At 39.1% G+C, this 282,500-nt stretch overlaps 9 protein-coding genes across 9 annotated transcripts in view; 3 read left to right on the top strand and 6 right to left on the bottom strand.

Annotated features, from left to right (window-relative positions):
• Nucleotides 1-13,811, bottom strand: part of tmc2a (transmembrane channel-like 2a) — a gene marked incomplete at both ends in the record, with an annotated part of 18,794 nt that extends 4,983 nt beyond the window's left edge. Inside the window, 14 exons of the mRNA XM_079256384.1 lie at nucleotides 1,554-1,682; nucleotides 1,765-1,923; nucleotides 3,972-4,151; nucleotides 4,379-4,567; nucleotides 4,692-4,839; nucleotides 5,170-5,312; nucleotides 6,768-6,866; nucleotides 7,300-7,406; nucleotides 7,484-7,565; nucleotides 7,646-7,736; nucleotides 7,850-8,005; nucleotides 9,819-10,254; nucleotides 10,352-10,390; nucleotides 13,673-13,811. Of these exons, the coding sequence (XP_079112510.1) occupies nucleotides 1,554-1,682; nucleotides 1,765-1,923; nucleotides 3,972-4,151; nucleotides 4,379-4,567; nucleotides 4,692-4,839; nucleotides 5,170-5,312; nucleotides 6,768-6,866; nucleotides 7,300-7,406; nucleotides 7,484-7,565; nucleotides 7,646-7,736; nucleotides 7,850-8,005; nucleotides 9,819-10,254; nucleotides 10,352-10,390; nucleotides 13,673-13,811 (2,097 nt within the window). The remainder of the gene's footprint in view (nucleotides 1-1,553; nucleotides 1,683-1,764; nucleotides 1,924-3,971; nucleotides 4,152-4,378; nucleotides 4,568-4,691; nucleotides 4,840-5,169; nucleotides 5,313-6,767; nucleotides 6,867-7,299; nucleotides 7,407-7,483; nucleotides 7,566-7,645; nucleotides 7,737-7,849; nucleotides 8,006-9,818; nucleotides 10,255-10,351; nucleotides 10,391-13,672) is intronic.
• Nucleotides 13,812-17,287: 3,476 nt separating this feature from the next.
• LOC306768773 (AN1-type zinc finger protein 5-like) lies at nucleotides 17,288-28,549 on the bottom strand. Its single transcript, XM_079257204.1, has 6 exons — nucleotides 28,332-28,549; nucleotides 23,574-23,758; nucleotides 23,337-23,478; nucleotides 21,579-21,682; nucleotides 21,341-21,469; nucleotides 17,288-19,399 (listed from the first exon to the last, which is right to left on the bottom strand). Exons 2-6 carry the CDS (start codon nucleotides 23,728-23,730, stop codon nucleotides 19,251-19,253), a joined length of 681 nt encoding a protein of 226 aa, XP_079113330.1. The 5' UTR covers nucleotides 23,731-23,758; nucleotides 28,332-28,549; the 3' UTR covers nucleotides 17,288-19,250.
• Nucleotides 28,550-38,951: 10,402 nt separating this feature from the next.
• ccnb1 (cyclin B1) lies at nucleotides 38,952-41,388 on the top strand (the record flags this gene model as incomplete). Its single annotated transcript, XM_079257202.1, has 9 exons — nucleotides 38,952-39,020; nucleotides 39,270-39,398; nucleotides 39,743-39,853; nucleotides 39,947-40,135; nucleotides 40,215-40,373; nucleotides 40,449-40,685; nucleotides 40,794-40,934; nucleotides 41,084-41,194; nucleotides 41,284-41,388. Exons 1-9 carry the CDS (start codon nucleotides 39,000-39,002, stop codon nucleotides 41,386-41,388), a joined length of 1,203 nt encoding a protein of 400 aa, XP_079113328.1. The 5' UTR covers nucleotides 38,952-38,999.
• A 40,463-nt stretch (nucleotides 41,389-81,851) lies between these two features.
• On the bottom strand, nucleotides 81,852-82,262 carry pmchl (pro-melanin-concentrating hormone, like; the record flags this gene model as incomplete). Its single annotated transcript, XM_079257206.1, has 1 exon — nucleotides 81,852-82,262. One exon carries the CDS (start codon nucleotides 82,260-82,262, stop codon nucleotides 81,852-81,854), a length of 411 nt encoding a protein of 136 aa, XP_079113332.1.
• A 30,855-nt stretch (nucleotides 82,263-113,117) lies between these two features.
• On the bottom strand, nucleotides 113,118-214,694 carry npr2 (natriuretic peptide receptor 2; the record flags this gene model as incomplete). The annotated part of the gene is made up of 22 exons (XM_079257200.1): nucleotides 213,797-214,694; nucleotides 183,338-183,519; nucleotides 176,400-176,513; nucleotides 174,930-175,065; nucleotides 172,328-172,422; nucleotides 164,498-164,633; nucleotides 158,715-158,799; nucleotides 152,511-152,682; nucleotides 151,765-151,839; nucleotides 150,956-151,033; nucleotides 146,026-146,130; nucleotides 141,290-141,361; nucleotides 140,400-140,559; nucleotides 140,166-140,321; nucleotides 136,903-137,071; nucleotides 123,750-123,896; nucleotides 122,917-123,040; nucleotides 118,644-118,712; nucleotides 118,392-118,566; nucleotides 116,721-116,819; nucleotides 115,454-115,545; nucleotides 113,118-113,180 (listed from the first exon to the last, which is right to left on the bottom strand). Exons 1-22 carry the CDS (start codon nucleotides 214,488-214,490, stop codon nucleotides 113,118-113,120), a joined length of 3,198 nt encoding a protein of 1,065 aa, XP_079113326.1. The 5' UTR covers nucleotides 214,491-214,694.
• A 4,505-nt stretch (nucleotides 214,695-219,199) lies between these two features.
• Nucleotides 219,200-228,236, bottom strand: alad (aminolevulinate dehydratase). The gene is made up of 12 exons (XM_079257203.1): nucleotides 228,188-228,236; nucleotides 226,995-227,138; nucleotides 226,815-226,865; nucleotides 226,329-226,425; nucleotides 225,817-225,952; nucleotides 225,624-225,707; nucleotides 222,235-222,323; nucleotides 222,093-222,148; nucleotides 221,921-222,008; nucleotides 221,769-221,855; nucleotides 221,535-221,664; nucleotides 219,200-219,633 (listed from the first exon to the last, which is right to left on the bottom strand). The coding sequence occupies exons 2-12, from the start codon at nucleotides 227,111-227,113 to the stop codon at nucleotides 219,575-219,577; spliced, it is 996 nt and encodes a 331-aa protein (XP_079113329.1). The 5' UTR covers nucleotides 227,114-227,138; nucleotides 228,188-228,236; the 3' UTR covers nucleotides 219,200-219,574.
• Nucleotides 228,237-228,954: 718 nt separating this feature from the next.
• Nucleotides 228,955-231,755, top strand: tmem203 (transmembrane protein 203). Its single transcript, XM_079257205.1, has 2 exons — nucleotides 228,955-229,057; nucleotides 230,310-231,755. Exon 2 carries the CDS (start codon nucleotides 230,498-230,500, stop codon nucleotides 230,912-230,914), a length of 417 nt encoding a protein of 138 aa, XP_079113331.1. The 5' UTR covers nucleotides 228,955-229,057; nucleotides 230,310-230,497; the 3' UTR covers nucleotides 230,915-231,755.
• Nucleotides 231,756-233,157: 1,402 nt separating this feature from the next.
• Nucleotides 233,158-269,461, top strand: tprn (taperin; the record flags this gene model as incomplete). The annotated part of the gene is made up of 4 exons (XM_079257201.1): nucleotides 233,158-235,296; nucleotides 263,338-263,527; nucleotides 266,749-266,873; nucleotides 269,094-269,461. 4 exons carry the CDS (start codon nucleotides 233,158-233,160, stop codon nucleotides 269,154-269,156), a joined length of 2,517 nt encoding a protein of 838 aa, XP_079113327.1. The 3' UTR covers nucleotides 269,157-269,461.
• A 2,322-nt stretch (nucleotides 269,462-271,783) lies between these two features.
• On the bottom strand, nucleotides 271,784-275,868 carry ssna1 (Sjogren syndrome nuclear autoantigen 1). The gene is made up of 3 exons (XM_079257208.1): nucleotides 275,679-275,868; nucleotides 272,644-272,843; nucleotides 271,784-271,948 (listed from the first exon to the last, which is right to left on the bottom strand). Exons 1-3 carry the CDS (start codon nucleotides 275,728-275,730, stop codon nucleotides 271,856-271,858), a joined length of 345 nt encoding a protein of 114 aa, XP_079113334.1. The 5' UTR covers nucleotides 275,731-275,868; the 3' UTR covers nucleotides 271,784-271,855.
• Nucleotides 275,869-282,500: the final 6,632 nt, after the last annotated feature.

Below are 282,500 nucleotides of genomic sequence, written 5' to 3'. Positions count from 1 at the left end.
TAGTTACACCCCTCAGTTTACTGAAAATCTGTAAAAACTCTGACCAATCCAAACGTTAGAACCGAAATGGAGTTGTTCATTTCTTATATTTCGTGAGCTTCTTCTCCCGGCTCCCCTCCTCCCCCTCCAGCAGCGCATACCTGATAGCCACACCCTGCATATAAATAGCGTGTTGGGATGAAAATACAAAGTAGGGAAGAAAAAACTCGGAAGGTAAACATGGCTGAGAAAATGCAGGGAGGATTTCCCAACCCGGCTCGGTTTATTTGCCTCCTCCTGCTGAACAGCCGAGAAAGAGAAAATTGTTGGTGAGAAAGCTGCGACTAGAAAAGCAATAGGAGAGCTCAAACCTCTGCCACGGCCTTTGAAAAGTTCCTGGATCAAAACCGTGATCTGGATCACTATCAAAATTAAATCAGTTCTTCCTTTTCACATTTCCAACAACTCCTGAAAATTTTAATGAAAATCTGTCCATAACTTTTTGAGTTATCTTGAACACAAACAGATAAATGTCTGTAAAAACATAACCTCCTTGGCAGAGGTAACAAGCGGGTTCATTGCACATAAAAGCAGACCTCGCTACCCGCAGTGACGCCTCCCCCGCTGTAGACGGGCTTCTGGTAGATGAGGAATGGACCTGACGAAAAATAATTTTTACTTGTTCTTGCACTGGTTCTTGCTTCTCATGGAGTACATAACTGCAGAACAATATGTGAGGTCTGCAGGCAGGACCTCTTGTGCAGAAACCTCTTTAATAACTCCAGTGAAAGTCGCTAGATTTGTCGCTAGTCGAAAGTCGCCAAGTTGGCAACAGTGGCAGAATAAAACCCAAGCGGCGGTGGGAGGAGTTTACAGCATAGTGTTGCAATGCCAGTGACGCTCGATTGGCAAATAAAAACCACACAAGTGCAAATTGCAAAGAGAAAAAAAAAAATCGCACCCTTTTACTTTTATGATCATTAAAAAAAACAGATTGCAATTGAGATTAAAATCCGATTAATCGCCCAGCTCTACTCCTTGGTGGAGGTAATAAACAAGCCCAAATACAGGCAAAGCGTTACATCACGCTCTAATAACGGACATCAAAACGCATCAGAAGCACATTAATAAAAATAAAATAACAGATGTCCTTACCAGCTGCCTCTTTAATAATCTTACGGGTTCCTGTTGCACAGTCATACTTTTCGGCAACTATGAAACCTGTCATTTATTACCATCAAGCAGGTAATGTTTTATTTATTTATACCTGCGGATCCATCAGAGCGCTCTGGATGCCACAAATAGCACCGGTTCCGCCCTGACGTGCCGTTCCCAGCAGCTCAGCGCTACACCTTTAAAAAGTTCCTGGATCCAAACCGTGATCCAGATCACCACCAAAATTAAATCATTTCTTTCTTTCCACATTTCCAACAACTCCTGAAGATTTCAGGAAAGTCTGTCCATAACTTTTTTAGTTATCTTGAACACAAACAGACAAACAGATAAACGCTGGGTAAAACATAACCCCCTTGTTGGAGGTAATGAACTAAAATCTCAGCAGCTGACAGACTTACAAACCCAGCTTCCAGGTCCCAGCACCAACAGTAGTTGAGGAAACGAACAATGACAGCTCTGGCGAAGTCGCCGATCAGGATGGTCAGGTAGGTCACCTGAATGTCCGACACCGTCAGCTTTACAAACTCCTGCAACAGCAAGAAAATCAAGTTATTTCATTTATCTTGTTACATCCTCTGGGTTTTGGCAGATGTGCATAAATTTCATTACAATGCCGACAGCCGTCTCCCAGCAGGGTCCTCTGATGATATCAGCAGGGTCCATGGGGGGTGGGGTTGCCTCGGAGTCGTTGAGCAGACGGGTGAAGTTAGCATAGTATTCCTTCATGGCCCAGATGGAGGCATTCTTAATGACCTGCTCTTCATCCAGCTGAGGGTGACAAAGAAACTCATCAGTCTGCAGGTTTCACTTTATTTGCATTAAGTTATTAAAAACATCTTTCCAATTAGTCCACTAATAGTGAAGTGTTACACAGGCTACAGTGCCCTGTGAAAGTATTCAACCCTTGTGGGGATTTTCTTAGGTTGTTGCATTTAAAGAAAAGTATTTGTGATTTGCTTTCATGGATAAACACCGAAAATCCCCCATGTACAGAACCTAGTTAGGTCAAAGTTCAAATTTCAGCAGCACACTGGCCTCAGTAAAGCACCAAATGAACTCTCATTTTAGGCCCCAGGTGTCCACGGACATCCCAGGCCAGCGTATCCAAATAGCATAACCGATTTAACAAAGCAGCCAGGTTATGCTCATTGCTCTTATAGTTATGGGTAGTCTAGCCATCCATTACTTATGTAGCAATGGGAATGTTACCTGATGCACTGAGAAGTACCTCGCTCTATTTCTCTAATATATTAATGTATAAATATATGCCAATGTTGCCGTCTCTAATTTTTTTTTTTTTTTTTCCGCAGGTCTTCCTGAATAAGTGCAGTTGTACATGTTGATCTGTCTTTCCTGTCCTCTCCACCCCAACCAGTCGAGGCAGATGGCTGCCCTCCCTGAGCCGGGTTCTGCCGGAGGTTTTCTTCCTGTTAAAGGGGACTTTTTTCCTTCCCACTGTCGCCGTGTGCAGCTCAGGATGGGGGATTGGATCGAAGTCGTGACTTGATGCAATCAGTTTGTTTCTATTATAGGCTATGTAGGAATTGGCTTGAAATGATGTGTATGTAAAGTGCCCTGTGACAACATTGTTGTGAAGTGGTGCTATACAAATAAAGTTGAATTGAATTGAATTGAATGTAGCCACATTTCAACTTCTGCTGACAGTGCAGAAAGTCAGTTTTTAAATGTGCATTTATAAGCCAAATGAAACCAATTACAAAATTAATAATATTAAAAAAAAAGGCATAGAATACTACTTCCATGTAAATTACCATCACATTTAGGGCAGGAAGAAACTGTAAAATGACAGATTCTTAAGAAAGTGTTCATAAGCAACAAGAAAAAGCTGATTTTGTTTGGCATTTCTTCGGTCTTAAGGCCTTTACAAACTGATTACGAATATTCATTCAAATTATTTGTATGGGAAAATTTCTGATCAAATCAATGTCAAAATATTGTGAACATTCACATTCATGTCAAAATGGCATTCAGCGATTTAGCGAGTTTTGTTTTCTCAAACTGAGGTTGAGGTTCTTTTTAAGGCTAATATTGAAAACATGCCATCTACAGGCGAGATGCTATTACTGCGCTTCTGGTGATTGGGTATGTTAGATGGCAGGGGTGCTTTGCTTTTGGCACCATCTTCTGCTTCCTTCGTCACTTCCTGTCTTGTGGTTTTAGATGCAGTATTATAATTCAACAGAAACTACCCTAAAAACACAAACTGTGTATTTATAAGAGTGTTTTTACTCAACATTGGTTCCTGAAATTTTTTTTTTTTTTTTTTTACATACTAATTGAAGGGGGGCTTTGACCTGCAACATGCTCTTTAAGGACTATTCCTCATATTTACAATTAAAATAGATTTTGTGGTGCAAGCCCCATTAAAATCTGTTTCATTTTCAAGACACAAGGCAACAACGGAGTGAATACTGCAATAGTCATATAATCCTTCAGCTATGTTTTATTTATATATAGGCATGTTTTTATTTGGATTTATTAGTGTAAAACCCATAAAGAAATACCACAAGTCACCTTGTCATTCAAACCTTTGTTTTTATAGCGTTGATTCATGACAAAATTATCTCAATGCATATTTAAAGATACTGCACTAAGCAATAATTCAGTTTAATTCCAGCGGATTAGTCGACATATTAACATTAAAACAGCATCTTTCAAACACCTGTGGAAGATTTTTTTTTTCACAAATACAAAAAGCAGATGTGTATAGATTGTCCAGGAGGGATGAGCAGGATTTGCTCTCTTTCTACTGTTTTGTAAAGAAAGGAAGAACACACAGACGATGCAATGTATACCTTAGAGTTGACTTCATCGAACAAGGCAAACAGGAAGGTGTAGAGGTTTCCCAGAAAGAGTGCAAAGATGCGTCCGAGCTGCCACTTGAGGGCGATTCGAGGATGGTAGTCCTCCAGTTCAGCAATAGTCTCAAACAGCGGAGGACAGACCAGGCCCAGCAGAGACATGACGATCTCCAGCTGGACAAACAGGTTATTATTACACACACTTCATGTTATATGTCAAGCTTTTTTTATTCACAAATGATTTAATATTTTACATTCAAGTTCTACCTCTGTGTCATACCATACAGGGAATCAGTTCAATTCAATCCAGTTTGTTTTGGTTCTACAAACCTGCTGCAACAGCAGGAATAACATTATTATTTACATCAACCTGAGCTCCCCCCCCCCACAAGCATTATTACCTCATTCTTCTCATACCAGCTGAGATCATCCCTGTTAGCAAACTCCTGAGACCTCTTCACCACAAAGTAGATGAGGTACCCACTCCCACCGAGGCTACAGGTGATGAGGAAGTTAGCCAGAACCCTGAGGAACCTCCGCAGGTGAATGTTTTCATCCTTCTGGTTCTCCTGCTCGTCTACAATAGACTCCTGTTCTTAGTAAAAATGAGGCGGACTGACTATTGGTAAAATAGATTACTTCCTTGACTAGGTGCTTGAAATAAGCAATAAAAATGTGAATAATTTCTTTAAAATGCTGAGTTGTCATGGTTACCTTGAAGCTGGTGGTGATGGAGGCGTACTTGTTGTCTGCGGTCTCCGCGTTACCAATGAGGTAATCCCAGCTGGTGAACATCTTCCAGGCAAAGGTGAACTCCCCTTCCTCTCCATCTCCGCCGCCAACGTCAGCGTTCTTGGCCATGCTTAGAAACAGGAGGGGAAAAGTGCTTCGTGATGAGAAGACAAACCCAAACGTAACAAGAATTAAGTATAATAAACATTTGTTATCACACTAAATCATTTTGCAGCTGAATTACACCCAAACAAGGAGTTCTAATTTAATCAGATGAAATTGATTTTATCATATAATATATAACAAATATATTGCATATTGAATTTATATTAACTGGTATTATTTATAAGCAAATAAACATGTGATGCAACCTGGTGAGTGTTTGTGCATTTATTTATTTTCTGAATAAATAAACACATGAAGCTTGTCTGAGCTGGACGCTGTGATGCAGCAGACTCACGTGCGGATCACGAGCATCAGGCTGTAACCAAAGGTGCCGATTCCCACCAACAGGTAGGACAGAGGCAGCCTGAACTTTAGGAAGCCGACTGTCCTCTGGTTGTTGTAGTAGCCATAGAAGAGTACAGAATACTTGCAGTAACCCTGAAAAATAAGAGATGCATTTAATGTTTTCCTTTTTATTCATTATTCACATGATCACATTAATAATAAATCTTTGATTTTATTACGTTCTACATATTTGTTTTAAATGTTAGGCATTTATTTCTTTTATAAATTTATTTCCCAGAAAGGTTAGGTTATTTAATAAAACTCAATGAACACTTAAATCTACAATTTAGGGCATTTATGTTTGCATTTTTCACTAAATCTATCTCCCATATTCCTGGCATAGAAAAGAAATTAAGTGTGTAGTAAAAATTTGAAACTTAGCTCACACAGTTTTTTCATTTATTCATTCATTTTTATATCATTGCAAGGAAGCTGAAGCCTAGCCCAGCAATCATCAGGTGGGAGGCAGATAACCCCTGGACAGGTCGCCAGTTCATTACAGCCAATACAGTTTAAAGACATTTAACTGTTTATGCTAGAGGCCCAGCTGAGTTTGGGCAAAAGGCAGGGTACACCCTGGACAGCTCGCCAGTCCATCGCAGAGCTGTCCAGGATGTACCCTACCTTTCGCCCAAAAGTCAGCTGGGATAGGCTCCAGCTTCCCCGCGACCCTGAATTGAATTAAGTGGTTTGGAAAATGAATGAATGAATGAATGAATGATAGAGGCCCACTCAAAAAGCACCAAGAGAGACAGAAGCTCATAGAAATTACTACAATGTAATTTGAGATGGGTAAGGGTGTCATGATTGGGTATAGAAGGAGCATCCACTTAAGCTTCTATCTTTACAAGTTAGAATGGTTTTGGTTCTTTACTTTCTGACAGACTTTGCTACATAATCATGATTAAGTTACAAATAAATATTTCCTAAAATGAGAAAACAACATTCTGGAAGATTCAACTGGTGACAGGTGAGGGTGCCAGGATTGGGTCTAAAAGTAACATCTACAAAAAGGGTCCATCTTTCCGAACAAAGTTGGGTCATGTCTTATTACTTTGTCCTAAATTCATACAGAAACCCATCTTTAATTTGTGATGGTGTTGGGATACACTAGTGTCCATCAGAGTACCATTGATAAAGAGTTGTTTATTGAGATTTTGAGAAACATATGCAACCATTAGAAACATATTATCCCAGTAGGGAGTTATATCACTGGGGCAGTATTACGCCTTACTCTGCTTGGTCTCCATAAGAATTTTCCTCTGATTTTTAAAGTAAAATATATATAAAGTCAGGGTATGTCACGGTTTTTCTAACTTTTTCTGATCTAATCCCAGCGGTTAGCACCTTGCTAAAATTCCATCCATCTATTATCTAATTCAGGCTCATGGGAAGCTGGAACATATCCTAACAATCATCAGGTGAGAGGCAGGGTACACCCTGGACAGGTTGCCAGTCCATCACAGCCTTTGCTAAAATTTAAAATTTGATTTAAAAAAATCATTTTAAAAAATGTAGTTTTAGCAGAATTATCTGTGTATCACTTACATTGAAGTCCATGAGGACAGAGTAGTCTTGAGCAGTGTCTTGCTCTGCTCTGGGTACCGTTTTTCTTGGAATTGACCCATAGGGAAGACCCATCAGCACCTGAAATTTTTAAAAAATATATATATTTCACCCAAGTTTTTTCTTACAGTCTTATTGCATAGTCTTAACCCATGAGAACCCAGTGTAACATATACCATACATATAGTTTCTGAGACATTTGGCATCACTTTATGGTACAAACTTTGCTCAAAATGTTTTGTCTTCTGCTCTGAATAGACACCAGAAAGCAGAAAATTACATTATAAAAATTTTGACATATCACATGGTAATAAATGGTAAATATCCATGAAAAAATGTTGGTACATTTTTATTTTAGATTATGTTAAAGGTATAAATAAAGACCACATATTCAAAAGAATGGCCTTTTCTGTTTATTTTTTCACAAGTTGGATCTTTATGGGTTAACTTTGCCAAATATGATGAGCAAGATTTTTGTTATTTTTAACTCAGAAACAAGACAATGACACTTCACCTCAGGGATGACCACTAGTCCAAAAGTCAAACCAAAAAGCACGAGGTTCATGCCGTACATCCAGCGCAGGAAGATGAAGTAAGACGCCACAGATGACCCAAAGTGACCTGAGGACATTAAAGAGATGATTTTATATAAGTCATCTTCCTCTAGGGACTTTGTTAGAAAGGTGTCTACAACTTACTTTCCACCTCTTTAATTTTCCTCTCCCAGGGGATACAGGCAGTTCTGAAATTTTCAAAATCCCTCTGAAACTTGATCCATTTCTAGGATTAAAAAGATAAACTTGTAGAAGACAAACACACAAGAAAACAACAAAAACTGCTTTCCTACAAGCTTGCCGAACCTTTGTCATCATCACTTTATAAGCGTACCACTTCCTGCCTTTTCCTTTTCCCAAGGCCCCCTCAAATTTATCCACAAACTGCTGAGCTTCCCTGTTAGGAATTGAGCAAAGACTCACTGTGACATAACAAATCAGCATGAGAAACAAATATCAGCTCAGTAGTTTGATTTAAAAAATCCCGTCTTTGCATAAGACAGACATTACTTTAGAAGTACGAGCCTCCGCTTCATCCTCCAAGGCTTGTTCCTGATATTTGCAATCAGTTTCTTCTTCTCTTCTACCTCCTCCATCAGCCGGGCCATCTCTCCCTCAGACATGGATTCCTCTTCCTCATCCGAGTTTGAGTTGGAGTCAGACGAACTGGAGCGGAAAGGGGAAGGTGGGACCAATAAGGGATGAGGCAAGTAGACATAGTGTCATGGACATTTCTGTTTTCATGTGACACACAGTCAAACATGTAGCCTACATGTTTGACTTAAGCCTTTTTTTTTATTTATTAATTCACTAAAATGTCTAGTTGGATAAGACATTAAGCCTGTAGTACCTACAGATTTGAAATTGATGGCATGTAGTGCTTTTCATAGCACAATTAAAAACGACTCAACAGCACCTCTATCTGGTCAGCCAGAGAAGCTGCACCCTGGTGCTTTATTAGGGTCCAAGTCACATCCTATACTGAAGGCAAAGTGCTGCTCTGCCTTTTCATCTCATATCATCACCAAGGTGTGTGTTCGCACATGCATAGTCTGTTCCTCCATATAAAATCATAGACATAAAAAGGCGGATCGCTATGCTGCTTTTTTACATTACTGCACTAAGCCAATGGTACATTCACAGAGGATTAGTGAATTGATGCGTCACTCTCAAAGTTGGTTGCTGTTCTTACTGGAGGGATGACCCTGCTAGAGAGGCTTAAACGATATTTACGTGTTTCTTTTGAGGATAAATATCAACACATGCTACTGGTTGTCATGACATACAAAGTTAAACAGTCTGGGTGCTGCTATTGGATAATTTAGCTATCTTGGCAAGTTTATTAATGACGTCTTACAACCTTGATTGTGATAGATTAAGCAGGCACTTACCTGCCTATGCACTGAAATGATCTTTTGTGTGTCCTGCCTGTTTGCTTACCTAACCCTAGAGCTCACAGCCCGTGTCTGCCATTAAAGTCAGTGGGCGGCAGCAGGACACTTGACAGCTCAGGACTTTGAGGTACATGTTATTCATACAGCCTTGATTCTTTTTTGGGAATGATCAAAAAGTTTTCCATACATGAATTTGGAGAATTTCTGCCACAACTCTGATTGGTGGGATTGGCAGCTATCTTTAGTCTTCCAGTTGGGGTAAAGTCAAGGGATCAATGGGCCATAAAAAAGACATTCCCAAAAATTTTGTTCTCAAATAACTCCTGTGTTGTGTCAGCCATTTTTTTTTTCTCGTTGGAAGCTAAACGATTGGCCCTGAGCTCTCTGGAAACGGTTTTCATCAAGGATACTTCTGTACTCTCTCACATTAATTCTTCCTTTAAATAAAACCAATTGTCCATCACCCTAAAGTTGTAAAGCACCACGGCCACACAGCATGATACTGCCACCGCCATGCTTCACTGCTTGGTTGGTATTTTGTGGGTCACGGTTTCTTCCCCACAGACTGCTTAAAACTGAGAAGCTCCATCTTGATTTAATCAGACAAATTTTTTATTATGCATTTATTTAGCTTTATTCTTTTATTTTTCACCTGTAAACTCCACGTAGGCGTTGCGTGACTAGCACCAAGGAGAGGTTTCTATAGGATGGTTGTTTTTCTGCAACTTTGTCCCAACTAATCACAGGATCTCCTGAGCTCATCTAGAGTGATCTTTGGTTTCTTCTCTCACAAAGGCGCTTCTCCTTTTCTCAGTTTGAATCAGATGTCCCTCTTTAGGTACAATCTCTAAATCTTATTCATTGTGCTCTAAGGAACATGAAGTGCCTGTGGTTTTTTTCTACTCTTAACTAGGTCATCTGTGGCTTGTTTGTTAACTTTTCATGCAAATTATTTGACCTTATGGCTTGGGCTTTGCTCTGTGAGCTGAGCTTGTATCTTTCTGTATTTGTGCTGTATGTAGATTTATGATTCATTATGGTATTTATCAGATGCACTGATTGGAGTTTTTCTTCCTTTTACCTACCTGTCATCTTTCTTCTTCTTTTTCTTCTTGTCATCATCCTTGTCTTTGCCCTTTCCTTTGCCATCACCTTTCTTACCCTTACTGTCGTCTTCCTCCTTCCCTCCCTTCTTCCCTCCTCCTTTCTTTCCCTTTTTTCCTTTCCCATCATCGCTGTCTTCATCACTATCCTGGGCTTTGCCTCCTTTCCTCCGATTAGCTGCACCCCCCTTCTTCTTCTTAGGGCCCTCATCCTCACTGTCATCATCGTCATCCTTGCCACCGCCTCGTTTTTTAGCCGGCCTTCGGTTGTTGGCTCCTCTCCGTCCCCTAGGAGCTTCATCTTCCTCCTCCTTCTCCTCGTCCTCGTCGCTGGCAGGCTTTTTGCCTCGGCCTCTTCCTCTTGCACCTCCTCTGCCACCTGCCTGCTTCCTGTTTGTTCTCTTCTGAGTACCGCCGTCTGCATTGTAAAATGAATAATTCTTTACATTCTCCTAAGCTTTTAATGAGATAATTCACTATTTTGAGTAACATGAAGAGTAGTTTGATTTACTTACCATCACTATCACTCCCATCATCATCTATGTCTACCTCAACTGTGGAAAATACAGAGAGTAAAGGCACATCACATCAAAAACTTACTTTAAGGAAACAGATAAAATACATCATCCAATGCTATAGGTTGAGATTGACATAGCACATGCTAATGAATGGAGTGAAATCAAGCATACATGTCTTCCACTTTATTTCTATCAATGCTTAATTTTTTATTTCTTTAGGTCAACACTGTAATAAGTTTAGTAAATTGCAAGTCATTTTCACATCATTTGAACTGAACTCACTGTTAAGTGCTTAGCTAAACTATAATGTTTTGTTTGCTAGGTAGCACATTAGCATGATGATGCAGCATTTAGCTTGACCCACTAATGTAATTAGATAAACAAAATGAAGAAATAAAAACATTCAACATCTTGTTATTAATGAGTTCTTTGACTAATAAAATTGATAATGACTTAATTATGGCAAGTGAGGTATCTTTCTAAGTTTATGGCTAAATTGTAAACAATGACAGAGTTAAAGCTAAGGCACAAATCCAAAGTCTGTCAGCTAACTCAAGTGAACAAATTGTTGTAAACTTTATGTTTGCACGTATTCTTTCTGCCAAAAAAAAGAAAAATAATTTATTAAATGTCTGCGGGTCTGTGTGGAAATAAGCTTAAATAAGAAAAGAAAATAATCTCATAAATGAGCGATTAAAGCAATAATTCTAATATAAAAACTTATTAGGAGATAAAAGTCATAATTAAGAGATAAAGTCATAATTATGTGATAAAACTATTTATTATGACAAAAAGTAATTGTGGGATGAAAATTATAATGATGACTTTAAATCATTACTTTAAATGATAAATAATCACTATAAATGTAATAATTATGAATTTATCTCAAAATAATGACAAGCAAATGCTAATGAAAGGAGTGATATCAGAAGTTACACAATGAATTACACAATAAATCTCATAATTATGAGATGAGATTATAGTTATGAGATTCATTGAGATTTTTTTCTTTTTCCATTTTAAGTGGCGGAAACTGGCTTCCATAATTAAACCCTATCTCCCAGCGCCGCCTTAATTTCTTCTTTTCACACACACATACAGAAAGAAAGAAAGAGAGAAAAGCTGTACTGCACAAAAATAAATATCCCACTGGAGGTATCCCACTCAGAAAACATGGATCTAGAGCTATCGCTATCATAAACATTAACATTTATTTCATATGTTAGCATACAGTTATTTTGTCAAATAAACCCATGTACATACTTATTAAATATTAAATTTAAAAAATCCTGGTTGCAATGCCATTTTTAATGACCAAATACCTTAAAGTCCAACCAGGTTTTTACCTGTTACATTAACATTTTAGCATGTTAGCTTCAGCATTTAGCTTTAGCACAGCTGGGTTTCAGCAGCACCTCACAAAGATGCCATTTATGGCTGAAGTCTGTCTTGTTAAAATATCAGTTTTCTTCAATTATCAATTATTGAACCCCCTAACTTGCATTCAGTATTATCAGTTGAGCAATGTTAGCACAAGGCGCTCTGACCAAGAACCAGTATAGAAACCAATGGCTGTTATCACTGGTGAAAACATGGCGAGATCATCTTTATTCATGCAGCGAAAAAGGTAAAAACAAAATTGAATTTACTCCACATCCCTGGTTTTATAGCCTTTAAAAAGTTTAATACTCATAAAAGCTATAACATAAAAGAGCAATTACTCAATTTTTACTCCATACAGAAATATTAAACAATATTTTATTTAAGAGAATAATTTTATGCTCACCATCGTCAGACTTAGCAGCAGCACCTCTTCGAGGCATGATGAAAAATAAAACGAGCCTTTCCTCTGAGTCCCGTCTGTGTTCTGGTCTGCTCTGCTTTGGCTCCCAGCCAGCACCCAACTCAGGTATCTAATGATTGTGTCTCTATGGTAACTGCTGCATGTTAGATGAGTGGTAAATTCTGGGAAGCAAAGTTATTTCCCCATAGCTTATCAAACTATTTTGTTTAATTTTTTTTTTAGGCAGTGGGACATTATTGTGTTTTGTTAATACAAACAGATGATACTCAGCTGAGTCACACAGGCCTAAACTGTAAGAAATAAGAGCATTTAAAGTAGCTCTCTTGTATTTAACTAAACATGTTAGTTTTTACTCTGCTTTATTTTTCCTAAATGACTAAAAAACATCAGCAATGTGCCTTAAAACAGTCTAACTTGTCTTGTCATTGGAAACCACATGTAAGAACTCCAGACATCCTAAAGCTTTAATGAAGGTTTAGGTTACTCTATGTGAGGCTCATTAGGCCAGCTGCAAACATTCTGAGATGACTGTGGAACTTAAACATTTTCTTTTCTTGGTGACTGATTGTAATAATTGAACTTTTTACAGACCCAACCAATAACTAGACACTGACATCAGAGACCTGCATGTGCAAAGCAGTAAACCGTACGGTGTAACATCTCTGCCTCATTAAATAATACAGTGGAGATCAATTTTCACGTCTCTAATGGTTCCTTTACACGGTTGTCAGTTCCCACAGGTGTGATATGAACCACACCTTGGACACCTGAGTTGACGATAAGGTGAGCTTACATGAGGTTAAAGCATCTGCTAAACTCTGTATTTTGTAATCTGTATGTCAACAAAGTGTATGAAAGAACTTTACCTGACAATACTACAAAGATGAGCATAGTCGTCATGAACAACAGCCTTTTTTCATGTTTAATCCACATCATTTAAATTAATGTTTATGTAGTTTTAGTATATGTTAGGTGTGTAAATTTGTTTACAGAGAGAAATTATTAATCTTTGGAATTTTATGTTAAATTTGGATAAATCACTCATGATATCAGCTGTGTTGAGCTATTTAAATGGTTTGATTTGTTTATTGCTCACAGCTGCCAGTTTGAACATTTAAGATGAACAGCCACCCGCCCCAGGGTAGGGCGGGTGGCTGTTCATCTCTAAAGTTTGGGTTCTCTACCACAGTCCTGGGAGCTTGAGGGTCCTACGCAGTATCTTAGCTGTTCCTAGGACTGCCCTCTTCTGGACGGAAATGTCTGATGTTTCACTAGGTATCTGTTGGAGCTACTTCTCCAGTGTGGGGGACATGCCCCCAGTGCCCGATCACTATGGGTGCTACAGTTGCTTTCACCCATCAGGCCTTCTCCAGTTCTTCATTGAGGCCTTGGTACTTCTCCAGTTTCTCTTGCTCCTTCTTCCTGATATTTCCATCATTCGGGATAGATACATCAATCACTCAGCTTTCCTCTGCTGCTTATTCATTCACTATGTCAGGTTGGTTGGCCACCACCTTTCTGGAAGTTCCAGAGGATCTTAGCCCTCTCATTCTCCACCACCTTGGGGGTATTTTTCCACTCGGACTGAGGGGTCTCCAGTCCATACTCTGCACAAATGTTCCTGTACACTATGCCGGCTACTTGGTGCTCCATGTATTATTTGCCTGCCAGTGTCTTGCACCCTGCTGTGAGGTGCTGGATTGTTAGCTTTCCTCCACATCCGCTATCCTGCCCTCCGGGAGTGCAATGCCCTCCATATGGATTACCTTCCCTATCTTTGTTATCATCTGCCCAAATTTCTCCAGTGTAAACTATAAATAGCTTTCAATTTATATATAAATATATATAAAAACTTGTCTTTCACCTCCCATCTTCCCAGGGTAGGGTGGGTTCATCTCTCAAGCTCGGGTTCTCTACCAGAGTCCTGGGAGCTTGAGGGTCCAACACAGTATCTTAGCTGTTCCTAGGACAGTGCTTTTCTGGACAGAGATGTCTGCTGTTTCACCAGGTATCTGTTGGAGTCACTTCTCCGGTGTGGGGGACACAGCCCCTAGTGCTCCGATCACTATGGGTACTACTCTTGCTTTCACCCTCCAGGCCTTCTCCAGTTCTTCCTTGAGGTCTTGGTACGTCTCCAAGTCTGGTCTCAGTTATGGTTGGGTTGCAACTGCTCCAGTAGAGGTGAGCAGTTTTATTGGTTGATAACTCCCACAATCTAGTCTATCTTCCTTCCAAGGAGGCCAGAAAAGGCAGTTGGGCGGGTTCCACTCGGGTGTTCTCTTTGGATGGTGGGAGAAAGTCGGAGTACACAGAGAGAACCCATGCATACATGAGAACATGCAAACTCCACACAGAAAGGCCACCATTCAAGCCTCCCCCCAGCCAAGGATCAAAACAGTGACCTTGATGTGAGGCCACAGTGCTAACCAGTATGCCATTGTGCAGCCTGGAATTATCATTATGCTGCACAAATAGCTCCTTACTACTGTAATGAAACATTTGTAGCCAGGTGGAAGAATCTGTCAAATCAGTTCCCCATCCAAGCTGTAATAGCAGATAATGGTCTAACCGGTCATTTGGAAAAGTTGGGGAAGCCCCAGTTGTCCCACACACTTCAGGTCTGCCAGCAGGTATGTAACCCTCAACACTCCTGCCAGTTACTCAGAGAAACACTGTGGACAGCTCAGAGACGCTGCAGGACACACATGGTACGAAGCAACTTTCACTAATACCTACAGTTACAACCATTTATACCACGGTGCATGGTCAGTGAGACTTCTAATCTCAACTGGCTGGTATTTTCGGAAATACACGCATGTAGTTCGGAAGTTAAATCACTGTTATATCCCTCGTTATGGGCCTCACCGTAGCAACGCATTAATCAACTGATTCAGATTGGCTTTTAAGAGGTGAATGAGAGAAACTCGCTATAGCTAGACAACTGTTGTATAGCATAAAAAGTACCTCAATGCCAACATAAAGTAGTTAGCAAGTTTTGTAAAAATCACTGAACATTTGTTATAAAATGTTTGTGTGGGACCATGCGCGGAGCAACACAATTCCGCTGCTAGAATCCGCGTCATCCATTAAAACCGTGTAATGCGCGCCTCGTCATTTTTTATATGTTTATCCTGAATGTAAATTGACTGAGTGAGACTAGTGGGTGGCTGTAGCTCAGGAGGAAGAGCAGTTGTCCTTCAACTGGAAAGTTGGGGGATTGATTCCAGGCTTCCCCTAACAGGCCGAAGTGTCCTAGGGCAAGACACTGAACCCCAAGCTGCCCCCCAATGTGCCTATCGGTATGAGTGTGTTGGATGAATGTGTACAGGTACAAGTCCATTGACCATTTGACTTCTACCACATCCTGAAAGAAACACCAAGACAGTGACTCCTCCATCTCTAAGCTCTGCAAAGCTTTCTCCTGTACCAGTGCAGATAACACTACTGGGAAAAGGGAATCTGGGGTGGTGAACATCATCTGGTCCTTCCAGGGGTCAACATCCCACTGAAAGAATATTATTCAATATTGTTATGACCTTGGTTTTATATGGTAAAAACCAAGATTGGCTCCACAGCACACACGCCGTACCATCGCCCATTGGTGTGATCCGGGATACCTGGAATGTGAGTAGCCCAATCTTCTGCTGTCCAGCTGTAGCTCTGCTATATAACCAGGCTGCTGAGAAACATTCAGGGCAGTAAACATGGTTGTTTACAACAGCATGTCAATTGTTGGATTATTGTTGTAGCTGCCTGTAAGTCCTGGTAGTGGAATTTTTGGAACATCTTGTGGCGTTTGTGTTGTGTAAGCTTTTTTTTTTTTTTTTTTTTGGGGGGGGGGGGTAAACTTTGTGTTTATACAATTTTCTCTTGTCATTAACATTGGTACCACTTTCTCTGAGCAGAGTCGGGGTTGTAACAAAAATATTTCAAGACACCATATCAAGAAAGATACAAAAGTTGCTAACATGCCACGATGGAGACAACATTGCTTGACTGTTGCTATCCATTATCATATCTTTTGTCCTGGTTTAAAGGCTTTCTGGAAGGGTGTCCTGGCCCCCCTAAGCATTGTCTTTAATACTCATGTATTTCTGAGGTTCTTTATCATCCCTTTCTTGGAACTTAAGAGCTACATGAAGTTCCTGCAATTTTTTTTTTTTTTAAAACAAGATCTAATTTTTTACCCAATGAAAACAGACATCACTTAATATCATTGTAACTTATTCATTGATTTTTTTGACTGTTTATTGATAATTATTTTTTATGCTAACAGCACCCATCAACACCCCCCTCCCCCACCACCACTCCGCACCCTAGATATAACTGGAATTCAGGCTACTGGAGTTATATTTCAGTGATCATGTGAGCCTCATAGAGCTTTGTTTACGCACAGCAAATTGTCAGTCTATTAGGGAATATTCTGGATCTACGGGTTGCTGTGACAGTTATACGTTTCAAACAAACACACCTGAAAGGGCTGTTGTATTTTTTTTTTTTTTTGTTCGTGTTGCCCACACCAAATAAAAATATAGCTTAAAAAAAAGTTTTACATTTCTTTCATCCCTTGACTTATAACACAGATATTTAATATTTTAAGAATTTATTGGATATGACTTCTTTAAACCCTATTTTTGCATATATATATATATATATATATATATATATATATATATACACAAATAAATAAAATGTTGCCAGGATACTACAGTTCACAACAGTTAAAAGTCAAGTAAGGAGTCAGGAATATATTTTTATCTTGTTTTTATCCAGATGTTTACGCATAACGAATATATGAAAATAAATATTTCTGCATTATTGGTTTAAAACAAAACTTATAGTTTGGAGATCTGGTCTGATGAAGGTTGCAGTCCCACCTTATTTCCATGACAGATTGATCATGTGGCTTCCTCAGAAGTAAACTATTACAGTAGTTCAAATCAGGCCTAAGGTTCTTTATTTAAATAAATCTAAATTTCTATGTATTCTAGTCAATAACTAGAGGTTTTCAGTTATTAAGATTTTATTTACATCAATGCCACAACATGGAAGTATAATTTCATGCAGTTTGTGCCTGTACTGCTACCTAGTGGTCATCCACAGTAACAAGTCAGATCTTTCCACACGGCCTAATAATGGTTTATAAAACAAACACTGCATTAGAGGATAATGTGTAGAAATGGATTTGTGTTTTAAAATACATTTGAGATTTTATTTCTACATTACGTGAGAAATATCACCCAGGTTGTGTTATCTGCAGCACTTTTGTTTAAATAAAAAAATTTATTCACATTTTTTTTTCTCCAAATGCTTTATAAAAACAGTCTAAATATTATAAACACTGTTAACTTACCCACTTCTAGGAGCGTCTGTGGAATCATCCAGGTCTAAACCATTCTGCTAGTGAATGATGGTGTAACAGCTTGTAGAAATGACACATTGTTGGGCAGAAAACGTTCCTGTGTTTACTAATGAGCACACACACGTGTGTGTATAATCACAGAGAGACAAGGATGCAGGTGTTTCAAGTCACGAAGACACACTTGCTGTGTCAGATCCCGTTTTCCCTGCAGAGAACAGTCATGTGGAAACAGCAACAGACTGGACGCTAAACATTTTAGCTGACAAGTCATTTTAAAACAAACTTTGCTCGCATCCGCTTGGACATAGTTTTTCCTTCAAAGGTGCCTTAATTCATAGTAACAAATTTAATCATAACATTTAATGATTTTCTTCATATTGGCATGAAGCGTTACGCAGTTACTGCACATCCACAATGAGAATCTCCCATTCCACAACATCCCAATGGTGCATCATCCTGCTGGAGGTTTCCATCAGAAGATGCTACACTGTGCTCATAAAGGGATGGACATGGTCAGCAGCAATACTCAGGTAGGCTTTGGAGGTTAAACCATGTCATGTTGGTACTAAGGGGACCAAAGTGTGTTTCCCCCACATCATTAACTGCAGCGTTGATCCGAGGCAGGATGGATCCTGCTGCCATCCAGTCTGATCACGCCTGTCTGCAGGACGGAGCTTCTCCCAACATAGGATTTGTGAACAAAGTTTATTTACATCATACAGTTTATTATTGGAAGATTACACACACTGCAGTATATAAATACAAAGGTTTGTACAAACTTGTAAAACTAAAGGGGTAAAAAAAAAAGCCTTATCAGAAACGAAATGAAGAAAAAGTATCTTAAAACCTACAACCACAGGTCTCACTAAGCCACTGCAGTACACTTAGACCACTTAGCCTCAAACAATACTCACCCATGCGACAGGCCATCATCCAACACGGTGTCCTCAACTCACATTAAAAACGAGGAAAAAATAGTGAAAGATGAAGATTTTAGTGAAGATAAACCCTTCCAGAAGCTACATGTCAAACAACAAACAGCTACAGACCAGTGTCTGAAAAGCAAAACAACTAAAGTAAACGGCAAACAGTCAGGTATCCTCCTCATGTGACTTCAGCGGACAGACGGAGGGAAAATGGATGGACGGCCTTCTGATCAAAGGCGAAATGATGAGAGGAAGGAAAAAAAAAAAAACAACATTTCAGAGTGGTCGGCAGGGTTCTGGTGGCACAGAGAATCACTAAGTCCAGCAAGGCAGGAGGCCTCACGAAGAGGCGGCCAAAAACAAAACAAAAAACATCCATTTTGCTTCTCAAGCCAGCAGAGAGCAAGTACAGGCCAAGGCAAGCCGACAGCAGGAACAGCCCAAACGTTCCCAAAAAGTGTCCAAAACCGTTTCCAAACAGGCTTCAGGCAGTTTCAGCCAATAAAGCAAAGTTTTAAAGGTCGATGTTGTTCTGTAACCTCCTGGGATCATGACAAACATATCACACTCTCATTTGCATTTAGTCTTTTTTTTTTTTTTCCTTGAAACAATGTTGCCAAGTTCAAACTAACACACACACACACACACACACACACACACATCTCCAAAAATAAGCTGGGAAGATGGGACAGTTCTGCACGGGGAGGGGCGATAAGTCCTGAAAGGATACCAAAACGAAAAAGAAAGCCTTCAGGAGGAAGGCTGGGCTCAGGTCCACGTCTGAAAGGGATCAAACCGTTCTCTTCATATTCTCTGGATCTTGTCGGCGACGACCATCGGGTTCTCCTTACGGATCTTGGCGGCCGCTTCGGATTTGTAGTCGTACGGACAGTTGTGCTTGTCGGAGTAACGGTGAATTCCACAGAACAGATTCCCGCAGCGGCAGTCAAAACCTAAAAACACAAAGCAGAGGACAGAAGCATCAGACCAGAGCTCATGACTCCGCGTTCGTCACGGCAACCTGTCAGACTGAAACCATGTTTACAGCAAAACGTTCACAAAAGGAAGAACAGCTTCACTCGTGATAGCTGCCACCTAGCCACACATGGGTGATATCCAAATGCACCACACATACACAGATTTTTTTTTTTTTTTTCAACCAGGATTTAATTTGCAGACCATTATTTTTGTTAGACATTAGTTTCATGTAGCATCTTTTTCCACTGAGTTACAGTAGCTCCAGTCCCTTGGCTGTGAACCAGCAGGTGGCCATGGGATGGAGCCAGCTAATTGGACCAAACCAGTGGCAGAAATGGGAATTTAGGGTTTTCTTTTGTTCATTTAGTTTGGTTTTTGTGTGTTATCCCCTTTGTTTTTGTTTGGGTTGATCAGCCACTATTTAAGTTTACCCTTGTGTGTCATTTGTTAAGTCAGTTTGTTTCATTTTGTTGCTTTAGTTACTTCTGTTACAAATTCTTTGATTATAGTTTTGTTAAGTTGACCTCTTTTATAGGCCTGATTTATTCATTTATGTTAAAACAACTTTTTCTTTTTCGGGTCATAATAAACCCCCCCCCCCCCCCCTTTTTTTTTTTTTTAACTTTAAACCTATGCCTGACTGTGCTTCACTGCTCTGCCCATCACACTCATCGTTTTACCTCTAAGATCTCATCGAACACCGGTCAGAAGGGCTTTAGTCCTGATTCCATTACTATCTTTTGGGACAGATTCAATTTAAATTGTGATTCTCATGATTCTTCGATTTTGCTGATTCTTGTAGATTAAAGACAAAAAAAAAAAAAAAAGAAATGTACAAAACTTTTTTTTGCTCGTTAATTATCTTGATTTCAATCAGGAAAAAACTTAGTAACCAGAACATCATTCTGCTGCTATAATGCCCAAGAAGACAAGTAAAAATACCAATTAAAAATAAAATATTTGTATCTTTAAAAAAAAATTTAAAAAAAAAAAAAAGAAAGGAAAAAAAAAAAAAGGTCAATCTTTTAATAAAAATTTTTTTTTTTAAAATTGTTAAGCATATAATCCAGATATTTGATTTTTTTTATTCGATTTCCCGCCTCTACTGGTCAGGTTGTCTTTTCTGTCAATCAGCTTTTAGCGGATAAAAAAAATCTTGCAGTTGGAGCAGTTAAACTCAGTTTTTATAGTAAATTAATGATGGGAAACAATCTTTTCTGTCTATGTGGACGCTGGAAATCAAAAACACAAACAAAATAATAAAATCACTTAGTTTTAGACCTCTTGATCAAGAAACATGAGCTGTTTGGATTTTCTTTTATAGGGATGATACAAAACTATGTTACATGAAGAACATGGAAATATTCTGGCCCTGCGATGGACTGGTTACCAGTCATGCCTGTAAACTGCTGGGACAGGCTCCAGTTTCCCTGCCACCCTGCAGGGGACTAACCAGTAAAGAAAATGAAGCAATGGATGATAATCTTAAGATCAATAAAGGAAAGAAAATAACCTGACAATGTGCCAGACTTTAAATGGCTTTAAATAAAAACTGCATAGTGGAGGCGATGATGATGATGATGATGATGATGATGAGTGAGAAATGCGTTTTTTTTCTTTTGTTGTGTTACTTTGTTGTGTGGAGACTTGTGGGTTTTTTTTTAGCATAAATTACTTTGTGTTGCCTTCAGCAGGAAAAAATGCTTCATAAAGAAATTAACTAAGAAAAACTAAACTGATCCAATCAGAGGAGGAAAAAGAGGAAGAGGATCATCCTTTAAAGCAGTGGTTCCCAAACTGGGGGGCGGGCCCCCCGGGGGGGCTGAGAGTAATCACAGGGGGGGGGGGGCGCGGCAAGGCAAAATAAAACTTGGGAGTTTTTACACTGGATAAAAACAGCTGCAAGTTTCTCTTACCTGTAAGGCCAACCTTTTTACGACACATAAAACAACGGCTCTTCTTGGGTTTTGGGGGCTCAGGGGCTTTGTCCTCTTCACTGCCAGCAGTGGAAGGATGGGGGGCTGAAACGGAGGGCTGGCTCACCACTGGAAACAAGAAACAGTAGAATCAAGTCAAACACTGTTAAAGCACGAAAACAAATGAGAGAAAAAAGCTTTTTGAGCATCTGTTGGTGACAGGCGTACAGACGCCTACCTGCTTCTGTGATTTCTACTTTGCCTCCTGATGCTCCGTTCTCCTCTGAAGAGAGGCTCATTTCAGTCATCTGTTGTGTTACCGACATGGCATTTGATATCCCACTGCAAAAAAAAATAAATAAATAAAATAAAATAAAATTCAAGAAAAAGAAAACAGCAGCTGTGAATTCTCAGTCCGAAAATCTTTTCTCACAGACTTTCCTTCCAACACAAGAGTGTCCCATAAAGACAGCAAAGCAAGCTAATCTAAACCAAACCCCAGAGCTCAGAGGGGAGAAACTTTAGCTTCAGTAAAAACAAGCATGAAGGATCTGAATGCTGCTGGCTGGAATTCAGGAAAGCAGATTTCCACCTGCAGCACCAGCATCAAACTGGGTTAGCTGCAGCAGAAACGTCCTGAACTCCGGCTCCATCTGGTTACATTTTCTCTCTGTTTTGAAGCTCAAAAGGAAAGTTTCACAGCTAAACAGTGAAACTTTGTGGAGATTATATTGCAACAATGGTTTACATCCAGTCTGCTTCTCTTTTTAAGCAAAGTGTGTGAAGGTGTGTGATAGGGGGTGGGCCTCATCGATTTATTGTGATGCAACAGGTCCCGATTCAGTCGCCACTAGTACATCTTCAAAAACACTTCTTTTTTTAAAAAAAAAATAATAATGAAATGACAGAAAGAGAGCTGTAAACTGTGGTAGGAAAATAAAAGCTGTGCTGGAACTGGACTGGAAGTCCATCTTTCTACAGCGTTAAAGGTCCAGACGGCAAACAGTAAACAAGGATGTGGAGAAGCTAGCAGCTAGCAGCTAGCTTTGTGAAGACTAGCGTTGGGAAACATTTTTGTTTTTATGAGAACAGACTGGACCGGGACAAGTCTCCATATGGAAGTTGTTTAAAGCCTAAATAAAATATAATAATTACAAACATGACAGCAGCTCCGTCCACAGTCCAGCTTAGAGGAGGAAAAAGCTGCTGGTTGTTGTTCCCACCTAATGCTAAAACATTTTCCTGTAAATTTCATGGAAATTTTTAAAAACATTAAAAAATATGATACTTGTTGGATTTCTTTATAGTTTAACATGAACATAAGCTGGTGGAAATAAAAAAAAGCTTCATTACTGGAAATAATTGCTGCTGATAGGAGTATGAAGTAGTACAAATGTAGCCGTGGAGGTAGGAAAAAAAACCCACGATGGGTAAAAAGATGCACTGAAAATCATTTAATAAGCGAATGGTAGACCCCTGAATCAGAATGTACAGGTCACGATGTACAGGAGATTGTAAACCTCTCGTTTGTGTGTGTGTGTGTGTGTGTGTGAGAGTGAATGAGCTTAGACATTTCAAGCCAAATGCAATGCTGCTGAGTATTGATCACTTTAGTACCACAACAGAAGCATCCAGCTCCATAATGCTGTAACGGAGTCAGACACCTTTACAAACATACAACGCAGACTGACTTGCAGATGAAGATGAAGATTGTTATTGTTGCAGTGCTACTTTAATCCCGGTTGTGCAGAAGTGGCAATTCCTGGTCCAGAAAGTAAAAGTCCTGCCATGTTTTGGATCCATCTGTACATTCTGTACATTTCACTAACAGGCTAGTTTACCTGGAAAATAAACTCTGCTTATTAAATTCAGCTGGTTTGGTGACTGGTCGGAGCAGCTGCTGGACAGGACTTTTACTTTCTGGACCAGGAATTGCCACCTCTGTTAATGTGTCCCGTTTTAAATGCTCTCCTGACAGACTGACGGACCGCCTCACCTGAGAGCTTCTGAGACGGCAGCTTCAGAGGAGGCAGCAGCTGCCGCCTCAGCTGCCACCTCTGCAGCAGCTGCAGCATTATTCAGCGTCGCCTCTAACCTCTGGATAGCAGAAGCCTCGGCAGCGGAGCTGCTGCTGGTGCCTGCAGAAGAACACGTCACAGACAGTCATGAGTGGGGAAACTGGACCGAAGCAGGACCACCATGTGAACGCAGGGAGGAAAAACTTTGGTCTTACCCACAGCACTCAAAGAACCGACTCCTCCGTTGTTCTGTCTTGATAGGTGTTCCTTGTGGCAAACAGAACACATGCCATTCGTCCTAGGGTTGCCATAGAAACCACAGCCAGTGGCACAGAGCATAGGAACCGGGCTCTGATTGGTCTCCTGGGCCATAGCAATGTCTGCCACCTGCTGAGATAACCTGGAGACAAACAATAGAAAAAGCAACTTACATGGAGTCAGAGATAATAAACAAAGATCCAGAATTAATAACAGATGAAGGGAGATATTTAGCAGGTCATATCATGACCTTACAGTAACCGCACCAGTTTATTTAGATGTTCAATGTAAATATCCATAACTCAGGTCTTTCCAGCCATCTAAAATGCTTAGAGCACTGCTGGATCTGTGAAATCTGGCATATATTTTAGTTTGGAGATATGTTCTAAAACATTTATCCAAGCGTTAAAGCAGGATCTAATGGGACGGCCAGGCGTTGCCTTTTGTTTGATGTTTCCTATGAAAGTGTGAAGAAGAAGGAGGAGGAGAGTTTACAGGAGAATATGAAGCATAATATTTATGACCATTGTTTTATGCATACACAACGATGAGGAAACTGGACCATTTACACAGAGGCCGACTCATATTTTGATAGAGGGAAATATCTGTTCATAGTTTAACACCTATTCATTTAAACATTTTATGTCCACTATTTGCAACTCTAAGTCTACAAAACATGACTAAAACTGTGTCTTATAAATACTTTATCGGTAAGTTTCAGCTGAAAAGATTAATTCAGCACCTACAAATTTACTACGGACATCTTCAAACATAGTTTCACAATATTTCAGTTCTACCCTTGTATCTTCATATAAGCAACCTTGAGGCACTTTTTCCAACATCCAAAACATTATTAGAGTTCACTGTTGTGGTATTTTATCGTATAAAATAGTATTTTTTTCAGTGCAGATTAAATCATTTCTGTTTATTAGGACTAACATGTCAAAGTAAGTTATAGTGAAATAACATCACACAGGTGAACTGAACAAAGCGCATACCAAACGTGGGTAAACTATTTTTTATAGGGGTGGAAAAATAAATTGAAATATTGAAAATCTGTATTTTTTGCTTCACATTTTTAAAATAGATTGTTTAAAAAAAGATGGCAAGTTTTTCTCTGATCTCTGCTCAGGAGGACAAATTAAAACACCGGGCATGGAGAAAATCAGAATTTGACTGATTTGAAACACTAAGTGCAAAAACTCCAATAATCTAGTAAAAAAAACAAAACGAAAAAACCCATCATCAATCATCAAAGTGTCAACGCCACGCAATGTTCACGTTCACACTGCGACACATGTGGGTCTCCGTGCGATGCCGGCCTCACATGTAGCGACCGATGCACGGCAGCTTTCCACTGTCCCAGGAACGCAATGTGATCTCAAAGTCACACACTCACGAGTTACCTTAATAGAGTAAAGCTTTGAGTACATCTATTAATAGATAACCGCAAGAGCCTTTGGATGCGATTTCAGACCAAAAGTTGTATCCTCGTCAGGATTTCCATAAGAATCATCAGCAACTTTCTAAACAAGGTGGAAAAACTTTGCTTTCCCAACAAACTTAAACTGTGTGTAAACTTCTTAAACATTTACAGTAATGTGCTGCTTGTTTTCTAAACGTTAGTCAGGCATCCTCCTCATATGCCCAGTTGGTCTCTCTGCTAATTTAGTCTTACGTGGAAAAGCTCAGTTTGTTGTTCCAAGCACCTCATTTCCTCCACATCTCTCTTCCCCCATGTACCCACAACTAAATGTCAACAGCACACAATTAGAAAATACAGTAGAATACAGATGGAAGCCATTCTAAAAATAAGGAATAGTTTAAAACATAGGTGCTCTTTGGCTTTGTTTTTCCTATTTTTGCTTTAACAAGGAATTCATAATGAGCTTTGTAGATCTCTCACACATAAAGTAATAAACAATATAAATGGCTTACAAAGAGCACTGTTACAGGAGATGCTTCTTGTGTTCTTAAGGGCGACATTTCTGGACTGTTTATTAGGGACTGGAATCAAATTGAAAATTTGATTATTTTTTTGTTTTATAATTTTAAAATCGATATGTTTGTTTTAAAAAAAATCAATTTTTTCGTCAAATAAATTAAAATAATTCATTCTATAAAAATAAAGTCATTTTTAATTATCTTTTTACTTGTGTTCTTGGGCATGATAGCAGCAGAATGATTATCTGCTACTGTGTTGTTTTTGTCTTACTTAAAAGTTAGACGAGAAAAATAAAATTTTATACATGTCGCAGTCTAAATCTAATCAGTCCAAATAATTTCTCAGTTCTTTCTAGCTAAAAGAAAAATGAAGTAACTTGGAGAAACTAGCACCTTTTGTAACTTAAGTTTAATGATTATGAATCAAAAATCTGCTTGGATCGAGGATGAATTAAATAGTCACCCCAAAAAAACAGCATCGGATTGAATCATGAGTTTTTGTGTCACATCCCTACTGTTTATCCTGGTTAATGTGCAACAAAATTTTAACTTTCCAGCTTGAATCAGCTTTCATGTAAACAGCGGTCAACTAAGGTGTTAGCTTTTTTTTTTTTAGGACTGCACATCTGCATTGAAACATGTCCACATGCCAAGGCTGAGAGCTCCACAAACAGGTTCCTCTACAAAAGAATAAAACACACATGACCACCATCATAGCTTCCACATTCTTGTTCTCCTTTTTTATCCAGTGCTTTTTTTGGAAACCATATTTAAGGTTAATAAACACATGCACTGTACATAAGCCATGCCAAAACTCCTCCATTTCATTTTTATAGCAGGTAAGTACAATTTTTCTCTTTTTAAATAAAGCCAGTTATCACCCAAACTCAGCTGGAGCAAACGCTTCAGAAAATCTGTTGACCAGTTTATTGATCACACCAGCTGCTGTTTATCAGGATATTTTACAAAACAGGTGTCGAACTCCAGTCCTCGAGGGCCGGTATTCTGAAGGTTTTAATTATCTCTTAATGCTCCAACACACCTGACCAAAACTTAAAAACATGTTGACAAGAAGCTTCTGGATGCATTTGATTCGAATCAGTTGCGTTGGTAGAGGGAAACAACAAAAACCTGCGGGATACCGGCCCTCGAGGACTTGAGTTTGACACCCCTCTTTTACAAGCAACATGGGTGTAAAATATCTAGACTATTGTTGACACCTGACCACAGAACAGTTTAAGACCCTGGTGCACATGTTAACCTGGCTGTTTGAAGGATCTTGGGTGATTTGTGCCTTTAATTTTCAACTATTTAGTAGTGGTTTACTGTCAACCAACATCTGTACTACCTTCTTATTTCAAAGTAAAAAAAAAAGGAAGATTTTAACTGCACGTTGCAGTGATTCAGATGGGGTTATTTAGGAAAAAGGCTGTTGTACAGGTCCCCTTTAATTTCACATAATGTATTTCTCCCTCTACATCGGATTAGATAAAAATAAAATTGGCTTTTCTGGTTTTTTAATCCCAGTATCGGTAGATTATTAAGTATTCAACATCGACACAAAAGAGAAACATCAACACTGTTATCACAAGCTGGTATATTTACATCACAATAACGCAGAATGAGTTTACACCACACAAAAACTCTTACAGAAAATACAACTTTTCCTTGTTTTAATTAATCACTAAGGTCACCCCAGCAAACAATGCATTGGCTTGGACCACACTTTCTTCCTGACCGGTACCGAGCCACAACCCTGACCGTTACCGGGCCACAACCGTTTTAGTTCGGGAAATCCACTGAGTCACGCTAGCAGGCTAATGATGCTAACCTTTAAAGAGCCTTGTCACATGGCCCTGCTTAGCCTACAAGCAGAATTCCTATCAAGTACAATTAGTCAAATAAATGCGTGACAACAGTTAACTTATGTAGAGTGTATCAATCTTTTTTGCTGTATAGTTTCGTAAAACTATACGTAACATTTCCGTAGTTAGCTACAGACCTGTGTTAGCTCATGATCGCTATTATGTTAGCATGCTACAGGTTTGCTATAACGTTATCTGTGTTTTTTTGTTTTTATTATTTTGTTTTTATTTTATTTTTTTTTATAAAAAAAAAACTATTATGTGTTTTATTTGTTTATTTTCTAATTTTGTTTTTTCAATTTATTGATTTTTTTTTTTTTTTTTTAAATCTTTATGTTAGCACGCTAAAGGTTTCCTACAGCGGGGAAGAATTAGCCATTAGGTTGGCTTTGTGGTTTCCACTCAGAAAGCACAAAAATACCAATGTCGTTTACTGTACTTGTAAAAACAGATGTTTTGTTTAAAGCTCATTATTATGTTAAACTGGTGGGTAAATATATGTAATTGGCAAAAATAATCGCTACATTCGGGAAATGTTAGCTTGAGCACAGCCGTGGCTAACGTCCAACTTGCAAATAGATTAACAGCAAAGTTAAATAAAGAGTTTCTTTATAGGCGGATCTTTGTTTAAAATAATTATATTTACGGTAACATCATGTTTGGTCGCTTGGAGCAACATTTAAAAGACAGAATAAACTATTTCATGTCTTGCCCGGACAGGAAAAGTTTTCAGAAACACGTGTTACGTTTACCAAACATTTCGTAAATCCCTGCCCTTTAAGTAAATAATTGTACACATAAACGACTACTTTACTCGTCTATGTGCCTCCTGAATAACTTAAAAATATTGTTTTACTATATCTAAACGCAAGCAGGCGATGGGTATCCCAGGTGGCGTTAACTTACCTTTTTGTGTTACAGAAGTGATGCAGTCAAGCAAGTTTTTCTTTATAAATAATCAGATTTGTCTGGTACTGACTAACTAGGGCCGTCTAGGTGAGTTGCTGTCTTTATTTTCCTCGCTCTCTCTAACAAGAAAAAGCAGACTTGTTTCAGCTTTGGAGAAACGCTAGCTGAAGGTTGACGACGTCCTCTCTCTCTCTCCCTGTAGTGGTTTCTGTCACGTGGTGCGTTTGCGTCCTTTCCGTTTCCGGCGGACGTCATGGATCACGTGACCATGTGATTAAAAGGCAGGTTACTGGAACAGAGCCACAGAAGATCACACGGTATTACAAAACACCACCGAGTTTATACGGTGGAGTTTGTTGTTCGTGACTTATTGAATTCCTGCTTTTTATATCTTATTATTGAGTTCCTGTTCTCTATATCTTATTATTATCAGTTTTTGCATAATGAGCTGAAAACTGCTTGAACAGGGTTTCAGAGCTCTGCACCAGTTTGCAGTGTCCAGTTCATCAAGTCCCCGTTACCATTATCTTTCATGCAAAATGTTTGGCACGCTACTTCTCCTACACCCTTTGCCTCACTTCAACCATTCAAATATCAAACTGTTCAGCTCATGCAGGAGATATGTGCTATGACTTTTGGTCTTTCTAACATGTAAACTTTTCAAGTTTAATCAGGGTTTTTTTTTTTGTCAAATGTTGAAATCCTCTCCAGTGATTGGACAAAACAGAAGTCAGCTCGGCAATTGGTTCATGTTGTGTACCGGTACACAGGTACACATACAAGGCACGGGTTCAAATGCAGCATTTCACATATAACTCTGTTGTTGGTTGTCGGCTGTTGCTTGTGTGATGGCATGCAGGCTGCTCAACATGAGCTATTGGTCTCAGCTGCACACTTTAAGGAGAAAAGGAATTTATTTGCAAATGTCACAGTTAAATATGGAGGATTTGCTCCAACAATGCTCCCTGCAACATTTCAACCTTTTCATAAATCTTAAACACATTCAAAAAACAGTTTTTCACATTGAACAAAGTCTTTCACATCTTCACTGGAGTTTAGTTCAACCTCAAACATGTTTTTGCAATCCCGTTAATTACACCCTCCTGGAAGTGGAAAAAAAAGGTGTTCCCATCCCAACTGGAAACAATTGAACACTCTCTCCAAGTTACAATTAAGAGTACTAGTGGCGTAGTGTGTAAGTATGCGTGCTTCCATACTGAAATGCATGCGTTCAATCCTGGTGTGGGGCAGTTTGAAAAAAATGTCACTTATGCTTTTTTTTCAATTTCTTATACTTTTGCAATTTCATTTTAATCATTCAGCATAGTTCAATAAATGGGCATTCACATGTGCTATTATTTCAATAATAGCTGTTTCTAGTTTCTATTTAGTTATTTCTGAGTCATTTTTATTTATTGTATGTTAAGGTTTCATCTTCAGTTCAAATCACATTGTCAACAAAACTCAGATTCACCTTCATTCAAGGCAGGGAAAGATGTCTTCTTGCTCTCTGTGCTGATTTGTAGTTGCACTAAAAGCCAGAATGAAGGTTTTACGTCAGCGTTTCATTTCTTAAATCCAGTAACGGAGACTTTCTGTCCTGCAGGCCACAGTCTCAACACACCCGCCAGTAAGTGGGATACTGGGAATCCCGTTTCCAATCTGTCCATCCTGCCTGTGTCTGATGAGATCCCACTCACTGCATGCACTCTGGAGCTGCAGCATGCACTTAGTGGCATTGGTACAATCTCTCTCTCTCTCTCTCACACACACACACAAGGGATTTTTAAATGTTGTTTTAAAGGCAGAGTATGTGAGATTTCAAGGCGATTCTTTCCACCACCAGGTGGCAAACACCAGGTCGTGAGCAAAACCAAAAAACTGCAACTCCACAAATGACCACAGGTTGGCAGTAATGAGCAAAACTCACCCCTCCTCCTTGCCAGCTCCAATGAGGGCAGGAATCGCTTGTGAGCTGTAGCTCAGAGCTGCTCTGCAATAAATTTGCTTATACTCCCCCTACTGGTGGAAAAAAAAGTACTTTTCTTTTTACTGGTCAGAAAACATTCAAGAAGGGTCTTTGTCATTAATTAAACTTGTAATTTAATAACGCATCAAATATGGACAGACTGGAACCTACATGTGTAAAAAAACTATCTAATTATGATTGTAGTTATTTTTTTAGTTAATTTATTTTGAAAATATTGAAAATGTTACATACTCTACCTTTAAGAGCAATAAGTCTGAGGGGAAAAGTTAATATTACTATTTGTTCATGTTTTTCACTGTTGAAACAAATACTTGTTCCTGGTAGAGACGAATGGCGCGTATTCATAGTTCCTGGTTTGTGGCAGTAACTGAGTTCACGTGTGCAAGAAGATTGGAAAATGTTTTTGTGAAATTTGTACCAGTGATGTGAGTCGTGAACAAATCATTCAATAATGAAGAATCACTTTACTGACTCATGAATCACTATTCCTCATTTCCATTCACTGACTCACACCTGCTACCGCTAGCATGCTAGCTGATCTTTTATTTTGTAGTTTTTCCTGTTTAGTCTTGTCTCTGTTCGTTTGTTCCCCCTGGGTTCATTTAGTTCATCCATTTTACCTGTGTCTCGCTTTGGTTCTATCTATTTTACTTTCCACTGATCCACGTGTTCGAGCCTGAGTTTAGTCTGCTGCCGTTTAGTTAATAAAACTTCAATCTGGAACTTATTCAGCTTCCGCTCATCCCTGCATTTGGGTTCAAACCTCATCCTCATCTTGACACTATGAGATGTGAAATAATAAAAAAAAAAAACCCGGTACCGAGCTCACACTGTATTGCCTTCAACATGAACAAATCACTCATCTTTCTTACCACCGGGAGAGCTTCTTCCTCACCTGAGCTGGGATCTGCTGCTCTGCTCCCAACAAATCCTGTTGTGGAGCCAATTTTCTACCGCTTATCTGGGGTCGGGTCGCGGGAGCAGCAGCCTAAGCAGGGAAGCCCAGACTTCCCTCTCCCCAGCCACATTTTCCATCTTTGCGGGGGGGATCCCGAGGCATTCCTAGGCCAACCGAGAGATAATCCCTCCAGCGTGTCCTGGGTCTTCCCAGGGGTCTCCTTCCAGAGAGACGTGCCTGGGACTTGCAGGTCTTGCTGCTCATATCGGATGTTTTTGTGAAATCCGAATTTTTAAAAAGTCCGTTCACATTTCCGATCAATTGTAACTTGTATGTGATCTCCTGTATGAACCCCATGCGCACCAGAAGCATCCCGCATGCGTAGACAACACGGCAGCAAATGTGCTGTGAGCGTGCATGTGACGTCTCTGTGTTTGTGGAAGTAAATATAGATGGCAGCAGAGCATTTGCTGTTTTAAAAGTTTTGTCCAACCGTAAAAGTTAAAAAAAAGTTAAAAGTTTTGTCCAACCGCAGCCACGACATTGTGAATGTGTTCGTTTTAAGGAGATGTTTACGGAAGAGGAAAGTAAAAGTTTTGGCCTTTTGTGGAGCTGTGGCAGCAACAACTGTAGAGAGAAACGTTTGGGTACGGAGTCGCAGTCAGGATTGCTGGGAGAGTGATGTGAGCGCATTTACCGATAAAGAGTTCATAAACAATAAACGCAGAATAATGACGTTTGTCGTGTGTCAATGACGCATCGGTCGGATTAATGCGACCTGACCGTTCAGACTGAAGTTGCATGGCAAAAGATCAGATACATATTGGATTTAGGACCACATATCCAAGCAGCCTGGGTCGCATTTGAAAATATCAGATCTGTGTCGTTCAGACTGTTAAGAAAAGATCGGTTACAGGTCGCATAGGGGCAAAAACATCGGATTTAAGTCACTTCAGCCTGTAGTGTGAACGTAGCCTTAGATATTTCATGCTATCTTGATGTTGTTGTGCCCTCCCCACATCCAGGACCTGTGGTTACCGTACTTCAACATTACAACAGATATCACAGCTTCCTCTATGAGAGTCCACACTGACGGTGTGTGTGTGTGTGTGTCTGTGTGCAACATTATGACCTTTCTTTTCCTTTTTCTCTTTTAGACACTTTTTTCTTAAATATGAAAGATTCCAAAGCTGTCTAATGTTGTCTTCTTCGACAGTTTCATCTTCTCTCCTTTTGTCCACCTGCAGCTAAACACCCGTCTCTCTTCTTCAGGTTCACTGTGGCGTTACGTCCGCGCCAGTATGTCGCTGTCTGGTTACCTGCCGCCTCTCTGCAATCCTAAAGATGGACACTTGCTCATGGATGGAGGCTACATGAGCAACCTTCCTGGTGAGGAAGCAGAGACTTTGCAGCTGTTGCTGTGAATAAAAACAGCTGCTTAAACTTATTCAGCTGATTAAAATCTTTACATACTTGAAGGCTTCTCCAGAGAGACGCGCTGATGTTCACAGAAACACAACCATGAGCTGGTTGCAGCTCTCAGTGATACTCGTCCCTGCTCCCTACAAACCAGAAGGGAGAGGCTGCAGCTCGGATACCTCAGATTATAACCCATAACGGCTCAGAAAATTAACGCACACAGAGGAAAACAGTCAAAACTGCAATAAACTGCTAAATAAAATCAATTTTATCTTTAAACACACACACGACATAGATAAAAACACAACGTCAAACACCTTCCTTTACACACACTAATAGATCAGGCAGGCTGGAGTTGGAGGCAGAGGACGTCTCAGCAGATGTGGAGGGAGATGAGGCAGTGTGACGGTCCGTGTCCGAGCTGCAGGGTGACGAGTGGAGGAGCGGCAACCTCTGGCGGTAAAAAGTGAAGCCTATGTGGAAGTGCATAAAACTGCAGTTCCCCCTTCATCCACTAGGGGCTCCAAAACAGAGCAAATCCCCATAGACTCCCATGTTAAAAAGACCAACTTCACAGCAGAAGTAAACATGTTTACAGCAGAAATAAACATGTTTATAGCCTGGTTCAAAAATCCATTTTAGGTTTAATAGGTCAGGTTTACCTTCATGACAATTGTGGGGGGAGTCAATTTTTTTCTAACTCACCCGTTTAAAAGTAATTTAATCTCAAAGTTCGGCATATTAAGGGGCGTGTCCTTTTGATTGACAGGTACCCGATCTCCTGCTTAAAGTAAGAAGAACATAGAACAACCGCAGTTTTTAGCCGGTTAACAACGTGACTTAGCTTTCGCCCACTTACCTCCGTTAGCTGGTTATCTCCTGTTATGTCCGGATTAGCTCGGTTAGCTTTTAGCTACAGAAAGCTCGGAGTTCGCTCGATGTCAATCATCCACCATGACGCTCACGGCTCCCCTCTCAGCTCCACCTCTTTGCCCATATATGTATTTTCCAGGCGAGACGACACACATCACGCTGCTAAGATGGTGATGGTAGGAACCGCCCACCGAGCTTCAATTCAGCTCTTCAGAAACCTACGGGTGACAGAGGCTCCGTCCATCTCTTTATATACAGTTTATGGTGGCACCGCAGCGGCATGGTGGACAGCATGATGGACAGACATCAGGAGGAGTTCCATAAGACAAAAGCTGGTCACGTATGTACAGACAACAAAACATCCTCATGATTTGTGACACTTAATTTCCACTAAAAGGGTCATAGCAGGGTCATAAATCCAGATACGGATCTTAGATTGTGACTGAAATGTCTCTTTCAGGTGGTCACATGTCCAAATGCCTCCTTCACTGACCTGGCAGAGATCGTGTCAAGAATCGAACGGGTCAAAAATGCCGTCATTGACGGTGAGTCAGTGGAAACTAGTGAATAAAGCTCCCTAACCCCTAAGCACAAAAAAGCTGGGATGGTGTGTAAAACTGAAACTGTGTGTTTTACATCACTTTCCTACCATTAGAAACCAGTGAATAATACATGTCAAACTAAAATAATAACATCAGCTTGTGAAGCTGGTTAAACCTTTGACTGATTTAGTTGTTTCTTTAGTACTGGATGTAACAATGGTCTCTACTTCTATCGCACTGGGCTGAATGTCTGCCACATTTATCTGACTTAAGGTCTCAGAAGGCTGATTATTTTGCTCAGATAAGGGAGTTTGAAGTATGAATGGATGAATGAGTGCATCAGCAGGGGTGATCCGCTTGTCTGGATCCACCTGCAACATCTCTTTGAGAAGACTGATGAATCCATCTGTGTCTTCAGGTTCTGTGGACTTTTTAGGCACTGTATGCAGAGTTGGCAGATCGTCCAGACTAAAGATGTAATCGTAAATATGCGTCAAATTATCTGATCCACTTGTAGGTCTTTCATATTCATCCGTTGTTTTCCATTTCCATTCTGAACCGTCATCCGTCTTCACTGAGTCAAAAAAGGTTTGTGTTTTCAGTCCTTTATCCAGTATGTAATTAGGAATACCTACAATCTTTGAAATGGCTCTCATAACGTGAGAATTATTTTTGGCTCGAAACAGGTTGTCACCAAGATACAAGAACATCAGTGTGCATCCCAAAGACCACATGTCAACTGCTTCACTGACTGGAAGGCCCAAAAAAATCTCAGGGGGCCTGTAAGAACGGTTTTGAAAGGTACGCTTATTACACAAATCACCTGACTTAGCAGTTAGTCCAAAGTCAGTTAGCTTCACTTTGAAAGGTTGCGATTTCTGGTTTACTAACAATACATTGTCTGGCTTAATATCATTATGTGACAAACCAATACTGTTGAGCGCGTTTATGGCCTCCAGTAACTGCTTTGCAATTGTTCTGATTTCAGAAACATGCAGTGGTTATTATGTTATTAGTTATTATGGTGCGTCTCCAGAGAGTGACCTTCCTCGCCTTACACAACTACCTCAGCCTCACCACTGAGCTCTTCAAGCCGGTACTTCTGGTTTTTTTCCTCTTTCTCAAACAGGGATACTCTGAGACACTCCAGGTGTTACATAAGAAAATAGAAAAAGGGTGATCAGGATAACAACACACACATGGAAATGTAATGTCGAGATCTTAGAAAGTTACTCTCATCATAATGTGAAATGCTGGATTTTCAGTTCCAGATGAAGCTGATGAAATATTAGTGATTACCATGTAACTGACTTAATGCAAGATTATAATATAATATAATATAATCTGATATAGCCCTGTGATGGACTGGCGAGCTGTCCAGGGTGTACCCTGCCTGTCGCCCAAAGCCAGCTGGGATAGGCTCCAGCTTCCCCGCGACCCTGAATTGGAATAAGCGGTTCGGAAAATGAATGAATGAATGAATAATCTGATATAATATAATATAATATGATATAAAATAAAATAAAATAAAATAATATAATATAATATAATATAATATAATATAATATAATATAATATAATATAATATAATATAATATAATATAATATATGATGATATTATATTATATAGTATAATAATAAAATAATAATGTAGTTATATTATAATGACATTATTATTATTATTATTATTATATTAATAATAATAATAATAATAATAATAATGATAATTATAATAATAATAATAATAATATAATTATATTATATTATTGAAATTAAATTAAATGAAAAATACTTTATTAATCCCCAAAGGGAAATACAATATTGTTGTAGATAATTAATTAGAGGAGGTCTTGTTCCAGAGGCTGATGGCTGCTGGCAGGAATGATCTTCTGTATCTTTCAGTCTTACATCGGACCTGAAGAAGCCTCTCACTGAACACACTTTGTTGTTTCATCACTGTGTTGTGGAGAGGGTGTGAAGAATCCTCCATCATCTTCATCAGCTTGTGCAGCATTCTTCTTTGGACAATCAGCTCCAGCGGCTCCAGAGTTACTCCAAGCACAGAAGCAGCTTTCTTGATCAGTTTGTTGATTCTCTTCAAGTCTCTGGTTCTGATGCTACTACCCCAGCAGATGCTGCAAAGCTGACTGCACTCTCCACAACAGACTTATAGAAGATATGCAACATTTTGGTGCAGACGTTAAACCATCTCAGCTTCCTTAAGAAGTACAGTCTGCTCTGACCTTTCTTGTAGATGTAGTCAGTGTTGCATTTCCAGTCCAGTTTGTTGTCCAGCTGAACTCCAAGATACTTGTATTCCTCCACCACCTCCACCTCCTCTCCCAGGATGGAAACAGTGCTTTGTTTATTCTTCTTCCTCCTGAAGTCAACAATCATCTCTTTTGTTTTGCTGGTATTTAATATAAGATGATTTTCACCGCACCATTTAACAAACTGACTGACCAGTTCTCTGTACTCTGCTTCTTGTCCATTACTGATACACCCCACAACTGCAGAGTCATCAGAGTATTTCTGCTGATGACAGGACTCAGAGTTGTACTGGAAGTCTGAGGTGTCTGAGGTGAGAGTACAGTTCCTTGTGGTGCACCAGTGCTGCTGACCTCCATCTCAGACACACAACCTTTAAGTCTCACAAACTGCTCTGTTTGTGAGGTAGTCATAGATCCAGGTGGTTGTGGAGGTATCCACCTGGAATTTATGGAGCTTCTCACATCACAAAGCAGGCTGCATGGTATTAAAAGCACTTGAGAAATCAAAGAACATGACCCTCAGAGTGCTGCCTGAATCCATCCCAAAGCTGCTTTGATGGATGTAGATCTGGCGACTGTGGAGGCAGAATTTATTTTAAGATTCTTTTGTTTGTTTTTAGGTATTTAAACAGTCTGGCTCCTCCTTACCTCACTGAGCTCCTCCACACCTCTGCTCGGTGCCTCAGGTCAGCTGACCTGCTGCTCCTGGACGTACCGAGGTCCAAACAGAAGCTCGGAGGGGACAGAGCTTTTTCTCATTGCTGGTCCATAACTGTGGAATGAGCTTCCCCTTCATATTGGACAAGCTTCCTCACTGTCCATTTTTAAAACTCATTTTTATTCCTTGGCTTTTAACTCAGTAGACAGCTTGTTAGTTGGCTATAGTTTGGTTTTATTTATTGTTTTTTTTCATTACATATTTGTACTTATTGTTTTAATCTGCTATTCTTTATAATTGCTGATTGTAAACTGTTTTAGACACACGAACACTCATTTTATTGTATTATTTTTCTCTCTTTTAATTGTTTTATTCTCATTGCTTCATCTGAATATGTACAGCACTTTGTTTCAGTTGTTTCAAAGGACTTTAGAAATAAAGCTGAGTTGGTGACATTCTACGGGAACTTGAGTTGACTGCCTAGGTCCACCATCAGCTGCCAGTCCTGCTGAGAAATGCAGATGTTTCTCTACATGTTGTTTTTAGCTTATCTCCAGCTCTGATTAAGGTGATGGTGTGTCTTCTAGGTTTGGACCTTTGGCAGGTGACAATGCACCACATGTTGGGTTCTAGGATCCCCTTCTTCTGGCAAAAGACGCATATTGGTGTGTTTACCAAAACCTGCGCAGTGCAGATTGGATGGGACATGGAAAACATCACAGTCGGGCAGGGCAAACAACTTGATGTGTTGTGACTCTGCCAGCCGAATCATATGTTTGTGAGATTTTTCTCCCCACAGCTTGTTCCTATTTCTGGTCCACCCACCTTGCTGTGTCATGTCCTCTGCTCTGCTGGACCTCCACTTCTCCACAGATACTCTCACTTCTTCCCCAGTACTGTATTTTAGTGGGGATTAAAATGGTTCCTAACGCAACCCTTCACTGCAAAATAAGTATTTAACAAAAACGCTTGTCTTTGAGAAAACTTAAGTTATCTGAATTTAACAAATGTATGGTGTCAAAATACATTTTCCATATTTTTTAAATTCATACTTGCTTTATTGATTAAGTAACAAAAACACATACAGTTGTGCTCATATGTATTCATCCCCTTTCATTAAAGAAAAGACTGAATTTACAACAGTCACTCAAATAACTGGAAACTTAAAAAAGGAACAATAACTAAAAATTTGCAAAAATATAATTTAGTAATATAAGACACTGTTTTTTCATTTAATTGAGTTGAAGAAAGAAAGGGGGAAAAAATGGTCCTGGACAAATTAGAGCACTTTTCTGTTGAACAGTGGGACAAAATACCTGTCAACAGGTGCAGAAGTCTGACTGAAAGGAACAGAAAACACCTGACTGTAGCAGAAACAAGGATTGTTCAACAAAAAAGTAGTTTGAGTGATATAATATGTAATACATTATCTTATTTGTTCGCTTTTTTAAAAAAAAAATATTTCTATTGAACCAAAATTAGAAAATAATGTAATGATTTTCATCAAATTTGTATTTGTTATTACTTTAGTCAATTTCAGCTTATTTTACAGGCAGCTGTTTTTTTTCCTTCTTTAATAAAAATGTATGAATAAATATGAGCACAAGTGTAAGTTATCTGAATTTATCAAATGTATGGCGTCTAAAATGTCTTTTCCATATTTTAAATTTCATACATGCTTTTTTGTTTAAGTAACAAAAACACATGAAGCAAGAAAGACGCTTTATCACTTATATCCATAGACCGTAGTTTATATCACAGTTTTCTTGTTTGCAGAAACGCAGGAAAAGGAAGCGGTGTGGAGGAGAAAGACTAAATCACGTGATCGTCAGTCGTCTAGGTAACGCATCCAATACAGATGCGTTTGACCAATCAGATGCTCGCAGGAGTAAGGCCGCAGCCAATCAGCTTGCAGTGAGCGAGGATTTAAACCATAACTTGGACTCCTCTAGCCAAACCCTTTCATACACCAACACGACTCCTCGGGTGTTTGTTGAACTTGTGCACATTTCGAAATGGCTCTTCGAGTTACAAGAGTAAGTACTTCTAACCTTTGTTTTGTTTTACGCGTTTTAGTTTTAGTTTATTTTAACGCAGCGTTTCTTCTGAATTAGTTATCGCCCTTTAGCGTCCTCGTGCTTTCCAAGGGGGAGAGGAAGCGAGAGATGAGGGGGGGATGGGGTTTCCTTTCCATGTTTTCATAATAGCAGAGTTAAAGCTTCTTATCTTGGTGTGAAACACCAAACGACGTTTGTTAAATGATCTGAAAATGTGTTTTTGTACAGAATCGTTTGGCTTCTACCAGGACCGACCTCGGTGGAAAGGCCTGCTCGGTGACGGGGCCCACGCTGAAGCCTCGCGCTGCTCTGGGCGAAATCGGCAACATCGCAGTGAATAAAGAACCTGGAAAGAAGGTAAATTTCTCCACTTTTGACTAAATATGTTCATTTTGAATTGGGCATAACTAAACATTTGGTTTTGCACTTCATGTTAGTAGGCTCAATATTCAAAATGGCGAATGCTAACATGCTAAGTGTTTTAAAATATGCAGAGGGTGTTTGCTGCAGCTGTGGACTTGCAGTGTAACATGTTAGGTTTTTTAGGTAGGTTTTCATGTGATTCACTTAAAATAGTCATGCAACACTCATAAAACATTTATCCATAGCAGGAATTGCTAATCCATGTTCAGAAGGCAGTAGCTACAGTGAACTTTGCTTAAATGTCAGCTTTTTTTTTCTCTCTCTCTCTCTCTCTCAAGAATGTCAAGACAGAGGCTACAAAGAAGACTAAAGTCACAATCAAAACTGACAAGGCAGAGCAACCAAAACCAGCTCCCGTTGTTGCTGTTAAACCTGTCCCTGAGGTGCAGGTGAGCTGTGAACTGACTTGATGGAAGAGCCAAAGTTGGTTTTTTTTCTGTGCTTAGTCTGGTTTTTCTGAAAACCTGTTTCTACAGTTGCAGGCTGAGCCGGAGCCAACATCCCCCACTCCAATGGAGACCTCTGGCTGCGAGCCTGCTGACCTGTGTCAAGCATTTTCAGACGTCATACTGAACACTGCTATCAGGGACGTTGATGCAGATGACTACGAGAACCCCATGCTCTGCAGTGAATATGTAAAGGATATTTACAAGTATCTCCGTCAACTCGAGGTGAGCAAATTTAATTCAGAATGTGAGTTTGAGATTTTGACAGCTTTTTATTGTATTATTGAGGTTTTCTTTCTTCCAGGCTGAGCAGAACGTCAGGGCGAACTATCTGCAGGGTCATGAGGTCACAGGTAACATGAGGGCTATCCTCATCGACTGGCTAGTACAAGTGAGCCTCAAGTTCCGCCTGCTGCAGGAGACGATGTACATGACTGTGGGAATAATTGATCGCTTTCTTCAGGTAAGTCTCATGAAATGCACCTCGGTGCTGGGATTTGTTGAAGCCTAATTAAAAATTGGATGTCCTCTTTATTAGGACCACCCAGTCCCCAAGAAGCAGCTGCAGCTGGTTGGCGTGACTGCCATGTTTCTTGCTTCCAAATATGAGGAGATGTATCCTCCAGAGATCTCAGACTTTGCCTATGTGACCGACAAGGCCTACACCACCGCCCAGATCCGAGACATGGAGATGACGATTCTGCGCGTGCTCAAGTTTCAGCTTGGCCGCCCTCTTCCTCTGCAGTTCCTCAGAAGGGCCTCAAAGATTTTTGAAGTTTGTAGCGTTTTTTTTTTTTTTTTTTTTTTTTTTTTTTTAATATAAATGCAGCTTTTTAGTACTATTCAGGTGTTTTTGCATTTGCTCATTAACTTCCTCCTTCAGGTAACTGCTGAGCAGCACACTCTGGCTAAATACCTCCTGGAGTTGACCATGGTTGACTACGAAATGATCCATTTCCCTCCATCTATAGTGGCAAGTGCTGCTCTGGCACTTGCTCTCAAGGTCATGGATGCAGGTGAATGGGTGCGTATCAATGTTTTTAATCAGTTTGCATATTAAAATCAAACAGTAATACCCAGAGATGTCTTATCTGGACACTTGTACACCAGGAAAGTAACATTTTATACCGTGTTTAACTTAAACTTGAGTCTTGTGCTCCCAATTCCCCACAGGACGTGACATTGCAACACTACATGGATTACACGGCAGAGAGTTTGATTCCTGTTATGGCGCACATTGCCAAGAACGTCATTAAAGTCAATGATGGACAGACAAAGCATATGGTAAGCTTGACGGGCTGAATTTTTGCATTTCCAGTAAGCTCCCTCCCAGACTTTGGGGATTCAGGTGTTAACAACTGTCTCTGTTGCAGGCCATCAAGGGAAAGTACTCTACCTCGAAGCAGATGAGGATTGCCAACATCTCTCAGCTCAAATCTGCTTTGATAAAGGATTTTGCAAAGCGGCTCACCCAGTGAGGCAATCTTTGGCACCATGTGCTAATTTTGTACAAATGTATCAAACTTTAATGTGACATGGGGGAAGGGTGCCTTATGATGGACTGTTAGTGGGTTGCATGTTTTCTACGAACTACAGATGTATAGTTTAACTAGGATTTCTTTGAAAATGTGCTAACAGGTGTTTGCATCTGAAAATTGGCCATCTGAACCAACAGGTTGAACATTTTTACTTGAAGATTCAGCCACTGACAATTTTTTTTTGCTTCACATGTTTCAGTTGTACCAGCGACATCATGATTAATGCACAATTTCTTAGCTAAACTGAAGTCTTCAAACTATATACTCAGTGGTAGCATTGGCGTTTATACAACAATGCTACTAAGAGGTTGCAGGTCTTGTGGCACAGTTTCAAAATCAGTCCAGCAGATGAGTGACTTTTTAAAATGGGATTGCTTTTATGTATGGCGGTTTTAATATGCACAATGTATAGCAATGACTTTTAAATGTGTTTTTATGTGACTTAAGATTTCAATTAAATGGTCTTGACCAGAATGCTGTGCGTTTCATTATCCACTAGATGGTGCTGTAAGACAGTTTACAGGTGCTTTCAGTTTTTCACTTGGTTTTAATCCAGAGGCACAAGAAATTGCCTTAACTTCAGGGTGCAAACTAGGGTTATATTGCAAGTTAAAAGGATCTAACTTTAATTGCAGCTCTTGCCCCTTGGAATACAAATGCAGTATATATGGAAACAGTAAAGTAGATAAACTTAATTCTGCACCCAGATTTCACCTGAAGTTTATATGACGCCAAACCTACTGAATTGGCAGCAAAAAGTACATCAATACTTGGCAATCTGACAAATGATCTAAAGAGAATTTCCTCGTGGCATGTTTATGTAAATGTCACTTCCAAATGAACAGACACAGCGGTTTGTGTGTGCTATAGATGTCGGCTGCAGGCGACATTTAATCCTGTCAGGCCACAAGTAGTTAAAGCTAATGGACAGAGGGGCAGCCATTAGTACAAATCCACTCCCAGCTAAGACCCTTGGGCTCCCATCCCTATAGGATATGAGACCATCTGTAGGATGAGTCAATGTGTATGTTGACATAAAGCAGTCAGTCTTTAGTCTTGCAGGCTTCTGCAGTAGAGCAGTGGCATTACATCTGACTGGTCCTCTGAGACCAGAAGTTATTGGAATTATTTGCACCAGGTTTGGTTTATTCATACATAATTTAATGAGTGTGCAACTTTAAGCTCATGAATTATGTATTTAAAGCCAAATGTTACCTGACTGTGCATACGCAGCATTTCTGCCACCATTGGAGGACATCCCCTGTTTTTCCACAAGGTCAAATGATCAGGCTGTAATGGTGTGAAGCCTGGCTTTTAAACACCAGGATCAAACTGAGAATTCATGCTTCAAGGCTGAGGTCATGACTGGGCAGCCATATCTGTTTACAAGACGGATTCCTCCAAACCATACACTTGCAGCTGCCTGGAGCAGCACTGAGCTTTTCTGACATTCAGCTGTGTGACATTTTTATAGGATGGAAAATAACTTTGCAGCTTTACACTTTGAGACAACTCAGCAACTGGAGCTCATTCTTGCAAATAACCAGACAATTCCCTTTGCACAAATTAGAAAAACATATGCCACTAAAGTATCATGGTTTTATAGTGTAGACTTAACGGGAATGGATTTAATGCAGTGGTGCCCGAGTCCTGGAGATCTACCATCCTGCTGTTTTTAGGTGCAACCCTTCTCCAACACACCTGAATCAAATAAGTGGCTCGTTAGCAGGCCTCTGCAGAGCTGAGTGACACGCAGAAGAGGAATTCAGCTATTTGACTCAGCTATGGTGGACAGGGGTTGGACCTAAAGGTTGCAGGATGGTAGATCTCGAGGACTGGACTTGGGCACCCCTGATTTAAAGTGTCAGTGGCATTGTTCAGCCTGAGCCATGTTTTTTGGTGCAAAAGCTGTTACTGTACTGAATTGGCATAAAAACAGCAGAAGAGAGCGATGATGCATGGTTAAGTCAAAGACTTGTGTTTAAATCTGACAAAATGAGCATGCCCTTAAAGATTATTAAAATATGTAAAGTGGAGAAATACTCAGATTTTAGATCTATGGGCAGCAAAGAGCAGTTAGATGTGCTTTATCTTTACCTCATTCTTCCCATAAGACAACCAGTAACATAAGATCATGACCTCTAGGAGGTCAATGAACCCTGAAGACATTCATTCATTCATTTTCTGAACCGCTTAGTCCAATTGAGGGTCACTGGGAAGCTGGAGCCTATCCCAGCAACCATTGGGCGAGAGGCAGGGTACATCCTGGACAGGCCCAGTCCATCACAGGGCCACTTGGAGACATTTATGTCTTTAGATGCTACACAGATCTCTGGTATATATTCCCCACATTATGAATCTGAGTTCACTTCTATCAGAACTGATGCTTCATTCAGATATTTTGACAATGAATCGAACGGCTCCACAGTCATGGATTCAACAGGGATGAATTTAAATACCGAGCAAGTCTGATAATTTTTTTCACTGTATCTTAGCAACAACCAGGTGTAATGGCTGAAATCCTTATACCAAGTGAAGAGGTGGCTTTAACGCTGCCAGTTGCCTCGGTTCTGGTCATGACCCGTTCTCAGGCTGATGGTTTCCAGTAGTTGGTAATGGACGCTGATAACAACCTCCAACTCTACTCCGAAATGGTTGAAGCGTTGTGATCCAGCGACACGGTAAAACAGTCCAGCGAGATCAGGAGACAGATCTGAAAGAAAGAAAAGTTGAATCCATATTTGTATTTCAGGCCTGTAACATACAAAACTCTTACACAACTCTTGAAAAGGCAGCTCTGGTTCTGAGGATGCGAAGTCATCAAGCCTGTCAAGGTGCAACAAGAAGGAGTTGTCGTTGCATTTTTCCTGTAAAAGTCCTGCACGCATTCTTTGTTTGGAACAAGTTGTGACCTGTGCCGTCATCTTCTGTAGCCGTGTCTTTGTGCTGCGTGCAGAATGTTAAGCTGCACTGTTGTGTTGAAACTTGGACATGCCTGAAGGCCATAAGGTACTCTTCAATATCAATGTGTGTTTCATTTCGTGTATAAAAGTGAGATTTGCCAGGAGCACCGATACGGATCTGTGATGGACTGGTGACCCGTCCAGTGTGCGCTCTGCCTCTCCCATTGTAACCACTGGGATTGGGCTCCAGTCGCTGGCATTCCTGCGTTGCAATAAAAGAAAATGACCTGATGGTAGAAGAGTAGTACCAAAAATAAGTTAATTTCTACAGGCTTTATTTATTAAAATAGACAATGAATCATCTTTTTTTCTTCATACACAAGCAACATTTTTGTGTTATTTACGCTGTAAAAGCAGAAAAATGTTGTAAAATCACTTTAACTTAATGACCTTACAAGATCTCTGGTGACAACATGTGTTTTGTGACAACAGTTCAAGGATGTTTATGGATTTTTGAACATTTTAGAGTCTTTAAGGCTCAAATACTTTGTCCTTTTCCATGTTTATTCAAGCGCTCTCAGTTTTATGAATTTGCCAGTCAGCACTGAGGTCCAGAAAGAATGAAAAGCTTGGCTTCAGACCTTCTAACTATTCCAGCAACACAGCTCTCACCCACAAGCGGATCGCCCAACACCATCCAGAAGTTTAAGTCAGAAGTTTGGACCGTCATTGCAGTCTAAACATTGTCCAAGATGGACTGGGATTTAACAAGTGCACCCTTCAAAATGAGTCAATGCCTAAATCTCACCTCCAATCCAGCAAGTCTGCACCTCTCAATTCAGTAATGACTAAGTCAAACAAACAGCCGGCCGTGGCAGGACTGTTAGGGTTTCTGTGGGGTGCTAATAGACTGGAAGCTGGCGAGGAGAACGAGGCCCTCAGGCCGAGAGTAGAGTGAAGCGCAAATAAATACGGGGGCATTCAATTTCACAATTTATAGATTTTCAAATAAAAATCATGTGCTTCCTGAACTTTACTGACCTTTTGATGCGACCAAGGAAAGAAAGGCTTCCATTGTGGCCCGAACAGTGGAACGTTTGAGTCAGATGTGAGGGTTTAACATCTGCATGTTCAGGTTGAGCCCTGCAATGGAATGGCAACCTGTCCACGATGTACCTGTCTCTCGCCCAGTGATTGCTGGGATAGGCTCCAGCTTCCCCGCCACCTTTTATTGGATTAAGTGGTTAGGAAAATGAATGAATGAATATTCAGGTTGCTCTCTGGAGGTTATCTCCTTCTTAGTATCATAGAGTTGAGTGTTTGTTGACTTGTTACAGACAGCAGATTTGTGTTTTATGTCTTATTTTTAATTTAAGACGACATATTGCTGCTTCCTGGTTGTTTCAAAAGTAGAAATCTCAACCATATTTCTCCTCCAGATGTCACCCCAAGAATAAACAAATTCCAACACATATTATTGTAAACCTGGATAAAACTTAGATGTCCAGGTGGAAGTAAATGCAGCATCTAATGCACATCTATATATTGCTAGATAGATAGATACACACACACACACACACACACACACACACACACACACACACACACACACACACACACACACACACACACACACACACACTACTCACAAAAAGTTAGGGATATTTGGCTTTCAGGTGAAATTTATGGAAAATGCAATATGTTCATGCTACAGTGATATAATATCATAAAAGTAAGACATTTAAGTAGAAGGATGCACTACTGATTTCCTCATCTCAAAAAATTCATTCAACACAAAAGGTAACAACAATGGTAGTTACACCACAACAAAAAATGTGAACGTCTCAATATCTGGTCATGTGCCCTTGAGCATCAATTACAGCTTGACAACGACGTCTCATGCTGTTCACAAGGCAACTTATTGCCTGCTGATGCATGGCATCCCACTCTTCTTGAAGGGCAGCCCTCAGGTCATTGAGGTTCTGGGGTGCAGGGTTTCGAGCCTCTACACGACGGCTCAGCTGATCCCACAGGTTTTCAATGGGATTCAGGTCTGGAGAGAGTGCAGGCCATTCCATTTGAGGTACACCAGTCTCCAACAGCCGTTCCCTGATGATGCGGCCTCGATGAGCAGGAGCATTGTCGTCCATGAAGATGAAATTAGGCCTGTGCTGTTCATGTAGGGGCACAATCACTGGATTAATGATGTTATTCAGGTAGTATGGGCTTGTCACTGTACCATTCACAAAGTCTAGGGCAGTTCTGTACCAAGTGGACACCCCTGCCCACACTGTAACACCGCCACCACCAAAAGCTGGCCTGGTGACAACAGTGGCTGATGCATAGCGCTCTCCCTGACGTCTCCAACATCGTTGCCGGCCATCATTTCTGCTCAGTGTGAATCGACTTTCATCAGAGAACAGCACTGAGGCCCACTGGTTCCTCGTCCAGCGTAAATGCTCCCTGGCCCATGCAAGACGATGATGCCTGTGCCTGGTGGTGTGGTCAGGTACCCGTGCAGGTCGTCTAGCACGCAGACCACGCTGATGGAAACGGTTTCGAATGGTCTGACGTGACACTTGGGTGCCTCTCACCTCTCTTAAACGTGCCTGGAGTTGAGTGGCATTCATCATCCGGTTTCTCAGGGCAGTGTTCACAATGTAGCGGTCATCAACACGGGATGTGGCCAAAGGACGTCCACTTCTAGGCCTTTCTGTGACTCTTCCAGTCTCTCCATATCTCTGTTGCAACCTGCTGATGACACTCTGTGACACTCCAAGCTCAGTGGCCACTTCTGTCTGAGAACGTCCTGTTTGAAGCATCGCAATGGCAAGGGACTGTTGTTCCATTGTTAGGTGTCGTCTTGGTCTCATGATGTCAAAATGTGAACAGCATGATGAGGACAACTGTTTAAACACCAGCTCTAATTGAACCAGGACATTTATTGGTCAATTCAAGGATCACACACCTGCCGTGATTTTTGCCGTTAAGCTCCTTGTTAGAGAACAGCAACTTGTGCAAAATGTATTGAAACATTTAACAGTTGGACATGTGCATTTAAAAGCTTAGAGAAGATCACATTAAGCTCACCTGTACAGGTTTGAATGCATTTTAGGCTTGTTGGGAAATTTCACCCAAAAGCTGAATATCCCTAACTTTTTGTGAATAGTGTATATATTTATATATATATTAAATATTCTCAGTTTTTTTTTCGTGAATATAGAATCATTTCAAGAAAAATGTGCGTCCACAAAAAAACACTTTAGACATGGTTGCACATAGGAAGCGCTACAGAGCTGCCATGAAAACACATCAAACACAGAGAACAAGGAGCTGAGCAGAAAAATGTTCCCCATGTGCACCATGCACTGTATAAAAGATGACTAGAGCTTCCATGGCATCACCCACAAGTTTCTGAAGAGCTGAACTGAGCCTTGATGGGCTGCGTCGCCATCACTACTGGAAAATATAAATATGGGCAAAGAGGTGGAGCTGAGACGTGGGGGCGGATGACTGACATCTATCAAACTCCAACCTGCCTGTTGCTAAGAGCTAATCAAGCTAACCTGGAGCGTATGGGAGCTAATTGGCTAACACCTAAAGCTAAAAGACACATTGTTCACCGGCCAAAAACCATGGTTGTGCTACACTTTGCCTCTTGCAGTGGGATATCTAGTACCTGTCAATCAAAAGGACACTCCCCTCATTATGCCAATATATTATATAATATATAAAAACAATTCACTCCCGGCCCCCACAGTCATGAAGGTAAATCTGACCTATTAAACCTAAAATATATTTTTGTACCAGGCTGTAAACATGTTTATTTCTGCTGTGAAGTTGGTCTTTTTAACATGGGAGTCTATGGGGATTTGCTCTGTTTTGGAGCCCCTAGTGGATAAGGGGAGAACTGCAGTTTTTGTCACTTCTGTATAGCTTCACCTTTAACCCCCAGAGTCCACGATGGCAGTAGCAGTAGAGGTATTTTTTCTGTAAGAGCCATATATTTCTCAGTAGCTACGACAGCATAAGCAAAACGCGTAGCCCACATTTTCCTAACATCTGGCGGGGGAAGCCGGTTCCATGTCCAAGCCTGTAACTTATCTCCATGTCAAGACCTTGAATGTATTACTCGTTTTGTTGTCCTGCCACGTCGTCCAGTAATTAAATGTGTTGCATTTTTTTCTGAAAGGAAAGACCAGTGAGGGTTGATGCAGGACATCTTTCTTTGTTTCTTTCTAAACCCCCCCTTTTTTTTTTAAACCTAATTGTTTGATTAATATCGGGAATAATCAATAAAATACCAATTGTTTGCTGTAGCCCCACATGAGAAGTGATGTCGTGTTTGCTTGTGGCTTGTCTTTGATTTGTACTATGGTGTGTTGTGCGTCATTTAGCAACACAGTCATACTAATCACTGGCTACTGTGAAGCTTTTGTTCACATCACCCGGCCTTCAAGAGCCATTTAGCTAATTCCTACCAGCACTTATCTTTGCATTTTGACATTGAACCTTGGAAGCATCAGTTCAATAAATAAACGTCCTCATGGTACATTTAGTAGTCCTTCTTGAACTTTCCATAATTAGATAAGCCGCCTGTTTCGATTTAAACCAATGTGAAACAAGGAATGTGACAAGTGTAAATGAAGATAAACCTCCAGAACAGCCAAAGCAGATGGAATCAAACATACATTGAGTAATAGAAATGAAAGCTGCAGAGGAAGGCTATGCCTTTATTGCACATTTTGGCCTGGCATATTGCTTTAGGTAGAAAGAAAAATGAGTTATTATGTTGTTACAGATCATTCCTGGCATCTGAGCAGTGTGGTTGGAGAGAGGCATGGTCTCTTTTGTTCGCTTCCCCAAACTGAGTTTTCCATTGGCCTTCACTACCCATGATTTGGGGATTATTATTTTTTTTCTCCAGTGATTTATTTATTTATTTTGTAAAGCACCAGTAGACTTTTAACTCAAACTTGAAAAAAAAAGGCCAGTTGGATCCTTTTAAAAGTAGGACTTTATTGCTGGCGAGATTAGAGACACTGAGGTCAGATTTGCACGTCAATGAGGGATGCAATGTCTAACACATGCATCCAGAACCTGAAGAAACAAGATTTGACACATCTGCAATATGTTACATATGTAGTTGTACCTTTCCAGGTTTGCAGACGATCAATACAGCTAGCTAGCGGCTACAGGTAGAAAAAGCAACAGATGATTAATAATTAAATTTTTAATTAGATAATGAGCATTATTTTTTGTTTTCCACATCAGATATGAATAAATGGAGCCAATTAAAGTATTGGTCTGGACCAGGCATCTTACTTACAGTCTCTGTCCATTTTATGAAGTCCACCTGACCGGACACGCTGTCCTCCAGACCCTCTGCTACTACATGTTGAAACATTCCTCAGAGATTTTGCTCCATGTTAAAATGAGCACACAGTTGCTGCACCTCTATGATCTCCATGATATCCATGATAATCTCCCATTTCACCCAAGCGGCAACCTCCTGCGGTTAAAAGCGAAGCCTATGCGGAAGTGCAAAAACTGCAGTTTTCTCCTCATCCGCTAGGGGCTGCAAAACAGAGCGAATCCACATAGACTCCCATGTTAAAAAGGCCAACTTCACAGCAGAATTAAACATGTTTACAGCCTGGTTCAAAAATCCATTTTAGGTTTAATAGGTCAGATTTACCTTCATGACAACTGTGGGGGATTTTTTTTCTAACTCACCCATTTAAAAGTAATATAATTTCGAAATTCGGCATATTTAGGGGCGTGTCCTTTTGATTGACAGATGCCTGATCTCCCGTTTCAAGTAAGAAGAACACAGAACAACCGCGGTTTTTAGCTGTTAACAATGTGACTTAGCTTTAGCCCGCTTACCTCCGTTAGCTGGTTATCTCCTGTTATCTCTGGATTAGCTCGGTTAGCTTTTAGCTATACAGCTATAGTTATAGTTCGCTCGATGTCAATCATCCACCATGACGCTCACAGCCCCCCTCTCAGCTCCACCTCTTTGCCTATATTTGTATTGTCTGGATGAGAAGACGCGCATGCCTCTGCCAAGATGGCGATGGTAGGAACCGCCCACCAAGCTTCAATTCAGCTCTTCAGAAACCTACGGGTGACGTCACAGATATAGGACATCTCTTTATATACAGTCTATGGTTCCACCACATCCCAAAGCTGCTCTGTTGGACTGAGATCTGTGACTGTGGAGGCCGTTGGAGGACAGTGAACTCATCATCATGGTGGAGATGATGTGAGCTTTGTGACATGGTGCATCATCCTGCTGGGAGTTTCCATCAAAAGATGCTACACTGTGCTCAGAAAGGGATGGACATGGTCAGCAGCAATACTCAGGTAGGCTGTGCTGGTTAAACCATGTCATGTTGGTAGTAAGAGGCCCAAAATATGCCAAGTAAATATTGCCGACACCATTTGGTTCTAAGGGATCCAACGTGGACCAAGAAAATATTGCTGATACCATTATACCACCAGCCTGAACTGCTGATCCAAGGCAGGTTGGATCCATGGTTTCGTGTAGTTTCCACCAAATTCTGATCCTACCATCAGACTCATCAGACCAGAAAACATTTTTCCATCTTCTATTGTTCAGTTTCGTTCAGTCTGTGTGAACTGTAGCCTCAGTTTCCTGTTCTAAAGGCTCATTTATGCTCCCTTATGTACATAACAGGTACGCCGGTTGAAGCGTTGTTATACATCACCACTCTTCATACTTCCATGTGGCTCTTACGTTGCCATGGTTACGAAGTCAGTTTAAGCTTGTTGCTCAAGAAGTGAGAACTTTGTTCTTCCTCTGAATGCCACAAGAATAAGAAAAAAGTTTTTTTTTAATTCGGGTCTGGTCTCTTCATTCTCCACGAGAAGTATCATCTGCAACAGGGTGAGGATCTCAGTGGGGGGATGTCTGTGCTTTTATGTGCAATGAGCCAATCGGAATGCATCCCTGAAAGAGCCCGCCCATGAAAGGTTTGTGTCAGAAATTAAACTAAACAATTGTGAATCAAAACCAAAGATTGTGATACGCAACCAAAATAGCGAGAAAAGAGAAAGAGGAACAGGAAACTACAAACAAAACTACTCAATTTAATTAAATAAAAAACTAATAGTTTTCATGTTGATTGATCATTTTTGATTTTGAGATCATTTATTTTACTTAAGTTTTAGAAAGTTTTGGTTTTAATTGTTTTTTGCTTGAGTTTTAAACAGTTTTGCTTGGAGATTCTGAAACAAATCTGATTCCATACAGGATGTGCTCAATCATGTCCGCAAGAACAAAATAATATCAGTTTGTTTTTGTAGCTTTGACAACAAGAAAAAAGTTCTTGCTTCTCACAAAGGATGTGAAGGGTTTTATCCACTAGTGGGCAGTGCTGAGGTCAGCGTTTACTCTCACTGCCTTTCATCAGAAAATCTCACATTCTCTACAGGTGCCATTGTCATCGCTTTCGTTTTCTTCCTTCCTCAACACAGACCTCATGGTGTTGCTGTGTTACACAACGAACCCACAAGGCCCCTGAAACACACCAACTATGCACACAAGCAATGCAGGAGATGGATAAAACTGCCTGTCCATATCCATCTTCTGCATCCAGCATATGTCAAAGTGGACATTTATCAGAAAACCTTGCCCTTATGTTTTGGTTTTACCATTTTGTTATTTATGCATGACCTTAGGTGTTGTGGATTTGACTTTGTGGGCAAGGTTACTGATTAACAATTAGCCACGGCTGGCATTCCTCCTCCCTGCCAGGAGACTGGCAGAGGACTGGATAAACGGGAGCAGGTGTGGGAGTACACCGGGACTCAGACTGACACCGGCACCGGCAACAAGGAGGGACAGCACTGCTGCACAGGACGACTAGCTCAACTGTGGCTGCTTACAGAAGCCCGACAGGAACATCAGGTTTGGAGCGGGGATCACCAGCCTTAAGAGAAACAACCCAATGCTAACGAACAGCTAAGTTAAAGGAAGATCAACACTCCTAGCTGTTGTGTGTGGGTGGGGTGGATCCCCATACGGAAGTGTGTCTTAGCCCTCCTTGTCTGTCTTCCCCAGCAGCTGCATGGCTGAAACCAAGGCAGGCAGTGGAGCATATAGCAGAGTGCATCCAGGAGGACACACCCCCATGTTGGCTGCAGCTGATTCCCCCCCACAGGAGACTGGAGTACCGAAGACTGACCCCACTTCCTTGACCTTGAGTGGAACAATTTTTAAAGGATTGTTTGAAGGAATTTTTTTTTTTGTTGTTCATACCCAGGGACTGTTAATAAGTGTTTTCCCCCCTGACACTTGTCTGGCATCCTGTTCCTTAGCAGTGGGAAGTAGTCTGGAACCAGGACTCTGTGAGACACACAAATGGGCCTTCAGCTGACAGGAGTGACCTCTGGTGTGGTCTTCTGCTGCTGTAGCCCATCTGCTTCAAGATGGGACGTGTTCTATGTTCAAATTCTGCATATGTTGGTTGAAACTACTAGTTAAAGACACATTATGTCAGGTTTTGATCTTAAAACTCCACGCACGACACAGTGACATGTGCATTTCCAGAACTGCTGCTATCCAGCAGCGTCGCGAGGCTCAGATACCAACACTGTACAGCTTTTACATCCTGGATGCAGCGTGATGTTTCGCTTCATGGTGTAAGGAGCTGGCTGTGTTGAACAAGCAGCACAGAAATGCAAGATTGTCTTCTGCTGGCTGGAGAGAGCTAACAGGTCATGTGGGATGTAAAATGGATGCCGAATCAGCTGTCGACGGGAAAATGGCAAAAGTTCTTGAAAGTAGTCATCAGACCTTCTGATCACTGGAGATGTTTGTGTTTCTGGTTTAGTTAACGTTTCAACAGGCCTTCAGATGCTGATTAGCATACCTGCTACTGATTTAGTCATTAAAACACTCCTCGCTTTCCTTCGCTCATGGCCAAACAACCATTTATGCTGCTTTGCTTCATCAATTTTTATGTTTTTATTACTTCGCTTTGATTGAAGTACTTTCTAAATCCTGTCATTGCAGAAATTTTGTTGAATTATCCGTCCTGCATTTGGGTCTTTCCTCCTCGTCCTCTGTGGGGTAATGGTGACCAACTCAACAAACAAAAGCATGTTGTTCAATTGACTCTAGAATCTCTGCTGATCTGCATGTTATTTCTCACATTTTCCCACCTCCTTAATATTTTTACACCACCTTAATCTGAAGGTAGACCCTCTCATAAAGGAAGAATTTAGGAGAGCTCATTTACATCTTGGCTGCTTTAACGGAAACACCAGCAGAGAAAGTTCCTGGAAGGTTTTAGTCCCCGGGGAGATTCTTTTAAATACAAACACAGCTAATTATATCAGTCCAGGACACTGTGTTTCCCAAACTGGGTGAGATTTTAAAAAAGTTTGGCCTTTTAAGAATGAAACGCTTGTTACAGCGTTATTATTCTGCAGATACACGTTGATATGCAGCACTGCTGCACATGTTCACAGCATAATGATGGACTTAAATGATGATACTTTTTGTTTGTTCATTAATTTTTTTCAACTTGTCCCGTCCAGCATCATGACAGCAGAATGATGGTCCGGCTGCTGTATTGTATTGAACAAATGTACTCTTCCAGTAGGAAGAGTACATTTGGATATGACGCTCACTTTTATTCTTAAATTTGTCATAAATATGTCTCTTATTTCTGCTGATAACTGCTAGTGTTTTGCTGCCTTTAAAAAACTTTTTAAATAAAGTTTTAAGTCAACTTACCTTCTGCACCGAGGTCATGTATTAGATTGAATCAGCCTGACCGAGGCTCCGCAGTTTGTCCCTGAACTTAATCTAGCGTCATTGTGCAAGCGAATAATCACCAGAGGGCCATTAAGTTAATGTTGCCATGCACGGCGATTATCAGCGGTTATATCACACTGTTTTGCGTGGAGGGAAATACGCCAGGTTTTGTGTTTTGATTTACAAGATCGCTAATAATGAGAACAAGACGGTGCAGGAATCCTGCGTTCACATTCTCATGTGATTAGTCTGTTTTCTTTTCTTAAACACATTATTTAATTTACTGATAAAATTTATGTGCTGGTTTATGAGCCATTTAATGCAGCACTGTTGGGTTTTTTGTGTGTGTGTCTGTGCCAATTTATTTATTTATTTATTTATTTATTTTTGCCTTTTTGGTTTGAGAATAACTTTTACACACATTTTGCAGTTGTGACATTTTTTTTTCCACATAAACCAGACGTGGCAGCGTTGAATTTAACGTGAGGTAAACGCTCAGCATGAATGGTCTTTAAAGATGCCTTCTGAGCTCTGGGGTGTTGTAATCTGACCCGCCTGGTGAGTCAGTCTGCCTGGCAAGCATCAACTCTGATCCGAGATAAATCCTTACAGAGCTGATGGGGAGGAGGGAAAGAGAGACACCGATGCTCCTGCTGACACATTGTAAATCAAGCTCTAGGGTCACTTGGCTATCTCCTTTGTTGTCTATATGTGACAGGAAGATTGACAGAGGACATCCGGTGCAGGACCTTAGCAGCTCTGCTCCTTCCTGGAGGCCTCTTGGAGGCTTAAACGCTGTGAAACTGGTGCAGAGCTAAGAACTTGTCCAAGTCAGGAGGCCACAGAGGGGGCACATTTCCAAACGAGGTGCCAAGTGCTTTTCTAACGCTCATACGGAATTCCTTTTCCATCAGATTTGTTCACACTTCCCCTGAAATTCGTTGTTCATTGTTGATGTTTGCGCAAAGACGTAAAAAGAACAAAGGGATGAAGAAGTCCCAACTTATTAGTTGAAATAAAAACGTAGCGTGTCGCATCAGAAAAAACACTTTATCAACATCCTAGCTAAATTTTTGTATGATTTCCAGCAATTCTATGCAATTAAATTTGATTCCGCTTATTTTTGTCTCTTACAGGTCTTACGGTGTAACTAATATTTGGGGTTTTGTTAACAAAAATCAAGTATAGCTTTCATACATATGTATTTTACCAAAGTCCAATCGCAATCGAGTCCAAATGAAAGCGTTCTTGTAACTTACAGTTATTTATAAATGCATAGGTGGAGCCCTGAAAAAATCCATGACATGATCTACATTAGTCCAATTTTTAAAGCCTTTTTAAAAAGAATAATGGTCTTACATAGAAAATAAGTAAATCAAGTAGATCAGCATCTCCTCCATGCTGAACGTGCTTTCAGGTGGGGGGCAGTGGGGAGAAAAATCTGACTCAGGAAGTACAACCCTAACCCTTAACTGGTTGAGAGAGGAGAGGGGCAGGAGAAAAGGAAATTGCACCTCAACTCTGAGCAAGGGACCCCATTGAGAGAGAAAAAAAAAAACATAGTTTAGTTCATCTCCTGACTCAGTTAAAGACATAATCCGGTCTGTTTCCAAGGGGCATAGCTCTCCATCACTTGATGCAAAATATGGAGGAATACCACCAGAAATCACAGGGGGCAGTGCTGAGTTGTCCAGCTGGCACACAACCAACAGAGAGAACAAACCAGAGAAGAAGAACCTGAAAAAACAATTCAGAAACCTCCAAATAAAAAACTTAAAAAAAAAAAAAAAAAAAAAAAAAAATGCAGAGGAAGTTGATGAAACAGTAAGAAATTTTGTGGTTTTATTCTTCCACTTCTGGTGTTTTTGGACAGCAACTTTATAGCGGTGCATTACTGCTACCAACTGGTCTCAAAACGCAGAAGTAAGCTGAACTCAGATCTGCCCACTTAGCAATTGTGGCAACTTAAAAGATGCAAAGAGGTAAGAAGGCAGTGGCTTACGACAATGTATTAAACAAAAGGGAGCATAAATCGGCCTTGAGAATGCCAGAATCTGTAACTTTTGCTCAGCTGTGATAAGCCAATAGATACTAGACTGGACACTTCTGACAAAAGGAAAAAAAAAAAAAGAAAAAGATTGGGGCCTGGTCCCCCCCTGGGCCCACCACTGGATCTGCCCATGCTGTGAATGAATCATAAAAGCCTTCAACAATAATTTTTTATCCCGAAATGTCAAATAATGTGACACAACTACAGTTGACTACATTTTCTTAAGTTAACAACAGCTCCACAAAAAGTCTGTCACACAAACTAACTTTCACCTTTGCTGGGATGCCTAGCTTTGTTATTGTTATATATTTCACTTAAAATCCAGCTGCAGCCTCTGCTGGACAAAAATGAAGTTCCCTGCTCATCCACTAGGGGCTCCAAAACAGAGCAAATCCCCATAGACTCCCATGTTAAAAAGACCAACTTCACAGCAGAAATAAACATGTTTACAGCAGAAATAAACACGTTTACAGCAGAAATAAACACGTTTACTGCCTGGCACACAAATTACTCATCCGTTTAAATTTTATTTAATTAGGCGTGTGTCCTTTTGATTGACAGGTTTCTGATGTAACAAATTGGCATTTTCAGCCAGGCAACAGCTTGACTTAACTTTAGCCCGCCTACCCATGTTACCTTGTTAGCTCCCGCTAGCTCTGGGTTAGCTCAGTTAGCTCCTAGCTACTGGCTGGTTGGAGTTTGACTCACAGCTCTACCTTTTTACCCATTTTTGTGTTTTTGGAAACCTACAGTTGACATCATGGGGGCTCTGTCTATCTTTTATACACAGTTTACGCTTAAAATATACAGTAACTGCACAATAAATTACAATATGCTCAGCAAGTTTATTCAGTGTGAAGATAAATAGAAACACAAACAGGAATTTTATATAGCTTAAAAATGCAATTATATGACATAACTGTAATCTTCCATATAATTAATTCTGAGTTTAAATAAACTGGACAAACTGTTTATCTTCTGTAAGCAGATTTTCTTTAACTGTAAATTAAAAATACAAGCGCTGTTCAGATGATTTCCAATGCTGCAAACAGCAGCATGTTTCTATGCACACTGCTGAGTAAGCAGTATGTTAAATAAGAACTGTCTTCCTTTTTTCCTTCTTCAGCTTCCATCCAATGAAGCTCATCGCTCAAAAATCCTTAAACAATTAGGCTCTGTGTCACATGTAAATAGCTCACTTCTCTACAGCAACCCAACTTCTTTCCGTATTAAATCCCTTCTTGTGCAAAAAAACATCAACCTATTTTTCCCCTTTCCATTGAGGAATCATTTGTCGCACTTTCCCAGATGGATCTTGACTCAACGAAGTCAAGTACCTGATTAATAAATGAACAGAATTACTCCAGGCCTCCGCGAGCTGCTCATTTCCAGACATCTGTTCATTACTTCCTTGAGAATTACTGATAAACCCGTTTCCCTCACAGCATAGTTAAGTTGCTTTCTGAGGTTTTTATTGGCTTTTCCTGCTCGTTTGGTGCACCATCCCACACAGACAAGAGTCCCCGGGGGACTCCAGGGCGCACATAGGCACAGTTATTGATTATATTAGTCAATAAAGGCTAGTTTCCTTCCCGGCTATTATACTAATGCACTTAGGGCAAATGTCCCTGCTTGACTTGCAGCCCAGGTTATAAAGTGCACCAGGGCTCCTAAATTATTCACAAGGACCCTCACTAGCACCACGCATCCATTAGACGCGGCAGTGGGGAAGGTGAGGGGGGGTGCGGGGGACGATGATGTCATCCAGCCACATGGAGCCAGACAAGGGCACCTGGGAGTGAATGATGACAGCTGTGGAGGAGCAGGAGTCTGACAGGAGTGTTTGCATGAAGCTACGACCGTTCAGCCTCTGGAAGTCCCTTCAGCTGCAGGCCCACTGTTCATCAACACTGTTCATACAAGCTTATGAAATCATAATGACTAATCACTGCAGACAGAATAAAAGCTAATGCCACCTTCAACGTTGCTTTGAAGTCCACCAGTCAAACAGTTTAAAGGTCCCCTCCAGCTGTTATTAATCTCTTAAAAACTCATTTGCGTTCCTCAAAATTGCACCTCTCATGAGCTTAAACAGACTTTGGGTACGACTCCATTCCTTTTTAAACATAAGAAAACGATTGAAAAATTTCCCCTGAGGAACAAAAAAAGATGAATATTTCCAGTTTCCCAGTCCAGTTTTATACAATGCTCAGATGATTTACTGCGGCACGATGACACTTATTATACAAGAGGAGAGATAAGTTAAAGCAGTTGTGGGTTTTGGACTCGACACAGACACAATCCAAAGCACTTTGCTGCTTTCGGTAATAGTTTGGAAAAACTTTTAAGCACACGATCCAGGGAATTGAAAGTTTCATTAACAGAGTAGACAAAAACTCCCGACAACAAACCATCCAATGAACAGCTAAAATAACCCACAATCCTCTGCTTTTAAACTGTTTCATAAAGTCATACATTTAAACAAGAAGTTATCAGTACATTCACCGGCCAGCTAGCACCAGGTTGGTCCCACTTTTACCTTCAGAACTACCTTAAATCTTGCCGCCGGATTTTGCAAAGATATTTAGCTTCATGTTGACATGAAGCATCATACAGTCGCTGCAAATCATGATGAGAATCTCCAGTCCCCGCAGATCAGCTTAATGGTTTAATTTTTCCTCCAAATTCTGATCCTACCATGTGAATGTGGAGCTGAAATGGAGACTCATCAGACCAGTAACATTTTTTCTTCTTCTATTGTCCAGTTCTGGTGAGTGTGTCTGAATTATAGCCTCAGTTTCCTGTTCTTAGCTGACAGGCCAGGAACCCAGCGCGGTCCTCTGCTGCTGTAAAAAAGAGGGTTTAAGGTGTTAAATCCCTTTTCTTCCTCATTCTGGTGCTCAGCTTCAACCTCAGTAAGTCATCTTGACCATCTACAACTGGATGCATGGAGTTGCTGCCATGTGATTGATTAGATTATTGTGTCAACACATAACTGGACTTCTGTACCTTATAAAGTAGCAGTGAGTTTCTATAAAATAAACACATCAGGCTTTAACTTTGAGCAACTTGACGCATTGACGTGTAAGAAAATGGATTTATTGGGATGTTTTCTAACTATACAAGGAGAGGTGAAGCCAAAATCCACTGCAGCAGCGTGTTGCCGCAATGAAACGCAGAGCTTTTTCCACGGCTGACAAGAGAATAGATTGTGGATGTGGAGGTGCTGCTGAGCCTCTGTCATCTCGCAAATGTTGGTGCAGACATTTAAGCAAAAGCTTCTAAAGACAAGTTACAAGTTCACATTATGAGCTTTGATTTCATCTCAAATATGTTTAAAAGTCAAGTTTTATTGACTTAAGTGCAGTATAACGTACTAAAGCGTCAAGTACTGTAAGTAAAGTAAATGTTTATTTATATAGTACTTTTCCAGATTTCCTCACAATATAACACAAAACAACACGGAGAACATAAAAATAAATAAAACTAACTAAAAGCAAGTTTAAAAATATGTGTATTTAGATACTTTTGATAAGAACTCACTGACCTCAGGCTGAGAGGAAGGGAGTTCCAGAGGGAAGGTGCTGCAAAGGCTCTGTCACATTTTCGGCCCAGTTAGCTTAACACCCAGCAGTCCCTGATCAGAAGAGACCTGCTGGGAACGTAGGGCTGTGAAAGGTCTCTGAAGGCGCCTGGTCATGTAAGGCTCTATATGTTAAAACCAGAGTTTTAAAATGCGCTCTGTGATAGATGAGGAGCCAGTGCAGCCCTGTGGGCTGACAGGAGGGAATTTGGGGGATTTGCTAAAGCAACTAAAAACTTTGGATAATCAAGTGAAGAGGAGATGAAGGCGCGAGCGATCATCTCCATCTCAGATGGTGAAAAAACCGGACTCAGCTTAGCAATGTTTTTTTAAATAATAAAAACAGTAAATGCAAATGGACTGTAGTTATATAGCTCTTTTCCAGTCATGCAGACCACTCAAAGGACTTTACACCACATGGCACATTCACCCATTCACACACACACTCATACCCCGACAGGCACATCGAGGGGCCGACTTGGGGCTGAGTGTCTTGCAGTCCTCTGACTGCACGTAACTCTGGCTTGTAATCGGGGGAGGTTTGGAATCGATCTCCCATCCATCTGGTCAAGACCGGATTATCCAATGGGCATTATGGGCACAGGCCCAGGAGCCACGTCCACTTGGAGCCCATGTGGGGCCCACACAGGACAAACACTAGCAGTTTGTACATAAAACAAAATGTATATAAAAACCAGATAGTTACACCACAGAGTCCAGTGTGTTGCTATTGGTACCACTGGCTGAGAGATGTTAGAAATGTCATTTCACAGTATTTCATTCACATTTTTACAATGTTTCGGTGGGGAAGGGGGCCCTGGAACAATCTGGGCCCAGGGGCCTGCGCAGTTTTAATCTGGCCCTGCTTCTGGTTGAAAGATGACTGCTCTTGTAATGCTCTCGCTTTCATAAAAATTCCCACAATTTATTATTGTTTATAAACTCAAATCTGTTCCCTGCATAAAAGGAACACAATGCGAACCTAACTAGCATATCATATCCTTGGATAGCTAAGCAAACATTAGTTTACACATTTAGACAACATAAAAAGGGACAAAATATCTTTTTCTGACAGAGGACGCCCAGTTAAATTACCAGCTTATTAAATAAAAATGAAAAGTACAGGAACTCGTCTTGATTAGCAAAGTTGCACCGACCAATGCTCTTTCAGCAAGCAAGGACGCCCTTTTTCTCAACTGATTTAAAAAAGTCGAAGAGGATCCGACAAAAGCTCTGCAACTGGCTCCGTCCATTATCAGCTTTCATGCTTTTTGCTGATTGGAAGAAAGTCTAATATCTTATTGGACAGGGAGGCCACTTATTGGACGATGTCCTTTATCATACTGGACGGAAAGCAGGACAATGCAGGGTCAAGAATTACGCCAAGGTACCTAACTGAAGGCTTAACAAAAGAGGCAAGTTGGCCAAGAGTCTTAGCTATCTCACGGAAGAATCTATCTGGGGAACACACAAGGACTTCAGTTTTTGCATCATTTATTAATGCTGGACTGATTAGCCTTTCATACTTCACAATTACCTGGTTCTGGCCTTGTATGCACAGAATAACATAACTTAATGAATGGGGGGGAGATGAGTAAAATCAAAGATAAATAAAAACCATTCAAACACAAAAACACTCAAATTTGCTTATAAATGCATTCGCCACAATGGTCAAAAAAACATGTCCCAGACCAGAAAACAAACCACTGCAAGCATTACTTTCAATCCCTGCAGCATGTTTTGAATTTCAATCCATTCCTGATGTCTCTTTCTGATGCACAAAGCAGAACTGGTGGGATTTTATTATTACACAAGAGAGCAGGGATGGTTTTTAACATGCTAATGTCTTGGACAGAGAGACTCTGCTCATGATGAGACAATGAGAGCCTGCAAATGTCTGCAGCGACTGAAACAGCTGAATAAGTGAAAAGACACGAAGCCATGACGGCTAATTATAGCAGCAATAGAGTCCTCTGTGTGTAGTTTTTTTTCCACATTTTTGTTTGTTCAACAGTCCCCGTTTTGCACTGTTTACAACAAATGCCGTTCGCCCTCAGTGGGGTACCTCAGTAGCATCTGGAACCCATTTTGTCAAAGTGATTATTCTGTCTGGGCTGTCAAGATAACAATCTGTGCAGTGGTTTACCAAATTGCAGCTGCAGTTTTTTTCTTTCATTTATTTTTGCCACTGAAAGATTTTTGCCTACGTGTGATTTAATGACATAAACTAGATTTTCATCCACGAAAACGACTGGGAACCAGATGACCTATGACTCTCCCTTTTGGATTTAATATCCAAAAGCAGAGTCCTTTAGTTAGTTAGTCAGTTAGTTAGTTAGTTAGTTAGTTAGTCAGTTAGTTAGTTAGTTAGTTAGTTAGAGCCTTCTATTCCTGGTTGGGCATTGGCCGTCAACCACTTCCCGCCATCGCCTTCTGTCCAGTATGATCCTTTCTAGCTCTTTCCAGGTGTGACCGGTCTGCTTGGTGGTAAGCAGTCTCCTTAACTGGATGTTAAAATGGATGATTTAACTCTCTGAGCTGTAGTTTGATGTAAGAGGGAAAAAAAATCTGATATTTTTTTGGTCATGTCAACTGGTGCAGCACCAGTTCACTGCTGATGTTGGATTGTGTCTGTTAGAGTTCATGCAGGCACTTCTGTAAATGTTTCTTTTCGCCATGGTTACAGCAACCAACGGCCTATTTCGACATCTTATAAACACTTGACGTTAATTCGTCTCAGCATTATGGCATTTGTGCTCGTTTTAGTGGCCTCACCAGACTACGTAGAGCTCCACAAACATTTATAATTCCATCTCCTCTGAGCGCGTTGTCAATTAAAACGAAGGTGCAGGTTTTGCTGACATTTAGACATTGCTCACGCTTAGGAAAATGTTTAAACAAGCTCTATAACTTCACTCCAAATAAACCTTTAAGTTTCTAGTAAAAAAGGAAAACATTTACAACATTTTCGGATGATATAATTAGAGCGTAATTTAGCAGAGTGCTTAATGATTGACAATTGCTGCTAGTCAAAGTGGAAAACTGTCATCACAGTGGAGTTTTCCTCTATTACCCTTTATTGATCCCCGAGGAGGAGCTCAATCCCCCCCCCCCCCCCCCCCCCCCCCCCCCCTCCTCCTGCCATGCAGGATAAGAGCTGAGAATACAAGGAAGACTCCGGAGACTGACTTCAGCCATTAGTAATGTCATTTAAGACCAGCAGGAAATTAAAGGTCATCAATCTGATCATAAGTTTGGAATCCATGCATTATAATCAGGGATGCATTCTTTCAAACCGAGTACGAGTACTTACATTTGAGTACTTGCCGATACTGAGTAGTGATGTGCGGATCAATAATGCAACATCGGTAGCTCTGATACCAGCTTCTTCTGTTCTGGGATTGATTTTTATGTGGTAATATAAATATTTTAATGATGTAATGTGTAGCTTATCACAATCAGGGATACAGTGGAAAGTAATTATAGTATCAGGGTCTTGTCTAAATCATACCCAGCTACTATAAAAGTACAGTTATGTGATATGTGATGATATGTGAGCCCCTTGCATCAATTCAGCAGGTTTAGATTTAGTCAGGTCAGGATGGTTGCCACTAAATAGGCTAGTTATCATGAAATATTCAGTCAAACAGCCACAGTGGAGTTTAAAAAGAAATGTGTGTAGAATAATTAATAGGATAGATGGATAATATCAGTCAATCTCTTGTTTTTTAGACTGATGGTTGACTGAATATTTTCCACAGGTGGTGAAAAACATGGAGTTATTATAGCATGTATAGATGTACTGGTGCATTTTAGTGGTAATTTCAGTTTAAGTCCACAGTAATCTATAAAAATGTAACTAAATTCCTTTCACATTATTGCAGCCTGATTGAATATGATTTTCTTAATACCAATACTGGCATGAACTTTACTTAGTTTGGGATCAGAAAGCACGTCAGTGGTATCGCACATCACCAATGCCGAGTACTGAGAATTAATAAAACCCATCGCAAGCTGTGTTTCTACATAGACAAATCAACATACACATCATTTCGAGCCAATTCATACATATCCTATAACAGAAACCAACTGATTGCATCGAGTCATGACTTCGATCCAATCCCCCATCCTAAGCATGCACGCGGTGACAGTGGGAAGGAAAAAGCTCCCCTTTAACAGGAAGAAAACCTCCAGCAGAACCCGGCTCAAGGAGGGCAGACATCTGCCTCAATTGGTTGGGGTGGAGAGGACAGGAAAGACAGATCAACATGTACAACTGCACTTATTCAGGAAGAAAAAAGGAGAAATGACTTAGAGATGGCATTACACCTAGAACTGGGCAAAACCTAAATATCGCAATAAAAAAAAAAACAAAAAAAAAAAAACGCTATTAGAAACACCAACATTGAGAAAAAAGTGTCAAATATTGCTAAAATGTTTTTAATGCTCTCATGAGGTGACTTTTCAGACGTTTCGATAGAGAAATATATTGCAAAAGTGTAGTAGAAATGCTTTTTCCACATTTATGTGCCACCGGACGTGATGTGAGGGGTCATGATCAGTTCATTTCCGGTAAAGATGGTGCAAACAACAGACAATTTCATTCATTCATCCATTATCCTAACCGCTTAATCCAATGGAGGGTCGCAGGGAAGCTGGAGCCTATCCCTGCAGTCTTTTATGCTTTTTTCTGTAATGCTTTTAATGTTTTATGTAAAGCACTTTGAATTGTCTTGTACACGAAAGGTGTGTACAAATAAACTTGCCTTGCCTTACCTTTTCCTTTCATATCATCACAGTCAGTTTCCCATATAAAATAATTTACGTAAAAAGGCAGATCGCTGCGCAGCCTTTTCACATTATTCCACGATGCCAATGATCTACGTACGTTCAGAAAATTAGTGAACTGATGCTTCGCTCTCAAGCTAGCTGGCTCACTGGCAGGACGGCCCCCCACTAGAGAGACTTCAACAGTTTTCAATGACTTTCGCTACGCTACTGGTTTTAATGATATACAAGGTTAAATAGTCTAAACAAGGACTGCTACTGAATAATTTAGCTAGCTTTGCAAGTTTTTTAATGGTGTCTGGCGATCTTGATTGTGTTAGATTAAGCAGACACTTACCTGCCTACACATATAAATGACCATTTGTGTATCCTCCACAATTTACAACTGTCTGCTTACCTACCAGTTTAAGTTGGCCTTTACACTGTAAGTTTATATCATCGGGTGTCCAGAAACAAAGTTCCAGCTGGTGTACCTTTGGGTGAAAGGACACCAAATGTAGTTGCTGCTTTAAAGCGATGAACAGGAGTCAGCAACATCCACTTTAGTCTTTTCATTTGGGATATTTGCTGAGCCCAACCACTGGAATTTTTAAACTCTTTTGTTCAACAATAACGTTCGGTACTTTTTCAGCAGACCCAAAGGCAGCCCCTCTACCCAGCCGGTAGAGCTGATCTTGGGCATGAATGAGCCTTATAACATTTATAAACCACTCATCCTGCAACCATCCTCTAAATGTGAAGCTTAAAAAGTGTCAGAATCTCCACAAATAAGGAGAATAGAGTGGATTTGAGCAGATTTGCTTCACCGTTGTGACATAGCATCCGGAGATAATGGAAAATTTGGATTGTGAACATCTGCTCTACCATCTGTCACAAGTCATATATATTAACTTCAAGATTTATTACAGGAAGTGCAGTGTCAGTGAGTGACTCTGTGTGAATGCAATCTGATACCAACCTCTAATTTAGTCTACTTCAACTCTTTGTTGCCTTATATGGTCAGTGTGACGGTGTCTTCAACCAGTTAAATGGCATAAGGCGCCAAAGGACTCTCTGGTGTCCTGAACTAACTGGATTGGTTGCAGTCACTCTAAATAATCAGTGTAAAAGCTCAACATGTTCAAAACTGATTAGGTTTTCAGCCACCACAGTTCAAAGGCATTGAATCGTAGTCTGAGAGATAAACTCCAATGTATTTTTAGGAGACTATTTTTAGATGGACTGCATTAAGGGAGATATTTAGTGTCTGCTTAGATAAAGAGCTCAACTAAAAGGCTGGACAAAACTTCCTTAAAAACTTTTATTTCTGGATTTTTTTTCTTTAGGATGTCAAATATATTGTCTGAGTATTGTTCGTATCCTGAGAACATGCTTCTTTTTAATGACACATTTCCCTGGTTGTGACAGCTACCTCACACATCTTGCATTTGTTGGGCACATTGTCAGAAATAAATGCTAAACTTTTGCAAAATCCAATCCAGAGGTAGCTGGAAAGGGCACTGTCAGGTATCAGATATCTTTAGGCACCTAAAGCACTTAGCACAATCTTAATCCTTGGAAAAACGGTTTCTACTTCAACCAAAACTTTAAACTTTTTTTTTTTACTTTTACGGTTGGACAAATATTTTAAAATAGCAAATGCTCTGCTGCCATCCATATTTACTTCTGCAAACACAAAGACGTCACATGCACGCTCACTGCACATCGCCGTGTCTTCTACACATGCAGGATGCTTCTTGTGCGCATGGGGTTCATACAGGAGAGATCACATCCAAGTCACATTTGATCAGAAATGTGAGCGGACTTTCAAAGAATTTGGATTTCACAAAAACATCCGATATGAGCAGCAAGCCCTGCAGTCTGAACGTAGCCTAAGTCACTTTAAACTCAACAATTGGGACCTAGTGTACTTGACAGCTGTACTCTTGACCCTTTTGAAAGAGTAATGTGCATAAATGAAGGAAAATGTCTTCAGCCCAAATCCAGTCCTCTAGATCTACTATCCACTTTTAGAATCATCCCTTCTCCAACACACCTGAAACAAATGTCTAAATTCCCTCATCTATGTGTCGTTCAGCTCTTCAGAGGCCTATTGGCTGAAAAGATTTGGCATGGGACACCCTACATATTCCACTTCGCTGATCATCCCACAAATTCATTTCCTTTACAAATGTTGCTCCAATTAAAAGAGAAATAAACAGGTTTGTCAGCTGTGTTGGATTTATTGCTGAGAAGCATTGTTGTTACCAATAAATCATAAAAAAATATATAATTTTCTTATGTTTAATATTAATTTCAGTTATCTTAATTTTGTGCAGGTCTTTGAAAAATCCACAATCTAACCTTTTCATGACATCCCCTGTGTTCATCCCAAATCCCTGCTTTACTATTCTACATGCATCCAAGCAGTGACATACCATGTTAGCTGGTGTCAGAGATCTGAAGACCTTTCCAGGCCTCTTACAGCTCATCATCCAGATGGTGCGAGTTGGAGAGAGTGTCAAGCAGACAGAAAGAGCGAAAGGAAAGACGACTCCTGGCATTTGGGTCTCTTTGCTCTCATGACTTTACTGCAGTCTGTGGTGATTTCCACAGCGTTTTAGTGTTTTTTGCTGTTTATGTTACCAAACTTCCCAGAAATGAGACAGGAGAGCAGCAGGAGAGCAGAAATACCTCACACTCCGGTGAAAACACACATGGCCTTTTTTTTTCACATGCTTTCAGATTTTGATTAGCAGCTTGTATTTTGAAATTATTGCTCAAGTCGGATTCTTTTCTCCTCGTTCCCTCCGTCTCATAGATGAGTTTTCTTGAGCTCAGAATAAAAAAAGTGCAAGTGCTGCGGAAATGCAGCTCAATTCAAAGAGTTGTCATGAAGCAGATTCATCAGTCGGCATTGTTACAGGACAAAAAGCTGCTGCCTTCCTCGCACATCTTGCTGTTGATGGAAGAACACTTGGTGAATTAATTCAGGCTTTTATTCTGCCTCACTGTCGCTGACATCTCTGACAATTATGTTGACATTTATATGGCTGCCAGCTTTTTTATTTCCCTCGAATGCTGCTGGCAACCCATCAGGCTGAGGAAAACTAAGATTTCTTAAAAGGTTGGAGCATCATTTGTCAGGAGCCTATAGAAAGAAGTGGATGTGTGAGGGTTTTCATTATACTTAGTGAAGTGAGTACACTCAGCCACTTTGTTAGGAACACCTGTTCAACTGCTTGTTGATATGAATATCTAATCAACCAACCACATGGAAGCAACTCAATGTGTTAGTCATGTAGACGTGGTCAAGATGGTGAACTGAAGTTCAAGCTGAGGATCAAAATGAGAGAAATTTAAAGGCAGAGTCTGTAAGATTTCAAGGCGATTCTTCCCACCACCAGGTGGCAAACACCAGGTCGTGAGCAAAACCAAAAAACTGCTACCTCCACAAACGACCACAGGTTGGCAGTAATGAGCAAAACTCCCCCCTCACCCCTCCTCCTTGCCAGCTACAATGAGAGCAGGAATCGCTTGTGAGCTGTAGCTCAGAGCCGCTCTGCAATAAATGGGCTTATACTCCCCCTACTGGTGGAAAAAAGGTATATATTTTTTTTTTACTGGTCAGAAAACATTCAAGAAGGTCTTTGTCATTAATTAAACTTGTAATTTAATAACGCATCAAATATGGACAGACTGGAACCTACATGTTTAAAAAAAATGATCTAATTATGATTGTAGTTATTTTTTTAGTTAATTCTTTTTGAAAATATTGAGATTCTTACATACTCTACCTTTAAGTGACTTTTGTGGTATGGTTCGTTCGAGCATCTCAAAAACTGCTGAGATTTTCCCAGTTTGAGAAAATCAAATGCAAAACCTTTTGGTTAGTTCTCATTCACACACTGCAAGTAAAACAAAACTCACATCATACTGGTACAGAACGATACCGATACTAGCCTTGGTATCAATACTGCCCGGCACTACTGCACTTCGCTGACCTCCTCAGCCACCAGATCTCAGTCCAACAGAGCCGCTTTGGGATGTGGTGGAACAGGAGATTCTGTTCTTTTCTATTCTACAGTCATTTCGCAGAAGCTTTTATCCAAAGCGACTTACATATGAGAGTGAGAACAACACAAGCACAAAATCAAACAGTAGAGGACATCGTAGGAAGGTGTTAGTGGACTGCTGGAGTCCAGTTGGATGCCGGTCTTGACATGTAGCGCTACAAGCTGCCCCCACCCTACAATATTACCTATGTTAAAATACAAGGAATGGGTACTGTTACGACTCCCGATGGAGTTTGTCCAGGGGTACAAAGGGGTAGCAACATTAACACAAGGAAACCAGGAAGATGCACAAAAATGAAGGATTTATTTAGGACCCGCTTGTCCTTAAATAGCGTAAAGAGTCACAGACAAAAGCCAAAACAAACCCAACAACAAAAGCATAAACCAAAGCTTGCACCAACCCAGCTATAATCACAAAAATGTTCACTAAAGCACGAATACCAAACAGTCAACCCTATTCACTGTCAGGGAATGAGTGGCAAGCTGTGGCACCAAGACTCAACCAAACACAACGAAGGTCGTTGACAGCCTTTATTCTGGTACTCAGCAGAAGGTCCGGCCAATCAAGGCTAGGTGGGCGTGTTGGCGACCAATCAGCATCCAGCACATCAGTCTGAGGGCAGTGCCAGGGACAAAACCAGGTGTATCCAATCTCCCAGGCGATGATGATTTGAATGGTGATCAACTAGATGACAGGTCATGGGCCGTAACAATACCATGATATTTGTTTCAAAGAACTGCGCTAAGTTCTCCAGCTCTTCCGACAATTACAGCTAAACTAAGTATGGAAGGTCTCCTTGAAGAGCTGAGTCTTCAGCTTGCTCTTTAAAGTAGACCATACTTAAAATCAGTGCTTGTTCTACTGACGTTAGACAGATTTTCTGTTTATATACCAGATTTTTCTTAAAATCACCTCCTCTTTCTGCTTGCTCCGAGCAGTGAACAGGGACTGTGACCCGCGTCACAAACTCAAATGTTGTAGATCTTAGAGAAACGCGTCAACGACAGAGCCCGACACCAGCAGTGCAAACAAAGACCCAAAACTAAGACAGAAACTTTAGCAGTAACTCACCTAAACCACTATGCTTAAAACCAGTCCTTTTTCTACTGACGTTAGACAGAGTCTCTGTTTATATACAGGATTTTTCTCAAAATCACCACCTCTGTCTCATCATGGAATGGGAGATTTTCTGTGTGATGCTTCATGTCAACATGGATTAAAATCTCTGAGGGATGTTTCCAACACCTTGTTGGGTCTATTACACCAAGAGTTAAGTTCTGAAAGAAACAGAAGGTCCAAAAACTAAACCATAAACTGAATTTACTTGCAGACCTTATTTCAGTACACTAACACCGAGCTCTGCTGGTCGAAAACTTCCACACAGTCATCATGTCATTTAAACACTAAAGATTTTCTCATAAGAAATAAATATTTTTTTATATGAGTGATCTGATGTGAGAAGAAGGGAGTAATTAAAACAATAAAACTGACGTTACTTTCAGTGAAAAGACACTTATAAGAAAGTGTTGAAGAAAGTTGCTGCCTTTTGTTTAACAGTTTCCAGATGTTGCTCCCCAGTGTTATCTGTAAAACAACACACCTTCCCATAAAGCGTTTATCTGAATGACGTTATGAGGTATGAAAACGCTAAAAGGCTCCAACTCCGCCCCCCCGCCTGTACTTCAGGATTGTAAAAGGCACAATTTTTGGTTGTTAAAGTCAACAACTTTGGGTGTTTTGTCACTGAGTTTGTTGATATGAAATTTTTATCTAAATGAAATAGTTGAAAATACTGAATGTGTCTGACTATGTTAAGGTTGTGAGACCGGTGAGAAGGAAAAAAGAAAAAGAGCATAAATGCCAACATGCACCTCATATGAAAATGAAGAAGATTTATGCCTATTTGACTCCAAGGCTGAGTAATACTTGACCTTCAAGTGGTGCTCGGAGGGAAATCTGGATGGTCTGAAAGTTATTATGATTCATCCAGTGGGGATCATGAATGGAATTACATGAGAAATCCTTAAATCCCCGTGGAAATATGTCAGGCTTGACAATAAATGGCAATCCAACATACCCACCTAAGAACTGATGTTTCCAGTCAAACACGACTAAAAATTCCCTTCTCATGACCAAAAGCTAAATGTTGTCATTCAGTAGTTGTGAGCTGTGAAGGATTTACTTCATAAAATATTTTTAAAGTAGTCAAGCAAGGAATTAAATCCTCAATTATGGCACTTCAGCACCATAGTTTTCATAATTACAGCCCGCAGGTTGTTTTGTCAGAGTAAGTGATACATTTTTCACATTTTACAGACATCTTCTCTCTAATTGTTTTTCCAACCACAAACATTCTCCCAAATCCTAAAAAGGTGTAGACGTTCCCAAAAACAAATACTTTCCGCCGACTCGCCCAGTCATTTGTCAGACATGTTCTCTTTGCTGTCAGCTCCAGTTTTCTCTTTTTTTTTTCTTGTCTTTACTGATAGGGAGATATGGATCTTGTGCACACATTCACACAAAATAAACGAGAAAGTTCAGATTTATCGATGAAATTAAATCAAACTGAGATTAAATTAAGATAAACTTCATTAATATCCACTATCAAATAATAAAGTTATGTTTTTAAATGACAAATTGTCAGTGATATTGTTCCACAGGGAGATGATGGCTGACATACGTCTGTCTTGCAGCAACTAACCGTGTTGTGTTGAGCAGTAGTTACCAAACGTTTTGAGTCATGACCTCCAGGATAACATACATTGGCATTTGCACCCCTCCCCAGTGCTTTAAGTGGAACAAAATAAGTGGTGGTACTCCCTTAATGACTTGCTGTCAGTTTGTCATGCAAATATGGGACAAAAACATGGCTGATACTTATATGTAAATCTATAAATTGATCTGTAGATTAATAGTTTTATTGCACAGAAATGACAAAAAAATAAACACAGCAAGTTCTAAATCAAATCCACATTTGTCAAATTCAAAGTATCATGGAGACACTTTTATGAACTTCAATCCTCATTGCTGGACATTAAAAATAACACTGAAAAGTAAATACACAAACTTAAAGTTCATTAACCCTTTCATGTATGAAGTAATAATAAACAATGCAACATTTTTCACATTTTTGTAAAAGAAAAAAACAAAAAAAACAATGAAGTGGTTTATTTACAAAAAATACCCTCCTCATTCACGAATTTGCAAGAAAAAAGCTTATAAATAAGTGTCCACTACAGGGCCACTGTGCATGAAAGGGTTAAAAACATAAAAAGTTCTACATTTAGGCTTATTTAGCTTATTACGAGACCAATATAAGAGTGTATTACTATTACACTTTTCCTCTATGAAATATGTTTTCCCCAGCATCAGGCCTGGTCCATAACACTTAGTAATATTATCTTTAATCTGGAAATAATCTTCACAAACTCAACATACTGACCAGCCATACACTTAGTCTGCAGCATCCGACCTTCATGGTCTGGTGTAGTACTTGACTGTTTAGTAGTACTACTGTAGCAAATGACCGTTAAGTAGTACTACTGTAGTAAATGACTGTTAGTAGTACTACTGTAGTAAGTGACTGTTAAGTAGTACTACTGTAGTAAGTGACTGTTAAGTAGTACTACTGTAGTAAGTGACTGTTAAGTAGTATCACTGTAGTGAATGACTGTTAAGTAGTACTAATGTAGTAAATGACTGTTAGTAGTACTACTGTAGTAAGTGACTGTTAAGTAGTACTACTGTAGTAAGTGACTGTTAAGTAGTATCACTGTAGTGAATGACTGTTAAGTAGTACTAATGTAGTAAATGACTGTTAGTAGTACTACTGTAGTAAGTGACTGTTAAGTAGTATCACTGTAGTGAATGACTGTTAAGTAGTACTAATGTAGTAAATGACTGTTAGTAGTACTACTGTAGTAAATGACTGTTAGTAGTACTACTATAGTAAATGACTGTTAGTAGTACTACTGTAGTAAATGACTGTTAGTAGTACTACTGTAGTAAATGACTGTTAAGTAGTACTACTGTAGTAAATGACTGTTAGTAGTGCTACTGTAGTAAATGACTGTTAAGTAGTACTACTGTAGTAAATGACTGTTAAGTAGTACTACTGTAGTAAATGACTGTTAGTAGTACTACTGTAGTAAGTGACTGTTAAGTAGTACTACTGTAGTAAATGACTGTTAGTAGTACTACTGTACTAAATGACTGTTAAGTAGTCCTACTGTAGAAAATGACTGTTAAGCAGTACTGCTGTAGAAAATGACTGTTAAGTAGTACTACTGTAGTAAGTGACTGTTAAGTAGTACTACTGTAGTAAATGACTGTTAGTAGTACTACTGTACTAAATGACTGTTAAGTAGTCCTACTGTAGAAAATGACTGTTAAGCAGTACTGCTGTAGAAAATGACTGTTAAGTAGTACTACTGTAGTAAGTGACTGTTAAGTAGTATCACTGTAGTGAATGACTGTTAAGTAGTACTAATGTAGTAAATGACTGTTAGTAGTACTACTGTAGTAAATGACTGTTAAGTAGTACTACTGTAGTAAATGACTGTTAGTAGTACTACTGTAGTAAATGACTGTGAGTAGTACTACTGTACTAAATGACTGTTAAGTAGTACTACTGTAGTAAATGACTGTTTAGTACTACTGTAGTAAATGACTGTTTAGTAGTACTACTGTAGTAAGTGACTGTTAAACAGTATCACTGTAGTGAATGACTGTTAAGTAGTACTAATGTAGTAAATGACTGTTAGTAGTACTACTGTACTAAATGACTGTTAAGTAGTACTACTGTAGTAAATGACTGTTAAGTAGTACTACTGTAGTAAATGACTGTTAAGTAGTACTACTGTAGTAAATAACTGTTAAGTAGTACTACTGTAGTAAATGACTGTTAGTAGTACTACTGTAGTAAGTGACTGTTAAGTAGTACTACTGTAGTAAATGACTGTTAGTAGTACTACTGTAGTAAATGACTGTTAAGTAGTACTACTGCAGTAGATGACTGTTAGTAGTACTACTGTAGTAAATGACTGTTAAGTAGTACTACTGTAGAAAATGACTGTTAAGCAGTACTGCTGTAGAAAATGACTGTTAAGTAGTACTACTGTAGTAAGTGACTGTTAAGTAGTATCACTGTAGTGAATGACTGTTAAGTAGTACTAATGTAGTAAATGACTGTTAGTAGTACTACTGTAGTAAATGACTGTTAAGTAGTACTACTGTAGTAAATGACTGTTAGTAGTACTACTGTAGAAAATGACTGTTAAGTAGTACTACTGTAGTAAATGACTGTTAGTAGTAGTACTGTAGTAAATGACTGTTAAGTAGTACTACTGTAGTAAATGACTGTTAAGTAGTACTACTGTAGTGAATGACTGTTAAGTAGTACTAATGTAGTAAATGACTGTTAGTAGTACTACTGTAGTAAATGACTGTGAGTAGTACTACTGTACTAAATGACTGTTAAGTAGTACTACTGTAGTAAATGACTCTTTAGTACTACTGTAGTAAATGACTGTTAAGTAGTACTACTGTAGTAAGTGACTGTTAAATAGTATCACTGTAGTGAATGACTGTTAAGTAGTACTAATGTAGTAAATGACTGTTAGTAGTACTACTGTACTAAATGACTGTTAAGTAGTACTACTGTAGTAAATGACTGTTAAGTAGTACTACTGTAGTAAATGACTGTTAGTAGTACTACTGTAGTAAATGACTGTTAAGTAGTACTACTGTAGTAAATGACTGTTAAGTAGTACTACTGTAGTAAATAACTGTTAAGTAGTATTACTGTAGTAAATGACTGTTAGTAGTACTACTGTAGTAAGTGACTGTTAAGTAGTACTACTGTAGTAAATGACTGTTAGTAGTACTACTGTAGTAAATGACTGTTAAGTAGTACTACTGCAGTAGATGACTGTTAGTAGTACTACTGTAGTAAATGACTGTTAAGTAGTACTACTGTAGTAAGTGACTGTTAAGTAGTATCACTGTAGTGAATGACTGTTAAGTAGTACTAATGTAGTAAATGACTGTTAGTAGTACTACTGTAGTAAGTGACTGTTAAGTAGTATCACTGTAGTGAATGACTGTTAAGTAGTACTAATGTAGTAAATGACTGTTAGTAGTACTACTGTAGTAAATGACTGTTAAGTAGTACTACTGTAGTAAATGACTGTTAGTAGTACTACTGTAGTAAATGACTGTTAAGTAGTACTACTGCAGTAAATGACTGTTAGTAGTACTACTGTAGTAAATGACTGTTAAGTAGTACTACTGCAGTAGATGACTGTTAGTAGTACTACTGTAGTAAATGACTGTTAGTAGTACTACTGTAGTAAGTGACTGTTAAGTAGTACTACTGTAGTAAATGACTGTTAGTAGTACTACTGTAGTAAATGACTGTTAGTAGTACTACTGTAGTAAATGACTGTTAGTAGTACTACTGTAGTAAGTGACTGTTAAGTAGTACTACTGTAGTAAATGACTGTTAAGTAGTACTACTGTAGTAAATGACTGTTAGTAGTACTACTGTAGTAAATGACTGTTAAGTAGTACTACTGTAGTAAATGACTGTTAAGTAGTACTACTGTAGTAAATAACTGTTAAGTAGTACTACTGTAGTAAATGACTGTTAGTAGTACTACTGTAGTAAGTGACTGTTAAGTAGTACTACTGTAGTAAATGACTGTTAGTAGTACTACTGTAGTAAATGACTGTTAAGTAGTACTACTGCAGTAGATGACTGTTAGTAGTACTACTGTAGTAAATGACTGTTAAGTAGTACTACTGTAGTAAGTGACTGTTAAGTAGTATCACTGTAGTGAATGACTGTTAAGTAGTACTAATGTAGTAAATGACTGTTAGTAGTACTACTGTAGTAAGTGACTGTTAAGTAGTATCACTGTAGTGAATGACTGTTAAGCACTACTAATGTAGTAAATGACTGTTAGTAGTACTACTGTAGTAAATGACTGTTAAGTAGTACTACTGTAGTAAATGACTGTTAGTAGTACTACTGTAGTAAATGACTGTTAAGTAGTACTACTGTAGTAAATGACTGTTAGTAGTACTACTGTAGTAAATGACTGTTAGTAGTACTACTGTAGTAAATGACTGTTAGTAGTACTACTGTAGTAAATGACTGTTAGTAGTACTACTGCAGTAAGTGACTGTTAAGTAGTACTACTGTAGTAAATGACTGTTAGTAGTACTACTGTACTAAATGACTGTTAAGTAGTACTACTGTAGAAAATGACTGTTAAGCAGTACTACTGTAGAAAATGACTGTTATGTAGTACTACTGTAGTAAGTGACTGTTAAGTAGTATCACTGTAGTGAATGACTGTTAAGTAGTACTAATGTAGTAAATGACTGTTAGTAGTACTACTGTAGTAAATGACTGTTAAGTAGTACTACTGTAGTAAATGACTGTTAGCAGTACTACTGTAGAAAATGACTGTTAAGTAGTACTACTGTAGTAAATGACTGTTAGTAGTAGTACTGTAGTAAATGACTGTTAAGTAGTACTACTGTACTAAATGACTGTTAAGTAGTACTACTGTAGTGAATGACTGTTAAGTAGTACTAATGTAGTAAATGACTGTTAGTAGTACTACTGTAGTAAATGACTGTGAGTAGTACTACTGTAGTAATTGACGGTTAGTAGTACTACTGTAGTAAATGACTGTTAAGTAGTACTACTGTACTAAAAGACTGTTAAGTAGTACTACTGTAGTAAATGACTGTTTAGTACTACTGTAGTGAATGACTGTTAAGTAGTACTACTGTAGTAAGTGACTGTTAGTAGTACTACTGTACTAAATGACTGTTAGTAGTACTACTGTACTAAATGACTGTTAAGTAGTACTACTGTAGTAAATGACTGTTAAGTAGCACTACTGTAGTAAATGACTGTTAAGTAGTACTACTGTAGTAAATGACTGTTAAGTAGTATGACTGTAGTGAATGACTGTTAAGTAGTACTACTGTAGTAGATGACTGTTAGTAGTAGTACTGTAGTAAATGACTGTTAAGTAGTACTACTGTACTAAATGACTGTTAAGTAGTACTACTGTAGTAAATGACTGTTAGTAGTGCTACTGTAGTAAATGACTGTTAAGTAGTATCACTGTAGTGAATGACTGTTAAGTAGTACTAATGTAGTGAATGACTGTTAGTAGTACTACTGTAGTAAATGACTGTGAGTTGTACTACTGTAGTAAATGACTGTTAGTAGTACTACTGTAGTAAATGACTGTTAAGTAGTACTACTGTAGTAAATGACTGTTAAGTAGTACTACTGTAGTAAATGACTGTTTAGTACTACTGTAGAAAATGACTGTTAGTAGTGCTACCAAAATAAAAACAGAATAAAACAGGTCAAATACAAATAAATAACACAATAAAACAACAGGCCACACAAGGAATACACAATTAAAAGAATAAAACAAACTAAATAAATAGTAAGTAAAAACCAATAATAAAAATAAACTAAGGCAGACTGACCGGAGACTGTCTTACGTTGGGTATTTTTTAGTATTTGTATTTGTACTTGTATTTTGACCAGTAAAAGTCCTACATTGACTCTTATTAAAAAAATCTGCCCTCCTCTCCCCTTTTTTTCCTTTCTTCCTCTGAAAAATGTCTTTTATGTTTGTTTTTGTCAGCCTCAGTGTACATTAAAAATGGCCATGTCTTGCTTAAACACATAACACTGCATTCTCCGCATTCCTTCTGCGTCCTTGTTAGTAGTTTAAACTTGCCATTTATTTTACCTAAAGACTTCTCATTTCCTATTAGAGAAATTTGATTCAATGTTTTGAACTTTCATCTCATCCTCTTCATTTAGTCGTCAACTGAAAGTGATTAGACATGTAACTTTGGTCATTGTCCTACAAACCAGGGTGACAATACGTCTTCAAAACATAGTTTGATAGTAAATTTACCTGAAAAATAAAGACAGTGTAAAGTAAATAATTATTTTATATATTAAATAACTGCTATGACTTTCTGCAGTATGATCGGTATCTTCAGACGCAATAAAACTGCTTATACTTACCAAACCATTATAAAGTCTTGTATATATTCAATTCAACTTTATATGTATAGCGCCACTTCACAACAATGTTGTCACAGGACACTTTACATACACGAATCAACATACACATCATTTCGAGCCAATTCATACATAGCCTACAATAGAAAACAACTGATTGCATCGAGTCATGACTTCAATCCAGTCTCCCATCCTGAGCTGCACGAGGCGACAGTGGGAAGGAAAAAACTCCACTTTAACAGGAAGAAAACCTCCAGCAGAACCCGGCTCAGGGAGGGCAGCCATCTGCCTCGACTGGTTGGGGTGGAGAGGACAGGAAAGACAGAACAACATGTACAACTGCACTTACTCATATAAATATGCTGGTTTTATTCATGATGCCAACAGAAACTAAGTTTAACCAGTTCCTCAAGTACAAACACCACGCAAGGACCACAAAGCACAGCTTTTAAATGACTTCTTTAATCATGATAATATGCAAGACATGCTAGCGATATTACATAAAAGGTCTTCATGGAAGACGAGAGAGTGCAAAAATGAGAAAACAAAGGAAGGAAAGGGGAATAAGAGAAAATATGAAAGCATGCAGATGTGGAACCTGTACCAGCATTATGCTTGTAATGAAACAGCCTACAGTGCATCAGTCTGTTGATAAGCCACTTTCTACGTTGCAGGATGAAGCTGGGATCGTTTCTGTGTGGTGATTATTTTAGGTAGTCCAAGAATTACTGATGAAATCTCATGTGTCATTTTGTAACCTCCTAAATGATCTAAAAAGCCTCCAGCTGTCCCACCAATGCTGCAGAGAGGGTTGCAATGAGAATCAGAAGCAGAGATAATATTTCTTTAATTAAGACTTTCTTCATCAATAATGATCTCATCTGAAGTTTGGATATTGGATATTATTCTCTCATACTCCTTCACTCTCAGACTGCAGGTTTTTTCTTCCTAGAGGTTCTTAGAGGTTCTAAAGGTAGAATAGGAAGCAGAACAGACGGCTCTCTGTGTGAGTAAACTCTCAGTTTGGCTGCAGGAAGCAGAAAGGTTTCCTTAAGGATCAGCATCACTCTTTTCCATTATTTTTTAATTATACAAATCAAACATATACGTAAAGTCTTTGTACTTTTATATATTATTAAAGGGAAAGTAATAGGATGAGCTCATTCACTGACAATCAAGAACAAATTTCCAACAAGCAGGGCTGTATTTAGACTGAAGTGAAGAAGTAGACCTTGTTCAAACCTCTATATTGTATACTGATAAAAACTAAATTTAAACTAAATAAGAGCTGACTTTTTCTTAGATTCATTCAATGTGAACATCCCTCATAAGTCCTGTGCCGGAAATAAATGACTCCAGAACTGATCATCACCTGTGTCATTTTCCTCACCTGCAGCCTATTCTCTCGTTTACCACCTGCTTTTAGGCCTCTGACCTGCTCTCTGCTGGTGCAAGCTCTTCAGCTTCTCCTCTCCCCACTCAGCTCTGGACTCTTCCCGCGGCTGCAGATCCTCTGAGGTGCTCAGCTTGTTTCCTTTTTCTTTTTTTTTTTTTTATTTACTGTCTACTGAATTGTTCTTCTGCCACAGCCTTTTTGGTTTCCCCACTTTTCAAGGAATAAAATCAGTTAAACGTGAGTCCTGAGTTTGGATCCTGTAACCAGCGACCAGCCAAGAACACTTTGGTCGCTTTAATCACTGATAAATCAGTAACACTTTACACTAAGGGCCGCCCAAACTTGCTTAGTTCCTCAGCAACTACTGAGGGACGAATGAGCATCGATTCATTAATGATTACCTAAGCTTTGAGTCACATGATATTGATTATATCAGCTCATGGTGAAGTTCATTTCTCCTAATATGACGAGCCTAAACTAATAATGATTCCTTAATGATCAGTATTTTGCCTCTTTCCCTGAGTGGTTCCCAATAACCAGATTGACAACAGTACTATGAATCTTAATAATTACTTAAAGGCTCATTTTGATAAATTTAGTCATTAAATCACCATTAGTTAAACTCTATGTGGCTCTGAAGTGAAAACTTATACTGAGCACTAATGAATCATTATGTTTAAAGTAATTTTCTGAATAACTGTTACATAATCGTTCACTAATCATTCACTAGTTTACCTGATTTCACAGGAATGTAAACCTCAGGTAATCACTAAATCATTAGTCCGTGATTCCTGTGATTTGTGGCTCTTATTGTAAAGTGTTACCAATTAATGATTGCTTGTATGACTAAAAAATAATTATTAAAATAATTATCAAAATAACTAATCATGAATAATTTTAATAAATCTGTCTTGGCCCTGCTGTGGACAGGTGACTTGTTCAGGGTGTAACCTGCCTCTGGCCTGCTAATTGGGACAACTTTAGCTTGAAATGGATTAAACTTTATAGAAAATGAAGGAATTATTTGAATAAAGATCACTTTAACTTGAACACTTACAACAGAAGCCGTAGCCAGGAATCCTTAGAAGAATCTTGACTGACATCTGTTGAGAAATGTCTCAAAGATGCATTAAGTAACTTTCTGACCTTAAAACTGGACATGTTTGGCACAGGGACATCTATCATGTGCATTTCTGGAGCTGAGAAAACAAACTATACAACTTTTTTAACCAGAACTCTGCGTGATGCTGCAGCAGCTTCTCTTCACACGCAAGAAAATGGATGAAATCCACCGACTGTTTTGAACATGCAACATCGTGGATTCAGCAGAGAAGCAAGAGATTAAAAGAGAGGGACAAAACAAGTCACTAGCTGTGTTTCCATTGCACCTAGAATTGTGAAAAACCTAAATATCGCAGTAAAAGATTATAATGGAAGCACCTACATTTGGCCAAAACTCTCAAGTATTGCTAAAATAAAGTTTTACGCTCTCATGCGGTGGTTTCTCACACCTTTCTATATAGAAGTATATCGCAACAGTGTAATGGAAACACTTCGCATTCACGTGTACCCGGATGTGACATGTGGGGTGTCATGTGACCAGTTAATTTCCAGGAAAGATGGCACGGTCTGGAACAAACTAAAGCAAACTTCAGAGATTTACAATGAATTAGAAAAGGGAATGAAGGGGAAAAGCTTCGAAAAGCCGTGAAAAATTCAAAGCAGCAAGTAGAAAAAACTCAAAACAACGTTTCATGGCCACCTTTCATAAGCCGCAATTCTCGCCAATTCCCGTTAATTCTCGTCAAATCTCGTCAGCCAGAAGAGATTTTATGAGAACTGAGGTTTGTGCGCTAAACATCATTTAATAGAAACACCTGCAAATTGCAACTGTTTGTCAAAACTTACAAAAATCACTTTTAATTGGTGAAAAACTGTAATGGAAATGCAGCTACTTGTCTTTTGGCGGCTGGGCAGCTCTCACAGCGCAGGTATGATGCAAGACGAATGGCGAATTAGCCGTCGATAAGCAGCTCGTCACTGCAAAGCGGCTAAACTTCTGCACCGTGCCGTTAAAGTTAATATTCTGGCATTATCATAGTGGAAACTTCTGCATTCATGTACATCTGCTAAATTCCTTCGTGTTGCAGGCAGCCAGCTGCAAACGGACGTCAGACGTTGGTCATTTACCATCACGCAGGAACTGATCTAAGAAAGTCTCTTGTGAAAGTCTGCATGTGATATTAGAAAAGTCTGAAGCAGCTGCAGCAGAAGAAGAGGAAGCAACGGATGCTTCTCTCCTTCGTCAGATGGTTTGTTGAATCAGATCGATGAATAATCACCTTACGGTAATTTCTAATGCGATGCCTCAGGATATCCTGACACATCATGAAACATTTTCTGATCAGCTGTTTGTGGTTAGCACATAATTTACCATTGTCTTCTGTGATTAGACTCTACTGAACCAACTTTCAGTGCGAAAACTGGAGGCAGAAGGAAACAAAAAACCCGACTATGTCCAATAATAAACCTGCCAACACGTCTCTACGTCATGCATGTTGTATGTCACAGCCTGACAGTGAATATAAGGAAAAAAAGCTTTGACAGAAACCAAACACATAAAGCAGAATTCAGATATTTATTCTCTGATCTGCAGAAATTTCAATGGTCATACACAGATTTTTTTTCATTATGTTACAAGTCATGGTGAGACGGGAAAAGATTTGGTTGTTGTCCTTTATTCGGTCGCATTGAGGAGCAGAGCGATCTAGACCTCCCAGCAAGGCCGGTACACCCTTCCCACCATGCATCTCATGGTGTCCCTCCTCAGGATGGGGATGCTCAGCTGCTGTTCCACGTCTCTGTGGTCGGAGACCTGGTTGCTGCTGTCGGCTGTGCGCTTGTAGACGGAGAGGCCGTTGTGCAGCACTCGAAGGTCCCTCCAAAGACTCGGATCGGCGGCGATGACGATTAGTCTCGGCACTCTGGTTTTGGTCACAGTGGCCAGATCTGCGTCGCCAAGGCTGCTTTCCGTCGCCTGATCACTCAGAAGCGACGTGAAAGCTTCGTTCTCCATGAGTCCATCTTCGGTACTCCCCATGGGCAACGCCGCAGACAGCGCGTAACACTCGGACAGGAGCGCCGCGGCGAAGACGACCGACAGGAGGGACTGTCTCATGGTGAAGATCTTCCAGCAGGTTGGCTTGGAGCTTTCCAGAAGTCTTGCTTCGCTGTTCTGACTTTAAACTCCCATCGTGGGCTTTTATACCATTTTGAAGTCGCCAAACTGACCACGTCGGATAGTTTTATCATCGCGGTTGCTGCTTTGTGTTCGGAGTAGAGCTCTCGCTGCGTTCAAGTACGTTGTTTTGGCAGAGTTAATTAAAACCTTTGTTGTTGTGGCTCAATTTAGACACTTGTCAGTAAAAGAGAAGGAAGTCTTCCAACAGATTACACCCAAGAAAAGCATTAATCCAAACTGGCTGGCCTTTAAAACAACAAGGACGGATGACCCACCTGGGAAGCTCTCACGGTGTCCGACACTTCATCATGAAATCTGTTTTCCCGGGACATTGTTGCAGCGATGTTCAAAAGGGGATTTAACGTTGGATTAGAGGAAAAAAAAGAAAAAGCAAACAAATGGTTTTTGAAGTGTTTGTGTGTTTGTGGTTAAAGCTCTGTAGACGTGTTGAACATGAAAGAAGAAAATGGAGACTTTTTGGAAACTAGCCAGGATATCCGCTGCAGAGGACTTGAAGATGGAACCTCGTTGGATCTTAAGCTTTTCACAACACACAGTAATCACATCCTCATCTAATTACAGCTACCGGAGGAGCAGCAGGGGTCCTGAAACACCTTTATCAGATCAGTCAATCTGCTGATATAACCATCCGCATGAGACAAAATGTAAATAAAACAACATAACTCAAATAACAGGAGACTTAAAAAAGGAACAATAAGTAAAGTGATGTTTAAAGTAATGTTTTTTGTTCTGAATACATTAAATGATCTTTATCATGAGTTCTGTTATTGATCTGTCAACCAAATGGATTGAAATGTTGGTAGGAAATTGTTTTAAGGACAAAAGAGGGGAAAAAAATCAACCGTAATTATGATTTTTTTTTTTTGTATAGTGGACATGTATAGAGGAGAAACACCACTCACCCCTTCTATGAAATACAAAAATATCAGAAATATGTGATAAAAAAGATTAGATTTAAAGAAAATATAAACGCTTTTAAGAACTCTTTTATGCTCGTTTTATTAAGAAATGGTTCATATATGAACGGTGGCACTGTGGTTAGCACCGTGTATGCGTGGGTTCTCTCTGGCTTCCTCCCACCATCCAAAGACATGCATGCTAGGTTAATTGGTTACTCTAAGTTGCCCATCGGAGTGAGTGTGAGCGTGAATGGTTGTTTGTCTCTGTGTGGCCCTGCGATGGACTGGCGAGCTGTCCAGGGTGTGCCCTGCCTGTCGCCCAAAGCCAGCTGGGATAGGCTCCAGCTTCCCCGCGACCCTGAATTGGATTAAGCGGTTCATGATGAATGGTTCATATATGTGTGTGAGGCGCTGCACACTACCAATACTAAAATAATATCGGTTTAATAACTACAAAGTTTGGACCAGGCCATCCAGTTTCACCAGTTTGCGGCAATTTACACACATTTCTACAGTTTGGTCTGAGAATCAGAAAGAAAGGAGATGTAAGTGTTACCAATGACTCTCCATTTCAACTCCACATTCAGACGACAGGCTGGGAATCTGATGGAAACAAAATGTATTTATTTGTGTAGTTAATGTATGTACAGTTGTGCTCATATGTATTCATCCCCTTTCATTAAAGAAAAGACTGAATTTACAACAGTCACTCAAATAACTGGAGACTTAAAAAAGGAACAATAACTAGAAATGTGCAAAAATATAATTTAGTAATATAAGACACTGTTGTTTTTTTTTTTTTTCATTTAATTGAGTGGAATAAAAAGAAAAAAAACAAACATACAAATGGGTCCTGGACAAATTAGAGCACTTTTCTGTTGAACAGTGGGACAAAATACCTGTCAGCAGGTGCAGAAGTCTGACTGAGAGGAACAGAAAACACGTGACTGGAGCAGAAACATTAAAGGATTGTTCAGCTAAATATTAGTTTATGACTGATGTAATATGTAATAAATTATCTTATTTGTTTGTTTGTTTATTTTTAAAAAAATATTTCTATTGAACCACAATTAGAAAATAATGTAATGATTTTCATAAAATTTGTATTTATTATTACTTTAGTCAATTCCAGCTTATTTTACAGGCAGCTGTTTTTTTCCCTTTAATAAAAATGTATGAATAAATATAAGCACAGCTGTAAATAAAAATTTGTATTTTATGTGAGTTATTTCAGTGTTTCATTCACAACAGGAAATGGAGAAACTGCTGAAACATTAAAATACCGGATCAACTCCTCTTCTTTTAACAACAAACATCTGGGAACTGGGATCTCTTGTAGTTTCTGGAAATGATGTCCCCCAGGCTGCAGGCAGGCCAGTCCTGCACCGGGACTCTTGTACACACAGTACGCCGTTGGAATGAAGGGAGGAAGAAGTTTAGCACTGTCTTGCCTTGAGAAATACTTCATCTTAATGGCTGCATGTTCTGCTTTAAAACCTGTAAAAACCAGAAAACATTAATGATGATTTTCCAGTTTTGATACCAATAAACCCCCAAAACCATCAGATATACAAGCCGCTTCTGTCTGAAGGAGCTTTTTTTAACACTTAAAACAGAGATTTGACTTGTAGAAGACAACGTTGTTCCTCTGCCACAGGGATCTGGAGATCTGTTGTCCTGCAGGTTTTCTATGTTTCCCTGCTGCAAGACACTGGAGTCACATAAAACTGGTCTCCACAGCTTGCTGTCAAGTTGTGCAAAAGTGTATTAATGATCAAATCAACTGATCAGATGTGTTGCTGCAGGGACACTTCCAACACCTGCAGGATACTGGATACTGGAGATTCCTGCTCAATTATGTTCAGATAAGATCTTTTAAATAATATATGACCCGTCCCAACTACTTTCCTCTGTGTTACTGTTAAACTTAACTTCCACTTAATATCTTTCACCATGGTAAAATGTCTCACTTTCAACATTGATATGTTTTTAAATTAATTAAATATGGGTTTATGAGTTTTTTAATCCTGTTTTTATTTATATTTTACACAGCCTGCTTTTCAGGGGGTTTAGAGCTGTAGATACAGTTGATCTTATATTTATTCATACCCTTTCATTAAAGAAGGAAAAAAAACAGCTGCCTGTATAATAAGCTGAAATTGACTAAAGTAATAATAAATACAAATTTTATGAAAATCATTACATTATTTTCTAATTATGGTTCAATAGAATTTTTTTTTTTTTTTTTAAACCAAACAAATAAGATAATTTATTACATATTACATCAGTCATAAACTAATATTTAGTTGAACAATCCTTTAATGTTTCCACTCCAGTCAGGTGTTTTCTGTTCCTCTCAGTCAGACTTCTGCACCTGCTGACAGGTATTTTGTCCCACTGTTCAACAGAAAAGTGCTCTAATTTGTCCAGGACCAATTTGTTTGTTTGTTTTTTTTTCTCTTTTTATTCAACTCAATTAAATGGAAAAAAAAAAAAAACAAACAGTGTCTTATATTACTAAATTATATCCATCAGATTCCCAGCCTGTCGTCTGAATGTGGAGTTGAAATGGAGAGTCATTGGTATCGCTTACATCTCCTTTCTTTCTGATTCTCAGACCAAACTGTAGAAATGTGTGTAAATTGCTGCAAACTGGTGAAACTGGATGACCTGGTCTAAACTTTGTAGTTATTAAACCCATATTATTTTAGTATTGGCAGGGTGCAGCGACTCACATACATATTATATGAACCATTTCTTACTAAAACAAGCATAAAAGGGTTCTTAAAAGCTTTTATATTTTCTTTAAATCTAATCTCTTTATCACAGATTTCAGATATTTTTGTATTTCATAGAAGGGATGAGTGAAGTTTCTCCTCTATACATGTTTAATATACAAAAAGTCATAACTATGGTTGATTTTTCCCCCCTTTTTTATCCTTAAAACAATTTACTATCAACATTTCAATTCGTTTGGTTGACCGATCAATAACAGAACTCATGATAAAGATCATTTAATGTATTCGGAACAAAAAACATTACTTTAAGCAGGAGATTTGACTGGAAATAAAAACCCGTTGTGGAACTGTAATTGTTTTAACTTGCAGGTATATTATTCCAGCCTGGTCTTCTGGTGAATTGTGAAACTGCGATGGAAGAAGTATAATCTAATCTGTGTAAATGGACGTCCGCTTTGTGTTGCATTTACTGGTTTCATGACATGCATTTCAGACACTGAAGGACTTTTGTTGGGTACTGTGGGACTACCTTACATGTTGAAAATGTAACAGTAATGTAAATTCACCAGTAACACCGTCAGTCTGTGGGTTTATGTGACAAGTTCCACATTCATTTGCAAATCTTTTTGGAGTCTGTACCTGTTGAAATAAAGAGAGGAGAAATGCATCCAAACCACAGTGTTTTCTTTGACTCTTTGTTCCATGTGAGTTAATAAAATAAGCCAATATTCCTGTCAAAGCTGAGGCCGGGAACATTTTCCATGTTTGCCTTTGGGTGTGAAGCAGCAGCTGTCTGCTAAAGGAGGGGGGGTGTTTTATTTCACAGGCGGCACTAAAACTTGTCAGAAAGCAGGAAAATAAAAGGTATTTCTAAAAGCCAGAGGTTAAGATGTGCTGATCAGCTGACTACAACGATGGACGCCAGCCCAAACACCAGGCCTTGGCCTGGGACGTCGAAGGGACCGTAATATTAATCAGCAGCGTGCCGGAGTCAGACGGTGGTCATACTCGACCTTTCGGCAGGCAACAGCGAGGTCAAGCGGTGTGCCGCACAGATACAACTCAAGTGTTGCTCCAGCTAAATAAATACAGACATAAATCTCAGCTTAAATGAAATCATCTTGAAATCCGAAAGCAGAGCGTTCTGCCAGCTTGTTCTCGGTTCTAAAAGATTAAAATCTACACTCTTGTCGGCTCATAGACATACTGGAGTTTTGTCCCATTACATCCACAGAGGAATGTCTCAGTGGGAGGGAAGTTCTGGTAACTAAATAAGTTTTGGCAGCTTTTACACCCAGGCAGAAATCAAAAGCAGAACTCAGTGATTAATTATGTAGACTTTCTGTGTTTATGTAGACGTTCTTTGCCCAGTTCTTTGCAACAAACCATAGACTGTATATAAAGAGATGGACGTAGCCCGTAGCACTTCACCGGTAGGTTTCTGAAGAGCTGAATTGAAGCTTGGTGGGCGGTTCCTACCATCGCCATCTTGGCAGGGTCACGTGTGTCGTCTCGCCCGGAAAATACAAATATGGGCAAAGAGGTGGAGCTGAGAGGGGGGCTGTGAGCGTCATGGTGGATGATTGACATCGAGCGAACTCCGAGCTTTCTGTAGCTAAGAGCTAATCGAGCTAACCCGGAGATAACAGGAGATAAGCAGCTAACGGAGGTAAGCGGGCTAAAGCTAAGCCACGTTGCTAACCGGCTAAAAACCGCGGCTGTTCTACGTTCTTCTGACTTGAAGCGGGAGATCGGGTACCTGTCAATCAAAATTTGCAGAATTTTGAGATCAAATTACTTTTAAACAGGCGAGTTAGAAAAAAATTCACTCCCTCCACAGTTGTCATGAAGGTAAACTTGACTTATAAACTGAAAATGGATTTTTGTACCAGGCTGTAAACATGTTTATTTCTGCTGTGAAGTTGGTCTTTTTAACATGGGAGTTTATGGGGATTTGCTCTGTTTTGCAGCCCCTAGTGGATGAAGGAGGAACTGCAGGTTTATGCACTTCACTTTTAACTGCCAAAGGCTCTGTCCATCTTTCATATACAGTCTATGCAACAAACATTATGGTATTAATTCTTTGTATTATAACATTGGTGATATTACAGGGTGGGAAGAGAGTAAACAACAACAACAAAAAAGCCTGTAGCACTTCATGGAAGGACGTGCGTCCAACTGGACAGTCCGCTAGCACCTTCCTACGATGTCCTCTGTTTGATTTCCTGCTTGTGTTGTTCTCACTCATTTGTAAGTCGCTTTGGATAAAAGCATCTGCTAAATGACTGTAGAATAGAATAGAATAGGACAGAATAGAATAGAATAGACAGGCATTTAATTACTTAAATATTTCCATTTTAGTAAGTTTTTGCACAATTTCAAGAAGAAATATTTTACTTCTTACTTGTGCATTCAGAAATCCGTAATTTACTGTAAATTTAGGTGTCAATGCGACACCAAGTAATCCAGGGCAAGTTTAGCTGATGTTGATATGAATATTAATACCAATATGATACTTTTCCCTTAAACATTTCACATTCATTTATTCATTTTGCTTTTAATGATAATAATCTGCTTAATGATTATCATTAAAAAACACAGTGCAAAGATTTTTTTCAAATAAAACTTTATTTTCATCTGAAAGGCAGAAATGATACATTTAAGCTGGTTTTGTTGTAAACAATACGAAATAACAGCATCCACAAATGAACAAAACAGTGAAATAACTAATTTTTCTTGTATTGCAAAATTGTTTGGGAAATATAAACAGGGAAAATTAATTAAACAAAAGCTAAAGCTGCTGTTGGTTAGCCCACATTCATTCTATTTGGCTTTTGACATGTCCTCACACTGGTATCAAGCGATACCGATCCACATCTTAGTGCTGATACAAATTCACACTTAGCTCCGACCCTGATGTTTATTTATATATATATATATATATATATATATATATATATATATATATATATATATATATATACATATATATATACATATATATATACATATATATATACATATATCAACAACAGTAGCTGAGTGGAGAAATAGCTGCTGCTTGTTTCAATCTTGTTATTTGATTCAATAAAACACGTATATATTTATATATATATACATATATATATATATATATATATATATATACATATATATACATATATACATATATATACATATATATATATATATACATATATATATATATGTATATATGTATACATATATATATACATATATATATACATATATATATATATATATACATATATATATACATATATATATATATATATATGTATATATGTATATATATATACATATATATATATATATACATATATATATATATATATATATATATATATATATATATATATATATTATATATATATATATATATACGTGTTTTATTGAATCAAATAACAAGATTGAAACAAGCAGCAGCTATTTCTCCACTCAGCTACTGTTGATTGGTTTAGTTTAGAAGCAAAGTATCTCCTTCCTTCAGAGGCTGATTTGCTAAACGTTCTTGCATGTGCACAATTTTCTGAGCCGTGACAGAGTACCCTGTAAAATTCCACACGATGCGAGCAGGTTTTAACACCGGATCAGGGCGAGTTGTATCCCGAGTGTAATAATGGTGTCACACAACATGACTCCAAATGCTCCTCGGGGAGGCTGAAGATGAAAGCTAAACGATGCCATTAGTTGCTGAGGCTTGTGCAGTCTGTGGTAGAGGTGGTGAGGTCGGGGACGTGACTGCAGGAGAAGATTAAAGTGAAGAGATGAAAGCGGAAGTTGAGCCGCGTCTCATGGTGATTTGGCTAACTCACAAAGTGGAAACTTCCCACAGAAAGTGACGTTGCCACGGCGGCAACACGCCTCGTGCCTCAGAGCAACAGACCAACATGTTAAAACCTCATCGATATATCTGGATAGATATTGGTTGTTATAGCGATGGTCTGTCAGTATATAATAACAAAGTGGTGCAAAATTAGCAACGTTTGTGCATCTGTGAGCGAAACAACTGCATTCTGTTCTTCAATAGATGGATGGAGCAATGAACTACACGGATGGGATGCCTGAATGAGCACACATGAAGTCACAATGTTCATGGTAGACGGAGGAATTTGCCCAATGTTTGGGTTTGCACATGCTTTTAATTAAAGCTTCTGATATGTTGAGAAATATTTGGCTCATTTTGGACTAAGAATAGTTTAATTTGCTTCTTCACGGAGCTGCAAACAAAATTTTAGAATCAGTTTTACTTTTAACACCTTACAAAACTTCGTCTTTTGCTTTTTATTTGGCAGTTTCTGCAGTTTTTCTTTTCCACTTCCTATTCTTCTTCTCTGATTTGCTCCTTTCGCCAGCTGTGTGTGCGCGATACAACTCAATACTGTCCCCACAGTTCCACAGCGGTTCTACTCCATTAAAAAGGACCAAATTACATGCAGTGTAGCCAACTTAATGACTTTTTAGTTTTCAGACACTTCTAGAAACTTTTTATTTTTTATTTTTATTTTACTGGAGACTTTGGAGACTGACATGAAAGCAGGAATCTTTTATTTATATTTAGTAAACAGCATTGCTGCACATTCCTCTCCACAGCTCAGAAGATGCTCAACCCTCTTAGAGCGGCAGTCGCACCTCCCAGCTGCATTCAGAACAAATGAGAGGTCACCTCTGCTTCCTGACCAGACTGTAAATGAAACACGTAAAGCTACTGGCTGATCCCATCCTGGTTTACCGCCAGATGTTCATTCCTACAAATGTGAACAAAAAAAATGTGAAGTTAGAAGTACTGTAACAGGTTGTAGTCTCCTAATTAAAAACCAAACTACACTAAAAAGTAATATAAAATACATAGAAAATCTTGTCATCGGGAGGTGCTATTCAGCTCGAGAGCCAAGGCCGAGTTATCCAATGGGCATTATGGGCACACATTATGGGCCCACGCCCACTTGGGGCCCACATAGGGCCCACATAGGGCAAACACCAGCAGTTTGGACACGAAACAAAATGTACATAAAAGCCAGATTGTTACACCACAGGGTCTAGTGTATGGATATTGGTACAACTTGCAGAGAGATTTTAGAGATGTCGTTTCAAAGTGTATCATTCACAATTTTCACAATGTTACGGTGGGGAAGCGGGGTCCATTAAACACTCTGGGCCCAGGGGCCTGTGCACTTTTAATCCGGCCCTGTTGAGGGCCCTACAGGTTTTCATTGTATCCCTGCTTCAACACATCTGACTCAAATTCAATGGATCCAACAACCAATGACTGCACAACGACTCATTGATTTGAGTCAGGTGTGTTGTTGCAGGGATATGCTGAAAACCTGCAGGGTTGTGGCCTTCGTGGGACCGAGTTGAACAGCGCTAATATGAAGTTTTTCTGAAATCATCAATTTAGCCTCTCCAACAACATTATTGGCCACACTCTGCGGAAGCCTGCACACAACATCACCAGGCAGGTCCTTGACTGGAATCCTCAAGGCAAGCGCAAAGTGGGTCGCCCGACGCAGACTTGGCGGAGAAGCATCGAAGCTGAGATGAAGGCTGCCAGAAAAACGTGGACTGAGCTAAGGAGGACCAGCCAGAACCGAGTGCGATGGAGGGGTGTTGTTGCGGCTCCATGTTCCACAAGGAATCAAGTGGCATAAGAAGAATGACATAATTCCTCTCCATGGCATCGTCCATTACAACTACACCACATACCACTACTACTATACTGTACTGTACCATATAACTATACCAGTTTGATTCGGCAATGATGTCATTTAGTAACGTTTAGCAACTTTTTGGACAACCAGCAGCTACTTTTCTTACTGAGGAGTTGGCAACTCTGTATACATGTCGGCATAAATGACACAAGAGACTGACAAATCTGCTTATTCTGCATTTAGCATTACAGCATGTCTAACCCTATAAAGCCAAATGTTTCTTGTTTAATGAAGTTTCTGAGACATTTTGCATCACTTTATGGTAAAATCTTTGCTCAAAATCTTGTTGAACACAGTGTGACACTGGTCCTCTGCCTCTAATAGATATCAGGAAGCAGAAGATTGCACTATGATAACTTTGACACACCACATATTGATAAATAGTAAATATATACATAGTTTTACTACATTTTGTTAAAGTGAAGACCTCATATATAAAAAGTCTGACTTTTCTTACCACTTTTTCATGGGTCGGGCTTCAGAGGGTTAACTGATATCTGCATCTTCCAAACCCACCAGCCCTTCCAGTCACAGTTAGCTGCCAAACTGGAGCTCTTTTAATCCCAAACTTTGCTCTAAGTCTAACCAATAAACAATCAGACCCACAGACACCTGACAGTTTGTGCACCACATCAGTGTGAATGATGCTTAGGCTTAAAACTTGTGGGGACAAGGCCTTTTCTGTGGCTGGACCTAAACTGTGGAGTGCCCTGCCCCCCCATGTCAGAACAGCCCCCACCCTGGAGTGTTTTAAGTCTTTTCTTAAGACTCACTTTTATTCTTTGGCTTTTAACACCGCGTGGGATGTGTGGTTCTCCGTGTCTTTTTTATTTTATTTCATTTTATTAAATTATTTATTGTTTTTTTTACCTGCTTATTGGGATTAAATTTAAGTTTATTTTGTATTTGTTGATATTTTAGCATTGTAACATTGTTTTTGTTTCATTCTGTGCACCACTTTGGAAACTGTTTACATTAATAAAATGTGATAAATAAAGTGGATTGGATTGAACTTCATCCATAAAACCTTCTGTTTCTGGTGCTGCTTTGTGTGCAGGAGGTGAAAAGTGCTGGAGACAATCTTCTTGTCTAACAGTGAAAACTCTCTTTGCTGTTTCTCAGCAACAGACTGACTGTGGTTTGTTTTTGTGCTTCATATCCACGGCAACAAGCACTGGATGTTATATTTAGCAGGTTCTGCAGAGATATGAATAAACTATGTATGAATCCTTAAAGAACAAATGATTCAACAAGGTTACTGAGCTCATAAATGGAAATTTTTCTCCAGCGATGATGGTACTCCTTTGATTTTTGGTATTAAATTACATTCATTCGTGTAGTACTACAAGAGAGCTTGCTTTTGAATCACAATGTACTGTAAAGTACAAATAGCAAGCAAAGGATGCTACAAAATGGACTTTTAACAATTTTTACATTTAGCAGATGTTCATGTAAATATTGAAAATGATTTTCATATTTAAAAAAAAAGCTTCAAATATTAAATTTTCTGCATAAATTTAGCCAAAATCTTCAATATAGTCCTTTGGTGATCATTTTAACCTGTATAAAGAACTTAAACCTTGTTTTTTTTAAAAAATGTTTTTCTATTGTTTCTTTTCTATTCAGCTGTTCATAGTGACATTAATTCTGAACGTGAATATATGCCAAAGGGAAAATGATGCCACCTCAAGCCTGTTTTAAGCATGACTGATGCCTGAGAGGGTGATGATTGGATGGGTCACTCGACAGATGGATACAAATGAATTTTTCCAGATGATCAAATGACAAGTGTGTCGCCTTTCTTCACTTTAATTGCGCCTCCTGGGACATTACTTCACCCACAGCTGTCTCTTGTAGATCAGAAGATCCACGCTCACCTGAAACTCTGCCAGGAAAGATGTATTCCCCACATTCACATCTAAGGAAATCTGTTTAGGATTTTGCATGCTTTAGAGAAAAGGCAGTAAAGTAGTGGAATGATGGTTGAAATTTCGATTATGTTGCAGAATTTTTGAGTTTTTTCTTGGTTACTTCTGCTGCTGTTTATGAAAAGTAACACAAACCAGCTATTTGTCCATTCTTAAATACATCTCAAAGGGTATTTTCTGCCCCCACAGACGACCCTTTCAGCCATGTCAGAGCAATAACATGACAATAGCCAACTAAAGATGTTTTCACACATGAGGTTCAGACAGTTTGACTTTGTCTTTTTCCATTCTTGCATTAAACACAAGCACACACTCAGCAGTCATGACTTGGAAGCTGTGGACTCAGAAGTGGGCTGGCTCTGATAGGAAAGCATCGAAGTGGAAAAGGTGAATGTGAGTGTGCAGGAACAGTAAAACACGTTCTTACAGAGTGCAGGAGGAGTGTTTAGAGTCTTGAGTGTGCAAACAACTGGTTAACTGGGCTAAAGTCAAGAAGGTCATGGATTATTTGTATCAGATCAACGTATAAAAGCTGATGCAACCGTGTGAAAGCACCTGTTTGCTGATGGAATCTAAAGGAGATAACAGTAGATACGTCCTAATCTATGTTCAGTCTGTCCAGCCAAAAGAAGAAGAAACACAAACACGTCATGAGGCCTTCTGTTGGAGATGTGCCTGTACAGCTGAAAGTGTGAGGAAGCGGTGCAATGAGCTTTCCTTTCAGACAATATCATGAACAACACTGACATTTCTGGAGAAAAATTAGTAATAATTCAACAATATTTTTGCGACATAATGTATTTAAATATTCTATTTATTTTTTCTCTGACTCTCTAGAGAACAGGACGGACACTACTTGCCCCTTGGCACAAATTACCCCCCCCCCACTCTCCCCTAGCTGACTTGGCTTTCTTACTGAATTCAACTAAATTTACATGTTAGTTCATAAGTTAGATTTATATTTTACTGATATATTTATGTCACAATTATTACATTTTATGTGTAACCCATATGTTCCTTTAAATGTTATCCACGCAGCCAAGAGGTAAGTGTACTACCATTTGAAAACAACGCTTTGCAAACTTTTTTTTACACTTTCTGGTTAGATTTTAGCATTATTGTGACTTAGTTTGGGTTAGAAAACATCTGTGGTGAGGATTAAAGCCCAGACACCATAGTGGATATTAGTTTACTACAACACATTGCAAAAACACTTTGTGACATTTAGACAAAAATCTAAAAAAAAAAAAAAAAAAAAAAGAAAGAAAGAAGTAATGGTTTATTATTTTGTGCTTACAAACAGTTACTGTGTGTCTGGCTTCTGTCTTGAAAAAAAAAACAGAGAGAGGAAAAAAAAACAAAACAAACAAACAAAAAAAAACAAAACAACAGACACACACACACACACACACACACACACACACACACACACACACACACACACACACAACAGCTCCAGTATTGCTTTCTTATTTGTCTTACACAGTACCATTGGCTGTTCAAAAGGTCCCAAAAGTTTGCTTGCTTACAGGGTTAGGGGAGAACAAGTGATAACTGAGGTAAACTGGGCATGGTAACTGTAACAAGTTTAGATGATTTAAAAACTTCTGATGCTGAATCTTTGTGGTGAGGGTGAAGGAAAGGGTTTTTTTTTATATTGATATTTTTTCCTCTTTCTTTTAAATATATAATTTTTAAAAAATTCATTTTCACTCAAACGTTTATTTATTTATTCATTTATTTATTTATTTATTTATCTACTTGTTTAGCTTACTTAGCTTCCACTGTTCAAAGTATAATTCACCAAAGGGGCGGAGGGAGTTGGGTGTCGTTGCCAAGGCGACGCTTCTGTCCATGGTAACCGGTTGCTATGAGACGGTGTTTACAGGTATTTTCGTCCAGGCTCTGTTATTTGTTTACCAACATTTGCTGTCTTCGTCTTACTATGATGAACGAGCAGTCGACTGATTTCAACAAAAGTGAAGATGAAAAACCTGAGCGGCGCAGCAGTAAGAAGGTGAGCGTAGCTTCCTTTCAGACGAGTCAGTCAACATGCTACCTAGCGTTTCAGGATTAATAGAAACAATACAAACAAGAGTTTAGCCACTTTCTCTGCGCTGAAAACATGTGGAATTAATAACTTTAACCAAAATCCTTGTCTTTGTTTGTGTGCACATTTGCGGTGGCCAAATTTAGAAGTTCGTTTCTACATACTTTCATGTCATTACAGAAAACTCTTAACTTAACAGTATGTTAGTATGTCTGACTTTCTGCATATTAGAGCATTTTACACATTATATCCCTTGTTTATGAGACATGTTTGTCCTTACACTTGTTAAAAAAATAATTTTCTTTCATTTAAGAGCAAAAGTTTTCAATCTGAAACAGTAAGCCTTCTTCACATGAAGTTTTGAGACAAAAATCCCAAACCAATCCAATTTTCTGCTTAGGCTCATAGGATTATATATAATTTAATTTTATTCCCTACAGAATATATCCAAAGAATAATGAATTTGAACATACATGGAGTGTACATTTTATGAATACTCCAAAATGTTTTTTTTTTTTTTTTTGTCATTTATGTGCAATAAAACTATTAATCTATAGATCAGGTTATAGATCTGCATGTAAGTATCACCCATGTTTTTGTCCCATATTTGCATGACAAACTGACAGCACTTTGGCCCCCATGAGAGACCACCGTCATAAATGAAAATATGTTTTCTCATATAATTGCAGTCTTGGTTGGATTTTTTAAATTTATTTTTGTTTTTCATTTAATGATGCACAAAGTTAAACCGGTTTCATTGAACAGTTAGGAGTAGGTATTTTTTATTTATTTTATTATTGTTGGACTTGTAGTAGTGAAACCTTGCAAGTATTTCTTTTTATCCTCATACATCTTTTTTTTTTTTTTTTTTTTAAATCAGTTAACCATTCATAAACTTGGCACAGAAAGTACAAACTTTTGGGTTTGGTTGAGTATTTTCCCTCTTTTAATAATACTAACTTGTGTTGTTTTATATGGCTGGAAAGGCTAATTAGTCACTCTTCCAACAAGGTATCGCTGGTGAAGATCATGCCTCTGTGGATTGAACGTTACAGCGAAACATGGGTAGTGCCACTAAAATGCAATATTCTGCTTGTTTTCACTCACCCTATGTAACTGCTCTCAGGAAACAAAAACAAGTATCTCATTGTACCTTCAAGGGTGCAAAGGCCTGTCACTGGGATGGTACCTTAAAAGGTACTGTTGTTGTTCCTTCAACAGAAGGTACTCAATGTATTTGCAGTTTGTACCTTAGAAAGTATTAAAAGAGGATTATGTTCCCCATCACAACCCAAAAAGAAGATAATGTCTTTTCTCTGCCACACACACACACACACACACACACACACACACACACACACACACACACACACACACACACACACACACACACACACACACACACACACACACACACACACACACACACACACACACACATTAAAATTGCCAGTGAACCCATCATTGGCATTGAGAGGTTCATTCGAAAAAAGCTTTAATCACACACATCCCCATTAAGACAAGACTAGGTGCTGGATCCAAAAACAAGTTATGACAAAAAGAGAAAAATAGGTCCGCACACTAGACTTAGCTCCTGATATATTTATTAACAAAAGATGAGTGTCGTTTCGGGCTCCAGCCCTTCCTCAGACTGAAAACACCAGGTGATGCACCTGCTCAAGTAACCTCTGTCTGATCGCCCAACCAATCGCCCAACCAATCAGATAAAGGCAATCACCAACATGTGAATGTACATATATACATGAAAAATGGAAAAGATGACACACAATATGTACAAATAGAAGTACACAAAGAAAAATACAAAGAAAAATACTTGGGATTCATTGTTTTGCCCAAAGAAACTTCCACATATGGGGGAACTGGGGTAACCTGGGCTCAAACCACCAACCTTGTGACTGGCAAACAACCACATCCAGGATGACAGTACAAAGCAGTATAATTAGTTAAGTGTGGGTTCAAGCCTTCATCTAAAGTTTGTTCATTCATTTCTTTCTTTGTTTTATTGGTGAGAATTTTAATATTCATGTCTGCTGAGAAGTCGCTAATCAAAGAGAAATTTTTAAGGAAGTCTTTTAAGGATCTTGTCCAGTTTGCTGCACATGTACGTCCCTTCTCGGTCCCTCTGGTCACAAGACCAGATGTTGCCGGCTATTTCATCAAGGTAAATGAGAGGTGATCAAACTTCTTCTGTTATAGCCCCAAATCTCTGGAAGAAACATCCTTTATGCATAATACAAGCTCCCTCAATTGATTTTTTTTAATGCTGTTTGAAAAACTTTAGTTTTTTTGGTAAAGTGCTATTTAATAACAACGCTATGGTATGGTTTTGTTTTTCCACAACACAGACTGTCATTGTACTCAAACATTTAGAAGTAACAGTACAAACATGTACTATATACTTGAAAACATAAATATACCTTTCAGACCCTCAGATTGGTACCATGAAGCCCAGTTGTGAGCAGCGGTGTTATTTGTGTTCTTGTAATATATTCTGATAGTTTACTCTTTTCATCCTTCAGAGAGCAGATGCTGCTCTTGACCCAGATGACTGGAGATGGATCCAGAAAAATGGCCATAAAGGGATTCTCACAACAGACCAAGAGTCTAAAATGGAGACTCTCACAGTGACAAAAGCAACTCATGTTGCTCCAAAGAGTTGTGGAGTGAGGCTACATGGTAGGTGTCTTTGTATTTTATGAGCCCCAGTGAGAAACTTCGAAGTCTTATATCATTATTAGCTGTTTATTAGCTGAACAAGTGTTTTTAATAGTGGAAATGGTTCTAGTATTTATTAAATACCTGATTGCTATGTTCATATAGATGCTGAAGACTGATGATAACCTTTTATATTTCCATGTTTCAGGCATCAGAAGAGAACGCTTGGAAAAACAGATTTACCAGATGATAAGGTAAAACAATGAACACTGTTTCTGACACTGAAGGATTTATTTCTACAAGGGATTTGGTTATGGAAAAGACCACCACCTGACTGTGTCTTCACATCAACATGTTGAAGGAAAATCATGTAATATTTTCACGCCTCACAGCCGCGGTCTTTGTTACGGTGGCGTTTTATATGGAGACCAGTCATCTTAATGGCATTTATAAAGTCTTACCCCATACACGTGTAAACGAACATCCTACATTAGCTGAACGTTTATAAAGAACACAAAGCATCAGTTCTTAGACAGCAGATATTTCTGTTGTCTGTCTTTAGCATGCCATGTACTAAACTTAAATGATGTTATAAGTGCACACAAGCGGTAAATTTTTCCTAGTGGGATCTTTTTAGCAGGCCTTGTGATGGACTGGCAACCTGTCCAGGGTGTACCTGCCTCTCGCCCAGTGATTGGTGGGATGGACTCCAGCTTTCCACGACCCTTAGTTGGAACTAACGGATACAAAAATGAATGAATGAACTTTTTAGCAGCGAGCTGAACATTTTATTAGCCTCTTTGATTTTGCTGCAGATTACAAACGATATCCTTATTGGTGTGATGCATATGGTTAGGTACAGTTATTAGAAAAAGTAGAGCATCTTTGATCCTTTTTGTTTTGAAGTCTCAGAAATCATCATGTCCTGCTGATGCAAGGATACAGTTGTGCTCATATGTATTCATCCCCTTTCATTAAAGAAAAGGCTGAATTTACAACAGTCACTCAAATAACTGGAGACTTAAAAAAGGAACAATAACTGAAAATTTGCAAAATTATAATTTAGTAATATAAGACACTGGTTTTTCATTTAATTGAGTTGAAGAAAGAAAAAAAAACAAACAGAAAACACCTGACTGGAGTGGAAACATTAAAGGATTGTTCAACAAAATATTAGTTTATGAGGGATGTAATATGCAACAAATTAATTTCTTTGTTTGCTTTTTAAGAAAAATATTTCTATTGAACCAGACTTAGAAAATAATGCACAATAAATGAATAAATTTGTTTCCTATGTAAACCTCAATTCGGAATTGCTATTTCCATGTAAAACTGAAGGAGAATATTATAATTCTGAATTATTAATTCCAAATGAAAGAACTTCATGTATCCGTAGGCAGTGTCATTTCGAGAAGACCCCCCCCCCCCCCCCCCCCCCGCGGGACTTTTAAATGTTTTTTTCTATTCAGTTTCATTCGTACCTGAGCCCAGGTAAATGGAGAAATGAACACAGACCACGCAGACAGAAACCAGTCTGATATCTCGGACAGAAATGTCAGCTGCACCTGTGCAACAAAGACAAAAATGTAGTTTAAAAATGTTTGTGTAGTGCAGAGGCCTGCACTACACAGCAGGCTTTGGAACCCTGACAACCTCATGTTGGAAACTTATCTGCTCTGGAGCTGGTTGGTGAAGATAATCACTCGACACGTGTAAAGGCACTCAGTCCTGACCAGACGGTTCTCTTATAAATAATAAATATCGAAGAAAATATCGTTGCAAGCATCATAAATTGACATTGCTATTAAATGTTGATCTTCATCTGTGTGAGTTATGCAGTTAGAAGGGACGACTTTTGTGGCTCACCTGTTGCACTTTTTGCCATCTTCACCTTTCCACCCTGCTCTGGCTGCAGCAGTTGTTTTTAAGCTTGATTATAATAGATCAAGCTTAAAAACAACTGCTGCAGGTAAACTGCACCTGTTTTACATGAACCTGCACTTTCTCACTTTACCCTGGGTTGACTGACAGAGTTGATAACAGTACTGCTTCTCACGTTTTCACTGGGAGTACCTGGAGAAAGCGCATGTATGCATGGGAAGAACATGCAAACACCACACAGAAATGCCACTCTTCAAACCTCCCCAGCAACCTTCTTGCGACCACAATGCTAACCACTAATTCATCATGCATTTCTTTAAATGAAATAATGGTGTGATATGCCATGTTGTTGTACATATGAGGGTCAGATAACGATCAGATTACATCGACAAAAGTAAAGCCCTGATATTTAAAATCAGAGAAGTAAAAAAAGATGTTTCATTTTTTTCTATCTGAAAAAACCTCTTAATGTAATGTGGCAAAGAGTGACATGAAATTATATAATATGATATAAACTACACACTAGAACTGTACACCTTATACATTATCTGTCCATTGCACCAGTTGTTTTGCTGTGTTTGACACACTGGACCTCACCGTCGTAACGTTCTTGTACCTCAAAAGGGATAAAGAGCTTACATATTTACAATTTCCTGAATGGAGGGGTTTATATAAATGCGTCATCATGTTCTTCACTTGCCTTCTTTTCATTAATCTCATGCTACATTAACTTATTTAAATAACCACCTCACAGACCTACTTTATGTAACCCCACAGAAGAGAGATGCTGGATCAGAAGGGACCAGTGCAGCTGGTGAACTCTGAGCGACTGTCCTCTTGTTTTCACAGAGAGAAAGTTCATGCCGAGCAGAACCAACCAGCACCCGAAGCGGACTTCTCCACCACGAGCCAGAGGGATTTCTGCGCTGAAGGATTTATACCCTGCTGGCCACAAACAACACAAGTATGTGTCGGTATAAGTTGTCACTAATGGTTTATGTTTCTTAGAAAGAAAGAAAACAAGAGGTTATTTCCTTTTCAATAATACATCTACAAACTGAAGAGTAATTTTTAAAGATTTTGGGAACTATGGGAGCACATTTGCAACTAAAGTCACACAGCTAACTGTAAGAAACTTCCTGTTTGGTGGTGAAGCTTTGGCAATAAAACCACTCAGCTCTTCTAGTTACAGCAGAGTCCTGTGTCTGCTTCACCAATGGTGGGTAAAGTGAAGCTAGCTGAACCTGAAGTGAGCTTCTGCTGCTTCATCCTGGAGTAATCACCTTGTATCCGCATCCCAAACATGCCTGGAAGGCAAAGTTTTCACAGATAACAGCACAGTTACTAAACACACAAAGACATGTTTGTTCAGGAGCAAAAAGTAAAGCTGGAAAGATCAATCCAAATATTGGTACTATCAATGGGTACGGTTACATGGTGTTTTTTAATTCGGAATTAATAATTCCGAATTAAATAATTCTGAATTAACGTATTCTCCTACAAGTTTACATGAAAATAAAAATTCCGAATGAACGTTTATGAAACACGTCCTCACTGAATCCCTTTTCAGAGCGGCGGGTTGGGAAGGGTTCTGATTGGACAGAGGGTGAACGTGACGTATGACGTATACCGGAAATAAACAAAGTTAGCTCCCTGCTTCTTGTCTTTTCAGTCGCAACTTGTAAAAATTACATAATAAGTTCCAGTTTCTCCGCTACTTTTATTATAAATGTGAGGTAGCAGCTCAACACGAGCATACTACTTCACTTTTAGCAGCAACTGAGAAGGAGAAGAAAGTTAGACCACCGAACACGGGAGGCAAAACAATGTGCGTCATGACAAGGTAACAAGCATGCTCAGAACGACCGGAATTAACTTAGAGCTGAATGAAGGTTTACATTACCGAGGAATTAAATAGTTTGGAATTAAAATGTGAATAAACCAACCACTTACATCAGAATTAAGCTTAATTCCAAATAGAAATTGTGAAAGAAGTGTTTACATGGTCGTTTTTTTTATCAGTTTAAAGCAGAATAACTTTTATTTGGAATTAAACAGGAATTAAAACTCCCATGTAAACGCACAAACTACCAAGATTAGCATCGGTATCAGTCGATACCTGTAAGGTGATGCTGATATTTTTCTTGCTGATTGCTTTGGGTTAAATGTGAATGAATGTGAATGAGAGCCACCTAAAAGTAGGTTTAGCTTTAGTTAAGCTAATTTTCACTGTTGCCTTTATTGTTCTCAAACAATTGTTTGTGATTAAAGAGAAAAAAATTATTTGATTGCAATGTTTACAAACCAAAAACATTTTAATTTAAAATGTTCAAGTCTCTCATTCAAATTACTAGTAAAACTGTTTTATTTCACTTTAAAAATTTTAATTTTGTTGGTATGATCACTATCATAATGAATAATTAAAGAAAAATAATTCAATGACTTAAATTTCCAGCAAAAAGTATCGGCGCTACTTGCCCTGCATTTACTTTGCATTAGATCAATACCAACATTTAGAATATGGTCCAGCTCGGGCGAGAAGACGGCAGGACACGTAAAAACACAGGTTATGTTTTATCTAAATGCCGTTTTGGACGCAGAGTTCTGTTCACCTAGCATAGCAGCCTATCCAACAGCACATCCACATCAGGTTCAGGTTCAGAAAATTAAGAATATATTTAGAAAATAACACTTTGGACTAATTAATTAGGAAATAACTGATAAGTCAACATAAAAAGTCTCCTAAAATGCCCATGTCCATTACATATGTATGCGTGTGCACATATATATGTAGCCTATGTGTATGTATTCATCATGTTTACTTACCACAAATTGTTAAATCTCATTTATTTTTGTTTTTGTCTCCTTTCCAGGCTCGTGATTATAAAACTGACCAGGCGATTACATTCTGGAGTGAGAATTATCAGCGGGTTCAGGTATGTCAGAGTATTTAGCCAGTGTCTTTTTTTTTTTTTTTTTTTTTTTAAATAGCTTTCACAGAAATCTGTTTTTGCATTAATAATAAACCTTTTTTTAATCCCTAAACATTTTTATCCTGACTTTTTGGCCAAAGAGCACATATGATCCTGTGTATAAATATTATCTAAACTATAAATGGCTCGGCAGTCTGCTTTGTCTTCTTGTTTGGTAACAAACAGTTACATATAATGTATGTAAAGAGAATACAGCAGCTCTGTGAAGAGTTTCTGATCCATCAAGGTCAAGAGGAAGATGATTATAGTCTGCACTCAGCGCTCATTGTCTCTGTTTAACCTGGATTTGCATACCTGTCAGTGTTTTTTCTCTCTGATGTTTCCTTCTAATTCCTTCCTGTTGCATTGTTAAAAAGACAAGAAATCAATTCATCTGCTTTTTTTGGGGCTGTTTTGCGTAACAGGGTGTGACAGCGGCCCCAAACCCAAAGACACCCTTCAAGAAATCAGCCCAGTTCAGCACACCCATCAGCGAACGACTGGATGAAATCGAGCTCCCAGATGATGACTGAGTATTACTGCTTTTCACCACTAGTTTTTATTAAAACAGGTAATCTTCTAGATTAATTGGCTTTTATTGTTTTGTTGTTTTTTTTTTAAAAAGATATGGGATATCTGTGCACCATCCGAGAGTACCTCTTTTTAAAAGAAAACATTTTAACAAGATGCAGGAAATTTATGCTAAATTGTCCTTGTAAAAAAGTATTCTTAATTAGTGTTTAATTTAGTTACAGTATTACTCCCTGAAAAACAAAACCAAAAACTCCCACCCAACATGAGGAGACTGAAATAAACAACTTAACACACTAACAGGTTTATGTTTTAGCCATTCGATAAGAACCATTTGCCTCTAAGCTTGACTTCCTGAAAATGTATGTCAGCACTCTGTGTGACTCTCATAAGTCCTGACCCGAAGCGTTCAGCATCGCCTTGCCGAGCACAGCCGGTAAAAAGCATGCAGCAATCTGTAGACATGCAGCTGCTTTTCCTCCTCCCGAGTTCTTCTCATCATATCATTATTTATTCTCACATTACCCTGATTTTCACTCTGCTTTAGGTTTTCTTTAGCTGTCTGCTTTCAGTCTCCTTATTTCTTATTGCTGAATTTCTTTAGTCCTTTATCAATCACACAGTTTCCACTAAGTTTAAACTATAACAACACAGGTTATATGACATGACAGAAGTGTGGGTTCATTGAGTGAACGTTGCCGAGCTGCTCTTGTTAAGAACTTGTCACCATAGCTGCATTTCCACTCTGGGAATATTTACATTATGCTCCATGAGACAAAGCTCTGCAGTTGGACTCAATAATGTGAAAATTCAACATAAGCGTTATCTGTTTCGATGAACTCTCAGACTAAAGCCCCGTTTATAAGAGAGGGTCCAGCTCAGGATGGGTGGGTTTGCCTCAGTAGACTTTGATCTGTTGCATTTTCACAGACCCACACCTGGTTCTCCAACTACAGAAAAGCACAATGCTTTCCTTGAATTATTACAAAGAAGAATTTAGAACAGAAACAAAGGAGGAAAATGGTGAAAGTCCAGCAGTTTGTGTTCTTCCTTCTGGGTTTGTGGCTTACAACCAAAAATCCACAGAATATATAAACATGGCGCTCTTCCTGTTGTGTTCTTGTTGCTGTTTTACACATGGAAGTGATGATTTTTCAGCAAATTAATGGATTGCACCGGATCAAACTCTATTTATGATTCCAATTGAAAGGCTGCAAAAAAGTAAGACAATTAAGATATCTTGGCACCTGTCTCAGTTTTGTAATATTTAATGGGATGGTAACGGACAACACATTAAACTTGAAATCACAGATAAATTATATAAAAGCTATTAAATCATTGCAGTGTTACTAAATGCCAAAACATGCCTCAGTTAGGCTCCACTATTCACCTTATACTGTTATGTTTAGTTCCATACACAATCTTGTGACCAGCCACAACAAAACTAAACAGATAAAATCAAACTCAAAGCTTCAGGAGGGAATTTCAATGTAAAAGACTCTAAAAATGATTTACTTCTGACTTGAAAGTTTGTGATTAGTGAACTATCTTCTGCCTACTCCTTTCTTCCAACTACAACTTGCTTTTCATTACAGACTACTATTTTATTCATTGCAGTTTTTCCTTTTCCTTTTATTTTATTACGTTTGTAAATCCACTAAAGTCGGGATATTTGGGGCGGTGTGTATGTGCCAACTGGTCTGCCTGCAAACTTGGGTCTTGTTTTGTCTCAAGTGAACTAAATACAGAAAGCGTGCTACAACACAGAAGGCATTGTGGGTAAAAACCAAACTAAACAAACCAGACATGGCCAGGAGAAAGCGCTTGTGGTCAGATGTGGAAGGACACTGTAAAAGTGAGACGCTTTTGTGGTTCTGTTGTGGGGACATGTAACCTATTCATGTGTTTTTCTGGTCATTTTGTAATTTCCTCCCTTCATTTGGCTTTCCTGTTCATTAGTTCACCTGGTTTCATTCAGTTAATCTACCTGTGTCCTGTTGTGTTCCCTGTACATATATAGCTTGGTTTCAGTTCTTCCCAGCCAGTTTGTAGTTTTTTAGGTGTTCTCTGTGTTCTTATCTTCCATGTAGTCATTCCTTTGGTCTTCCTTTGTCGTTCCTGTTGGCCCTGTGTATGTTAAACGTCCTTACTTTCATCCTGCCTGCCTTGTGTTTCCTCTTAGCTCCATTTGGGTTCACATCTTCACCTCTCCTCGACAAAAAGTTCTGAGTAAATATGGTCAACTCAATATCGCGGAAGTTGTCTCGCATTTACCAACAGAGGAACAAGTTTTCTTCTTTGTTTATAGTAGTTTTCAGGTGTAAAAAGTTGCATCAATAATCACATCGAGGCTCAGGCTGGACGATATGACGTATAATCAATATGACTAAACAGGTCGCTTTGATTGCAATTATTTCAGAAGCACTTTGTCTTTAGCTCTCGTAGCTAACTGGACATTTTTGCTGGAAAATATTTTCAAAATAGAATTGTGAAATAAACACATAGTTCAAATATATATTGTCATTTGATATTTTTCTATTTATTTATGGAAATTTTACATTTCCAAACATTTGAACTAATTCACATGGGAAAGATTACATCAATTATTGGTTCTGAATGTTGATTTTGATCCATTTTCATTAAGTGCTCAGCTCTAATCACAGCTCTGAGTCGTAATTGAATTTCCGCCCTTCGATTGAAGACATTACCTCCATCCAGCCTCTTTGCAAGCAAACCTCAGCTCAGCTACCAGTGAACCCAAACAGCAGCAAAGGATTTTTCTGCAGGTAATTTAGTTCTTGCAGGAGGTTGTGTAAAATAATTATCTGTAAGTAGTCGGGAAAGTTTATGTTGTGCAACGTTATTAATAAAAATCCCATGTTTGAAACCAGATTTTGTAACCCAAACCTTAAGGTGCCCATCCATCTGTCAACTGGGATGTTGCTTCTCCAGTGACTGAGAAGAATGAAGCAGGCTTTGCTGATGGATTAGTGATGACTCTCAGTCCAGGTCATGCTACTGAAAGCTTCTTTTTTCTTTCAAAGTGGCAGCCGCCTCAGAACTTCCTGTTCCTGTACTTGGCTTTTTGTACCATTTCTTTCTGCTGCCAGCCAGCAGTTTGTTTACAGGCCTCGTTCATCTTGTTCTACACATATTCTGTTGCCTTTTGCAACTTCTAATTAGTGCAATCAAACGCTGAGAAGCAAAAAGCTGCACTTTCCTCCTACACAGGATAAATTACTTGCCATTGTCCTTGAGCAGACTAAGAGGAAAAGTAGCAAATAGAAGTGCTTCTTTGTCTATGAAGACATGCGCTGACAGACCCAAAGCATGCCGATATGAACTGATACATTGCCAGGAAGCACATCGCAGATTCATATGTGTTCTGTCAATCAGAGGACGATTTCAGGCTTTGCTGATCCTTTCTGAGCCTTCAGCAGGGATTAGCAGACGGTAGCTATGGTGACAAGTAATTTTAGCTTCTATTTATGCAGCTTTTCTCTCCAAACATTTCATTATCTCACAGGATGATACAGGAAAACCAATTTGCTTGTGAAATACAGGGTCCTGGAGCAAATTTGTGCTTTAACATTTCAAATGAAATGAGATACAGCAATTTTCAGTTTTGTTTCATGTCTTTAATTTCAGGCTTGGCCCTGTGTTGCTAATACTCATACTACTGTGCCATACACGCATGTGGCATTTCGTTAATCTGAACCCTCAAGGGAACTCATCAAGTTGTTCTCAGATCATTACTCATCTTTTAAAAGTCTTATGCTGCTTCACATTGAAGTGTGATCTTCAAACGGGTCTCTCTTGTATGTGATCCAAGACATCATGTTCATGTGGGGTCCAGAAGGGTTAAGATTGGGCTGCAGACAAGGGTGTCACGTGGAGCAGTTTCCTGTGTTTGCCCACATTGGTTTCAAGTTGGTTCTGACTGGGTTTCAACTAGGGCTCAAGTTGGGGCCTCTTTAGCCAATCCACATGGACTTCCCATGCCCACTTAGCCCACCTACCAGCCTTATGGGGCTCAGCCCACATGGGCTTCACATTTGGAGCCCACGTAACTGAAACCACATGGGACCTGTAAAATTCCCCAGTTCAAGCCCATGCCCAGTCAGTACCCACATAGCTCAAATTTTCCCCTTATGGGCCCCGCATGGACATGCTGGCTGCGAGACTGTGTGCTTAATGGAACTGTATAAATAAAGTCTTAAATAAATAAAATACATAATAAAAGAGGTGAAGTACTTCAGGTTCCTCAGACTTCAGTTTGTTCCAGGTCTTTACAGCTAACATTAGCATCCAGCACTTCCTGTTTTTCTGACATTTCCAGAACTCTCAACATTTGCAGCTGTCTCCGAACCAGCTATTCCCATCATTTTTACACAGAAGACCAGTTTCAAACTGGTAATATTGCATTCATGTTAAATTGGTCTGCACATTAGCTCAGCTTAAAATGAAATGTAAACTCACTGGCAGACGGCTAATTGGCATATAAACACAGCTGCACATTACCAAGGCTAATTATCCACAGCTGCATCTATTATGTGTTTCTGTACCATCATCATAACATTTAAGAAGCGCATACATGAATAAAAACATTGCAGCTCATGAACATCCAGGGATAACGGCATGCAGTACCTCAGCATGTTCCAGTGAAACACATGATGCTAACCCAGATAAGGAGGGTCCTTTCGCACCAACATTCCCAGATCAGGCTTGAAACATATCAATTATGCTCCTTCCAAATAATTTCATAATAATTGCTATGGGAGAAGAAATTCCAAACACCTTGTGATACTCTTACTTCCAGATGGCTTCGTGGACACTTCGTTTGAGTGTCGGCATGATTTAGCCAAGCAAGTGTTTCCTTTTCTGTTGTTCACGTCATTAAGATGCAACTGTGAAATAAATGGTTTTTAAATAGCCTCTGGTAATTTACAAAGCTTTTTGTCATTTTAAAATAAATGGAAAGATATTGCAGATTATGCCCTAACATTATAATGTCTCCCAGAGTAAATGAAAGTTTAGTTATTTATGGCACTCAGAGGACATGGAGTGTGGTCCTACCGGCCAGGTAACAGCGACAAATTAATAAATCCAGAGTGATATAAGATTTAAAAAGAAACCTACTACAACATATAATTATCATATAATTTAATCTCAAAGTTTGCCATATTTAGGGGCGTGTCCTTTTGATTGACAGGTACCCGACCTCATGCTTCAAGTAAGGAGAACGCAGAACAACCGCGATTTTTAGCCGGTTAACAACGTGACTTAGTCTTTGCCCCATAGACTGTATATAAAGAGATGGACGGAGCATCCATGATGTCCCCCGTAGGTTTCTGAAGGTTTCTTCATCGATGCTCACAGTCCCCCTCTCAGCTCCACCTCTTTGCTCATATTTGTATTTTACGGGTGAAACGACACGCATGCCTCTGCCAAGATGCCGATTGTAGGAACCGCCCACCGAGCTTCAATTCAGCTCTTTAGAAACCTACAGGTGACGTCACGGAGGCTACGGCTATCTCACAGTCTATGGTAAATACATAGCAATAGTGTTAAGACTCTTCCGTCTCTGTTGTTCATACTGGGTCCATTGTTGCAGTGTATTTCTGCAGTATACTTGCATAAGACAAAATAAAAAATAAAAAACAGTTTCATCTACATGTTTTGCTCGAAAGTTTTCTTCTTCACGTGGGTCTTGTCCTCTCATTTGCTAAATACTATTACAGCGCCACTTTTGGTGAGAATGGGGATATATTAATGTAAAGGTTTGGCAAGTTTGACCAAAGTGCATTGTGATTGCAATCTCGGTCTAAATGGACCCCCCCTACAACTGAGCCGAGTCCCCAATCGGACCAAGAATTAACAGCAAGATTTCTGTCAGTTTAAGAAAATCTCCTGACTTGTCATTTGTCATGCTTTATGTGGCACGTACTGCAGTGTTACCAACTTGGCTCACAGTGGTAACAAAAGAGGGAGTCAAATATAGGATGAAATACTCCCATTCTCTTTATTTACAGAACTTAATCAAAAACAAACTCATGATGGGGTCCGAGTGTGTAAAATATCAGTAGCGAAATGCTGTGAATGGTTGTGTGGCCATGTGTGCAATATTGTATAAAAATGCAACCCAAAGCTTAACAAATCATAATTACCGTGATGGGGAGAGAAATGCTGCCCAGCCAGAGGAAAAAACCCAGGGAGTGAGTCTGGCAAAAGCAGGCTTTATAAGTTAAGCCACTCCCACCTCTGCAGGTGCATTACATTCTCTCCTAATCACACCTAAAATCACACAAACAACACAACAAACTAAGATGGCAGGCCATCACAGCAGTGAAAGGTGCAAAATTTCCTCCAATATCAGAACCAATCACACAATTGTCGCGTCCCGTGTGTTGGGTTCCACCATGGGTTGCAATGACTTTTGCCTGTCGCTGTTGTTTGTCTCTCCCTGTGTGTCGAACCCATAAGAATTTGGCCTTTCATATGTTATGATTGTTGTTCAGTTAATAGTTGGACTGAAATATTAAGTGGTAACCATATATATCAGTATATATATTTCAAACTAAACGTACAAAAACAAGGCTTTCATGTAAACACCATATAAAAACTGCTTACCAACATACAAACCATTCATAACCTCAATGCTAACACAAAAGCTCTGAGAGGCACTAATGAAGAGGCGTTTAGGAACCATAACAGCCAACTCATCAAGGCCAGTGGTTCTCAAACTGGGGGTTGGGACCCCCATAGGGGTCATGAGATCATTTCAGGAGGTTTCCAGATGATAGTAAAGAAAACATAGCCTACATTTACCAAATAAATTTAGGATTTTTACCCGGGCCATCAAAATTAAATCGTTAATGCAAAGATAAGTCTGTAATCTGTAAAATCAGCACTTTACCTTTTTAAAACATTAATGTGTAAACAACATAGTGGTGGCTCATGCGACCCTAAAAATCTGAATTTGGCATCAGATACTGAGAGACACTGATTTTGGGGTTGAAGGCAACTTGTCACAGCAGTGAATCAAACCCTCCAGAACCACTTTCTCCCACTTGTTATGAAGGTTCTGACAGTTTTCCACCTGTACATGTAGAGGATCGCAGCAAGACGACCCCATTTATATATCCTCAATTAATCACTCAGTTACTCGGGAGTGGGGGTCACGAGCACCAACACGTTATCTTGGGGATGGTGTGTTGGGTTCAAAAGAGCCGGACTTCCCATCATTATTTCACAAACTGAAAAAATGTTAGGGAGTAAAGAGATGAAAATGCTTAACATGGTGTACCAGTTTCCCATCTAACCACCACAACTCGATGATAATGGTCCTAATGTGCTCGTGGGACCCGACTGGAGGCTCCTATCTAATTTCAGGTGTATCTAATAATCCGTTATTACAAAAAGCTCCTTTTATATGGTTTGAATCTCACTATATGATCCTTAATAACCAGGTGTATCGCTTTAGAAATGATGCCAAAAAGGTTTCAGTTTGCGTTATTATTTTTCACATTTATTTTTATTCGTTCTTGTGGCTTTATGTTTGCTAGTTTTCCTCGTCTCTGTCCCACCCCATCAGTTTCTGCTCACGAACTGCCGTCTTCTAGCAAGTTCGTGAAACAGATGGCAGGATTTTTTTTTTTTTTTACAAACAAAAAAAGGTTTAGCAATTTAGAAACAAATTTAAAAGGATTCAAATAAAGACATTGGTGAATGAGATCTATTAGTATACATTTACACACTGTATTTTGTTTTGGTTTCATTTATATATATATATATATATATATATATATATATATATATATATATATATATATATATATATATATATATATATATATATAAACACTGTATCCAAAAGTATATTAGTTTACATCTTTTCTATGTTTTCCTGCTTTTAACAACAGGATCTGTAAGAACAAGCCAGTTTTGAAGTTGTACTTTTTTTTATCAGAGGCGATATCTGAGAAATGAGAACTTTGCGGCAAGCTGCTCCGAAGCTGCCGCATACTTTGGAGTAAAGGCCAGGTGACGTTCGAAAGAGCAAAACACAACGGCCGACATGCAGCCTGGTCAGGTGATGAGAGATGGCAGGTCAGCACGGGCTTCACCAGAGACCTTCACTTCGCTTTGCCGTGGCTCTAACAGGCGCTGGCAGTGTGTCACAGAGGGAGAGAGGGTGGTAATAACAGCCGTGCAGGAGGCGAAGATGGTCTCCTGCAGAGATGAAAATGCACAAGCACACACTCACAAACACATGGCCACACACAGTGTCTGTGCTCCTGTTTCAAAACTGATAATGAGCATCTAATGAGCAGTGATGTCATTACGCTAAAAGCACAGCTGCCTGCTACCGACCAGCTTTCCTCTTCTCTTTCCCACATTTATCCACATTTACTTGCACCTAATGAGGCTGCAGATACACGAAGCCGTTCTTCTTGTTTTCTTAAATAACAGCAAAATAGTCATGCTGGTATTGTCACTTATAAAATTAAAAGTACATGTTGGATGAGCCGGAATTAATGGCAACAAACTTTTGTTTAACACAAGACAAAAACAGGAAAATGCTATGTTCATAGTGCATCGTAACTTTGGCGAACGTTCCCCAAAGGCTGCATTTGTGCCTGAGACATTTAAATGTGTAATTCTAGAGGGACATCTCATATTTTAGGGGTCATTTATAAATTCTTTCTGGGCTAAAAGTGGATCAAAACATTTGGGTTTTGAGTGTTGTCAGGAGGATGTGGCCCAGATTTATTCAGAGAGCTCACATGCTGATAAAATAAAGCCAATGAATGAGTCTTTACGGCTTTTTGTTACCTTTCTTATGTTACATCTTTAAGTTACACACAAGAAATTCCCCAAAATATTAGAAGACATACATAAAAAAAGTTTTTAACTCAGTTTATTGAACAAAATATTTTACAGTATCTTGGATATACATATATACATGTGGTCTTGTACTGTGTTACGTGATGGATGAACCCCTGCAGTGACAATAATTGCAAATCTGTGCCATCAAACTTTAAAAGATGTTTCAAGAAAATACTAATACATCATCGACTTCCAAACACATTATACAAATCTTAATATAGAAAGCACAAAAAATAAGAATTTATCGGTGAAAAGCACCCACTACATACAAAAACAGCTTCTTCTCTTTGTCTTATATTCAGTTACAGAATGCAGGTAATAAATATACCTGAAACTCCCTCCGTTTCTGTCGTAGGGGGTGTGTTTTTCCACCTTTCCCCTGCAGGGAAATCATGGTTAAGGACTTATTCTAGAACAAATAAAGTAGCGGCTCGGAGCTTCTGCTGCTGCCACGCGGTCGGCATCGGCAGGCCTCTCAGATAACATACACATCAGTCTTCTCCCCAAGAAGCCAATACGTTCTCATTTTGCCTTTGCCCTGGAAAAACACAGAAATCAATGAGTTTATCAGTGAGGGTAGAGAGGCAGGGGTTGGGGTAAATAATACCCACCCCCACCCCCATCAGACTGCCCTTTATTATGCATGACCCTGAGGCTTATTTTAGGTTGATATGCTTACACATTCACCTCCATTCATTACAGGTGGAACATGATACGCAAAACCACCAAAAATAATTATTTACCTCCACCAAACTGATGACTGGTCGTGTAAAGGCACTTTAATCTATGAATATGGTGATTCCTTCTTCTGTTCTTTCTTTTCATGCCTGGATTTATTTGCAATAAAAACCAAATCAGGAAAAAATAATAATTAAAAAAAAAAAACTGGAATAAAATGTAGCACAATTTAATATTAAAGAAATAAATAAAATGATATATAAAGATGAATAAATATTGTAAAAACAAATATGTATATATGATTGAATGAAAACAAATAAATTTATTTTATAAAAAGAAACAAAGAAGAAAAAAAAGAAATAAAAAACTTTTTAACCAGGCGTCAAGGGGTTAAAACCAACCTTGAAATGGTCTGTCAATACTTTAACCCTGCTTTAAAAAAGCAGCTATCAATCAGTATAATGAACCTAAATTATAAGAAGCAGCATGTTGTCGCTTTATTGTCTTCTAAAAGAGAAAGTCTTTTAACCGTTTCAAATCTGAGGTTCGCAAACATGAGGATGTTGAGAACAAATAACCAAACTAGGGATGTAGCGATGACTTCCTTCTGCAACTAATTGGGTATTAAACAGCATGGTAAATTATACATAAAGATCCCGGAGTATTGTCTCTTTCTATGGCTGAACTACAACTATAAGATAAGCGAATCGTCTGGAAAGGAAACAGCGTTGCTGCATGTGTTGCTTTGTTCTGGTTCCCTGTGAGCTGCAGAAGACGCTGTTTGGAGTTGTGTTGCTGCTCATCGGCTTGTAACGTACGAATAAAATCATTGCAGAGAAACTAAATGCACAGAATAAATTTCACCACCTGTAAGATAAACATCAGCCGTTTATGCTGAAGGTAAACATTTAGCAGTTTGGTTAAATGTAATGTAATGTAACATAACACTGAATACATTTATAGTGTGATTTCCTATTATGTTATCATGTTTTTTTCATTTCTAACTACTTCATGCAGGTTAAAAATAAATGTTTATAATGTAGTTTCCAGAAAGAGCTCCTGTAGCCGTTTCTATCTGTTGGTTTTTTTAAGAAATCCAGAGTAAATATGTAGGATTCATTTATTCTTTAGGCAGAAGAATTCAACTTTTTGTTTACTTTACTTACTTTTATTATTTTGTTATGTTGGCACCAAAAGACAGAAATAAATCAAATTAAATCAAAGTTTATTTGTACAGCACCTTTCACACAAGAAGCAGCTCAAAGTGCTTTACATATATCAAACCGAATAGACACATCATTATTCACACACACACACACACACACACACACACACACACACACACACACACACACACACACACACACACACACACACACACACTGACACACCCCCAATCTCATGTTGCCTGATAAAGCTTCTAAGATAGTCTTCTGTCTCTTTAACCGACAATAATAATAATAGTAAAAGAATAAACATCTGGCTTGGCAGACTGTTAGGAAACGATATCCTGGGGATCCCTCAGACCAGGGACCAGCCTCTAGTGGTGCGCCACCACTGGAACAGCCACGACTCAGGGTTGGCCCCGATCCGTACTGCAGCCATAAAACGCCATCAGGAGCGTTCATGTTAGTTTACACATTTATAAAGCTGCAGGATTAAAGGACATCTCTAAACAAAACTATTGCAAGATTGCCTTTTTTGAGACGTCATTAAAACCTTTTATCTGCTTCATTATCAGAGTTGGTCTTTGATCATGCCTGCAACTGTCCTACGATCTGATAGAGGTTTACAATCATTTTTAAACAAACACGTTTTATTTCTTAAGGCAAGTCCGAAGCTTTTTGCATTTCTGCCATCTTCCTTTATTCTTTGATCGTAACACACACACACACACAGATTTACACACCCTAACAAACCTTTGCAAAGACTCCACAGATGCTAAAATAAGCCTTGTGTTTGCAAACTTAACCCTGTTTTACCATGAAAATGCAGTTTTGGAGCAGAGATCTAGAAGATAAGCTCAGGACTCAAACCGATGCTTCTTTTCTGTTTAAAGTTTGTGTTGAAGTCTGACTCTGAAGCGAAATGACTTGCAGTGTTTTTTTTTCAAAGCAAGGGCAGCAATCTCACCTTCATTTCTACGTCTCCTCGTAGCTGAAGGTCAAAGTAGCCAAACTCATCCAGCACTTCTTTGGTGGCTGAGGACACGTGGATCTTTAAGGCTGCAAGGAACACAAAGAGCACAACCGTAAACACTTTAGAGTTAAATCTACATGACTCCAACATCTGAAGTATCACTTTGCAGATCCGTCCTCATAACATAAAAGTTGGGAGGCAGCAGCGGAGTAAGATGATCCGATGCATTTAGTTACATCAGAGACCAGGAGGCCGAATGCTAACGGTGATAAAATTCTGCCTTGTTCTTTTCAATTAATGCAAACAGTGCAGAGATTTGAGACTGGACGCCTGGCTGTGAAGCTGAAAGCTGTGCTGTTTATCACTGGCTGAGGGCCCTTTGCTGTAAGCGCTATCAATTATTTACCAGAGGATGCACAATACAGGAAGGGGCTCAGTAATCAATACATGTGATGATACACTCACAAAATGCCCAGCCACGCTTCCATAAGCCTGAATACTGTCAATGCAACTTACGGGTAGAAATGTCAACGTAAAGTCAGGAGAAAGAGCATTTTTTTCAGCTCTGGAAAGAAAAATCTCATCCTCTGCAGGTCTGACTGTGAGGCAACTTGTTATTTAATGTTTAGTTTTGATAAAAAACTGAACCCAGATGTAGAAAGAGTGTGGAAAACATGTAAAAACCAGCAATAACTTAGATTTTATATGACATTATAGGTCACTTCTGTGATTGTGGAGAAATTTCAGCTCATGTTTTCTTACAATTCAAGCAAATTTAATGATTCATTCATTAAAATAATATAAAAATACAAGCTCAAATCAGCATCTCTCCACCACAGTGATTAGCATTTGTTGTGATATGTTCGTTCGTATTTGTTGCTGTAACTTCGGAAACTTCTCCGTTTCAGTAAAATAGAGATGAAACTGACTCGCTATGGTTGTAATGTTGCCGTCTCTGCAGACCAGTGTTATGACGTGTTGTAGCAGGGATTACATTAAGATAGAAGAGCAGAATAATCATGTGGTGATACTGAACTCTATGCAGAATACCGATGACAAACTTTGAGACAACAAAAATACGATAGAAACCCTTTTCAGCCCCGAAAAACCAGTAAAAAATGCAGACGTTGTCATTAGTTACAGGGATCTGTGTAAAACCGGATCCTCGCTGCTGAACATTGGGATCTCTGTGGAGACACGCAGCGTCCAGCGAGCACGCCAGTGAAGAAGAAACAGCAGTATCACTGCCAGGTACACTCACCCTCTCCATTGGATTCCATGCGCGATGCTGTGTTGACAGTATCTCCAAACAAACAGTATCGGGGCATCTTCAGCCCAACCACTCCGGCACACACTGGACCTAGAAGACACAGGCTGACTTTGGTCATTTTTACAGTTGCAAACGCCGTCTCACCCACTTCTGCTGAACTACGTCTGCATGTCGCGGACCTGAATCATGAACAGTTTGAGCATGAGCTGATACAGGCGAAACACTCAGTAACAAACCTTCAACTCACGCCAGACTCCAGTCTGCAGACAGACGAGGTTACGAGTGTTTATGTTCTCTCTGTATCTGCAAGTTTGAGCTAGTTTATGATGTTCACGCGGCTGCTTTTAGTTAACACTAACATGGTTTTATACAAGCGTCTTGCAATAAAACTGCCTCAGTTTAGCTTATAATGTGTGCTGGTGTTTACTCAGGGCTGTGATTATTATGGAGGCTGGTGGGTATTTTATTCTCTTTTCTGTATTTATATGTAAATGAGACAATGATTTTCATTAGTCTGAACTATTATTACAGATAACAGTTATTTAATCAATAATCATTTAATGAAAGCATTTATGTAGATCACAGAATCACTTTTTAGATTAGAAGCAGCAGAATAAATGTAATTTTTGCCTTTTATTTTTATTCATATCTTTTCATCTTACTTTATACTTATTGATATCTATTGATTGTTTTATGATTGTTTTATTCATTTTTATTCATGTGTGGGATTTTATATTCTTCTTTTTATCTGTTTTATTAAAGAACACGAAAACACATACATTTGTATAAGTTAATTGCAGATATTTTATTGTAATAATTTTATTTAATTTTAATTTTTATCTTCTTTTTATATTTTACTTAATTTATGTGTAATTTTTTTGTTTAATTTTATGCTCGTATATTTGTTTTTCGTTTTAATTTAGTCTATATACAGTAATATAGTCTACATATTTAGTCTACATTACTGTACATATATACATATATATATATATATATATATATATATGTGTGTGTGTGTGTATCTTTATTTGTGTGTGTAATTTGATTTTTTTGTTAGTTAGTTGCTGATATTTTATTTTTATTTTACAAAAGGTAGTGCATTACAGAATATGTTGTGGTCTAATAGAGACAATAGATGTGCAAAGGAAACCAATGCAGTGCAGTTAATTCCTTTCCCTACTTGAACATTGACTGAATTTTCTGGCAGTCGGTCTGGAAAATAAACATGTGTTGTGAAACTGCTGCATCCGTGAAGCCTAATTCAGGCTTTTCAGTGTTCTCTGGTTTTCAGCTTTTCATTGACGACCAATTACTGTAACTGTTGATGGACTGAAAGTGGAATTAGTAATGGGATGGCTATCTTCCTGCGCCAGAACAGAAAAAAAGCCAGCATCCATGGTAAATAAAGAAAACTGACACAGAAATGGGGGACTGATGCAGATGAGAGCAGCTTTTGTACACAAGGTGCACTCATGGTTGCTGTGAAACATTTTATCTTTCAGTGAAAAACACTCAGCTTTTAAAATTGCTTCTGAGAGAAAAATAAAAGATTTTTTCCACTTTGCTGAACTCTGCCTCTCTCAGCACCTGAATGGCATCAGCTCTGTCGATAAAACGTGACAGAAGGAGACAAACATCACATTATGTGTTCATCAGACGAACCTGTGTGTATGCCTATCCTGAGTCTCAGCTGGTCATTCGGTCTGTGTCGGATCTTGAATGTTTTGACCTGTTCTAACAAAGCCAACGACATCCCGGCGATCTCTCTGGCGTGAAGTTTGCCGTTCCTCACTGGCAGCCCGGACACCACCATGTAGGCGTCGCCGATTGTCTCCACCTGAGGGACCAATCAAAGATCTTGACATTTTGCTGTTGCACGTTTCTGTAATGAGCCATTCTGCGTGTCTAACTCACCTTGTACACATCAAAGTTATCAATTATGGCATCGAAGCATGTGTACAGGTCATTGAGCAATGTCACAACCTGTAGAAAGAAAAGAGACTCAAATATTAGAGCTTATTTGTGTCCTGTATGCCAGTTATACCACTCTGTTACCATTTCTCAGTGAAAAATTTTGGAAGAGACTCAAACTAAATAATGTTTGGGTAAGACATACATTGCAAATGTGGGATCTAGTGAGAAAAAAGTTAGGAGGTGCAATTAGTTTATCAAGGGCTATTCCCATCTCTGGAAATGTTGAATTCCAACCATCAGTGTGGGATAATGGGTTTAAAAGGTGGGAGAGCAGTGGTTTACGCACAATCCATCAATTATTTCAAGAAAATGTTTTCAAATCTTTTGCACAATTACAAAAACAATTTCTGTTACCTTCAAAAGATCATTATCGATATTTGCAAATAATGCACTATATTCAAAGTCATGCTGAGCGGCATAAAATGAAAGAAATCCCAACCGGCATAGAGCAATATATGTGATATATATCACATTAAAAGAAGAAAAATTACTTAATGAGAAACATGTGTCTATTATGTACAAGATGTTGATGGAAAATCTGGGAGACAACTCATTTGATGTTAGAGATAAATGGGAATTGGAATTGAATGTTATTATTGAGGATGCAACATGGAAGGATATGTGTGAGATCAGCCGCAAAGGTATCAATAAGTAACTTATGGAAAGAATTCGATGAGAAAACTAAGATGAGACACTTCAGAACCCCTCTTGTGATTTCTACATTTTATAAAAATATATCTCCAGTATGTTGGAGAAACTGTGGCAAGGTGGCAGATCACTCACATGTCTTCTGGAACTGCCCAGTACTGTTTCAGTATTGGCAGGACATAAAACGTGAGATCGAGACTATGCTCGCCGTTAAAATCCCTATGGATCCTAACTTCTTCCTTTTCGGAACCCCCCCAGAAAATATTAAGGACAAAGACCATAGATATGTACTCCGTATTCTATTGCTGATTGCAAGAATAATGATCACTGTTAATTGGAGGAAACCCTCTCCTCCAACAGAGACAGAATGGACACAGAGACTTAAACAAGTCTACATTATGGAACACTTGACTGCAAAACTCCAAATGAAAACAGACTTGTTTCAACAAAGATGCACTCCAGTGACATTACATCTTCAAATTGAAAAGTAATACCCTCTGTCAAGAATTGTGTTCCTTGTAAATGTCAAATCTTGAGATAATAACATAAACGTAAAAAAAACCCCCACTCTGTTAACCGATGAAAGGCCTCAGTCTTTGATTATGTCTTTCACTGGACAACTGCCACTGAGACTTGCTGACATATACGTTTATAAGTCATAAATATATCTGCAGATTCAGCAACAGTTTAATTTTTTATCATGCACATTGATGATGTACTCAGCGGTGATGGAAAGCAACCTGAATCAAGTAGTAAAAGATGTTTTAAGCAAGTATTTATTCCTCAGTTTGATGTTTGATAGACTGAAGCTGCGTTTCCATTACGCCTTGAATCGCACAAAAACTAAACATCGCAATAAAAACAACGCTAATGGAAACTCCTACATTTAAAAAAAGTCTCAGATGTCACTAAAAGGTTTTTATGCTCTCATTAGATGGTTTTTCAGATGTTTTGATCTAGAAACCCATAAAAAAAAAAGTGTAATGGAAACGTTTTTGTGCATTTACGTCCCAGGACTTGATGTGGAGAGTTGGGACCAGTTCATGATCCCGCCCCAAAAATCTGGCGCGATGTGGAACAACGCAACAGCGCAGTTCAGAGTTTTGGAAAAAGAAATGAGGGAAAAAAAGCTTTGAAAAGATTTAGCAAATTCTGTGCAACAAATAGAAAAGTAGAAAAAGTAGAAAACCCCAAAATAATGCTACATGGCTACTTGGCATAAGATGCAATTCTTAAAAGATCTCGTCCGGTTGACAAGATTTTACGAGAGCTGAGGCATGGCTTATGGGCTAAACACTGTTCAGTGGAAGCACATGTAAATCGCAATTGTTGTTTGTCGAAACTTACAAAGATCGCTTTTATTTTACGAAAAAATGTAAAGGAAACGCAGCTTGATCTTGGTGTTTTCTGTGTGCTAGCGGGAGCTCTCGTACTGGCGAGTGTATGCTTTGCGATAAGATAATAAAATCGCTGTAGGGTTGTTGAGTGTTATTTGTTGTTTATAAATTTATTATTTATGTGAGACAAAGTTGTCTGATTTAAAAACAGTAACGGACTAAGACGTGAACACAACGCCTTAAAACCGCTTGCTACGAACAATGCCGAAAAGAAGGGTTGGCGAAGGGAGCTGTTATACTATATTCCTGTAGTTCTTTAATCGCATCATGTAACAAAGACTTTATTAAGATGATGGGATAATATGTATTCCTTACCTGGACTCAAATATATATATAAGATGGAGTTAAAGCATTAACAACAATATCTTTGTTGTTAAATTAGCTCCAATACCTGTTTATGATGCATCTCATAATGTTGCTTTGTAGATCTTCTAACTTTACGAGTTATTTTTAATTTGAGTTAATTTTATCAAAGTAACTGAAGAAAAAATTTTAGGGTTACAAGTTTTGTGGAAAAACGTTCACGCTGCACTTCTCAAACAAATCGGACACTTTAAAACTTGTGTTTCACTCCCAACCAGAGGCAAGAAAACAGATCCTGCATCAGATCCTGATGGTCTGGTTGATCAGATTTCCATCTAATTCTTTCTCGTCTGACTGCGAAATATTTCTCCTGTCCAGAGCTGCATGTCCCCCCACATGTATGTAGCTTTTGATTGTCTTTACCCACAATGCACTTTGTTTTTTAGTCTACATCCTTTTTTTGGTCCACTAGAAATGGACCAATGCCTGCATTTGTTCACATTACCCCAAACAAAGCGGACTTTCCGAGCAAACAGACTGAAAACGCTGCTGTGAATGTGTCCTAAAGTATTCCTTTTTTGTTTTATACTAATGGCTCCCATCTAGACACCTTCATATTTAACTGCACAACAGAAATCTCCTTAGGACGACATCTTTCACACCGTATGTTTGCAAATAAAGCTAAAAGCTGGGGTAGGGAATATTAGGGAGCTAGCAAGATGTGAAAGTGGCGCCCTGTCTTGGCTCCTCCCCTTCAGATTTTGCTCCATGCGTGATCCAAGGCTTTCTTCCTACCTCCGCCATGGAGGTTATGTTTTTACCGGCGTTTATCTGTTTGTGTTCAAGATAACTAAAAAAGTTTGAAACGGATTTTCATGAAATTTCTAGGAGTTGTTGGAAATGTGAAAAGGAAGAACTGATTTAATTCTGGTGGTGATCCAGATCATCATTTTGATCCAGGAACTTTCTAGAACTCTTGGAGGAGGTTTGCGCTCTCCAGATGCTTTTTTTGGTTGTTGTTTTTAAATAGTTTAAATCACAGTTGTTGTTGTTGTTTTTGTTGTGAGTGAGGTTTTTATTGTGGGATGTTTTTAAGAACCTGTCTGTAAATCAAGTTTCCTACCAAGGACAATAAAATTCCTGAAACTGCAGCATTTTAAAAATGGTGTTTTTTGTTGTGCAGACAGGTGACTACAACTACAGGTCAGGGTACTTTGTAATGACTACAGGGTATACAAATAATTATGCTTTATGTGTAAACACTTTATTTCTGACTTCTGCTTCTTTTGACCGCTTGATGAATTGAATGGTTTATATTGGATGTACGTTATAATGGGGTTGTAAGCGGTTGTACTTTTGTTGTATTTGCCATGTTTCCTTTAGTTTCCAAGCATTTTTCTGGCCTAACATACCTGGACCTTCCACACCGCCTGAGAAAGAACGTGTGACAGAGATAAGAGGAATAACCTGTTGTATTCAGGCTGATTCCTCTTCATCTGATGGCGTGAGATTACCCATCTGCACTTGAGACCCATCTAAAGACCTCGCTTTGGTATTTGAGTGAGAGGAAGATGATGTGACTCAACTCTGCGTCAACATACTATTCCATCTAACAACTGTATTATTTTGAGTCACAGTCTATGTGTGGGAAAACACACGCTGTGGGAACTATGAGCCACACCGTAGGTAGAGACCCGATACTCAAGCACAGAAGCAAAATTCACCATAACTGAGATCACGACGAGGGATTTTTTTTTTTTTTACAAGCTTTCCTCGGGAGACGTGGAGGAAAGTTTCATAAGCAGAAGGAGTGAGTTGCAGAGTGATAATCAATCAATTGCAGAGATGCTTTGATAGCGGCGTACCTGTAGCGGCGTGCTCTCTGCAGACATGGATGTGAAGCCGACGATGTCGCTGAAGTAGATCGTGACGCTGTCGAATGCCTCCGCCTGCACCGTCTCGCCCCGTTTTAGCTGCTCTGCAACTGAACTGCGTACAGACAGAGAGGTCAAGGTGTTCACGCTGCAAATACAACATTTATCAAAGAAAAGTTTGGAACGAGGAAAGGAAGGATCATGAACCTCAAGACGAAAACAAAGACAAGATGTTTAAGGTTCTCAGACATTTGGCCGAGCGCCCGGCCGCTCCGATCATCCCCAGATGTCAGGTTTTATCCCCACTCATGTTCATTTTCTTTTAATCAAATGATCCGGGAGGCAAAACGCCGAATGGCAGAGGTTAGTTTGTTTAATTCACATGTGTGGTGAGAAATTAAATCTGTCCTTTCTCTCAGGCCGCTTTTCTTTTTAAAAGACAGGGAAGGAGGAAAAGAGGATAAACGATGGAGAACGGCTGGATTTGCTGCCGTGGTATTATCCAAAAGCCTAAACTCACTCTCGCGTCTGTTCTGCTGTCTCTTCTTAATGAGCAGTTTGCCTGACAGCTCTCTGCTCTCTTTTATCTCCTTTTGTCTGCCTGGGATCACACCACAGGGAGACAATTCTAGTCATAAAATGCACAGTGTTGAGAGCGATTCTGGGTCTTTAATTAATACAGAAACTCAGCAGCTGACAGAGGATCATTTGGACACGTTGGTAATTCACTCCGCTTGCCGGGTTCAACATAATTGGAGCTTTTAGGCTTTTAGTTGGCAGGACTACTGTAAAGTGTAAAAAATAAAAAAGCAGTTTTTTCTTACTGTGGTAGGATTTGGTAGAGGAGGTTTTCGGCTTTGCGTTTCTCCTCCAGGTATGCCTGGGTTCGTTCCTCCACCAGGTTCTCCAGGTTGTTGGCGTACTGCTCCATCCTGGACAGCAGGTTGTTAAGGATACTGGTGCTGCCCTCCCTGTGCAACACACATGCAAACACACAGTTCTGCTTTTAGACGTGGTTCAGCCGTTTCTTTCTGAGAAAATAAAACCAAATAAATCAACACAAACTAAAGGTAGGTGCTTTATGAGATTGGACTAAACTGCTGACCTTGTTTCCAGATATCAGTGGTACTTTTAATAACCAAACCCTCAATTTAACCCAATAAAGCCAGACATGACATATTTGACACATAGAGTTTGACACATTTTGCATCATTACTCCAAATCCTGTTTTGCACAATCTGATGGGTTTTCTGCCTCCAAAAGCAGCAAGGAGATAATTACATTAATAATTATGACATATCACATGGTACTAATTGGTAAACATCCCCCCATAATAGTTCCATTTGGTTCCATTTTGTAAAAGGACCAAATAAAGATCTCTTGTTCAAATAATTTGACTATTGTAATGATTTTTCATGGGTCCTGCCATAAAGAATTAGACCAGAGAAAAGTCAGTTACCTTTTTAATTAAAGCTGTTTTTATTCATAAAAGTCTTTATTTTTATTTGAAAACACGTTTTTATTGATCTGAATTCACCATTTTGGTTCTGAGGTATTTATAATCTCTATTCAGAGTCAGTTTAGTACACATAAATGCAGCAACTAAAGCCTTGTTTCCACCAAAGCAAGTCGGGGCAGGCGGAGACACTGGTGTTGCCACCTGTGAAAACTGGGAAGAGTATCCTAATGTCCAACCTGGTGGTCCTACTTTTCTAGGATGGTTCACTGGAGTACCAATCTAACCATCTGACCCCCAAATGGTGGAGCTTAACACACTGCAATCCTTTGATCGGTTGAAAAGAAGTCACTTTCTGTGCAACCTGGCATAAAAACCATGCAGAAATGGCTTCTTGTTTAGAGCAGCTGATATTCTTTTTTAACAAATCTCTGTTGAAAATGTCGTTATGAAGCACCGGTTGGTGGTCCGTTGGATGAACGCCATTCTTTGTTTTTGAGGTGTGTTTTGGTGTGTTTTGGTTGTGTGCTGCGAGGGCGTAACACTATTCTTTAGCTGAAGCATCTATCGCGATTAAATGACATTAGAGCTAACTGTCTCATCCTAACATGCACCCATTGGCGGAAATGAAACTTCAGTGAAAAACACTTTTTATTTGACGATGGTTTCAAATGGACTAACTTCCTCATTTGTTTTCACATATTTCTTAGTGCTGAGGCAGCTGGTCTCCTGCTGATGAGAAGAGAAGTCCTGGAAAGATAAAAATGACCCGAATGTCAGGGGAAAAACAAGGAAACAACCAAGTGGGAGGTGAAAAGCTTTTGTCAATGGATAAATTATGAATAGAGACGTCTGATAATACCAACATTATTAGGCATTATTAGGCCAATATTGGCACTAAAATGCAGTATCGGAATTTATCAGTTCCAGTTTTTACTTTTCTTATGACATAATGCACATAATATATATCAAACTCTTCAGCTAAATCTCCTCTAACTCACTATATAAGAGATGTCATGTATAGTTTTTCAAATATTTCTGTTTGTTTCGCACAACTTGCTCCAAAAATACAGTATTGGTTGATATCAGTAGGGCTGAATGATATGACGAGATACATGTTATTTTATTTATATATATATATATATATATATATATATATATATATATATATATATATATATATATATATATATATATATATATATATATATATGTGTGTGTGTGTGTGTGTGCGTGTGTTTGTGTGTACATATGTAGTTGCTGTCAGAAGCACCTGTCATAATTTAGTTTTCACATTCGATATATATTCACATCCAAGTAGTAGTTAATAAAATGTAACTGTAATGCCAATTAAGCTTTTAACTTTATGTATTTCTGAAACGTTTACCTTTTGCTATGTCTTGTGAATTCCTATTTTATTTATGTAACTCCTCTGTTTTGCTTTAAGTTCATTTGAGTTTGGTATTTCTTTTCTTAGTTCTGACGGCATATTTGGGACAATTAAGGATCTTTCAAGGCAAGCTGAAGACACTGTCCATCAATAAATGTCTGTGAAAATCCAAGAACGATTTCGAGCTTGATTAAACTTCGAGGGAGTAACAATATGGAAAATGTCGTTTCATTTGAGGCTCTATTGTTTGAGGCACGATAAGGTGCTTTACTGCAGTATTTTACATCAAGATGTGCTGTACGGCATGCACGCTGCAATATATAAACAAACATGAAGAAAAACAGTAGCAGACGTGCAGGATAATTCACTAAAAGATGACCAGCCAACCCAAACCGATGAGCTTGTTCATAAAAGAGGAGAAATTTCTGCCGCATGGAATCAGTTTGGATATAAAAAGGCCGACGTGGAACCGACAACAGACTAGCTCACAGTCCCACCAACAGACTCCGACAAAACTAACTCATTTTATGACCTGCCCAAGAATCAGGATGAAGAAAACAGAATAAAGAATAGAGTCAACGAGCAAAAGCCGCAAAAGCAGCGTCAAGTGATGGTGAAAGCGTTCATAATAAACTCCAGACACAAACGCTGCAACAGGTATTTACGCGTGAAACACCATAAGGCCGTAGTTCCCCCAGATGGAAGGAGATCACTGCTGCTGTTGCCAAGCAACATCTGACACATAACTGATGACTGACACAACATTATACAAACAATTTGATATTGTTATGGGGATATAAACTGAACTATATCATGATATGAGATTTTGGTCATATCACCCAGCCTCAGATATCGGTATCAGAAATTACGAGTTGGACAAAATCGGTTTATCAGATATCGTTAAAAGCCAATATCGAACATCCCGAATTAACATCGATGTATAACATGCTGCCAAAACACACAAATAAAACTGGAAAAAAACTGAGATATCCTGAATTTAAGTCTCTAATGGAAAATAAAACTCCAGAAGTGTTTTAGGATTACATTTATATAAAATCAGGGACTTCCAGACTGTCCTGTAGGTTTTAGATATTTTCTTACTTCAACAGATCCCATTCAGACTAAAGAGTCATTAAAGTGGCACGACTTCGCACAGTCGCTTAACAAAGGCTAATTCACATTTACATCATTTACATTTAAAAGTTACCATCCGATTGTCATCACAGTTTTAAAAGAGGATTCATGAAAAGCATGATAAATGGCACATGGGAACATCATCCCTACTTCATTTCTAGAGCGGCGCCTTGTTTTTGCAGCTTCTTAAATATTTACATAACTGCAGCAGACATCATGTCAGAGGTTACTCAGTACTGCAAGTGATGGAGGAAGAAATGATCTTTTTTAAGCCTTCTGACTTGGGATTTTTCCGCCAACATGGCCATCGGGATGTATACTGTTCAGGAAATAACTGTGGCTTTGCATGTCTATGAATCTCTGGACAATGTGCATCCAAAGAACGGGTTGCGGACTTCCTCATGTATTTTACAGCAGAATAAATCCTTCTCACCTGCAGCCCTTCCATACCAAGCCAAGAAAACCTCAGGTCTTCAGACGTGGAAAAACAAGCTTGACACAGATCCCCAGTGTCTGATGCCAGGCCTTATTTCTAGACTTTACTGCCGTCGCTTCTCCCGCAGGTTTTTATGATTATATAATTGCTTTATTGCATAATGTTTGTGTCTCATGGCATTTCTACGTTCATTTGCTTATGCGTACACAAATACATTTACTCCAGCGGAGCAAGCGGGTGAGTCATCCACGACGCTGTGGCAGCTAAAAGCATCAATGTCTGGCATCCTGCCGGTTTCTACTGGGTCACATGTCCTACACACTCCCACGTGTTGTTTAACTTTAAAGAAACAAATATGAGACATGAAAGACTGAGGAGACACTGAATCTAAACTCTGCTGGCGCACCTACCCACATATTACAGACATCTACGTGTTCCCGCCACTCATCCAAACTAACAGCAACGCTGCAAACTGTCAAACAACCTCCTGGCATGTTAAACTAAACATATCTGTCCGGTCAGAGAAGAGTTCTAGTTGTAACATTTCTACATTTTGCAGCATTTCACATGCATATCTATTTAGTATGATAGAATTTAAGGTCTATTACAGGGGCACCCAAGTCCGGTCTAAATCTACCATCCTGCCATTGTGACCAGGCCTCTGCAGAGCTGAATGATGTGTGCATGAAGGCCTTCAGCATTTGATTCAGGAGAAGGGATGTATCTAAAAGTTGCAGGATACCAGATCTTGTGGAGTGGGCTGTTGCTGCCTCTGTCCTCAGCATATGTCCTCTGAAGGGAAAGGATCACCACAGCGAATCATAACAGGCTGCTGCTTCCAGGCATGGACCAAACGCAGGACAAAAGGCTGCAGATAACCGTTCAGTCGGTAAATTCGGCCGGAGGATGTCAGGGATCTGCAGCTGTGGGGAGAGTCCAGAGCTGACTGGAAGAACTTGCACCAGCAGAAAGCAGGTAGGAGGCTGAAGAGCGAAGGGTTAACGGGGGAATGCGTTGCAAGTGAGGAGAATGGCACAGGTGATGGTCAGCTCTGGAGTCAGCCGGCAGCTGCAGAGGAGCCCAAGGAATAAAATGGACTCAAAAACTCTGGTTTTATGCTCTACATTTGTTTGGGCTTGGGACTGGAGAACGATCACGTCTCCCTGCAGCAGCGTAGGAAAGCAGGACTCCACGGACCATCAGGTCAAGAGACAAGCGGCTCGACCACCTGAGCCACGGCAACCTCAGACTTTGACTAAACTATCATTTCTTTTCTTTCATTTTCCTTTCTGATCTGAAGATATTTAATGGACTGAACTTTGAATTAGTTCATCAAAAGCTTGAAGCTTCACAAAACCGAAGAATAACCCAGACAGAAAAAGTCAGACAATACGCTGAGAACATAATCCTAATATTTAACAAACAGTGAAATTTTAAAAAAAATTTTAAAAAGACATTTTTAACCTTTAACTAAATTTAGCTTCTGCAACTAAATTTTAGTTACCATGGTGCATGTGAACTCTTTTGGTGTTTGACCATAATGTGATCCTGAAGAGGCTTCATGAACTCAGTTACACTTCATTCATTTCAATCTTTAAGAAAAGTTTACTTTTATTTACTGGAATACACATATATTTACTATAAAGTCGAGTCAGCTGGAGCATCTATGCAGAAGACCACACAGTTCTCTGGGAAAGACTAAACATACTAAATAAAAGTGACATTTTCAATATTTTGATTAATTATAATCATTTTTTGTCCTTTTTTTATCTAGTTATTTATAAGAAAAAATTGGGAAAGACTAAACATACTAAAAAAAGTGACGTTTTCAATCATTTTGATTAATTATAATCATTTTTTGTCCTTTTTTGATTTAGTTATTTATAAGAAAAAATTGGGAAAGACTAAACATACAAAAAAAAAAGTGACATTTTCAATCATTTTGATTAATTATAATCATTTTTTGTCCTTTTTTGATTTAGTTATTTATAAGAAAAAATTGGGAAAGACTAAACATACAAAAAAAAAGTGACATTTTCAATCATTTTGATTAATTATAATCATTTTTTGTCCTTTTTTGATTTAGTTATTTATAAGAAAAAATTGGGAAAGACTAAACATACTAAAAAAAGTGACGTTTTCAATCATTTTGATTAATTATAATCATTTTTTGTCCTTTTTTGATTTAGTTATTTATAAGAAAAAATTGGGAAAGACTAAACATACAAAAAAAAAAGTGACATTTTCAATCATTTTGATTAATTATAATCATTTTTTGTCCTTTTTTGATTTAGTTATTTATAAGAAAAAATTGGGAAAGACTAAACATACAAAAAAAAGTGACATTTTCAATCATTTTGATTAATTGTAACCCTTTTTTGTCCTTGATTTAGTTATTTATAAGAAAAAGTTGAGGATTGAGAAAAATATATATTAAATTTTGACATTTTAGTGCTTCACACAAAAGTAATTTGTAAAAAAAAAAGAAAAAAAAAAAAGAATTATTTATACAACTGATGATAAACAATGAGAGACTTGATGCACGCGGTGAAAGGTCAGCTATTCATGGCGAGCACAGTGCCAGCTCCCTGTGTGGGTTAAACCAAACCGTTTACTCCTGAACACCCCTCTTGTTAGTGCGCCCTTCAAGGCCAAGCTCACACTCACACACCAAAAATAACAGTCCATCCATCACGCCGTGTCAACAGCGTGCATTTACCTAATGAAAATAACCAGCAGACAGTGCATTAAGGCGCAGGCTTCTCAGCTGAAGGGCTTCGTACGCACGGAGAGGGACTTTGCACACAGCTGTCAAGAGCATCCTTGAGTGCTTGTGAGGTTATCAATCATATGGAGCTCTCTACTTCAAGCCACTCCAAATGGAAAGCGATGCATCACCAGACTCATCCTGTGTAGAATTACAGCGCTAACAGGGGGTCAAACTGGGAGAAACGCGTACAGACAACTAAAATTCTTCACACATTCGCATCAAAACGACTGTTTTCAGGTCACATCTGCATCTTATCAGCAGGTATGTGTTTACCACTGCCATGCTGATTAATTTGCTGCATATCAAGCTGATCTTTGGAGGTTGTCCCGTCAACCAGCTCGTATGAGCTGATTATTCCAGTTCTAGTTATTATATTTCACTGTTTCTACTCTGTAATGGTCATGCAGTCTAATTAAGTCTGGTAGGGAGGATGTCAGAGGCTGACAGAGTGTTGGACTGCTGTTCATATCCTGCTATGCAGTAATTGTGTTTCTTTTATTCCCAACTGCTCGACGTGTTTCAACCATCTGCACCGTCACTGTAACCCCACATATATTAGATAATTACGTGTTATGTGGCTTTATAAACATTCCTGCTTATTTCCCACTTCCAACCTATAAACGTTAAGGCTCAAGGTCTTTACACACATACTCCCAATATTTCGTCTAAATCAGGGGTGCCCAAACTTTTTGCATCTAAGGGCCAAACTGACAACGATCCAGTGAGCCACGGAGCGAACGCTGCAGCTTTAAGGATGAAAAATGCACAAAGTTATTTTAATTATTGTTCAATAGCAAACACAGTGTATTTTTTTTTTTCCTATCTGGGCAAATAAAATGTTACATTAAAAAATCAATATAGCAATAGAACAATAAAGCTGTAGTTAGAGGGGTAAGAAACAATAATTACTGCCACTAAACTGCAACCAAGTGCAACGTGTCAACAACCAGAAACAGTGCATGTGGAACAAGGCAAGATGTTGTGGAAAACATGAAGTTAATCTTTGGACAGTACCAGTCTCCATGTTGGGTTGCACCTGGCTCACTGACCAGGTCACTGAGGTGAGAGTCAGTCAGGATCCCTCTGAGTCTGGTCTGATTGGGGTTCATGACACTCATCAAGCTTTGTAAGACATCAATATAAACAATGACTTAAGGGCCAAAAGCAAAGTGCTGGCGGGCCGATTTTGTCCCGCAGGCCCCACTTTTTACACTCCTGGCCTAAAAAATTCGCATGGTAATATTTTTTATCGATACGCCGTCAAATCAATGTGGACGTTCACACCAGTGATGAAATTCCATCCAGAGAGTTTTATTTTTTTTAAACTGAGGTGGATTTTTTGTAATCTTTGCACCAGACAGATAAATAATCAACCAATCAGAGAAGTTGACTGATAGATCACCGGTTGCAGCGGTGCAGGCGTCACTTCATTCAAACTTTGTATCATCGTGGCCAAACGTGTGTATTATTTCTAATCTGCTTCTTAAAGTGGAACTATTATGGGCATTTCAGGCTAATTTATTTTTATTTCTGAGCCCAGAAGGGCTGGGATTGATCGAGTTATTGTCACATATCGCTTTATTTACTTCAGACAGACCCTCTCCGTAGGCTGTCAGATCAGCCTAATATGAACTCAATAAAAAAAAAAACAAACTACAATGTCAACACATAGCATACAGCCCTACATGTTGGAACCTGAATCAGAGCCTGAAAACGAAGTGGAAAACAGCAACCCACAGCAACGAATGCAGCAGGATGTCTCTCTTTGGTAAACTCACCAGCCATCGTTGGAAATAACTTTATCCCACGTTTTCCACCCGCCTGATGTATTTGTACATGCCCTTGTTAACCAGTAGAAGGTAACCAATCACCCAACCTTATCCCCCGGGACGTCACAAGGATTTCCAAGTAGAAAAAACTCTCTAAAACGACGCATTTTTCGTCACTATGGAACCCGAACGGAGAGCGTGCTGGAACTCAAACTCAAACTCAAACATGCGTTTAGGTGATAAAAACAGCGCCGTTCACATGTCTGATGAGGATTCAACACTGCAACACTGTAGAAAGCTCAGAAAACTCCAAATACCATCATAGCACCCCTTTAAAGCAAGCAGCTGCTGCTAAAGCAGATCCTCCATCTTTCCCACAGACGTCCTAAAGTCCATCCTGAAGTGGTTCTGGTCCAGCTTCAGATCCTGTGTTAAACAATGAAACTCTCCAAGTTCTCCCCTCTCCTCTAGTACAGGATGAACCCAGCGCTTTTCTTCTGCAGCATCAGCACACTGTTGTTGTGGCTTTATGTGGAATCCACCTTGCACCTTGTTCATCATTTATTCATAGTTTTGCATCACATTTAACCCTTTATCCGGCAAGTGACTATTGTTTTATCACTCTGTTTTCTCTCATTTTCAACATTAAACAATTTTTTTTAAATGTAACAACAGAATAGAGGTCTTGGTTCACACCAGAAGGACAATTTTAGGTTCAAATTTCTAATTTCAAGGTATTTCACTGAGTGTCCTAAAAAGGGTTAATGTGCATAGACAGAAACTTTGATAATTCGCAAATCTTTGTTGTTTCCTGGCATTAGTCCCGGTGTGTAAAGGCCTTTACCGGGCATCAGGGCTGTATGATATTTATAAAACCTGTTATGTTTATTATTGTTGAATATTATGACAATATGACGAGCAGGATGCAAAGAAAGACTTGTACAGGTGTATGAATGAGGGCTGCATTCAGAGATGGGAACTCTGGGAAGTCTGGGACTCGGACACACTTAGGGCACATTTACAGCCACCTCTACAAAAACAGGTCTCGGTCTGTTTCAAGTGGACCAAATACAGGAAGTGGACTACGAAACAAAGAGCATTGTGGGTTCAGGACAAGGCGTCGCAGGTAAACACATTACCGCGTCCCTTATCGACTGCTAATTCAGCATCCATCTTTCATCTTACCTGACCTGTTAGCTCTCTCAGCCAGCAGAAGACGATCTTACGCAAAACGTCACATCGCATCCCAGGTTAAAGTTGTATAGTGAGGTTTGTCGGCCTCGGGACGCTGCTGGATAGCAGCGGCTCTAGAAATGCACGATAGATGTCACTGTGTCATCATCCGGGATGCGGAGTTTTAAGGGAATGCGTCTTTAAAGACTTTTGGTATGAAAGCATCACACAAGAGACAAATAAAAGAGGAAAAACTGAAACATCAGTGACCTAAAAATACATGAAACTGATTCCACTACGTCCAACTTTATACACAACCTTAGAACTCACATGGAAAGGTTATTTATGGATCGATGTTAGCAATGAGATTAGAGTCACAGAAGCATGAATGTTAGCTTGTTTCAGCCTTTGTGCAACCTTAATGTTGCCTCCATTTGGTTTAAGTGAACTCAGTGAGATGTTACTTAGACTACTGTATCGTTCACTCCTTCTGGATATGATCCCTATGAGCTGACATGTATTTGTAAAGTGATAAAACACGACTTCTACAGCTGTGCTCATATTTATTCATCCCCTTTCATTAAAGAAGAAAAAAAAACAGCTACCTGTAAAATAAGCTGAAATGAACTAAAGTCATAATAAATAAGAATTTTATGAAAATCATTACATTATTTTCTAATTCTGGTTCAATGGAAATATTTTAAAAAAAAACAAACAAATAAGATAATTTATTACATATTCCATCACTCATAAACTAACATTTAGTTGAACAATCCTTTAATGTTTCCGCTCCAGTCAGGTGTTTTCTGTTCCTCTCAGTCAGACTTCTGCACCTGTTGACAGGTATTTTGTCCCACTGTTCAACAGAAAAGTTTGTTTTTTTCTTTTTTCAACTCAATTAAATGAAAAAACAGTGTCTTATTTTACTAAATTATATTTTTGCAAATCTTTAGTTATTGTTCCTTTTTTAAGTCTCCAGTTATTTGAGTGACTGTTGTAAATTCAGCCTTTTCTTTAATGAAAATGGGATGAATACTTATGAGCACAACTGTGAGTGTGCATACTTATTAGACAGCCTCATTGTTGCATGTGAAATTTACTACTTTCGGTTCAAAGATGGATTTAAAATCACCTCCTACACCCGTTTCCAGCTTTTAGGACATATTTTCTTTAAACCAGAATCCAGAATAAAATCTGCAACATTCAAGAAGAGCTACACCGCTTTGCTAGCCCGTCAGACGGCGGGATAATGGCTCGCTTCCTCATATGACTTCAGCCCTTTAGAGAACTTATCGACCTTCTGAAATGTGACATTTCCAAAGAAAGAAGACTCAACAGTTCTTTAAACGGCAGCTGGAGGACAGCGCTTGTGGCTTCGCTGAAAATTGATCGGAAGTGCCTCGAAACACTGACAAGCGGCAGGTTTAGGGCAGCGATAGAAAGGAGAGGCCGACTCTATTGATTAGAGGACATTTTTAAAAAGTCTACAAAGGTTATTTTATGGTGGATTTGTCTTTCTTTGGAAGATGGTATGCTTTTTAAAAAAAAGCCCAATATATAAACCTCCTATTCTACACTTTATATATATTTAAAAAATGTAACTTTTTTATACTTTTGAATAGTTGAAGAGGGTCTACACTCGAGTAGAGACGATTCAGATGATCAATTCATCGTTGAGTTAAACCTAATTTATCATCAGTGACTGTATCTGACTTCATTTGTACACGGATCAGAAGGAAATAGACACAAAGGAAACATCAGTGCAGCGTACTTCTGTTAAACATAATTAAACCTCCTAAACGACACTGAACTGTCATCCACGGTTACCTGTCAGGTTAACAAACACCAAGATGGTCCACGTCACTACATCTAAGGAACCTCTTCTCATGCGTCTAAAAGTAAAATGAAAGCTTGGAAGCAACCAGAGCAGATAAAACAAAATCCAGTTAAAGAAGCTGAATATGTTAACGCAGTTTAGATGGTTGATTCAGAGATGACTGCGACAAAACTGTGTCGACACCTGAAAAGAACAGAACTGTTGACGGCCATTTGCACATGAACTTATGGGACTGTTGCTCCTGACTGCAATGAATAAAATAACATAAAAATTACTGTTAAGTGAATTTATATGATATTCAGTAGGAAGAGAAGAAAATGCCTCTTAATACAACCCCAATTCCATGAAATTACTGCATAAAACGTAGATTAAAACAGAGTTCTGATTCTGGTCCTCAGCTGGAATAGGGTGGATTGCCCTCTCCGGGTCGGGAGTCAGGTCCTGCCTCAAGTGGAGGAGTTTAAATATCTCGGGGGAGCGTGAGATCGACAGGCGGATTTCAGCAAGACAATGCTAAACCACACCTTGCATCTGTCGCAACAACATGGTGGAACAGGAGAACTGGTCTGCCTGCAGTCCAGACCTTTCACCAACAGAAAAAAGGTAATAATGAAGGCCGACTGTAGACTAGAGCAGCTAGAATCCTGCATCAGACCAGAACGGGACAACATTCCTCTCCTAAAACTCCAGCAGCTGCTCTCCTCTCTTCCCAGATGTTTACAGACAGATGTTATAGGAAGATGCTGCACAGCAGCCTGTTCTTCTTCCATGTTCTACTGGTTGCAAATCCTTCATTTACATTTAAAGCAGGCTCCTAACATCTTGGGAATTAGGAGGTATCAATGATGATATTTACATTTAAAGCACAGCCTCATTCTGCCTGATGATACAACAAGCAGCTAAAACTCTGTCTGTTGAACAAAGCGCCTGCTACACACCGTGACTCAATAAGCGCCAAGTCGCCATCTCGTGTAATGAACCGTGACCTGTGTTTTGATGCTCATGTCACAACTCACAGAACAGAAAGATTGATTGCAGCTGGCAGGCGGAGCGTCACAACCTCTCAGAGCTACGTGCACTCAGGCGCTCTGCTTAACGTCCCAAACCTTGATTTTACCATTTAGTTTCTCCTTAAACACACTTCAGAGCCCACCAGATAACTTTATCTTTATCTCTGCACATCACACACCACACCCTCGTCGGTGTTTTTGGGAACAGTCCTGGAAATTGTGAATACTCTGTGTGCAACACAGTTTTCTGCCAAAATTATTTGCGAAGAGGTAACTTCCTCAGATTTTTCTTTTATTATTATTATATTGAGGAATTTTCTCCGTGTTATGAATAAATACACACACCCACAGTTAAATGATTTTGAAAAAAAAAACACCTCAAAATGTGACCAAACCTCTCCCATAAAGTCCAAAGGAGGCGCATTAGCAGATCAAATTAGCAGACAACATATTTTAATGGCATATTTTGATAAAGCATCTGGAATGGATCATGTTATTTTAGAGTCAGGAATTATAGATCAGTACGTGTGTGTGCTGGCGTTGCATATTTTGTGAAACTTCAGCAGAGATGCAAACAATAACTCCTTCTGACAGAGCTGCCTTACACCAGGGACAACACGCACGCCTTCCTCACCGCATCGACATCCAGCTCAGAACCAAAATATATGCAAACGAGTCATAAACTGTTTTCTAACACAAGCTGACATGGATAGAGGGGGGAGCAAATAGCCTTTCCTATCAATAACACTAATAAAATACAGGCTTTTATCTAAAACAGGGTGATTTTCAGCACAAAACATATAAAAAAATCTTTTAAACATATAAACTCACTCAACAGTAACATGGATGTGGGTTTGCAGGAAACACTGAGAGAAAAATGATCCTGCTGAACTCAGTTTCTCTCAGTTAGTTGACGAAGGAAAGACTGGAAGTCAAAGTTAAATGATTAATTATGTATTAGTAAGCAATTTCTTTTAACTAACGGGCTTGTAAGGAACTCACTTGTTGAGTTTGGCCATGTAGATCTTGATGTGGCCGAAGTCGGGCCTCTCTGCCGGGTCTTCGGCCCAGCAGCCCTCCATCAGGATGGTCAGCTCCTCCGAGTGGTATCTGTTGTCTGTGGTCGGCCGGAAGTACGGCTTCTGACCATTCCTCACCTTCTGTACGATCTCTGGGGGGGGGACAACATAGAAAAGGAAGGTCTAGAGTTTGTATTTCAGAGGTTTTTTTTTACTTTTGACGAAGTGGAGCATGACTTGATTACTTTGTGTAAGAGTGGCGCTGACTATAAAGGCCTTCTTCTAGCTGTAGAGACCGAGCATATAGTTAATGCATGCTTCCAAAAACCACTGAAAGTCCGTGGCTCGTTTCTTTACTAAATCTTTTTAGCGTTAAAGGAAAGGATAAAAAGAATATACAAAAAAATAAAGGTACTCCTTTTGAGTAAATACACCTAAACATGGTCAAAGACTGGTGTGCTTCATGGATGCCTTGTTAAACCAGAACCAATCAAAAGCTCAGAGCAGCCTTAATTATCTTTCATTAAGCTTGTTAAAGCCCAAAACTTTCTCATAATTAAACAACTGAATATTTTACCAACAATATTAACTAAATGGCTCCAACACTTTATATTCTGCTTCATAATAAAAAAAACAAAAACAACAGGGGTAATTTAAGTATAAAAAGTTCTGGTTTTGTTTACATCAAAGAAACAACAAAAGCATTACTTATAATAACTATTTTCTTAACTTATCAAAATTACTGATATTATCATGAGAAACCTTGTTTTCTTCAAAAAAAAAAAAAAAGCTTTTTTGTAAGTTTTCAGGAGAGCCAGGAAGCAAACAGAAAACAACATGCACAACTAAAACTACTGATATAAACGTTAAATAACTGTAACAATTGCCTCTTAAATATTTGCAATAAGCTTAATTTTAAAAACAAAGCTTGGTGACAACCGTTTACAGCTTGTGGTTATTTCATGAAAACAAAAGGCTGATTTAAGATAACACAACTTGTTAAGAAGAAACAGGCTCTAAGATCTCAAAATAACACAATAATTCCCATTAAAAGTAAGATATGTTGTAGATTTGAATCCACAAAGTAACTTTTCACCAAATTACAACTAATCATCTCCTTTAAAGTTTTATTCTTCAAGAAACTATTCTTCTCTCTGCAATTTTCATCACTTTAAAAATGTTTTCTTTGGATTTCTTTTATATTTTTCTGACTGAAAAAAATGCTGCACATCTGCTGGAATGTGCTGCTACTAATTTCAGTGGCATCTTCAGCTTATTTGCATTATACATCAGTAATTACACATTATTGCATTCACACTTGCGTTTATGTAGTAACAGTAAAAATTTATTTTATTTTAAAAAGTGTTTGATTTGGCCGAAATAACTTTTTTAAAAGTGTAACTTTGAGATTATCAAGACATAATTTCACCTTTCAATGATTATAACAGCGCAAAAGGAGCCTAACTCTGGGAGTTTTATTTAAATAATAGGTTTACCACTGGTTTAAAGACATCTAAGCAGCAGAGAACAGGTGGCAACCTTTATTCCTCGTATCCCGTTAAAATACCAACCTCTTGTGCAATCAGCAGAGCGTGACTCTGAATAAAAGGTCAATAAAAGTCATCAGATGGAGAACATACCCCAGGAGGGTATTACACATCCATGTTGGATGTGTTGAAGCTGATCTTGAATTGATTTAGAAGTTTAAGCTTTTCCTGCTGTCAAGCAAAAAAGCAATTTAGTAGTAAAAAAAAAAAAAAAAAAAATGGATGCGAGTGAAGAGACAACTCAAAGCTCCACATGTGTCCAGGAGGCTGATGAGCCAAAGTGCCAGCAGAGATTACTTAAGCTAAGATGATGATGTGGAGGAGTTTTCAGAGAAGAGAAAGCTCCTGCAAAGCATTACATCACCCTGGACTCCAAAACCAATGTTTTTTTCAGATAACATTTCTGAAGTAAAACTCTTCTTTATGAGTATTTAATACTGGACACAGTTTTCTTTCTTTTCTTTTGAAGTAAATAAAGTAAAATTTAATAGAAATGTGTCTGTTAACAACCATTGTGTGACTACAGCAGTGTTTTTCAACCACTGTGCCGTGGCACACTAGTGTGCAGTGAAAGATTATCAGGTGTGCCCTGAGGAATGACCCAATTTCACCTTATTGGTCTATAAAGCAGCTCTGTGTTCATCCTAACAGGCCCCAGTGAAAGATGATAAAATTCCATTTTCAGTCGAGGCAGATGGCTGCCCTCCCTGAGCCGGGTTCTGCCGGAGGTTTTCTTCCTGTTAAAGTGGAGTTTTTTCCTTCCCACTGTCGCCGCATGCAGCTCAGGATGGGGGATTGGATTGAAGTCATGACTCGATGCAATCAGTTGTTTTCTATTATAGGATATGTATGAACTGGCTCGAAATGATGTGCATGTAAAGTGCCCTGTGACAACATTGTTGTGAAGTGGCGCTATATAAATAAAGTTGAATTGAATTGAATTGTGTTTATCTGATTTCTATGCAAGAGGCTCTGACAAGATGGACTTTATATTAATAATATGGACTTAAAAAACAACATTTTGGTTTGTGGTGTGCCTTGTGATTTTTCAGTGAGAAAGTGCCTTGACTCAAAAAAGGTTGAAAAACACTGATCTACAGCCTCTTTAACTAATATTTAATGTTTCTGACACGATATGGTGTCTAATTAAAAAGCGGCCCTGGGTTTGGATGTAATCCTGGGATCAGACTGCGTTGTGGATGAAAAAACAAGCTAATTAATGTGATCAAAATACCTTTTTTTTTTTTTAAATATGTGTTTATGTGTGAATTATGGGACACAAGTGATGTGTTTCTTCTGATTTATTTGGTATTCATGTTATCATGAATACCAAATAAATTTAAATAAATTTAAATTTAATATTTTAAATTTAAAAATATAAAATTTATTTAAAAAAATATATATATAAAAAATTTAAAAATATAAAATATAAAATATAAAATTTTAAAATATAAATTTAAATTTAAAATAAATGTAAAATAAATACCAGATGCAAGACTGAAAGATACAGAAGATCATGCCAGCAGTCATCAGCCTCCGGAACAAGACCTCCTCAAATTAATTATTATTATATACTACAATATTGAATTTCCCTTTGGGGATTAATAAAGTATTTTTCATCAATGTAAGGATCCCGGTCACTTGATGCCACTGAGGTCAGTCGGCCTCCTCCAGGCTTGTAAAAGACCGATGTGTTTACCTTTAGGGCTGAGGTCCATGCCTTCCACGTAGAAAGGTCCATTTCTCAGAGCGATTTCCTGCAGAATGATGCCAAAGCTGTACACATCACCCTTCTGAGTCCCTTGTGGAGGATGGCGGTCATATATGAGTAGCTCGGGAGCCGTCCAAAGCTTCTCTAAAACATAAATAAATAAATATAACAGACAAATAAAGAGTGGCTGAAAAACCTCAAGGCAGCATTAAAGTGACTTACTTGCATAGAGAGCGTGTGAGTCGTCGTTCTCGCAGGAGGATCGGAAGCTGGCCAAGCCATAATCTGTGATTTTTAAAACAAATCGACTGTCCACCACACAATTAGATGACTTCAGATTCCCATGGCAGCCAAAGTAGCTGTTGTGAAGATAGTTCATCCCCTGGTGGTGCAGAGAAGCAGTAAATCAAGGATTTAAGGACAATTCTCTCCTTCATTTCTCTCTTTTAGTTTTTTCCTTTACATGCAAACACAAATCCAGACATATGGAATTAATACACCTTGACATGAGCAATGTTTGCAGCAGGTTGTTAAAAGAGTCTGTGTTTCAAGGACAGCCCTGTCATGGGGGAGTTTCAGGGATATTAATGTTAATTCTTTTGGGAAAGGGATGCTTATGTGTGGGATTTTCTGGAAAGGTTGAGACGGACATCTTTTCTCTGCTACCTGAGTGGAGCGTTTTGGCCAAAACACTTTGTCAAACATGAAGTTTAACCCAAAACTCACTTCATAGACAGAAAGGCACCGTTGTATGGACAGATTAAAAAGAATCTCCTAAATTATGCTCATGATTAGTTTTGATTACACTTCGGCGAAGTTAATTATGATGTTTTGATTCTGCGTTTGGGGAATGAGTGGTAGTTTTAGCTGGAGTTCGATGCAGCACATTGTGTCAAAAATACACTTTTAAGCTTCACTCATCTCGGAATAACTTCATCTGAAACCATGGCAACCAGGGCATTTTTGTGCTTATAAGGCACGCAAAGCTTTCATGTTTAGCACTGCAAAGTAACCTTTTTACCAGCATTCATGTGTAAACAGAGGAAAATCAATCACCTGCCTTCGACTTCTGTTTTTATGTTTACTGTGCTTTCCGCCTGATGGTCACGTACCTTCACTATGTCATTGATCAGTGAGTAGCGGAACATCCAGTCCAGATTAATGCTCTCGTTCTCCAAAATGTCCTGGAAAACCAAGAACAGCATGAACAGATCAGGAACTGATTCATTTATATCCTGCCGGGCTGTGAACATGACCATGAAGATGAGAAAAACATACAAATAACTTAAAGTTGGTTGTGTATTTTAATCCTAAAACAAACTTTATGTCTGTTTTGACTCAGGAAAAGCTGCACTTTTCATTGTACATGACTATTCAGATAGCTGCACCACTGGCCCCAGTATGAGAATCTGGGCTGAGCATTGACGTCCAGTTATATTGCATCAGCTAAAGCTATCTGTCTTTAACACACAAGTCTTTGTCTGCCATTAAAAGGGATAAAGTCCAACATCATCATTTCCCAGATCATCCATTTTCAGACTGTCTAGGCATGACAGGAGGCCTGATCAAGATCAAGTCTGCTTAAAGCTTCACACAGTAGATAAAACTAGATAAAATGTAATCCTGGGATCAGACTGCGTTGTGGATGAAAAAACAAGCTAATTAATGTGATCAAAATACCTTTTTTTAATATGTGTTTATGTGTGAATTATGGGACACAAGTGATGTGTTTCTTCTGATTTATTTGGTATTCATGTTATCATGAATACCAAATATATTTAAATAAATTTAAATTTAATATTTTAAATTTAAAAATATAAAATTTAATTTTTAAAAAAAAAATATATAAAATTTAAAAATATAAAATATAAAATTTTAAAATATAAATTTAAATTTAAAATAAATATAAAATAAATACCAGATGCAAGACAAAAAGTACGTTTAAGGCAAGAAGTTTACCAAACCTAAAAGGCTTGTTTACTTGTCTACTTTAATAAAACTATTTGTTTTAATACTGAAACTGCAAGGTTAATCAGTTGGTTTATGTTTGATTTGATGTTTGTTTCTCTGTTTTTTAAAAGTTTTTTTCTTTTTGTTGTTAAAAAGCAGACTATTAATGATTTATTTTAATCACTGAAAGATCAGGCACATTTTAGACTTTTACTCACTGTACAACTGAAATATAACTACTTACAGGTGGTCCTCGGGTTACACGTTTTGACTTTACAACACTCATTTAATAAATGTAAATTTAAAAAAAAAACAGAGTAAGCTTTGAAGTTACGAGGGTCCATATAAGCACTCATGACGTGTGACACGAAGGCTGAGACAACACCTCAGTGCATATTTTAATTACCCATACTCTTTCTCTAATAATAAGATGTACAATATGTGTATTTAGATAGTTATTTAGTGATCAAGGGGGCAATATGGGGTATCTATGGATAAAAATCTGACTTAATCAGAATTTCGGGTTACATCGCGGTGGTAGGAATGGAACCCGTTCGTAAACTGAGGGCCGCCTGTATATTATATCTATTAGGGCTTTTCTCATACTGAATAGATAGATCTGCAGTCGTCCTGCAGATTGAAAAGCTGAGAAAATGAAAGTTAGCTGAAAGCTGGAAAAGCCCAACTTTGGCCCAGAACCATTTTCAGAATTCTGATTTCATAACATTCAGGATAAAATGGCAAAACTATCCCATTTATGAGAATAAACGTATTCTACCATTTTCTGGTGGGGATCAATTTTTCTAAGTGCTTGGTTTTAAAATGCGCTTTTCCCGCGTCGGATAAAGAAAACTAAGCTACATTCACACTGAATCAGAACCAAATGCATTTTTAAAGAGTCTTCTGTAAAGACTGAAAACTCTGCAGTATGTATGCCGGGCCTGTGAGCGGCGCTGTAGTGCCTGGTACGGAAAAAGAAAAGCTTTTTTTCATCTGGTCTGTTTTCACGGGGCGTTGCTACCTGCCTCTTGATACAGAAAATGAAGCAGTACCACCGTAAATCTGACACACAACCAGCAAAAGGAACGAACCAGATAAGCAGAAGAGATGCAGAAAAGCTACAAATAAATGTCTGACATCGTTTGAATCCGACGTTCCCGCTTACGTATGTAACAGCGGTCTTTAAACACAACTGCTAACATGTTGCTTTTTGGTGAAAATAGCCAGTTTTAAAACTAAATGTGGTATTCACGAAAATCATATTGAGACATTATCTTAGCAGTGACAGCTTTTACTAAGGAAGCTGAACATGAATAAAATGTTATAGATGAAGATTAATTCAATCAGTGATTTATGAACGCGATTTAAAATGTCCTTGCTGATGTTAAAAGTTGTAAAGAATACTGGAAAGCTTTAGCTGCTCGTCAGCTAACATTAGTGAATATTAGGCTAATGTTAGCCTACAGCAGCGGTCGTCCTCGAGGGTCGCTGCCCTGCAGGTTTTCAATGCGTTCCTGCTTCAACACACCTGACTCAAAAATAAGTGGATAGACTGAATGGACAGAGCCTCCGGTACGTCACCTGTAGCTTTCTAGCTCATTGGGCGGTTCCTACCATTGCCATCTATCAAAACATCACACATATTTATCTTTCCCAGAAAATACAAATTTGGGTAAATAGGTAGAGCTGAGAGGGGGGCTGTGAGCATCAGAGTGGATGATTTACATCTAGCGAACTCCGAGCTTTCTGTAGCTAAGAGCTAACCGAGCTAACCCGGAGATAACAGGAGCCAACCAGCTAACGGATGTTATGGAGGCTAAAGCTAAGTCACGTTGTTAACCGGCTAAAAACGGTTCTACATTCGTCTCGCTTGAAGCGGGAGATCGGGTACCTGTCAATCAAAAGGACACGCCCCTAAATATGCCGAATTTTTAGATTAAATTACTTTTAAACGGGCGAGTTAGAAAAAAATGGACTCCCCCCACAGTTGTCATGAAGGTAAACCTGACCTATGAAACCGAAAATAGATTTTTGAACCAGGCTGTAAACATTTTTATTTCTGCAGTGAAGTTGGTCTTTTTAACATGGGAGTCTATGGGGATTCGCTCTGTTTTGGAGCCCCTAGTGGATGAAGAGGGAACTGCAGTTTTATGCACTTCCGCATAGGCTTCACTTTGCAGCTTGATCCAACGGCCTATGAACTTCAGAACAATGATTCATTTGAGTGTGTGTTTGAGCAAGGATACATTAAAAACCTGCAGGACTGTAGCCCTCGAGGACTGGAGCTGGACACTCCTGGCCTACAGTGTCACTTAGTTCAAAGTAAATCATTTCCACAGCTTCCATATTTTTATCGGATTTTAATTTACGTTATTGTCGTCAAATAAGAGGGAGTCTCAAACATGTGGTCGGATGCGTTTGGGGTTATTATTTCGCACATTTCATGGACATGAAAGCTTCACAGGTGCAAAAGTAACATAAAAATGAAAATTTAAACAAACTAAAAATAATAAAAGAAATCAAATGGAAGTAGAATGAGCTGGAGAGGAAACATACAATGGAATACCTGCTGTGAGGTAAATATGCTACATCCAGACGTCTACGGGAAATACCTCATCATCATCATCATTGTTAGAGCCATGTAAAAGTTATGTTTATTTAGTATGTTTTTGTACATAACATTATAATGAAACCATTTTTTACTGTTATAAGTAATGTATTATTAATCCTGCTATAGAAAATTTTGCTAGGTTTTAATAATATTTTTGTCTTTATATGTTATAGTTAAATTGACTATTTTAAGCTCCTTTTAACGTCCTGCATTAGGACCATGAAGAGAGAGTGCACTGCGGACGGAGTGCGCATGTTCTGTGGTTTTATAGATGGAGCGGGACGAGGAGCTACAGTTTTTCTGACCGTAAAAGTAGTTGCTGTAGTTTTATGGACGCAACACGTACGTTTTTTTTTTTGTTGTTTTTTTTGTTTTTTGTTGCTTGTTTAATAAACGGAGATCATTTTTTGTATCTGTTTGCTTCGTTTTTGTCTCGAGTCAGAAACCTCCCGTCCTGCAAGAGTGGCCAGAACAGGTTCTATTATGTTTAAGTTACATTACCACAACAATCATCATCATAATAAGTACAAATAAGTGAGGAAAAAATATCAAAAAGAAAAAATTGTTTATGCTCCTGAAAAATGAGCCAAGCTGATAATAACTGAAAATTTGTTTGTCAATATGAGCGCTTAAGAAGGAAGTCATTTATGTTGCGCAGCTCGATGCTCCCAGAACCCCTAAAGCAGGGGTGGACAACTCCAGCCCTCAAGGTTCGCAGTCCTGCGAGTGTTTGTAGTTTCCCTGCTGCAACACACTTGACTCTCATCAAGTCGAAGTCAAAGTAAATAGAAAACTTTGACTTTGAGCTCTGCACAAGTCTGCTGTTTAAAGCTGATAGGTATGAGGATGTGTTGCAGCAGGGAAACTCTGAACACGTGCAGGACCCCTGTCGTAAAGGGACCCTTTTTCACACCTTCTGAGGTTGCAGGTTTGCTTAAAGTGGACTTTTATTAAATTATCCTAATTTAATTCTGAATGATTTTCTTGCCAGAACACAGAATTTATTTATATTTTCCCTTGATTTTTTTTTATTTTTTTATCTGCTTCGTTCTCGGTGTATAATCTGAAAAGCTTCACATTTCTATGCTTGTGTGAGTCCTATGTTGGATCGTAGCTGGCTGCCAGACCTCTTGCGCCGTCACAAAAGCCTCCTGTACACACAGCTTCAAGGTGAGCCTACAAAAATGTTCCTCCATCAGTAAAAACAACCATCTGGACTGAAACTTTAAACACAGGCTGTACAACGAAGCCAAAAACATCCAAAGCTACTAAGTGGAGGAGCGTTACCTGCAGGCTTCCTCTGGGACAATACTCCGTTATGATACAGATGTTGGGAGGGTCGATGCAGGCGCCGATGAACCGGGTCAGATGGTTGAACTGGACGTCTCTCATCTGAAAATAACCACACAAACACTGCAGCTGAGTGCAACTCTTTCCAAACCCACTGGAAACAGATGATGGTGGGTGGGTGGGTGGGGGGGGGGGGGGGGGGGGGGGTTATTTACGCACAAAGCTTTGAGAATAAGAAATGCATCGTAATAGTGTGTTTGCAGTGGACAAGCTGGCGCTACGTGTTGAGACACATTCCTGCTGAAACGTTCATGAACTGCCCTCGGAGGTTATGAATGAGCCAGTGTGCTGAGGATGATGAAGAAAAAAAAAAAAATGTGGAGGTGTTGAAAGGATGTACGAGCAGGAATATCAGTGTGGAGGAAGCAGGATGAGAGATATTTTCTGTCAGGTTACTTTGATGAAACGTAATATTCTCTTTTGTAGAAACAACTTTTTTTTTTTATTTCACCTCGTATGACCGAAGGATGACTTTTTTTTTAAAAAAAAAAAAAAAAAAAAAAAAGGGTCAGAAATGGCAGACTATATTTCAACGGCGTACTCTTTTCTTTGAGTGCGGAGAGCGACAGCAGCTCTCAGACTAAAGCTGGAGAGTTAGTCGCCCCTGTTCCACAGCTCAGGACGGTAGCATATCCTTTGCCCTATATAATTTGCTGCACTTTAGTGAGAAGGGGACCAGCGCTGCGAGGGAGGGGAGGGTGAGAGCAGCGATGGAAGACAAGTGGTTAAGTTTCCACTGGCAGGCTGGTCTCTTCCCCCATCTGGTTGGCTTTTCATGAGCTGAGGTTTGACAGCCGATCGGGCCCCTGGGGCATCTGAGAGGCTGCCAGCTCAGACAGCGGCCTCATTCCCCCCGTGTGCCTGCCTACTGACCGAAAGGCCACTGGCTGCTCCTCTGCAACAAGCTGTGGCTTGCACAAAATCACCACAACCCAGAGCTGAGACAGAGAATTAATCTGAGAAGAGCTGCAGACTAAGTAAGAAGAGAAACTCTTCTCTGCCAGCATCCATCTAGTTCATGACTCCCACTGTAATTTTCAGGTTATGGCTTTTCCTCTGTGCCACACTGTGTTTCCATCACCAAACCACATGAAATTGCTCATTTTTTCCTCTTTGCCCCAGCTTCCTTATCGCTTTCTTGTAAATATTTCCCAGGCAGAGGGAGCTTTTCATCAGCAGCTGCTGTTTCTGATGTTAAAGAGACGCTTTCAGGACGTGAAGCCTTCGGCTGTGAGTAACAAGCAACATCCTGTGAGGATGTTAATAAGAGGAGAGCTGACACTTGTAAATGGGCACAAATGATTGTGACTGATACGTTTGCTGCAGTATTGAGTCAGAAAAATGTCTCAATTAAAACATTTCAGAACCAGATGTTGGTAAAAATCCTAATTTTCTCAGCATTACAATTATTAGTTAGATTATTATTATTACATATTATTATTGCTATTATTTTATTATATATTATTATTATTATTATTATTATTATTATCAATAAGACATATTTCTAGACTGGCAGGTAAGTCAAGCAACTTCCATTTCTGTCTGTAAAGTCATGCTGTTGTAAATTGAGCAGAACGAAGACTGGTTTTGTCCTACTGAAATAACAACAACTTAAGCATTGGTCTCTACATCAGTAGCTGCATTTCTGTTAACATCGCTTTGATTTTTTTGCAAAATAAAAGCGATATTTGTAAGTTTGGACAAACAACAATTGCAATTTGCAGGTGTTTCCACTGAGCTCTGTTCAGTGCACAAGCCTCAGTTCTCATAAAATCTCGTCCGGCCCGTGAGATTTTAGGAGAATTACGGATTATGCAAGGTAGCAAGTAGTTTTATTTTGAGGCTTTCTACTCGCTGTGTAGAATTTGTTACGGCTTTTCAAAGCTTTTATCCCTCCTTTTATTTTCTAAAGCTCTGAAATTCACTGTTGTTTGTTCCACACCGCACCATCCTTACTGGAAATGAGCTGGCCACAAACCCCTGCGTCACGTCCAGGGACACGTAAATGCGAAAAAAAAGTGTTTCCATTACACTTTTGCGAAACATTTCGATATAAAACATCTGAAAAACCACCTGATGAGGGCGTAAAAACGTTTTAGTGATATTTCAGACTTTTTTTTAAATGTAGGTGTTTCCATTTGCGTTTTTTATTCTGATATTTAGTTTTTGCACAATTCTAGGTGTAATGGAAACGCACACATATGCGTTACAAGATACTTGTAACACTGTACTATCCCATCACAGACACTGTCGAGATGGTCTTTCTAATCTTCTGCATGAACCTGACATCAACTTTTGTTTGCAATGTGGAATTTGTCATGCAATGCTGCCTGAGGACTTAAAGATAAACTTAAAGTTTTAAAACCGCAACACATTAAGTTTTCCACTCTTTTTGCAACAGTATGCTCTCTTGATGTTGAAACTTTGCACTTATAAATATCTTTGGAGGTTATTTATGATTTCCAGCCAGAGTTAGTCACAAAATTGTGAGCCATGCCCTGTCCTTGCTTGAAAAAAATACATTTTGGAAGAATGTCCTTTTTATACCCAATCTTGACACCCTCACCAGTTGCCAGTTAATCTGCTGTCTGCACATCCCCAGTTCCCATAAAATTGCGATGTTGTGCAAAATGAAAATCAAACTAAATGCAATTTGTCAGTTTAATCAACTCATACTTTCTTCCTAGCCATATCAGATGTTGAAAGTCAGACATTTTACCATCAATGGAAAATATCAGCTCAGTTTGAATTTGATGGAAGCAACACGTCCCTCAACTAAATTGTTTATTGGCTACAGATCAGTAACATGATTGGGTATAAAGGTTGTATTTCAGGGAGGCAAAGCCACTGAGACGTAAAGATAGACAGACTTTCACCAATTTGCAACAAACTGGCTAAAAACATGAGAAACAAATGACTCAACATAAATTTGTGAAAACTGAGATGATTCCACTATCTACACCGAGGATCTGCAGAGGATCGATGTCCTGCAGGAATGTTTCCATGATTCAGATCAAAGTGATTTTCACAGTTTGTTGTCAGGTTCTGCACAAGTCTGTTAATAAATATCTGTATCAGGTGTGTTGCTGTTGTGTTTTAAGATCTCTTATCTTCAGTGTACAGTATTATCAAAACATTCACAGAATAAGAAGGAATCTCTGTACGCACTGGACAAGATAACGGGTCAAAACTAGATGCTAGTGGCTCCATTAAAAGAGACGCAATTCTTTACTGGAAATCACTGCATGGGCTCAATAAAGACTTCAAAAAATGTCGGCGTGAACACAGTTCACTATGAAATCCATGGGTTAAAGCTCCATCATGCAAAGAAGAGATTTATGTGATCATGATCCAGAAACAACGCTGTCTTCTCCAGACCCAAGCTTGTTTAAAATGGTCTGAGACAAAGTGGAAAACTGTTCTGGGGTCAACTGGATCAAAATGTGAAAGCATGGACGGCGTGTCCTGCGGACTGAAGAGGAGAGGGAGCATCCAGCTTGTTAGTGGACAGTAGAAAAGCTGCATCTATGATGGTATGGCGTTGCATTAGTGCAGTGGTTCCCAACGCCCATCTTCCAGGGCCTACAGGTTGTCAAAGTATCCCTGCTCCAACACACCATTAAATGGATCCAACAGCCAATGAGGTTCTGCACAATGTTTAGTTTGAGTCGGGTGTATTGGAACAGGGATGCATGGAAAACCTGCAGGATTGTGGTCTTGGAAGACCAGAGCTGGTGATGTCGGCGTGGGAAGTTTCCACATCTGTAAAGATTCATCAACGCTGAAAAGTACATGAAGGTTTCAGATCAGCATCTGTTTCCATCCAGACAACGTGTCTTTCGGGAAGACCTTGCAGATTTCAGCCACATCCTGCATCCATCACAACAGCGTGGCTTGACAGGAGAAGAATCCAGCTGCTGAACTGGTCTGGCTCCAGTCTAGACCAGTACAAAACATCATGAAAGCAAAAGTCCAGCAATGAAGGTCCAGGACTTCAGCGCAGCTAGAATCCTGCATCAGACCAGTTTGGGACAACAGTCTTCTCTTAAAACTCCAGCACCTGGCCTCCTCACCACCCAGATGTTCACAGACAGATGTTAAAAGAAGAGGAGATGCTACACAGGGCTAAACAACTGGAAACAAACTGGAACTACTTTTTACAGATGTGTTGCTGCCATCAGGTTCAGAATAAACGATTATTTTGCATGAAATTGTCTCAGTTTAACTATGTTTATTTATGTTTAACTAGGAATAAAACAAACTGAATTCATGAGATTAAATCACTGACTTACACGACATCTCAACTTTTTGGGAATTGGGATCACAGGATCGTCCACAACTTGCATTTTTCTACTGACTTTTCTGTCTTTATTTTATCCTAAATGCATCCATGCTCTATTAAAACAGTGAATCAGGTCAGTAAAGACGCTTAAAATTATATCTTTGTTCAAATAAGTGAAAAAAAAAGAATCACAAATTTCTATTAGTCTCATCCAAGACTTTCCATCTTTTCCCAGGAATGTGGTTTGTAGAGAAAACACGGCTGCAGCAGAGCAGGCTGTGAAGGATCCTGCCAGGTTTGTATCGCAAAAGCTTTGTAGGTCAGAGGAACTGCTGGCAGCCGATCCAGTTACTGTAAGGCTGACGGAGTGATTAACAGGATTTTGAACTTTATTCATTAAGCAATCAAACCCATGAGAGGCATGAAAAGTAGGAGTAATGAGTTCATTTCTCTGCTTATCGAGCCGACTGCAGATGAATCCTTTTAGTTTGTTTTATCTTTATTATAAAAACAAAAAGAACGTCTCAATGCTGATGCACTTCATTCCTCCTCAAATCAGAGCTGAGATTTTCAGTGAATACTTACATGTTTGAGTTCCATTAAAACCTGCCTTGTGAGCTCTATTCTCTTCTTATTGACATGCTTGATGGCCACCAAGTTTCCCTGTGCAGCATGAAAACAAAAAACAGTTAAAGGAACGGCACAGATGCAGCATTTTGTTAAAAAAAAACAAGTTAAACCAGAAGAAAATGACAACAACAAGAGTCTCCATAAGAAGCAGGAAGGGACATGAGAAGGCCGGGCGGTGTTGTGAAGCGAGATTTCAGCTTACAGGTGCGTTTTTGAGGAAGAAGTTTACCTGCGTTTCTTTATTTTCTATGTGAAGAGCAGGGAACAAAGGACGCTTTTTCTTACTTTCCAGTGTTTGCAGTGTTGCCAAGGGCGTTTCATCACTGCATTTCTGGCTTGTATGATACTTAAAAGGTACATCTGTACTACTGAATCAGTAAAATAAAATGAAACTAAATTAAAAACCTGCATCATTCAGCGAAACACAATCCAGTAATCGCTTCATTCAGCAGCTTCTATTGTCACATTTCCTCACACCGCCCCCATCTTACACTAATAAATTAGCAGCAACAATTTGATGCTCATGTCCAGACTGCGAGGCGGGAGAGTAGAACCAGAGAGAAAGAAAGAAAAAAAAAAAACAGAGAGGGAAAAGGAAAACTGACGCATTCTGCAGCTTGCATTAAAACCAACTACCTAAACTCGCCCACACTCTTTCTTTCTCTCGCCTCGCCAGCTCTCTTGCTTTCTCTGTGAGTGTGCACATGTGTGGGTGGGAAAGGAGTGCGCAGGAGTTGAAAATGTCAGAACTCACTAAGCCTTACCTTAAAATAGCCAGTTTTTGCAAATAGCTGATATTTTCCGTGAGCGGTTATCAAGGAGCCGTAGCTGGAGCCTCTCTGAGAAGATGGAAAGAAGAAGTGAGAAGAAAAGGTGTCGATGAGAGCAAAGAGGATTAAAGCCAAGGTTTCCTCTGGTGACAAAATACTGTAAGTGAAACGTACAGCATTCTGTTTCCAGGGAGAGACCTTGGCCAGATGTCTGCAAAGGACACAGAGGGAATAAAATGAAGTGGGTAGCTGCACGCAGACAACCAGCACAGTCAAGTACACGCTTGTATAGAATGCAAACATTGGCAGCGTGAGGCGCACTGGAAAATACATGGGTTTGGAATATCGCCATCTTTTCCACTCACACATTATCCCAGGAGCTGGGCTGAGTAGCAGGAATGAAAAAGGTGTGTGTGTGTGTGTGTGTGTGTGTGTGTGTGCTTTTCATGAACGCTTGCACGTGTGGGATGAAACACAGAAGAGATGCATTTAGCCCACAGACAACATAACCTGATACTCAAGGAACGTGAGGAGGTATTATATAATGCAGAAAAGGAGCCAAAGGCTTATTTTAACAATCATTTAAAGCGCGTCCGCTACTGTAAAGTCGGCCACCGCTGGGAAAGCTTTCAGGAATGTGTAAACTCACAAAAGATTTGGATTCGCTTTGCTTTTATAGGAGGAAACACAATTTCCATTGTGTTAGCTGACAGTTATTAGATTGCTTTCAGGAGCGGCACCTGAATGCTCGCTGAGGATCCGGTGTAGCGTTGCTGTTTGAGATCATCTACCTGTGAGAGAGTGAGCCGACTGCCAGCTCGTTTGTGGTATTTGTTGGGGCTCTCGAACTGCAGGTCCTCCCACCGAATCCTCCACAGCATTCCAGCCAGCTCCTTCTCCAGCTTCAGTTTCCTGTGCAGAGGGAAAAACCACGTGGTGAGCTGAACAAGGGGAACAGTAGTACATAGATCACAGGGACAAATCTGCTTCGGTTGGGGTTTTTACAGACGTCCCGAGCCGCTGTTTTTACCACAAGGTTACGACACCGTTAGCTGAACTTAAACGAACAAAAATCCTCCACAGGCTCGGTGGTCTGTCAACTCACGGCCCACTTGGGGGATACTATTTGAAGCTGTGTGGATTTAATCTTTCCAGTCGCCTTAAACAAATGTAAAATTAGCTCCAGTTTGGTTTCCATCATCCCTGCTGGTATTTCCTGAGATAACGGTCATTCATATCAATGCTTCTGTTGACTTTTTGTGTATTTTATTGAGATTTTATTGAGACAGAACAATATTTGCTTCTTGTAGAAGTTTAGCAAAGTTGGAAAAAATAGTTGTTTTTATTCCTATAAAAAGGACTGTATTCAAAGAAACATTGCAACAAAATATTAGAAAAGAAAGATCATGAGCTCAAATTATTAATATATTTAAAGTTAATTGTTTAGACGTTGGTAGAAATATTAAATCATTATTTTTAATTTGAATGGCAATCAGAGAAAAGGCTTGTTAAAGAGTCATGAAACTTATTCCTTCAAATATCTTCCTGTTTAAACAGTTGTCGTTTTTCATACTTCCCAATAAAAAGTTCCAAAATTGAATTTCTTTCCTCAAAAAATGCTAAATTTGTTTTGTGTTTACATTGAATAGACTAAAAAATGCAACAAAAACAAACCAAGAAGTCAATTTCTTAAATTTTCTTCTTTTACCTCCTTTTACGCTCATGGCCAATCACATATCTGCTAACTGGAAGCTTAACAGGCACTTGAAGTGGTCAGAAAAATGAAGAAATGTGAAAGTTTAAATGTGAAAAAAGTAATGAATGAATGTGTGTGTGTCTCCCATAATGGACACTTGAGGCTGAAGCGTGAGGTTACGGAGTGTGTGCAGCTTTTATTAGTCATAAATGGGTCAAAGAGATTTTGAGCAAAGCATATATGACATATGGCAGCCGTCTGCAATCTAGACAGGAATAGAGAGAAAGGCTTTCTTTTTTTTCAGAGTTGGTTCGATCATTTTTGTCTCTTATGGTGGATCATGTGCGTATAAATTGCAGCAAATGCAGATAGAAAGTGCTGCTAATGTGTGCACAGCTGAACCAGAGTAATTCATCTCCTAATTTTCTTGTTGGGGATATTTTTGACACGTTTTGAGTGTTATTTCTGAGCGCCGGTCTGGCAGGCAGGCTTCACAGAGAGGAAGAGGCATTCCAGCAAATCGACACATCTGGGGCAAATCTCTGAGGAGCTGCCGTTTCTTGACATTTAATGATTTACAGCAAGAACATGTTCAAAAATAAAACTCCGCTTTTGGAAAGCAGAGTCTCTCCGTTTGTTTTTACATGCTTGCTTTTCTTTTCTTTCCTGTGTTGGTGAATGGGGGGGGGGGGGGGGGGCTCATTTTTTGGTTTAAAACACATAGAAACGAAAAACGAGCGGAGCTCAAGCATTCCAAGGCGACCTAAAAGGTGTAAAACGCTTCCAGATGGCTGCAGAATTTGCATATCAACGTGTTTCAGAAATCCTCCCCAGTCCAGCCAAAGCCGGTCCCAGAATCATCAGGTCAGATCAAACTGGTCACAGATTCAGATGCTTTGTAAGTATTTTGGAGGCATTAAGGCACCGGCGACTTGTAGTTCTCAAACACACACCTTCACCAAAACAACCCAAAACTTTTCTATTTAAAGAGTCCCGTTTGGAGACTTCTGGCAGCCAGAGGGGCAAAGTGTGCGGCTCCACACTGGGCCTATTGTTTCACAAGTCCCATTTGTGAATACCTCCTCTGGACCAACCCCTTCATTAAAACAACAGAGTCTGTGCTGCTCTGCTTAACATCCCCTCACACTGCTGCCGCCCAGCAGACTCCAAAACCAACCCCACAGTCCGAAGCTCCAAGGCGAAGAATTTACCAGCTGCCCCGTGAAATGTGCACATTTTGTCCCGTGTGGGCATGCAAGTCCTAAAATCTTCCGGTAAATAATCTTTTTAGAGTAAACTTAACATTTTATCAGTTGTTTCTGTCTTTTAGAGGCTCAACATTTATTTTTATTCATATGGAACATTTTACACGTACATTTGACACATTATACGTAACTATATGATAAAAAGTAATAAAAATCTGATTTGTGTCTTTTGTCCGATTACAAGATAGAAATTTCTAACCAGTCACATAAGAAAACAAAAAGTTAAGTTTTGTGCTACATTTTGTCAAAGGGCCAAAAAAAAAGACCCCATATTAAAAAAAACTTGACTTTCTTTTTTTTTTTTTTTTTACCTTTTTATTATGGACTGGTCTTAAAGTGTTGAAATATAAAACAATAATCTAGCTCCAATAAAACATCTAAAACTTTGGCTGATGAGAGACTCTCAAGCACAAATGGTTAAAAAACAGAAGCCGAAGATTTAACACACAAGTCCATGTTTATTTACCCTTTATGTTCAGTGACATTTTGTTTACATTTCCAGTTCCATTATCAAAAATACCATTTGCTCATATAAAACCCAGCTATAAAACTCCTAAAATGACATAAATTACATTTCCCAACACATAACTGATCTGGTTAATTATTTAAAAATAAACTAGCATGAAAACAGCAGAAAGTAATAATTATTCAGAAAAAATATATATTTTTTATATTAAAAATATAAAGTAAACATGAATGTTTCAGGTAAATCTGCACCTTGAGCTTGAGAAACTGATCCGAGCAACTACTGATGGTGACAAAATATTCCAGACATTTAGTGGTGTTTTTGTAGGTCAAGTTCTGAAAATAAAGGCCCCTCAGCAGCTGGCAGGTCTTTAAGGCGGCTGTTAAAAGCTTTGCTGTCCAACGCTCTGTCCGTCAGCAAAGCCCCTCTGGCGTCTGCAACAACAGGAAGCGATTTGTTAGCCTACCATGTGAAAAAAATCATTAAAAAAAAAAAAAAAAAGCTCAAATTCATTTTAAAAGCTTTACGTTTAGCTTGAAGCTGAATCGAATTAACCAATGGAAAGCATGTTCGGATCTGTTTTGGATAATACTTTTAGTAAAAGGGTCTAAATATAGCTGCACTACAGCAAAAAAGTTCCAAACTGGGGGTCAAGGGAAGCTGCAAATGCATCAGTGTTTCCCAGTGAAATTCCCAGAACAGAAATAGATCAAATGTAATATTTGGATCCTACTTTTTATTTATTGACTTTTTATTTCAATGAACTCCAAGAACAGAAACTTACCAGCCAAGACTGCAGAAAACTAGCTACCTAGTTTGGAAACCGTGTAGCGCTTGCTGAACTGGGAGCTGGAAAAAACAAAACAAAAACAAACAAAACAAAAAAAACAAAACAAAGAAGAATCTTCATTATTGAGGAATAAATGCACCGTCTGCATCTGATTATCTGCTGATTATTTAAATTTTAGCATGATCAACTCAGATTCAGGTTTAGTGGAATTACCTCAGGTGGATAGCTGCTCCTCCATCTTTCTGCAATCACTCCTCTGATCAAAATCCACTCTGATTGGCTGGTGATTAACACTCGTTTGTGTTAATGGTCAGTATTACAAAAGTAAATCAGATTACCGTTGTGATTCGTTTGCTGTGCAGTAATTATAAGTCACCTCACAGATCAATGCATTTGTAAGTGGACAGTAGAGTTAGCTGCTTATGTAACGACGCCTCTGGAGAAACGGTGAAAGAGAGAGAGAAACGTTAACATCCCTTCATTGCTCGCAGACATCACCGGCGATGTTTACCACGGTTTAAAAAAATCCTTCCAGGAGCTTAATTACTTGGAGCATGCATGATTTACTTCTCGCGTAATTAAACAAGGCTTAATAGTAAAACATAAACATGTAGACTTTGCCGCTTGGGAGTCTGCAACAATTTCATTTTGGTTTGTTTTTACAGCTGAATGCTGAGCACAAAGTTAAAGCCATTAGAAAAGCAGCAGGCCTTATTCGATGTCAAACATGCATCTTGAATCAGCTTGAAGGAAGCAGTGGCACAAGGTCTAATCCCACTGCATTCTGTGCAGAAAATAGTTCCACTTTTCATGTTTCAACCCAACGATGAGCTCTAATAAGTGTCAAGATTTTTAGGATTTCAATATTAGCCTCTAATGGAATGTAATCTGATTTATTAGGATGTAGGATCGAGGAAACTAAGCCGTGAACTGTCTGTTGTCCCGTTTTTCAAACATCTCAATATCTGTAAGAGAACAGAGATACCTCAGATGAGACTAAAAGCCTCTGGAACGCGTCTTTCTCTAAAAGGATATTTCTGCCGGAGTGTAAAAGCACCACTTACAACCCCCACAGCCCCACTTGAAGACTGCTATTGCTGATAATAGCATGAATGGTTCTTTTTGTCTTTTAAACAGGGCACATGGCATCTTTTTCCCACATCTCTCTAAAAAAGATCTGGAATACTGATCGGTCTGACCACAATAAACCTGGCGATAAACATCCCCGATGCCTCCAAGCACAGAGAAGTCAACGTCTTTTCTGGACAAAGTTAACATAACGCTTAATTTTTTTGTGCTATTAGAGAATGAAACTATAATTTCATGCTTGATGAAATATTCCCAGGAGACGGATACTCGGACAAATGGGGGGTTTTGTACATCTTCTGCGTCAGCAATCGAAATGTAAATTGTTTAGTTCTTAGGGTCCTTGCGGATCCGTTATTCAACACAGACGATGGTGCAATACCACCGGAAATCGTGGGGGTAGTATTGAGCTGTGGAGCCCACATGCAACCAGCTAAAAGAACAAACCAGAGAAGAAGAAGAGAAACAGGAGGATGATGACACAAAAATCTCCAAATGAAAAGCACCAGAAAAGGACACAGAAGGAGCAGAGAATGAAATAAATAATATCGTTCCACCTCTTCCTGTGATTATGGATGGTTGTAAACAACTTTACTACAAATTACTGCTACCAACCGTGTCAAAATGACAGCGTGAACACTCAGTACTGCCCTCTGGTGGATGAACCCTATAGCAACGTAAAAGACACGAGGGGTGCAACGTATGAAAATGTCCCCGTTTATGTACGTAAGGGAGCCTAAATGGGCCTTTATTCGTTAAAATGAGTCTTTGAAGGTTCCTGATCCAGTTTTCCCCGACTGATCGAAAAGCTTACATATTGAAATATCTCTGAATCCCAAAAGTCATTCGATGATATTATATATTGCAGAGGAAAAAAAGCAGATAAAAAACATTTCTGAAGGGAACCTTGTTTTCTTAACCTTTCAATAACTTTCCACACATTTATCAACAAACTGTAGATCTTTTGCACATTTGCTCTTCAAATACTCTGCTTTTATCCCTCGTTTCAAGCCCATGTTGCAAGCATAAAACACAGAGACGGATGTATAACAATGGACTAAGTTGATGAGAAAAAGATTAATCAATTTGTTTTGTTTTTTTTTAATAGTAATATTCTTATGTTCCTGTTATGTACCTTTATAATATTTATTTAAAAATGGCGGGATTGTATATAAGTAATTAAAACATAATATTAGTTTTGAAATGTAATAATCAGCTTTTCTAATAAGATTTTTAAAGTTTTAATTCTCTAAAACAAATGTGAAATCCTTTAAAAGGTGCAAACAAACATCAACTAGGACCACGTTTACCTGACAGGACCAGCGTGTGAACTTAGCTAAAGCACATAAACTTATTGAACCTACTAATGATCAGCCGATAAAGGTGGGAGATGGTGCCGTGCACGACCAGTACATGAGCTCAGTTTCAACAGACTTCACCACTGCTTTAATGTTGTCACCTGCTGAGCTGTTGCTATAGCAACCGCATTCATAAACAGCACACCAGCATCCAGCAGCACAATCCATAAATCCTGTCTCAAACACACGCTCCTTTAGTTTCTCCTCTATAGGCACGTTTCAAAAAGGAAACCTCAGCATTTCTCTTGTTTGAGCTAAAAGAAGCAGACGGGGATCAACTCACCTGTAAATGAGGAAACTGGAAATTCCAAAAATGATGAGCGCTAAGCCAGAACCCACAGCTACAATACCCAGAACTGGCAGATGACCTGGAAACAGGAGGAGGAAGAAGAAGAAAAAAAAAAAAAAGGATTACACTCTCATGTGCTCAACAGATGTCCACATTCATATCTTTGGAAAAAAAAAAAGGCTCTTTGAAAATCACAGCTGTGACTTCCTGGTGTGCAGCTGCACTGCTGAAGCTATCTGTCAAACCACCAAACACGAGCAACAATTTCACACAGCTACACAGCTCTGGCATCCCTGATGTACATTTAAAGCCCAAATGGACTCCAATCACACCACCTGCTGCAAATCATGGCTCAGCTGATGGTTGTAATTAAAGAAATATCATTTGAACGGTAACCAACACCAGAAAGTGTTCCCACTTGAGGGCAATCCTAAAAACCTGTGGATTTATTATCATTATTATAATATATATATTATTATATATATTATAACAATACTCAGTACTGAGTTTTAAAAGAAAAAAGTTGAAGCTCAACTTTCTTGTTACCCAAAATTATTCAAACAGGAGTTAAGCCCCTTTAATTGTGGACAAAAACACCCACTAACATATGGGTTTTGTTCTCCAAAAAAGAACAATCTGCATTTGTTTCTTGGACAAATGACTGTGGTAGTAATGTCTGTTTCATGGTTCCAGCTTTGGCAATGATGGAAAGATTGTGTCCAGATGGAAATATGGTTTAACCTCTAGAAAAACCTACACTTAGTACTATTACATGCACACTTTGAGTCGCGCCATGGGGAAAGTTTCATCTGATTATACTTACATGCGTTACATGGGGGAGGAATAAAGTGTGAGAAAAAATTAAAGGTTTACTGCTGCATAACTTTATCTGTAGGGGACCATCTTACTTGTAAGTAGTGTACAGTGGAATTTATTACACATGCTTTGAATTTAAATTACTTTAAAGCAGATTTTGTCAAATGGCACCATGATGATGGTTATAGCTTGTGTGGATCATCTTGGTCCACGAGAATCTGATAGAAAGGAGTAAATCCATCTCCAAGCACATTCTCTGGGTCAGGGGTGACCACCTCTGGACCTCATAAGCCATAGTGCTGCAAGAGTTAGGAGTTTTCCTGCTGAAATACGCCTAACATATCTGAATTAATGAGCAGACATGTGCACAGTTGGATGTCAAGTTCTTCACTAGTCTGCTAATTACCCACTGATCTGAGTCAGCTGTGTTGCAGCAGGGAAACTCCCAGCACTTGCAGAAGTGCTGCTCTCAAGGACCGGTGTTGCCTACCCTTTCCCCTGTTCCAGGTGTATTAGCCCAGTATTGACAATTTTGATTTAATAGGATTTTAGTGGGACTAACATGTTAAGATGAAGATTTGTAGTCCAGTATTAGTTTATTATTAGACTAAAACAATAATTAATGTGAATGCCCATGGGGGCATTATTGAGATCCTGTTCGGCCATTTTTATTATTCCACCAAACTTTGCCGTGCTACTCCTTGTTCAAGTCACTTCAGCCATTCGCATCTTAAACCCTGCAGCTCCTTCAGGAGAAGTGTGCTATGACTTTTGTCATTTCAAATCTTTGTAGTTTTTGAGATATTTAACATTTTGCAATAATTAATTCAGCCTTGTGATTGGATGAAAGTCTTTCAACCCCACTGTGCATTGGACGTTGCAAAAATTCAGCTCTGCGATTGGTCAGTTTTTGCATAATGAGCTGAAGACTGGTTCAACAGGGTTTCGGAGCACCAGTTTGCAGTTTCCGGTTCATCAAGTTCCCGTCCCCATTGTCTTTCCTGCAAAATGTTTGGCACGCTACTCCTCCTACACCTTTTGCCTCACTTCAACCATTCAAATGTCAAACTGATATGTGCTATGACTTTTGGTCTTTCTAACATGTAAACTTTTCAAGTTATTCCCATTTTTGCCAAATGTTAAAATCCTCTCCAGTGATTGGACAAAACGGAAGTCAGCGATTGGTCCATTTTGTGCACTGGTACACAGGTACGCACACAAGGCACAGGTTCAAATGCAGCATTTAACATATAGCTCCATTGTCATTTGCTGGCTGTTGTTTGTGTGATGGAATGCAGTTCTGCAGGCTGCTCAATGTTAACTATTGGTCTCAGCTAGGGCAGGGCGATATGACCTTTTAGTAATATCCCAATATTTTTATGGCATGTCACGATATACGATATATATCTCTATATTTACCTTAGCCTTGAATTAATGCTTTGGTGCATATAATCACATCAGTAATATGATTTTGTGTCTCCATTAAAACATAATTGTTCATACTGCATTAAGATATGCTGATTTTAAACATTCATGCCAAAAGGATGAAATTGTAACGAAGCAAATTGATCAAAACTGTATTTATTGAACAGTTAAAGCAGTGGCAGAAACATGTCATTTTAAAACAAAATAAAGTGCCTTTGCATGATGTAATAAATGCAACGTATGAAAATAGGTGCTCTAGGGGGTGACTTTTCAAATGATGAAATAAATTTATGGTACTACTACCTTGTGTGGCGACACTTTTGTGACATACTTTGCATACGACAGTTGTTTGGTCAACCTCTTCTGTCCAGTATCCAAACCACCGCCAGATGATGGATCCTGTACTATTTTTCTTCTATTCTTTTCTTTTTTTGCCACTGAAACAGTCTATCCCTTTAAAAAATTATTTTGAATACCATTAAAACCACATTGTATAAATCCGCTTTGTCCTGCTTTATTAAATGTTAGATTATCAAATATCAAATTTAACCAAAGGATTGTTTTGTTTTGTGGAATAGCTAGCTGCATGTCCAACCCACCTCCTTTATCTGAGCTTGGGACTGCACAGTGACCCAAAAGAGACACTTTGACAGAGATACGTTTATGTTTTTTTATTTGTGTAGTTTCCTTACTTTTAGTCTTTTTTTTTTTTTTCTTTTTTTTTTTGTTTAGTTATAGCTTGCTTTGGGTTGAACTATTATAAGGCTTTGCTTTATGGATACGTTTTTGAGTTGTCATGTTTTGGGTTTTTTTCATCGCAGAGTTTAGCGTGGAAATCAGTCTCATAATACAGGCAGAATGTCCTCGTATCATCTCCAATAAACGGCTTCAGCCAGTTTTTAATTTAGGGTTTGATTCCCACTGCTTTCTGTACTTTCTAGAGACATGACGAGCTAGATAAATATGCTTGTGTCACACACAGTGGATGAGGTGAGTAAGTGACAGAGGCTGTGAATGTAATCAAATAGAATTAATTATTTTTGCGTGACGTGAAAAACTTTGTAATTTACGTCCCACTCTGTAATCCAGAGTGGGATCAGTGACGGATTTGGCTGTTCATTGTGACTGTAGGTGGAGTCGTGCAGGTGTCCTCTCTGATCCTCTGATTGGCTGCAGCTGCAGCCGGAGCGACTGAGTGCTTTAGGACGGGGAGAGACTCTCGTTCTGACAATAACTTTACAATATGTGCTTTAAAGTCAGTCGCCAAAACACCAGGAAAGTTTCTAACAACTCCAGTAAAAGTCGCCAGATTTGTCGCTTTTCACAAAAAAAGTCGCCAGATTTAGCGAGAAAGTCGCCAAGATGGCAACAGTGGCTACACGCTGCCTCTCATGACGTAGCACGTAGCTCACGTTATGTACGTAACTAGGTGCGCTTGCTTTAACTCTCTGTGCAAAGCGGTGCAGAGTCGAGGAGGACAGAGGAAACCCCGCCCACAGCTAAAAACAACTGCGTGACAACAGGATACTCGGATATGATGAATATAGGCATTTTCTATATCGCACAGAGGACTAGCCACGATATCTTGAGTATATTCGATATATCGCCCAGCCCTAGTCTCAGCTGCGCACTTCAAGGAGCAAAGGAATTTATTTGCAAATGTTTCAGTTAAATATGAAGGATTTGTTCCAACAATGCTCCCTGAAAAATTTCAACACTTTGATAAATCTCAAACACATTTAAAAAAGTTCTTTCACATTGAACAATAAAGTCCGTCACATTTTTACTGGGGTTTAGTTCAACCTCACACATGTTTTTGCAATCCTGCTAATTACACCCCGCTGGAAGTGAAAAAAAGGCATTCCCATCCCAAATGGAAAAAATTTCAAAGCTTTTTCCAAGGTGGTGGTACACTACTAGTGGTGTAGTGAGTAAGTCAGTGTGCTTCAATTCAGAAGTTCATAGGTTCAAACCTGATGTGGCGCAATTTAAAAAAATGTCAGTTTTCTTTCAATTTCTTACTTAGGCAATTTCATTTCAATCATTCAGCACAGTTCAATAAATGGGCATTTACAGTTGCTATTATTTCAATAATAGCTGTTTCTAGTTGTTATTGTTATGTGTAATGTAAGTGTATTCATTGCTCTTTGCTGCTGCAATTTTACCCAAACAGCATTAATAATGTGCATTAAAAATGTGTATACAAGCTAACTTTGGCTGAAAATATGGCTTCACTCTATAGTTTGGGCTTTCCTACTATTATAAAAGAAGATAGAAATAATTTTGCAAAGTGGGAAATGATAAAAACACATGATTTTCATCACTGACATGCTTCTGTTGGAGACTAGCGGCTGGTTTCTTAGCTTCTGGGGTTCTTTTGCCCAAACTCTGTTGAGTTTCTCCAGGCTATCTGCTGCTCTTTTAGCAGCGGGAGAATTAAGGAGAGTGATGGCAGCTAACATTAGGCTGATAGTGTAAAGTCTAAAATATTTAACTGGCTTATGCTAGCTCTAAATTATTCCAGCTACAAGGCAGTTTTGTGATCATTTCACAAAATTGCACCAAAATTTTGTTCATGTAGCAAGTTATTTAAATAAATAACTAACGTTTACTGTATTTTATGCTAAAGGACTCCTTTGCATTCAACACTGTGATATTGGTTCTGCCTCGAAACTTAGCTCTCTTTTGGGTATCAGCTAAAGCTAGATCCACAGAAATAGCCCAGTTGGAATAGTGTTGAAACCTAAGCTGTATGCCAAAGAGAAGTTAATGAACCCTAAAATTGTTATGTTAAAGGTAGAGAGGCACGTTCTAGCAGTAATTGAGGTTTTATTTGTTTTTTAAAGTTCTGTTCGCTTCAGTAGTTTTTACATTATCTTGAAGAATGTTTAACTAGCGCTAGCACCTTTTCTAAAACGCAGTTCAACAGGTTTCTCTGCAGGTTAACTGTAGGGTGAGCCTACTTTGTTTCTTTTAATTAAAAAAACTTTAGTTTGAATTTATGAAACTGTTAAATGTTAGTTTTATGAAAATTCATTGTCCTTTTCCCTGAAGTTCACACTGGAGAAAGGCAACATAAAGTTTCTCTCAACTCTGCATATAATTAAATCCTGACCACATGTTTGAGGATGAAATCAGATTTATTGCTCTTCCATTCATTACCCTGCATCCATTCTATAATATATTTATAATTGCGGTGGTTTTCCGACGTTATATCATCTGTTACTGTAAAACTGTCGCTCAGAGCTTTCAACACCACCACACCCAGCACTTCCATTCTACTTTGACGGCTGCATCTCACTCTCTCACTTCTTATGATGAAAACAAGGAAAGTCTAAGCATTAATTATTGCAGCATGATAAAAGCACATATGACAAGAAATATGTAATTAAGTCTAATAAATCTTCCCTGGATGTCAGCTCTGGGTATGAGCTTGCTTATATTCATTCTTTTCCTGCATTCAGTGGCCCCATGAATTAACCCCTTCTACCCTGCTGTTCTATTATATGTTGGATCAGGAGTTCTTTGTTACATACCGTCGTTGCAGGATGGGTCATCTGTGGAAAAGACACAAGGTGGGTTGTCCAGTGGCGGGCCACCACCTGGCCAGTTGATCTTCTCTGTCTGGGACCAAATTATGTCTTTAGTGGTTCCGTTGTAATAGGCAACAACCTGAAGAAATAGACAAATATATATTTATAAATATATTATAATGAAACTGCACTCAACTTTGCTTAACAACAGAACATACAAATAATATTTAATGTGATTTATTGTTCAGTAAAAGAGAGAAGTCCTGATGAAGACACACTACTGAAGCCTGAAACCTTTCGTTTGACATCATGGCCTTTCTTGTTGGACTTGCTGTCTTAAGCATGAAACACGATTGCATACTACGAGCCACGTGGTGAGCTTGGCACACCATCTGACAAAGAATGAACAAACACCTCAAGCACTGCTATTTTTGACAAATCCAAGCAGATTTAAAGACACAGCAGCTAAAACAAAACGTTTCACATAAAACGTAAATAAAAGCTATAGCTATAAGTCCTAACTGAGATGCTCCACACTGGGGGCTGTTCTTGTTTGGTCTGCAGAGTCACTGCTGTGCTGATCACATGTTGTGGGTGGTTGGAGGGTCCTGCATTGCATCCTAATGATTACGGTGTAGGATGGGTGTAGTAACAGCTTCAGGTCCACTGGTGGGGTGTGGATAGATATTGCTTCCTCACAGCAGCATCAAGTCTGGCATTGTTGGCTGACGTTTATGTAAAATGGGATCAGTGGGTTATTTTTTATTTCTAATTTGAAGTTGAAATTATTTTAACATGATATTTAATCATTGCTGTTATTATGTAAAGCACTTTGTGTTGCTTTATGGGATGAAATGTACAACATAAATAAAATTTGATTTGAAATAATATTAGAACATGTTGATTTGGAAATATTACAGTATGTAAACAAACATTTTCAGGCTAACATAAGAAAATGAGAGATAGAAGCAACGAAATATTGCATGCAACACTGAACAATGTTGATGTGGTTATGTTAGCATGTTAGCTAGCTAAAATTAGCATTTAGCTCAAAGTACCTCATTCTCCAGGCATTAAATATTGCTGCTTTGACTAAATCTGGCAACTCTGAGACAAGTGGTCTCATTTACGGTTGTTTCTTCCGGCATAGTTTATAGCAGTTATGGATGAGTTAGATGACAATAACAAGAAGATTAACTCTGGATTATATTTCCCAAACAGGGAAGACACAGGAAATACCAGCAAAAGATTTGGGATTGAACCACTATGTAACAGTTGGCTTGTATTTCCACATTTGGATTAATTTGTTGTTTATTGGAGATTTCCTACATAGTTTGGTTGATTTAAGCAACACAGTTTTGAGGTTTGGTTTAGGAACTCAAACTACCTGGTCTGCATCAGATATAGATAATGGCTCAGATTAAAATGAGAATATTTGCAAAGTTAATTTACATACCTATTACAATTTTTTTTTTCTTTTTAACAAATGAACGCAAACTTTGTATCAGTCATAAAAGTTTGTTCAGCAATTTTGCAAACTTTTCCAACTAAGGTTGATTGTTCTTAATATTTGCATCTGACAGATGCAAAAGACCAATAAGAGTGTTGACGGTGTCAGCAGGGCCAGTTGAGATCATAGACCGTATGAAAATGGACGGAGCCTCCGGCGGTTAAAAGTGAAGCCTATGTGGAAGTGCATAAAACTGCAGTTCCACCTTCATCCACTAGGGGCTGCAACACAGAGACTCCCATGTTAAAAAGGCCAACTTCACAGCAGAAATAAACATGTTTACAGCCTGGTACAAAAATCAATGTTAGGTTTAATAGGTCAGGTTTACCTTCATGACAACTGGTGAGGGGAGTGATTTTTTATCTAACTCGCCAGTTTAAAACTAATTTTATCTCAAAATTAAGCATATTTAGGGGTGTGTCCTTTTGATTGACAGGTACCCAATCTCCTGCTTCAAGTCAGAAGAACAGAGAACAGCTGCAGTTTTTAGCCGGTTAACAGCGTGACTTAGCTTTAGCCCGGTTACCTCAGTTAGCTGGTTAGCTCCTGTTAGCTCCGGGTTAGCTCGGTTAGCTCTTAGCTACAGAAAGCTCGGAGTTTATGTGATGTCAATCATCGACCATGACGCTCACAGCCCCCCTCTCAGCTCCACCTCTTTGCCCATATTTGTATTTTCTAGGCGAGACAGCACACATGCCCCTGCCAAGATGGCGATAGTAGGAGCCGCACACCGAGCTTAAATTTAGCTCTTCAGAAACCTATGGGTGACATCATGGAGGCTCCGTCCATCTTTTTATATACAGTCTATGGTTGAGATCTATGTAAGTGTCACTTTGTCGCTGCAACTTCATTCCAACTTTGTATCACCATGGCTGAGTGTCTTTGTTATTTTTCTCTGCTTCTTCAAGCTAGCAGCTAACTGCTGAGGCAGATTCTCACATTTGCCCATGGAAATTCTAAAGTCCAGCTCCACCAAGGACTAAACAAATCCCCACGTTATCTGCTCTTTTCTAGAGTAGGATGAACTTAGTGCCTCTCTTTTACTTTGCTTTTGCAGCATCAGTACAATATTTTCGTCACTAGATATGAAATCCAAGTTTTGTTTTGTCACATTGCAAATTTGTTTTAAAATCTTTGTGATTTATTTTCAGTTTAACATCATGGTGTGCACGGACAAAAACGTTTGTATTTCACCTCTGAAATATTTGTAATTTTGTGTTGTTTATTTCCATTTTATTTAAAAATGGAAAATGGTTTATTTGAATTGGTTCCGGTGTGTAAAGGCCTTTTATTCTAGAAAAATAAAGCATAATGAGGAATAACTATTTCCATGTACTAAAATCTTAAGCTGCTGATGAAACACCACAATGTTGGAAAGACAATGGCTTATTTCATCGTAACATATGTCTATGTAGGAAACAAATGAGAGCTATTTGTGTATGTTATTACTGAAAAATTATCTGTTTGACTGTTGAAGCATTCAAGCTTCGTATTTCTGTGATAGCTTTAAATACTATAAGATGAAGCATTCAGGTACCCAGACTCCATGCAGTAAAGCCACAGCTGAGATTTAAACTAGGAATCAAAACCTACTGAGAGACAGCTGATTGTCCAAAAATCTTCTTCTATAATTCAAACTGCATTAAATCAAGTGGGAAACAAAAGTTAAGTTAAATTATAACTTCCTGCCAGATGTCAGTGCATTTAGTCATTATAGACTAAACAGAGACTCCAGAAAAAACAAGAGTCTGACCCGGTACTAATAAAGTCCCAGTTAATCGCAATTAAATGTCACCATCTGTAAAACTGAATTTTTGGTTTTTTTTAAATAAACACACATTTAAATTTAAGTCTTCAAACAATTAAATAATCACATCTTTTATAAGCGTCTTGTTTCTTTCTGTGGTTCATAATGAAAACATTAAAGCTAAACGACAAGAAAATAGACTTTTCTCTCAACAGTGCAGCTGCATGAGCAGCATCTGTTGTTCTGCTGGGAAATATGACTCCAGTGCTTCTAACTAGCCGCAGAAGTTTGTGTTTTCACCTCTGCTCCCAACATGTTGTGCCCTTCTGCTACAGAGGCCGTCACCCGTACAAGAGTCATCAAAACAAAGCGGGATGTGACGGGTGAGGGGGCAAAGGCTGCAAAGCCTCAGCAGCTCCGATAGTTTACGTCCTCTTCTTTGATGTTTTCAACCAAGCTGCTGGCTACTCAGGTCAATCAGCTGTATGAATGAACCAATTATAGACCAAGGATAAATGAGACCAGGAAGTCCTGGTGACAGCCCCTGAGGACCACTATGAAATTCTAACTGAAGTCAAATGTAGCTAACCCACTTCTTCCACCCTCAGAGAAACAAGAAACACACACTGGAACAGTTCACGGCAGTGTTTGCAGAGCACAACATTCATAAATATTTTCATCGCAGAGTGAGGGGGAAATCTGAGGTTTTACACATCTTATCATAAAGGAAGTCAAGACCTCAGGACCACAGATAGCAGCGTCCACTTTGCATGCATGATGTTCAACATTTCATTTCATTGGATCCAATGCAGAAGTGAAGGCTTTGGTTTTAACCACACATGAATAATGGTGCAAAAAAAGAATTTTTGATGATTTTCATTGCTGCAATTAAATGCACATAAAATAAATTAGTCTTTTATTGTTTGCAATTATCTTGGAGGAGCAGCTTGACACCAACAGTAACTGGTAAAATATATATCTGGGGTTACGAGAAAGAAAGCCTTGAAGAGAGTCACTGAAATACAAAATGCAAAACTACTGTATTTTATATCATAAAAACTAAGCTAAATGAGCGAGCTTCCGGTCCACCTGTTCAATCGCTTGTTAACACATATATCTAATCATCTAATCACAATCTGTCACGTAGACATTACTTGAAGTGTAAACTGAGCATGAAACTAACATAGAAAAGGGATTTAAATGACTTTGAACATGGTATGGTTTTTGGTCTTTTTCAGAAACTGCTAATCTACTGGGATTTTCACAGACAAATTTCTAAGGTTTACAGAGAAGGTCTGAAAAAGTGAAAATATCCAATGAGCATCAGTTATCTGGTCCAAAGTATCTTGTTGATGTCAGAGGAGAATGGACAGACTGGTTGGAGATGATAGAAAGACAACAGGAACTCAGATAACAATTTATTCATTCATTTTCCAAACTGCTTTGTCTGATTAAGGGTCCCAGGGAAGCTGGAGCTGATCCCAGCAATCATTGTACATGAGGCAGGTCACAACCTGCACAGGTCGCCAGTCCATCACAGGGCCAACATAGAGACAAACAACCATTCATGCTCACCATCACTTCTAGGGACAATTTAGAGGAACCAATAAACCTAACATGCATGTCTTGCGACGTCTCACATAACGAATGGTTCCAAATACCATCTCTGAACACACACGTCCAACCTTGAACCAGATGGTCTCCAGCAGCAGAAGACCACACCGGGTGCCACTCCTGTCAGCTAAGAACTGGAAACTGTGGCTACAATTCACACAGACTCCCCAGAACTGGACAATAGAAGATGGAAAACATGGTTCAGCTTGATGAGCCAGGTTCATATGCAGTTGCTAGGGTTATGATTAAATGTAAACATCATGTAAACATGTATCCATCCTGCTTTGCATCAAATATTCAGTCTGCTGCTGGTGGTGTAATGATGGGGGAATATGTTCTTGGACCACTTTAGTTGGACATTATATGTGAATGTAGCAGCAGAAAGAGGAAAGTTGATGGGAAATAATCTGTATCTCACCTTTGCTCATCATTTCCAACAACAATGCCAGTAACATGCTGGACTTGAACCAGTGCCTTAGGGGTACAATTGGTACAATTGTACCAAAGAGCACCCTGACTCAGGGGTGGCCATAAACGCTCACAATGCCAGCTCAACTGCTACATTATCTTTAACTAATGAAATGATCTACAGTCATTTTTTACTTAACCAAAATAAAAAGATGTAATTTACTCAATTATAAGAGATGAATATAAATTAGGTATGTTAATCAAGAAAAGATGCAGCAAATTAAAAACACACCAGACAGGGTAGTCAGTGGTTATCGTCTTAACACTTTGTCAATTAGAGTGCTCCAAAAATATTTCGTAACATAAAACTTTATATTTCTGACAAGGTTTTGGGAGAAGAGTTTGCATGTATTTAAACCTTTTATCAGCACACATATGCATAGAAAATCCCTGCTGAACCCCTCCTCGTTTCCTTATCAGCCGCTCCAGGACAAATCTGTTTATTACGCTTGCAGCTTGTTGTGCCAGTCTGAGTATGGTGGGTACTATCTGTTATTATACTACAAACAGAAGTGTGTTAGTGAGTCAAATTCATGTAAATCTCTGCTACTTTTCTTTTTAAAAGGGATACGTGTTGACAGAAATATTCATATTTGCACTTGAGAGCATCTATAGACATCTGAAGCTACAGTGGAGGAAATAAGTATTTGATCCCCTGCTGAATGTGTAAGTTTGCTCACTTCCATAGAAATGAACAGACTCACATTTTTATGATTGTTTACTGATTATGGGTATAGACAGATAATCAACCAAAAAAGCACAAACAACACACAATATCAAAGTTATAAATTGTTTTACATTTTATGAAGTGAAATACGTATTTGATCCCCAATAATTCACTTAGAATTCTGGCTCCCACAGATTGGCTGGTGCCCACGTGGCCCACAGCTCTGCTCACACAACCATTTACCGATACTCCTGCTCTTAACTTGTCATATGTATGAAGCACCTGCTCCAAAAATCAGCTTCCTACAGTCCAACTTCTATAGCACCATGGGCCAGACCACAGAGCTGTCAAAAGATGTCAGGGACAAGATCATAGACCTGCACAGGGTTGGAATGAGTATCAAAACCATCAGCAAAAGGCTAAGAGAGAAGGAGACAACTACTGGTACCAGTATTTGCAAGTGGAAGACACACAAAATTACCTCCAACTTCAGGTTGGAGTTCCCTGCAAGATCTCCCCTCTTGGAGCGAGGATGATGGCGAGAAAAGTGAGGGAGCAGCCTAAAACAACACAGCAGGAACTTGTTCATGATCTAAAGCCAACTGGGATCTCTGTCACCAAGAAAACAGTTGGTAACTCATTCTAAACTCGTAATGGACTGAAACCTTGCAGGCACTGTAAGATCCCCTGCTCATGAAGGCCCATGTACAGATCCATCTTAACTTTTCCAGTGAACTTCTAAATGATTGAAAGAAGGCTTGGGAGAAAGTGCTGTACACTGACAAAACAAAAGTTGAGCTTTTTGGCATTAACTCAGCCCACCGTGTTTGGAGGATGAAAAAACTGAATATGACCCAAAGAACACCACACCCTTGGTTAAGCATGGAGGTTGAAACACTGTTTTGGGGCTGTTTTTCAGCAAAGGGTACAGGGCAACTGCAGCACATTAGGGGGCAATAATTGCAGCCATGTACTGTAAAATCTTGGATGAAAACGTTTTTCCTCAGCAAGAACACTGCAGATGTGTCAAGGATGGCTAAAAACACACCGGAGTGGCCTAGTCAGTCTCCAGACCTTAACCCGATCAAAAACCTGCAGAGGGAGCTGAAGCTTCTAGTTTCCAAGAAGCAGCCAAGAAACTTGAAGGATTTAGAGACTATCTGTAAAGAAGAATGGGCCAGAATCCCTCCTGCGCTGTGTGCAAACCTGGTGACCAACCACGAGCAACGTCTCACCACTGTGCTCGCCAACAAGGGCTTCTCTACCAAGTACTAACTTGTGTTTTACTTGGAGATCACTCACTTCACCTAATAAAATCCACAACAATTTAAAACTGCTTTATTGTGTGTTGTTTATGCATTTTTGACTGATATTCCGTCCATACCCATAATCAGTAAACCAGTAAACACCCATAAAAATTAGAGCCTGTTAATTTCTATGGAAGTGGGCAAACTTACAAATTCAGCACGGGATCATTACCTATTTCCTCCATTGTACATGTGTAACTGACACAGGAGATGGATGAAACTATCTGTGTCATGCATAAATCTGTCTTCCGCCTCAAACAAAAGTCAATAGGGGTCACTCAAATGAGACCTCAGGTGAGTCATGACTCTCAACAATGGCCATGCAGTCTAAAACATCAGTGAATGGAGGCCTCTGCAGGCCCTGAGAGGAGAACATGAGTGAAGCGCTTCTGAACAAAAGTGAAAACATCTTCAAAAATCTAAAACCAATCCAGCTAACTTGACTTAGCTAGCATTATGGAAGGATCAAAGCCTTTCAGATTCATTCTGAGGTTTTATGAGACAGTAAAGCATCGCTTACCCCAAACTCTCCCGTTTGCTGGTTGGTCATTGCCCATAGGTCAATATCTATATTTCTGTCGTTTTTGTCATCTGTAGAAAAAAGTCCCGTCACACCTGAAAACACAAAAAATACATAGATTGAGTGAATGACTATTACTTTTCCTTTGTGATCATTATAAAATAACACATATCAGGTAAAGTAAGTTTGAAAATAAACAGGTTAAACTTTTAATCTATTCGTAAAAGATTTACTCAAAAATAATTTTTGTTTTGTTTGTTTTTCCATTAACGAATAATAACATTTTATATCGTACAATCATTCCATCTTTATCTTTATACAACGCTTCTTTAAACAGAACTCCATTGATGAAAGGGATGAAAGGGACTTTGTAATGGTTTGTAATGAAATGGATGGTTTGAGTCTCTGCACCGTCCATTTATTTCTGATAATGGACACCTCAAAGTGCATTTTCCCACTTGTGCCATGGTCACTTACAAAGAACATATTAAATAAGTTATTAATATGTTAATGTTGGTTTTCACCGTTAAAATTGTAAGGTTTTCACAAGAAATGGCTGAATGGACTATTATCTCTTGTTGTGACATGTTGCCAAGGTAACCAGCTCTGGCCACAGAACCTGCAGCTCTACTGTATTGCTGTTGTGATAAATAACCTGTAAAATAACGTATGTTGATATGAGTCAGTACAATAATTTTGAACAAATCAGGCTATTTGACTTTTTTTCTTTCTATAGGTGTCCTACAGTGCTTTTTAATGGACACTCTGTAGCCAATCAGAATTGAGTATTCACCCAGACCACGGTATAAATTTTGGTTAAATTGATAAATCAGTTCCTGAGTTACCTTCCTTTTTTAAAAAAAAAAAAAAAAAAGTTCTTGTACCTTTTAGCCAGTTAACTTTAAAATGGTCTCAACACCAACAATTATAAAGTGACTCTTTCCATTATTATCATCCATACTGGCCCCACTTTGTTTTGTTTTTCGTGCTTGGTTTTTTTATCCAAATCAACAAAATCCATTTGTTCTGCTTCTCTCACTATGATATAAGCACATATCTGCCAGCAAGCCAGCCAAGGAAATGTGTGAAAACCCATGTCAGTCACCAAATGTGCTATTAACTGGAGTGTTTTGTGAAAAACATTTAACAAGGGTAATTACAGTGTTGAGCGGGGCTAATTTAAATCATCACATTTTGGTTTCAGTGGGGTTTTCCTCTACTGTTCAGACATTGGCTCTATTACAAAACATTTTTCACTGTTATCTGCACTGCTGGGGGAAAAACAGATTGTATTTAATTAATAACATGTTTTCAACTGGAATGAGGTCATAGACCTCCATCTTCATAAATGTCTGGACTCTGAATATAACTAAATAAAATACATAATATATCTCATTGTTTTTATCAGTCACCTACTACAGAACTGAAAAATACAATTTACAAAAATGTGAGAGTAGTTTCATACAAAATTATCTACAGTTACAGAAAAATTGGGAACTTTGCATTATATAAATGATAACAGAATGCAATGATTTGCAAATCTCATGAACCATATTTTATTCCCAGTAGAACATAGACAAGATACATTGAGCCATGTTGGGACATATTACCATTTCATGGAAAATCTCATGTTGAATGGCAGCAACACAGCTCAAATAAAGTTGGAACACAGGTAACAAAATGCTGGAAAAATTACTGACACAAATTAAAAACCACTGAAGGAGCATTTGACAACTAATTACGTTATCTGGTCAGTAATAAGGCTGGATGTAAAAGAACCATTTCAGAGTGAAAGATGGACAGATGTTCCCTAATCTGCGACTAACTTTATCTATAAATTGTAAAACACTGTAAAAATATTCCTCGACATGAAATTGTGGAGGCTTTGAAGATCCCAACGTTTACAGTGTATGACATCAAAAGCATAAAAAAATCAGGAGGAATCTCTGTACACCGGGGACAAGGCCAAAGGCAAAAGTGAATGACCATGATCTTCACAGTGGCCATCGTGTGGCACTGTGTTTAAAAAAAACAAAACAAATGTCAATCATCCACCCTCACGCTCACATCCCCCTTCTAAGCGCCGCCACTTTGCCCATTTTTTGTATTTTTTGGGAGTGATGACACGCGTGACGCTGCCAAGATGGCGATGTTGGGAACCGCCCAATGAGCTTCAATTAATCTCTTCAGGAACCTACGGGTGACGTAACGGAGGCTCCGTCTATCTTTTATATATAGTCTGTTATCTGACCAGAATGGGACATTTCTCTCCTGAAAATCCAGCAGCTGATCTCCTCACTTGTCAGATGTTAACAGATGTTAAATGAAGAGGAGACGCTTCACAAAGCATCCTGAAAATAGTTTTTACAGATGTGTTGCAGTTTTAAAACAAACTAAAATTTTCTATCAAATAAATATCCCAGCATCAACATCTGATGTTTTTTATGTTCTATTGGGAATAAAATGTGGATTTATGAGATTTGCAGATTTGCTTATATGTTACACAGGGTCCCACCTTTACTGGAACTAGCACTGTAGCTTTTACTTGCCCTCGCATGTATGAAGCTATTCACAGTCCTGCACGTAGCTGATATTTGCTCACCCCAGAAACGTCGATTCTGCGTCCTCATTGTGATGTTAATGCCGTCATTCTGTGCTCCGCCCTCTGCCAAAGTCTCATTCAAAGCCATGGCATATAGCACAAAACCATCATAAAAGCAGCCAGCAATGTAGTCTACCTGTAAGAAGAAAAGTAGTTTCAAAAGGCAGCAACAGGAAACGACACAGAGTTTTGATAAAAGGCGATATCTCTTCCCTTAAACTCAACTTTAATTAAATTTCACTTCATCTCTTTTAAGATAAACCCAAACTGCTTTAAACAAACAAAAGAACATCAAGCATAATAGATTAAAATGTTTCTATTATGAACATTTCAGTCGATTTATTTTAATATGCAAGTCCAGAAGGGCAAGAAATTATCAAGCATTTTTCACAAATCCTTTCATTTATTTTGTATTGATTCTCTCAGAAATCTAAAATTTTGAAGTAGAAAAACCTCTCAAAAAACCAATAATTTCCATCGCCATGGAAACCAAACATAGAGCGTGCTGGAAATCTTAAACATACATTAGGATAAAAAAAAAAAAAAAAAAAAAGGCGCCACTGATATGTCTGAGTATTCAACACTGTAACACTGTAGAAAGCTCAGAAAGCTAGAAATAGCATCATAAAGCTGCTTTAACAATGAGGTTTTCTCAAATAGAAACATGGTGGTTTTGTGTCCCACATACAAGTCAGCTGGTTCCATAAAAGAAGAACCTGAAACTAAAGGCTCTGCCTCGCTTCTGGTCCTACAAATCGTACGATTCACAAGGGGGCTGGGAACGAAGACGTCGTCGTGGGTGATTGGGAATAATGAGATTATTGAAATAAGATGGGGCTAAACCATTAAGGGCTTTGCAAGTTGTCAACCTTCTAGCAGGTTTGGACTCAAATTAAGTGATACAACATTTTTTAGACAATTGAACTTTTGTTAAACTCACACATTGAAAACTTGCAACAAATGAAGCCATAGTGTTTTTTTTTGTTTAGTTTTTTTTTTTTTTTTTTTTTTTTTTTTTCTAAGTTACTTTTTCCCCCTCTTCCTCCCTCCCAGAGACATCTCAGCACACTTGCACTATCATCATTATCATCATCCCCCTTCAGTATTTAAGGACCGGTCTCACACGCATTCAAATGTTGAGAGTATTTTTATGAGTGTTTGTTTGTTTTGACATTGAGACATGAAACCTGGGATTGCTGCCTCCTTTGGCCTTTTCCTCCCTTTGGATTCTGCTGAGGACTTTAATAATATGGCTCCTATTGCCTGAGGAATAAATCAGTATTTTGGATCTCAATTCTATCAAAAATGTGCCAATAGTGTTAGAATTAATCGTAAGCATCACTCTTAACATTGGCTGCCAGCTGACAAGTTGATGGTGCAGTGGAGCATTCATATCCGTATGATTTATGTGAATAAAAAGATTCAGGAAGTTGTGAAACTTCCCAGAGTTTACAAGTATTGATTACTTACCAATGACGGTTTCAAACGAACGGCAAAATCCCTCTGAGCTCTGGCATGGAGTTTCCTCTGGAATTCCTTGTATTCTGGGTTATCCGGAGGACGGTATGTAATGACGAAAACAGACTGGAAGAAGCACAAAGAAAAGAAACATGAATAAAAATATAAACAATACATTAAAACACATGATTGAAAAACATCTAAATGTCCTGCATTTTTTTCTTGATGAGTTTTATGTTTTAGTTGCAGTAAAATGATTATAAAGAGACATACTTTTTGTGGTTTTTAATTGTAGTTTTTTTTGTTTTTTTGTTTTTTTTTAACGTATAAGACAGGGGGTCCAAGTCCAGTCCTCAAGAGCTAGCATCCTGCAGGATTCAGTATATCCCTGCTACAACACACCTGATTCAAATGAAAAGGTTCTCCAACAAGTTGTCCATCGTCTTCTGTACCTGCTTGTTAATGAGACATTGATTAGGTTTAGGTGTGTTGCAGCAGGGAAACGCCTAAACCTGCAGGATGGTAGCCCCCAAGGACCAGAGTTGGTGGAGTTGGAGACCCCTTTACTATCCTAGAACATTTACATGCATCCCTTCTCCAACACACCTGAGTCATATAAATAACTCGTTCTCAGGCCTTTGCTGAGCTGGATGACATGAAAGGGGCGATTCAGTCATTGGATGCAGGTGTGTTGGAAAACAGATGCATCTAAAAGTTGCAGGATAATAGTTCTCTAGAACTGGACTTGGGCAGGGTCACCAAGTCCAGTCCTCAACGGCTACCATCCTGCTGGTTTTAGTGTTTCACCATAGCAACACACCTCACCCAATCAATGTCCCCTTAACAGGCAGGAACAGAAGATGACAACAAGTTGTTGAACCTTTTCATTTGAATCAAGAGTGTTGTAGCAGGAAACACTAAAACCCACAGGATGGTAGCACTGGAAGACCGGACTGGATGAGTTTTAGAGCATATGCGTATAGGCTTGTGTCCATACAGCCACTTTCTCTCTCTAGCACTGGGGTCTCAAAAGCTGTCTTCAAGGGCCGCTGTCCTTTAAGTTTTCAACGTATTCCTCCTTCAACACACCACACTCAAATTAGGTGGATCCAGCAGTTCTGCATAATGACGGATTATTTTGAGTCAGGCGTGTTGGAGCAGGGATGTGTGGAAAACCTGCAGGATTGTGGCCCTTGAGGACCAGAGTTGGACACCCCTGATCTACAAACTCTATTCACTTGGGGATAAATAAATAAATAGAATTAGATAAAACATTAATAAGGCATGACAATCGGAAAACAGCATTGTTTGGACACCCAACCAAACAAATTTTTGGGGAGAATTTAGTGGAAGTGAGACCACTGCTTTATAAACCCCACTAAAGCCCCAACACCCAAGACATCAGCAGGCAGTGCCATCTCTCTGCCACCAGGAAATGTACTGGGGTTCAAGGAGGAAACATTCATGACTGGTGATGAACTGCTGATGAACCATGCTTGCTCAATGGGGCATTCTGAGGATTACACTTGCTCAAAGGCACTGGCAAAGGTGCATCCGGCAGCAATTCCCAGCAGGTAGACCACAAACCTGTATTTTCAAAACACTTTTTCTCTATTCTGCATGTTTCAGTCTAATTTATTTTAACATGCAAGTCCAGAAGGGCAAGAAATAATCAAGCATTTTTCACAAACCCCTTCATTCATTTTGTATTGATCCTCTCAGATCAGCCTCTGTCTGAAACAAGCGAAGAGAGAAAGCTCCACCCCATGTCCTGCCTGTGTCTAATTGGTCAACTGCTAGGAGAAGTTATACTGAGTAGTAAAGGTGGGTGTGGCTTTCTTCTAGTGAACGTGCACAACCTAGAGAAGACGACCAATCACTGAGTCCTTCCCCCAGGACGTCACTAAAATTTCAAATTAGAAAAAGCTCTCGAAAACCAATCATTTCCGTCACCATGGAAACCAAACATACAGAGTGCTGGAAAACTCAAACTCAGAAAACTAGACATAGCGTTATAGAGCCCCTTTAACTGTTGTAAAACTGCCCAAATGTTTTTGTAACAAAGTCTCTAAGCTAGATTCAGCTGAAACTTTAGCTTTCACTTTACTCGTAAGTTAAACCGTAAAAAGTCCAATGAGTTTCACTAATATAAAATAGCCCATGTGGCCATGCTGGAAATTATATTTGCTGCTCTTATCTGAAGATCACAACTTAATTATATTGCTATCATGAGATAAATTAGAATTGTGGTCTTGTGATAATGACAGTAAACACTGATGCCTTCAGAGTATTTACATGATCTGTGATAAATGTGAGAAGCTGCTGATTGAAACAGGTAAGAGGGAGACGGTCAAAGTCTCATCTTTATTACAAGAATATTTTGTTTACATTGATAACCTCAGCAAACAAGGCAGCCCATTCATCCTTCTATACTCTTTTTGGAGCTGAAATGAACCAGACACTCATTTTATAGGCCTCCGTGTTGACTCTGTTATCCCTAAAAAACTTGCTTTTGTTTGAAGAGTTGACAATATGTCAATATGGAATTTTTCAATACATGAAAAAAACTTTGTATATTGAATTTCAGAGACAAAGACAAAAATATATTCTTTCCACCAATGTTTTTCTGTTTTAAAGTAGTGTGTTTTCTAAGGCAGGGGTATTCATTTCGGCCCTACGAGGGCATCTTTTCCAGGTATCCTTGCTCCAACATAGCTGACTCAAATTAATGAATCTTCGTGCAGAACCTGATAGGCTTTTAAATCAATTTAATTTGATTGAGGCGTGTTGAAGCAGAAATAGATGGAAAACCCTTGTAGGATCGAAGCAAATAACCCTGTTCTAAGGTGTTAGCTAATGAACTGCGACCATATAAAAATGCATGCTAATAATAGAGGCTAGAGCAGTGGTTTCAGAAGAAAACAGTGTAAGTCTGTATGAATAGATTTATTTGCATTCATTGCTATTGATCTGAAGAACAAACACAGCATTTGATGAAAAAGTACCAAGCAGAAGAGGATAAAAAAGAAGTGAAAGCTGAACAGTGCAAATGTACTTAGTAAGTAAGTACATCAAGTTAGCAAACTTAATACTACTGCAGGGTTTGTTGCAACTCAGGAGAAGTAAGATCATTCACAAATGGAAAATACAGACAATAATTTATCATTACTAGAGCATTTATTCATGGGTTTGAGTCGAACTTGACATATGTCTCTATTTTCAGTTGTCAAGGGAAAAAAAATTAAATAATGGCAAAAAATCTTGACTCCAAATTGCTTCAGCTGTTCAGACACTGAGCAGTTAGCGTTCAGATACTGAGCAGATAACATTGTTGTTTAGGTATGTGAACTGATGATGCACAGACTTGGCAGTTTTTTTTCTTGCAACACATGAAATACTAACTGTTTTCTTTAATGTAACTTATTTTAAAGAGCCAAATATGTTTCTGCTGGTAGCTGGAAAGTGTCATTAGCATATGCTAGCTTATCTTTGCTAACCCTTGCCTATCCTGAAAATATATATTATCCTTACAACAAGACCTTAAATACAGCTTTGTGTTATGTAAAATTCAAACTACATCAAACTAACACTTGATAAACATTTTTGGGATTTATGATGTTGAATGTGAAAATAATTTTTAGAAAAAAGAAAAACATTCTTGCATCGTACCAGACTCATAAGTGTAGAAGATAAAGGAGAACTGTCTTTACAGGTCAAGTTTCTAAACATTTCATTATGGCCAAAACAAATATTGATTTTTCTGCTAATTTAACCCTAAAGAAGCCATTATTGTAAATCAAACAGAACCCTAAGCTATATTTTGTATGGTATTCAGAGTCTGTTCATCAGTTGACTGCACAAAGTTTCATGAATCAATGAATGTCACACCAAAGCAGCAGCTGATGTATGTGCACAGTGAAGTAACTATTACTAGTGTATAATGTCTGCAGGACAAAATTTTCACACATTATTAAGACTAATTATGTGATCTAAATTATGCAAAATGATTCCACAACAAGATGTGAAAAGGTTGACTGCATGTGATGCAGAACATCTACTTCTTTTATGAAGTATTCCTCACAAATTGCTGTAACATCACAAATAGAGACAGGCAGCAGTAATGTTTGGACAGGCTTTTAGAGCAATCAATTTCAGCCAGACGTTTCGGTGCAAATATTTACCTCAGTTGACCTTTGATTCTGTCCACGAACCAGCAGCCTCAAAAACAAGCTTTCCACATTTCTATGAAGTCTTTACCCTTAAACTAGAAAAGCTTCACATTGTTTTTCATGTTACAACAGGGATCAAAACCAAACCACAGACTTCCACAAGGATTTATGACTGTAAAATGAAGCTTATTGCCATAATGAGCCTTGTTATGACTTGCCAATAAATTAACACCTCGCTTGATTGGCATATTTGGAGCTAAAATTTTGTTCTCCAGCCAAAGTTCAGTTCAAGTTCAGAGAAAATGACAGTGATGTAAATATTTCTAATGCTAATGTAATTCCTCCCCAGTTTATGATTTTAAAACAAATTAACATTTTAATTCAATTACATTTTTTATTTCCTTGTAATAAATCCAACACTACAAACATAATTAGTATCATGATTCGAGCAAGGCATAAGGTTTGACAAAGTCTGCATTATCAGGATTAGACTGATGATTGTTGGCTCTCCAGAGCTCAGTCACTATGAACACTTTGAGGGGAATTATCCCACTTACTGTTCATTTCAGTTACTGTCTAAAGATAAACATTAAGACAAATAATTTATGTTATAATTTGTTTTGGGACCAAAATCTGAAGGTTTCCACAAGCCGTATCAACAGTTTTCCTGGTTATACAGAAGGTTTGATGAATGCCTGAACTAATGAGTACATTTTTATTACTTTTTTTTTTTTTAATTGAAGACATTATTGACAGTGGGTGGTTTCTCTTCGTAATTGAAGCCTTGAGCCTATTGCAGCTGCTACTGTGCAAATGGCGAGAGTCAACCCAACACATTAAACAAAAAAATTACGCAATTTAGAGCATGGCTACTGGATTCAGTCCCACGAGGACCAAAGTTCTGCAAGTTTTTAATCTATCACTGTTCAAACACACATGACTAATTAAATAGATCCACCATCCTATGAAGTTCTGTACAAAGACTCTGTAATTTCAGTCTTGTGTGTTGAAGCAGGGATACAATAAAAACCTGCAGGATAGTGGGTCTGATAGGACCAAACTGAGTATTGGTGATTCAGATTAGTCAGGTAACCAACTATGGGTGTTTTTGGTCTCATGCAGAAGGCTGTAGTATCTGGGGAGAGTGTTTGGAGGTAGCATTTAAACTCAACACAAAAAGGTTTCAGCAAGGAGTTGAATTTTCTTACTGTGAGGAAACAACTACCACATTCCTGCAGCATAGCCCCTAACCATGTATACTGCAAAGAGGAAAAGGATTGTCTAAAACATTATGCTAGTTGACTCTCAAACTTGCAGTGTTTTGTACTACCCATTGTAAGGGATAATGTCCGACAAGGTGACCATTATGAGAAATTAACAGACGCCGCACAGGCGTGAACCGTCCGACTTTCCCATTTCTCTGAAATGAACACCCTACAGCCAATCAGAGTTGAGAGTTCACCTGGTATTAGTAAGGTATTAGTATTCATGGTACTAGTATTCATGGTATTAGTAAGGATTAAACAACAAGGAGCTGTGCATTAGGCGGTTATAATGCACGACACGGTGTCTAGAACATCACGACACACAGTGAAGTGAAATGCACTTCCTCCGCGAAGTGCATTATAACTGTCTAATGCACGGATCCAAGTAGTTTAATCCCCTTATACCATGGTCCCACGCAGTAAGCATTTTATAACAAATTAGTATTTCTGTTTTACAACACTTGCTAAATATGCAAAAGTATGGGAACTATCTCATGTTGAACTCAATGTACTTTTTATGCCAAACAACCGCCGTCAAGCTACAACACGTTTCTCTCATTCACCTCTTAAAAGACAGCTGATCTGAAGCAGTTGATTAACTTTTAACATTGTTTAATTATGCTAATTCTTTGCTAAAACCAAGGTTTTAAGTTGGTTGGAGCGAAAGTGACAGAAGAGGTCTGTAAATTTGTGTTAAGGTCTTTTTTTTTTTTTTTTTATGAGATGAGCAAAATTGAACTTATTACATGTTGGCTTATTTTTGCTCAGGTACAAGCGGGTCCAGTAAATGACATTTAAATGGTGATCAAACAGTTTATCTAATGTAGATGCCTTCTATCAGAGGTTTATCAGTATCTTACAGCCAGTCGGAAAAAAAACTGATCATAGCATAAATTGCATCAAAGCTGACCATACATTTGCAATTTACAAACGTTTTCCATATTTTCCATATAACAAGGATTATTATCTACACCATGGGTATCACATTAAAATTTTAAAAGTATGTCAGATTGTGATGCAGCCTCGACACCAAACCAATTCAACAAATTGAGTTCATAGGAAGTTATTAAAAACACTCCTTTATAGCTCAGATATATTAATTAAGAGAATCAAGAAAAGCCTGTATGGCATTTAAAGAGACGAATTAGGAGAAACAACACACCAGTGGCTATCCTATCTTAATTCTCAGAGCACTAATTTGTAGAGCTAAGTGGCTTCCTGTGAGAACACATCCACTCATTCATTAATGTCATGAAGGAATTTGACTCCCTAAAGTGGTCAAAGAGGTTGGAGACAACTTCCTCAGCTCATCAGAGTATGCAGCCTTGTCTGAAACATGCTTGTCATTTACATTTAGCTGCACTCGGCTATCCCAAATGCCACATTCTGGTATATCAACTTCATTAAAACATGGTTAATACTATACAGAGAGAAATGGAATCACAGTTTTGGAGTTTTGTATGCTGTAAAAAAGACAAAACATGTGAGCATTTACGCTTCTGTGTGTTTATTGTACCTTAAAGGCTTCAATGGGATTGGACCATTCCGACTTAGGGTTCTTCCACGGTTTCCGATCAGTCAAGCTCTCTGCAAACACGTCCAGATAAAAGATAGCATAGTTTTCTGGGTCCTGGATCTCGCTCTGAAACAGCTTCATGATGATCAGGAATGTCTCCAGGGGGCCGCAGATGTATACGACTGCAGACAAAACAGCACAAAACCAGACATATAGCTCAATCACTCATTTCAAAGATGATATAAGATGTTCTTTTTGTCCCTATGGGGAGGAATTTATACAACAGCATTGCTGTAAATAGACTTTAAATAAGACAAAAACTCTAAAATTACCAGATTTAACTGTAAAATAGACTCAAAAGAACCACATTTACATGGATAAAATCTAATTTCTGACTGGTCTCAGATAAGTCATTGCTGGCAGTTTTCCATGACCTGTTCTTTGGTTTGTTTAATGTCCCCTTGTTGTGTAAGATCGGCTGTTTGTGCGGTACTTGGTCAAGATAAAGAAAAACATTTTAAAAATTCTGATTAATGGAGGCAAATAAAACACAAGTTATTCATTTTTTTGTGGAAGGTCATAAGGTTCTGTTACACAGGATAATGGGATTAAAAACCAGGATCAAAACCCCCGTCTTTTAGGCTTAGCTACTTTCTTAATTATGAACTGTGAAGTTGTAAAAACTATGCAAAAGAAAAGTACCCCAATGAAGCCTTGTAATCTATTAATTTATTCACAATAAATAAATTCACTAAATTAAATTAAATTAAATTAAATTAAATTAACATATACAGTAATAAGAGTGTAAAAACAAACAAATACATGAAGAAAATTAAATTAAATTAAATATACCAAGGGGTTAAATGTCGGTATCTGTAAAGTTAATATCAACATATTACAGCATTTATTCACAGACATGCACTCCTTTTTTGGGAATAATTTTGCCTTCATCATTGAACCAGTAAATAGTTTGACTCAACAGCCTGCAGGTGCTGTGCACACATGGACAAACTCCAGATGCTAGGCTGTGCAAACATGCAGAGCCAGCTCACATCTGGAATAGGCCCCAACAGGAGAGGCGTTAATAATTGAGCGAAAAAGTAGGAAGATGGTTGAGTTTGGGAAGCTTCAGGGCCTGGTGCCAAATTAGCATGAGAGGCTTGTAACTGAGAATGGCGGGGCATATTTTATGTCATCTTTATGCTCGTATAAAACTGTTTTCACGCACAGCGGGACACATATTGGTATATTATTTGTCACCAGTACATTCTAATGGAACAATGTGAACTGAGAAGCAATAGGAAGTTGAGAATATAACAAAGACAGCTTTAAAGCAAACATTTCCAGCTTCTTGTAATAATGTTTTTGCGACGGTTATGTGAAAGCTGCCAGGTATTGCTATTCATCCAAATCAGCACATTTCCTGAGGCTGGACTTTGTGCTTCTATTTGATTACATTTCTTTAAGCTTCCTTATAATCTCACTGATCTGCACACAAGCTCACTGTCAGTCTGACAATACAAATAATCTCTCTCAAAACCAGAGCTCTCTGGCACATTTCGACAAGATCAGTTGGTGCATGTTTTAAATTTGCAATGCCTGATTCTCATAAAAGTCAAGCTGCATCACAATGATCTCTAAAGAATTAAATTAAGCTGAAGCATGCGAGCCAAGATGGAGACAAGAAATGATGAATGTTACAAAACCTCAATTCCAAAGATGAAAAGTTTTCTAAAATGCAGTTAAAATATTAAAGTTATTTATCAGTTTGTTTGAACATTTATTTGGCAGATAAATTAAAAATGTTTTTTTTCAATTTCATTGTATTAAATATATAATTGAACACTAACTTTGTGTCAGTGTCAGATTGAAAAAAAAGTTCAAGAAAAAGACTAAATTTGATAGAATATTTAAGTAAATAGGCAAAATAATTGGTGAAGGTGTCAGGATTGGGTATTAAAGGATCATCCAAAGTTTTTTGAAGTCTCATAGTGTTTCAAAGTGAGGATGGACTGTGGTTTTTAAAATGTTGCACATGGGAAGTATCTGGATCAACAGATTTACATGGAACATGTGAAACCCATGTAAAGTCACATGTTAAACACATGTACAGTGAGGCGAATAAGTATTTGAACACAGACTTTGAAGTTCTCCCATTTAGAAATCATGGAGGGGTCAGAAATTTTCATCTTACGTGCATGCCCACTGTAAGAGACATAATCTAAAGAAAAAAAAATCTGGAAATCACATTAGATGATTTTTTTTTTAGATAATTTATTTGTATTTTTATGTGTATTTATTTGTTTGTAACTTCTATAGGTTTAGAAAAATAACTCCAAGTTTTAAAGTCTGGTAATGTCCTCAAATATTATAATAAAACTGTTTTCTATAGTTCCAAAGTTTACTTGCCAAGTATTTCAGTGAGTGATAAAGGGTTGATGTCTACAGTGGATAATATGAAAAGATTTAGAAAATCTGAAAGAATCAGTGTGTAAAGGTCAATTGTTTCAGATGTGTTACCTTTAAGGCTTCAGGTAACACTGATGTGATGCTTCGTGTCAATTGCTGTCATGTTTTTGCCACCCTGATCTCCTGGCGCTCATCATTGATTACTCGATCCACCTGCTGGCTTCCTAATTGCCTCTGCTACCTCATTCAGTTCACCTGGTTTCCTTTTCTCTCACTGCCTACTTAAGCTCCCTCCAATCCCTCCTTCTCTGCCAGATAATAATCAGACCTATGTCTAGTTTTGTTCCAGCGGTCTACGGATTGATCCTCAGTTGCCGACCTTCTGCTTTATGCCCCTGGATTACCCTCCTTGCCTTGCCCTCGACGGACACCGCAACTTTTCGGATCTTCTGGTTACCGACCCTGCCTGTGTTTGGATCTCTGAGCCTTGTCGTTGCCTGGACGAGTATTTTGCCATCCTGTTTACCTCCCAGCTGTTGCCTGGTTTCTTCTGCAGACCATTCCCCCGGACTGATCTTCTGTTCAAACTCCTCCACCAATAAACTGGTCATTTGTCCAGAACTCCCTGTGTGTGGCTGTATTAAGGATCCTCAGGGTAACTCATTACAAATTGCTACGTTTACATGGGAGTTTTAATTCCTGTTTAATTCTGAATAAAAGTTAAATCCACTTCAAACTGATGAAAAAAGACCATGTAAACACCTAATTCCTAATGCAAATTTTGATTCGGAATTAAATTTAATCCAATATAAGTGGTTGGTTTAATCGCATTTTAATTCCGATCTATTTAATTCCTCTGTCATGTAAACCTTCATTCTGCTCTAAGTTAATTCCGGTCGTTCTGAGCATGCTCGTTACCTTGTCCTGTCCCTATGACGCACGTTGTTTTGCCTCCCATGTTCGGTGGTCTATCTTTCTCCTCCTCAGTTGCTGCAAAAAGTGAAGTATGCTCGTGTTGAGCCGATGCTTCAACATTATAATAAATAGCAGCAAAACTGGTACTTAGTTTTTACACGTTACGACGGAAAAGACGAGAAACAGGGAGCCAACTTTGTTTATTTCCATCACGTGCTCTTTCTGTCCAATCAGAACCCTTCCCAACCCGCCGCTCTAAAGAGGAATTAAGTAAGGACGTAATTCGGAATTAACCATCATGTAACCGTAGCCAATATGGAGCAAAATTTCTGAGGAATGTTTCCAACACCTGCTTTAATTTATGCCACCAAGAATAAAAGCAGGTCTAAAGGGGAAAAAGGTCAAATCAGTTACGACACCACCTAGTAAAGTGGCTGCTGAGCGTACTTCTTACTGTATTATACTTAATTTTTTGTGCTGCATTCATTCAATTTCTTTAACACATTTAAAACTGACAAATGTGGATTTTAATAAGAAATAGTTGATTTTTAGGAAAAGTAAATTACAAATCAGACTAAGTCAGTAATTAGACACAGCGAATGATTCCTTCTCTCAGACTCTCCAGCATTCATTGAAAGTGTCGTTTTTGGCTTAAAAATTAAGAAGCAAGAAGTGAGAAATTGCATAATTTTGAACATGTCTGTATTTGCAGCTATGATAATCAAACCTCAGACTTTTTTTTTCCAGACTTTACCCACTACCTTCACCCTGCCACCTACACCCTCCTGCTGTTGAGTCATGAATAAAAAACAAAGCATTATTTCCATGCATAGCATATGTCAGAGTAGCTGCTGCCAGCACCGAGGCACGGCTCCCAGTTAGCAGACATTTCCTCGTGTGTTAGACTGAAGTCGGCTGCAGCTTAAACCTTAACTCTCATCTCTTCCAACCGAGTCCACCGTGCCAAGTAGTCTTGCTGTCTCCTGGACCACTCCCAAAATAAATGAGCAACACAGCCGGGGAGAATGTCCTCCTGTGTTGTAGTAGTCTTACTGGATTTAGAGTTGAACTTCAAACAAAGTAGCTTCAAATGTTGGGTATAAATGTTAATCTGCAACAATGTTTTTAACTTTAGTCTTTATCTGCTGAATCCATGACTTTTAGCTCTGTTTTGGTCATTTGTTGTGAGCGGAAATTTCATGGATGATAAAAGAAGGAATTTTTGGGTTTCTGTTGTTGGTGATAAAAACATTCCTTAAAGATTTCCACATCCGTGATGAGAATCTCCTGTTCCACCACATCCCAAAGCTGCTCTGTTAGATGTAGATCTGGTGACTGTGGAGGCCGTTGGAGGACAGTGAACTCATCGTCATGGTGGAAATGATGTGAGCTTTGTCACATGGTGCATCATCCTGCTGGAAGTCTCTATCAGAAGATGCTACATTGAGCTCATAAAGGGATGGACATGGTAAGCAGCAATACTCAGGTAGGCTGGTAATTATTTAAAACATGCTCACTAGGGCTGCACAATTAATCAGATTTTGATCATGATCACGATATTGGTAGCCACAATTAAATAAACCTGATCGTCAACAATATTTACATTCAAAAGGTGAGCTCTGCTGCCTGCGTCTTTGATCACACAATACTCAACCAGTCGTCTGCCAACCACCAGGGAGCGAACATGTGGTTAAGACTTCATTAAGCTGCCTAAATACCAAGCTCACTCACCTTTTACCAGCAGACAGTTAAGTATCGTTGGATTGGTTGGACATTTGAGGTGGGCATTTTAGGTCCGCATTTTTCCTGTTGCAGGTACAATTGATTGTTTTGATTAAACAGCCGATCGAAGTCGTAAAATATACCAACATTTTTACAGCACGTGGCACTAAAATCCACAAATCCCGACGTGTGCACAATTTTGCCCTGCCGTTGCTTGTTAAATATGAAATTACCAGCTTCACTGCACAAAAAGCAGACATCCCTTCCGGCTTCAGACGAAGTTTCTTTTGGAGGATGTAACAAGCTTTAGACTGATGAGAGCAAGTCATGTTGAGAATGGAAAATACAGCAGCATCAAAACAATGGAAAAGAAATATGAGATCCCTTCCCGTAGTTATTTTTTTCAAAGGGGCATTGCCTGCGCTGTATGAAAAATGTTGAGGTAATAATGAGGGAGCGCTCTATATATATATATATCGATCTATATATATATAGATATATATCGATCTATATATATATAGATATATATCGATCTATATATATATAGATATATATCGATCTATATATATATAGATATATATCGATCTATATATATATAGATATATATCGATCTATATATATATAGATATATATCGATCTATATATATATAGATATATATCGATCTATATATATATAGATATATATCGATCTATATATATATAGATATATATCGATCTATCGATATCGATATAGATATCGATATCGATATATATCTATATCTATATCTATATCTATCGATATCGATATCGATATCGATATCGATATCGATATCGATATCGATATCGATATCGATATCGATATCGATATCGATAGATATAGATATAGATATAGATATAGATATATATCGATATCGATATCGATATAGATATCGATATCGATATCGATATCGATATCGATATAGATATCGATATCGATATCGATATAGATATCGATATAGATATATATAGATATCGATATAGATATATATAGATATCGATATATATAGATATAGATATCGATATATATAGATATCGATATATATAGATATAGATATCGATATATATAGATATAGATATCGATATATATAGATATAGATATCGATATATATAGATATAGATATATAGATATAGATATATAGATATATAGATATATAGATATATAGATATATAGATATATAGATATATAGATATATAGATATATAGATATATAGATATATAGATATATAGATATATAGATATAGATATAGATATAGAGATATAGAGATATAGAGATATAGAGATATAGATATAGAGATATAGATATAGATATAGATATAGAGAGATAGATATAGAGATAGAGATAGAGATAGAGATAGAGATATAGAGATATAGAGATATAGAGATATAGAGATATAGAGATATATATATATATATATATATATATATATATATATATATATATAGAGAGAGAGAGAGAGAGAGAGAGAGAGAGAGAGAGAGAGAGAGAGAGAGAGAGAGAGAGAGAGAGAGAGAGAGACAACGAATGATCGTGAATAATAATCGTGATTACAATATTGCTCAAAATAATCGTGATTAGTATTTTGGTCATAATCGTGCAACCCTACTGCTCACTTGGTTCTAAAAAGTACAAAAAGAGCCGAGAAAATGCACCCTCCACCATTATATAGCAAGTGTGAATTTAACTTTACTGTTATAATTTCTAATTTATATATAAGTTGCAATAGGCTAGTAAATATTAATCAGAAGACTAGATACAGCTACTAGAGGGCAAAGGTAAGTGACACAAGACAATTAGGTTGCTTTAAAAGTAATATATTTTGAAAGTAGTTGCAACAAAACAAAACAATAACCAAAACCATTAACCACAAACCCCAAAGAAATAATACAATATTTACAATGAGAAATATCAAATGTAATCCTCAACCATTTCACAGAAAAGGAATCAAAATAAATCAAACATAATTTCCAAAGTTCATAGTCCTGAGTTCTTTTTCCTGTTCGGGGGATATTCAACAGTTCGTTTGCACCAGTGGAATGTCCATAGAGTTATTCAAATTTAGAATGATGGGAAACGCGTGATTAACTGTTGAAAGATTGAGAAGTGGACTGGTGAAACGGGTGGAGAATAGGTGGGAGAGAGACAGGCTACTTTAGCCTCCTACCCAACCAGTGAAAGGGACTCAGGGTCTTCAAGCTCCTGGATAATAGCTCGCCATCACATCACCCATTAAAGGGCACCTGGCCTGCATTGGAGAACAGGACCAATTAAATATCTGATAATTCATATTGTTAACAATAAATCCTGTGTACACATTCATATCAGAGTTTCAAATAAATGTTCAATATCTGTACATTTGAAAATGCTCAGGTTTTAAACTACAACCAAACCCATAAATAAAGCAGTACAAGCAGCAAAAAGCAAGATGGCTAATGCTATAGCTAATGCTAAATGCTAAAGCCAGTATTTAACCCACCAGGCTAACATGAACAACAGGATAAAGACCTGGTCCACAATCACATGTTAGCATTAGCATGCTAATTTTAGCTAATGGTGGCTAACACCACAAACAAATTACATAGGCTCAGACAAAGCTCAGACTCACCAATTCCAAAGATCATAGATGCCCAAATGACAGGCACAGTCCCCCAGTCCTTAGATCAAGTTGGCCTCTACAAAGTTACAATGATGCATAGTTGACTTTATACAAGATTTACTAAATAGATTGTATGTCTGTTTGAAACCAACCTTCAAAGCAGCTGTCCTCAACTCCTCTCCCACACTACTGAGCTGAGAGGAAGTGAGGCAGCTTAAGTATGGAACCCTGATTGGCTGGAGAGACCAGGTGAACTGTCATGTGACCAGTGCATTCAAGGACTGAGTGGAAGAGTGGGAATTTTGAATGTCTCATGGAGAAAACATGTTAGATGTTACATTTTTCCCTTTGGTTACACCCTCCCCTCTTAAACCTATGCACGTCCCGTTGCATAATTCAAAGGACAACTAACTATTCGAAGTCGAAGTTCCTAAAGCATCGGATAAACTATGTAACAGAGTCTGAACGACAGAGATCAGCGGATTACCTAAGGAAACGTACTTTAGTCTCCTAGGGGGTGATCTATGACGAGTTGAGCGTCTAAGGCCGGACTCAGTAAGTTGGTTGTTTATACTGTCATTATCAGGTAAGTCGTTTATGCCTTCAAAGTGAGTTGGCTCAGCCAAATCGACTTCAGGGCTGTTCATTCCTTCATATCCATTTTCCCCAGGTACATCGTTAGGGACTGGATGATCCTCTTCAGGTAAGTTTTCAGGTAGATTTATCTCCATAGGATCAGGTTCATTTTCAGGTAAGTGAATCTCTCCAAAAGAAGGTAAGAGTTCAGATAAATCTTCCACAGGTGTTTCCACTGGCTCATCTTCAGATCCAGAAGACAATACAACAGCAGGATAATTATTTTGTGGAACAAGCCCTTTATCCATAAGAGGTAAATCCTTTAGCGTTTGAAATTTCTCCACTGAAAACCTCATAGCATTCGGAACTAAGTGGACTGAAATCTCTTCAGGCGTTTCATCCTCCTCAGCAGGTTCCTTGGACAAAAGCTGTGCTCGTTTTTGCTGACGAGTTTGTCTGGGTTCTGCAGCAGGAATGGATTCAGACGAGGCACCCAATTCAACCTCCGGAAGAAACCCACATGGCAACAACAAGTCGCGGTGTAGAGTACGGGTTGGACCATCCTTGCCTTCTGGCCTCACGGTATAAACCGGTAAGTCTCCAGCTCTCTTCACAACAATGAAGATGTCTTGTTCCCACTTGTCGCTCAATTTGTGTTTGCCTCTAATCCGCACATTTCTAACCAGCACTCTGTCACCAACTTCGAGTTGAGAAGGTCGGACATGCTTATCAAAGCGAACTTTGTTGCGATCACTGCTCCTCGCAGCATTCTTTGAAGCAATTTTATAGCTCTCCTCAAGTCTCGATTTCAGATCTTTCACGTACTGAGTGTGTGGTTGGTGCTTTTTTGCATGCACTGGGAGTTGGAAGGCCAGATCCACGGGAAGACGGGGAGATCTCCCGAACATTAGTTCATATGGCGTGAATCCGGTTACTTCATTTCTCGTGCAGTTATAAGCATGTACTAGCGGTTTGACAAACTCGCGCCATTTTGATTTTTGTTTCGTCTCCAGAGTGCCCAGCATGTTTAGCAAAGTCCTGTTAAATCGCTCGACGGGATTCCCTCGAGGATGGTAAGGAGTTGTTCTACACTTCTGAATCCCAGCAACATCACAAAGTTCATAAATCAGCTTAGACTCAAAATCTGGGCCTTGGTCAGTATGTAGCCTTTCTGGAATCCCATAACAGACGATGAAGTTGTCCATAAGGCACTTGGCCACAGTCTTTGCCTTCTGATTCGGCGTTGGAATTGCCACAGCGAACTTTGTAAAGTGGTCTGTAAGTACTAGAACATCCTTTGTGTTGCTGGTGTCAGGTTCTATGCTGAGGAAATCCATACAGAGAAGTTCCAATGGGCGTGATGTTCGAATGCTAACCAGAGGGGCAGCTTTCTCTGGCAAGGTCTTCCGACGTATACAACGTCCACAAGTCTTAACTTTGCGTTCAACATCAGTAGACATTCGTGGCCAGAAAAATCGGGTGCGAACTAGATCGAGAGTGCGCTCGATCCCCATATGGCCCATATGGTCATGCAGACTCTGGAGAATGGTGGGACGGAGTTCTTCCGGCAGAACAAGTTGGTAAGATGGTTGCTCATTGTCATGACGTTTGCGATACAGGATGCCATCGAGAATTTCCAACTTGCTCAGCTCCCTCAAGAAGAGTGAAAGCTCCGGCAACTCCTCTCTAACAGTTGGAGATATTCTGTCACCAGTCTCCAACTGATGGATAACCTCTCGAATGCTCTGATCAGCCCGTTGCATGTCTCGGAGTTCGTCGTTAGAAAATGCAGGGACAACAGGGAGCCCATGCAGATCTCCAGTGAAGGCTTCAGAAACTGACTCAGCTGTGATGGAGAGAGATTCAACGAGAGAGATTTCCGCTTGAGTTCGAAGAAGACTGCTTTGACAAATTGCTTCCACGACTGCAGGAGAGATCTGTTCATCACCATCTGGAAGATGTTGTTCAGCAAATTGGTGCAGGAGCTCGTAGTCTTTTTGTATGAATTCATTCTGCGTGCTCTCATGAGGACGACGAGAAAGGGCGTCGGCATCCAAGTTGTGTCGGCCAGCTCTGTACTGCAACTTAAATGAGAAAGTTGAAAGAGCTGCCAACCAGCGGTGGCTGGTGGCATCGAGTTTAGCGGATGTCAGAACATAAGTAAGGGGATTACTATCCGTAACCACTGTAAAGTTTGACCCATACAAATAATCAGGAAATTTCTCTGTCACACTCCACTTTAGTGCCAGAAATTCGAGTTTGTGTGCCGGATAACGGCTCTCGCTCTGTGACAATCCCCGACTGGCATATGCTATCACCTTTAGCCTCCCCTCTTGTTCTTGGTAAAGGGCAGCGCCAAGACCAGTGGTGCTAGCATCAGTGTGGAGTATGTAAGGCAAGGCAGGATTAGCAAACCCAAGGACAGGTGCGCTAGTGAGCTGTTCAATGAGAGTAGAGAAAGCAAGTTGGCACTCTGCAGTCCACCGGGCACCAAATGGCTGACTGGGATCCATCTGTCGGGCATTAGAAACTTTCTTCTTCACCAATTTGTGAAGCGAATATCCCTTTGTCAGGTCATTGAGAGGTTTGACAATTTTGGCATACCCTTTGATAAATCGCCGGTAATAACCTGCAAAACCCAGAAATGATCGCAAGGTCTTCAGGTTGGTTGGAATTGGCCAGGATTTCAAGGCAGCAACCTTTTCTGGGTCCGTTTCCACACCTCTCTCCGACACAATGTGACCCAAATATCGCACAGACGACTGGAAAAATTTGCATTTGTCCGGGGAAAGTTTCAACCCGTATTCTTTCAGACGGTTCAGCACTCGCAAAAGGCGGTTCTCATGTTCTTCTAGAGTGTTCGAGAACACAATCAAATCATCAATGAACACCAAGACCTCTTTTAGGTGAAGACTCCCCATGCACTTTTCCATTATACGTTGGAAGGTAGAAGGTGCATTGGTGACACCTTGTGGCATTCTGTTAAATTCCCAGAAGCCAAGGGGAGTTACAAAGGCTGTTTTGGCCTTGTCCTCTTCGTGCATTTCGATCTGATAGTAACCTGATTTGAGGTCGAGCACTGAGAACCATTTAGATCCAGTGAGGGCTGAAAAAGACTCTTCCAGGTTGGGCAATGCGTAAGCATCTTTTATTGTTTGAAGGTTGAGTTTTCGATAATCGATGCACAGCCGGATATTCCCATTCTTCTTTTTGACCACCACAATCGGAGAAGAAAAAGGGGATTCTGACTCCCTAATAACACCAGCATCCAAGAGCTCCCGCAGATGTTTCCGTACAGCCTCAACATCATGTGGATGTATAGGTCTAGCTCGATGCTTAAAAGGGGTTGGGTCATGAAGATTAATGTGATGTTTCACTCGGCTTGTGCAACCAAAGTCCAGATCATGATGGGAAAAGACTTCTGGCATGGCATTGAGCTTTGATGTGATGCGCTCTTTCCACTCTGGAGGTATCAGCGAATTGTCAAAGTTGAACTTCAATGGAACAGTTGAATGTTCAGTAGAGGTGGAGTTTGTCACACTATGCTCCGAAATAACACAGTCGTATGCTCCAAGCTCTCCTATGATCGTGGAAGGGGAGATGAACACGTCTTGCTCGGACTCATTCGTCACAATTACCGGAATCTTGTGAGGTGAACGAGCAGGAAGAGATATCAGACAGCTGCTTACACACAAACCACCCGGCAGGCCTGACTCCGGATGCTGTATGAGAGCAGACTGACTGGTCGGAGCATGAACTTTTGCAGATCCTTCAATCACAACTGTGCGGCCAGCTGGAATAACCACTGGAGCTTTACTGAATAAAGTTACAACTCCCAAAGTGTCTCTACAACTCTGCTGGTAAATTAGCTGAAGTGTGTTTAGCACAGCCTTGTAGCCATGTGAGAGTGGTTGAAAGGTTGGGTCCCCACTTTCACAAAACTGATCGTAAAGAGTTTCAAGTGTGTTCATACCAACAAGAATGGAAGTCGGAAACCCTGGTCTCACATCGGGAACTACCAGAGCAAGTGTAGGAATGGTAAATTCCCTCCCAACAAAATCTTCAGAAAAAGTCACTGTGGTCTCCACATATCCCAGATATGGCACACTCTGGCCAGCAGCACCTTCTACATGAAGGAGCTCATTGATTGAATGAACAGGCTGGTCAGAGAGGTGATCATTATAAAATGAGACTGGCACCGTAGTGACTTGAGATCCAGTATCCAGCAGGCATTGACATTTATGACCAGCGACGTTGATCTCTGCGGTGCATCGTGATCCAATTAAACCTTTTGGTATGTGTGGTTTCTTGTTCAGACTGGACTTCAGCTCTGCACACTGAACTGACAGTGACTTCTTAGCGGGACTGGATTGGTCCGGCTCAGTTCCTGGGTGTCCCACACCAGGAACTCGAACTAGTTTAAAGATCCAGTCGAGTGAGAACTTTGCTTCTTCCATTTTTGCTGTTTCTCCTGAAGTTGTTTACGTTTGGTTGCCACTAATAAAGGGTTTGGTTCCGAGTCACATTGGGGCTTAATGTGCCCGTCCCCTCCACAGCGGAAACAAAATCCAGGCTTAACATGTTTAACAAATTTTCCAGGCTTGGGTCCTTCAACTTGTGTGACAGCAGGAGCTTTAAGGCTGCACTGACTGGTGGTCAGCATGGCCAGCTGCTGCTGTATAGCAGTCATTTGTTCGATGAGCTGCTTAGTGAATGACATGAAAGTGGCACACAAATTAGGTTCCTCGCCGGGTTGTACATATTGTGCATGGCTTGTGACTTTATGCTTTGCCACACCCAGGTGCTGCTTCATTCTTATTGCCTTTGATGCATCCTGATCTTCCTCAGTACGAAGGAGTAGGAGAAGCTCGGCAAACTGAGGTGGATCATTTTTCCTCTGCTTTAACTGCAGCTCGACAATAAGGTTGTTGTCCCAACATCCTCTACAAAATTGGGTCAACAGCCGTTTATTCACATCACTTACAGGAACTCCTCCCCTTCTCACGGCATGCTGTAAGGCAACCTGGAGGCGCTGAAGGTATGTGGATGGTTTCTCACCTGCATTCTGGTAAGTATCGAGGAACTTCGCGTACAATTCATCTCCATCCTGCACCGTCCCATATGCAGATTCCAATTGTTGCAGGTACACCCCAGGTAAAGTGTCAGGACTGAGATGTTTTACCATATCCGCAGCAGGAGGCAGCAGACTGTCCCGGATAAATCTAGTGCGTTGCAGGTCGGAAATAGATAGATCTCTCAAAAACAACTCAACGCCAGATCTCCAGGTATCATAGTCCGTTTCCTGTGCTGGTCTTGGTACTTTTCCAGAGAATGTCCTCAGCTTATGGGATGACTGTGAACTGTCTCCACTCCGTACAACGTATTCTACCACATAGCGTTGAACTTCCGGAGGGTTCAGATCACTGGCAGCCATGTTCACAGTGGGTTGCCTTTCTTCCCTCTGTCGATTCTCTGCTGGAACGCTGGGTGCAGATAAAACATTTGTTAATGGAGGTCCTGATTTTGTCACTGTTACAGGAAAAGTCTGTTGCTGTATGACAGCATTGGTAGCAGCTGCAGGATGGAAAAGCTCAGCAATGGACTTATTAATTTGTGCCATCATTTCCTGGAGAATTTCTCCATATTCCTTTCCGGAAAATTTAGCCATGTTCTTCACATCCTCCATAAAAGTTTCAGTTTTTGAAGCACAACCCTTTGAAGCATAAACATCAGATAGTTTTTCAATAAAATATTTATTGCCTTGCTCAGAAATGTGAGTATATGGTAATTTTGGTAAAAGCTCAAAGACAGAGCCCGACATATATTCAACGACAAGTCGACCCGAAAATTCAGAATCGGTACCAGTAATCGGAACGCTTCGCTTTATTGCGCCATGCGATTCTAGAAACTCAAAAACATCGTCACGCAATTCAGACTCTGTGGCCCCATCTACCAAAAGTGCATTTGGAATTTTTACTTCAAGACTTTCAAAGATTTCCATCTTGGAATTGGTAAGTTTGAATGAGCAAAATAAAACTAAAAATTTTGTATTCACTGTACCAAATGCCCTCCTGGCTAGCTCGCCAAGAATATAGCAAGTGTGAATTTAACTTTACTGTTATAATTTCTAATTTATATATAAGTTGCAATAGGCTAGTAAATATTAATCAGAAGACTAGATACAGCTACTAGAGGGCAAAGGTAAGTGACACAAGACAATTAGGTTGCTTTAAAAGTAATATATTTTGAAAGTAGTTGCAACAAAACAAAACAATAACCAAAACCATTAACCACAAACCCCAAAGAAATAATACAATATTTACAATGAGAAATATCAAATGTAATCCTCAACCATTTCACAGAAAAGGAATCAAAATAAATCAAACATAATTTCCAAAGTTCATAGTCCTGAGTTCTTTTTCCTGTTCGGGGGATATTCAACAGTTCGTTTGCACCAGTGGAATGTCCATAGAGTTATTCAAATTTAGAATGATGGGAAACGCGTGATTAACTGTTGAAAGATTGAGAAGTGGACTGGTGAAACGGGTGGAGAATAGGTGGGAGAGAGACAGGCTACTTTAGCCTCCTACCCAACCAGTGAAAGGGACTCAGGGTCTTCAAGCTCCTGGATAATAGCTCGCCATCACATCACCCATTAAAGGGCACCTGGCCTGCATTGGAGAACAGGACCAATTAAATATCTGATAATTCATATTGTTAACAATAAATCCTGTGTACACATTCATATCAGAGTTTCAAATAAATGTTCAATATCTGTACATTTGAAAATGCTCAGGTTTTAAACTACAACCAAACCCATAAATAAAGCAGTACAAGCAGCAAAAAGCAAGATGGCTAATGCTATAGCTAATGCTAAATGCTAAAGCCAGTATTTAACCCACCAGGCTAACATGAACAACAGGATAAAGACCTGGTCCACAATCACATGTTAGCATTAGCATGCTAATTTTAGCTAATGGTGGCTAACACCACAAACAAATTACATAGGCTCAGACAAAGCTCAGACTCACCAATTCCAAAGATCATAGATGCCCAAATGACAGGCACAGTCCCCCAGTCCTTAGATCAAGTTGGCCTCTACAAAGTTACAATGATGCATAGTTGACTTTATACAAGATTTACTAAATAGATTGTATGTCTGTTTGAAACCAACCTTCAAAGCAGCTGTCCTCAACTCCTCTCCCACACTACTGAGCTGAGAGGAAGTGAGGCAGCTTAAGTATGGAACCCTGATTGGCTGGAGAGACCAGGTGAACTGTCATGTGACCAGTGCATTCAAGGACTGAGTGGAAGAGTGGGAATTTTGAATGTCTCATGGAGAAAACATGTTAGATGTTACATTTTTCCCTTTGGTTACAATTACACCAGTAGCAGCCTGAAGCATTGATAAAGGCCGGATGGATTAAGCAGCAACCTCTGACAGTTAACAGTGAAGCCCATGCCAAAGTGCCAAAAGTTGCAGTTCCCCCCCTCATCCACTAGGGGCTCCAAAACAGAGCAAATCCCCATAGACTCCCATGTTAAAAAAGACTAACTTGACAGAAGAAAATAAACATGTTTACAGCCTGGTACAAAAAATATTTTAGGTTTAAAAGGTCAGGTTTACTTTCATGATCATCCACCATGACGCTCTCAGCCCCACCTCTCAGCTCTACCGCTTTGCCCATTTTTGTATTTTTACAGACGACACACATGATGCTGCCAAGATGGCAACGGTAGGAACCGCCCAATGAGCTTAATTATAGCTCGTTAGAAACCTACGGGTGACACCATGGAGGCTCCGTCCATCTTTTATATACAGTCTGTGGGGTGGACCCATGGCTGGACTGGCCATCGGGCATACCAGGGATTTGCCCGGTGGGCCATTGGCGATTTTGGGTCCGACTATGGCTTTTTTTTTTTTTTTTTTTTAAACTGATGGTACTAGTCACAGAGGTATTAGCCATTATGGCCACTGGTACACAGACCGATTAGTGTGGGCTGGTCCAGTTAAAGCCAAGGGCCACCTCCCTCCTGCACTGGTTGTCTTGTCAGTCAGTCTTCAGAGAGAGAAACAGGAGATCAAGATTGAGAATAAAAAACTAAAAGGAGGTGCGGAACAAATTCAAGACAAAAAGAGACAAGCCCTTCAGGTACAAACAGCAAAATGTGTTAAAAAAACACAATGTTTACTGGTGAAGATGGTGGACTCTCCTCAGCAGCCGCAGGTGACGGAGGACGGCAAATGGATGATGGTAAAGATGGGCAGAAGGAGAGCCCTAGATTGGCCACCAGTTCTAGCAGTGGGGAAACTGAAGGGGTGAACTGTAGTTCACTGGGTCAGATATATGTTAAGTTTGTGTTTGTGTTTATTTTGGTTTTGCTTGCTAACTTAAACAGTCCGGCTAAGAGTTTAGCTAACTATACATGCTAGTTAGCATGACAGGCTTCTCTACTGCTGGGCGGTTTCTGTCATAAACATACATGTAGACGGTGCATTAGAACCCACTTTGTATGTCAGTGGTGCTGGCATAATGGTCCTGGGAATTTTATCAGTAGACAGCTCTTTTTTATTAGCCTGTATAAATATCTTTGGAGACTTGATGGTCATAAAGTAGCCAATAACGCTGCTATCCAAGCCTATATTGGTTATAAGCTACATGCCAGATGTGCTGAATGTTGCTGCTGTGTGATATTTTATGGTGGTAATAATAGCTTGTTTTAGTTTTTTAATTAAATGTTGAAAAAGGAGAAGCTACCTTAATTAAATATTTTCTCCAGTGGAAAGACATTTTATTTGGTATTTTAGTTTTATTTGAATACCTGTCATATATTGCCAATATTATTATAACTTATAATTTTTTCTGTGTATATTCTCTTTGATTTCACCTGCATGCTTCTGCTGCTGCACCTGTACTTTTCCAACAATGGACTATTAAAGGTTTCTTAATTTTATTATTCTTGGTTTATTTTTAAGTGGTGATCCTAAAATTCTGTTTTTAATCATCTACAGAGATGGATGACATTGTGGAAGTTTTATTGATGAATTTTCTAAATTATTGCCGTTATCTCTATTGATTTTCCCCATTTCATCTTAACTGGTAATTTTAACATTCACGTGATATAATGAATGTTAATGCAGAGGAATGTCCTACTTTTGCTTTCCACTAAGTTATAGAATATGATGCCTACATTATAGAATAATTGGGCAGGTAGGATGGTGTTAGTTAGTTTATTAGACAAGTACATATACATTAACAAGGCCGTGTATAAGCACCCACATAACAAAGTTTGTTTCCATTCACAGCTTTTATTGTCTTTCTATCACTACATGGTGGGCTGGTCTTGGCTTAAAATGCTCAGGCCAATTTTTTTGTCCCAGTCCAGCCCTGGATGGACACAAGTTTTCATCAGATTCTTTTCAATCTTCATTGTCAAGTTTGGTTAGTCTGCCTCAAGTTTGGTTGTGTGTTGTTCAGACAGGCTGTTCATCATACCCTGGATGGAATCAGTGTTTATTGGACTTCCTGTTTTTCTATTATCTCCAACCAGTCTGGCCATTCTCCTCTGACATCAACAAGACATTCTGGTCCAGACCACTTTGGCTCACTGGACATTTTCTCTTCTTCAGACCTTTCTCTGTAAACCCTGGAAATGGTTGTGCGTAAAAATCCCAGTAGATCAACAGTTTCTGATATATTCATACCAACAACCAAATTCACAATGTAGAATAACCCATAAAAATTTCTGCTCCTCTAATTAAGTGAATCTCTGATCTTCTTACAGTTGCAGTGGTGTTACTACCTTCGAACGGAGGAAGAATTTCCTTCTTCATCATCCAGCTAGGTCGATTTGACAAACATGGGCCCAACTTTTTAAAGGACTGCTAGAGGTCAGAACGAAGGACTTCTTTGTACCACTTTAAATACCATCCATAATATAAAATCACAAATTACATTTGTATGGATTGTATCAATAACTGTTTTCTTCATCTCTGCTCTTCACCAGTAATAATTTTCTGTCTTTTTCCATCTCTAAACTGCGTCGCTACCTCACGTTTTTGCTTCTTTGTTGCCTTTTCTCCCATTACATAATAAATATGACTCTCCATTGAACAAATACCCATAAACATCTCACAAAATAGCATCCACAACTAGTGACACGTCTTTCACTGTCCTTTTTTTGTTATCCTCTGAGGATTACTTATCCTCTAGGTGGCTTTTATGAAGGCAATATGGCCATTCTGTGTAGAGGGACATACTGTGCAAACAGATAAAATGGCTCATCTGGAGTAGTAAAAGGATAATATGTTTCATTAAGTGATTAGATACTATTTAATTAAAACACATTTTACCCTCTAAATGTAAATTCACATTAACAGGAATATAACATTGTAGATAATGGTGAAATGTAGAGTTTGAGGTTTACACTACACCAACATTAGATATGAAAATGCATTTTTGAAACAAATAAACAAGACAAATGAATAAAAAAAAAACATTAACTTCACACAATAATCTTGTGCAGATTAAGATATCCCTGGTGAAAAACTACAGCTCCTGTGCTCAGCAGAGGCAACTACTGAGCAACTACCAAGGCCAGTACATGAGCAAAAATAGATTGTAAGGCAACCCAGAAACTCCTCCAGTACAACAGAGATACCCTCCCTCAGAAACAGCTGATTCAAATATGCAAATGTTGCTAATTTTACCGCTGACAAGGGAAGTGCAAACAAAAGAAGACCCGAAATATAGAGAAAATTATCTAGAGCTTGGATTTCTCTTCAAGGTTACAAATGGCGTTGAATTACCATTGTGTGCCAAATGTTAATTATTAAGCAATTAATAAGCAATTAATAAGCGATACGCATGCAACACAGAGAGTCACTTGTTGCCAAAACCTTGAGTACCGACTGTAAGATATCATGAACTCGGTCATGAAAGGTGTCGGTATGGTCAAAAAGAAAGTTGCAAATGTCTTTTCTCTCATCTCTGTGTTGCTGAGGGATGATAAGATGCTGCACGACTGAACCGTTCAGAAGTTTGATGACTTTTACGTAGAACTAAAGCTGTGTTTTCATCAGAATTACGCAAAACCTAAATATCACAATGAAAAACTGGGAATTGAGGCATCTACTTTTCTCTAATATCTGTAAGAGGTTTTTCTTTTTTTTAATTTGCACAAAATAACAATACCACAAGATAGGCAAAAATAAAATAATGAGAATATAGTACAGGAACAGTTAAAAGCCAACTGGTTTATCCAAAGCCTCCTCCAAAAGATACCAAACAAACCATTTAAAACCTAATAACAGTTAAAATAATAACAGAAAAACAACAATGACATTGGTTTCAAAGAGACGTAAAAGAACAACAATCTGGATGGAAAGTTGTCCTGATCTACTTTTTATTAAATGATTTCTTAAATGCTCAACTGATGTACAGTGGTTTGACAAATGAGAATATTTATTCCAAACTGTAGTACCCCTGAATCTGATAGAGAATTAACAGGTAAGCTACTTAGGAAGATGAAGATCTTTAGACTTACGTGTACTGTATAGTACGCTCTCATAAGTCGGGTTTTCAGACATGTCGATATGGTAAATGGACTTGTAATTATATAATGCTTTTCCAGTCGTGCAGACCACTCAAAGCCCTTTACACTACTTGTCACATTCACCCATTCACACACACACACTCATACCCCAACAGGCACATCGGGGGGCAGCTTGGGGTTCAGTGTCTTGCCCCAGGACACTTCGGCATTTAGTCAGGGGAAGCCTGAGCTTCCTCCTGAGCTACAGCTGTGTAGAAGTATAATGGAAACACCTTTTTTGGATTTATGTATTACTAGATGTGATTTAAGAGGTCACATGACTAGTAAATTTCAGGTAAATATGGCGTGATATGTATGGAAATAGAAGGAGGCAAAATTCTTTTTACAAATAATTAAAGAAAATAATATAACCTTCATCCTTGATAGCAAACAACGTAAAATGTATAGTCTCATCTCACATGAGACTTTAGGAGTTTTACAGTCTATGTACTAAACACCTGAAAATCACTATTTTCCTTTTTCAAAGTTTAGAAATATCACTTTTATTTTACAAGTAACTGGAGTAGAAACACAGCTAGTGTTGCCATGGTTTTACTTCTCCAAAAGCTCACAGAGCTGCTACAGTGTGACAATGGCTGGATCACCAAACTCGCATAGTTTAACAACATTTTAACTAAGCTAAACTAACCAAACGGCATATACGAGTAGCAGACATGCCAACCAGCTGTGTGATGGTCCCTGCTCCACCTCTCCATCCATTTGGGGTCTTTGGCTTGAAACATGTTGAAACCCCTGATGTAAGTGATTAGTATATTGCAGAATTGCATAAAGAGGCAGGGTTGGGCAGAATTAGAAAAAAGTTAAGGCATATGCACGTTCCAGCGCTGCCAACAGTGTCTCTCTACTTTTTTGTGGTAAATAAATCCTAAAACACTCAAACAAATTTCTTTTTTAAAAGAACAGACTGGTTTTTTTTTTAAATGCCGGACTAAGCTCAGGATGGCAATGACATTTTTATATTTTCATTGTGTTTTGTCTTTAATAATCAATTAATTCCAATTCTCCCCAGATTTCCTCGGTTAAATTCACATTTTGAAACCACAGAGCCAGAAATTTTACTTTAATTTCTTTTCATTTACCCTTTTTATTGAGACACTTTATTAATCAAATATAAAATATCATTAATGCATTTGGCTTGTTCATATTTCCACTAACGTGAGGTAAACTGGTAAAGGGTACTCCTGGCTGCTGCTCATTAACCACCATGTTGGGCAAATTGAATTATGGGAGAAACAAGGCTGCAGAGGATTCATCACCAGTAGCTTCTACCGCATGCTAAATGGAGTGCAGGTTGGACAGGCACCATCCAAATGGGGCAGTCACTATATGACATATGTAGCCAACAAACCAGCAAACGATTTGGTCCTATGTGGTCTGTTATCTAGCAGGGTTTCCATGTATCCCTGCTCCAACACAACTGGCTCAAATTAATGAGTCATTGTGCAAAACCTGATAGGCTGTTAGATCCATTTAATTTGATTCAGGTGTGTTGAAGCAGGAATACATGGAAAACCTGCTGGATTGCGACCCTTGTAGAACTGAATCGAAAACCCTTGCTGGCGTAGAACCTAAATTTAGACACAACCCTCTTGTCATGCATGTGTGCAGATGCCTGGTAACAAACCTTTGATTTGATTCAGGTGTGTTGCAGAAGGGATACATCTAAAAGTTGCAGGACAGTAGATCTATAGAACTGGACTTGACCAGCCTTGATCCACTTAATAATTTAAAAATTTGTGTAACTATTATTGTTTTAATTTGTTAATTAATGTTTTTAGTTTAACCTATGCTGAATAATAGTGCCGACAATATAAATACAATTTATTTAAATAACAAATGTGACAAAACGTTTAATAAAATAACACAGGTATCAGATTGGTACTCGGTATCGGCAGATACCTAAACCCCAAATATCAAAATCAGTATCAGACAGAAATAAAATGGTGTCGGAACATCATTAACAACTAAAAAGCATACAATAAAATCAATAAGCTCAATTTCTTACCACATTAGCAGGCACTGAAAATTTTCTTTCAAGTACATCTTTAAAACTGTATTTTAAGACCATTTTATTAATTTTCCAAACCGCTAAGTCCAATTAAAGGTCGCAGGGAAGCTGGACACTATCCCAGCAAGCATTGGACGAGAGGTGGGGTACATCCTGAACTAGTCCATCACAGAGAGACAAACACCCATCAACACTCACACTCACTCCTCGGGACAATTTAGAGCAGGGATCACCAATCCGGTGTCATTTTCTCTGCTCTGCTCTGCCGGGGTTAATCAGTGGATTAAATTCACCAGTGATCATCTGATTGCCACACAGACCACCATTCAGGCCTTCCTCCCAGCCGAGGCTCAAACCAGTGACCTTCTTGCTGAGCTACACTGCTAAAACTGAAATCTAAGCAAGATTAAACATCTTAAATTGAGTACACATTATTTTTTTTAAAGGTAAGATAATTCTTAGTTTTTATGCCAGAGAATTCCTCTTGTTTTAAGAGGTATTTTTACTTGTTTTGGGAAGTCTTGGCAAGCCAAATTTCCTTGTTCTGTTGCCAGATCATTTCTTATTTTAAGCAACATTTACCTAATTTTTGTATTTTTTTCCTTGTTTTTAAGGCTGAGTTTTTGCAGTGTAACCACTATATCACCATGTAGCCCTGATATCTCACCATATTTATCAGACATCTGCAAAACGTGTGCTGTTAAGCTTTCATATTAATGTACCTTCAGTCACAACAGAGAGCGAACACAATAACAGACACATCTCTCAATATAACACAAGCCGGTCTGACAATAACGACACAATAGCCATAAAATCAAATCCACGTCCTGCTTTGCTGAAAGCCTCATATTGACTGCAACACTGCTGTGTTGAACAGGATTACTTTGAGCTACTGTGCTGATTTGTAATAAACTGTTAAAATTACTTCCCCAGTCACATATGCACAACACACTGAGCTGTAAATGGAGTTTTCTGGCTTTTCTCATTGTGCTTCATCACTGAATGCATTGGTTAGACGCCATAAGGACAAGCTGGTAGTGTTGGACATTGCTATACACGCCAACCTAAAAATGTTTTCTGGCACATGTTAAATATGCCACACTTCTCCATAAACACACTGATTTCCATCAGAGCCTTGAGTGTAAATAAATGTGTATGAAACTAGTTAAATAATTCAGCTTCATGGTGTCATTTAGATTCCACAGAGGAAAATGACCTCGCCATGGCTGTTTTGTTATTATTGCTCCGAGTCTCCATCTTGGCCTTGATTTACTAAAAGTGTTCTCTCAGTACACCACAGAAAGAATTACCACCCACTTCCCAATGCCATTTCTATTTTTTTTTTTCTATTATGTAGTAGACATCAGTGTCTTGGAATCTAGTGCAAGATATGTGATCTTATACTGTACATAGAGAAACCTTGAAACAAGCTTCCTTTGCAATTATTAAACCTATTTCTTACCTTCACACTTTAACCAGTGAAGATTATTTGCTACACTGTTTTTGCATTGATTTAAACTGGAACATTTCACTATTTTTGATGCTTCACACCACAAAAAAGAAGCAAATCAATGACTGAAATGTTTTTGTTGTCAGGATCAGGGTGGGATTCTCTAACAAGTGTCATGTTTGGTTTGCAGCTAAGTCTTTTTCAGAGGAGATTAGCCTTGTTTGACTATCTCCAAATCTCTCCGAGGGTTTTTCCAAGTCTGCGTGTAAAATATGGGACTCGTCGCTTTCCAAAAGGAGAATATGTGAAAGCAACATGCAGTTCATCTAATCCCCAGTTGTTGAGGTGTTTTCACAGGTAACGGAGTGCAGCATTCATTACCTGAGCTTTACTGAGACTCCTTTCATCTCGCTGTGAGCGGTGAACCAGCGGTGTGTATACAAAACAAGGGGATAAATACAACCGCAACCTTATGTAGCCTTTTCTGTGTTAGCAGAGATTCTCTCACTTCTACACACACTGAAAAGCTTCAGGACGACAGCATAACAAGAGCTGGATCTGTTGCAGAAAATATTCTTTTCATCCCATAACAAAAGAGAAAGAGCAATGCAGAAAGGGTTTTATTGTTTTTCATATGAATGCAGATGAATCCAGTTTTACATTTTCACAGTTCTCGATAGATTTATGGCTTAGGGATGACAACAATAGATGTGAGAAAACTGTGAGTTTTTTTTATGTGAGTTTAACATGCTTTTCTGGAACATAAAACTTAAACCAGGAAAAAAAAAAACTATTCAGATAATTCTGTATCTGTTAAAATATGAACGTGTCATCACTTTAGCTTTAACCAGGTTTAATCTGACCTCAGTTGTGACTACCGCTGCAACCTATTGATGGATTAATAATAGAAAAAAACCTTTATATTGATTAAAAAAAGAGTTTGTTACATACTCAACAATAGAATTTATACATGACGCTTCATCCACGACAGGGAAGGCGTGACTACCAGCTAAGGGGGGATGGGGGGGGCTGTGTTTTTAGGGACTCGGTTGTTTCATATTTCATGTTAAGCAAGAAATCCGGGGTTTTGCACGTAAAGGAGTGCATGTCGTGAAATGCTACATGTGTTTTATGCACTTTCATTCTCAACACCTCAGTCAGGTGTTTATTAAAACTATGCATCAGCAAAAAACAAAGCGGAAACTTTAACTCCAGCGGTTAAAAGTGAAGCCTATGCGGAAGTGCATAAAACTGCAGTTCCCCCTTCATCCACTAGGGGCTGCAAAACAGAGCAAATCTCCATAGACTCCCATGTTAAAAAGGCCAACTACACGGCAGAAATAAACATGTTTACAGCCTGGTTCAAAAATCCATTTTCGGTTTACAGGTCAGGTTTACCTTCATGAGTGGGGGGAGTGAATTTTTTTCCAACTCGCCCGTTTAAAAGTAATTTAATCTTGAATTTCGGCATATTTAGGGGCGTGTCCTTTTGATTGACAGGTACCGATCTCCGGCTTCAAGTAAGAAGAACGTAGAACAACTGCGGTTTTTAGCCAGTTAATAACGTGACTTAGCTTTAGCCCCCGCTTACCTCCGTTAGCTAGTTAGCTCCCATTATCTCGGGGTTAGCTCAGTTAGCCCTTAGCTACAGAAAGCACGGAGTTCGCTCGATTGCAATCATCCGCCATGACACTCACAGCTCCCTTCTCAGCTCCACCTCTTTACTCATATTTGTATTTTCCAGGCGAGACAACTTGCATGACGCTGCCAAGATGGCGATGGTAGGAACCGCCCACCAAGCTTCAATTCAGCTCTTCTGAAACCTATGGGTGACGTCACAGAGGCTCCGTCCATTTCTATATATACAGTCTATGGCAAAAACGCAGACCCAACAACTTTCTGCTTCCTGCTTCGGCGTCTTCACCACGCCCACCTCAAATATCCGACCAACCACACAACACTTCTCAGAATCGAAGAGAAGAAAGTTCTGCTCAGCTGATGTGGCGATAACAAGCCGCAAGATGTCCTCAATCCCGTCCACCTTGACAACAAGAAAAAGGTTCTGCCATTTTACGGAGGATGTAAGCGGCTTGATGAGTCCTTTAAAAATGTCACGTGAGCTTTTAGTGCAGCATGTTTCTAATTTCGCAGTAATAGCAGGTATTTATCAGCTCTGGCTACTGGGGTTGGAAAATCAAATCGAAAATCGAGATTTTTTTGCTTTACAATTTTAAAATCGATTTTTTTATTAAATCGATTTTTTTTTAAACAAAAAAATATAATCCATTATAAAATTTTTGTCATTTTTATTGGTTTTATTGATCTTTTTACTTGTCTTCTTAGGCATTATAGCAGCAGAATGATGGTCTGGCTTATTGTGTTGTTTTTTTTCCCAATTGAAATCAAGAAAAATGACAAGCAAAGAAAAAAGTTTGATACCTTTTTTTTGTTTTTAATCTACAAATATTAGCAATATCAAAGAATTGTGCGAATCGCAATTCATATCAAATCGGCACCGAAAAAATCGGAATCAAATCAAATGCATATCGTCACAGCCCTACTGGCTACGATCGGCATCGATGGGAAGACTACGTGCAGGTGGACAACTAAATTTCTGATGAGGGAAATGCACTCAGAGCTGCAGGAGGGGCACAATTTAAGTTTTCTTTCCAGGAACAAACATTTACCAGCTGTGACGTCTTAATAAGAGGCTCTGAAGGGGACAGCAACAGCTCAGAGATAAAAACACAAGAGAATGACTGATTATCAGCTCATTTCTGCTGTGTGGGCGAACTTTCCCAGTCCAGTCCGAGCAACCATACCGGACCCAGTGTAACAACATCCCTTTATCTTGTTCAGACTTTTCCCCTGAGAGGAGTTACTGACGTAACTCCTGGTCTGTTTCATTCCACTGCCTTGATGGTGAAAACCCGCCTGCTGGTGATTATACTGGTGTTTTACACTGGTGTGGCAATGGATGCTATTAAGTTCAAAGATGTGCTTATTTAAGTACCAAACTTGCATTTATTTCTGTCCTTTTTTTTCCTGGATAGTTTCATTGTCAAGTTACAGCTAAAAAATTTGGATACAAACAATATATGTGACTCCACGTTTAATTTTGTCCCAATCAAGCACAGTAGCAGTCCAGTCCCACTAAAATCATCCTCAAAGATGGCCTCTTTTCTCCTGCCGTTTCTCAACAGTAATGTTAGTGATACTGATTGTTGTTGACTTGCTAGATGGTGAAAGATGTGCACATTTATAAACACGTCTAGTGGGACTGCTGTTTTATTGTCTTGTGTATTCAGCTGCTAAAATGTGAATACTGTTTTCTTTACAAGGAAAGTGGAAGCTCATAAAATGGGAATAGCTAAGTGATGGTGATTTCAGCAACAGCTTAAATGAGCTTAAATGAATTAAACCTTTCATTGGTGGCTTAATCCATCTGTTTGCTTTGTGCAGAGTGGGTGTGCACTGGTCAGATTCATCTTAACATTAATTATACCATTAAGAACGATTGTATTCTGCTGCTGTGTGCTACTACTGGCAAGATTCATGTATATATACACCCTGTTGAAATTCAGTTCATGCAATAAATCTTCATTTTCACTGATGTCAGTTTACAGTTGAAGATGTACTGATCTCATTCAAGAACAAAATAAATCTACTAGAAAATACCAAAAGTTATTTAAAACCACTTCTAATTTTTTTCCCCCCAGTTATTAAAATTAATATTTGGAACATGATCAGCTTTCAGTGATCAGTGGCTGCACATTAAAATCCTGGCTTTTTCTGTCTCTTACTATTTTAACCCTGTCTGCAAGCAAGTAACTAAACAAAGTTGACAGTGTATAGACAGTGTATATCTGCTCTGGTAAAAGTGAGCTGAAAGCCGAGCCAGGACAAGTCCTGACAAAACCATTAGCCTTTGTAACCTCCAGCTCACTGTGGCAGCTCTGTAATTCATCAGTGATGGGAGTGCGGGGATGAGCAACTGGTACCTTTCACCTCCTTTTCTTGTAGCTATGCCATTCTTTCATTATGTTTACGCTACTACAGTAACAACAGAAAATAAATGCATTCAAAAGTTGATTTATTTCACTTTGCCAGAAACCATAATAATACAGGATTTACTGGTTGGAAGCAGAATTTGCCCTGAAATGTTTAGTTTGTTCCAAAAGTGATTCCCTCCAAATGTTTCTGGCCAAATAAATATTTCACACATGCTCGATGTCCGGATCAGCTATGCATATCTGAATACTAAAAAATACAGATTACATCATTCACATTTGAAAGCCACATTGGATTGAAACAACTCAAGGGACTGAAAAGCAAACAAACAGATGCTTCATTATTTTACAAAATTTTAAATTTGGTTCCTACCATTCCTCCCAGTGGTTAAAATTACCTTTCACTTAACAGATTCTTTTTATAGACACTTTTAAAATAGAGCCAATATCTCTCCTTATCTTTGTGAAGTGTTTCAGGAAGGTAACCAAACTTGTTGAGGACCTATTGTAACCTCCAAGCTGTTCTGATTATTTATAACTGTTCACCTAAAATAGACAACCATTCCATTATAAGTGTTTCCCGTTAGCAGCAGAGCTTTGTTAGTCTGTTCCAAGTTATTAAACACCCCCAAAAGCACTAATTGATGCTTATTTCTGCAGGTTACACTTAAAACTTGTTGTTTAATAAGCTGTATGTGTGCTTTATATCTTTTTTTTCAAGTGTTCAAATTCATCACGTTAGGCTAAACTAAGCTAACCTAGCCTAGCTTAGCATGTTTGACCCTTCACCACAAAAAAATATTCCAACATTTAAAAGGGATTTCCTTTTTCACTAAAAAGTACTTTTGTTCTGCTGTCTAAGTTTAAAAGGCTGCAAATATTAATGTAAAATCGATATCTACTTTTTGTTTAAAATGAATAAAAGAAGCTTATGCAAACACAGTTGCTGCTAGCTAACGTGTTTTTCCTCCTAGCTTGTATAAGATGATATTTGTAGCCAACAAACCAACACTCAGAGGTGCATTTTCTCTGTAAGAGCTTTTTTTCTGCTGTTTAAAGTTTAAAAGATTGGAAGTTTGAACTTATACAAGTTTTATCTTTAGGCTACTTTGTACTAGCTTGTACAAACGTAGTTGCTGTTAACTAGCATATGAGATTTTATCATGGCCTTATTGTTAAAACAAACTTAAGACATAAGATTTGAGACATGTTTTTTTCTTAAAGAATGCACATTTTCACCTGCTGTGGTTACACATTAGAATTTAATTAGACAACCATCCTTGCTTCAATATAAATGCACAGGAGGTTAGTTAGGTTAGTCACTGCCAGACGCTATAATGCTATGGACTGTGTAATAAATGTTTGAGACATCCCACAACTTCCAAATACCACCATGGGAGATTATTGTTTATTTAGGGATAACACAATTTACTGCACACACATCTGTATATTGGTAAGATGGTAGAAACATCTGTGTTACATTATAGCAAAGCAAAAGTCTGGAGAAAATTTAATAGAATGGTCATTTCTGATTGTTTAGCCATTAGACAAAATAATTTAAAAGAAATGTGTGCATTTGTAAGGAATTTGGCTGCATAAACTCAAATAACAAATATAGACAAAAAGATCCTAAAATGCTCAACTTCTGGGCGTGTATGGTGCACCAAAGTCAAGTGGAGTCAAAGTGAATGTATAGGTCTACATTAAAGAGTTACCTGACCTCAAACAGCATTATTAGCCGTGTAATATAATGAGAGTTTAAGTCATCCATGTATTTAAAAGTTTAGTTTTGACAAATACAATCCTTTGTCTTTTTGTTTTATAGTTAAAATCAGTTTTCATTCTAAGTAGAATTATTAAATGCTAAACGCTAGCAGTAATGGGATTTTGCAGAGCGTGGTCTTTGTTTGAAATGCATAAAGTTTAGTTTATTACATTTCAGTGTCACTACTACTCAAAAACAGAAGTTTAGTTAAGTTTAGTCTAAATTTGCAAACACATATTAAAATTAGTATTAATCAGCACACATATAAAATTACTTAAATATTGAATGTTAAGTTTTTAAAAAGTATCTATCTTATATCAAAAGATAAATATTTTAACTTCCAAGATTTCTGTGAGTTATGGAGGAAATTTAAACCCATTTACATCATATAATTGCACTTCTACTAAAATTTACAAAACCTCTACAGATCAAGCTAAACAGGACTCCCACAGCTGTGTGCAAGCCTCCTATCATACAGTCATGCAATTAAAAACCCACAATAATTAAATCTGCCTCAGCATTTTGCCAGTTGATTAAACCTAAAGACAGTGTGGTGATGACTGATTCACTATATTGTCCCTGCTGTCTGCAAATTTCTATTTAGTCAAACAGAGAGATGGTTTTCTAATTATGTGTTCACAACCAAATACCAGTTTTATAAGTTAATTAAAAATTTCAGAACAAAACTTTAAGGTGTTTAAGATGACAGTCTGACAGTCTGACTTCAGCAATGTTTTAAGAACTAATCAGATTCAAAAGATGTTTCAAAAGTTTAAAATAAAAATAAATCAATGAATACTTAAAAGCCTGTTTTGGCCCATGGCTCACGTGTACTGACGACTTTCATTCCCTCTGTTAAAAGAAAAACGCAGGTGGTGGTCCTCCACACGGCTATAAAACCACCAGCAGCAGGGCCCTCAGCCCTAACATTCCTCTGTAATAACCCCGGAATAAACAGGTATCTGCTGGGGAAACACTTCACGGTGACCTCATTCATGAAAAGCGGAATCTCCAGTTCAGATCATTTAGAAAATTTATGCTTCTACATCTGCATGGTTTCTTCTTTTTTTTTTTCCCTCTAAACAGTGGATTATAATTCCAGATTAACTTAACTGGTGATGAATATGTACAACAATTGTTTTCCCACACAGATCATCAGTGGAGGTTTCTCTATTTAGGGACGTTATCTTTATTGTTTCCAGCTGCTGATCTGCAGAACTTCTAGTTGATCTGGCGCACTTTAAGGGACAAGAAGCAAAACTTGCTCAAGGAGATCCATACTTATCCATATTTATCCATTCATTTATTGACCCTACACCACAAGCATGTATAAGACTCTCTTAAGTTTAGGGTTTGTTTGTTTATTTCTAACTTACTTCTGCCGTTGTCCCTCATGAAAGTGATGACTTCTGCGTAGTCCTGCTCGCCATTGTACGGCATGGCCTCCGCCGTGACGTTCATGTCCTCCTTCAGGTTGAGGAAAATCCCCTCAGAGAGAAAGTAGTACGGCCGGTCGTCCTGCCTCAGGTCATAGAAGATGAAGGCGGCTCGCGACGTCCAGTTGAAGTGCGTGTGCAGGACGTTGGCGAAGTCCCCCAGCTTGGTGGTGGACGGCCCGCTGCGCACGATGGTCCGGAACTCCACCCGCTGGTTGAAGCCGTACGCGGGTCCTCCGGCGGTGATCAGCGGCAGCTTCCAGTGGGACGCGAAACGCGCCACGGACGCAAGCGGGTACACGCAGCCGGGTCCGAAGAAAACGTCCGGGTGGACGTAAAGCTTGGCGTCCACTGCCAACACTTGCGCCCGGCTCTCCGCGCACGAACCCGCGACAGGGTCCTCAGTGCTGTAGTTGAGGATGTTGATATTGCGACCGAGCAGCAGCTTGTGTTTAACGTGCAGGTCCTCGTGAGCCATGCGGATGGCAGGGAAAACGCGCGGCAGAGCCCACGGATACTTGTGGTGGTTGTGCGGGAGCATCACGGCCACGGTGATGTTACTTCTGCAGCCGCGGAGGAGGCAGCAGGACAGCGCCGCGAACAAGCAGCATCCCAGCGCGCCTCTGCATCCCATTTCTCCTCCCGGAGAGCGAAGCACGGACACGGAGAGCGCACTAGGGGGCACAGCTCAAGTCCTCCAAACCATAAGCACCCGTCCTCCTCTCTCTCTCTGTCTCCTTTCTATCTCCTTCAAAAGTCCCACGGAGTCGGTAAAGGCGTCATCCTGTGGTGCCGGTGCGTGTGTGCCATGCGTCTCCGCTGCGTAAATCCAGGTTAAATGAACTTCTTCTACTCTCCCACGCGAGTTTTCCTGAGCGTTTCTCACCGTGGTATCCTGTCGGAGAGTGATAACATGTATCCAGATGACTGTAACTTAAATCAGAGCAGCGCTCTGCTCGGCCCCCACACGTCACACACTGCAAAAAAGTGGGCAGTGTTTGCAGTTTTCACAAACCACCACAGATATGATGTGTTTAACCTTAACTTGGATATATAATTACATTTTTCCTTTAACTTCAAATGTTTCCATTCCTGGTTATATTTATTTACTTTTTGCACAAAATAAACCAGCTCTCCAGTCACATTTGGCTTTAAGATAAACGTAAATTAACTAAATGAGAAACATACATCATCTAAATCAGAAATGCGTCCTGATGAGGACGTTATGGTCATGTTTAAACCACAAGACCAATTTTCAACTACATTTAGACATAGATTACATGTTAAAATAGTTGTCATTTTTTGCAGTGTGCAATGAAAAACACTTTTAAATGAAAAAAAAAAATAGAGGTGAGTCGCCACCTGTCTGCAACTAATGCTATACCAGAGGGGCCACATAAAATTGGAATTTACATACAGCTGGAAAATAGGGTTTCCCTTCAGTTTTTTAAAGAGTTTAATGTATTTTAATAGAATGGTTATAATTTGGTTAAACTAACTATTGGAGCGCATTTCACTGGACTTGAATTTTACTATATTGGACATGAAAATATTTTTAGTTTGAATAGGTGCTAAATTAATAAACTTTGATAATAAAATAAAAACAAAACAATAATAACAGCATATATTAACAACAACAATAATAATAATAATTTTATTTTATAACAGCTGCTACAAAGTGCTTTATTATTATTTTATTTATTTTTTTTAAAGTATTCATCATCAGTTTTTTCTCCCCTTTAATAATCACAGTCCGTATTGTTTAAGAGGGTATCACAAAACTGAAGCTGTGACTCGCAGGGGTGGAGCTATAGGAAAAGGTGCAGAGGTGGCAGTGACCCTGAAATTTGAATGGACACCCCACATACCACCTCAGGTGATTGAAAAGGTAACTGGAGGAAGGCAACAATATTAAAGGCTAATAAACTGATGTTAGCATAAAGCTTCATAGTAGTGCTAATCTAGTTCTTTACCAGCACTAGACTAGTTTTAAGCAAATGTGGGAAAACCATCATATATTTAATTTTCAGTGAAAATATTTATTGTCTACACAGAAACTCGGTTGATCTAAATTTTTACATTCGTGCTTAAAACAAATTACAAAGTTTCTCAGAAAGTACTTCATTAAAGAAGTTGCTTAGTGCTGGCTAAGCCAGGGCTACATGGTCCAGTTTAAACAGAAGGCTCGCTAGCAAGGTTGCTAATTGACATTAAAGTAAGCTATGGCATGAACATGGGGTTAAATCAATTTTATGTTAGTGCTTAAAACAAATTACAAAGATGTTCAAAAAGTACTTCATTAACCAAGTTACTTAGTGCTGGCTAAGCTAGGGCTACATGATCCAGTTTAAACAGAAAGCTTGCTAGCAAGGTTGCTAGTTGACATTAAAATAAGTTATGGCATGAACATGGGGAGAAGTAAAGCACTTGGTCCAGTCTTATTTAGTATAGGAACATATAGTAATGAAGATATTTCTGACTTTCTGTAAAAAGGAAGGACACAAATCAGGTTGACGCAGAACCCAGCTACAGTATCAGCGGCCTAATGGCTACCAACATGGAGCTAGCACAACCAGTCAGACACAAAGATCCAGTCTACCATTAACAGACAGTAAACCAGAACTTGGGGGAGGGCATTGATCCCCAACTACCACATCAAGCTCCACATACTGCATTATAAAACAACCTTTTTATGGACCTTTTTGAACAAATACTTCCCCACTGCCACTGACCCTTATTGTTTATCCAAGCAATCCACTGGATTCCTTTGTACTCAACTTTTTTTTCCCTTTTTTTGTTACAAACCGTCACTTCTAATCCCTATCTATAAAATATAAAAGGAGTCTGAATTAAATCGAACTGATCTAAATGAGTAATTGGTTTGAACTGAACTGTTTGTTGGGTCTGAGTTGAACTTCTTTAGTTGTGAGTAGTGTATATACCTTTTCTGTTTTTATTTTTTTCAATTAAAAAACAGAAAATGTGTCCCTTGCCTCTACAGCGCCACCTAGAGTGAGAAAAAAAATACCCAAATAAATTGTGTCCCTAACGTTTACTTTGACGTAGGACAACCAAATTTGGCACACTCATGTAACACCCCAAGGCAAGCAAAAAAGTCAAATAAACATCTATTGCCATGGCAACAGGGTGTCTGCCATCTTGGAGTTTACGCCCATTTTTTACCCCATTTTGTCACTGTACATGCATTGTGTTTAAACAAATTAGTCCAAGTGGATTCGTGCAACTGACTCCAAATTTGTCCGGAAGCTTCGGGACAAGTTGGGGACCAAACACTAATGAAATCTCTCTAATAGGTCAAACTGTGTTATCATGGAAACCCATGGAAAAAAGCATTCACACCATGAAACACGGTTTACTAATTTCTCTTTAGAAATACACAGAATCTACACCAAAGTTGTCAGCATTAACATATGTTAGGTTTGTAACATATTACAAAGTGCTTAGTTGAGCTAAATATAAGACGGGTGGCGGAGGCTGATGGATGCCGCTTCCTCTTTAAATTCAGTTTTGTTTGGGATTTTTTAAGTTTTTAAAACCACATTAAATAATTATCCTCACAGAGAGATGGCAAGCAGGCTGTTTTTAATACTTAGCTATTTTTGTTGTAAATTAACTTTAAATTGAATCTCATTTTGATACTGTACAGTTATGTCACAGAAAACAGAGCCAGGTTCTTGCTCAGCAAGCTGGAAGTTAAATCACCGCTTCCTCTTTTCCGATCAGCTCCTTTATTTTTTGAGCTGACTGTAACATCATGCTTCACTCTGTTGAAAGACCATCCTTTTAGATCAGAAATGGTGACTGTAAAGCTGACTGGTTCACATGCGTCCAGTAAAACAGCTTTACATACTCCAATGCTGCAGCTCATATCTACAACTACAATGTTTTGTCTCACCAGCGGAAAATATCATAATTGTTAGATAATTAATTAGTTAATTTCATAACTTTCTTACAGCAACTTTATAACAAGAAGCTGGTGTGTTCAACATGAATCTGTCTTCTTCAGCAGGGTGAGAAGTTTGACAAGGCATCCCTCACCAGGGGGATAAAAGGTGCAGCACTGCCCTGTTGTGGCCACATGCAGTTTTATTTTTCCATTTAAATCCATCCTCGGTTTATTGTGTTAATTTATTCATCAAACTCAATTCTAAAGTCATAAGAGTAGCTTTTATATGCAATATAAACAATTTATTTGTAATATAAGTAAAAATTGTAATTGAAATTCACATAAAAAATATCTGAATGGTGCAAGATGTTAACATGTAACATACCCGCATGAAAATATGCACAAAAATATACATTTAAAACTGTTTATTCACTCATGCTGATAAAGAACTGTGCAAAAGTCTTAAACATCCCATCATGTATGTCCATTTTACTAAGAATAGTTAAAACGGATTAAGTGATTTATTAAAACATGCAAATATGAATGAAACAATATGTGGAGAAATGAGACAATTTTAACTTTATTCCTTAACTCTTCGGTAGTATGAGTAATTGTTTTCCAGGATTCCTGAGACTTTTAAAGGCTCCTCTTTTGGTGTTTGCATCCTTTTGTTCTGTTTTATGTCAAGTTGCCACTCAGTCAGACCTGTTGCCACTGACTTTCTATCAATCAAACTTTATTTATATAGCACTTTTCATACAACACAAGCGCAACACAACGTGCTTCACAAGTTGAAAATAATATGCAAAACACAATAACACCCTCACATATAGACCCTTGCACACCCACAAACATGTATGAGTTCATGACGGGGCTCTGAGGATCCACCTATAGGTAGCCATCCACGCTGAGATGTCACAGTCCGTGGCCACAGCGAGCGGCCCAACCCTGATACACCAGAAGAGACTCCACACACAGTGCAGAGCTTCCTCTCTGGTCCCTGTGGGCAGACCACACATAACTCCAGTATGGAGGGCCCCCATGAGGGAACACCTTTCTCTGGTTTCCCCTCCACTAAACTGATTTCTTGACATCCACCTTTCCATGGAGACCATTTCTGATGTTCTGATGAGGCCTCAGTAAACAGTAGACGGATCAGTCGTCGGTCCAGCTTATCCTGTAAGGTCCTTCGGGTACGGCTCGTCTGTCACTTGTCCTGTTGGGGACGTCCCTCACACCACATCCACATACCAAAAAGAAAGAAAGCAGCTCGAGGCTGTCAGACAGAACTGTAGAACAGCTCCACCACAGCATTTAAGTCGTTCAAATGGAGGAAATGACTGATTTTCCTTTGGTAACAGGAGCTGTGAAGGTAATGAGCCTCATTAAGCAGCATGCATCAACTTTAAATGATAAATACAACACTGATCGGGTTCTAAGACTTTATTTCCTCTGGTTGATGCTGTATAAACAATGTTGATTTAAGGTGATTTAAGGACCATCTCAGCCAAGGATCACACACTGCATCACATACGTGTTTTAACAGGATTCATACATACACATTTCAGAATCACTTCGGAGAAGACAGATGAGCGCTAAATGACACGTTCAGCTATATAAACAAACCAGCAATACCATCATTGATCAGCGTTTACATTCTTCAGATACAGAAACAGAAACGTTCCCTCCACACAAAATAGTCCCCCTCCCAGTTAATTTCACAAAGCCAGCACGACTGATTCACCAGTTTGAACTTTGAAGAAGTGCTTGTTGGTCCGCTTCCACCTCCATCCATTGTAGCTCTTCATGCTTTACTCCTTCAGCCAGGTGAGCAGTTGAGGTGTGTAGTAGGTGATGATGATGTCAGCGCCTGCATCACAAATCAGGAAAATTTGTTATCATCTGATCAGGTTATATCTAGTCAGGTGAATATGTTTATAGTGACAAAAACGGAAAGAAACACTAAAAAATATTCATTTATAACCCAAATCAGAAAGAACTGGAATCATAAGGAAAGTTTCAGTAATACATAAATATATAGATGAATGAATAAATTTATATATTTATGTAAATAAGAAGCCTTAAATAAACTAAAATAAAAATTAAACTACACGCATATAAACTAAATGATTAAACCCAGCTAAATTAACAATAAATGGAACTAAACTAAATAGAATAAAAACTAAGATAAACTAAAAAATAAGCTAAAATAAAAACTAAACTAAATAAATTAAACTCAACTAAAATATAAAAAATTAAACCAAACAAAATAAAAATTTAGACAAACTGAAAATAAACTAAAATAAAAAAATAAACTACACTAAAATAACAAAAAAATTTAAATAAAATAAAAATTGAAGTTTAAATAAAAAATATACTTAAATAAAAACTAAACTAAAATAAAATAAATTACACGAAACTGAATAAAAAAAAAATAAAAAAATCAAACTAAAGTAACAAAAAAGTTAAAAACTAAACTAAATATTCAAAATGAACCGCAACTAAAATAACATGTCATTCTGACATCATAAAAAAGATGAATACATGTAACTTTAGCATTAAATAAAACTAAACCTTTAATGTAATGTTGTGTTGAATCTCATTACATCCCGCGAGCGGAACAAATCTCAACTCTTGCGTGCCTAAAATGCACATTTTAAGTCATTATTCTCCAGACATGAACTTTATTTAAACATGTCAGGCTTTAACTAGAGGTTTGAACTTTCTGTGTGGAGTTTGGATGTTCTCTCCGTGTGTGTGTGGGTTCTCCTCGTGTGTGCTTGAGTTCTCCCCGTGTGTGCGTAGGTTCTCCCCGTGTGTGCGTGGGTTCTCCCCGTGTGTGCGTGGGTTCTCCCCGTGTGTGCGTGGGTTCTCCCCGTGTGTGCGTGTGTGGGTTCTCCCCGTGTGTGTGTGTGTGTGGGTTCTCCCTGGCATTCTCCCACCATCCAAAGACACGTATGGTACGTTAATTACATGGTTAATTGTTCACTTATTACGTGCAAGTCGCTTTGGTTAAAAGTGTCGGTCAAATGACTGTAAAATGGATTTCTCTTGGTTTAAAGCTGAAACCTGACAACTCCTCCATTATGGAGGGCCAAAAACAAATTAATTAATTAATAATGAGAAAATCTTTTTTAAAAATTAGTTTATCCATTTATTTATCATTTTTTCACTAACTTTATTCTTATTCCCACATTGTTTATTTCTGCAGTAATTTGTTTTTTTTTTTTACACTTTTTTTTTATTTCCACATTTTTTTTCATGTTCATTTCTTAAATTTCCACATCCATTCATTTTATTTCCACCTTTATTTTATCTACATTTTCACTTTATATTATATAATATTATATATAATTTTATATATTATATATTTTCCCACTCCTCACATATTTATTTTAAAAATAAATATTATTTATTTATTTGTTTATTTTTAAGGCAGGTTTTATTATTATTTTTATATTTAATGATAGATGTTTTGATTTGACGTGTGGTTGAGCTAAATTCTTGCATAATTTTATTTATATTTATCCGTCTGATGGGAGAACGGGTTTATCTCGCCTCTGGTTGTCTGTGAACACGTCAGCAGTGTTTTAATAGCTGAATAAAATAAAAACATCATCCTACCTCATAATAAGTAACTTTGTCTGTTGCCCTTCAGCATTAAACTCTATCTGTGTTCTGCTACTACATCAGCTAAAGACTTTATTTACCCTGTAGAGAAACAACCCTGTTTTTATGGTGCAGTAACACCCCTCCTGCCTCGCCGCTCACCTGCCCGGCGGAAGGCCGTCATGGCCTCCATCACAGCAGCCCTCAGCTCAAACGCTCCGGCCTGCGCTCCGTGCCACATCATGGCGAACTCTCCCGACACGTTGTACACAGCCAGGGGGTGAGAGGGGAACTGAGGACACACACACACACACACACACACACACACACTGCTTTTCTTTCTGTGTGTCACTGCAATCTCGCCAAATCTCTCAGGAAAACCAACCAGCCGCTCACCTTGTCTTTGACCTCCCTCACAACGTCCAGATACGGCAGACCCGGCTTCACCATCAGCATGTCCGCTCCCTCCCTCACGTCTCTCTCCTGCAGAGCAACAGTTAACCTCTCCAAAACACTCGCTAACCAAACGCACACACAAACCTACTCACCACGGCACGAACGGCGAGCCCTCTTGCTCCAGGAGGCAGCTGATAGCAGCGCCTGTCTCCAAATGCAGGCTTTGACTGTGCAGCATCCCTGCAAGCAAACACATTGGAGACGTGAAGCGTTTTGTTACATTAAAGCTGCGTTTCAGTCATCCGATGACACCTGCTAGCCTACCTGAAAGGACCGTAATAACAAGAGGCAAACTTAGCGCTGTAGCTGAGCACCGAAACCTGGATGGGAAGAGAAGAAGAAGGTTTTTTTTTTTTTATAGCACATTCACATTTCTTTACGCTGCAGGGGTTTTCATCAGATTTACCTTGTTTCCCAAACCATTGGAGAGCAGCGCTTGTTTTATGGCTCTGATCCTTCCGTCCATCATGTCGGAGGGAGCGATGATGTGACAACCTGCATGCAGAACGTTTTAAATCCAACCTGTTTGACTGGAACAAGCTTTTCATCCTTATTTCTGTCATCTAAAACAACATTAATCTGAAATAAAGTCAGCCTGTCAGGTCTGGCATGTAAAACAGAGAAAAGCTTTTATATTTTATTAGATATTTTTAACTTGGTGCCATTAGAAACGACCGTTTTCATGCACATCATCCGCTTCCAGGTGCTGCTGCTGACTGTCGGCTGTCTGTACAGGTGCATCGCGAAGAAGCTTTTTACCATCAGAAACATCAAGAGAACGAAAAGTTTAGTCTCCCAGTAAGACCAATAGAGACTCCTCCATCATTCATCTCCAGTAGACTGGATTACTGTACTGGTCTTTTAACAGGGCTTCCAAAAAAACAAAAGAGCTTTAAACATCTGCAGCTCATCCAGATGCTGCTGGAGCTTTAACTGGGACTAAGATCTGAACACTTAACACCAGAACCAGTCTTTACACTGGTTTCCAGTCAGTCATAGGATAGATGTTACAACCCTACTTATGGTTTACAATCCCAGAACGGTTTCAGTCAGGATTTCAGCTTACTACGCAGGCTTAGCAGGGCGTCAGCGTCTGGTCTGTTGACATTTCCGGCTGCTACTCGGATCCGCAGCGGTTCGTAGCGACTTCGCTCACAGCAAACGGCTCTTTAATGCTGACTAGTCTCACGTGTGCCGTTTGAATGAGTCACAACAACTGGAGAAAGAGGTGTGAGATCCTACAACATACTTGTATCGACCACGGCAAGAAGCGGACCGACTGTTGTCTGTCATCATTAACCAGTGGTTCCAATATTATTTGTATTATTTATGTTTACAAATCTGTACAAGACTAGTTCCACACATATTTATTGTTCAAGTATAATGCACTACACATTAGGGCTGTGAAGATAATGCTTTTGTCCCGATTCGATTCGATTCTGATTTTTTGGGAGCCGATGTGATTTAAATTGCGATTCTCACAATTCTTTGATATTGCTGATTTTTGTAGATTAAAAACAAAAAAAATGTATAAAACTTTTTTTTTTGCAAGTCATTTTTCTTGATTTCAGTAAGGAAAAAACAACACAGTAGCCAGACCATTATTCTGCTGCTGTAATGCACAAGAGGACAAGTCAGAAGATCAATAAAGACAATAAAATAAAAATCTAATCTTTTAGTAGTTTGGTTGGTTTCTTCCAACTGAGCTGCTGCATCTTGCTGCGTAAATACCATGTTTTTCAACGTAGCTAATTAGCCGTTGCTAACTAGTCGTAGCTAGCTAGCCGTAGCTAACTAGCCGTAGCTAGCTGCTGCAAATGTCAACACAATTCAGGAAATGGGCGTGGCAAAATTAGGTCAACACATCTGGGATCTTTTCAGAGATTATAAACCTGTAAAGTTCTTTGATCCAAAGACTCAGGTCAGCTAGACCAGACCAGAATCTAGACCAGAGACCAGACCGGAAAACAGACCAGAGGCCAGACCAGATTCCAGTCCAGACCAGAATCTAGACCAGAGACCAGAGTCCAGACCAGACCAGAAACCAGAGTCCTGATCAGAATCCAGACCAGAGACCAGACTGGAGTCCCGACAAGAGACCAGTCCAGACCAGAGACCAGACCAGAAACCAGACCAGAGACCAGAGTCCAGACCAAAGACCCGACCAGAGACCAGTCCAGAGACCAGACCAGAGACCAGACCAGAAACTAGACCAGAGACCAGTCCAGAGTCCAGTCCAGAGTCCAGTCCAGAGTCCAGTCCAGAGTCCAGAGTCTACCTTCGTCTACCTTCACTTCCTAATCCAGGCCTACACTCCACAGCTACGTTCCACCAGTGAAAGACGCCTCGTGTTACCACCACAATGTGAGACTAAATCACCAGCCAGACTCTTTTCCTCTGCTGTGCCACGATGGTGGAATGATCTCCCAAACTCTGTCCGCTCTGCAGAGTCCCTGTCTATTTTTAAGAGCAAGCTAAAGACTCAGCTCTTCAAGGAGCACTTCAACACTTAATATAGCTACATTTAGTGGAAAGTTGGAGAACTTAGACCAGTTCTTTGCAACAAACTTTATGGTATTAATTCTTTGTATTATAACATAGGTGATATTCTGGGGTGGGAAGGGAGTCAACAAAAAAAGAAAAAAAAAAACAAACCAAAAGCCTGTAGCACTTCATGGAAGGATCTGCGTCCAACTAGACAGTCCACCAGCACCAGACCAGAAACCAGACTAAAGATGGAGAAGCAGCATTTATCTGTTATTCTGCAAACAAGTGGAACAAACTGCTGGTGGAGATGAAACTCTCACCACATGTAGAAACTTTTAAATCCAGGTTGAAACATTTTGTTTCTCATGCACCTGCATGAAATCTGCACATAACTGTTAACCTTTCTTGCCCTTTTTGCTGATTTTTGCTATTTGTTGTTGCCTTTTACAACTTTATAATGCTTTCTTTGCACCATCTGTAATGTCTCTCATGTTTTATGTTAAGAACATTTCATGTGCAAGACAATTAAACTTGCTTTGCTTAAACCTTAAAGTCGCATCAAATGTTATCGCAGCCAAAGTTACTTTGTTCGTTGCTGGAAAAGAGAACTCAGAGAAAACCTTGTTTGCAATTTTCATGGAAAAAATTCAATGAAAACTACTTAAAATGTACAATTAAAAGCATTCAGTTGCATTTATATTCTGGATTACTCTCCCTGAAAGGGTTTGGTGAGTGGAGATCCTGATTGGATGGTGACTTTAGGAATCTACCAGCCACACTAGCTTTTGGTCAAAAAATGTTCATTTAGAGCAGGGATGTCAAACTCCAGTCCTCCAACACAGCTGATTCACATCAAATGGATCCAGCGGCTTCTTGTCAACGTATTTATGAATTTCATTCAGGCGTGTTGGAGCATGGAGACAACTAAAAACCAGCAGGATACCGGCCCTCGAGGACTGGAGTTTGACACCTGTGATTTAGAGCCTTGACTGTAATCACAGCATGTGCATCATCAAGATCGCTGAAACTTTGTCTTGCATGGACAAGCAGACGTGTATTAATGACAGGCATCTTTCCACTTAGAAGTTCTACTCCTGTTCAGGTTCTACAAATGACGAGCATGCATGGAAGGTGGATTAAAACCTTTGGTAATGCACCTGAGAGTAGGATCAGATATTTAAGGGTTTTTTATTTATTGCAAGTTATAATCAAAATATTAAAAAGTATGTTGTGCAGCCTTGATATTAATGAACACAGTTATGTGCATGTAAAGCAATACATCTACATAGAGGGAAAAATTCAATTCACCAGCTCGTGCATAGGCCAGGGCTACTTCTGCCAGGCGTAGACAGCTAGCGTCATTGTTCAGAGTGCCGTCATCATTCAGGATACCTAAAGGTTAGAAAGAAAAAAAAACAGATAAAGACATGAAGTATATCATTATACATGTCATTGTACAGCGATTTTGTACAATGTAAACCAGCAGAAGGGAGACACCGACCACAATGTCCATGTGACGTGTAGGGACACAAACAGACGTCGCACGCCACCAGCAGCTCCGGGAACAAAGATCGGATTTTTTTAACTGCCAGTACAGCAGGCGTGTCGTCCGCGTCGGCACCTGAACCCCTGTCATCCTTGTGAGAGGGCACAAAAAGACAATGAACTCTCGAATATGTGGCTCTAAATCCAACCGTGTTTCTATAAGAGACTCCATTCTGCTGGTTTCAGGTCTGTCGTCAGACTGAAACCAAGCTGAGGGAATTTGGTGCAACTTGGTGCAGCAAAACCTGCAGCAAAACAACAGCTTGCATGCAGAATATTTAGGAAAATCTATCTTTATTTGGAAAAAAAAAAAAAAAAAGCAGCACATTGAAATATTTACAAGAAAATACAACATTAAGACAAGTTTTTTTCTTAAGTTTTTCTGTTACAACGTATGAAAATAGTCTCTGCTGTGTTCAGGGGGGGGGGGGGGTTAGAAGCAGGTCTGCTGTTTTAGCAAAGACATACCTTTGCTATTTTTGCCGGGACGCCAAAAATCAGCACGCATTTCAGGCCATTCTGCACAAGCGGCTGCAACATCCCCTCCAGCTTGTTCACCCCATATCTATAAATAAAACCCCACAAACAGGAGCTGTTATGGAAAAGTAAGGAAAAACTTTTTCCTGACATCATAGTGTTTGAAAGTTTATGATCTAAATGCATGAATATGAGTTTTTGCTGTGATGAAAGACAAAATAAGTGTGCACACATTTGCAGTTTAGTTTGCGACGAAGGTCTAACGGACTGTCTTCTTATCTAAGTCAAGGTCCAGTGTTTGGCTCTGGATCCGCCCTTCCTGACTGCTTTTATCTGACGACAACACCCTTAATTTGTGGAAAAAAAAAAAAAAAAAAAAAGACTAGGGAGTCACTCTTTTATTAATTTATTAATTGAAGGGCAAACATATCAGCAGTCCTGTTCCCGGGATCAGATTTAGTAAGTTTAGGTCCTAACCTTGCCTGTCCTGGTAGGCTGCCAATAGGCTCCACCGCATCTGGACTGTCTCTGGAACAAAGAGAGACACAGAACAAGACTCAAGTCTTAAATAATGTTGTAACAATTTGCCAAAAGAATCATTCAGAGTCCAGATTTGACAGTGAATGATCCAGGTCGGAACAGAAAAAGGTCACTCACGTAATGAAGATTGGGTAGATGAGATTGTCAGGTTTCAGACTGGCTGCACATGTCTGCCAGTATCTGAGTGTTGGGTGGAAATAACCGCTGTGGATGACTGACTCTGCTGGGGTCTGCATCTTTACCCTCCAGGATGAGGGCTACCTAAGACAAAACAAGCAGATTGGTATGGAGAACCGGTCAAATTTATGTTTTGTCTTCTCTCATAACCAAAGACTAAGTCATCCGCAATCTTGTGCTTCAGCTCAGTCAACCTTAAAACGGAGCAAGCATGCGTGGCGTTGCTTTTACAAACAGCAGCCTGGCACCGTCTCCCTGCAGAGACAACACACCGCAGGCGTCTTCTATTGAATAAGTCAGTCCAGTTCTCATCAATGCTCACACACACACTTTCTTTGTATGGGCCCATAATGGAGGGTGAAAGACAAGAAGCATTGACACACACACACACACACACACACACACACACACACATCTCATTATTGTGATCATGTAAGAATTTCTGTCCAAATAAAAGTATTTTTTAAGCCTTTACACACACCAAACAGTTTGCCTCATATCTTTAATGAATAGAGGTGAAATATAATTAATTATCTGAAATAAAACAAGTACATTGATTTATGTATTTTTTATTAAAGCAAATCTTTACCACAGTATTAAAATAAATACTACTACTTTTTCAGGATAAACTGGACTAGGATCATTTTATAGCTGATTCCACCAGAAGGAACTTAGTAAGACAAAGCTGAAGGACACTACAAATTAATCACGTTATTTTAGTATTAAAGAAATAAAATTATAAAATTCTTTGCACATATTATTAATGATAAACTGGAACAAAAATAAAATGACAAGATTTGCACTCCTAACAGGATCTGGTCACACACTTATCGGACCAATGCGAATCTAAATAAGACACAAAGTTGCAGAAATAAATAGGAATTACAGTAACGCATGGGTGAACTTGAAATCAACAAATGTCCTATGATTATAGACCAGAAGATTAGCAACCAACATTATTACATGACATTTTGTCACATTGCCAAAGAAATTTACACACGCAGAAAGTATTTAGATACGGACTGTAGCAACATATCTCAATACTATCCAACTTTACGTAACTAATATATTAGTCAGTATTCAATAACTATAGCAAAAAGTTGATAAATATTACATGAAGACAACGTGCTCACCTCTGCAGAAGGAAGCAGACTTCAGTTCAGTCAGCTCTAATGTCTCTTCTTCTCTGGTTTTCCTGAAAGACATTCTGATTCCGCCTCCTACCGACTGAAATGTTGTTATTACTATATTTTAAATAAGCTGTGATAATATTTTTGCAAAATAAAATATAAACTTTGTGTAGATAGATAGATAGATAGATAGATAGATAGATAGATAGATAGATAGATATTTTACTTTATTTTATTTTATTTTATTTTATTCAGACAAATTAACACAATTTAATCAACAGGTTAAAAATATACATATATACATACATATACATATGCATTATTTTTATTATTATTTTCGGACTACAATAAAATATATATATATATATATATATATATATATATATATATATATATATATATATATATATATATATATATATATATCAACACGCACGACCTATTTATTTGTTTTTTCTTTTTTCAACTCAATTAAATTAAAAAACAGTGTTTTATATTACTAAATTATATTTATGCAAATTTCTAGTTATTATTCCTTTTTTAAGTCTCCAGTTATTTGAGTGACAGTTGTAAATTCAGCCTTTTCTTTAATAAAAGGGGATGAATACATATGAGCACAACTGTATACTGTACATATACAGTCTATGGTCCAATCATAGACTGTTTATATACTGTATCTAGACAGTCTGTCTTCCAATCGCTTCCAATCTATGCTTATCGGCTACCGTATAACTCAGGTTCGCTCTTCTCGCGATATCTTCATCATTTAGGACTAAAGCAGAAGCTACGATGTTAGCATCCTCTTAGCATTGTTTGTTCTGACAGGTTCGCTACTAACGAGATGGAGAAAAAGAACACCCGATTGTTTTTATGGTAAAGTAACATATTTATTTTTACAGAAATACATTTTAATTTGTGTTTGTGATCAGGGGTTTAGCATGATATCTGTGCTTAGCATGTAGTAGCATTCTGGTAAAAGGGAAGCTATCATCGACGCGATTTTAAATTGACATAAACATACAACTTTTATATGAAATAACTTTGAATTAGTTATTATCTGAGGTATAACAATAACAATAGGTTAAACTAAGAATAATAGGTGATGTTAAAGGTTTATTCTTTTGAAAATTGTTTATGAATTGTCACCTATTTGATTGAATAAATGCAACACTTTTTGTCTTCTTTTCTTTTGTCTGTCTGTTTCCAGTTTGTTTTAGGACCCAGTGTAAGATTTTCATTGTCTTTAAAGCCTTAAATTGTTTGGCTCCCTCGTATTTGTCAGAGTTGTCACATCAACATGCTCCAGCCAGGACTCTTATGTCCTCTAATCAACTTTTACTTCAGGTCCCATTGGCCAGATTAAAATCCAGGGGTGATGGAGCCTTTTCTGTTTCTGCTCCTAAGATATGGAATAACCTTCCCCTTCACATCAGATCTGCTCAATCTGTCTCTGATTTTAAGTCTGTCCTGAAAACCCACTTCTTTGTGCTGAGCTTTTTCTTTGTGTATTTTATAGGGCTGTGACAATATGCTTTTGTCCCGATTTTTTTGGGTGCCGATTTGATTTAAGTTGTGATTCTCACAATTTTTATATATTGATGACTTTTGTAGATTAAATACAAAACAAGTGTATAAAACTTCCTTTTTTACTCTTCATTTTCCTTGATTTTGATAAGAAAAACACAGTAGCCGTACCATCATTTTGTTGATATAACACCCAAGAAGACAAGTTAAAAGATCAATAATAACAATAAAAATGACAAAAATTTTATAATGGATTATTTTTATTTATTTATTTTTTTTAAATTAACAAAAAATCTATTTTAAAATTATGAAGCAAAAAAAAAAATCCAGATTTTTTTATTTTTAGTATTTTTTTTATTTTTTTTAACTTTTACTTTAAATGTTTGTTTTGTGTTCAGATTTGATTTATATTTTAATTGCAGTGTTTAATTTTAAATTGTGCAGTGTTGTTTGTTGCTTTATTGTTCAGCACTTTGGGCAGCTGCTGCTGTAGAAATGTGCTATATAAATAAACTAACGTGAACTTTTTTTCTAATACTGTGGATTTATAATCATGATAAATGAAGGGTCTCTTGTTTACATCCTCTATTATCCTTTTTAGGTTGGATGTGAAGATGTAGCCAGCAGTGGGCCATCTCTGCGGTACCCAGAGGCTCCTGTCCCAAGATAATCACCCTCCTCCACTCCGAGCCTAGAGTAGCTCAGCTCCTAACCAGGGCTGCCCAGTGCCCAGGCTTGGTCGTCCTCAGATACTCCGTCCCCACTAAGAAGACCCCACTGACCCCAACCATGCTGTTCTCTTTAAGGGAACTGGTCCAGTGGCTGGGCTTTGCCACCTTTGAACTTTTTCTCCACCTGCTGGCTTTGTTGGTCTTCAGCATGCTGGTTGCTGTGCGGGCTGACCTGCTTACCCCCAATCTGAGCTGGTGGCTGGTGTTTGTCCCGTTGTTTGCTGCAGACGGCCTCAGCACCTACTTTACGACCATCGTGTCCATCCGACTTTACCAAGAGAACGAGAAGCGCCTGGCAGTGCTGAGGCTCCTTTGGGTGCTGACGGTGCTCAGCCTGAAGCTGGTGTGTGAGGTTCTGCTGTGCCAGAAGCTGGCTGAGCAGGAGCAAGCCAGAGACCTCTGGTATGGCCTCATTGTCTCACCACTCTTCATCCTGCTGCAGCTGCTCATGATACGAGCATGCCGGGTCAACTGAAGAGAGGCCAACTTTAGTGGAAGTGCTTTCACATCACCAACAACACAGGATCAGAAAGCAGTCTCTGTCTGCCATTTGAGATTTAAAGCAAAAAAGTGGTGTTATTTTTCTTGTGGCTCATTGCCATCCTTTTTTTTGGCAAAAGAAGAGGAAGAAAATTAATGTTCCATTGTACACAACAATTAAGTTACTCTTAAGATCGGCAGGATGTTTGTGTTTTGCATGTGTGCGTTATTAAGATGCAGTATTTCTACTTGTATTTTCAACACTAACAAATGAATTGTTGCAATTTTCCACCTTTTATTAGGACAAATACTTGCAAAACATGTCAGATTCAGGGGTGGGTTGGGAACATAGCAGTGCCTCCACATTGTGCAATCAATGGTAGACAATGAGCCATAAAGAAAACACATACTAGTTATGTTTCAATGCACGTGTAAACAGAACATAAAGTTTTAATAAACTAGTGAAACTTTCTCGCAGTAATGATCGGGGCAGTTTTTGAATCCCACAAAGCTGCTGCAGCTTTATTTATATTTTCTGCCCAGAATAAGATGCTGCTTAAGAGCGAGAAAGGTTTACTGCCTGTTGCTGGGAGTGTCGTAATGCGCAGAAAGAAACTGTTTCTGAAACCTGTCGGCTCTTTTTTTTTTTTTTTTTTTTTTTTTTTTCCTAGTACAGAAGAACAGAATGTGATTTCCGTGAGCAGTCGATTGTGTGCACACATTTTCCCTTAAGAGTTGCTGTTTTATTTTCACAAAGTGTAATGTACTTGATTGTTTTTTTTGATCCTACTTTGTATATGTACTGCATGTATTTATGGCCTCGTTTTAATTTAATTCCTGATGTGAAATTTTGTGTGATGTATATGTTGAACTCTGAAAAAACATTCAAAAATTCTTATTAATGTTATGTTTTTTGGTTTTTTTTTTTTTGGCTATAGCGCGTCTGTTGTCTTCTGTTTAAACATGTAAATATAAAACATTTAACCAATGTTGTCTAATGAAAATGTAATTGGTGTAGTGGCGCGAAGTGGCCACCAGGTGTCGCTGCTACTCCTGTAAAGGGGCGAGGTGTACAACAAGGAAAAACAGTAAGGTCCAAACTTATTATGGACTATATATCTATACTTAGCTTTATTGTTTTAAAGTAGTAAAATATTCTAAATGTTCTTTTTAACTGTTTAGTTTCTGTTTAGCATTTACTAATGGTAGAGTAAGTTCTTTTTTTTTTTTTTGTCAACAAACACTAACTTGAATCAGTAAATCTGGATATGAATCAGATAACTTCCCACCTCTACGATGCCGAGTCATCAACCAAATCCCTTAAAAATACTTTGCAGTACGTTAACTTCCGTGTATTTCTGCAAGTTGGTCAGATTTTTATCTCTATATAGCCTGTAAAAGACACGCCAACAAGGAAATAATTCACGTTTGACCCATTTACCTCGGCTTGAACATCATCTTTATTTGCGGTCTTTAAGGAAGCTGGGTGTTATTATGGTGATAAATATTTAATTAGTTAGTGTAATCTCTTCTTGTATCCAGGATGGAAAATGCTCAATAATCAGGTGTCGGCATCCAACCAAATTCCTAAAATGTAACACTTCATCCTGATTAAGCGTCATTTATAGTCACAGTATTCAAACAGACGGCTAATGTTAAAAAGGAAATCTCTGCAAAATAAGATTTCAGCGATTAAAATTTTGCGAACGAGTCAGTTTTCTATTTTTAATAATTTTATCTTGTAGTTCTTGCTAAATGTATGCTTTAATGGATTGGTAATTGTTTGTAAACCTATAGTCAGTGTATATTAAACACAAAAATTGCATTCATTCTCTAAAAGTACTAATTGATGTGTAAAGCTGAAACGGCGGGTTAAACTTGAACGCAACCCTTTTGATTGACAGGTTATCTCTACCCATTCAACAATAGAAAAGGGTGAAGAGGCGTGGCTTAAAATTATTTAGACCAATCAAACAACAGGTGGGATTGCCGAAAGCCCTGCGTAAGGGGCGGAGCTGCATTCAGGGGCTGTTGGGGAGAAAGGAAACCAGGCTGTATGATAACGAAGGAAGAGGAGAGAGGAGGAGAGAGAAAACAAGGGAAGGTGGGGATGAGTGTGTGCGTGTGCTGATCAGTGCTGGAGGTACATCCAGAGCCGGATACAGCTTTTACAGCCGCACCGGACAGCGGCAAGACCGCCTCGGAACCTGCCTCATTTCTCCTGAGAAACCCTCCGCAATGTCTGGCGGGGGAGAGGTACGCGTCCTTCGCCAAGAGTCCGGGCAAGAGAGCCCGAGGATGCCGGCCTGGAAGCGTGAAATCCTGGAGAGGAGGAAGGCGAAGGGCGGCGGTTCTGGGGGAACCGGCACCCCGGAGACCAGCCCCGGCGGTGCGGGCTCGCAGCGGCTAAACGGCGAGCTGACGGGAAACGTGAACGGCAGCAGCGGCGGTGGAGCGACCGGAGGGTCCGGGCGGAACTACACCATCACCACAGCCAGTCAACACTTCAACAAAGAGCCACAACCGATGTCCGCCGACAGAACAACACCGAGGGAGGACGAGCAACACGAGAGCTTGGTGCTGCAGGAAAGTCTGGGGCCGCTGGAGGAGAACCCATTCATCAAGCTGGAGAAGGAGCGGAGGAGGCGACAGGACCGAGAAAACACCCCGCGCCCGGTTCAGCACATACTGGAGCTGTATGGCAGCGTCCCGGGGATACGGACCATCCGCGCGGAGAATATTATCATCATCGAATCAGATCCGGATTACTTTCCAGAGAGTGGAGGAGTTAAAACCAGGGCCGGTTGGCAACAAAACGGTGTGGATACCTATAGCTCATTGAATGACCTCCTTGACCGGAGAGGCAGTACTGTAACTGAGATCAGAGCCAAGGAAGTGGTCATTTATGACACCACGTTAAGCAAGAGTGAGGAGAACTTGAGCACCTTGGGCCGTCCGGATCATGAAGTCTCTTATGAGACATGTGAGGGTCAGGGTAGGGTTAGTAGGATCCTGCAGAAGTTTGACAGCAACTATGGAAAGCTGCAGAAGAAATCCCACAGCACAGAAAATCTGCTGGATCTGGATAGTAGTGCCAGTAGCAGGCCAAGACTTTGGCCCAAGCCACAGCCAGAACTGGTGCCAAAACCCAGACCAGGCCTATTGGTCAGTAGCCAGCCCTCATCACCAGTCTTCCAGGGTACTTGGTCTTCCAAACCAAAGCCACAGCCTGCTGCCTCTGATCTGAGCAGCCCACAGCGTCATCCCGGTGCCCCACAGTCTGTTTCGTCTTTCCGTCAGCGGTTTGAGGACAACAACGTCCACGGAGCAGCTGCCACCCCCAGAGATGAGCCAGACAGAGGACAGAACAAGCTAACCAGAGAGAGAGATTTGGAGGTGGCTGATGCACCCCCAAAACCTAAGGTGCCATGCTCTCCTGAGACCCGCCGTGCCCGTGCAGAGTCCCCATCCAGTCCTGTCTCATCAAAGGTCTTTCGCTCCTCTCCTGAATACGAGATCCATCCCTGCCCAAAGCCAGACCTCTCCCAGATCCCTGACGGGGACACTCAGGCTCGGGCCCTCGCGAACCTTCGACTGCAGTCCCGAAACTCCTTCACGGTGATCCCAAAGCGGCGTCTCGCTGCCTTGTCTGGATCAAGCAGCCCAATTCCACCTGGTCCTGTCAAGTCTTCCCCCTCACACCGAGCTTCAGAGGGGTCCACAGCAGGAGTGCCAACTTCCCTCTCCCCAACGCTCACTCCAACATCAGCAAAGAGGAAAGAGGAGAATCTGCAGGAGGAGAAGGAGGTGGAGAGGGTGGCAAGGCCATCCAAGCCAGAAGCATCTCCTCCAGCTGCCACAAGCCCTGCTTCTCCTCCACCCTCTGAACCTTCATCTCCAGCTCCAGCTCCAGCTCCCTCCTCACCCCCCTCTTCTCCATGTATTCCACCTTCACCCTCCTTTTCCCCTGCGCCATCAGACTCTCCTTCTTCATCCCCTTTCCCGTCTACCCCCTCCCCAGCTCCAGAGCAACCCAGTTCAGATCAGCTGCCAGTAACAAACATAGATGACATTGAGGTGGAGCCCCCGAAGCATGTCCCCTTTCCCAGCCCCATGGTGCAGAGGAAAAAGGGGAACACCTTCACCGTGGTGCCTAAACGTAGGGTGGAGCCTGACGCCCAGCCAAGCTCACCCGAGCCCCAGCCGGAACCCTCAAGCGAGACCCCACCTAGCTCCACGCCAACCCAGGCCCCATACTCTCAGCTGGGCACCCTGCTGAAGAAGCGCTACCCTGCCGTGGAAGAGATCGAAGTCATCGGTGGGTACCAGTCCCTGGAAAAGTCCTGCCTCTCCAAGACTGGCTCCACAGGCAAGAAAGTGAGTACAGACCCTAGTTTTCTCTGAGGCATATGGAGCAGAAAAGAGACATTTCCCAACCTCTGTATTGTTTTAAAAGAAGCAGATGTGCTACCCAGACTGTTCATGTGCAGGATCAACTTGTGTGTATTATTGCTTCTTTACAGTCTCATGCATCACACATGCCAAATCTTCCTGGAAGGATCATCCAAGTTTCGAGTGATCTAAATTTAGTAGTGAAACGTCACACTTTCTCTGCACCTGTCTCCTAACTGTTCGTCTACCAAGCCGACACACACTGGTCACACTGATCGTCCTAAGCTACCTCGGTTATTTTCATATGCAGCATGGTTGCAAGTGTGTGTGTCTTAATCTCTGTGTCCCATCACTTGACCTGCTGCAGCCTGTGTTTCTAAGTGGATTACCAGCATGTGTTTACACAGCCACTTGGAACAACACTCCAAGCTTTTTGCCTGCGGATTCCACACACACACACACACACACACACACACACACACACACACACACACACACACACACAAAACCACGTTATTTGTTGCAGAGCTCATTACTGGGTGAGGTGGCTCTCCAAGCCTATTGACTGAACAATCTCATCAAGGCTGTATTGGGTTCTTGGAGGCTTGGCCCGGGAATTCGGGCCGGCTCCGACCCGTGGAGGCAAACTGTGCTGCTTCTTAAACGGCTTAATTCACCAGATTTTAGCCCCGAGCTACGTTATTTCCAGGTCCGCTTCCAAACGCACTTAAAAGATAACGAGGAGCTTGTTTAAATCACAAATCTGATGTGCATCTGAGATTAATTAAATATCAGGATGTTTCTAATTAATGTCCGCTGCAGGCTGCTCTTTCAAAGCCTACGTGCAAAGCATTATTTTCAGCTCCTCCTGTGCTTGAATTGGTGCATAATGTGACACGTTTTTATTGACATCACATCTCAGTGGTTGAGCTGCATGCGGCCACTGAACCCTGAGCAAGAGTCATTCTTGGTTGCGTGCAATCGCTTACCTGTCTGCTATGGATGCGTTTAGTTTCACCTCAGCTGGGACTTTTCTGATCTACAGAACACACCGTGGTTTGTAACCCTGAATGTTGTGAAGCCTGTAGCCGTTTTTCTTTCCAATCTAGGGCAGGGTTACAACCTCTCTCAGCTGGCCCACTGCACCGTTTCCTTGGCCTGGTGCTCTGTAATCCTCTGCTCTACATGTAAATCACCTTTTACGAGCAGGGCAAGGAACTCTACAGCTCTCATAATGCAACCAAGGGGCTTTTTCATCATTCCATTTAGTTAATTGTTGCTTTTAACTCAAGTGTTCACCAAAGCTAAAGACTAACCTTTTGCATATTTGATTTTAGATAAATATGGATGGTGTAGAATAGTGAACACAGGGCCTTTTGCATCAGTGGAAAGGTTTGATTCATGAAAAGCATTTTCTCATATTTTCTGATGAGCAACTTGGCCATAAAGCTTCCAAAAATTCTGATTATATATTTTTTTCTTTCACAAGAGCCCAAAAAGTTTGATTAAATTAAAACATTAAGCCATTTTTTCTCCCCGACATATTCTCAAAGAATACCATTGGATTGTATCAAATGAGCCGGCAGGTGTGCTTAACGTATTCTCTTATATAGGTCCAGGAAATGTGCTATATGGTCTGAATACATCCATTCATTTTCAATACAGCTTATTCAAATTCAGGAGAGCTGGAGCCCATTGCACCACGTACTATAGGCAAGAGGTAAAACGATTGAATTCAGTTCAGTTTAACTTGATTTAGTTGAGTTGTATTTGTGTTGCAACAATTCACAAAAAGTCATCTTCTATACAAAGATAATCACTTCAAGCTAATTCATACTGATCCAGTCAAAACAAAAACAGATTTGTCCAATTAATAGCTGTCTTTAGACAAACCAATTCATGAAAAAGAAGTGTCTCGATAAGGAAAATAATGGATTGCATCAAATCTTTTCTTTAATTTTGCACTACTCCAGTAAAATTGAAAATATTAAAGCCATAGTAGGTAAACATTTTTACTCTGGGTGAAGTGGTTCCTCATCCTGATAGTAGTCTGTACATTTTCTAATCATGAACAATAAGAAATATTGTTAGACACCTCAGTTTACTGTAAGTCTGTAAAAACTGACCAATCCAAATGTTCTGAACAGAGTTGTTCATTTCTTCATTTCGTAAGCTTCACGGCTATGAAAATGCAGGAAGGATTTCTCGACCCGGCTCGGTTTATTTGCCTCCTCATGCTAAACAGCAGAGAAAGAGAAAATCGTTGGTGGAAAAAGCTGCAAACTAGAAAAGCGCTCTGAGAGCTCAAACCTCCACCATGGCCTTTAAAAAGTTCCTCAATCCAAATGGTGATCTGGATCACCACCAAAATTAAATCTATTCCTCCTTTTCACATTTTCAACAACTCCTGAAAATTTAATTAAAATCCATCCAAAACTTTTTGAGTTATTTTGAACACAAACAGATAAATGCAGGTAAAAACATAACCTTCTTGGTGGAGGAAAGAAAAAAGCCTTGGACCACATAAGGAGCGAAACCAGAGGGGGAGGAGCCAAGACAGGGGGCTACTTTCACATCGTGCTAGCTACCGAACATTACCTACCCCAATTTTAAAGATCAATACAGTAATTATTTGTGAGATGTGCTTAAGAAAGGACATGTGAAGTTTTGGTCATGTCATGTAATATAAATGTCTTTAAATTAACACGCAATCTCGTATCATATCGATCGTTGATTCTGGAATTTTAATCAGAATTGTATCACGGCAGAAATGTGTACATCTGCAAAACTTTGATATATTATCGTTATTAAAGCTGTAATTTACACCCAAAATGTAAATTTAATTCACAGTGCTCAGATTTTGATTGGCACATTGGTCCAAACTATGATTCCATTTACATGACCATCAAAAGAGATCTGAAATGCAGTATTTGATTCAGTATTATCTAATCTATTAGATTTCTTTTGGGAATACGTATGTAGTGACGTAACACTCAATTTCACGTTTTTTGTTTTATTTTTTTTGTTTTGTTTTTTTTTATAACTTTTTCAAACATGGCAGCATCCACGGTCTTAGCTTTAGCTGCTAATCTGGGAGCTAATAAGATGCAAACAGACTACATATCAATGTTTTACTTTGAATTTAAATGAACACTTGTGACCGCATTGTATCTGTCTCTTTAATGTCTTCAGTTCATGTTTTTTTGCAAGTGCACAGACGTACAATACTAAATGGATCAGATATATTAGTAAAAAAAAAAATCTGATCGTTACCTGATTTCTGGCGTTGTCAAATTTTTCATGTTATCATGTATACCACATAATCTGATTATGCTTTATCATATCATGGCAATGATGAAATTGTGAGAAATTGAATGAAACCAGCATTTTTTTCCCTTATACTTTGACATCTTTGTGCACGTGGATTTTTTTTAACCTCTGCACATGTGCAACAAACACATTGTATGTGCTTTAATATGAAGGTGTGAAGCAGCAGGTAATCGGCATATAATCAAATTAAAGCGTTCACCAGTGGTCTATTCAACAGACTTATTGGCTCCCACATCAGCACTGACAACATGAAGATTGTAGGCGCTGCCTTGTTTAACTTGGACTGGATGTTTTAAAAAATTACAGGAGTTTGAGACTTGGTCACGCATAATTTGCTTCCACAGTTGTTGATCCATATATAGGCCCACTTAGGGCTGGGCAATATGACCATATACATATTTTGGATGATGGAAAATCTATCTATCGTTTCATAGAATGCTAGATTGTCTATGCCACGACAAGGTGCTTTACTGCAGTATTTTACATCAAGTTGCGCTTCAGTGTGTTTTAATGCAACATGTTGTAAAAATGTTTGTACATCAGCTGTTTTATCAAAACAATCTGGTTTACAAACATCTGAAAAATGCGGAAGTGGCAGCTGTCCGCCTCCTGCTTACCCATGTTAAGCACCCGCACCTCTAATGTCTGACCAATTGCACAGTACTTCTCGGAGCCCCACAAGAAAATAGTTCTGCTAGTTTGATGTATTAATGTCTTCAATCACACCCGCGAGAACAAAATGTCGTCATTATCTTCTCGAGGCCTCGAGAAGGATAAAAAAAAAAGTTCTTGCTTCTCACCAAGGATGCAGCAGGCTTTAATCTTATTACCAGCCTCAGTTGCACTCTCCATCGACTTGCAAGATCAGGATCTGTTATTCATTTGCAGCCACTAGGGCTTTGACAATATGCTTTTGTTCCGATTCCGATTTTTTTTGGGGTGCTGATTTGATTTAAACTGCAATTTTCACAATTCTATATCATTGCTGATTTTTTTTGTTGATTAAAAACTTTTTTTTTGCTCGTCATTTTTCTTTATTTCCATTAGAAAAAAAACAACATGGTAGCCAAACAATCATTCTGCTGCTATAATGCCCAAGATGTAAAAACCTCAATAAAAACAATAAAAATGACGATTCAATTTTCCCACCCCTAGTAGCCACCAGCATCCACCCAATACTACTTAAACCTGCTGGATCCCAGTCCCCGTGCAGACATGCCAATGTTTTCCCAGACTGAGACAGCCGCAAATGTTTTTTTGTTTTTTTTTTAGGTCTGATGGTTTAAAATAGACAATGAAATTCTGAAAATGAAGATGTGCCTTTTTTACGTATGGTTGTAGGGTGTGCTATGGATCGGCTTTTATTGAGCATGAGTTAACATGACCTATTATCTTTAATTGAAACAACATGTTTGTGTTGATTTTTAATTGCTAAATTTGCAGCGATGTTTATAAATTTCCCAACTCCACTGGGTGAAAATGAAAGAATCAAATCCAGAATGCAAAGATTAGTGTTTGTTTTGTTTTTTACTTTAGATTAAGCATCTGTTTGACAACTTTTCTTTGAATGCAGCTTTATATCTTGTGCGTCTGGGATGTTTGGCTTCTCAGGCGGATATTCATGGCCGTGGACTTTCAACCCAGCTGTGGCGTATATAATTTTATTGCGTGCTCATGTGTATGATAATTACCACAACGACACACGAACACATCCTGTCCTTCGTCTTCCTCACTAACAACCCAAAAAGCTTTATTTTTTCCCTCTCAGTTGTTGCCTGACTGCGCTTTTCTTTTTTCTGGGCAGGGTTGTTCAGGCAATTACAAAGGCATCGAGGCTTGGCCTAACCCGCGTAATTCGTGTGGAATTTTTGTTGGTTACCATTTCTGTGTGAAAGCGGCCTCCAAGAATGGCCACGGCTCTGAATTCTGGTCCGGGATAGGGGGAAGTTTTTTTGAGCACTCTTTTTCCAACTTAATTTTTTTTTTTTTTTTTTTTTTTTTAAAGAGGAACTTGGCTTAAAAACAAAGTTCCACATGCACGTCAGGAACTGGGAGTTGGCCCAAAGTGGATCAACTCTTCCTTTTAGATTTTCCATTTGTGTTTTAGTCTTTCTTTCCTTCCATATTCTGACTTTTCTTTACATTTTTTAAAAAAAAATTATAATGTTTGACTGCATCCTGCTGTCTTTTTTTACCTCATGCTACGATATTCTGCTTTTTTCTCACACAGTGCTGGTTAATAAGCCTGTCCTCCAGCTTCCAGCTTCCTCTGATCTCCTCCATTGGGGAAGGAATTGTGGAAGAGCTATATAGGTCAAGTGCAGCTTCTCATACCGCATTGCTCCTACATTTGCATATATTCACTCAGAATTTTTTGCTAAACACAAGCCAGGATTGAGTTTCCATTTGCAGTTTGATTGGATTTGGCTCTTCTGGCTTGATGCAGGCAAATTGGCCCTGTTTTCTGCAGACACTGAAGCCTTTTTGGGATGATAGATGTGGCTTCTAACAAGACATGGGAGGTGCTTGGGTTTGTTTTTGAAGTTGCTGCTCCCTACCAGTTGTGATTATGGAAAAAGGAAGCCTGACCCACATGTTTTATAGCAAAGGATAGAGCTTCAGAAAGAAAGAGGTTTTATGGCACACCCTGACTTTTTTTATTCACTCTGCATAGTTTGTGCTGCAGCCTGTTTATGTGTGATTATGTTCACCCAGTCAGGATATTTATATGTTTAGTGAAAAAGCTTGTGTTTATTAGACATATAATCCAAATATTATAGGAATGCAAGTGGAGATTTATTACCTTCACAAAGGAGGTTGTGTTTTTGCCCACAGTTATCTCTCTGTCTACAGATTTGTGACTTTTTTCAGTAAATGTGTCTTGGTCCAACTTGGATTCCATAAAATTTTGGGAGTGATCTGGAATGAATTGCGGACACAGGAATTTTTAAATGGATTCTTCACAGTATGGGTGGAAATGAGCTGCTTGCCCGAGGTCTGCACTCTCCAAGTGCTTTTCTAGTTTAGTATTAATTCAACATCCTGTGATGAAGCTTGTTTTTGCATTGATATGTAGCCCTTCTACTGAATCCTGAGCAAAATGATCTAAATATGATCAATATATGATGTTAGAATTCAGTTGCTGGGATTGTAGGGAAGTCCAACCTCATGGTGTAAATGACCCACCAGAGTCTAGTCCTGAGAAAGTGCTGGTGCTGATAGTTCTTAATGTGAAAGTGAAGCAAGCCAACAACAGGACTTGGCAATGGTTAGCAGTGAGAGCCCAAAAATATGAAAGTACAGTATATTATGTGCACGTGGGTTGGTGGGTGGAGAATTTAAAAGAAAAGGAAAGTAGGATGCAGTCAAACATTTAAAAAATTTCGTTTGAATATTTGCTACTATCACCAAGATCTACACCTGAGCCAATTTCCCTTAATAGATTTTCTCTTAATATTTGCGTATGTCTTTTGGGGAAAACTATTTTTATTCTATTTTGTAAATGAATTACTTTTAAATTTAAATTCTTTGCTGTATTTTCATTAATTATGTAATTTCATAGTTTTTCTATATTATGAATAAACAAAATAATTTTGCAGTATTATTTTTCTAAATTATGATAATTTGTCTAATTAAAACAGTAAGCTGTACTTTTCAAAATAATGCAATTTTGCTTTTTAAATAGATTTTTTCTGTATTTTTTCATGACATAATTTTTATTGGACTTGTTGCTGTATTTCCTTGACTTTTTAACAATAATGTTTGCTGTATTTACGTTCTTGAAAATTTGATGAGAAACTCAGCCATGATTCCATCTACTAGAAGTAAAGAACAAAATAAGAAAAGAGAGTCTCTTTCAGGATGATCTTTTCACTATATTTGACGACCACATTTTACAGTACAACAACAGGTCCACTATACAGTAAGAGATGACCACTAGTCAGGTCCCTGCAGTATCAGAGGCCGCAGTTTGAGATCTGTAGCCTTCATCTCACCTTTTTGCGGCACTTTTTGAGTTTTTTCTATGTGCTTTGGTACTTTAAGTACCCCTTTAACATTATTCTGGACCTCTTTGGTCATTAAAACTGAGTTACACTGTGATGTTTATTTCTTTTATTTTCAGTTATAAGTTTAAAAGTTTAAAACAGATAAAATCATTCATTTTTATAAGGAAAACTGATAGACTCATAGATTCAGAAAAATGGTTTATTTACTTGTTTCAGAGAAACAGTGATTTTTTTTTTTTTTTAAATGAGTTCAATATGACGATTTTTTAATATATATCAAATTGACTGTTATAATACCAACATGTGCATTATTTTTTATAACAAAATCATTTAGATTTGAACTAATTATTTCCTCAGCATGTTGTACAACTAACTACTATGAACAGAACGTTACCTTTTTTAACCATAAGGATTTTTCAATCTCATTATTCAACAAAACATTTTACATATTGACCTACCATCATGCAGACCTTGCTGATATTTGGATTTAGCATTAAAAACCATTTCATAAAAAGTTTTTGTTAATTCAGCAAAGCAGACAATAGAAGTTGTTAGAGCTCACACTAGCACACACAGAAAACCCAGCTCATGCTCTGCTCCGTTCACACACTGCAGCCCAATTCTGATTTTTGTTTACCCAAATGTCACTCATATTGGATTTTTTAGTCACAGTTTGAAAGATGCAGATGTGATCTTTTTTTTTTTTTTTTTTTTAAATCCAATCCAGGGCATCCTGTCTATGTCGAAGCGACCGCAGCCTGAACGGTCATGCCACTTATTAACTGTCCAGCATAGCAAATTGATACATAAGAAGGGAAAAAACAGCTATAATTGAAAGCTGTTACAAAAATTAGACAAACATTAAACAAATGCAGTGTCTGAACTTGCTTTTAAACCATTAAAATACTTGTCCAATGTCATGCATGAGATTAAAAAAATGTTGTTTAAAGGTAGAGTATATAAGATTTTTAATATTTTCAAAGTAAATTAACTAAAAAAAAAAAAAAAAACTACAATCATAATTAGATAGTTTTTTAAACATGTAGGTTCCAGTCTGTCCCTATTTGATGCGTTATTAAATTACAAGTTTAATTAATGACAAAGACCCTTTTCGAATGTTTTCTGACCAGTAAAAAGAAAAGTACTTTATTTCCACCAGTAGGGGGAGTATAAGCCCATTTATTGCAGAGCGGCTCTGAGCTACAGTTCACAAGCGATTCCTGCCCTCATTGGAGCTGGCAAGGAGGAGGGGTGAGTTTTGCTCATTACTGCCAACCTGTGGTCGTTTGTGGAGGTAGCAGTTTTGTGGTTTTCCTCACGACCTGGTGTTTGCCACCTGGTGGTGGAAAGAATCACCTTGAAATCTTACATACTCTGCCTTTAAGCATGACGTTGTTCTCTAGAAACTGGTAAAATATTGATCCCAGAATAAAAATGCAGCTTTAGCGAACATCTATTGGCATGATAGTGTTTACGGGAAGAAAGACTGGATAAGAAGACTTTTTTTCTGGGACAAACGAACCAACCACTAAAAGCAGTTTTGACAGAAAATTTATTGTCTTGTGTACCAGTTACTAAAACTTAGTTGTGTTTTTGTAGCATTGACTACATTCCTTTTTATTTTAAACACATCTCCTTTATGTGTGTTTAGAGCAGCCACACTGCTTTTCATTTTGTGGTTAAGTGTCGTGCATGCAGCAGGTTAAAAATACCCAAATGTAAATGGTTAAAGCTGTGTGTAACACAGGAAGGCCTATGAAAAGACACCCTCCTACATTTTCATTGTGTGCCTGGACTACAGGTGTGAAAGTCCATTGTGTTTAATTATTTACCACCCAGCAGACATTCCCCATCTCTCCCCCCTTACACTTCCTGAAAACTTACCAACCCACCCCCTCTTCATTTAACCTTTTAAAACCTGATGCAAGAAAAAAGGAGAGATTTTTTTTTAATTTAGTTATTTTTTAACTCTGAAGCCTTTTTTGGCCCTTTAACTTCATGTTAAAATATAATTAACAACAATAATATTTTAATATTAATCAATTTACAACCATGTTATATGTCAGATGCATTATTGTGCTATTACGTTATTCACCGTGTGGCAGAAGACAAGTACCAGATTGTGTCTAAGAGAGTTTTGAACAAAGTTTTTACCACTAAGTAGTTGAAAAGGTCTCTGAACCGGCATTGAATGGTTAAAATTACAGTAACAATAGGCCGCTAAAAGTTCTAAACATTTTTTGTTGCTGTTGCATTGATGTTTAAGGAGAAATACAAAATAGATTGAAGATTTAATTTGGTCAGTTTTCATTTTTTATGCTTTGATGAAGAAAACAATGCAGTTTTGTTTTAAGATCTGTCTCTTATATTCCACTTTACTTTGGTAAACCCTGCTTAAACAGCCTATTATCTGGAGTTTAAATTTCAATTTGAACATGTGTGTTTCCTTTAAGAAAGAGCCTGTCAGTGAAATTAATTTATGAAATGTGAATGCGGCAAAGAAATTCTGATTCAGACCAAAGAAGTGGACTCGGTCCGCCTATAAACACAGGTCTCGGCCCGTTTCAAGCGGACCAAATACATAAAGCGGACTACTAAAAAAAAGCCACTTCCTGTATTTGGCGTAGCATCGCATTGCGGGTAAATACATACCTGCAATGCAAGAGTTAAAAACTACTAACAGGAAAACAAAACCAAAAGTCACCTACAGTTGTTTCATGTCGTCATGTGGCAGTGGGAAGCTGGGTGTTTGAGGGAGTTTTTGAGAAGCAACAGTTTTACTCAGCCCGTAAAGCAGGGATTTCCCAGGTCAGTCCTTGAGAGATTTTAGATGGTTCTCTGCTCTTGTCAAGCTCCAGCCTCTTGAGTTACGTGTGTTGAAGCAGGAAATATCTAAAACCTGCAGGACAGAGGCATTTGAGGACTGGTGCTGGACGTCCCTGTCTTTTGAGGGCTAAAGAAACAACTTCTAAACACTCAAATAACAATAAAATAAAATGTTTTGCTTTAGCTAGTAGCAAATCTTGCTATTAAGCTTCACAGTGCTAACTGCTAGCTTCTTCTAACAACAAAGTTAATGGCAACAAATCAAAACTTTTAAATTGCAAAACTTTAAAAACAAGAGTTTAAAGAAGACAAAACGGTGATCAGTCTCAGCAGGGTTTAATTCACAATGAACATTTCAGGTATTGATATAAAATCATAACTAATGCAGCTTTTTAGTGTAGGAAACTCAGGACGGTGAAACTAGTCATCCAGCAGATGAACACTGCCTTCTTTTTCTCCACTCACAGCACTGAACTGATGAGGCTTTTAGACATCCATGTTTAATTAAATAAGAGGTCATATGGTTTGTTCTGCATCCAGATGAACATGTTGAGTATAAGATGAAGAGAAAGTGTTAAAATAATCCAAATTTAAAGTGCTGTAGAAATTCGAATCTTAATTTTCTCTGTCTTTGAGTTCACTTTCTGTGCTGCAGATGCATCATTCGGAAGGCCTTCACTCCATCCAAGACACTTAATTACTATAGATATGATTTTTTTCTTATCAAGTTGGATTAAAAATCACTTGTGCTGCCTTTCTTCTCTATAGACCTGCGGTTTATGTTTTGAACCACAATCCATCCAACACCTTTAAAACAAACCAAATATGGTGTCACCCACAGTCGATCATGTGACAGAAGTGCTACTTCTGTTTTTACTACAGATCTTGCAGGCGGTAAAAAAATATGGTTTCCTCTCAAGACCTTGTCTTTGTGTTTGCTATACATGGAAACACGCACTAACTTTCTGCACATGCACCCTCATACGAATGCACGCTTGCAGGTTTTCCACACAGGCCTCAGGCACATGTGCAACCCAGCAAAGTCAGTGTAATTAGAATTCAGTCAGCAAAGCCCCACTAACATAGTCATGTTTAATTTAGTGTGTGTGCGTCTACATGTGTGTCTGTAGAGTGCATGACTAAGAAGCTGAAGTGTCTAAAAGCAGAGGATGCTGACAAACGGGGCTTTTTGGAAGGTTTATAAAAAGAAACGGAGTGGGCGATTGAAAAGAACAGGAGGAGGTCACGGATTTTATTACCTTTTCTGTTTCTCCATAATCTGCTTTAAATACACTATTTCTGAATTCTTTTCTCTGTCTATAATTGAAATTGGAAGGTTAAATTTTTGGTAAAAGTCAGATACTTCCAGTTCTGCTTCCTCGACTGCAAACGCAAAACCAGGTTGGGAGTCCGCAACCAATGTGATACTTTTAGTGGCAAATGTAAATTTTATTCAAATAATTCCTCCATGGAGCTTGCGTGTAATCCACCTGAATGTTTTTCCTGGTTTTAACACCCGCATACAAGGTCTGAGGTGCGCATTACGTAAATATATTAATGTAACTGTTGCACTTTTTGCTCTAATGCCAGACGCATTCGCTGTTGATAATCTGTTTTCCTTGTTTGCTCCATCCAAAGCTGTCCGTCTCTCAGACGTGTTTGCCTGTCTCTGTCTTCACCTCCACTCTCCCGTTTCTCTCTGTCACATATCCATGGCGCCTGTCTCCAGGGCAACACCAGCCAAGGCCATTCTATCCTGTCATTAGGATTCTAGGATAAGGCCACACACTCTCTGTTGCACAGACACACGTTTACGTCAGCGTAGAGGTTGTAGATTCTGTAATTGGTGGATTGGCGGCAGCATCAAGGAGCATTTTTATCAGCCGAAGAGTAACAGAATTGAAAAGGGGTCTAATAAAGATGTTTGAATGGTGAGTGTGTTCTTTAATCAGCAAACCCAAGTCGAGGATGGGGGGTGGAGACTCAAACAGCTCACCTCTTTGATGGGGAAGAGAATATAGTGTCTTTTTGTGGGGCCCAGAGTATAACTGAGGTCAGTTATTCTAGCATCGGTTCCCAGACCTGTTTCTGTTTTCATCTCATTATCTGACAGCCATTTCATACAGTGGAGCATCTTTTCTTTAAACCTAATAGAATAAATAAAATCAAGAGAAATTCTGTCTCATGATACTGTCAGTAATCTTCTTGCATTGGATGGTTTACACTCAACAAATAATTTGATATTTGCTTCACAGACTGTTATAGCTTCCAAATATTTGTTCATATGGTATGCATGCACTGATGTGGTATTTTCACTATCTGTAAATTTAAATGTATCAAAACTGTAAAAACCTTTGTTACTCATACACAAGAAGACATACAGAGATGGTCAAAGTAACCAGGTCTGAAAAGTGAAACCAGATCCGATGTTCTTAAAATGCAATACCAATAATGACCACAAGGGGTGGTACTAAAAAATAAAAAGTTTGCTAAGTTATCTTAAATACTTTTTGGGGTTTGGCTAAATTCAAAGAGTGTGTTTACATGTACACCAATAACTGATCACTATCCAATATCTGGAGTTTTGAGATTATTCAAGTGCAAACAGCTTAATGTGATGCTTTATCAGCAGGAATTATCTGATGTAAGAAATCAGAAAAACACACCTAGAATTTTCCCCATTACTCTGATGTCAAAAATCAGATTTATTTCAAATTCTACATCTGCATGGGGGGCTTGGGACAGTGCTCTGAGACATTGTTTCATGTACACGGGTGCATATGGGTGTGTGTGCTGCGTGTGAGCGGTTATGTTTGTTTATGCATATATATGTTTATGTAACAGTGACAATGGTAAATGATAATGTACATTTGATAGGAAAGAATGGGAAAACTCTTTGAGTTGTATTTTACGTATGATAAATTACTCTATAAAGTATGATTTGATATGTGTAAAACATAAACTTTGTAGAAAATGAAAGTGAGTTTGAGTCCGAGTCCGTTTGCTCGGAAAGTCCGCTTCGTTTTTGGATATGTGAATGCGCCGAACGATTTCTGACTCCACTCAAAGAAGTGGACTCATCCACCTACAAATGTAGGTCTTGGTCCATTTCAAACAGACCGAATACCAGAAGTAAACTACAAAATAAGTCATTTCCCGCATTTGGTGTAGTATTGCATTATGGGTAAATACATATTGATGACATTAAGGGTCCTCTGCCTCCTCTGTTGTTCGTACTGTGGCCATTGTTGCAGTGTATTTCTGCAGTATACTTGCACAAGACAAAATTAAAAAACCAAAACAGCGATAGATCTGTCTCCATCTTTAACTCTCAAGTGGAGGAAACAGTTTTCTTCTTCATGCGGGTCTTGTCCTCCCGTTTGCTAAATACGAGTGCAGCGCCACAGTTGGTGAGAATGGGGATATATTATTCTCATCGTATTTCAGGTTTGACCAAAGTGCAACCTGAACACCATCTTACTCCACGTGGAACAATCCCCTACAACTCAGCCAAGTCCCAAATCGGACTGAGTCTATCAGACTATCCTGACGTGAATGCACCTTAAGGGTAGATGCGTGCCGTATAAAAGTCAACTGTTTTAAAAGTCAGCCTATTTTGCAGGCCATTTAACCCCCATGTTGGGGCGGTTTTTGGTAAGACAGTAGGCACAACAGTGTTCAATACAACAAGGCTGGATGTTTTTAAAATAACAAGAAGCTTGAGTCTGATACCACTATGTACATCTGTAGCCCATTCTAAAGGTAAACTGATAATGGATATCCGATACTAAATAAGGTTAGGAATATTTGGCTTGTTGAATGATGTCAGAATGAGCCTGAAATATACTATAACCCCCACAGGTGAACTTATTTTTACTTTCTCTAAAGATTTTTAATCCAAGTGTGCCACTATAAAGCATAATGATCTCTAAGAAGGTAAATAATTACAAAAAAGAAGTGTCTGAACCACAAATCCACCACAAAATGTCTCAATTCAATAATATCTTGCATCTAAATACTCATCTTCATCATCCTGTTCACACTTAGACATCATTTGACTAAAACAGCACCCAGCACATGACAAGTTATTGAGATATAGACATTTTTATGTTGTGGTGTAAACACCATTATTTATAGTTTTTGTTTTTATAAATTGTCTGAAATTATAAAATTACCTTGGCATAATTCTACTTAAACACCCAATGTTCATTACGCTGTATAAGTGTAGCATCAACTTAATTACTTTTTTTTATGTCATTGTGTAGTTTTTTGATTATTGCGTGTCTTCTCTGCATGCAAACCCATCAGACCCTATCTGATTTCTCACTATTATCAGATTTTTTTATATTGATGAAACAAGCTCAGTGTTTTGTTGAACCGTGTAAAGATAATTTCATGGGTAAGGTGTAAAAGTGAGGTTTTTTTGTCTGGGCTGGTTTTAGTTAGCGTTTTTTTTTTTTTTTTTTTTTTTTTTAAACTAGCCTTATGAAATCAAAATACAGTTTCTTTTAGTTTAAAAAAAAAAGTGACTTTAAACTGATATTTCACACTTCTTGTCAATAAATCAAGAACAGACATAGTATAAAATAATACTCTATTTAATTTTACCAGAAAAAATAACCACAAAATAGAGAATGAGCTTAGCATGTATAATATAGTTAAGCCCAAACATTTGATGAACAGAGAAACTCCTTGTATTACTTTATCTGCACCTCAAACCCCCTTTTCTTTATTTCTATGTAGTTTAAAAGAAATTAATATTAAAAAGTCAAATATTGGCAGAAGTCCTGTGACTAATGGCAAAAGGTCTGTTCCTAAACAGGCATCTTCTTCTTCCTGTCTTGTGCCAAGCTATGCTAATATTCTGGTAATAAACTCTGTTTAAAGAGATTTTGTTCTTATTTGATACAAAACCTGTACGTTTTGTGAAAGTCAGATGTTTAATTCAACATTTGAATAAAAGGTGTGCTTTTTAGCTATGTGTGCTTGTTTGTTAACTTACTTTTTTTGTCGGTTTAAACTAGCTCATACCATACTTGGCGAAAAATATGCCGAGACTTATTACTTTTTTAGGGATTTAAAACAAAAGCTTCAAATATTTCCCAAAGATCAGACCTGTATTATTTATCATTTAAGTATAAAAAATTTCACGTTTAGCAATACGTATGAACTTGTTTGTTAGCTTACTTGTTTTTGTTAGCTTAAGCAGTTCCAAACCATGCTCTGTCAAAAATACCCAATAAAGATTTTATTAAGTGATTTTTATCCTTTTTTATAATGCAACAGATTAAAATGTTCCAAAAAGTTAGGCTGTAAAGTTAATTTTGAACATTTTGAAGAAAAAAAAGTTTGTAGTTTGGTAATGTTAGCTTGTTGGCTTACATAGCTGTCAGTTACCTCTGATTTTAGGCCAGTGGTTTCCAGATTTTTTCTGCAGGGCCCCCTTTTCATCGATGACAATAATGTCGAGCCCCCCCTTCTCGTCACATGAACCAAAGAAACATACTAAGAAATGCCTCTTTAGTTTTAGTTGCTGTATTGTAGGTAACTATAATTAAAACCGTGTCAGTAATATTATCCATTCTTCTGCTTCAGTGTGAAACATTTTAAATCAGGAATCTCTACAAACTACTTTAGGTGAGTGGACATTTCTATGTGACGATGTTGCTTTAGTGAAACAACTTTGCTATATATGATAGTTGGATAGTTTATTTCTAAAGTAACCTGCAGGTTTTTCTTTGTGTTCAGGATGAAAAGTCCCAAGTGGTGTTGTAACTTGTTTGGTTTCATACTTCATTATATTAGATAATATTTTGGTACATGCAAAAGACTGCGTTCTCATTATTACCCACCATTGATTATTACCATTACTGGTCAAGCAAGGACAGATGCTCCATCATAGTTTGTTCTTTTTTTTATTACTTGAAGTCTCTCTTGTTGATTTACCAGTGCCAAAACTTGCTTTTTATTTAGCCTTGCCGTGCCCCTACTGTGCTAACTCTGGGCCCCCCAGTTTGGGAACCACTGATTTAGGGTATGAGGGGAAAAAGTAGGCAATTTGGAAAAACTAAAAACAACATTGGATTTACAGTGTTCTTTAATTACGCAGATTTCTCTTTTTTTTTTTTTTTTTTTGTCTTTGAGGTCTTTATTGTTTAGCTTTTGTTCTAGATCTGGATAGGATCCACTTTCTTGGCCTCTTTCCTCTTTGCTGCCTTGAAACTGTGTCGTCATTGTCTCATCTCTGTCCCAAAGTTTACTGAAACAACAGTCTCAACACTGTCCAAATCCAATCAACTGTTTAGCCACTGTGTAGCAACTGAACAAAAAGGTCAGTATGCAATGCACCCTCGGGTTCCCTTCACTTATTGGCCTTCGAAATGATAAACTCTGCCAAAGATACAGGATGTCCTGTGTTTATGACTTTTTCTATTCTATTCTATTCTATTCTATTCTATTCTATTCTATTCTATTCTATTCTATTCTATTCTATTCTATTCTACAGTCATTTAGCAGACACTTTCATCCAAAGCGACTTACATATGAGAGATAAAACAACGCAAGCACAAAAGCAAACAGTAGAGGACATCATAGGAAGGTGTTAGTGGACTGCTGGAGTCCAGTTGGACGCCAGTCTTGACATGTAATCCTACAGGCGTTTTTTTTTCTCCCCATCCCCCAATATTACCTTGGTTAAATTACACAGAATAAATACCATATTTGTTGCAAAGAACTGGGCTAAGTTCTCCAACTCTTCGGACAAATATAGCGAAACTAAGTGTTGAAGTGCTCCTTGAAGAGCTGAGTCTTTTGCTTGCTCTTTAAAGTAGACAATGACTGCAGAACGGACAGAGTTTGGAGGTTTTTCCACCATCTATCACAACAGAGGAAAAGAGTCTGGCTAGGTGGAACGTAGCTATCTATGGAGAGTGTAGGTCTGGATTAAGGAGTGAAAGTAGACAGGAGCCGTTTGAGTTATTGTTTTGTTAGCCAGGCGCAAAGCTTTGAATTTGATGCATGCTGCGACATTTCTGCGTATTATACTCAGAATTCCTTTGAATTGGAAAAAAAAAGGCGTTTGTTTATACACAATTCATATTATATTAACAATATAAGAAGAATAGCTTCTTGTTCCAATATAGATCTTTCCACAAAAATATCCATCACCATGAGCTTGTGTGTGATCTTGTCCTTTTCTTTTTTATCAATTGTGGCTTTTCAGACACACCCCATCGTCATCATTTTCACATGAGAGCCAAGTAGTTCCCACAATAAAAGCATGTGTGTGAATGCATATGAGGTTTTCTGTTGGGAGTGGACCCCTGATAGGTTTCGATCTCCACCCTGCAGGTGTCAGCTTACATTTAGAGTAGACAGTTATCTTAGTTTAAACAGGGCTATTCACAGGTGGAAATACTAATAGCAATAATAATAAAAGGAACTGATGTGCCTTTTCTGGCCTGAAACTGATTGATAAGGACAAATGGAAGGATGGAAACGTCTCACCGCTCCCATTTTTGTCTCTTATTAGTCAAATAATCCAATACTGATGATACAGGGAGATGTAAACACCCATATGTGTGCTCACAGAGGGTTTAAAGCTCACACTGTTAAAACAGTGACTCATGGAGTCTCCAGGCATGGTAGTTAAAACACAGCTTTTCCTATTTTGCACTGTTTGCATCCCACACCAGCAGCTCAGAGCTGCGAGCATCAGCCACCTACGTGTGTTCAGCTCCCAGAGTTGTAACAGTGTTGTCATATAGTAGCACTTAAAACACCTTCAGCTGAACACTGAAGTGATTCCGCCTCGTATGCGAAGGAGAAATCCGCCAACAGAAAGCACGCACGTGTTTGGCCTGAGTATACTTGACAGATTACAGATGTAGGAGTTTCAGTGGGAGGACTGAGGTGTTAGCTTTGTTTTGTTTTCTTGCTCAAGTATTTGATGCGACTTAAAAGCTCAAAGCTTTAATATTTGGGTCATATCAGTACACCATTTACTATTTTGTTTTGTTTGTTGTCTCTCTAGCGTTTGTTGCTAAGGCGTGTCATATTGGCAGCTGGTTGCTGTTGGCATTCAGTAAATTTACGTATAGCCACTGAGTAGGTGAACAATTGCTTTTTGTGTCAACTTACTAGATGATTTAAACAACCAGGCTTTATTTCAGGCAGGCAGACCCAGTTTTGAATGTTAAAACTAGAGGACGCTTTCCTAAGAGCTCATGATGCTGAATCCTGTAAGCTGAAAAATGTCGACCAAATCTGTTAAATATTGAAGAATAATTCAAAGAGCAGATAATTCAAAGGGATTTTCTATTTAAAATGTGGTATGGAGAATTTTAAAATGTCTGAAATCAATATTTCAGTGTGATTTTTCTTTTCTGAAATGGTTGAAGGTATCGCAGTGCTAAATTAAAGTGGTCTTCACTCAGTTTCACTCAAACTTTGATTCAAACCTCTTCTTTTCATGAACAAACTCTTAACTCCTACAAAAAACGTTTTTCCACTTCAGGAGCAATAAGGCATTGCTGAACAAATCAGTGTATCATTTGGTTCTCTGCATTAAAAAATTGTCAACATTAAAAAGAGATAAAGAATAGCAGACTTTAGCTTTTTGTGAGCAATCCTGTTGTCCATTGATCAGGAAGTCTATGGAGCATTTGGACAGCACTTTTTGGATTTGAAGGCATTTTGGACAAAGGTTGTGACTCTGGTGATTAGAAAAGTCACATTATTGGAGAGAGTAGACATTTTTCTGCGATTTCATGGTAAAAGGATGCTTGTAGTGCAGAAGTTGTGAACACAGCAACAAGTTTCAGATATTTATATCTGGTATTCTCCAACTCCATAGCAACCCATTATAATCGCTGAATTTCACTAAATCTAAAGTCGAGCTTTGAAAGTGAATTTTTATGAAACCATGTAAAATATCAAAAACTCCAAAAGTCAAAACTAAAGTCCAATGTCTTGAGAATATTTTGAGGTTAAATTAGTATTTTTAGGGGGATTTTTGAGGTAGGAGGAACCCTTTTAAGTAGAGTATGTGTACGGGGATTTTGAAGGTTTCATTGGATTCAACGTTAAAAAATAAATAAATAAGAACTTTTAGCATTTCTTAACTTATGAACGATATAGAGAGGTTCTTCCTGAGCCCCCTTCTTCTGAATGACCTGTTTGTTTTGGTGTCTGAATGGTTTCAATCTCTTAAACTGTGTTTGAGTTATGGATACATTAAAACTGTACAGAAGTCAGAAGACTCTTGAAATTTTGCTACTTATATGCTTATAAATATCTTATAAACTGCGTTTTTTAGATTCACTTTACAAAAATGTCATCTACTGATACTAATTACATACTTATGGATAATGTTTAAAATGCAAAGTTGTTTTCTACTTTTATTGAAGCTCAAAGATTTAAAAATTCCATTTTATCTCTTTGGTATTTAACTGAAGGTCTCCAAGACCGTCTGTAATCTCATAACATTTGACTATTTTCATTGGATTGCATGTTTTTCTGAGCTACAGTGAACATTACTATAGATTAAGACATTTATTCCCATATATTTTTAAGGAGCCAGCCATGCAAATCCCAAAATTTAAGTATTGTCTGAAAGGTAAAGGTGGATCAATGCAAGGCGGCTGCTCCGTGTCATCATTAGTTCAAATGATCATCATTCATCATTAGAAATCTGTTGAGACGACAGCATGCTGCATGCAGGCGATGTCATCCCTCTCTTCGAGCTGCTAATACAGCTGCAGCTCAACTCTTTAGCCGGTTCGTTGTGGTGCTGTTCTAATATTATCTACCTGGCTGGAGATTAGCTCTAATCGGGCATCTGGTCAGTCTGCTCCCAGCAGCAACACGCCGTCAGCCTGTTTAGTTTACTTACACGTGCCGCTTTAGGTTGGACACACACACTGCATATAAAGTAGTTTATTTTAAATGCCTAAGAGCTGCACAGCCAGTCCACACAACACAAGCTGTCATGATTGAAGTGTACTGTAGCTGCATTATTGAGCTTTTCTGTTGCCCGGAGCTGTTGAATCCAAACCCAGCCCTGTTGGGTAGCTGGCGCTCTGTTTGTCCATTCAGTAGGAACCACTTTTCACCAAACGAGGACACACCATTCTGGGTGGACTGGAAAGAAATTCCTGGCATTGATCCCATTTTGTCTGTTCGCCAACAAGACATAATCTGCTGCCCCTCCTGTTGTTAATCTTCCCCTGTGACCGTTCAGGCCTCATAAATGCATGCAAACTACAAAAAGGACAGCTGAAGGGGAACTTGTGGAATAAATGTTCGATGTTGCTGCATGTTTGCCGTTCTCAGTTTGGTTGTGCTGAAGCTGCAGGAGCAGCTCACGGCTCTGTAGACGAGCAAATCCCTAACGCAGTATCTTTTCAGAACAAGCAACAACAATGTGCCAATGACTTTAGGATGTAGGAGATTCTAAATTTATTAAAATTCTCCACAGCCTCCCAGCTTTTTTTTGGTATCATGCAACTATATAAAGTGTGTTTGGGTAGATTTAAAATAAACCCAAAGTAATAAAGCAGTTGCTGGTGTCCTGCCTATACCACAGCGTCCTGTTTAAGCGCCCTGTAGGAAACCAGAATGACAGCAGGCCTGAGTCTGCCCCTTCCCTCCTCCTTACACACCCTAAGGAAAGAGGACAAATCACTTCTGCCTCCATGGTGCAGGCTTTTAACACACAAACAAGACCCAAAGCTAGCTTTAGTGCAGGATAGGCCCCTAAAGAAGTTGCAGCAGTTTTGTCGTTCCCCTTGTTCCACTGACTCAGATCAGCACTGTGGCTCAGATGTGAAGCGGGACATATAGGAAGTCGGAGTGAGGCGCAGCTGAGCTAACAGGAGGGTTGTGTACAGGAATAAAAAGGAAAAGTGAAACACTGAGGGAGGAAGCGAGCCCAGTGGCCGGCCTGATTTATTGATGCGACTTGCTTTTGGCATCCAGACGCTTCCTCTAATACAGGATGCCAGTTCAGCAGAGAAATGCTCTATTTGTGAAGTAAGAGGTTTCGGGGCTAAAATTAGGATACGTCCTGGACTTTTCCAGGTGGAAAACGATTGTAGATGGCTCTGAGTGTGCTGGCATGGTGGGCTGTGCTGCTGCTGATAGTTCCCATTGTTGGGAGGAAAACTGGGGAAAAAAAACTGTAAATAGTTGAAATATGAGAAATGTGTTATCTGTCGAGGCTGCAGCAGATCATTTAGGTTGTCTGGGTTGCAGGAACGGGACTCCATAAACTGGACTTTTTTCATTTCCACAAACTGATGTCTGGATGGTTTAGAGATCTTTGTATTGATTGAAGGTTTCTCTGACAGTTTTATGATAGTAATGCATCTCAATATGTCACATTCTGGGTACATTATCAGTTATTATTGCACACATAGTCTGAATATATTAACCCAAGTAGTACTCACATAAAAGGCCATTCCAGACAGCTAAAGGAGCCTTTCATGTCAGTACTACTTGGGTTAATTATAAACTTACTGGCTGCTTAATTAGGCCCACCTGGTAAATTGCTGGCTAACACTAATGACTAATCAGTAGGGCTGTGACGACATGCTTTTCCGATTTTTTTTTTTTGGGGGGGGGTTTGATTTCAATTGCGATTCTCATAATTCTTTGATATTGCTGATTTTTGCAGAGTTAAAACAAAAAAAATGTACAAAACTATTTTTGCGTGTCATTTTTCCTCATTTCAATGAGGAAAAAAACAGCACAGTAACTTCATCATTGTGCTGCTATAATGCCCAAGAAGGCAATTTAAAAGATCAATAAATACAATAAAAATGAAAAAAAAAGTATTTGTATTTATTTGGAAAAAAAATATTTTTTTTAACAAAAAAAAAAAATAAAATCAATTTTAAAATTGTGAACAAAAAAATCCCGAAATTAGATTTTTTTCGATTTGATTTCCCACCCCTACTAATCAGCCAATCAAATCAAACTTAATTTCTAAAGTGCTTTTCCTGCCAAAATCAAGGCAAAGTGCTTTAGATCAGTGATCTCCAACCGCCGTGGGTCATTTGGTACCGGGCCGCAAAGGAAGAAAAAATAATTTCCATTATTTTATTTTATTTTTACACAAATGATGTTTTATTTTGAAAAGTGACCGGTTTTTCTCTGTTGCATCCGTCTCACTCTATGCAAGTCAAGGCCGCGACACCACACTTCATGTAATACATCCCGCGAAATTTAATCCCAAGCTCGCAAAATGAGCAAAAAACAAACTTCTTTAGATAGTTTCTTTGCAAGGGAAAATGGTCCAATGAAGGGACAGAAGAGGAACCTGCACCCGCTAAAAAAGGGAAAGCTGCCTTTAACAGGTAGTATCAAGAAACATATTTAAAATATGGATTTATTGCCACGGGCGACTCCCACGCACCAAACCCGCTGTGCGTAATATGTGGTGACCGGCTCTCTAATGAGGCGATGAAGCCTTCAAAATTGGTTCGCCACTTGGAGAGCAAGCACCCCATGGTAAAAGACAAGACTTTAGAGTATTTTCAAAGGAAAAAACGTGACAATGAAGGGCAGAAGCAGTTACTGATGGCCACCATGTCAACAAATTTGAGTGCACTGAGAGCATCATATTTGGTGGCTAACCGTATTGCGAAGGCCAAGAAGCCATTCACTATTGGTGAAGACCTTATTCTACCCGCTGCCAAAGACATTTGCCATGAAATTCTAGGAGAGTCTGCTGTTAAAAAGATTGCAAAGGTACCTCTTTCGGCGAGCACCGTCACTCGGCGCATTGAAGAAATAGCAGAGGACATTGAGACACAGTTGTTGGAGAGAATTAATAATTCACCTTGGTATGCTCTCCAGGTTGACGAGTCAACAGATATTGACAACAATGCACTACTTCTTGTTTATGTGCGATATCTTTATCGGGAGGATACGCACGAAGATATGTTGTGTGCACTATCGTTGCCGACTAAAACTATAGGTGCAGAACTATTCAAGTCGCTGAATGAATATATGTCAGGAAAACTAAAATGGTCCTTTTGTGTCGGCATATGCACGGATGGAGCTGCTGCCATGACTGGACGGCTGTCTGGTTTAACTGCTCGGATCAAGGAGGTTGCACCTGAATGCGAGTCTACGCATTGTGTCATTCACAGGGAAATGCTGGCTAGCCGAAAAATGCCACTGGAGTTGAGCGGCATACTGAATGATGTGGTTAAAGTCATCAACCACATTAAAGCACACGCCCTTACTTCGCTCCTGTTTGAACAGCTTTGTGAAGAGATGGATGCGGACCACAAACGCCTCCTTTTATACACGGAGATAAGATGGTTATCACGAGGGAGATCGCTGGCCAGAGTATTTGAATTACGAGAGCCGCTGCAGAGATTTCTCTCTGAAAAAATCACCGCTGGCGCCACACTTCACTGATGAGGAATGGATCGCAAAACTGGCTTACTTGTGCGACATATTCAACCTGCTCAATGAACTGAACTTGTCGCTTCAAGAAAAGATGACAACTGTCTTCAAGTTAGCAGATAAAGCAGCCGCATTCAAAGCTAAACTGAATTTGTGGGGACGGCGTGTGAGCAGAGGCGCATTTGGCATGTTTCATACACTGGCAGGGATTTTGGATGAGAATCAGCTTGCGCCTTCGTTCTCCCAGCTGGTGCAAGAAACACCTGTCCTTGCTGTCAGAAGAGTTTGAGCGCTACTTCCCAACCACAGAAGATCCAAGAACTGCCAAGGAATGGATCTGCAACCCATTTGTCAACAAACCGGGACAGTCCAGCATGTCGATGTGTGAAGAAGATCAACTGCTGGAGATCGCAAATGACGGGGGCCTTAAGCATCTGTTTGAGACATCAACTCTGCCGTTGTTCTGGATGAAAGTCATGGCAGAATATCCCGAGATCGCCACAACAGCACTGAAAACCCTGTTGCCATTTCCGACTTCGTATCTGTGTGAAGCTGGGTTTTCTGCAGTGACGGCAACCAAAACCAAATTACGGAGCAGACTGGATCTAAGTAGCACACTTCGGGTATCATTGTCTCCCATAACCCCAAGATGGGACCGTCTCGTTGCAGCAAAACAAGCTCAGGGCTCCCACTGATTCAGTGCTGCTGTGATAAGCGAGCGAAATCATGAAGTTTGTTTTTGTGTTGTGTCTTATTTTGAAGGTATGTTGAAACATTATCATAGCGACCAGAGTGTGTTGCATTGTGTCAGGTAGAAACGATGTTGCTCATGTGATGTTTTGTTGTTGGTGTGACGTTACGAGGACACCGCTATAAAGTTGCACATGATACCACAGTGGATTTACGTTCATTATTATTATTACTACAGAGGAGAATACAACAGTTTTTAATGCCGATCTTGTCATCTTATTTAGTTTTTATAAGCTTCACCTTTAGATTGGGCCGTGAAAATATTGTCAGACATTAAACCGGTCTGCGGTACAGAAAAGGTTGGGGACCACTGCTTTAGATGACCAAAACAACTTTTGTAAACTAAAGCAGGTCTACACACACCAAAGTAAACAGAGAAATGTGAAAGAAAGCCGTCATCATCATTATCTCTCTCATATGCAGTAACACATCCTTCCACACACATGCATACAGAGCACCTCCCCTCCACACACACACACACACACACACACACACACACACACACACACACACACACACACACACACGAGTTCAATAAATTCTGTATCTTTGTATTAAAATAATAAAAGTAATAAACATTTATCCATGTCGTCATGGTGATGCCTTGCTGACGTTAAACCCAATCATCAGCACAGAGAAGAAACTGCTGATCTACTGGGATTTTTATGGATGATCTCTAGGGTTTGTTGATGTCAGAGAATGGGCAGACTGGTTGGAGATAATGGAAAACATCAACAGAAGACCACACTGGGTGCCACTCCTGAGGCAACAATTTACACACAATAGAAGATGGAGAAACGTTGCTGGTCTGATGAGTCTCCAGTTCAGCTCCACATTCACATGGTAGGATCAGAATCTGCAGGAAACATCATGACAACATGGATCCATCCTGCTGTCAGGATCAACAGTTCAGGATCCTGGTGGTGTGATGGTGGAGGGGGATAAATCTCCAGTCCCAATCGGTTTTTGTCTCCTGTCTTTTAAATGTGGACCAATGTTCTGAATTTGATGTCTTGACCTTTAAAATACAACCCCCCCCCCCTTTCATGCCCAGTCGCCTCCACATCTTTAGAAAGGCTGCGTTTCATTCGACTGAAACCTACATGTAGTGTTTATAAAAGTGTTCATTTAAAAGGTTTTACGAACCAAAACATTGTTTTTAAAAAGAATCTGGTCTTTGTCTCATCTCAAATTTAGTTAAAAAATAACCTCAGATGTGCAAAGGCCATTATTTATCAAAATTTAAGTCAATATGCAGAAGAAATGTGTGTGACACTTGCAGCCTAGGTAGCCTGGTAGCAGCCAAGTGATGCTAATCAGAAGCACTTGATGAAGTGATCATTAGAAAGTGTGAATACTTAAGCAGAAGTTTTGTCAGTTCGCTGGACATTCAGGTGTGTTTTAACACAATGCCCAGGAGGAAAGACACCAAAAATGATCTGGGGCACTGTTTACTCCATCACACTAAACGTGTCACATTTAGACTGTGACAGAGTTTTGGGTGGATAAAACTGCAAAGACCGGATACCGGCCTTCAGACTGAGATTTGCTCACAACGCCAGGCGACTCCTGGCAGCGTAAACTGGAACCGGACTCTTTGGACGACGGTGACCTCTCACATCGTCTCACACTCATGCAGTCAAACTCAGATTAACCTTCAAAAAGCAACAACAATGGTGGATCTCCTTGTCATGTTTGTGCTGCTGCATCTTTTTAATATGTTTGGCCTGGTTTAGGTAGAAGACACGCAGTTTACATGCACCAGATTAACTAGCGGTTAGCACGCAACGCTTCTGTTGTGGTGTTTTTTGTTGTGTTTGTTGTGTTGTCTGATGGGGAAGCAATGCACACTTGGGTGTGTCGTTAAAGTTTTACTGCCCACCAGAGGCCTGACATATGCAGTGAATAATTTCTAGTCTTATTTCCATTATTCTCTGCACAGAGATGTTGTGTAAAAGAACGGTTCTTTTTTTCAAATACGCGAAGAAAAAAGTTTTTCCATTCTGCTTGGAAACGTATAAACAGAGTCTTCGAGAGGAGAGATCATAACACAGTAAACCAGATCATTCACAGAGAGCTACATCTCAGACTCTCCAGGCTTTACTTCGCATTATTAAATGTTAAAGTCGATGACAGAACCATTAGAAAAGGCTGAACAAGTCTGGCTTGTTTGGAAGGACTGCAGGAGAAAGCCTCCATGGCAGCAAATGTACATCTGAGCAAAACACAGACAGATTAAATCAAAGCATAGATGTTTCATCATGATGCACAGCAAGCCCAGCATATCAGCACGAACTACATGCCAACTACCAAGCACGGTGGTGGAAGGCTAGTGATTTGGGCCACCTTGCAGTCATCCAGCGGAGCTTGAACTCATCGTACCAAAGCATTCTAGTCAAATGTGAGTCCTTCCGTCCGACAGCTTAATCTTGGATGAACTGAGTCATGAAACAGGACAATAATCCCAAAAACAGCTGCAGATCTACAACGGAAAGAATCAAGGTGTTGACGCGGTCCAGTAAAGCACCAGACTGGAACGCTGTGTGCAGAAATAAACCTGAATGAACTGAAACATCAGTGTTCAGACGACACCAAATTCCTCTGCAACCATGATGTAGACTGATGGCGTCCCAGAGAAAAGGGTTATTTTTTTTTATGAGTTCAGCTTTAAACTATGACATTTGTATGCTGTCGTGCATTTTTACTTCATATTTGTTAAATAAATCGTGACATGGTGTCATATGTGGTCTTCATCTGAGGTTGTACTGAGTTTATTTTCAGAAATTAAAGTTAAAAGATGCTGAACTTCCTCTATTTTCATGACTCTACCTTTGTTTTTATCTGGGACTTCGGCCCTGAAGCAATAGATCCTCACACTGAAGCTTCTGATGATTATTTTTTTATCACAATTTTCAGCCGTTCAAATGCAGAAACTCTTAATTTGCTCTAATCGGTAACAATCTGGATAGTTTTATTCCTTCTTCTTACTTGTAGATTAATGTCCTACTGTGTGTTTGCAAGACTCGTCTTCTTTTATCTGTAGACTTTGTCCAGAATCCATAAAGCGAGACCTCTGATCCCGGTGAGAGAGCCCGGTAGACGGCGTTTTGAACACTCCTGCATCCAAAGTAAATAGTACTCTGTACATAGTTTGCTCAGGTTGCTGCTTATATGAACTTTGGCTGCATAAGGAAATGAGAACGATGACTTGGAGCTCCGAGCGGTCTTCTTTAGGTGAAGCTACTGGTTTGGAGGCCGTGTGATGGACATTAGGGCAGATTTAGATCTGGGCCTGCAGAGTGGACGGAGTTCAGTTCAGTAAATTAAGAGCAGTCATTTGGCTGCTTCAGGATGGAGGGATATGGACAAAACTGCTGTTTTCTGTATCAGCAGTGATCTCCATGGCAACACAGGAGCTTTTTGGGTTTGTGATGCCTCCAATAGCACTGTGGAGTTAAAGGTGATCAATTGCAGGTCATTTATCTGGTCCACTGCAATGTGTTTAAGGTTGTCAGTTCTCGGCAGTGTCAGCAGATGGCAGACACACACAATAATGCTCAGATTAGACGAATTATGCAGCAATAAGAAAGAAACAACCGGCTCGCTGTGACTGTAAGTCCTAACATGCAAAGTGTCCTGGTTTATGATCCAGCAGCAAAAGCTTGAAATGACCAAATCTAAACTCCTCTCTTTTCAGCTCAATATCTCCTTCAACGAGTCGAGCCTGCACAGCACATACGAGTACCCGTCTGAGAGCAGCGTGTGGGACAGCGGCGAGGAGGATGAGGAGGAGAAGCCGGCAGACGAACAGCCCAGCATGGTGGGACGCATCCACATCCCCCGACCCAGTTTCGCCGGCTCGCCCTCGCACACCAACAACGGCAACGGTGAGGCGGCGTCAAACACGAGAGGTCCAGACTTAGATATGAAAGTTAATGTTTGCGACTTGCGAGCAATGCCGCCTTAATGCTCGGTCTTACTGAAGCCCAGGGGCCCAAATGAGTCTTCGGGGCCTATCATTCATGCAATGAAATTACATAAAAAGTCTAATTGTTGTGTAATTTGTAAGTTCTGCTGTCATTCAGCATCTGATGTACATGTGAGAGAGCTGATTGAGCTAAATGAACCCGTTTCCACCGTGCCAAATCCTGCCCCCGTGTGCAGACTCAACGCGAAGCTCTTTCACATAATGCGCAGTGGTGAATGGTGTTACATACGTGTTGCATATCTTGCCATCTTGACACTTAAAACATGAAGTTTATAATATGTCTATGTCGGAGAACATAAACAGCAGAAACTGTCTTAGATCATATTTCAGCCTCACACTGGATAACACAGTCAGTAATCCTCACACTTATGATCACTGACATCCTTTATAATTTGCATTTTCAGGACATAATCACAGCTTTCTGTGTGAAACTGACCAGAAGAAAGCGCTTCTAAACAAGGACAGTGCAGTGTTTAGTGGCAGCATCAGCAGGTTTTCACATGTTGTGTCTGCAGTGTCTGAAACGTCATGCTGAGAAGCTGTTTCTGTTCAGGGAGCTTCACAGGGTTTGGTTGATCTGTTGCTGCTGTTATTTATTTATTCATTATTGTATTCAATATCGCTCATTATGGTCATGTTATTAATATGTTTATACAACAAAATGGAGTTTAAATGGATATTACTTTCTATCATGAGGTTTGGTACATTCAGAGGACAGGACAGGGCCGACAGAACTTCTCAGCCCAGGGGCACAACCAGGGCTGGATTATCCAATGGGCATTAGGGGCACGGGCCCACGCCCATTTGGGGCCCATTTGGGGCCCATTTGGAGACTTGTGGAGCCCACATCGGCCATACATCAGTAGTTTGGACATGAAACAAAATGTACATAAAAGCCAGATAGTTACATCACAGTGTCTAGTGTGTTGCTGTTGGTACAATTGGCTGAGAGATGTTAGAAATGTTGTTTCACACTGTATCATTCACAATTGTCACAATGTTGTGGTGGGGAAGGGGGGCCCGTGTGACACTCTGGGCCCAGGGCCCTGTGCAATTTTAAACCGGCCCTGGGCCCAACAGTAGGTAAAGGCGTCCCTGCTTGCGAGGGGCTTTGTGCTGCACGCAGGTGTGTTTTCATCTAACATTTTACCAAAAAGGAAGTCCGGCTTCTCGTTTCTTACTATTGTCAGCAGCCTCTCATCATCACACACTGATGAAGCAGTAAAACGTTGACACGGGAAGCTATGTGTCAGAACAGTCAGACTTTATTTAATCTTTTTAAGTTTCCTTTAAGCAACAGTTCTTCAGGCTTTCTGAAGGTCTTTTAAAGTTTTTCTTTGCATACTGACTGCTTTTTTTTATTTGTTTCCAGAGTGCTTGTATCATCATTTTTCAGATGAAAGTGTTTTTTGTTTGTTTTGGCCACTTAACACTGAACTATGAATCATTTTGGCATTAAAAAAAAGCTTCATTTATGTTATCACCTATGAAAAATACCAAAGATAACATAGTTTGACACACATAAAATAATCATTTTATACCCAAAAAAAGGATTCTGGAAGAGTTTTTGGGTTAAGACGTGTTATATCTCAGCACTGCTTGCATTGTGTCCTTGAGGAAAATGGACAAGTAGAGGACCTGATCTGAAAAAAAGACCTGATCTGGGACCTGAAAGATGCATCTGCCGCTAGTTTTCACTGAAGCCTCGTCTGACATGTTCTCCATAGAGGGGTGGCTGTCGAAAATCCATTTCTAAGGAAGGAAAGTGGAGAGAAAAGGTTGAGATTTACCAAATCATTGGCAACAGGACTGATGGTGGGATGGATCCTCCCCAGAACCTGGACCTCAGTGTTACTGGAGCAGTGTGGGATCATCTGGACTGTGAGCAGAAGAAACAGGAGAGCTTTTAGAAACTATTCCTGTTCATGAAACGACAAGAAACCTTGTCTAAGAGAGTTAAGCCTGAACTTTTAGCCTTCTGTTTTTACCTTATTTTCTGTATTTTTCATAAATGTGTTTGCCAAATGTTTCAGTAGATCCTTCTTATTTCCACTTTTCCTGACAATGTCTAAATAAATGAGGATATTTGCACATTTCTGATTCGGTTTGATGCACTGCTTAGTGAAACCTTTAACATAAAGTTTTATTGATTTAGTTTGTTCTTTAAATTACTTTTGCATTTAGACTCCAAGAGCATCCATTGCATCTCTTTCTTGTGCTATTTTGCCAGGAAAATGTGCAAAAATCTGCTCACTTTTTCCTATTTAACAGTTTTATTCCCGACCAACAAGTATACAAAGTAAAAGTAGAAACTATCAGAGGAAAGATTTTATCCATTCAACTCGACAGAGCCAGGATTAGGAGCTTAAATTGTGCGATTTATTTGGTAAATACAGGTTATGATCAAATAGTGAGCAGAATTTGTGAGAAGAAATATCAGCTGATCCTGAAACTGTTTTTTTCTGCAGCGTGGAGGGATTTGCGTGTGATGACAGAGCCCCCTACTGGACACCACGTTAACTACACCCGAATTCACACTGAATTTACTTTTTTTTTTTTTTTTTTTTTATCCCATTATTGTATAAAAAAAATTTTTTTTCAGGCGACTTTCTACTTCTACTCCTTACATTTTTGTACAATTATCTGTAATTTCAACTCCTTACAATTTAAAAATACAAATAAAAGTAATTTACTCCTACATCTTTCCATCATATTATATAAGTATTGTTTTCTTTCTTTTTTAATCAAATATCGCTTCATTTTTTTGTTTTGTCTGAAATGTTGAAAATTCCTCATATTAAGGCAGAAGATAATCCCAAAGGCTTTATGTTTAGTTAAACCATGTTTATCTCAACATCTCTCTTGAAAGTAAATCTTACTCTGACTTGTGTATTTGTTGCCTATATTCATTCATTCATTTTCCAAACCATTTAGTCCATTTAGGGTGGTGGGAAAGCTGGAGCCCATCCCAGCTATTAGCAGGCGAGAGGCAGAGTACATCCTGGACAGATCACCAGTCCGTCGCAGATTTGTCACCTATATGTTGGTTCTATTTAAATGAAATAAAAAGTGAAATATTTGTGATAACTGAGGGAATTTCTACCATGTTATCGTTTGCAGACCTTTCCAGCTACATCCCCAAGCACTCCGTAGACTTCAGCACCTGGCAGGAGCAGAAACACGAGGACAGCGTTTACCAGGAAGAAGCCTCCTCCCAGCAGATGCAGATGACAGAGGACGTCATGGTGAGAAGAAATGCTCGACTAAAGCTGCCCTAAATGAGCTGACAAACCCACCACCAAAACCCTTTAAAAAGCTAATTCTAGCATATTTTATGAATAAAATATCTTTTGCTTTCAACAGATACTGACAGGATGGAAAATAAACTTTCATCTTGATCACTACCAGATTACCAGTTAGTCAGTGCGCTGCATTGCACTTTAATAATAAAGACAGAAAAAGGAAATAATTGCAACCTGATGAGCACAGAGAGGGCAGACCTCCGATAAGCAGCTCTTTTTACCCAAACTGGGGTTTCCATCTGACGTTAAACGTCACTGCATATAGATGATTTACATTACGTTGCGTGTTTGTTGCATGTTTATATCCTCATATCTTCTCTCACAGTAATGAAAACTCCAAAGTTTCTCTTTTTTTCCCCGTTCTGGATGGTATTTTTCCAGAACCTGTTGGGAACGTCTCCTGCATGATTTGACCGAGCAGCCTGACTGGTTATAGTGGAGTTATTTGCATATATACTGAAAATGACTCAATCTGACAAGGATACAGAATCCTTCAGAACATTCCTGGATCCAGATGTTAATCCGGATCACTCCAAATATGTAATGGAATCAAAGTTAGACCCATTCAGAGAAATAATGATGATAATCTGTTCGGTGGTTTGTGAGTGAATTTGCTGACAGACAGATATATGAAGACAGACACACAACCTGCTTGGTGGAGGTGAGGATTATTTCCCACAACAGCCAGAACTTCATGGGATCAAATTTCCACCACATGTATTTTCAGTCTTCATAAAATACGATGTTCTTGTTCTTTTTTAGGTTTATTTCAGCTTGTTTTTAGTTTTTAACTCCAGTGATTTCCTTCTGGGGATCCTTCATACCAGTGGCTTTGCCTGCATGGTCTGCAGGGTTGTTGTCATGGTGACCGCCTTTGTTTGGGTGGCTGTGGGTGGGCTCAGGATATCGTTTATCCACAGCAGCGTCAAGCCAGATGTTTTAATTCTGTTCATACTTTTATACCGAGCGGCGTAGAGGTAGCTGAGGGGAATCTGCACGGGCTTTGCGTGTGTGTGTGTGTGTGTGTGTGTGTGTGTGTGTGTGTGTGTGTGTCTGATTGGGTGTGAAAGAGAGACAGGTGATGTTGCTTTGTGTTTTAAATGTGCTTTATAAGCAGAGGTATCAAGTAACGAAACTTGAGTAGAAATCTCGGGTATCTATACTTTATTGGAGTAATTATTTTTATTTTTATTCTACTTCTACTCCTTACATTTTTGCACAATTATCTGTAATTTCTACTTTGCGCTGTTTACAAATACAAATAAAAGTATTTTATTCCTACATCTTTCCAGCATACATTTAAAAAAAAAGTGATAATAAATAGTACTGTTTTTTTTATTTTTTTATTATCACTTTATTTTTTTATTTGTCTCCTAATAGAAATCTGTTTCCCTCACTGATTCCTTCAGCTAAGCTGATATTTACTTATATTCTAATAAAGGTTATTGATAACGTGTGTTTTGCAACATCACAATGCTTCCAGTCATCATATCATCCAGGCCATGAAACACATCTTAATGCTCTTATATGGTTCTTAGTTTATATTTACATTGCACTCAGTTGTTACTTTTTCATCAGAATCTACATGGCTGAAAGGTTGTAGTACTTCCCAGCTTTTTCAGTATTAACATTCTGATGTAACATTAAAGTCAGCGTAACCTTTAGAAAAGTGTGTATTTTGGGGAGTGTACTGTAGTTTAAGCTTTCCTTTTTAATGGTATTTTTCACACTTGCATTACTTTTACTTTTATACTTTTAGTATTTTTTAAAATCAATACTTTTACACTTTTACATAAGTAAAAAAATTGAGTTGGTACTTGTACTTCTACAGAAGTCTTTCTAAACCCGAGTATCTATACTTCTACCTCAGTAATAAATGTGAATAATTTTGACACCACTGTTAAAAGTGAAATTTGATTTGAAATTATTGCCAGGTCCTCATAGTAAAAGAGAAGTAGTTCTCAACTGATTTAACTTAAAGTTTAATTAAAGGTTAGATAAAGAAATAAATAAATAAAATTGCAGAGATTGTCGCTGGAAATGAAGCTGCATCACTCTGTAAAATAAATCAGAGAAATTAAACTTAGTATTTCTTGATGTTTTGAGGAAATTTCTGTCCACTGAGTTTATAATCTGAAATAATTTGATGTTGTTTCCCCTCAGCTCACGCCGGCCGACAGCTCCTCTCTGTCCGACTACAGCAGCGAGCCTGCTCTCTACTTCTGACCGCTCCAGCCAATCAGCAGCATCACCTCTGTGGGACCAGACCATCACAACGCTGCTCCCACTAGAAAGCACAGCGCTCTGATTAGACAGGGGGTACAGTGTTATTTTTCTTTATTTTGGACTGATTTCCTGCCACAGTACAACTCTCGCCACGTTATCGAATGCATATCGGAGCAGATAAGCTTTTTTTTTTTTTTTTTTTTTTGTCTCAAGATGAAGCAACAGCAGCTGGGCTGTCTTTGTTTTTTTTTTGTTTTTTTTGTGTGTGTGTGTCCTTCCTCTTTGTATCCCGGGACAGTTGATCTGTCAGCATCATCCCTCCGACTCTAACAATCCAACACACATTCTGCTCTTTTGGACCATGTTGAGAGGAGCTGACAGGAAGCAAAAGCGTCTCCACGGCGACAAAGCTCAGTGTTGGCATGGCAACGTAGAGGACATTTCTGCTTGCATTCTGTACATCGATGGCAGATTTAACTTCTAAAGAGGGAAAAAAAGAAAGTAAAAAGGGTGCCACCGTTTTGTTTTTGATTTCAGCTCAAGTCTCTTTTAATTTAAAGCTTCTTTATGCCTTTTTAGTTTTTATATGTTCTGAGGAATATCATATATCATGCTGTATTAAAGCCTCCGGATGGAAGACGTATGCACCCCGGGGGAGGGAAAGGAGAGGCATCGATCAGTAGCAGCTCTCGTTTATCCAACGCTCGGACAAAAGTGACCTTCGCCAATAATGTCTGTACGTCCATATTTTTGGTCATCGCGGTGGAATGTGTTTGTTTTTTTTTCCTTTTTATTGAAGTTAATCGTCATGTTCAACCCAAAAAAAAACAAAAAAAAAAAAAAACGGTCTACCTGCCGGACTTTCTGCGTATTTATTCCAGCGTAAAATTGAGGTTTGCAAGTCTGGAAAAATGGACGACAAAGTCACACTTCGACATTCCACAGAGAGCAGCAGCTTCCATCACCATCATTTATTTAAAATGATGACATGTTTGTGCAAACGAATGCAAGATTGTGTTTGAAAGATGTGGTAATTTTTCTTTTTTTATATATATATATGCAAGAATGCACCAAGTTACCAAGATGATTTTTTATTATTTTTTATTTTTTACTCGATGCCAACTGATTAAAAGTGTTGCTGTGATGGCCTCCTGTTCATTCTCCACACACCCGGGCCAGTGTTGCTGTACAGTTTCTGTCATACGCTGACAAATACAAAGATCTTTTCTTTCTTTGTTTCTCCAATCAGATAAAATCGGTCGAGTCCTCAAAGCTGGACTTTTGCTGTTGTCAGATCTGGATTTAGGAATCCTTTTGTGTCGTCAGGAGTCTTGGATGTTAGATGTCTTTGCACTGTCATGCTTTTAGCTGCATTTTGCACCTCATGAGAAGGCGACAGAGGAAACGTGCACTTAGCAGAACAACAAGCCTAGTTGGAGAGTTTTGTTTCTGGAGCTGCAGCCTCGTCTTACACCTGTTGTAAAAAAAAAAAACCCCACTAACTTTTGACTTTTTTTTTGTACATGAGGCATTGTTTTGTTTTTCAATGATCATGAAATATAACTCTTCAGTCGTACCTGATGAATGCACTGCCGATGGTTGCCATGTGTTTTCTTTTCGTACTTTCGCCACAGTGTTTGCATCTGAACAGTTTCATGACTGTTGGCCTTGTCACTGTGACCACAAACTGCAGCCCACAGGACACAGGTCCAGGTCTGGAAACACCCTTTTTCCTTCCCATTGGCCTGTATTTTAAAGGACCAGTTATAAACGTAACAAACAATTATCCTAATCTTGTAATATGAATGTACTTTTATTCACTCATTTGTATCTAGAACGTATTACAAGACTTGTGTACATGTGGAGTCTTGTATGAGGTTTAACAGGCAACAGTCTGATTGTTGGATTAGAAGCCAGAATGATGCCTTTTCTGGCAAAATATGGGGGGAAAAAACTGGCGTTTAATCCAATTACGTTCATAAATGAGGTATTTAGAACATTGAAATAAACATTTAGGCCAAATAAGTTGTCCTATAACCACTCAGACTGAGGAAATACTTCAAACTTAAGCTCTGTAGAAGTTTAAGTTAATTAAAAATGGCCACGTTCTACTTTTGTAAAAGTAGAACCTTCCTTTTCTTATGTGAAAATATCACGATCCAACGTATAAAAAGGTCTGAATCTGCAATCATTTAAGTCTGTAATGATCTGTAGGGTTAGATTTAAACCTGGGCTCGTGGTCATGTGACAGTCATCTGTGGTAGCTGCTGTTTTTTGTTTACCAAAATCCCAAAGAGGTTGTCGGTGTTTTCTGTGACCTGCGGGACCAAACAGGCAGATCTGGATTGTAGTGGAAAAAAAAAAACTCCACTGATTGTCTTAAATGACACCAGCAAGAACTTTTCTGATGGCCGTCGTGGTAGAAGCTCCATCGTGTTCATCTTTTCCTCCCTTCCCCCCCTCGTCTGTAAATCTACATCGCAGCCAATGTGCTTACTGTAAACTTATCGTCAATGATTTTGGGAAAGTAAATTAAAAAAAAAAAAGATGTCATACTTGTGCAAATGAAAGCTGAATAAATAGATGACTTGAACAAATCAGAGCTTCTGGATGAGTCTTACTTTGATGTCGACAAACATTTATTCAATTAAAAAAAAAAAAAAAAAAACTATTGTGATCCAGCGATGGTTATCTGCGTCTTATCTTCGAGGATGGGCCGATTCGATGGACTGACTTAAGTTCCCTGCCTCCTGTCTCAGGACACACAGGAGGGACTGGGAACTCTCCACAATCTACAGGAAGGAAGAAGAGAAACTATGTGAATTTTGTCTTGTTTTTCCTGTGAGAGCGGTTTAGGAGTATTTGTTTTTCAGTGATTAACGTGAGCACGCAGGGAGTTCAGCATCCGCTGGGTGGATGCGTCACAAGCATGCTCGGACCTCGTCCTGCGGGATATGAAATCATAACAACGCAACGCAAGCTCACTCCGACACTACAGGAGGTTTTTTTTTTTTTTTTTTAAAGGCTTTTTGTGGAAGAAATGTCATGTTTTTAAGCACAAAACAACTGAATTGTTCATAAAAAGAGGGTTAATCTATTATAGGTCTTTAGAAGCTGTTAAAAGTTAAGATCTTTGTTTAAAAAAAAAAAAGACAAAACAAAGACATGCATTATTTAAAATACATCATGCCACAACAGTGTGTTCGCCTCTCAACAAACGTTATGAATGCAGAGGGGAAGAGTTTACAGATGTGGCCTAAAGGGTTCTTTTAAGAGTTTTAACACTCTTAACCCTTTATTGGCCAAGTGACTATTTTTCATCACTTCATTTTTTCATATTCAGCGTCAAACTATATATTTTTTGTTTATGTAACAACAGAATGGAGGTCTTAGTTGATATCAGAAGGACAATTTTAGGTTAAAATTTCTCATTTAAAAGGTATTTCATTAAGTGCTCTATGAAGGGTTAAGGCAGAGTGGTACACACTTTGCTGTAGGCGGTCTCTGTCTCCGCGATGGTGCGATCAAACGTGGCTCGGGCCGCCAGCTTTTGGGCCAGACTCTCGTTGATTCGGCTCAGCTTTTCTGAGAGGATGCGGATGTCATGCTGCAGCCGTTCTTTCTCCTCTTCTTCCTGCCTAATCTGCCGGTTCAGCTCATCCCGCTTCGAGAGGAGGTCCTCCAAACCTGATAGAGACCAAAATAAAGATAATTACTGTGGATGTCTTAAAATCTGTATTTCCATATGTCTTTCGATAGTTGAAGTTCTGACAACAAAGTCATACAAAAATGATCAATGAAAATCAAATATATCAATTCATGGAGGTCTGGATTTGGAGTTATACTCAAAATGAAAGTGGAAAAACACTACAGGCTGATCTAACTTTGATATAATGTCCTTTAAACAAGTCAAAATGAGGCTCAGTAGTGTGTGTGGCCTCCGTGTGCCTGTATGACCTCCCTACAACACCTGGGCATGCTCCTGATGAGGCGGCAGATGTTCTCCAGAGGGATCTCCTCTCAGACCTGGACTGAAGCATCTGCCAACTCCTGGACAGTCTGTGGTGCAGCTTGGTGTTCGTGGATGGAGCGAGACATGATGTCCCAGATGTGCTCAGCTGGATTCAGGTCTGGGGAACGGGCGGGCCAGTCCATAACATCAATGCCTTCGTGTTGCAGGAACTGCTGACACACTCCAGCCACATGAGGTCTAGCATTGTCTTGCATTAGGAGGAACCCAGGACCAACCGCAGCAGCATATGGTCCCACAAGGGGTCTGAGGATCTCATCTCGGTACCTAATGGCAGTCAGGCTACCTCTGGCGAGCACATGGAGGGCTGTGCGGCCCTCCAAAGAAATGCCACCCCACACCATTACTGACCCACTGCCAAACCGGTCATGGAGGATGTTGCAGGCAGCAGAACGTTCTCCACGGCGTCTCCAGACTCTGTCTCGTCTGTCACATGTGCTCAGTGTGAACCTGCTTTCATCTGTGAAGAGCACAGGGCGCCAGTGGTGAATTTGCCAATCTTGGTGTTCTCTGGCAAATGCCAAATGTCCTGCACGGTGTTGGGCTGTAAGCACAACCCCCACCTGTGGACGCCGAGCCCTCATACCACCTCATGGAGTCTGTTTCTGACTGTTGGAGCAGTCACATGCACATTTGTGGCCTGTTGGAGCTCATTTTGCAGGTCTCTGGCAGTGCTCCTCCTGTTCCTCCTTGCACAAAGAAGGAGGTAGCAGTCCTGCTGCTGGGTTGTTGCCCTCCCACGGCCTCCTCCACGTCTCCTGATGTACTGGCCTGTCTCCTGGTAGCACCTTCATGCTCTGGACGCTGACAGACACAGCAAACCTTCTTGCCACAGCTCACATTGATGTGCCATCCTGGATGAGCTGCACTACCTGAGCCACTTGTGTGGGTTGTAGACTCCGTCTCATGCTACTACTAGAGTGAAAGCACCGCCAGCATTCAAAAGTGACCAAAACATCAGTCAGAAGCATCAGAACTGAGAAGTGGTCTGTGGTCACCACCTGCAGAACCAATCCTTTATTGGGTGTGTCTTGAATTGCCTATATATATATTTTTTTAAATTTTTATTACAAATGCCGCATCAGTATTATTACAGTCTTTAAAATATTTGCTTTTTTAAACTATTAACTACATTCAAGATCAAGATGAATCAGTTTCTTTTAAAAAAACATAATGTCCTTAATTTCTATATTTGTTCTATTGGTTGTATTTATATTTATATATCGTTTTATCTCACTCACCAGATCAGATCCAGTATTTACTGTATCCAGTATCTGTTGAATTTAACAATGAAGGTAATATCTTCTATGGTATCATTATTTGTGTTTTAAAAAAGTAAGCAAGAGGATTAGATCTATCATTCCCATCATTTTTAACTTGTATTTAATACTTTCCATATATTCTTTATATTATTCTTGTTTTTTAAAAAATATTTTTTCATCATGATCCTTTTGACTATTTCTCATCATTTAGTCCATTTATTTTTTTTTATACCTTATATTTTAATTCTGCTTTATTGGTGCTCTTTATAAAAAAAATCTTTACAGCATGCATTTTTTTTTCTTTTTACAGACATAATGTTTTATTTTTAAAATGTTTTTTTCTACTTTGATTGTTTTATTTGCTGTAGCAAATTTAGTTGTATTCTAATAAGAAGAAGGGTTCATTTAAAGTCATTTAAAGAGTATATATATCCTGGACACAATCAGAAGGCAGATTTCAGCCTCAAGGTGAGGTCAGTTAACCTGCCACCGAGCCAAACCAGGACTAGATTAACTGGCACGTGACAAGGTTACAGGCATTAAAGCCATATGCATTTTTTTTTAAAAACTTCTATTTTTGCTCTTATAGAGAAGAGAAGATTAGTTAAAACTAGTACTGAAATGTCCCTGCTGTTTCCAGACAGCTGCACTTATAGGTGGTTTCGCTTGTGAACTGAGTTAAACGCTCTTTTCCAGGTGAATGTCTGATCTGTGGAAGCCAATCAGATTGTGTTTGATAAAAACCAGTATGGAAATTACTTGGGAAAAAAAGTGGATGAACTTCACTTAAAATTTAGACACTCGACAAATTCGTAATTGAGATTTAGGAACAAAACTGTGCAAAAACAATTATAAACTGCAGGAAAACGCGTTTTTCTTTCATGCCCGGACGACGTATCGTAGCTCCAAATTTATTTTACCAACTAAAAACTACCTAAATGCCTTCTACACATGCTCTTCGTTATAATAAAAAGGTATATATTAGTTTTAAACGAGAAAAAAGCGCAAACATACCCAAAGATCTATAAAAAGCTCCTGGATCCAAACGGTGATCCGGATAATTTCACCACAAAATTAAACCAGTTCTTCCTTTTTACATTTACAATAACTCCTGAAAACTTCATGAAACTCCGTCCATACCTTTTTTTTGAGTTAACATGAACAGAAACAAACAGATAAAAGCCGGTTAAAACATAACCTTGTATGTAATGATCGAAACAAGCTTCTTACATTTTACAACTTCATTGTTGTAAGACTGCAGAGCAGCGCCTTGTTGAGTCATGTCGGGTTGACGTTAATGTCCCAAACACGGTGGTTTGGTGACGGTAGTGTCGTCTTTCTGAGGAAAACAAGAGAAAGTAGCTCCAACTTCTGCAGCCTCGGTAGACCTGCAACCAATGTCCCTCCTGTCACCGCGCGCTCCCCTGACAACTAAACCGGATGTTTTGAAAGCTTCTTCTTCTACTATTAATTTAGCTGCCCGAGGTGGAATGCGTCGTGCTTGCGCCCCCTTCTGGCAGTAGGAGCCACGTTTTCTGATTGGATTTCAGGGATAGAATTTGATCATGTTTTGAAAATTGGTTGTTCACAGGGCCGGATTAAAAGTGCACAGGCCCCTGGGCCCAGAGTCTTCCAGGGGCCCCATTCCCCACCGCAACATTGTGAAAATTGTGAATGAAACGACATTTCTAACATCTCTCACCGAATGGTACCACTAGGAATACACTAGACACTGTGGTGCAACTATCTGGCTTTTATGTACATTTTGTTTCATGCCCAAACTGCTGGTGTTTGCTCTCCACATTGGCCCCAAGAGGGCCCTGGGCCTGTACCCATACGGCCAACTGGATAATCCGGCCTTGGTTGTTTAAATTAGATTAATTTAAACCAATCCAATCCAAGTTTTGATCTGGATTAAGCCTTCCGTTTGTATTGCTCACAACTTTTTTTAGAAACTTTGTTTCAGGAAACCAGGATTGTCCTAATCCAAATAAAGGGTTGGATTTTAAGGTGGAAAGAAAATGTGATAAAACTTTTAATTTGGTCAATGATATACTTTATTAAATTCAGTGCATGGGCTTTTATTTATATTTTGGACTTGAATTGTTTGACCATGAATATTAAAATAGATAAAGTTGGCATAGGGATGGAACTAATAAGCCTATCAGCATAGTAACTAGTGGTGTAGTGGGCCCTCAAGAAGTGGGTTTACTCTCAAATTTTCACCCTTGTTATAAAAACAGGAAAAGTAGCCCGGAAAAATCACTGTTTTAGAAAAAGTGACATGTAAGACTACTCTATTTAGTTTAGCCCAACAATCCATCAATAAATTTGCTCATAGTCATCTGCTCTAACTTCTCATTTATGAAATGATTAAACCAGTACTGGCACACAGACTAGTAAGAGGAAGGCACACACACACATACACACACACACACACATATATATATATATATAGTTGTTCTGCCCTGCCTCCTTAAGGAAGATCTGACCATAATCTGGTTCTTCTCACCTCCACCTACAAGCCCATCGTTCAGCAGCAAATAGTCATCACAAAGACTATCAAAATCTGGTCTGCTGAACCTGAAGATGCTCTGAGAGGAGGCTTTGAGGCTACAGACTGGAACGTCCTCTGTGAACCTCATGGAGACGACATCAACGCCATGACTGAGTGTGTGACAGATTACATAAACTTCTGTGTGGACAAACACAGAAGTGAGGGGAAAAACAAAACAACTTAAAACACAAACTAAGAAGTGCAAGGAGGACTACAGGAGGAAGTTAGAAAGTCAGCTCCAGCAGAATAATGTGAGGGATGTGTGGTCTGGAATGAAGAAGATCACCGGCTTCAAGTTAAAGGAGGACCAGCCTGATGGAGGTCTGGACAGAGCTAAGAGCTGAACAGGTTAAGTTCACCCCCTACCTCCAGCCCAACAGACCACACACCCTCCATAAGCCCACTGCTTTCCTGACATGCCTCCAATCTGTCACTCTGCAGCTCAGTCATAGACCAGAACACAGCTTCATCTTCCTCCACATCAGGACATCCTGAGACCTCCACCTTGTTTGTATCCTACAATCAGGTTATGAAGCAACTTGAGAAACTGAACCAGAACAAGGCTGCAGGTCCAGACGGTGTCAGTCCCAGAGTTCTCAAGACCTGCTCAAAACAACTATGTCCGATTCTCCAGCATCTTTTCAACACCAGTCTGAGACAAAATAGAGTCCCAGTGCTGTGGAAAACCTCCTGCCTTGTTCCAGTGCCTAAAAAAACACAACCAGTTGAACCAAGTGACTACTGACCAGTTGCCCTGACATCTCACATCATGAAAGTCCTGGAGAGGCTCTTACTGGCTCACCTCAACAAGCAAGTAAACACCTTTCAGGATCCATTACAGTTTGCATATCGTAATGGACTTGGGGTTGAAGATGCCATCATATACCTGCTCCAGAGAGCACTCTCTCATCTGGACCATTCAGGCAGCACTCTGAGGGTCATGTTCTTTGATTTCTTCTTTTTATAATCATTCAGCCTGCTTTGTTATGTGAGAAGCTCCATAAATTCCAGGTGGATACCTCTACAACCACCTGGATCTATGACTACCTCACAAACAGACCCCAGTTTGTGAGACTTAAAGGTTGTGTGTCTGAGATGGAGGTCAGCAGCACTGGTGCACCACAAGGAACTGTACTCTGGCCATTCCTATTCACACTGTACACCTCCGACTTCCAGTACAACTCTGAGTCCTGTCATCTGCAGAAATACTCTGATGACTCTGCAGTTGTGGGGTGTATCAGTAATGGACAAGAAGCAGAGTACAGAGAACTGGTCCGTCAGTTTGTTATATGGTGCGGTGAAAATCATCTTATATTAAATACCAGCAAAACAAAAGAGATGATTGTTGACTTCAGGAGGAACAAGAATAAACAAAGCAGTGTTTCCATCCTGGGAGAGGAGGTGGAGGTGGTGGAGGAATACAAGTATCTTGGAGTTCAGCTGGACAACAAACTGGACTGGAAACGCAACACTGACTACATCTACAAGAAAGGTCAGAGCAGACTGTACTTCTTAAGGAAGCTGAGATGGTTTAACGTCTGCACCAAAATGTTGCATATCTTCTATAAGTCTGTTGTGGAGAGTGCAGTCAGCTTTGCAGCATCTGCTGGGGTAGTAGCATCAGAACCAGAGACTTGAAGAGAATCAACAAACTGATCAAGAAAGCTGCTTCTGTGCTTGGAGTAACTCTGGAGCCGCTGGAGCTGATTGTCCAAAGAAGAATGCTGCACAAGCTGATGAAGATGATGGAGGATTCTTCACACCCTCTCCACAACACAGTGATGAAACAACAAAGTGTGTTCAGGGAGAGGCTTCTTCAGGTCCGATGTAAGACTGAAAGATACAGAAGATCATTCCTGCCAGCAGCCATCAGCCTCTGGAACAAGACCTCCTCTAGTTAATTATCTGCAACAATATTAAATTTCCCTTTGGGGATTAAAAAAGTATTTTTCATTTAATTTAACTTAATTTCAATAATATAATATAATTATATTATTAATTTTATCACCATCACCATCATCATAATTATTATGATGATGATGATTATTATTATTATTATTATTATTATTAATAATAATAATAATAATAATATAATATCATTATACTATAATTACATTCTTATTCTATTATTATATTATATTGTATTATATAATAATGAGTATTATATATTATATTATATTATATTATATTATATTATATTATATTATTTTATATTATATTATATTATATTATATTATATTATATTATATTATATTATATTATTTTATATTATTTTATATTATATTATAATCTTGCATTAAGTCAGTTACATGGTAATCACTAATATTTCATCAGCTTCATCTGGAACTGAAAATCCAGTATTTCACATTATGATGAGAGTAACTTTCTAAGATCTCGACGTTACATTTCCATGTGTGTGTTGTTATCCTGATCACCCTTTTTCTATTTTCTTATGTAACACCTGGAGTGTCTCCGAGTATCCCTGTTTGAGAAAGAGGAAAAAAACATAAGTACCGGCTTGAACAGCTCAGTGGTGAGGCTGAGGTAGTTGTGTAAGGCGAGGAAGGTCACTCTCTGGAGACGCACCATAATAATCTGCAGCATCAAAACAAATATTAAACCATGGATGTGTGTAAAGTGCTTAGCTCCCTGCTTGCAGATCAGGACAACCTGCAGCTGTGATTTACCTGTATGACTCAGACCAGAGTTTCAGAATATTTCTCAAAAACTGACTGAAATGCCAAAGCAGGAAGACGCAGGACAGTGGAGGGGACTGCAGCCCTGTCCGACACCGTCTTGTCGGGAGCTGGGTAACCCTAAAATACAGAGAATACAGTGTGTGTGTGTGTTTAGGGAGGACACTGTGGATTGTTAAAGGTGCTTCACAGAGCTGTTAAATAAAAAGAAAGAAAACCATGAAGAGGAAGAGACAGACCGCAGACATACAGTGATTACATCCAGGATACTGAGCAAACTGTGTGAACACCGTCTCCTGGCAGCACGTCCTTCACCGCTGCATCAGTACCGTCAACCAGATGTCATTTGTGTCGGGGACCTGGCCGCCAGTTCAGAAAAGTACACAAAGATCATAAAACTGTGACAAAACACATCACAATTCAGTCTGGAAAATATATTCAATTTACACAATACACGAGAGACCCATCAGACTTTCCAGTCTGTTTATTAAAATGCGATGGTCTACTGTTTTATCAATATTAACGATTATTGACCAGTTTACACACAAGCTAATGTTACGTAGTTCCGCTGTTAGAATACAAAACGTCAAAGACATATATTATAATTATAATACATCTTTAGTTAGTATTTTTAATCAAACGTTTAATTTGCCTTGAGGTCATTTTCTGGCACATACTTACACTGTTTAGCAGTCTCCACATATTTATCTAATCTAGAGGCGCCATTGTACTGTGTAAAGTTGTCACGCACTACTTCTTGTAACAACCAGTTTTTATTTTATCCCCCAGTCATTTCAAACTCTTTCACAAGCTGAAGTATTTTAAATAAATAAAGCAATTATTATTATTATTATTATTATTATTAAGAAGAAGACGAGTGATTATTTGAGGATGACAAATAGAAAATAATTGCTGCGACATCTTAATATTTTCCCCTGTAATTAAAAGAAGGATCCATTCATTCATTCATTTTCCGAACCGCTTATTCCAATTCAGGGTCGCCCAAGGCCAGCCGGCTGGCTTTGGGCGACAGGCAGGGTACACCCTGGACAGCTCGCCAGTCCATCGCAGGGCCACACACAGAGAGACGAACAACCACACCACACTCACGCTCACTCCTAGGGGCAATTTAGAGTGACCAATTAACCTATCATGCATGTCTTTGGATGGTGGGAGGAAGCCGGAGTACCCGGAGAGAACCCACGCATACACGGGGAGAACATGCAAACTCCACACAGAAAGGCCACTGACCAAACCAGCCAAGGATTGAACCAGCGACCTTCTTGCTGTGAGGCCACAGTGCTAACCACTGCGCCACCGTGCAGCCTAAAAGAAGGATCTTTTAATTTATTTTCAAAAGGTTCTCAAGATCGAATCAAGAGGATGGAATCTGACGTCATCATCAAAGATTAGTTTCCCCTTTGATCTTTTGATACAAAGGCAAACGGATATGACGTCAGACCCGCCCCACTATAAGAGCCAGGTCTTGTCAGATACGCCTTCAGTTCTAAAGGACAGCTTCAGAAAAGACAAGTAGTTTTAGTATCCAGCAAATTTACAGGATTTTTTTTAAAGATACATCACAGTTTACAATGGGAAACAGTTTCAGTCAGGATTCTACCATGGTACAAGAAGGTAAGATTGTGCAATATAAGAGGAATAGATATATTGTTGATAAGTTAATTAGAAATGAGTTTTTTGGAAAAGTAGCCAAATGCATCGACATGGATACAAACGAGAAAGTGGCAATTAAATTTTTTAAACAAAAATTTTTCGAACTAGGAACAAGAGAAGCTCGGATCTTACATGAAATTCATAAATTGGATCCTGACAAAACCAATTTGATGAAGTTCCACAGGCGCTTCCAGTACAAGGGCATAAATTGCCTGGTTTGTGAGAAGCTGGACATTAGTTTATCTGAGTTGATACAACAGAAGAGGAAGCCACTGCATGTTTCTGAAATCAGAACAATTGCAAAGCAGTTACTGGAGGCCATAAACGCGCTCAACAGTATTGGTTTGTCACATAATGATATTAAGCCAGACAATGTATTGTTAGTAAACCAGAAATCGCAACCTTTCAAAGTGAAGCTAACTGACTTTGGGCTAACTGCTAAGTCAGGTGATTTGTGTAATAAGCATACCTTTCAAAACCGTTCTTACAGGCCCCCTGAGATTTTTTTGGGCCTTCCAGTCAGTGAAGCAGTTGACATGTGGTCTTTGGGATGCACACTGATGTTCTTGTATCTTGGTGACAACCTGTTTCGAGCCAAAAATAATTCTCACGTTATGAGAGCCATTTCAAAGATTGTAGGTATTCCTAATTACATACTGGATAAAGGACTGAAAACACAAACCTTTTTTGACTCAGTGAAGACGGATGACGGTTCAGAATGGAAATGGAAAACAACGGATGAATATGAAAGACCTACAAGTGGATCAGATAATTTGACGCATATTTACGATTACATCTTTAGTCTGGACGATCTGCCAACTCTGCATACAGTGCCTAAAAAGTCCACAGAACCTGAAGACACAGATGGATTCATCAGTCTTCTCAAAGAGATGTTGCAGGTGGATCCAGACAAGCGGATCACCCCTGCTGATGCACTCATTCATCCATTCATACTTCAAACTCCCTTATCTGAGCAAAATAATCAGCCTTCTGAGACCTTAAGTCAGATAAATGTGGCAGAAATTCAGCCCAGTGCGATAGAAGTAGAGACCATTGTTACATCCAGTACTAAAGAAACAACTAAATCAGTCAAAGGTTTAACCAGCTTCACAAGCGATGTGCCCA

Source organism: Telmatherina bonti (assembly GCF_933228915.1).
Source record: "Telmatherina bonti genome assembly, chromosome: 17".
In the NCBI taxonomy this organism is placed as follows: domain Eukaryota; kingdom Metazoa; phylum Chordata; class Actinopteri; order Atheriniformes; family Telmatherinidae; genus Telmatherina; species Telmatherina bonti.
The sequence above is the reverse complement of the archived record's forward strand: the minus strand, read 5'-3'. Positions and strand labels throughout refer to the sequence as shown.

Coding starts and splice junctions, on each gene's coding strand:
- LOC306768773 (XM_079257204.1), bottom strand. CDS start 23,730: ATGGCCCAGGAGACCAATCAGAGCCCGGTTCCTATGCTCTGTGCCACT. Junction 23,479..23,573: donor CGGTTCTTTGAGTGCTGTGG/GTAAGACCAAAG, acceptor GTTCTTCTGCAG/GCACCAGCAGCAGCTCCGCT. Junction 21,470..21,578: donor AGTAGAAATCACAGAAGCAG/GTAGGCGTCTGT, acceptor TCTTGTTTCCAG/TGGTGAGCCAGCCCTCCGTT.
- alad (XM_079257203.1), bottom strand. CDS start 227,113: ATGCAGACCCCAGCAGAGTCAGTCATCCACAGCGGTTATTTCCACCCA. Junction 225,953..226,328: donor TCCCGGCAAAAATAGCAAAG/GTATGTCTTTGC, acceptor CCCTCTCACAAG/GATGACAGGGGTTCAGGTGC. Junction 225,708..225,816: donor CACGTCACATGGACATTGTG/GTCGGTGTCTCC, acceptor TCTAACCTTTAG/GTATCCTGAATGATGACGGC.
- tmem203 (XM_079257205.1), top strand. CDS start 230,498: ATGCTGTTCTCTTTAAGGGAACTGGTCCAGTGGCTGGGCTTTGCCACC.
- ssna1 (XM_079257208.1), bottom strand. CDS start 275,730: ATGACTCAACAAGGCGCTGCTCTGCAGTCTTACAACAATGAAGTTGTA. Junction 272,844..275,678: donor CAACAATGAAGTTGTAAAAT/GTAAGAAGCTTG, acceptor GGTCTCTATCAG/GTTTGGAGGACCTCCTCTCG. Junction 271,949..272,643: donor CAGAGACCGCCTACAGCAAA/GTGTGTACCACT, acceptor TCCTTCCTGTAG/ATTGTGGAGAGTTCCCAGTC.